The 248236-nt window shown below is 37.4% G+C and overlaps 17 protein-coding genes and 7 pseudogenes across 25 annotated transcripts; 11 read left to right on the top strand and 13 right to left on the bottom strand.

The window, feature by feature from the left end:
• The first annotated feature begins 2007 nt into the window (after positions 1-2007).
• LOC149021193 (uncharacterized) lies at positions 2008-9264 on the top strand. Its single transcript, XM_089149461.1, has 5 exons — positions 2008-2447; positions 3900-4836; positions 4941-5036; positions 8455-8591; positions 8692-9264. The coding sequence occupies exons 1-5, from the start codon at positions 2200-2202 to the stop codon at positions 8864-8866; spliced, it is 1593 nt and encodes a 530-aa protein (XP_089005587.1). The 5' UTR covers positions 2008-2199; the 3' UTR covers positions 8867-9264.
• Positions 9265-9302: 38 nt separating this feature from the next.
• Positions 9303-11108, bottom strand: LOC149021194 (pathogenesis-related thaumatin-like protein 3.5). Its single transcript, XM_089149462.1, has 3 exons — positions 10967-11108; positions 10194-10860; positions 9303-9562 (listed from the first exon to the last, which is right to left on the bottom strand). Exons 1-3 carry the CDS (start codon positions 11025-11027, stop codon positions 9439-9441), a joined length of 852 nt encoding a protein of 283 aa, XP_089005588.1. The 5' UTR covers positions 11028-11108; the 3' UTR covers positions 9303-9438.
• A 504-nt stretch (positions 11109-11612) lies between these two features.
• On the top strand, positions 11613-13404 carry LOC149021195 (uncharacterized; annotated as a pseudogene).
• A 6430-nt stretch (positions 13405-19834) lies between these two features.
• On the bottom strand, positions 19835-22684 carry LOC149021196 (auxin transporter-like protein 3). Its single transcript, XM_089149464.1, has 8 exons — positions 22464-22684; positions 22174-22359; positions 21888-22000; positions 21591-21774; positions 21384-21481; positions 21066-21273; positions 20535-20792; positions 19835-20404 (listed from the first exon to the last, which is right to left on the bottom strand). The coding sequence occupies exons 1-8, from the start codon at positions 22617-22619 to the stop codon at positions 20207-20209; spliced, it is 1401 nt and encodes a 466-aa protein (XP_089005590.1). The 5' UTR covers positions 22620-22684; the 3' UTR covers positions 19835-20206.
• A 940-nt stretch (positions 22685-23624) lies between these two features.
• Positions 23625-33165, bottom strand: LOC149021197 (elongation factor). Of its 2 annotated transcripts, none has more exons than XM_089149466.1 (7): positions 32864-33165; positions 32386-32744; positions 29575-29692; positions 29214-29416; positions 29105-29132; positions 25444-25552; positions 23625-24437 (listed from the first exon to the last, which is right to left on the bottom strand). In XM_089149466.1, exons 2-7 carry the CDS (start codon positions 32665-32667, stop codon positions 24356-24358), a joined length of 822 nt encoding a protein of 273 aa, XP_089005592.1. In that variant the 5' UTR covers positions 32668-32744; positions 32864-33165; the 3' UTR covers positions 23625-24355. The 2 variants fall into 2 exon arrangements, with proteins under 2 accessions (XP_089005592.1, XP_089005591.1); XM_089149465.1 differs by having other exon boundaries at positions 32855-33165.
• A 418-nt stretch (positions 33166-33583) lies between these two features.
• Positions 33584-57058, top strand: PYM (partner of Y14-MAGO). Its single transcript, XM_089149467.1, has 4 exons — positions 33584-34017; positions 34101-34217; positions 50905-51132; positions 55027-57058. Exons 1-4 carry the CDS (start codon positions 33838-33840, stop codon positions 55168-55170), a joined length of 669 nt encoding a protein of 222 aa, XP_089005593.1. The 5' UTR covers positions 33584-33837; the 3' UTR covers positions 55171-57058.
• Positions 57059-61083: 4025 nt separating this feature from the next.
• On the top strand, positions 61084-66046 carry LOC149021199 (nitrate reductase [NADH]-like). The gene is made up of 4 exons (XM_089149468.1): positions 61084-62215; positions 62335-62475; positions 63532-63764; positions 64467-66046. Exons 1-4 carry the CDS (start codon positions 61234-61236, stop codon positions 65748-65750), a joined length of 2640 nt encoding a protein of 879 aa, XP_089005594.1. The 5' UTR covers positions 61084-61233; the 3' UTR covers positions 65751-66046.
• A 1584-nt stretch (positions 66047-67630) lies between these two features.
• Positions 67631-78967, bottom strand: LOC149021200 (uncharacterized; annotated as a pseudogene). Its single transcript, XR_016172296.1, has 3 exons — positions 78447-78967; positions 76037-76087; positions 67631-69749 (listed from the first exon to the last, which is right to left on the bottom strand). The product of XR_016172296.1 is annotated as an uncharacterized LOC149021200 (transcript).
• Positions 78968-80212: 1245 nt separating this feature from the next.
• Positions 80213-88721, bottom strand: LOC149021201 (uncharacterized). Of its 2 annotated transcripts, none has more exons than XM_089149470.1 (8): positions 88475-88721; positions 86730-86821; positions 85884-86031; positions 84462-84593; positions 84172-84321; positions 81748-84012; positions 81462-81607; positions 80213-80797 (listed from the first exon to the last, which is right to left on the bottom strand). In XM_089149470.1, exons 1-8 carry the CDS (start codon positions 88589-88591, stop codon positions 80644-80646), a joined length of 3204 nt encoding a protein of 1067 aa, XP_089005596.1. In that variant the 5' UTR covers positions 88592-88721; the 3' UTR covers positions 80213-80643. The 2 variants fall into 2 exon arrangements, with proteins under 2 accessions (XP_089005596.1, XP_089005595.1); XM_089149469.1 differs by having other exon boundaries at positions 81748-84015.
• Positions 88722-91240: 2519 nt separating this feature from the next.
• On the bottom strand, positions 91241-100521 carry LOC149021202 (mitogen-activated protein kinase kinase kinase 1-like). Its single transcript, XM_089149471.1, has 9 exons — positions 99147-100521; positions 97466-97541; positions 97175-97237; positions 95581-95738; positions 94610-94682; positions 94453-94512; positions 93870-93980; positions 92225-92468; positions 91241-91774 (listed from the first exon to the last, which is right to left on the bottom strand). Exons 1-8 carry the CDS (start codon positions 100196-100198, stop codon positions 92259-92261), a joined length of 1803 nt encoding a protein of 600 aa, XP_089005597.1. The 5' UTR covers positions 100199-100521; the 3' UTR covers positions 91241-91774; positions 92225-92258.
• Positions 100522-100759: 238 nt separating this feature from the next.
• On the top strand, positions 100760-106848 carry LOC149021203 (uncharacterized). Of its 2 annotated transcripts, none has more exons than XM_089149472.1 (4): positions 100760-100863; positions 101917-102197; positions 102300-102393; positions 105683-106848. In XM_089149472.1, exons 2-4 carry the CDS (start codon positions 102084-102086, stop codon positions 105811-105813), a joined length of 339 nt encoding a protein of 112 aa, XP_089005598.1. In that variant the 5' UTR covers positions 100760-100863; positions 101917-102083; the 3' UTR covers positions 105814-106848. The 2 variants fall into 2 exon arrangements, with proteins under 2 accessions (XP_089005598.1, XP_089005599.1); XM_089149473.1 differs by having other exon boundaries at positions 100810-100863; positions 101921-102197.
• A 2190-nt stretch (positions 106849-109038) lies between these two features.
• On the top strand, positions 109039-121231 carry LOC149021204 (uncharacterized). Its single transcript, XM_089149475.1, has 5 exons — positions 109039-110290; positions 110388-111187; positions 111272-111358; positions 119277-120110; positions 120235-121231. Exons 1-5 carry the CDS (start codon positions 110182-110184, stop codon positions 120364-120366), a joined length of 1962 nt encoding a protein of 653 aa, XP_089005601.1. The 5' UTR covers positions 109039-110181; the 3' UTR covers positions 120367-121231.
• Positions 121232-125127: 3896 nt separating this feature from the next.
• LOC149021205 (putative WRKY transcription factor 9) lies at positions 125128-127462 on the top strand. Its single transcript, XM_089147066.1, has 5 exons — positions 125128-125475; positions 125601-125741; positions 125898-126197; positions 126308-126421; positions 126526-127462. Exons 1-5 carry the CDS (start codon positions 125254-125256, stop codon positions 127081-127083), a joined length of 1335 nt encoding a protein of 444 aa, XP_089003192.1. The 5' UTR covers positions 125128-125253; the 3' UTR covers positions 127084-127462.
• A 771-nt stretch (positions 127463-128233) lies between these two features.
• On the bottom strand, positions 128234-129297 carry LOC149021206 (glucan endo-1,3-beta-glucosidase pseudogene; annotated as a pseudogene).
• Positions 129298-133172: 3875 nt separating this feature from the next.
• On the bottom strand, positions 133173-134277 carry LOC149021207 (lichenase-2 pseudogene; annotated as a pseudogene).
• A 2525-nt stretch (positions 134278-136802) lies between these two features.
• On the top strand, positions 136803-153471 carry LOC149021208 (protein-protein interaction regulator family protein). The gene is made up of 10 exons (XM_089149476.1): positions 136803-137047; positions 137128-137235; positions 137334-137399; positions 137535-137702; positions 137787-137897; positions 147259-147330; positions 152206-152289; positions 152400-152500; positions 152804-152888; positions 153081-153471. The coding sequence occupies exons 1-10, from the start codon at positions 136973-136975 to the stop codon at positions 153462-153464; spliced, it is 1254 nt and encodes a 417-aa protein (XP_089005602.1). The 5' UTR covers positions 136803-136972; the 3' UTR covers positions 153465-153471.
• A 1964-nt stretch (positions 153472-155435) lies between these two features.
• Positions 155436-158371, top strand: LOC149021209 (uncharacterized). Its single transcript, XM_089147067.1, has 2 exons — positions 155436-156250; positions 157834-158371. The coding sequence occupies exons 1-2, from the start codon at positions 155624-155626 to the stop codon at positions 157918-157920; spliced, it is 714 nt and encodes a 237-aa protein (XP_089003193.1). The 5' UTR covers positions 155436-155623; the 3' UTR covers positions 157921-158371.
• A 5242-nt stretch (positions 158372-163613) lies between these two features.
• Positions 163614-169639, bottom strand: LOC149021210 (uncharacterized). The gene is made up of 4 exons (XM_089149477.1): positions 169383-169639; positions 169208-169295; positions 166092-166244; positions 163614-163774 (listed from the first exon to the last, which is right to left on the bottom strand). Exons 1-4 carry the CDS (start codon positions 169513-169515, stop codon positions 163741-163743), a joined length of 408 nt encoding a protein of 135 aa, XP_089005603.1. The 5' UTR covers positions 169516-169639; the 3' UTR covers positions 163614-163740.
• Positions 169640-173275: 3636 nt separating this feature from the next.
• On the top strand, positions 173276-200562 carry LOC149021211 (uncharacterized). Its single transcript, XM_089149478.1, has 21 exons — positions 173276-174921; positions 180885-180970; positions 181079-181453; positions 181571-181654; positions 181788-182222; positions 188142-188208; positions 190000-190135; positions 190250-190323; positions 190401-190580; positions 190754-191001; positions 191090-191308; positions 191385-191606; positions 191707-191760; positions 191846-191911; positions 192019-192159; positions 192261-192314; positions 196282-196341; positions 197829-198033; positions 198129-198229; positions 198320-200063; positions 200175-200562. Exons 1-20 carry the CDS (start codon positions 173583-173585, stop codon positions 198488-198490), a joined length of 4317 nt encoding a protein of 1438 aa, XP_089005604.1. The 5' UTR covers positions 173276-173582; the 3' UTR covers positions 198491-200063; positions 200175-200562.
• Positions 200563-201286: 724 nt separating this feature from the next.
• Positions 201287-215488, top strand: VPS9A (Vacuolar sorting protein 9 (VPS9) domain-containing protein). Of its 4 annotated transcripts, none has more exons than XR_016172297.1 (6): positions 201287-201772; positions 203108-203255; positions 207452-207622; positions 209769-209948; positions 212832-214628; positions 214722-215488. XR_016172297.1 is itself a non-coding variant. In XM_089149479.1 (5 exons), exons 1-5 carry the CDS (start codon positions 201663-201665, stop codon positions 213960-213962), a joined length of 1740 nt encoding a protein of 579 aa, XP_089005605.1. In that variant the 5' UTR covers positions 201287-201662; the 3' UTR covers positions 213963-214707. The 4 variants fall into 4 exon arrangements, 1 of the variants encoding a protein (XP_089005605.1); XR_016172298.1 differs by having other exon boundaries at positions 214751-215488; XR_016172299.1 differs by lacking the exons at positions 201287-201772; positions 203108-203255 and adding exons at positions 203262-204151; positions 204585-204743.
• A 2009-nt stretch (positions 215489-217497) lies between these two features.
• Positions 217498-221115, bottom strand: LOC149021213 (receptor kinase-like protein Xa21 pseudogene; annotated as a pseudogene).
• Positions 221116-222525: 1410 nt separating this feature from the next.
• LOC149021214 (receptor kinase-like protein Xa21) lies at positions 222526-227663 on the bottom strand (annotated as a pseudogene). The gene is made up of 4 exons (XR_016172300.1): positions 224857-227663; positions 224002-224376; positions 223656-223704; positions 222526-222770 (listed from the first exon to the last, which is right to left on the bottom strand). The product of XR_016172300.1 is annotated as a receptor kinase-like protein Xa21 (transcript).
• A 5504-nt stretch (positions 227664-233167) lies between these two features.
• LOC149021215 (putative LRR receptor-like serine/threonine-protein kinase At3g47570) lies at positions 233168-236402 on the bottom strand. The gene is made up of 3 exons (XM_089149480.1): positions 234311-236402; positions 233502-233876; positions 233168-233195 (listed from the first exon to the last, which is right to left on the bottom strand). Exons 1-3 carry the CDS (start codon positions 236295-236297, stop codon positions 233176-233178), a joined length of 2382 nt encoding a protein of 793 aa, XP_089005606.1. The 5' UTR covers positions 236298-236402; the 3' UTR covers positions 233168-233175.
• A 5793-nt stretch (positions 236403-242195) lies between these two features.
• On the bottom strand, positions 242196-245781 carry LOC149021216 (receptor kinase-like protein Xa21 pseudogene; annotated as a pseudogene).
• Positions 245782-248236: the final 2455 nt, after the last annotated feature.

Below are 248236 nucleotides of genomic sequence, written 5' to 3' on the forward strand. Positions count from 1 at the left end.
TTCCTTATAACCCAGCTAAAGGATCTGGGAATAAAGTCCATGGGTCTAAAGGACAAAGTTGCACCCTAGACATTCAATTAACAGCTTTGTTTACTTCTCTAGCAAGATGAACAAACCTCACCCTTTTATTGAGGAAATAAGAAGACATTTATTTCCTTTATAATACAAGAAAACAATATTTTTTTATTATAAATTACAAATCAATAAATGTTTAATTTTTATTTCCTCTTTAGTAGATGAAGTGTTCTTTTGTTGGCTTTTTTTTAGGGTTAATTCTATAGTCGTTGATTCGTGGTTATGATTATATGTCTCATTTACAGTCTATCTAAAAATGATTGATTATATAAACCATGTCTATGGTTAATCAACTGTTCAATCCAAATCACATTTTGATCTTAATCAGCTAAAGTTTATCTACGTTGATCTAAATCATTAAGATCTATAATTTTGATTTATAGATTTCTATGAAAACTTATTAAGACCGAACTCTATTCAATTATTCAAAAACTCCTAGATGATAAATTAAATAAGCTTATCAAGCATACAACAAGTAATATCAATCTTCACTAAATCAAAGTTTGCATAAGAAAAAAATAGTTTACTATCATTAAACTCAAGTGAGCTAGCATGCCTCAAAAAATTATGAGGCAACATTATGTTCTATTTATAATCAAATTGAAAGATATATGGATTATTTTGTGTTATGAGATACATAATAGAATATAAATAAAAACAGTTAAAGGTAATTTTCATCTTTTATTTTTACCAATTTTTCAAAAATCAAAAGACCATTTTGGGTCAAAATGCAAAAATCATTTGATAATCAATAGATAAAATATATTTTGTACTAAAAAATATGTTTGGGCATATAGTTTTTATGAAAATATAATTTTTTTCATAGGTTTAAAATTTTATATTAAAAAGAAGAATAAGAAAAATAGGGAGCACTTGGTGGCAATTCAAAACCGAGGCTAGTTTTTTGACTCTGTATTTTATAAAATAAAATAAAATAAAACAAAACAAAATAAAATAAACCTATGTTATCCCTCTCATCAATGTTTTTAAATGGTATAATTTCGTCCACAAGCTTTCGAGGGTGTCTATAAAATTGTACCAAACAACCAATAGTCAGGGTCTTTATGAAAGTTTACCTTTTCTCCTCCTTTTAAGGGTACTCCTTGACTTTGCCTTCCATCTCATCTCGTTCTCTTTCCTTTTCTAAACCTATATGTGTCATGGTGTCACGAGTCATCCTGCTGGAGTCGAACTTTCTATGACAATTGTTAAAGGCTTGAAGAAAGGAATAAGAAGGCTTAACAGTATGATAGTTATATTGACTCAATCTGGACTAACTGGGATCAAATTATGGAATTCTTACCAATTCCTCTCAAGCCATGACCAATGGAGCTACTTCCAGACCTTCTGATTTTAACACCAATAATCAAACGGATATCTATTAAAAAGTCCAAGCTAAAACAATTATCGGAGGTGGTACAACGAGATAGCTATTGTGGCACTAGGAAGGAAAAGTGCTAGGACATGGGATGAATGGAGTGCTTGGTTTTAGCCTTTGAGGCGTGGTTATGTTTGCGTCAGTGTCCGCCTGTTTGGTGTGTCTCCGCAGGCGGTGGTGGTGTGTTATGTTTATCATACCCATTAGGTTTTTCTTGATTTGAGGGTTGTCACAATCAGTATTTTGAGGGTTTATTGGGTTCGGCCCATCCCTTAGTCTTTGTTTTTTATTTTTATTCGGTGTTTGTGTTTGTGTTATTTTTCAATTATGAATGAACTGTTTGAACTTGTGGGACTAAGCCAGTTATGGTGTAATCTCTGTTTTTTCTTGTATTAAATAAAAATAATAATAATAAAAAAATTGTACCAAACACAACACCACCAGAAATATTTATATTTATGTGGATAAAAAATAGAAAGCAAAAACCATACCAAAGACCGCCTTAGTCTTAACGAATCAGACCATGAGTCATGATGCTGTGATGACAGTTCACCGACCTCACCCGACTCACACAGCGACAATGTATTTCTCCCTCCAAATATTAAATGTTTCAGTAGAATATAGAGAGCACCAAGGCAAGAGAGTGACGTTTAAGCAAAATATTTACGTCTTTCTGAACCAAAGCTGCGTCGGTGCTCTTGTTTAGGAGTTTAATCTCATCTGTTGAATGTGTTTCTCTCATCGCCATGGGTTTGGCAATTCTCAGATCCGCAATGTCTTTTCTATCACTTGTAGGTGTTCTTGTACTTATTTCAACAATTAGGGCTACTGAGGCATCGATCCATTTCTACGATACTGAAATCTTCAAAGAAGTCGGCAACGCTTATCTGCTCTCTGGTGGAAGTGAAGGAATTGTGGCTTCTCGTGTTGCTCCTCCAGATTCTACAGAGCGGCATTTCAGATTAGGGACCCACGATGGTCTTTCTTATATCCGGTATTCTTTTCACTAGTTGATTCAGTCCCTCTGTTTTTAAGTTCGAATTATGATGCTGCATTGTTACGTTGGAGAGAGATCTAGTTAGAAATCTGGATTGTAAGCTGAACAAGTAACAACGACTATATGAGATGGAAATGATGAATTATAACTTGAGTTCAGCTTCGAATGCTTTTAGGTGCTATCGATTCGATAACTTAGTGCTAAAGAATGAAAGGCTTCCATTTAAATCTCTCTAAACTGCTCGATACTTATTGAAATTTGTTTTCTTTTTCATTCTTATGAAAAAGGTACTTGGATCTTGGAATCCTCACTGTTCCGTGTTCTCTGGTTGTTTTTTTTTCTTCTTTCTTTTTGATGAAACTTTTAACTTCAGACTTAATTTTCTATAAAGTGGGAATTCCACGGGGAAGCCACTTGTGCGTGAGAATTGGCCTTCTCAGATCATACAGATGGGATCCCTTATATTATTAACGAAATTAATGATTTCTCTATGAATCTTTTCATTTCTACTTGAATTTCTTTTTCTGGGTCATTTATAAGAGGGCAGTTTAATATAGATATCTTTATGGTAATCTGTTTGATTTTCTGTCTTTTGTTTCTTCATTTTTTAAAGAACTTTTTTTTTTTTTTTTAAATTTTTTTTTTTAACTGAAGTGGGAACTCAATCAGCGGAACAGATGTGGGAGTTGGTATTGCAGTATTAGTCTTCGATCTTCAGATAGTGCATAGTTTGGACCCAAAGAAGGACGACACAAGTAGAAAGGAGGCATTCGTTATGCTCAGTTAATGGAGAGAACACCAATGTGGCTACTTGCTAGAAGTATGTCAGTAAATATACCTGGGTTCAGGACCTGATTTTAATGGCCAATAACCCACCTATCACCTATAGAAAAGAAAGAAAAAATTGCATACTTATCCAGATGGTACTTTTTTGTGGAGTAGTATGCGATTGATTTATTGTTCTTCCTGGTCTTGTGCTTATAATTGTTATGCAGCAGGTCATGCTTACCCACCTGGTTAATTTGTCAACTTTTATGGCATGTGGTACAATTTCTTGTCACATGATAGGTGGGGTTTTTGATTGATTGTATTGACAACAATAACAACATTACTGCAATGCGAGCTGTGCTCAACATCTAGGACTCCAAACACGTTTGTACTTAAGACACTATGAATATTAACCAGCTAATCATCTAAATCTCATATTCCCAGCCTCTACCATTATTTTACACCCACTAAATGGACCATCACAAAGAAAACCTTTGGATCAAAGGCCCAATCCATGTGTAAATCTTATTTACACTAAAATAAGTTTAGTTACATAAGTCCCTGCATTTCTCTCTCTGAGCCCTGATTTGGCTGGCTATCTTTAAGTCATTGTTATCTGTGTTTGGTTTGGTTACTATTTTTATTTTAGCAACATGTTTAGCTGTTTGATGATGTTCACAGGTTTGAGAATATCACCTTCCGGAGGAGTAAGGAAGCTGCTGACAAGCATTCAACTATGGAACATAGCACAGGCCTGGTTCAGGCTATTATTTTTGAGGCAGCTGATCGGGATAATATTGGTGGTTCTGCTTATGGTGGGCAAAGGGCAATATGTTGCACCCCTGATCTGGCAAAGCTTGAAGGTTGTAAGCAGGGTGAAGTTATTAGGAGACCTTCTGCTGGGGATCTTGACTGGCCTATTGTCTTAAATACACAGTTTAGCGCAAATTATTTGTTCACACGGATGGATTCTAAAGAGATTTACGTAAAAAAGAGTGGAATGTATAACTTGTTCTTTATATCCTGTGATCCAAGTCTCAAGGGGCTGGCAATGAGTGGGAAAACGGTGTGGAAGAATCCTGATGGTTATTTACCCGGGAGGATGTCACCGCTGATGAAATTCTATCAATTCATGTCAATTGCGTACTTAATACTCAGCATCATATGGATTTTTCAGTATGTCAGGTTTTGGAAGGATGTATTGCAGATTCAGAACTACATCAGCACTATTATTGTTCTTGGTTTGTTTGAAATGACTCTTTGGTATTTTGAGTATTTAAATTTTAATAATACTGGAATTAGGCCAATTGGGATCACAACTTGGGTTGTTACAATTGGAGCCATAAGGAAAACATTTTCACGCATTCTAATACTCTGTGTTTCTATGGGATACGGTGTCGTGAGGCCTACTCTTGGAGGTCTTACCTCAAAGGTTATTCTTCTTGGAGTGACCTGTTTCTTGGCAACAGAGTTGCTAGATATCACTGAGTATGTGGGAACTATCAATGACATAACAGGGAGAGCAAGACACCTCCTGGTCCTTCCTAGTGCATTCTTGGATGCCTTTTTAATATTATGGATTTTCACTTCTCTTTCAAGGACATTGGAACAGCTACAGGTATCTCAATCTTTCCATAAGCATGACATCTGTTGGTATGGCCGTATGGGCATACAACAGTTTACCAATGTTTCACGTTGTCTTGTAATTTTTGCATTTTTCAGGCAAAAAGAAGTGCTGCTAAGTTGGATATCTATAGAAAATTCTCAAATGCATTAGCAGTAGCTGTGATTGCTTCAGTTGCTTGGATTGGTTATGAGGTATGTCTTCAGTAGCTGCCTTGATTTTTGTTTTATAAAATGAATTACTGTCCCTGTAGGTTTCTATTAGCTCTTGCTTTATCATGGAGATGGTGGACAATTTTTCTTCCTTCCTTCCTTTGCACCATGCTTCAGTCTTTGATCTTTAGGGATCCTTCTTTGTCAATATCACTTCACATGGAAAATGAATGGGTTTGACTTTCCAGGGGTAAAATATGTCAACAGGTATCTTTGCCGCTGCCCAGTGTATCTACACCTTACACATTTATCCTTGGAAAGATTTATGATCTTTGTACTCTAGTGAAGGAGATATGACCTGATTATTGTTACCAAAAGATGGGGCAAAATGGTTGTCATGTTAGGCTTGGCACTGTGGTCCAGCTTATTGTTTCAGACGTATGGATAGGTAAGATCCACCTTGATTGGATAGCGGAGCTGTAACCCTAGCCTTAGATTAGGATTTGGGAATCTGATCGCTTTCATGGTTAAAACAGAAATGAAAATCGAAGACTGGCAAACAAGCTGATCTGAATAGGAAGGTACTCAGTAGCGAGGTTTTTCAGAAAATCTAAAACAACTGATGACTGGTGACTGAATCAATCATAAGAAAATTACATTCAGTTAGAAGACTGATCGAAAAAGGGCTGATTCTGATCATATGTATGGTAACAGATTGAAACTGAAAACCGATTATTGGGATACAGTTTTATGAGCCAGAATTATGATCTCAGTGGGACCTGGGAAATCAAGAAGAAAACTTTGAAGTTGATTTCAAGCCCGCAATTACGTTGGGAATCCACCCAAAGCCACTAAGGAATCCACCTTACGTTTTAGAGGAAATCTATCCTCATGTAGGACCATTTTGTATCCACATAAAATAGAAGACCAGAACTTGATTTCATTGAAAAAATGTTTAATCACATGAAGGGTGATCCTTATCTATGGTTGATCCACCTTGGGCTAGCAGTAACCCAGAAACCTCCAAATCTGACAATAGCTTCTAGTATAAATAAAAACTAACCTAGGTTTCAAATTCTCTAAACAAATATAGAAACCAAAGCTGGGTGAATGATTATTTCTGATGCAATTGCCTTAGCCTGGCTGGGTTGACATGTCCTAATTGGGAGGCCCAAACCAAGGACTGGCTCTAGACTGGTTTTCTGGATTAGCAAAGGCTGTCATTTTAATGTAGCGTCAAAATTAAGTTAAATTTAGCCCCAAAAATACTTGCAAACTCAAACTGAATGCTGGTAATATGATAGTAAAGCAGTCATGAAAATTTGACCAAAACTGATTGCTGGTTTGGGAGTTATGACTTCAAAATAAAAATAGTAACTAGGTGTTTATAGGTCAATATTCCAAGCAGAATGAACCCAAACTTGGATCAAATGGTGGTGTAATAGGTCTAAGCTGGTGCTGCATTTTTGAGAGAATTTTGATGATTAGAGCCCCAGTTATGGAGGTGGACTGAACTTAGGAACTCTGTGTTCAAGGGAAAATTAAGTAATGAATGGAGGGAAGGAGTGGGTCAGTTGAAGGGAGAAGAGATGGAATGGGGGTCTTTAAACCCAGCAGGGTTTGTGAAGGGGAGGACGGAGAAGAAGGTTCAGCAAGTTGCAGCAATAAATCAAAACCTCAGTCAACATGTCTGTTTGAATGGCAGTTTAGCAGCAGTTTAGAACAGCAGCTCGATGAAGGGATGACCACAAGCTGAAGGTCAGGACACCAATATCGAGGGGCTTACACCATAGGGGTAAAGTTCAAGGGTATTGCAAGGGATCAACTCCAAACATGGAAAGTAGTTTGTTAGAATTCTGTTGGGCTATGTTTAGGGGAATAGAGGGACTGTTAAAAGGGGGGAGGGGATTGAATAGTGTCTTTTGTGGCAAGCTTGCTTGCAGAGAGGGGAAGACCCTCAGTTAGGGGCAATCTGAGTTGGGCATTCTGGGGCTCGGGAGTTACTTGTATCACAGAGTGTTCATCCCTATTTCAAAGGAGAATCAATCATAGGATTCCCAGTTGTATTCCTGTTTATTCTCTCCAATTGCAGCTTGTGAGTGTGAAGGTGAGTAAATTATGGTGGGAGTGTGTGTGTATGTGCGCCATGGAGTGTGAAGGGACCTAAAGAGTGCTGCTGAGAGCTGGTTGCAGGGCTTTCTCCATTTATTCTAGGGATCTATTGGGAGTTCTTATCAGTTTTTCTTTCTATCAACAGCAGCAGCATGGTCTCAACACCAGTACGATTCAAACAAGAGAAGAATAGAAGAAAAAGGACAAAGAGAAAGTAAAAGGGATGAAGGTGTTCAGTTCTCTCAGCTAGGTTTGTCAACCCTAGGTGTTCGGCACTCACAGCAAAGCCCTAGCTCTTTGTATCACTCATTATGGTCAAGGGAATAAAGGACTCAAAACAAAGCTTCATTCAACAACTTCATAAATTGTCGAGGGATGTGAACAGGATGTTACCAATAAATAAGGGTTCATAGACTTGCTGAGTCCTTGCTGAGAAACTATCTCTTGCTGAGAAATAAAACTAATTATCTCGACATTTAAATAGAAACTCTAAGTTGCAAGGTTTCTAAAAAGGAAACAACCAACTTGATAGAAGTTAAAAGTCTCCATCCCAATCAATCTCTCTCTTTCTCTTCACTCCATTAAGTACTGCTGCGGTTCTGTAACCTATTGACTTCCTACATGGAAGTTTGGAAGGGTTTGGATGTCAATTGGTTAAGTTATAGTAGTTCCCTCTTTAATACCTTGCTCTTCCTGAGATTTAGTGTAAGATACCTTGGAGCTTGGCACACCCCAACATTATTCTTAGTATCCCCACCATGCTGACCCTGCAGTCCCCATGAAGTCTCTCCTTGTACCAAAGTTAAATTTTTCGAAGTCTATGCTTCATAGATAGACCGTGGATGATAGCTACATTTCCAAATAATTACTGAAGTTGTCGTGTTTTAGTGTGATATTTTGAGAAGTAAGACACGTTCTGTGACTTTTTTAGTTTTATTGCAGGTTAAAGCTTTAAACCAGTGTGGGGACGGTATTCTTACACAGATTTTTGTTTGCTGCTACATGTGGGAATGCAACACGTGGCAACTCTAGATTCAACTGCTGTGATTAAAAGGGCGGGGGAGATTACAGAAGTTGGATCTAGAGCTGCCGTGTGTTGCCTTCCAAGAGGCGCACGACAGCAAACAAAAGTTTCTTCTTACACTGGCTCCCCTCGACTCCGTCAAATTAGGAGTTAGGGGGTGTCAAATGTCATATGCATATCTTGTTGCATAATGCCAGTAATGCATGGCTGTGCATTAAACTTTTGACACAAGTATTGCCCTATTGCCCATATGCGACATCCTCCTTATACTGGAATCATCTTCCACTCGTGATTTTATCATTAAAAATATGCTTCCTGTCACAGGTTTTCTTTAAAGCTACAGATCCATTCAGTGAGAAGTGGCAGAGTGCTTGGATAATCACTGCTTTTTGGGATGTTCATGCTTTTGCGTTACTCTCTGTTATCTGCTATCTATGGGGACCATCTCAGAGCTCTCAAAGGTCAAACTTTTGTGAAATCACAGTTGAAAATTAAGATTTTCCCCCCATTTATCTCCCTTCCCCCTTGACAATTATTTTATTTTATTTTATTTGCAACCAGGTATGCATACTCAGAAGAAGTGGGAGAAGAGTTTGGTGATGAAGAAGCCCAATCTCTGACCAGAGGAACAACTGAAGGTGATCTTAGTTTAGTCAAGCAGGAAAGGAAAGAGAAGAATGTTGAAGATGATGACTCTGATCTAGAAAATGACAGAGAAGAAGACAAAAGGGAATGATCCATTAGAAGTCATCACAAAAGGCATCATGATCATGTTTTTTGCCGTAGGAACCTTTTTCTGAAAGCCATTGATATTTGATGGGGAAGTTGTCGGTAATTTCATCCCCATTTGTCATTGCTATTCTTGAATTTACTGGATATCTGAGAATCCACTCTCCACCAAAGAAATCTACTTGTATTAGAAACGTTAATGTTGTAAATAGTTTTTGAACAAGAATTCCCACTTTTGGGATGATCCATTGCCCCACACCCCACAAGATCATCCAAGAACCAAGATCTCCTAAAATATTTAATGAAGGTTTTTCATGGTTGGCCCCATTGTGTAATTCTTGTGAGCCATTTTTCCCTATGCTTTTTTCCCTTTTGATAGAATTTTCCCAATGCATACATGCAAAAGTTTTGTAACAAGTGAAGCTTTTGTTATATTGTAAGTGAAATAAATGATTGAAAGATTAAAAACAATTTGCCAAAAAAAAAAAATAAGAATGTTCTATACACCCACCTTTCACGATGTATATCCCAGAAAGAAAAAAACACGAAAAATAAATGTTTGCTAAAAACGTGGTTGATTTACAGATTAAATATCACCATGAATACGAAAATTATGATCCACCAGCTTCCAGCAAATGATCTTAAGCCGTTTGATCCACTGCAGATAAGCTTGTTATCATGATAGGTACACACCGTTGCATTCCTGTAATTGATTACAAAAACGTAAAAAGTGTTAGTGACAATTCTGACAGAAAATTTAAGATAATTAATCTCTAGTGAGTACCCTTAAACTGAAGTTAAGCGTGTCTTAAGCTCATACAAAATGGTTTATTACTTGTACGTCCAATCAGTGCATCCGACCATGGTTTAACCACCTAAAATATGGTTTTCATTGGATTGGTTTTCAACATTATTAGTAGAAAATTTTACTTTAGGGCCCTTAGAAGGGCTTAAACTCAGTTTGGGACCCTTTAGTTGCTAAAATTATGTCTAGGTCCAGCTGAAATAAAACTCGTCATTTAGATATGAAATGACTATAATAGCCTTATTTTAAATGAAAAGAAATAAAATTACAATTTTACCTTAAACAACACCCCCATAAATAAAATAACTGTAGCACCCTTATCTCAAATTAAAAGATGGTGTTTGAAAACAGCCTTAATAAAGTGGAGATCCTCTCCACCTAGACCAGCAATTTTCCTTCCTCCCACACTCACATATGACCTGACATAGGCCTGCCCATATACTATGGGCAGGCTCTATGTGAGTGTGGGAGAACTGGAGGACGACCTGCTTGGGTAGAGATGATTTGGACTTTCTTTCATAATTCTTACCTCGTTGCGCAGAAAGTGATGACGTAATCAGATGCTGTGCACGTAAGAATACTACTAGGATCATCATATGCATAGCTGTAAGCTGTTGGGCAAGCCTCCTTAAATTTTTTGGAATAAACGGTAGGTTGGCATGTTGATGGGTTCCCAAACGTACCCTTACAGCAATACCGATCAGTACCAAACTTGGCACAAGCACTTTGGCAACTAATAACTTTACCGTCATCCTTAATGGCGAGTTCTTTCGGACAAGTTTTTCTCAAGTCACCATCACAGCCTGCTTTGCTGCAATTTCCCCCAGTACCATTAATCGGTGTGACACTAATCGGCAAATTGAATCCATCAACAAGACTAACGTCGTAGAAATCCGGCGATGCAAGTGTGAATTCAGCAAGGGAGGCTGGTGGTTCGCCGGCGGCACCACACTTAAGGGTGTTACCACACCTACCAGTTTGGCACATTCCCTGACCATCTTTATCAAACTTGCAACCGGTTCGACCCCATATCCGACCAGACCATCCGACCGGTGCGGTGAAGATCCTAGATTGGCCTGATTTTAGTTCGAAGCCACCTCCATCAAATTTATCACCCGGTATGATTCCGGGCCAAACTGTTTCTGAGCAATTGTTTATTATGGTGAAAACTCTTGCTGAATCACTCATTTTTGCTCCTACCAAGTACCAACACAACAAAGTAAGGGGAGAAGAGATAAGTAAACGATCAACAAGATAAAAAAGAAAAATCTCAAGAGAAAAGAGTTTCATGTTTGCACGCACCTGAAGTTATGATGATCGCGACTAATGTGACTGTTAAAAGTCCTCTGAGAAGTAAAGCCATTCCTTCTGCTTCTTGGTACGTAGCTCTTGCTTTGGTTGAGATTTGATGATGAGGTATAAGAAGAGACGGAAGATTGCATGAAGAATGGATATGATTAAGAAGAAGGGAGAAGAAGAATACGTGATGGAGAGAGTGAATCTCAGAAACTGCACGTCTGTAAAGCCACCTTTGTAAGTTCAATTCTTTTCTTCCTTTGTTTCCCCAAAACAACGCTTTCGCTTGCTTGGAATACCTGAAAAGCATATCATACGTACTCATAGATAATTAGTACTTCATTACTTGATTCACATCACAAGTATCCCTTGAGAACAAAGCAATAGCAACAGTGACCGGTTCAACCACATCATTGAAAGAAATAATTTTAGACAATTTTTTGAAATTTCCTTTTCCTTTTTCCTCCCTTACTTTTGCTTATTACCATCGGAGTCCATATCGTTACAGTGTGCTTGGAAATTAAGACATGATCGCGTTTTTTTTAAAATATGGAATATTTAATGTGGGACCCATCTGACACGTGGCATATAAGCGAATCGTCAAGAACGATAATACCCGTCGAATAGCTCAACAGGCAAAACTGCCTCACTCATAATCTCGGAAATGCCATGTGAAATTTCATTAGTGACCTATTTCACTGGCTTCTAGCGAGAAGATAATCGAAGGATACTCTTGTAATCTCACATAAAGCTCAGAACCGTTGGGCGCTTCGGAATGAGACTAGTGGCAGGTGATGCTTCGGAATAGGAGAAAGATGGAATACTCACAAATTGTGGAGGGAGCTTTCCAGTCTCAGAATCTTTCTTCTCTTGCGTTATTTTCACTCTCTCTTGTTAATTAGGGTTTAGAAGTTTTGAGTTGTTGCAGAAGAAGCTCTAGTGGTTTAAGCTTTTTCAGTTGTGGTCAGTGATGATGGCACAAGAGAAGAGATCGACAGGGGTTGTGAAATGGTTCAATGGGCAGAAGGGGTATGGCTTCATATCCCCAAATGATGGGAGCGAAGATATATTTGTTCACCAATCGTCGATCCGTGCAGATGGGTTTCGGACTCTAGGGGAAGGCGAGCAGGTCGAATTCGAGGTCGGACAAGGTGATGATGGACGAATGAAGGCTGTAGATGTGACTGGACCTAATGGATCGAACGTTTCTGGTGTTGGTGTCGGTGGTGGTGGTGGTGGTGGACGTGGGTTTTCTCGTGGAAACGATAGGGATGGTGGTTATGGGAGTTTTGGCGGTGGGTTTGGAAGAGGATGGCGAAGCGGTGGAAGAGGAGGGAGATCAGGTGGAGGAGGCTTTGGAGGGAGGTCAGGGGGAGATGGCTATGGTGGTGGTGGTGGTGGTGCATGCTATACTTGTGGGAAAAGTGGTCACTTGGCAAGGGATTGTTATCAAAGCAGTCCTGGTGGGAGATACAGCGGCGATGGTGCTGGGAGATACGGCGGCGGCGGGGTGGGAGATACGGCGGAGATGGTGGCTTTGGCGGTGGGAGATACGGCGGCGATGGTGGCTTTGGTGGTGGTGGTCGTGGTTATACGGTTGGTGGCAGGGGTTGTTATAATTGTGGTGAGAAAGGGCATATTGCGAGGGAATGCCCAAATGACCAGAGATGAGTTTATAAGAATGAGATCGTTTTGTTGCTGAGTTGGTTTGGCTATTTGGTATTACCGCTCTCTATTTGGTTTTCTTTTGTGAATTTCCTATAAGATCTTCTGTGACGAGGGCAAAAATTTGCAGAGGAGGAGGTAGATCGTATCACAATGGCTGTTCTATTGTCAAGTTTCCCACTAATCTCTTTTGGGGGTTGATTCAATGCATTTGCTGAGTGTTGTGATTAAATTGTTTACAGAAGATATAATTTCTTGTTCTTCCTTAAAAGAATCTCTATTACTAGTTAATGAAATCCTTTTTTGTTGGCAGTGTTTTGGCTGCAACGCTTTACTCTTCATGGGTCTCTTTGATCTAATCCGTAAGATTCCTGAAAATTTGCTATGGTTCATTTCAATTTTAGGTAGCTTAGAAGTGCAGCACAGCCTGCCTTGTTTATGTGTTGTCATCAATGATACTCATTCGTCATGGGGAAGCTTCTGAACTTAATTTATTTTCTTACAAATAGAAAAGGCGTGACATTTAAGCACATGAGCATATTCTTTTGGTTGGGATTTATGTGGATGTTGAGATATAATGTTGTGTTGATCTTATCCTGACAAAGCAAGGATACAGTCAGTGACCAGGAGCCACTCTTGGTCCACTCATTATCTAAATCTTTGGGGCTCGGCTTCAGTGCTGTGTAATTAATACGTACCACTATTCAGTAACGGTTCGCTGCAGGTGATGCGCATTAATTATGGAACACCCAAACAATTTCCAAATCTTTGGGGCAGACATGAATGATGCGCATTAAATGTGCACATCTGCTGCCGACTCTTTGTCTCACAAGTGATTAAAAGCAAAATGGATACCCAAAATCAAAATCTTAGTCTGCACTGAAGTTGAACCCAAATCTTTGCAAGTGGATTAAATTGTCTTCTATTGTTTCAACATTTATTATTCGATGGTCTATCACTTGGGCTTCCTATTGAGCTGAGCTTACAGTTGTTCTTCATTGCCATTGCAAGGTCCAACTGTTTGAATCCTAACTAGTCTCTGTTGAAACTGAACTTTACCCTCTTCCTGTGCTCAATTTAACCGTCCGTAGACTCAACTAATAACTCCATATGTGCTCTTCATGTTTTGTTTTGAAATAACTACAGAAGCTTTATGGTACCTGGCAATGCAAGAAATGTCAATGCAAAGTTGTTGCTTTGCCTTGAAAGACTCTCCTACTTATATTTGCATGTTATTCAAACAAGCTAAATAATGAGTACAAATTTCAGGGGTTCCGTGTTTCCTGCAGATCTTTCTTTGCCTACCTCTTGTAGTTGTAGACCACATTTGTTTACTTATTCAAGCCTCTTTATTGTGGTATTAGTGTAAAGGGTGTATTAGTCATCGGGAGTTTTGCTTCTTAATTTGACTAAAGTTTAAGAGGTGGTCCATTGATCAAGGTATGGCGAACTTCGCCGCCGGTTCGCACCATGGAGAGCCGACGAATTTTACCAAGATTTCGGCCAAAATTGCCAAAAATTCTACCCATTATTTATAAACCCTACTTCTCAAACGTCAGACCCTAAAGCGGATGACCATCATTTTCCATCTACCTCTTGCTCTTTCTTGTAGGAAGAGAACCTACTCGATCTTTGTCAGTGAAGGTCGTCCTCTACTTTGAGTTTTCTCCTCTAAAGTCTATTATGAAGGTCGTCTTCTATAGATTTCCTCTCTGCCACAAGTTGAAAGACCAGATGCCCTGTGGTGGTTGCTTCGCTCACATTCGGGCTGCTATTGCTTTGAATTGAAGTTATATTTGTTTATTTTTCATATCATTTTCACCACCTCTTCCCTAGAACTCTATAACGGTGAGACTTGAGTTTGAGTGAGTTGGGTTCTCTCCTCCCCTACTCTATCCGAAGAACATTAATTTTTTCCATTTTTGAACAAAGGAAGAAAATCTCTCCGCAGAGATATAAGAGTTTGAATTTTTCGTTTATGTCGAACACAAGGACTAGTCGATCAAATTTGATTGTTTCAAACATCATAACCTTTGGTTTTTCTTTGATTTGCAGACAAAAGAAATAAAGAATATCCGGCGAATTTTGGCGATATTCGCTAGCATTTCGCCAGTTCGCCAATTGGCGATATTCCTACGAAGTTTGGAAAATCTTGTTTTTGGGCCATTTTTATAACGCTATGTGTTGAACCCATCGAATATCGGTCAAAATTCGCTGAAATGTCTTACTGTGCCACTGACCCCACCAGTTAGAACTTAGGCTGAACCTTGTGTATATTGTAGTTGAACTTGTTCTTAAAGGCACACTGTTAGAGCAGGCAAACCATAGGGATCGACAAACCGTCTCAAAAGTTCAAGTCAGATTAGATTCCTAGTTGGTTCTTAATCTAAGTAGTTTGATGGAGCGAGAGGCAGAAGGATCTCTGGGTGTAAGAAGACTTTATTTTATAATTGTAAAAGAGCCATCGATCTTCTGTGATTTTCCTTCATCTCCCAACATGAACAGAGAAGACCCAGAGGCGAGCAGATATTGGTTCCAAGATGAATATTAGGGGTGTCAATTTATAGCCCGAACCGTTAAAACCGAACCACACCGGCCCATTATAGCCCAAACCGGCCCGAACCGAACCTAAATGGGCTGTAATTGGGCTGAGGGTTGTGGAGCCCGCACCAACCCGAAACTAAACCGTAACCCGTTATAACCCGTTTTGTAATTTTACATTAAATAGTATTTGAATCATTATATTACCATTAGGTAGTTGGTATAAACAATTAAAAAATTAAGCATGAATTCCAAGATCAAATAGTCATTTTACTACTTAATATCTAGGTTCTTGATTTCTAAAGAATGGGTGAGGTTTTTTTTTTTAATGGAAATTGACCAATAGCAACTTTGCTTTCCATATAATTTTCGCTTTTGTTGTAGGATGCTCAATTGTTCTTCTTGTGCTTTTTTTTACTCACCATAAACTGTTAATCAATCCGAATTTAAACCGTTAGCCCAAACCATTAGTTAGCCCGAACCCAAACTGCACCAAACCAAAACCAGTCCGAAACCGTTATTTTGTTAAAGGGCCGTGTTTGGGCTAGGTGCTTTTCAGCCCAAAACCGTTAGGCTCAACCTGAAACCGCCCAAACCGCACAGTTGACACCCCTAAATTGAATATGCAGTTAGAAGTGTTTTCAAAACTTAACACCAGCCCAACCTTGAGCCTTCTTAGCTCAGCCCAGTCCGTCAATGAGGTTGGGCGATTGGGCCGGGTTGGGCCTAATTCACAATTGTTTCTGCACTAAGGAAGAAGGAAACATGTGTGAATGCAGGATTGCTTCGTAATTCCACCCGACGGTGAGATTTTGTTACTTTGCACCATAGTAGGGTTGGTCAACGCCTCGAGGCTGTAGGTTGATTCTGCTTGTAATATTTTGAAAGAAAAAAATTCTGTAGTGTGCACATATATACCAAATTACTGATTGAGATTTAAAAATTAATTTTAAATTTAAAAAGTTTAAAATAATCTTATAATTTCTTTGCTTTCTCAGCTAATTATTTAATATATATGTGCATTATTGTGTACAACAGAGGATGTTTTTCCTTAATATCCACTTCCCCTATATATTAAAAAGCACCATTCTTCCCCAAAAAAAAAAAAAAAGAGAGTTGGAAAATGATTTCCTTGATCTGCTGATTTTAAGAAGGATCTATTTCATGAGATCTTTAAATTTTGTCTTTTTTACTCTAATAGAGTGTATTTTCAAAAGAAAAAAAAGTCTAAACCTTATTTAAATAATTAAAATTATTATTTTTCTTTGGGAAAATGGCATCTTTTTATATATAGAGGGTGGAGATATATATATTTTTTTGGTTGCCAATCCCGATTTATAAACCGGTGTTCCACTCGCGTCGCACACCTGGCTGTGGTGGGTGAGTCTCCCAGCGAGAATTTTTTGCATCCATAAGGATTTAATACCAAAACCTTGCTTAAGCGGACCAAACTGCTTACCACTTGGACCAACCCCCGTTGGTTAGGGTGGAGATGTTATTACCAATTACGTAACTTGCGATGCTAAAATTTTCTTTTAATAACTTAGAAAATTAACTATTAATGATAATGTTATGAGTAAACGGTTCTCAGTACCAATGATTGGTGGTTCAACCGCAGGTCGACCCGAAGGTTGACCAAACGGTTTGACCACTTCCAACTCGGGAATATTCACATCAATTGTCAGCATCAAGGAAGGACAATGGGAGAGTTATCTTAAAACTCCTCAAATACAAAGATAAGGAGTCCATCCTAAGTAAGGAGTATACTATTAACGGATCAGCATTAACATTAGAGTTCCATTCGAACTCTAATACTTGAGAGAAAGAAAGAGATCCGGAAAGAACCTATAAATACTCCAGCATCCAAGACATGAAGGTAGGTATTCAAGGGTAAGAAGTTCAGGCTTCCGGAGTATTATCAATTCTTTTATTTTTTGGGATCTGATTCCTTGATGACTAGCTCGTCCGAGACGATACTCGACCAACACAGTCGAGCTCATTTTTGTAGGTTCATGTGTTCGACCAGGCCGAGTAGGATTCTGCAACAACCGACAATAATGATGATATGCTAAATAACTATAGTAATGGTGACAATAATTCTGGCAACAAGAACATAATTTCTTCCAAAGGATTTTTTGACCGAAGTTAGAGGACAAGATACCATACGACAAAATGTGATACAACCTCTTTGAGATCTGCACTCTGTTGCCAAGTCACTGATCAACTGAACAGCAAAACAATTATTCACAGAAAGATGAAATTGTTGCTCATCAAGATGGAGAATATAATTCCAAGGGCCCAACTTCTTTGACCAATCTCCCCCAGTACCCAGTTCGCTTTTCCTGTCTTTGTCCCTCTGGGTTTCAGTGTACTCTGAGAAGGAAAAAGACTAAAAGAGGAAGACTACTCTGTTTGGATCTGAATGGCTTCTTTACCTTGCCCTTTACTCCTCACTACTTAGTGGTAGCCATAGCATAAAGAAGGAACCTGACATATCACTTGCTAGTGACCAGAGGAGAGATTTTCAACCTGGTCCAAGCATGCAAAGACACATAAAAACCAAAATTATGGGTCAGATACATGCATGGAGTCACTCTCCAATGTGAAACTTATCCACATCATTGATTTCATGACCCTAATGAAAGATTAGATTCCCCATATCACCAGCTTACAACATAGATGAAGCCAAGGGTTCCTTGGCACCTTAAGGACTGATCAGTCTTGGAAGAAAATTTACATGTCCAAAGATCTCAACAGTAGATGCTAATGGTCCCATCTAGGCTTCCTCAGAACCTATATGATCTAGCTAGAGTTGCATAATTGGACTGAATAGAAGATAAAAAGCTACTGCAAATCACCGTAAATCAAGGCCTGCTACGTCCACGTCAAAAGTTTTTGACAATCTTATGGTAATTAGTATCCTCAAAGGCAGCTCTCAATGATTCTGAGACTATGCTCTTCTTTCTGAGCAGTTCATTCACATCACATTTCAGCACACCTTCTGGAAAGTAAATTTTATAGCTAATGCCCTTTAGCACATGCTATTGCCTCCACTCATGATCCTTCTCTTTTCCTAAACTCTTTACACCCCTTCTTTTATCTCCTAGACTTGTGTTTGACAGACAATGAGTTTCTTTTCCAAGAAATAGTAATAAATTTTCTTGAATATCTAGAATGAAAATAAGTAAAATTTAGAGATTTCCATTTGTATTTGAAAGAATGGAAATCCAATAACTAGTCAAAAAAGCAGTTTCTCAATCCATGGACAGTGACCATTCTGTCCGTAGGATCAAAATTCTAAACTAACCAGCTCCCACAAAACTGGCCCCATCAAAAAAAGCGAATTAGTTTGGGGATGACAAGCCCAGAAATTTGGTCAAAGTTAAATGAGTTAAGGGAATGCCCCACTCAGATCTTGCTCATATTCTACTGTTTTCCAACTCAGACATTTCCCTAGTTCTACTTTCCCATCTGGTTCTGTCCTGGGTTTGATCTTTCTGTCATGAAGGAGCCTTTGCTTACTTTAAAGATATGGTTGTTCAAAACAGTGAGAAGAAGGTGATACGGTAATTACCTTAGCAGCTTTTTATTATGCCTATCGCTCCTTTTTGAGTCTGAAAGCCACTTTAAATATCAAGGTAACAAAACTATTAAAGGCCACTTAAAGGAAAGGGCCCAAAGCCTTTTCCTTTCTTCTCTAACATTGGCACCATGGCAAATGGAACCAAGCCAGTCCTTTCACCCACCTGGCGCACTGTACCGAATCAATTTTAACTTCTTTCCTTCTTTTTTGGGGTCATCAAGCCATTTACTTACAATCAAAGCATCAGAGGGTCTGGCCCTCAGGATCTTTTGTTTTGTTTAACTTGGCATAAGGCCAAACATCACAATCCAAAAACATCCTCTGTGGTCCTTCTAGTAGGCTATAGTTGGATAACTGACCTCTTTGGATTAGTGTCTATCACATTTGGTTTTGTTTGGGATCAGTTGCAACTCATCCATGGAAGACCCATATGGGGGGAGTCTTGCCAATTATTGTTTGCAATCCCTTTCTCTAGCAAGACTTCATCTTCTGCTTTTGAGCTTAGGATTTAGTTTGGGTAAAGGAAATGAGATGCCTTGATTGAAAGTGTTTTGGTTCAAACATCATAGTGTTAGACATAATTAATTATTGGTGTGCTTGAGTCCCTCCTTAATGGGAATCTCAACATCAATAATTGCCATCTCAACTGATGAAAATGGTGCGGAAAATATAATTCATTCCACTGCCCTTTTTGTCTATCTATTTGGAGATTAGTCATCAATAAAAATTGTCCTACTCACATTCCTTTTCTATCTCATGGAAGAGAGTGGGAATGGATCAGACAGGTTTTCAAAGGGAAATTGATCTGCAAATTTGTTGTAAAGATAGTTTTCTGTTCTTCTATCTGCTATATTCGGCATATTTTAGCTTATTTTGATGTTTGTCCGTAGAGATTTTGCCTCCTGTTCCCCCTTTCAGCTTTATTTATAGTTTCTCTGTTTCTACAATACAGTTTACGGTAAACAAATCATCTCTGCTAAGAGCATTACATGAATGGAGATTGGAATGTAAAAAAAATGATATCGTATGGGCTCGGTTACAATCTTCAAGAACACAAGCAATCCCCCTTGGGATTTTTTAATATTTATGTTTAACTTCTCTAGAGAGAACTCGATCCATATGCCCCAATCCCTTTAAATGAAAGAACCCCACAAACAGAAAGAAACAGAGGAGTTAAAAAGTCACTTTAATGTACCAATGCAACACAACTTTCACAAGCCAATCCTTTACTACAATTGCTACAACCCCAGAAAAACAAAGGAGTAATATTTTCTTTTAAAGGTATAACTGACACCCAACTTACAAATTATAAGACCCAACCCTGTTACTTACTATCGATGTAATTCAACATCCATCCTTTCTTCTTTTCAAAAGAAGGAATCCCAAAAAGAAAGAAAGAAAGAAATAAAGAAACTTCTTTTGTCCATTGATGGAAATGAATTAGATGAATCTACTTTTCAACTCTTGTGAGTAGGAGGGCACTGGTAGCACTTTGTGAAGAGACCAAATGTATCAACTTGGTGTATGAAGTTGAGCATGCTTGCCCACCCTCCAAATCCAAATCCTACTATAAAGACCCAAGCAACCACAAAGACATTCATAGCATATGAGCCTGCCCAACCTCCTAGGAATGCTGGGGGTCTCTCCACTGCATTCTGTGAAAAAAGAATTAACAATAAAGACTATCAGAATAATCAAACTAAACCAAGACTCCCACATGAAGCTTATATATTTAATTAGTTTATCTAAAGTTAAAAATAATGACTAAGAGTTAAGAAAGTAAACCTCTCTTGCTGATGCACGAGCAAAGGTGATCATGTGCGCTAAGGCAGGGATTATATAGACAGTGAAGCTGACAAGGAGAGATCCAACAGTTGAGTTGATGGGCCCAAAGAATGGAAACATGATTGCTAGAAACCATATTGGGATAACTACTGGAAGTCTAGAAAGAGCCCTCTTGAATATGCTTTTTGTGTCATGCATATGAATGAACTTCTCCCAAACAAAATAAAGGGGGGTACATGCGAATCCGAAAGTTATGAACTGCACCAAACTCAAAAGGATCAGATGGATAATAGTTCTGTCATGAAACTTGAGAAATAAAAAGTTCTGGCAAATCAACATGTAATATACTCTTAAATCCAAAATTGAAAAGCCTTATTGATTTTGGCTATCAATAATATATTTTTAATTGAGGGAATGTTGAGACTTGGATGGAATCAATTCTCAAAAAGCTAGTCATTAAGCAGAGGGCACCTAAATCCTCAGAAGCCTCCATTTCGAGTCATAATGAGAGAGGAATCGTATATTGCTCACCTGATGAATGAGCATGAGAATAACAGCAGTATCTCTGAATCCAGATCTTGGAAGCAAAGCAAAAGCATTAGCATGGTTGAGAAGCATGTCACCAAAGGCCCAATAGACTGCAATGGCTGATGGTAGGGTTAAGGTTAGCACATAGAGTGTTGCCAACAAGTATATGATCTTGAACTTCTGTGGCTTCCACATTGCATGCATTATTTCCCTGTGGTCAGAAAAACCCAATAGAGATCAGTGATGACACATAGAATAATTGTTTCTACAGGCAATTCTTTTCGGTATTTTGCAGTACAGAAAATGACTGAATTTTCCTACACTGTAACAGCATGTCCACCAAATGTGTAGAGAATGTTGGTAGCTCCAGTGAAATACAGGACCATCTTGGTTGGAGCTGAGTGCTTCACCCCTTCAACCTACTCAAACAGAATTGATTCTAAGAAAGTCAATAACAATAAGATGGAACATTAATCGAAAGGGGAAAAAAATCTGATTGAGCTATAATTTTTCTTTTGAGAGTTCTACCTGTCCATGGAGTAAGGAAGCAATGGTGAGATACCATGCAGTGTAAGTAGTCATCAAGAGTCCTATGAATGACCACATTCTGTAATTATGGAAGGAAGGAATGAAAACAGTTGTTGCACAACAGGCACCAAAAATGTAAGTCCAGGTTCTCTTGTCCAAATTGTCATTTATGTAGTAGATGTTACTGTGTCATCATGGAAGATAGAAGGAGCATTAGCAGTTACCACAACATCACTTCCTTCTCAAGAAATAAAGAAACTTAAAATAATTTCATTCATATCATGTTTTAAGTATTACCTTGCGCAGGCAATTAATTGAATTACGGATCCAAAGAGAAGGAAAGTGCAATTGAAAAAGAGGCCTGCATTCCTCCAGTGTTTCCCTAGTAATCCATCAAGAACTTCAAACCACTGTAGCAAATAGAGACCAAAATATCAGGCAAATGGTCTAAAAACAACCAATTAAGGAGAAAGTGCCTTTAAGTCTTATGTGAGATTATTACTTTTGCAATAGAACCTGGTACAAAAAGGGATTAGGTGGGAAAGGAAACTATCTTTTTATAAGGTTCATACTTGATATATACCTGAATTACATGGTTTCTGAAGTCCACCTTTTCTCTCTCTTTCCTAGTTCGGTACTCAACATAAAGAATACTAATAAGGTAAGCAGTCCAGCTTCCCAGTAATCCATAGAACAGTTGGAAAATGATCCCAGAAACCATCCCCAGTTGTGAAAAAGAATAAGGCAATGTGAGCAATACTTGTGCCACCTGCATGTATCACCCTCAACCAATCAAGAAGTCACAACGGTAAAATAATAAAACAAAACCCATCACAAATGAATTAATAAAGATTGATGTTCCAAGTTAGTTACCTGGTTTGAAGAACAACTGAACCAAGCATCATAAGCTGAACCACCATGCCAGAAGAACCTTGATAGTTTGCTCTTAGTGGAGTTGGAGTTGCTTTCTTCAGCTTCCATCTCCATATAGTTGCCGGCGATAACCGTCTCAACCTTCTCCGACGTCATTGTTGATCACAAATGATACTGAGAAAGGAATGAGGACTAAGGTGCAGAGATTTATAAGCAATGAATAAGAGAAAGAGCTTCTGCTTCACATTCTCCTACTGCTACTTTCATGTATTTTTTTTGGGCTTGAGAGGTGGGGGTTTCTGTAGGGCCCTGCTAGCATGCACTGCACGAGCGGGGTGACCCACAAAAAAAGGACTTTTCAACTTAAGATGTCCATGAACATGGTTGATAACACAACTAAAGTCTAAAAGTGTAAAGTAAGAGAGAGAGGTATAAAGTTGGGGTTTGAGGGAGAGAGTGACTGAATGATTGCTTAGAGTTGGGTTTGCTAGCTTCACATGATTAAACCTCACGTTTGCCAACTGGCCTTCACACCTTAAAATGCCTCAACCCGCCGCCCCAGGCCCTCTCTAGTCCCTACTCTTGGGTTTCCATTTTCATTGATCATATATATTATCAGAATTTGGTTCTTAATTTAGCTGGGTGGTGATGATGGAAATTTTATGTCTGCTGTGAGATAAAAAATGTTCTGTAATTGATGAAGAACAAGACCCCTAAGTAGAATTCAATTGATTCTTTGTCTTCAGAGGTCCTTGTTATGTTATTATACAATTTGAATTTCGGTTGCTATCTCCCTCATACATCTATTACCCAGTTGAGGAAATATAAATATTATAACATATTTCAGATCAGAAAATATCCAGTGAGATTCTCCAACCTCTTCACAAAGCGAAATGAAGTTTGGTGAGGCAAAAGAGATTTAAGAATGGAAATACTAAATGGGCAACATCAATTATGAAACCAACCGAGAAAAGTGAGGTAGCCCACAAGACCATTTCGTTTCACCCTTCCACCATTTCTTGAGACTCCATTGCTTTGGTGTGATATGGCTTTCTTGAAACACTAAAGCCAGAGACACGAAATTTGCTCCCTTTGAAGCGTTTCTTGATGATAGCCCATATAATGATAAGCATGACACAACCAAATTAGGGGTTTTATGCAACAGCCCTCAACAATGGCTCGCTGTTATTGTTTGTCTTTTTTGCAGAAACGCAACCTCTGATTTATTTCCTACCATCTATGAGTAACGCAAGGAATCAAGACAGAATGATCAGAAATTTTGCAAGATCAGAGAACAAGGAATTCATTCTAATTCGGTAGAACACTTTCCAGCTTACACGCTCACGCACCAAAGAATGCTTTCCACCTTTCTCCAAGCAGTTGCTTCCTTATTAGCAAAAACAGCTTTTTAACAGTAGTATTGAGCCATTAATGGAAACTAAAAAATCCATCTATTCATTACTCCAGGGAATAACAGTTGAGACAAGTTTATTTGCAATATATAATATGTCCGCCCCTTCAAATTTGATACTCCAACACTCACCAAGAAAGATTCTCAGTAGAGAATAAAGATGGTAAAGAACAGTCTTCTCATCATTAACCAGTGAAGTCTGCTGCAAACATCACAAATTCACAATGTTTTCTTAATTGGTCACAATGAAACTATACTTTTTTTGGTCACATTCCAGTTGCATAAAGAATTGCACAAATAAGTACTTGTGAACTTTCAAGTAGTGAACGATGGTCAGCTAACTGATATTTTTTCAACGCAAATGCCACCACCATTTAGAAGGAATGTCATCTGTACATGAAACCCACACAAGGAAATAGCAATAATTTATTTACATGTTACATTACTTTTCCTACAATTGCTGGTAGGGAACCATCCACGTTCAAAGTGCCTTCATTACAACTCTGCCAGTTGCTGTAACACCCTTGGCAGCTACTTTCAGTATAGCACGATGTCTATACAACCTGTAATCCAACATTCATAAAACAACATTCAGGGTTATGAGAATCACAATGACTAAATTGTCATTTCTAAAAGGTAGAAGCTATCAAATATTCTCTCTTAAAATTGCTTTAAAGATACACTAATTAATAGGACCAAGTTTGATCTATGATATACACAGGTGCAGTAAGGCTAGGCTACTGTCGACACATATAAATGATGGAAAAAAAAAACCCAAAAGTAGGTATAGGGCACCAATGTTTTGGTCCAAGAGATAAACAACATTATATTTATAGTACACTTCTATATACTTTAAAGGCCACATATATTAACACTAATAAATGTTTCAGATTTAATAAATCACAATAAACAAACTATTCAGATATACCAACATAAAAGCGTTCTGTACATGCAAACATACATAAATATTTAGGGAAAACCTAGTTGTAAGCAAGGTTGGTTATAACAAGAACATACCTACCTTTTTTTTGGGCCCTTTTAGCATGACAAATCTTTTATTTGGGTGATGTTATTTCACAAAAAAATGAATTAGATAATTTTTGAGAATAACAAGGGGCAACTGACAGGTGGTTAAATCTATTTGGTAAAGAGCCATCGATATTGGAACATTGGATACTATGCCTTCTTCCTGGAGATGCGTGTCCATATAATAACAAGGCAACGGTTACCAAATACCAACATTGACTTCTAATGTTTCAAGTGTAATTCAGTGCTATTCATATTATCTAACAGGAACAATAAACAATAAACTAAGAACTCAAAACATATGCCAACACCTATATCATAGTCTCTGACCCAAAGGTTATCTGCAGAAACACCAGTAGGAAAAAAATTCATAATTTTGTATTACTTGGAAGATGACATTCTGGTTTAAGTCATCCCAGTATATACATGTATGTGAACCATTGATAACATACAGTAATGAAATTCACCCCAAAAAAAAAAAATAATACAGTAAGACACTTAATGAAATGGCACAATTAAAGAATAAAAAGGGCAAAAGCTCACCCGGACAGAGCAAGTCCCCAAGTTGATAAAGCATAAAACATCTTCCCAGCATGCCAGATGTTTAGCATCTTCTCCCATTTGTTCACGCCATCCAGGGCTTCTGCTACAGCTGCAAGCAAATTTCAAACATTGAGCATTAATACCTTATGGATTTAATTAGGCAGAAAATATGCTGAGCTCAATACTTTAACCAGTATCACAATGATGGAATAAGAAAGTCATAAAACAGTGAACAACAAGTAGACATCGACCTTAGCTTGACATGTACAAAACAATGCACAGACAACACCAAACATTACCATGAAAAACAATAAAACGGCTGAGATTTCATGAGCACAGCATAGCCAATCTGAGTAACAAGTAAAATTTCCACACACAAAAGGAAGGGAAAAAAGAAAAAGAAAGGACAACACACACACAAAAGGAAGGGAAAGAAAGGACAAAAAAGAGAACAGAGAATTTTGAGTGGATAGTGTATCCACAGGTAGGGTCAAGTAGGACTTATTTTGGTGCTCATCACATGGGAGGTGACTCTTCCACAAGAAGCTAATTTCCTCAGGCCAATTTGAAATGACCCCTCTCACAAGAGGCCGGAATTCTTGAGCCAATTCAAGACTTGTAGATGGAATTCGCTGATTTTGTGTCACAGGATGTACCAGTCGCATTACCACCTATGTGAGACATCCATCATGCCATTGAATTGGTCCCCCCCCCCCCCCCCCAAAAAAAAAAAAAAAAAAAAAAGGGAGAGAGGAGGTGGAGCATGTGTGTGGACAGAAGCCATCAACAAGACCACAGTCAAGTATCAATTTCATATTCCTAGACCTGATGATACTTGGATATTTTAGCAAGTATTGTTGTATTTTCAGAGATTGATACAAGTTAGTTATTACCGGATATGGATCTAGCTTGAGGAAGAATGGAAAACTGTATTCAAGACCAAGGTTTAAAGTATCACCATTGGGCATGGTCCATCTGACCCCATGGTGTTGGTCAGATGGACGTATCATACCATATCATGAAAATATGTAAACAGTTCTGTTAGTGCAATATGCCAACGCATGACCATGCAAGGAGGCTCCATATGAGGAGCTAAGCCAGACTCCTAATCATAGTACAAGATCTCAATTTTTCAAATTGGAAGTCAATAAGTCAAACACAACGGAGTAAAGAAAAATATACTGTTTCACTGATATCTTTTGTTGTGTATATTTCATCGCCCTAAATGGTACATTCCATGTTATATGAATAACCTATTTCGAACAGTTGGGTCAATATTTTGACCCTTCTAGCCTGATCTCGGCTGCTTCATCCTTGAAAGCTCCAAAAGTTCCAATTTCTTTAAAATTCTCCCAAGCCTTTCACACAGCTGTGTAAATACTTAAATGGTAGAGGAACACATGCGGGTGCAATTTGCTGGCGAACAGCAAAGTGTGTGCAGAATTCTGAATTGGAAGTCACCCAATTCTGCCTGAAAGTTATTGTTACAAAACAATATGATGAATACTTCATTGTATTCATTTCAATTTCTAATATGTTAGACACTGGCCAAATCAATTAGATTTCATGAAGCAAGGATTCATTTTCTGTTTTTAAATTATTTTTTAATTTTACTTTTCTGCCAGAAAAAGGGAAGAGATTTTCCAGCGACAGGAGGTCTGCTTATATATGTTGGATCTTATTGGACCATCGGCAGATCTATGGCCTTGTCATTGTTTTTCAGTCCAAAACGTACTATTTCAATTTCTGAAATCTTTTCCTGTCCAAAATATATTATTCAAATTTTTTAACATTATCTTTGAAAAACTATGTGAAGATTTTGTGTTGGTTTGCAATTTCTTTAACACTGGTGAAAGCATTGTTCTTGTATTTCAAACCATAAATCATGCTCATTCCTTAGTTGTTAAGGCATCACCTAAGTGATGCTTAGGCGGTGCCTGCTTGGCATCCAGGCACTGCCTTGTCGCCTGCTGTTGTTGCCTCAGAATTTATCCCCCCTTAACCGCCTTGCCTTGCGTACACTCCATGACAACTATGCTCACTATATTATTATTTTCAATAAAGAATGGTATTTAATTCCTTCAAAAATTATAAATATTATTAATTAAGAGAAAATACGAGTTTGGCAGAAAATAGGAAAAAGTATCTTATCCTTTTAGGAAATCACAATGACATATGGTAACTAATTTTTTAATGCAATAGGTTAAAGAATAACAAAGGCAAAAACACAAGCTGAGAATCGAGGTGGAGAAATAGCTTGATGCGAGGAGAACCAAAAGGAACAATAACAAAAAATCAGAGTCGGTAATGTAAACAAGGCACTAAATACTGGAGATGCCACTGGGCTACAGCAGTATCTGAATGGTTGGTACAGCAATGCGGCCATATAAAGAAGTTACGGAAAAATATGATATCACAACATCAAACCTCAAAGAAGAAAGAGACCTGACCTCAGGTTCAACAGATAGGAATGTAATCTGATCTAAGAAAATGAAAAAGAAACAAGTAAAAATAAAGAAATGGGGGAGGATAAGACTAAGAGGAGTAGAAGAAAGTCTGAACCTAGCTCTGATAACAATAAAGTAGGCTGGCACTCAAAAACTCTCAACTACAAAATGTTGGATTTCCATCTGCTACAAGCCTAAAATACAGGAAGAGTTACTCTTTTGAAAAAGCTGAAATGAGAATAAGGACTGCAAGAATGATTTAGATCTGGTTTCAGCACTAGAACAGCCAACTGAAAAGAAGAACCTAACTTTCTGCCAGAGAGTCAGAGAGGCTGAAGGCAATCTAGCTGCTGTCCTAGGGAGAAAACATATTGATAGAAGGGAGAAACAAGGCTGCAATCCATGGAAAACAAGAAGATATAGAATAAAGGTCCAAGAATAATCTCTAGGAGGAGAGAAGATTCTCACACTCTCAGCTTTTCAAATAAAACAAATCTTCTCATTAACTATCAATTAGATCTGTTTACAGCTTTTTACAGAAAACAGAAAAGAATCCCCCCTAACTTGAACTTCCTTAATAGTATTTACAATTATTAATAATTAAATAGAGCTCCATATGTAACTTAAGGGAGGGAAAATCCACTAGTGTAGACTATGCTTCTGAAGTGCACAAATGAAAGCAGAAAGAAGGCATTTCTGTCAGAATGGACCAAGGGTGGAGAAGAAAGGGAACAGGCAAAAACAGTCTGTGTCAGACGGTGTGGGCTAAACTGGTATATCATTTCCTATATCTTGAAGTTCTCTAAGCTAAACCCACAACCAAAATGGGCTTCAAAGATTTAAGGAACAAAAAAACACACACACACACTCACTAAGAATTTAAGACAACTCATCTACTGTCAGCAATGAATGACCAGACTTGGATGGTAAGTACCTAAGCCCCTAATATTTATTCAGCCAACCCAGCATAATGCTCAAAGAACAGAAAAATGTACCTGCAATATCAGACTACCAAAAGATACTTAAACATGATTTGGATGACGAAAACTATCACATATTTCACCAAGGAAAAGGGAGTGGAGAACTGACTCAATGAGTTAATGACAACTTAAAGGTGTCAAATCTAATATTTACTTGATAACAGAAGTTCATTTAACCATGAAGACTGAAAACAAGAAACATCTTTGTACTTAAAAATTCAATTAACAACTTACTTTTCCGCAGTTCCTCCGGCGATAATTTCTGCATAGTGGAGTGATCAATCCATGTTAGATACTGTGTTAAAAGCAAAAATTTCAGAAAAGATTTTGATACCTTCTATACCTGAGCTTTTGGGTTTGAAAGAATGCATCTGGCCATGAAATTTGCAACTCCCTCCACCACATGTTCCTCACCAACAACCACATAATTTTCATTATCTAATCCACTCCATTCTTCACTAATCTTTTCATCTGGGACCCACACCCACCAACTGGGTTCTTCACGATCAAGACTAACCAGAACTTCCACTGTTTTCAAATCAGCATCTACTTTGACAGCAAAAACCACCACACAGAATATTAAATGAACAAAACTATCCCCCCCAAATTATTTTTTTTATGAAATCTGAAATTAAGCAAAAGTTTCAAACTAAAAACACTAATGCTGCAAATACAATTAACAACATTAAGAGAAGCCAAATCACCTGTGACTTCTTTGAAAGGAAACTTGTTGAAAGTATCATCCAATGATTCTTGGTGGAGTGACTCAAGTTTGCTTAAGAAGTTTTTAGAATCCACAGTAGCTACAAGACGCTCGTACAGCTGAAAATTAAGAAAAAATGGTCATGTGCATTTTAGCTTTCATGGCTCTCGAGCTTGTAACTACATAAATCACTAAAACTCCATGAGTAAAGCCTTGGAGGAACAATTTGATGAAAGAAAAAGACAGATGCCAAGAAACCATCAGTTCTCCTAACTTAAAAAGAACAGAGATATAAAACTAGACAAAAACACGAGCGATTCTTCCTGCCACCAACCCCCCCTCTTAAAAAGAAAAAGAAAAGAAATGAAGAAGAAGATTCTAAAGTGTGTAAAAGGATTTTCTTCAAAATCTGAGTTGAGCACAAAATTACTGACATCTTTATCTCTGTCTACAACTATAGAAATTTTACATCTAGCAACAAATGAAGAAATGCAACTCAACCTCAAAGCAAGGAAAAACCAATGGATTATCAGCAGGATTAATAAAATAAGGAAGACCAAAAATGAATATAGGAACTTTTTGTTATTTTTATTTCTACTTTCTGTTTAGGGACTACCCAATCCAGGGTCTCTCACCATCACTGCATCTCACATCTTCAACCATAACTCTCTACACCCAAATCAGTTTAAAATATTCCTCCCCATCTCTCCATGCATTGGCCATGGAGCGCACCCATAATTTTGTTAATTATCTTCTCTAAACAGGTGCCCAGTAGTCCCCAAAAGCCAAATTACTTTCACACAAAAAGGCTTGGAATCTTCTAATTGTATTCACCAATGCAGGCTGGTTGACAGCTGTCCTACTAACTCCTGGTCAGTTAAGTCTCCTACAAAGCAACTAATCAGTAACTACTAACTCTGGAAAATAAGCTTCCTCCATGAACGGGAAGACGGTTGATGATTTTCCAACTAAGCCAGCTGACCAACCCCTATTTAGGTAGAATATTGGCGGCTGGGGGTGACAGACATTGGAAAAAAAAGATTGTACTGGTGCACAAGGCTCCAACATTTAGCAGGGTCTGATGAGGGTCAAACATATACAGCCTTACCCCTGTTTCCAGAGAGGCTGTTTCCAGGACATGATCCATGACCAACCATTCAGCAGGGGAGAAATTCACCAACGCACCAAGCACGACTTTCTTACTGGATCGGTTGAGGAAATTGGCTGGACAGATTCATGCTTTCTTCAACCACCGTCGAGGCATTGAGCACAATAACAAAGTTAAATAAGTAGGTGCCACCAACCAGTTAACATCTGAGATCAATAAATAATTGAGCATATTGCACTGGCACCCCAAAATGGAGGCTTTAAAGCACTGACACCCCACTTTATGTTTAAAAACCACCGAGACCCTAAAATTGAATTTTCATTGGATATATTTGTCCAATTTATCACTGAAAACAGTTAAATAACTGTTTTTTTTTTTTTTTAATTTTAAAATTCCAAAAATATCATTATAATAGATAGTGATTTAACTGTTTTCAGTGATAAATTAAACAAATATATCCAATGAAAATTTAATTTTGGGGTCTCTGTGTTTTTAAAAATAAAGTGGGGTGTCAGTGCTTTAAGGCCTCCATTTTGGGGAGCCAGTGCAATTTGCTCTAAATAATTTAGACAAAATCAATGTCTAAAACTAAGCTTCTTCTGAGGATCTTACTTCCTACCTATCCATGTGAATTTAAGCAACTGACATGTCAAGAAGAGAAAACAAAGGGTTGGGGGGGGGGGGGGGGGGGGTGACAGTTCCTTCTAGTAGGCTAAGCTAATACTAAACATGCCACAAGGAGTTTGGGATTTAAAAGCAATGATCTTATAGAGGGTCCCAGTCAACAAAAGAATCTCCAGTCTTTGAAATATTCTGGCCTCCCCAAACACAAGCCATCCAAATCTCCAAGTAGAGAGTCAAATGACTTGAATAAACCTCCTGCAACTTTTAATAAATGGCCATCCATCTCAACTCAGCCCTATCCGAATTAAATGGGATTAGTCACATGGAAGCCTTCCCTCCAATCAGCTCTATTCAAAGTCAGACATATAATAGGGCCTAAAATATGGATGCGATTCTTCACCACAGCTCCTACAACTGATTTAGGTCTACCCCTCTCTCTTTTAGCTCTTCTGATCTTACTTTAACCACTCCTCCACACTGGAACATCAAAAGGACTCTTTTTTACATGTACATGCTACCCTCAAATAATATTTTCACAACCATGTAGTGGAGCTACAGCTCAATCAGATCTAAGATCATCATTTCATATTTTATTATATACCGTCTGAAAACCAGCTTTGGTTGTGCACATTAATCAATCCTTCCAAGTTCTGAGTTCTGAGTCTTCTGACAAAAGAAACAGATAATAAAAAAGATCCAACTAAAATTAAAAGCAAAATTTTTTATCTTCAAAGTAAAAATAATTCAAATCTACGTTTACAGTTTGAATGTCACAAATCTAATATCTTTTGAGTGTTTTTTTTCTTTTCAATTCGTTGAAAAAAATACATAAGCCAAATTGGACTGGAACTAGACAATATAAATTAAAGTTAGCGACTCAAAAGGAGCACTCTTGAGTAAGGGGAACAAAAATTAAAGATCATCATCTAACTCTTCTGAAATTCTTTTTATGAAGCCAAAAAAAAAAAAAAAAAAAAAAAAAAAAAAAAGCTGTAAAAGCAAAAATTTATAACTCAACAAAAGATAAAGGAAAAACCTAGCTAGCAAGAGAGCAATTCCAAACTGACGGATTGTACGTACATCGGGAGGGCAATCTTTTAATAGAGAAGGAGATTGGGAAATCTCTTGGAGAAGGCCGATGTTCTGTTCAAGTAAGCTTCGAAGGCGTTGATTCTCGGAGCTGAGAGAAGCCAATTCACCATCCTTTGAGGATGGATAATTTAGGTCGTCACCAGCAGAGTGGTCTTCATGATGGTGGTGATGACGGTAACGCTCAAGAGCGCTCCAGGTGACATCTGCCACCTCCATGACTGTTCCCACCACTTCCAATTGGTGGCCGATGCCGCCATGGGCGAGGCTCATATCTCCGTCTGAACTCGGAGATTATAGGTAACGCCCGAAAAATGTAAGAAGCGAGATAGCAGCAAAAAAATGTAAACCTGTGGAAAGAAACAGCAATGAAATGATCGAAATCGCAGATAAATGTTGGATCCAGGATCTTTTAATCCATTATATGAGAGGGGAAAATAAAAAAGGAAATGCTAATCACCTTCCGTACCCTCTCAAGTGACAGAGTTTCAAAAATATGGGAATCGGATCTATGAATGGTACAGTTCAGATAAGAATCAACCGCAATCGATGCAATGAGTCGAATCAAACCCTGTAACTTTAGAAATTCTTTTGTTTTTTCATATAAAAACTGAATTTAGGGTTCTTGAGCACCTATTCAAATTGATTCCGATACGTTATCGACAGGTTCACTCCGATTCCGTATTTTGAAACTCTGCAAGAAGCCTTGCTCTGACCGTCTCCCGATTGCGTGTAAACTAGGGCTGCGTTTGGACGCAAGAAAACAAATCCCTCAAGCTGCGTTTGGATATCGAGAATAAAAAATAGTATAAATTGTATACCTAAAATATAAACTCCCGTGATAGAATCATAGAATCATAGAATCATAGAATCATAGAATTTCCATTTTTAGTTCGAAACGCCATGATTTTTGAGTTTATTAGATAATGCTTCTATATTTCAGCGGGTAAAATTTGAACCAAGCTCGTGTGTTATTCAGGTATTCCAAATGTTTCTATTACATTAATAGAAACCAATGAAACAGCATCTTCAAAGGTACTTTTAAAATAAAAAATATTTATGAACAATTATATTAAAATTATTGCTTTTCATTCGCTGCTAGCAGGGTAGCAGGAAATTTATTGCTACCCGGTTAGCACCGTAGCACCAAATTTATTTCGCAAAATTTGCCCAACCTCAATTACTACCGTTGCAGTAAGTCCGTGTTTTCACTCGGCAATACAGTACCCCCGAGTTCAAATTTCCAACTCACCGATCCTCAACAGAGAACATGAACAAGGAGAGCAAGAATGGAAACTAGGAGCAAAAACGCTTGATACATTTCCAATTTCGTCCCAAAGATTTTCTTTTTCTCTTCCCCTTCGTCTTTTCCGCAGAAATATGTTTCCCTTAGAGTGACTTTGGAAGCTGGGATCTTCATTGATTGCATGCGAAGATTCCTCAATGGCTGCAAAGGGCGAAAGTGAGGAACATTTTTCTGAGTTAAGCAAAACCCTAAAAGAAGGCGAGCGTTTATTGGCTCCTACAAGGAGACCTGACGGTTCTCTCAGAAAAGCTATTCGAATTAGGGCAGGATATACACCTCAAGAAGAAGTTGCGATTTACCAGCCCAAAGGTGCTCTGGTAGGAAGGAAAAAGAAGTCTTTTTTTCCCCTCTTTTGGCCAGTTCTTCGTTGTTGTTGTCTGATTTTTATTGTTTTGTGTAGTTGAGAAAAGGGTTGGAAGCTAATGAGGTTCCTCCGGGTTATGATCCTGTCTTGGATGCTAAGCCCAAGTCAAAGTCCGCAAAAAGGAATGAAAAAAGGAAGGAGAAGAAACAACAGGTGCTTGCTTAGTTTCTTTAAAATATTTAGTTTATAAAGAGAGCTCGCTCGTTTATTTTTCCAGTAGGTTTATTGCGAACTGTGCCTTGGTCAGTAACACGAGGTTTAGGGTAACCATTGAACAGTGGGATTACTTCTTATGGAGCTTTTGTTGATGAGTTCACTGGTGTAATTGTAAAATGATTGGTATTTATTATATCGTGTGGAAACTTGTAGTTACATTAAGAGTGATTATTGGTGCAAAGAAGCCAACTATGCTTATAGAACATGTATGTGGAGAATGTGTTTGTTTGTTGCGAAAATTCCGTAGGTTCTTATGGATGAGCTAGCCTTTTCTGTGCTTGAGTTCCCAACAATGGGAGCTTACATAACTTCTTTCTATATTTGCAGTTTCATTTGTTCAGGTCATGCCTGGAAGTTTTTATTCTCTCTCCTTTTTTCTTTTTTCTTTAGAAGTTAACTTGGAGAATAATATTTGATTGTGGGTATCACCTCCCTGATCTCTTCATGCTTTTATAAGTGTAAATGTACCACAGGCTTTACCTGACTTCTTAGAGGTGTGATGAGTCACGAGTACCAACCCAGAAAGATTCTATATGGACCTATGTTGTGTATGTATGGATTATGTGTATTTTGTTCTTTGGTAGAACTCTTAGCACCGTTTGTTTGCAGCAGTGTGGTGGGAAAAATAAATATGTGGGACCCATATGTAGTAGGATGGGGGTACAAGAAAGGAAAATAATGGATTTTGTGGAGAAGTTTCAAATGTGATGTTTTTCTCACTCTTCCACAAAGTCCAACTAAATATGTGGGACTTTGAAAAAGGGATGGGGTGGGGAAAGTAGCATGCCACATTAACGGACAATATGAGGAAGCTTGTCTGCCAACTTTTGCCAACTTTTTCACCCATTTGACCAAACAAGCCATACTTTGGGATTTCATGGACAAGTTGACTTTGTTTACAGGAATTCAGTGTATGTTATCTACCTTCCTGCCCACTGACACCTTTTAGGACAAGTAACAATCATTATATTAGCAGCTAAACAAGGCAAAGATGCTTCAAGCAGGTTCTTAATGTAAGGGGATACCAGGTGAGTTCTGATTGAAATTTTGGCAAAATGATGCAGTAATGCACAAGGTATCAAATCAGAAAAAAGGCTGAAAGTTTGACCAAAATTATGCCAATTTCTTAACTTGGCAACATTTTGTTTTGGTGGCATTGGAACCGGCAAAATGAGCAAAATTTTGCTGAGGTTTTTGGATTAACATTCTAGGTTGGAAGGCTTGTTTGCTTCTTCCACCTTCTCCTCTTTTTCTCTAAAACTCAGTGTTTTGTTTTCACTTTCATGATTTGATTGATATTTTCTTATTTTTCTTTTCTCGTATATGCTCATCTAAGTATGTGTGTGTTAATGGTCTTTCTTGGGAATAACGTACTTTTCAAGAATCGTTTTCTGATGTTTCCATAAAGGAACAGTGGTCTGAGCACAATTTTGATTGTTTTGGAAAACCTGTGCTCAGAACATTTGAGAACGACTATGGAACAAATTGAAAATTGTTAACTTTTGTTGTTAAGTACGAGAAAGTTGATTGAGATGACATGGTCACTTTTCACCGGAGGCCTTTAAATACCCATGTATGGAGAAGTGATTTAATCTAAATTGAAGGAAGTAGAAGAATTAGGGGCACACCTAAGATAACCTTAAGAGAAGTGAGAAAGGATATGCATTGCTTAGGTCTTGTATTTAGTATGGCCTCAAACAAAGTTGATTAGTAGGTAGGAGTCCATTTAGTTGATACAAGGGCTTACCGACTTCTTGTTGTTGTACAATTTTTATGACAAAAATGCCATAATACATATATGTAATAAACACAAAACCAAAAGCTTTTAAAATCTAGTTCACCAAAGCATACTTTGATATTTAAGATATGGAACTCAAAACATTGTAATTAGTGTCCATTTCTGTTCTGCTGGGATCACTTAACTAGGGACAGTCCATTGAACTCAAAGAAGAAATTAATCAAACCTTTATTCATCCTTTGGATGATTCTGCTTTAATGATCAAGTTCGCCTCCAGCTAGTGTGAAAATAAATAAATAAATAGATATTCAATTGTAGAGGCTGCATTCCAATTGAAGTCAATTCCTAGGCACCTAGGTTCATATATCCAATTTAATCTGAGGAAGTTATGAATGTTTGAGGAGCCTACTTTTGGATGAAAGCATTTTGAGTTGAGCCCTAACCTGGCTTTCAAATATCAATATATGAAAAAAAGACTAACAGTAACAAGATGAAGATTTTCATAAAATACTTTCATTCTTTGTGGCACTGCAAACTGCACAAAATTCTTGTAGAAGCTGATTCACTTCAGCATTGGACAATTGAAAATGAAGTGGAAGAAAGAAGTGTGAAACTTACTTGAACAATGAGCAGTGATGGAATTGGCAATGGGAGAGAGATGTGGGATGGATTCAGGAGGAGGAGCCTCAACTTCATCTTCCAACTTCATGCCATTGTTGAAGATGGAGTTTCAAATATTCTGATGTCTGGCCACTGTGGGAGATGGATTTCTAGGGTTTAGGACGTTTTAGATTAAAGAAGACGTCAATGCGGTTTATCTGCATTGGAACTCGCAAGTCTCAACTGAAAGAGAATGGTAGAAAGTGAGTATGTCTGTCATCACTTCTTTCTGTTCGTCTTACAGAGCAATTTAAGCTTCTTGCAGGCTAAGTTTAAATTTATGCCTTTTGTTTTCAGTCTATTTTAGTAAGCAAGTTTTTCTGACTGAGAAACATTTTGAATCTTTGATGTTATGAAATATGTATGGGTGGGACTGGCCCACTAACAGTTGGCGAAAGCCAAAAGGCATAAACTTTGATCTTGGGCTCATAGAGATGAGAGAGTGACAGAGAAAAGAGATCGCATAGGTGAGAGTGAGCAGAGAGGAAGATCAAAAGAAGAGAGAGCAAAAAGATATCAACTCTACGAAGTTGCATAATTTGATGGGCTTTGTGATAGGGGTGCAAGTTTGGCCCTAGTGGCCCTGACCGCCCTGAGCTTGCCCTGAGCCCGAATAAGGCTTGGGCTAAAAATTTTGGCCCTAAGGGCGGGTTAGGGCCAACATATTCTGGCCCTGAACTAGGACCAAGGGCGGGCCTGGGATTACTCTCTGGTCCGCCTAGCCCATCCCGGCTCGTCCTTCATTTTGGCCCTGATTCTGGCTCTAATTCCGGCCCTGATCTTGGCCCTGATTTTGACCTTTTGACCCGATCTTGGCCCTCATATTGGCCATAATTTAGGCCCATGATTTTGGCCTTCATTTGAGTCTGGACCCTCCACCCATATGGAGAGGAATTAATTATAATCCACATGAGTGAATATTTGACAAGTGTCAAATTTTAAAAACATGATCATGTTTTGTAAAAAATTAATAAAAATAAATTATATATTCATTACCAATGTAGTAAGCATCCACCTAATTTTGGCCCGATCCTGACCCTAATTTTGGCTCTAGTCTTAATGTTAATTTGACCCTGATCATGTATTAGATTTTTTACCCTAAATCTTCACATTAACATTGATATAACTATAAGTCTCAACTTTGACCTTCAGTCATTTTGATCATATTAGACTATGAGTTCACTTTTTATATTATTTTTATTTTTCGAACTAAGTCATTTTTAGTTCCAAAAAATCATTGATTTTTTTTTGGGGACTAAGGCAAGATAATATATTATAAATAATAGAAGCTAATATATAGAGAATTAATATCTAACAAATCTAGACCCCAACTTCTCATCATGACTTCTCATCATGAATATTGACATCTTTCTTTTGCCTCCAATGTGATATTTCAGAAGAAGGGGGAAAAAAAATATTAAGGACAGATAGTTATGTTTGTAACTAAAATATAATTTTCTTTAACTAGGAAAAAAATATCAATACTAAATTATCGTTGATTTACTTGTTAACAAAGTTTTGAATATGTTTTTTTTTTTTGTTTAATAAGGATATCAATGGGAGGGGTTTTCAATTTCAATCACCAAAGTAATGGGAGAGATTTTCAATTTCCATCGTCAAAGCAATGAGAGACTTTCAGAGATCAATATAGAATTACGGAGTATGAATTTATTTATGTTTAAAGCAACATTACCAACTTATTGATTATTTTATCATTTTGTATGAGCTTGAATCATCTTATATTTCTATGAATTTTATTTTTAGTTTACTTATGATACTTTTATTTTATTATTATTTTTTTATGAATTTACATTTGATATTTTAGGTCCAAGGATAGGACCAATTAAGGCTTGGGCCAAGATAGGGTCAATCAGGGACAAGGCTAATCAGGGTCGAGGCCAATCAGGGCCAATCAAGGCTAATCAGGCTCAGGGATAGGGCCAATCAGGGCTAATCAAGGCCAATCAGGGCCAACCCATCTTGACCTGGCCCAATTAGGGCCAATTAGGGCGGGAATGGGCTTGACTTGACCCTGTAGGGCTTAGGGCCAGGGACAATAATCCTTGGCCATGAACTAGGGTCGGGCGGGAATGGGCTCCAGATTAGAACATATAGGGCTGGGCTTGGGATTGCAAAAGCCTGGCCTAGCCCAGCCCAGTTGCAGCCCTACTTTGCGAGGGCACCTGAGTTGTGTGTTTTCCATTGATTTTTTCATTTGGAAACTTGTTTTTTGACTTTGAGAATGACAAAACAAGTCCACATGGTTTTGCGAAATGCCTTCTCAAGCGTGAAAGTAGACTGGATCGTGTCCTGAAACAAAAGAACGATCCAATTTGCCAAACGCATTTTGGTCGTTCTTCCATTCTCTAAGAACGGTAGAACACTCAAAACAGTTCCCTGGCCCATTAACAAATGTGTCCTTAATTTGTTTCTCAATTTCTATTTTCAGCTCCTTACTTTTTTATTTGATTTCATTTTCTTTTGCCTCCCTCTAGTTACAAAATCCAAGTTTCTTTTTTGAGCAATTTTAGTCCTGGCAACCTTTAGATTTATTCAAATCTGGTTCCTACTTGCTAGTTTCTTTTAGTTACTAAATTTGGTCTTTCTTTTGACATCTTGTTTTTTAGATTACCCATATCTTCGTATTTGACCATTGAGTCAGCAAAAGATTTCATAGACTTGCTGTCCTCGACAAAAAGACCATTCAGCAACAATGTCATGCATATCTGAGTTGTACCTCCTTCCTACACCTGTATTCCTCTCGCAAGCAATGTACAACCTTTCGTCGAAATTTCGCCGAATTTCAGCTGGTTTGGTGAAAGGCGAACCAAAACGGCCACCAAATTTTGAAATTGCAGAATATCGCCAAAATTTCGGCAATATTCATGATATATCATCAAATCAACTATATATCGCCAAAGTATCGATATTTTTCTGATTTCTCACGATGTTTGATTTCTCTCATGATTCTACAATGGAATCTTCAGGGTCAATGGATAATCTTACCAATTTTGTCCAATGATTCAAGACTCAAAAGACAATGTGCCAAATGTGACTAGGGTGGAAAATCTACATAGAATAATTTCTGGAAATAATTCAAATTAGGAAGGCATTTTATGGCAAAATCTTCAAGATTAATGAGCAATTTTACCAATTATATTCCATTGATTTTGGCCTCAAAAGTTAACGTGCTAAATGTGGTTAGTGAAGAGTATATACATAAAAGAATTTATGAAAATAATTTAAATTATGAAGGGATTCTGTAATGGAATCTTCAAGGTCAACAGGTAATCTTTCCAATTATGTCCGAATGATTTAGGCCTCAGAAGGTAACTATTGAATGTGGCTAGGAAGGAGAATTTAAATGGAAGAATTTATATGAAATAATTAAAATTTACCAAATATTGGCATCAAATTAGGGTAGACACCAAGTTTCAACCTAAAATGACCAAAAATACCCCCCGAAATGGGCGAAATCTCGCCAAAATTTCAGCAAGATTATGCTTGTTCGGCCTGTTCACTAGGTAGCGAACTGGTGAACTTTACTGAAATTTCGTCTTTGCTCGCAAGCTGGTGTCCCATCAGGCTTTGCTAGTTGGAGGTTTAGACTGCATCAGTGGTGCAGTTTCCCTAGCCTGGCTGTAGCAACATGACTCACTTTGGAGGCCCAAACAAGGGTTCGTCTAGTTTTATCGTCTGGCAAGGGCTGGTGGTTAGGATTAATATACAATATTTATTTTGTTTGAGATGGGTAGATTGCATAGGGATTTCTTAGGTAGAGTTCCTTTTCTTGCCATATATCTTTATAGTTTCCCTTTTGATTGCTGTCTATTTTATGTAAGGGTATTTTCCTTTCTATCTTTATACTAATGTAGAAGAGTTCGCATGTGAAGTTATAACAGAAATTGAAGTTCAAGTTTGTGTGGTCTGCCTGTGTGACTTGGTTTTGTTTGATTTTTCCCCTTCATCGTATGTGATTACTTCTCTTCCTCTTTAAGACCCATATCCCGTCTCAGATTTCTTCCCATCCTAACTGGCCTTCCACCATTAAGTTAGTACAGAATTTAGAAACAAAGGATAATATTGGAAGGTGGCCTAAGTGTAAAATGTGAAAAGTGGTCCATCACCTCACGACCAGAATACAAAGAGTGAAAAATGATGGTGGTTTGGATGGATAGGATTCTCGCCTGAAGATACAAATCAAATTAAAAATTTTGGAGATGATGAATAGCCCCTAGGACTAATGTACTGCCTGACTCCCAGATAACAAAGGAAAAGATAATGTTTAATCTGCAAGTAACCTTGGTAGTATGGTAGAACCTGGTCTGACCGTCCGAGTACCCGTTTGGTTCTCACAAATCTATGGGGTTTTAATTTTAGATTTAGCAGTCTGAATTGCCTAGGGATATGTGATCTACATGATTTCAGGTTGGGAAGTAGGGGGCTGCACTGTTGCTCATTACAGGTAGCAAAGAATTATACCTGTCAAGGCAACACCTTGGCATCTAGGCGCTCTGGTTGATCTGGGAACCTTGGATGCCTTGCTAGCCTAATTGGTGGCCCCTTGTATTTTATTCTTCTCCAACACCTTGGTTTGCCTAGCACCTTGGCAACTATGCATAGAATATAAATTTTTGTGGCAAAAAACCAGCAAAGAAGAATAATGATTGGATGAAATATGGAGGAAGGTGAGGGAAGAAGGGACAAGGAGGGAGGAGGGTATTATGAAAGAACTCACCTGGTAGGTAGAAAGACAGAATCAATGGGGAAGGAAAGTGGTCATGCCGCCATTTGTCAAGCACCAGTATTCACAAATTCAATCCCTTCCATCCTACTGAGTTTGTAAGATTACATCCATGTTACTAAGAGTGTTGGGCTGTTGAGAACTATCATATAGATAATCTCAGTTTAGTAGGAATGAGGATGCTAAGATGAATGAGTGACAAAACTAGGAAGAATAAGGTAAGAAGTGATCATGTTAGAGCTAAACGATAAACTATGAGTCAATTTAGGTGGTACTGTCACGTTCAACGGAGGCCTTTGAATGCCCTTGTATGGTGATTTAATCCAAATAGGAGGAACTAGAAGTAGCGCAAATCATGACACAATGTCAAAGTATCCAATTCAAGCACCAGTTGGGCTGGTTATAAGAACTCGAGCAAAGAAGTTCAAATAAGCGCTTAATGGGCTGATTCAAGCAACTTGGGTCAACCCAACTTGTGGAGGCCCGTTGAAGGTGTTTCTCAAGGATGGAATTCCATAATTCAAGCCTTTGAATTAATTTATGTGAAATCCACAATGATTGCTACATTAATTGGTGTCAGAGAAGGCAACAATCACTCCTTAATAAGAGAACAATAACTTGCCAATTGCCATATATTTACCTGATTATACAACCATATATGTACCAGATTTTTGGCCATTAATTAATGTGGAGTGGACCATTTTACTTACCTATTCAAGGCCATTAATTAAGTGTGAAGTTGAGGGACAAGCTGGCAGCACCTTGTTGCCCAAATATGCTCATCACTAAGTGTGTTCTTTTGGGCAATAACATTAATTGAAGCAATGGGAAACTTACCCTTTCTTTTTTGGGTCAATGTTGGCGTGAATAATGGATGATGCGAACCTTGTCACGGATAATGAGACCCGGTGGTCGTCTAAGGAACCCAAGACCCTATGCACAGGTGAGGATGTGAAACCTCAACTCGTTGCTTATAATGAAGCAATAATCTTGGTATGTGATGACACCACAATCAGTTGCAGAAGGCTGATTGATAAGTCTAGAATTAATGTCATGGAAATCCGATAAGTTCAATTAGTTGGTCAAAAACTAGAGAGAATAAGCTCTTAAACATTGCATAAAAACTGTTTTGTCTATTCATAAACATCCAATTACATTATAAAGACTGATTGCCAAAAAGAGGGAAAGAAACAAGAGCTTAAAGAAAGAGGAAACTAGAAATTACATGAAGTAAAATACCGAAAAAGAAGAAATTGTGTCATGATTTGCATCAATGGATGAATATTGATTGCGGTTGATGTGCATAAATGTGGCCATTTATTGCTGTTTGTTTCTTCTTCTTTTTTTGGGGTATTTTGCTTTATATAATTTTTAGTTTCCTTTTTCTTTTAAGATCTTGTTTCCTTTTGGACTATTGCCATTCCTTCTAACCCTTCTTAGGTTTGGTGAAAGCTCCTCCTTTTGAGACCACTTGTTCTTTCCGCCATCTCCATCCAAATCTCCAATGGCTCCTCTACTTCGTTCTGGCACGATCCGTGCCATCTGATGGGTATTCTTTTCACTATCCTTGGCCCCCGCACAGTTTATGAGACTCACATCCCTAAAGCAACCCCTCTCACCTATTTTATCACCGATGGCTCCTGGTTCCCTCCCCCCACCCCAGTCTCACACTGGTTTGGGACTCCCTTCCCCCTTCGCTTGACTCCCCTTATGACCTCATCGTTTGGCTCCCCTACCACTCCAAATCATTTTCCACCGCCTCAGCTTGGAATTTGATCCACTCACCCTCCCCCCTGGTTCCTTGGCCACCCTTGGTTTGGTTTAAAGATCACATTCCCCGCCACTCTCTCACCTTGTGGAGAGCTCTTAACCTTGCCCTCCCCACCCAATCATTCCTCATTAGCCGCCATATCCTAGTTAGCCTAAACTGCACCCTTTGTCGGAATGGTTTAGAGGACCTCGACCACCTCTTCTTCACTTGTCCCCTCTCCCGTTCCTTTTGGGATAAAGCCCTTGCCTCCATTTGGCCCCGTTCAAGGCGCTCTCTTGGTTTTGCTCAAGATTGGTCTTGGATTTTGAAAAAATTTGCAGGTTTCTCCATTTGTGGTCAGATTGGTAAGCTAGTTTTTAGTGCCACTATCCACCATCTGTGGTGGGAGCGCAATCTTAGACAATGGACCTCCAAATTCTGTTCCCTAGACATGTTATGGAAAACCATCTGTTTCGATGTTTCTACAAGAATTATTTCTACTTCCCATCCCCCGGTTGTTGATTCCCCAACGAACAATGCTCAATGTTGTCTCTTGGGGTCTTAGTTTTCCTATTCAGCCTCTTGCTTGAAGGCTGCTCTCTATTGTATTTGTCTTGTTTGCCTTTTAATATATTTATTTATTCATAAAAAGAAGGTTTTGTTTCCTTTTATTTTTCCGCAATCAATCTTTATAATGTAATTGGATTCTTATGAATAGATAGTTTAATTTTTATGCAAAGTTTAAGAGCTTATTCTCTTTGGTTATTGACCAACTAATTGAACTTATTAGATTTCCATGGAAATCATAGTTGTCAAAGTGTCCGCCTAGGCCACAAAGCGATTTTTCAACTACTTTGTTTTGAACCGCTTAATTGACATCCAATCTGCAAAGGAACTCCAAGGCCCAAAGTGACATATAACCTATTTTATGCTCCAAGGCGGCATCCCTGGACCCCCACCCGCTACTCATCAGCAACAAAATGTGAAGCATAAGCCATACTCTAACATCAAGTATTAATGAATCAGTTAATGCCTAGGCGAACGCTTTGACAACCATGGTTTGATGAGATGAACTTATTTGACAACCATGGTTTGATGAGATGAACTTATCTTTGTGTTATTTTTTTGAATAATTTTTTGTAATTATGATTCTTGAATGCTTTTTTTTTTTTGGATGAATGTGACTTGAATATTTGTTTAGCTTATTATAGAAAGTACTTATATTGAAAAGTAGTTTAAAAGTAGTTATATTGAACAAATTTGACCCAAACGCTTTGGTCGCCTTATTGCTACCTAAGCGCTGCTTTGTTGCCTACTTGCCTAGACGGAGCCCCAATCACTTTGGTCGCCTTGCCGCTTTGACAACTATGCATGACATTCAATTTAGACTTATCAATCAGCCTTCCACAATTGACTGTGGCATCATCTCATAGCAAGGTTATTACTTCACTATAAACAACAGGTCAAAGTCTCACATCCTAATCTATCCGCAGAATGGTCGTGGGTTCCTTAGTCAATCATCGGGTCTCGTTATCCTTGACAAGGTTTGCATCAAGAAGAGCTAGGGGCAGACCTCAAATAAGCTTAGGAGAAGTGGTGAAAAAAGATATGCATGGCTTAGGCCTTGTACCTGGTATGGCCTCAAATAGAGTTGAATGGAAGGTAAGGATCCATTTAGCCTGCCCTATTTAGATTCGATAAGTCTTGTTGTAAACTCCTTGCAAATAGAAACTAGTAAGATGACACTTCTCAAAAGGTGTTACGAGAGAACTCAGCTGGAAGATATGAGATGGTGGAATGGAAGGGAAGGCCACACACGGTAACATGTCCCTGTTGAGCTGGTGTCTCCAATTCCTGCCAACGTACTGAATTGGTAGGATTACATGCATATAAAAGAGATAAACTCCTTGAAAAATAGAAACTACTGAAAGGACACTTCTCAAACAAAGAAACTTGAAAACTGCTCTCCAGTATATCTAATATTCCATTGGAGCTGAAGATTGCATTATAACCCCATTTTAGTAAACAACATCCCTAAATATCTTTTTGGACTGTATCCAGATTTGGATTTGGCTCATCTTGGTTGTGGCATTCCAATTTGGCTGGTACACAGAAATGGAACTGCAATAATTACCCCAGTGTGTTGAGGAAAACTCACTCTCAAGTTGAAGGGAAGAGACAATAGAGCTGGGAATAAACTTTCATGCTTTGTACTACTTTCATTAACCAGGTTTATAAGACAAAACATTGATACTACATCCTCATCTTGAAATTTTTGGGTTAACAAACTCAATATGCAAAACATGCATTTCTCTGTTAGAGTCTTTAATGTAGAAGACTAACTGAACCTTTCAACAATATTGTTGTTGATTGTTGCCTTCCTCCTTGTTCCCCCTTTACATATTAAATAAGAAACCAGAAAATGATATGAAGAAGAAGAAGCAGAATAGGGATGGTAGTCTGTCTCAGCCTTGAGCCTCTCGCTTCAGGTATCTCAGGTGTTGAAACAAGTCTTTCTCAGAACAAACACTTGCACACAAGCAATGTAAGTTCCATTAGTCAAGTCTCTGTTTAAGACAACTCTTGGGGCCTACCTGTGTCTTGGCCGAAGCTTTGCTGAATAGGAGTCTCAAAGATAGAAGCCAATTGAAAATGGAAACTATATATAACTAACAGGCAATTAAGGACTGAAATAGAAATGTATGAAAATAGAAACTTCTAAATAAAGGCTAAGCATACTTTCTATATTTTAAACCTGTTACTAGTACTAACTTTCTAAAACTGAAAAACAGGAGCTAAACTAATAGCCGCTACTAATAGGGTATTCCACTAACACAGAAGCTGCTCTTACACCAGCTTCCCTAAGCACTGCCTGTGAACAACAATTTGGGTGCTGTTCATGTGAACAGTAATTTAAAATATAAAAATAATATAATTTCTTCCTTGGTCCCATTTTTTCCTCGTGCTGGACTGCCTTAATAAGTGCTCCATCAAACCAACAGGAACCTGCCACAGTAGCAGACCAGGCTGCCTCTCACAGCAGTCTCATCCCACAGCGTTGCTGGTCGCTTCACCCCATAATGTGACATTCTTTCTCAGGGAATTGAAAAGTTGCGGCTGTAATCATGGTAAAAAATTCGAGGGAAACTCAAGTTTCGACCAGGTGAAAATGGGAAACTTAGGTGGAAACTTGGGAAATTTCGAGGAAACTAAGGACTTTTCCGTACAAGTTTTGACATCAAGTTTCGACAGGTCTTAGAGATTATTTTGGGGTGGGATCCTGTATTTAAGCTAATTAGAGTATAAATAATACATTTGTTATATTTTGCTAAAAAAATCAATGTAAATATGTCATTCAATGTGCATAACATCAATGTAGAGTTGTCCAAACAGTACATTATAAACTTAACTACTTAAGCACATAACATTCAATATATAATTTCTAACTTCAAAATAGTTGACAATAAAAGGAAAATACAACTTAGTGTTAAGAGGAGTGCCAAGAGTGGATTCATCCTGTGAGCTGAGTAATACAAGGCCTGTAACATCCTCTCCTCCAACCAACGAACATAGACATCCCATGACATTTTATGCTAATGGTTGTCAAGTTAATCGACAACTGTAACTTTATGAGTCTGGTCATCAATATGCTTAAGATAACCAACCTGAGGGAATAAGCACTTTGGATAGGGAAGTCCTGATGGAGGGGGTATTTGGGGAAAATGAAATAAACAAAAAAATTGAAAATTTAGGAAAACTACAAAATTTACAGGAAAAAGTCCCAAGTTTTCACAAAATTTCCTAGGTTTCCACGAAATTTCCCAAGTTTCCCACGAAATTTGGGAATTTTTTTCCCTCATGAACCAGCTGGTCCAACTGGGTTGGACAAGTTTCGACAGGTTTCGAGGTTTCGACGAAATTTCGAAAGTTTCGATCTAAACTAAGGACATTTTTTCGGTCCCCATGAGTTTCATTTCGCATTTTCCAAAATGGGAAATTTCGGTGGAAATTTCGCAAGTTTTGATGGAATTTTGTTCTATGGCTGTAATCATGTCGTGAACTATAATATGTTCTTTCTTCATCTTATTTTCAGTTTTTCTTATAACTGGATTGCCCATGCTGCAGTTTTGGTTATGAGAATGGTTATTAACACCTGGAAAATTATATTTCTTTCGTATGAGAAAAGTCCTGAAGGTTTACAAATTTCTGTGATGACAAGCTACATTGTTCACTTTGCTTCCAGCCGTTGGTGACCAACTTGAATGATGCATCTGAAACAATCAGTTGGGACAACTCACTACAAGAAACATTATATAATACAGAAAAGTTGAAAATTTGTTTGTATCAGATAACATCTTCATCATGGTTGAAGTGTAAAAGGGGGGAGGGATACTTGGCTGTGGAAGAAACACCATGTTGGTTAGTTTTGCAAACTCAAAAGTCAATTTTGAGCAAATTTTTTAACTGATATAGCACGTATACTGTGTTATACAGGCCATGAGCTTAGCTTTTACTTTTGGTTTTCTATTATAACGGGCCAACTCTAGAAGCCTAAATATTGGGGATTTAGATCAAGGACTATGAAGTTAGTTTCTACTTTTTAAGATTGTTGGATAGCTTATCTTGAAGAGAAACTGAAAATTGAGCTGTTGTGAAATTGGGGGTTCCCTTCTTTTGGTCAGAGGTGGTTTTTGGTCCTTGGACTGTCGTGAATTGTGAGGATGCATCTCCTGTCCTATTGTAGTAAAGTGAAGAGGATTGGTGAAGTTCCTCTTATTCACAGGACTAGTGGTGATTCTAGGTCATATCCTTTTATGTCTTCTCATTTTCTTTTCTTAGTCTTGTTCTTTCATTGATTTATTGGTAATCTGACATTCTGACCATTAATGATTTGATAACCACAGTCAGTCTCTGGATTTCGGGAAAATTTGTTGCTTTTTTTATTGTTAAAACTCCACTTTTCTTTACTGTTCTTCCATGCAGCTGCAAGTTTTCATTCTCCTGAACTCCATTTTCTAAGCATGTATATGGATTGTTTTCTACTCGTCTGTTTGGCCAGTGGCTGCATTCTGTTTCAGTTGTGATCTTCCGTTTTCTCAAGTTGCTAATCTGATTTCCTGCTTTGGTTTCTGTTTCCCATTAGTTGCTAATTCTGTTCAAGCATTATTTTCTAATTATGGTTTTCATTCTACTTTCCTTTTTTTTTTTTTTGTCTCAGTTTCTATTCTGAACTCAGTTTTTATTTCAAAACCTAGCTTTACATTTGGAGAACCCTAAAATCTGGTTTTCAGTTCTGACTTTTTCGATCCGAATTGCTATTTTTTATGTTACTGTTTTGGAAGTTCCTGTTTAGCACTGCTAACCATATCAATCCATTGGATCTTGGCCAAACATGGATAATATTATTCCTCTCCTCTATAGTGCTACTCAATCAGAGGTTTTCAAGGTCATGACCAGTCCATGTCGAGTTATTATCCCACTATTCTGGTCCTAAGTTTGTGCCCCGTGATCCTTCCCGGTAATTTGCATGTGAACCTGCTTTTAGGTTAGCCCAGGTGATGTAGGGCAAATGAAGAAAAGAGGCCAAAACACTTCTCACGTTACTGGTTCATGTGAACAGTGTCACAGCCTCATATTTTGCCTGGGTGAGAATGTAACCAGGAGATTCTGTGGGGCCCAAGACCAGATCATGTGGAGACATTTTTGAAGGGTGAAAATTTTGTGCCTGTGCGAATTAGAGAGCTTAGTTTAGCTTCTAGTTTAGTAGTTGCTCCTGCAACAGGCTGAATTGTAGTTTCTAATTGTAGGTATTTTCTCCTTTTCATAATTAGGTTAATGGTTTCTATTTTTCATTGTAAGCTTGTATAAGCAATTAATTGGCTGACATTGCCAGGAATAAACAGATTATTGAAGAACAGAATTGGGCCATGCTTGCCATTTATTATGAGATCCTCCATGTTTCAACAGCTGAGATAGCTGTGGGCAGTGACCTGGCTGAGATACCATTCCCTTACCTGCACTTCTCTTCTATCTTTTTCTTACTTAGCAGTCAAATTTTCTTGTGGTGCTACTTTACTGTTGATCTATATGAGTTGCCATTGAGACTTGAGACCTGAGACCCTCTAGGAGATCAGAACAGAGCCTTCAATTAAGCCAATGGCTGCTGCTGCTGCTGCACTCAATCAGTTTAGTCATTCTACGCTCTGCGGACCTGCTCCTCCTACATTTTCTTCTGCAAATTTTGTTCTATGATTTCTCTGTAATAAGAACTCTGATCATCTGAGGTTTCAAGGACTGATTCTGATCACCAGGTGCTCCCTTTGATCCCTGATTTGAAGCCAATATACACACTTTTTGCAAGTTCTGACTAAACCTTCTATGTTGGGATTCCCTTCGGCACCATTTGTTTGCAAAGGTGGAGTGGGAAAAATAAACATGTAGGGACCCATACGTAATGGGGGTGGAGGAACAGGAAAGGATTTTGTGGGAAAGTTTCAAATGTGGGTCCCACTTTTGTTGTTTTTTACACTTTTCCACAAAACCCCACCTATTTAATGGAACTTTGAGAAGGGATGGGGTGGGAAAGCTATCTACCAACTTTCCCACTTTAGTGAGCCAAACAAGCCACACTTTGAGATCTCATGGAAAATTTTACTTTTTCAAACTTTTCCCTACCCCACCTCAGATTCAGCTAACAAACAGTGCCTTCATGACTCAGTCATTAGCCATCAGAATTGGTTTAGATTGAGCATAAGTGCCAGTCTTTCCCTGTTTCATTTGATCATGTTTGGCACCAAACTGCTGTCTGGTTAACTAGGATTGGATACCTTCTATTTGGTGTTACCCGTCTAATAATGATTTACTTGTAGTATTGATGATCTGCTGCTACTGTTATCGATCCTAACATAGATCGGTTCTTAATTGAACCTTTTTCTACATTATCTAGGTTCTAAAACTTGGTTTCAGACTTGTTTTGACCAGCCAGAAATTGAGATATGGTCTAAACCTGGGATTTTCCCCAGCCAATGCAAGTATGCTTTTTTTGCATTTGTTCTAAAAAAAGCCATACTGAATAAATGATACTGGTGTATGCACAATGTACTGACTGGTGACTGCTAAGCATCATTTTATGTCTAGGGCAATGCTTATTCACATCAAACAAATACTTTTTAAATGATATTTGGCATAAATAAGTGCCCGTCCTGGTTTTAAACCAGGTTTCCTCAAGTTTCAATGTGAATAAACGAATTTTTGTAGATTCTCGGGTCGAAACTTGTGAATGTGGCTGTTTTGTTTGAAATCTGCTTGAAACAGGTCGAAATGAATCTAAAGACTCTAAACCAGGGATATTTGGGGAGTTGTTGTCCATCTTGTCTAGTTAGCTGTTGGAACCTGATTTGCATTACCACTGCTTGGGCTCGCATTTGCTCAATGACAATTATAAGCGAGGTCCAAGCTAGTTGTAAAAAGCATATATTTACACAGAAATTTAGATTTCAAGTCTTGTCTGCAAGCCGAAAGCTTTTTTCATTGCCACAGCAACTCATTGATATTCTCATAGGGACTTTTAGTTTATGTTTTGTTAAGAGCCCCGCTTTTCAATAGATCTGATAGGTATTGCTTGTATTTCACTATTTCATGCGGCGATTTGATTATTTTTCTTGCGAACTTTATTTCCTTTTATATTGATTATCAATAGTAGAATGACTCCATCTCTGATGGTTATATCTAGCTGCTTGTTGAGGAGGATGGCTTGGAATTGAAGACCACCGGAAAGGTGCCTATTGTTGAAGATGCGGCTCAGAGATCTGAAACTGTTGAAGCAGTTAGAAATCAATTGAACGTGCTATCTGTTTCAGAAGATCATCCTGTTATTGTTCCTTCCCCCGAACCGACTGAGAGCTCTACTGCGGTTCCTGGTCCAGATCTTTCTAAGAGAATTAGAGCACTCAAGAAGAAGGTAACTTTTCTTAGATTTACGTCTTAACTTTTTGAATTATGAGATTATTCCGCTCACCCTCTCCAGGAAAAAGCTTGATTCCTTTGTTTTTGCCTTTATGTGGTGGAAAATTCATAGGAGAATTTTTTATTTTTTTATTTCTTTGGGTTTTATTAGACTTTAGGGTGGCTTAAAGAATTTAAAGGTATGACTTTCTGCATTGAGAGGTTGAAACATATTTGTACTTCATCTGTTGCATGTACCTTGAATTTGGGTGAAACTTCCGTATTTGTTTGTCTAATTTATTTTCCTTCGATGTAATCATTTTTTTGTAGATACTTGAATAAAATTTCAACCCCCAATTTATGTAGTGTTAGGAGTTTTTTTTGTCATTCTTTGAGAACTTATGCAATATTGCAATAGTTTTGGAAATATCAGAGGGATATCTGATATTGCTAAAGGTAAAGGATGCACTTCTCAATGGAGAGTATATCTTAATAGTTGCAGTCTTCTTACCTTATATGTTACTATACTTATTTGGTTTATATTTATCTAATCTAATACTGAAAATAATAATAATAATAAAGAAATAAAAAGATGTTGTACTCTGGATGCTTTGAACTTTGTGCAGTGTGGTGGAAAGCAACCTTTTATCATTAGTTAGCTCATATATACCTGTACACACTCAGAAAACGATAAAAAAGGCTGGCTAATGTCAGGTTGGGGAGGCCTTTAGAAGAGGCTATCCACGTCATTCTTCAGGGAAGAATATTTACTTTTTCATTTCTCGTCTACTTTTTCGTTTTGGGTGTTCAGTTGTCCGACATTATAAAATGATGCATGGGCATCATAAGGGGAGGTTATTCAGCAATTATTTTATTTTTGGGTGAATTTTCAGCAAATGTGTTGGCAAATGGCTAGATACAAAAAGAGAACTGCCCTTCATGGTAGCTCCGAGACATGATAAATGTGTGAGAGAGTCACTTGAGGTGCCATGACTATCTCCAATGGATACCTTTGGTGTCCTGCTTCAAAGAAGTGGCCAAGGTTGAAAGATTTGAGGGAACCTGAAGAGCTAGAGGCACGCCTGATATAAAGGTAGGAGAGGTCATGAAGAAAGACATGTTTAGCCTGGGCCTTGCTCCTTATATGACTTTAAATAGAGCTGATTGGAAAATAAAGATCCACGTGGCTGAACCTGTTTAGTTAGCTGTGATGTTGGGACACTGTTGTTGTAAACTTGTAGTACATGCCTTTACCTCATATGGAAGGTTGAGCATTGAAGTTGCAGTTCATATCTAAGTTAGGTGATGCCCCAGAGTTTGTGTCATTCTTGTGTTCTTTCATTGCTTATTAATTTTGTTCCTCTTGGGATCAATGTAGCATTGTGGCCATTCCTATATAGTTGGGATAAGGCTGAGTAATGTAGCTCTAGATTGGAAAGGATCCAACTAGTATAGCCAATAACCAGGATCCAATTTGAACAGGTTAGTTTGGTCAGAATAAGATTTTCAGTTCGAACCAGGGCTAAAGTTCGGTAATACCCAAGATCTGAGGGTAGGTTAGGTTAGATTGATGTAGAAGTCTATTAATGAAGGTAAAATTAAGTTGAATGATGGAAGAAAGTGCTAGAATTGAATTCAAAGCAAATTAGGGTTACATTTATGGGTTTTTAATAGGAGAAAAATGAAGGAATCTAGGGTTCGTAATGATCAGAATGGGCTGCAACTGCGTTGTTAGGGAAATAAATCAAATTGGTGGAAGGGGAGGGAAGAGACATGATATCAATCCCATGTGGGTTACTCAATGGCATAAAAATTCTTTAAAAAGCTATATTCATTATTCAAGTCAATTGATGGGTTAACTTGAATAATTAAATGACCGTAATCACTCTAAAGACAGAGTTGAGTAAATAAACCCAAAACGTAATTTATTCTAGCTATTAAGTATCCTATTGTAACTGAAACACTTAATTCAAGTAGTGATGCTGTGTCCCTTCATTACCCTTTTTTGGGGCTTGTAAATTAGCCCCATTAGATCAATACCTCAAAACTGAGAAGCCTAAGCCCTGTAGAACCCTACCATGGACGAATAAAGTCTTTTGAGGCACAGCTGACCCAGATGGACAATCTTGAGTGCATCTCTGAGCGGCTTTAGTCCTGTTGCCTTCTTGGTGAATGCTAGATTAATGGTTTCTGTGGATAAACATGTCATTGTAATGGAGGCTGTGGTCCATAGATTGCAGATGATTTGCGATGCAGATTACTTAAAGGAGAGAGAAGGATTTTTATGGTTTGGTCTAGTTAAGGGTTGAACCAGATTTTGACTAAAATCAGCCTCATGAAACGGGAATTTTTAATCATGGAAGGTTTATTTTCTCACTCTTCATGTTATTTTGTTATCGATGTAATAGTGGTTGTCTGGAACCAACGGGGGTTGGTCCAAGTGGTAAGCAGCGTGGTCCGCTTAAGCAAGGTTCCTGTATCGAAACCTTGTGGATGCAAAAAATCCTCGCTGGGAGACTCACCCACTACAGCCAGGTGTGCGACCCAGGTCGAACACCGAATTAGTCAAGGCAAAGCCTTGGAAACCAGGGTTGGCAAACCAAAAAAAATAATAGTGGTTGTCTGGATTGGATTTAGGGACTTTTGAGCCCTGCAGTATTTTAAGTTATTTATTTGTCAGGTTAGGACACCCATCCAAGCTGGCTGCAGGGAGGGTGTTTGATTTTTATGTTTAAAGTTTGCAGTTGTGCTTTAGACTTTTCGGTGATGGGAACCATATGAATCTGACAAGGCAACAATTGTGGTTGTCAAAAGTATCTGCCAATGCATCCAGGCACCTTGGTTGCCTTGCATTTGGACCACCTCCAACACCTTGGGTTGCCTGGATGCTGTGACAAAAAGGAAAATGAGTGAGTTGACTTAATATTTATAGTGACTTGGCTGAGGTTGTGTTCCTAGCTAATTGCATGTTGAGTTGTTTTTGGCTGTCAGTTTGGTCCCACCCCAACCACCCAAAAAAGAAAAAAGAAAGAAAAACATGCAGTCTTGGGTGTGGCTTTGCTGGTGCCTCTTGGAGGTTTGTATTCTTTTTTGTCTTTAATGAATTCCATTGTCCTCAAGGAGGTTTATAATGACAAAGTCCTTTTTCCAAATGACTTGGGCAAATAACCATTTGAAGGTTGCAAAATGGTGTAAAGTTTTTTCGCTGACAGCCATGGCTATTTTGATGTTGTTTATTGGGTAGACTGTCTGATGTGGTAGCCATCGTGTTGAACTGCAGCTCAGCTTCACTCCGTAGTGTTATGGTAACTTAAAGATGCCTCGTAAGTCTTTTCTGCATCTGAGTCCTTACTATTTTCTAAGGACCAGGAGAAATGTGATAACTTTCAAGTTTGAACATTGCATTTGAAGCGGTAAATCCACTAAACATGAGGTACCACTGCAATTTATTGGTGGAAACCATATATCATCAGATTTGGAGTAGAATGGTGGTACTTGAGTTTGCCCTCGTCTCTTTGTGAAAAGCTTGGGAGAATACCTAATGTCACAGGGACATTGGCTGTTCCAGCGCCACTTGATTTACATAGCTTAATTATTCAGGTGCTTTGAAGTTTGTCATAAATCAGTGCTCACAATCTTTGGGCAAAACTGGGATGTTAAACCACAGTTTGTTCATTCTACTACAATGCTTTTGATACCTTGAGCACTAAGTAGCGATTCAAGTAGCATCCGTACAAATGCAAGTGTTTTGCCTCAACTGATAGACATCATGGCCATTGTGTTTATTTGGTCTGATTCAGGTGGAGATTAAATTTTATTGTTTATGTATCTAATGGTCTGGGGATTTTAGTTCTAATTCAGCTAGATGTTGTTTACAGTATTTTCACATACTTGTGTTTAAATTTTGCAGATCCGTCTTGCAGAAGCTCAATTGCAGAAGCCTCAGAATGGTGATATGACACCAGAGCAAACGGAGAAAATGACTAAGTATGAAAGCTGGCTTCAGGAGCTGAAACTTCTGGAGGAGAAAAAGGCAGAGTCGGCAGCACTGTGACAGGGTTTGCATCAGTATGAAGAAATTGTGGAGTACTACTATTTCATGAAAGGGTCCCAATCCTTGATCATCATAGTGGGAAATACTTCTCTCTAGTCTATTTCTAACGAGGAGACCCTTAAGATCTGATTCAACAGAAGTTTCAATGCTTGTGGTTCACGCTGTTCTTTTTTTCTGTTGATATTTATGAATTCTGCTTCACCATCCAGGTTCCCTGTATTCATCCCATCCTCTGTTTTGGATGATTGCATTTTCATGTTTTCCAAAGCCGTCTGGTGCAGTTTATGTTAAAGAAACTGTGTGACCTGCTCCTTAGGCATGGCCGCATGAGAAAGTAAAATAACCCATAAAATAGAGGTTTGGAAAAATTTGTAGAAAACCTGGCATTTTTCATTGTTAAATTTTCCAACCCATTCATGATTTGCCTAACTCGATAAGAATTCGAGGTTTTGGGTTCTCTCTCAACTACCAAATAGTTCCCGTGGCCTTTTTTGCACTGTGGTCATGATTCTTTTGTTCTTTTCTTAGTTCATCTCGTCCATCCACCATCTCTTTCCTTCTTCTGCCCTGTTAGATAGACGAGTTGGGATCCTCTATCCATCGGCGTAGAAGATTTTGTTTTCATTACATCTTTTCATCATACATATATGAGGAGAGTTAAATCTCTGAGAGTTAGTAAACTGAATCATAAATGTTCAGAGTTGAGTCTTTCTCCTAAGTATGTGTGGAGAGGTGTGAAGGTAGCACAATCATTTACCTATTGGGGTAGAAAATATGGAATCGTACTTTGCCATCACCTGTGACCACCGAGGCCAAACGTCAATTAGACTCTTCCGGAAACAGCTTGATTAGGGCTAATCACTTTAGGCTTTGGTTGAGCTGGACACAACAAGATTTGCCGTAGGTTGTGTTTGTCAATCATGAGTCAAGGTTAGGGTGGGTTTAGATTGAACCAAGTATGAGAGTTTAAAAAAATCAGACCTAACCCAACCTTGTTTTACTCTAAATAGTATCATAGAAGCTGTTAGTTCCAAGTAAATGTTGTCTATCTTTATATTATATTGTACAATATTAGATACAATAGATACATATATCTATATCTCTCTATTGACCGGAACTAAAATATATTGGTCAATAAAATATAATATTTGATACAAACAACATGTCTGATATGATATTGGATGCCAACACTTCTACTATAGAAATAATGGAGGATAAAGGAAAGAATCAATACTTCAAGTACAGAAATAATAGAGAATAAAGGAAAGAATCAATGAAAATGTAATTGTAAAAAAAAATAAAAATAAACTTCAAAATAACTTTTTAGATGTTGGCCCATCAATTCATAAGAATACCATGATAATGAAATTTTGTTCTCCCTTTTAAGGCTTTTTTTTGGAATATTTCTTCCAACTTTAACAAGTAGGACACTATTGGGATCAAAGAGTTAGGGTTTTTAAATACTTTTCACAAGCAAAGGGCATGTCATTGTCCTTGGAAATGCGAAAGAAGAATTGACAGAAAAAAGACACTGAAATGAACTTTCTCTGGTAGGACCTGATTGCCTGCTCTGTCATCTAAATTATTCATCAAGTAAGAAATGCGTGATGGTCAGGATATTATGATAACTTGGAATGAGTTGTGTGAACCTTGGAACACTCCACTCCATGGTGCATTCATTTCTCTGGCATGGGTCCATCACCAAGGTCATTTTCATTGTAGGGCAGATTAGCACTAAGATCTTCCACATGGTTTGAGATCAGTGAAGCAGATGGTTTGTGATTCTACCTATAGTTTCAAACTTAAGGGAGATCTAATGTAATAGCTGATCTCTTAGCCAAGAAGGCCTTTTCGGTTTCGGGCCCAAAAGAATGGCCGTCTTCCACTTTGTGGTTGATGGAACTTTGTTCCTCCCCACTCCCTGTCCGGATGGAATAAATCTGTTGTTTACCAAAAAAAAAAAAAAATTAAAATTTAAGAACAAAGGGAAACATTTTTACAGTCTTTTTATTCCACAAACCCGAACAGAGAGTTACTTGACTTCTGTGTTTCCACATAGTTAAGGTTTTAAAGTCTAAATCCTCTACCTTTCGGGTAGAGATGTATAGTCCTCTCACACTTCTTTACTGTATATTAGGATATAATTCACCTCTAAATGATGATAAAACAAATTAGATATGAGTCCTTTAATAGGCTTGTTGGAACAAACACCATGAAATAACACATCAAAAAATAAACAAAAAAGAAAACTCAGAGAGATTTAACGTGGTTCACACACCGATGTGGTATGTTACGTTCGCAGATAAAGAAAAAGAGTTTTTCCACTATATAGAAGAAAAACAAAAGGAGATCTCACAATCAAGAACGATATTACAATAACTTTCACCCGAAACCCTAACCGAAAATCTCAAATCTCTCAATATTGTAATAGGCAAACATAAGATACCTATATATATATATATTCTAATTGTGTAAACGGGTCGATCCATCGGGTCGAGTTGATTGTACTACGGGGGCTCTGCCCTTGCACCTCTTACACAGATCTAGATCAGTGGTGAGCTCTAGGTCATTCAGATCACTTATCAAAATATATCGATGTAGGTCAATCTTCCAAATTAGGTATAAGAATTTGGATCAAAACATAATAGGGCCCTACGGAGGTCCAAAAATCCATTTGAATTTATGGTGAAGGTTGAGGGGAATATAAACCATTATCCTTACTGATAAAAAAGAAAATCCAAACTTGATAAAGTGAACCATAAATTAGCCATACACATGAAACACGTGATAGAAAAACCTTGAGGGAAGCACTATAAAAATATTCTTACTCAACATTGAGTCCGGATCAGCTACCCGTCGGTGGAGCACAGAGTGCTCCCCAACGGCTTTACCACCATGAATTCTGGGTGATGGGATATTTTCTTTATTTTTTACCTGTGAGTCCCACAGGATTTGTGATCCGGATTCCTCAAGATTTTGCCCGGTGGGTGACTCCCTGAGTCTGGAAATCTCCCGAGGGTTTGTACACTTGGCAGTGTTGTACTTGATAATCTTCCGAGGAGTTGTCCACTTGGCTGTGTTGTACTTGATTTTTTCCAACATAGATGACCTCCATGTCAGAGAGAGAGAGAGAGAGCTGTGAATTTGTGAAGTGATGACCACAACAACTGATGGGGGCAAGAAGTGGGGTGTGTGTGTGGGTGGATGGATGGGTGGGTGGGTGGGGGCAATGTTGGTAAGGTGGCTTTTGGTGAGCGATGGAGTCACCTTGGGTTTCTGGCACTGCTACTGGTATTCACTTCCCATGGTACCTTCATATTCCTTCTTCTCCACTTGCCCTTTCAAATCTAAATGGCCATTCAACCCTTCGAGGCGCCACTTCTCACAACACCTCTTCGATCCCCACCTTGACCTTCTCTCTCTCTTCTCTCTCTCTCCTCTCTCTCTCTCTCTCTCTCTCTCAGACAGACAAGCAAACACTCTCCCCCACTTTAAAATAAACCTGACTTCCTTAATCAACTTAATTAACACTCTTAATTAAAGGAATATTCTTCATTTAAATAGGTATCTTACAAAAAGAACAATTAAATTAAACAAAGAATAGATAGTGTTTTACACTCATTGGCTTCCTTACTTTTGATTCCCCAACATGGCCTGGGGTTTGCTTTTTAGGTAACCTCCTGGCATTTCATTTTCATATATATATTTTTGTTTTTCTTATGAATATAATACAACATCTTATTCTATTAATGCCAAACTATTTATAAATTGATTTGTGACATCGGGCACCTAAGAATTTTGCCAAGTTGAATTAGTTTGACCCAGCAAATCTAGGGGTGTTCGCTTACGGAACCCAATCTATGTGCTTCGCCAAAGCATGGTTTCAATGCAAGTTGCAAGCAATATTAATATCGTATCAATTAATGCATAATTCAAATAACGGGTAATAAAGTTAAAATTATGTATTTCAATATATTAACCTTAAGTAGTTTGCTTAATTGACAAAGATCAATATCTCATAATATCAAGTCAAGAGTTTGAATTATCCTAAACCCAAACTAGGGGGTTCTTTTGGTAATTCCACCCAATGTTTGTAACTAACAAATGTAATGCCACAGCCCTAAGTGGGTTATTTATTAAATAATTTATATTGCATAATATTTTACCTACAAGAATCTAAAGCTATATCTTAGTTGGTGGACATCACCTGCATGAATCTCTACATATAAAAGTTTTAATAATGCTTAAATGTTATCCTCAACAACAATAGACCAAACTTTATACTTAAATAATTATTCCATTACTTTGGGAAAGGAGATTGTTTTCATCAACTTCATTAAACACTTTCTAATCTAATCTCTCATGCTTTCGTTTGAAACCATTTGAGTATCGATCTCCTACGGTTCTACCTTTATGGAGAATTTTTTTTTAACTCACATTTAGATTCATGATGTATGTTTAATTTAAAAATAATTTTTTATTTTTTCTATTCTGAGGGAGAGAAAATATTAGAAACATGCATGAATCTAACCATTAATGATGACTTTGAATTTGTATCTACATGGAAAGAAAATTTTTTAATTCATCTTAACACGTTTTTAAATCTTCTTTCGAATTATCAAAAAGAAGATTGAATACGTATCATGAATCTATTCATGTAGATTGAAAAATTTTCACTACATAAAAAAAATAACAGTAATTTATTTGAAATAATGATCTAGATAGAAAGGGGGGAAAAATGACACCATTCTGTGCTGGTACTCCAAGTTTGGAACTAGTCCACCTCTTTATAATGGAAGGTGACAATTGACAACCACAAAGAATTTTCTTGTTATTTCTTTAAAAAAGAATGTTTGGCAAGAAGTTGTTATAGATTTTTGAGAGATGTAACTGATTCACATTCCTAAAATCAATTTTTAAAATTAGGGAAAATTAAAAAATCATTCCAATTTAATCCTTAAAATTACATCCAAGGCCAAGAGGTATTCTTTTAACCATCTTTTCTGCCATTTTTGGAAATGCTTTATCTTTTAGCTAGATTGTGATAACAAACAGTTTGGCAGCAAGACTTGATCAAGTACAACTTAACAAATTAGATTTTGTAGCATCCATTAGTTGTACCAATTGATCAATTTTATTTGGTCCCACAACTTCTAAAAAAAAAATTATGTCAACATCTTGGCTCATCTATGCACTCTCATACTATAATTTTTGTTTGTTGTTTTGTAAATACCTTTTGTATGGTTCTTAGAGCAAGAAAGAGAGCAAGAAAGGTGGTATTTTCGAGATCTAATGACTTTGACTTTCTCTTCTTGCAATTACAGAAATTAAATTATAAAAATATCATGTATTGTGAGTTACAAACTGCATCGAAAATACTAACAAAAAAAAAAAGACCCCACACCATAGAAGGGGAAGAGCCCAAAAGGTTGACTACGTTAATGCACACCGGCTTAAATGTTTTGAGTCCGAATTCTTTACCTGTCACGATAGGCAATTCTTTACCTGTCACGATAGGCCATTCTCTGCCCCACATTAGGTGTGGAGTCTACTATGAAGCCGACTTTTAATTTAGAGAAATGATTTTTCTTCTTGTAATTAATATATGATGAAGAAGTGTAAAGAAACCTTTATCCATATGGGTAGAGAAACCGGTTTCGGTTTGAGTCCGGACCTCTATTCTGCATTTGGCGGCGGCTCTGGTTATATTTTATGAATTTTTTTAAAAAATGTACGTGGCACCAAAACGGCCGTTGGATGTGCATCGGGGCTTCCTGCTACGACCACAGGAAGTCCAGTCCTCTCTCTCCTTACTTTCAAACATCACTCCTCAAACGTAGGTCCCACACTCTCCTTCTGACACGTTTCCCTATAAATAGATTCTCCCTTAACAGGAAAGTGAGTGTCTCTCACACCTCAGAAGGAATGAAGGAAGGAAAGAGAGAATAGCAGAAGCAGAGGAAGAAGAAGAAGAAAACTCTCCTTTCCTTCACCTTCACCGTCACCGTCACCTTCACCTTCACCTTCTTGTGTAGCTCTGCGTGTGTGTGTTTAGTCTCAAACATGGCCGCCTCAGTCGATAACCGGCAGTACGGCCTCGTCGATCCCAGCCGAAGCGCCGTCGTGCACGGCTACCGTAGCTCCCCCAACACCCGCTCCTACACCGACCATGTTTTCCCAAAAAAGCTGGTTCAGATGGACGACTCGTCCAGTGAAGATGAAAGCGAATATGATTGGTCGAATCATGTTGCTGCCAAAGAGGAGTCACTTGAACCGTCGATCCTCGATTCTCGTGATCAAGCAACTGCCGACAACTGGATCGAGCGAAACCCGTCATTGATTCGACTCACAGGGAAGCACCCATTTAACTGTGAACCGCCCTTGACTCAGTTGATGCATCATGGCTTCATCACACCAGTGCCACTCCACTACGTTCGCAACCACGGAGCAGTTCCAATGGCAACATGGGAAGAATGGACCGTGGAAGTAACCGGTCTGGTCAAACGACCAACCCGGTTCATCATGGACCAACTCGTCAAGGATTTCCCAAGCAGAGAATTTCCGGTCACCCTTGTCTGCGCTGGAAACCGGCGTAAGGAGCAGAACATGGTGAAGCATAGTATCGGGTTTAACTGGGGCGCAGCTGGAGTTTCTACTACGGTGTGGCGCGGTGTACGATTGAGAGATGTGCTCAAACGCTGCGGCATTTATAGCCGTCGGAAGGGAGCTATGAACGTGTGCTTTGAAGGTGCCGAAGACTTACCTGGTGGTGGTGGTGGGTCCAAGTATGGTACGAGCATCAAGATGGAGTTTGCGATGGATCCATCACGCGATATTATATTAGCTTATATGCAGAATGGAGAGATGTTAACGCCAGACCATGGATTCCCGATACGGATGATCATACCGGGTTTCATCGGAGGTCGAATGGTGAAATGGCTGAAACGTATAATTGTCACCACCAGAGAGTCGGAGAATTATTATCACTACAAGGATAATAGGGTTCTTCCGTCTCACGTAGACGCCGAGCTAGCCAACGCCGAAGGTGCTGTGCGCACCACTGCATCTTTCCTGAGCTTTCAATTTTTCAACTCAAAGATTCTGATTCTGGCTTCCTTTTTTTTGCCTTTTTCTAAAAGTTTCTGATTCTTTGACTTGATGCAGCTTGGTGGTACAAACCCGAGTACATCATCAACGAGTTAAACGTTAACTCGGTGATAACAACACCGTGTCATGAGGAAATGTTGCCGATTAACTCGTCGACAACTCAGACTTCTTATACCATGAAGGGCTATGCATATTCTGGTTAGTTCAGCTCTTCATTTTTCCCACCATAGGGTTACATGAAAACCCAAATGAAAAATCGCAAAATTCTTTTTTCCTTTTCTTTGAAGAAATTAATATTAGAAGAAAATTTTCCCCTTGAACAAAACACGTATATATAAAAGAAAAATGATTATATTGATTGAATTAAATGTCTTAAAAATCAAATTTATACATAAATTGATCTGAATTATATTGTGGTTTTTTTTTTCTTTTTTAAATAATAATCTGTATCGTGGTGGTTGCCACTGGGATATCCTTAAGTCTATGCAAAGCTGGAGGACATGAACATGTGAAGAATTGTCATCTCATACATGCTGGACCATCGAATATGTGGCCCTTTTTTCAGTTTGTTTGTATGTGTTGTAAATTTCTTTTTCTTTTTTGTTTTTTAATTTTTAATAATTATTTTAAAATTAAAAATATTCAAAGCCTGTTGTTTAGAATTCAAACTTCAAGAACATTTTTCATGCAAAGAGGGGCTTAAGAAAGAAAAAGAGACCATGTCCACTGCTGTCAAAGATTAATAAAATAAAAATTATTTTTCTTACTTGTACTTTTAATTAAAGGTACTTTTTTTTTCTCCTTCAATACATTGACTTTAAATAACTAATAAAAATAAGAAAAGAAAATTATGTTTAAGACAAAAAAAATTGTCAAAAGATTCTAGTTTTATGTATAAATTATCTTTATTAAAAAAATCAAACAATTAGAGTTTTCTTATATATTCTCTTGAATGGCTAATAAGGACGAAACATCTTCCTAAAAAGAAACAATTTCTTGAAACAAAACATTTCCGCTATTGTTAGGTCCGCCATGTTTGGAAGTGTTTTCTTTATTCTTTTTTTTCTTTCTTTGTTCTGTTTTTTCTATTGAGATGGAAGAATTTTATATGATAGTGTTATTATTGCTGACATTCACAACTGTCTTTGTCTTTATCTTCTTTGAATAATTGTTATATCTTTTGTGAAGGAAAGAGATGGAAAAAATAATCACGACTCTTAATAAATAATTAATCATGTATTTTTTTTTTTCAAGGTGGAGGGAGAAAAATAACACGTGTCGAGCTGACAATGGACGAGGGGGAATCGTGGATGGTCTGTAATCTTGACATTCAAGAAAAACCTAATAAATATGGAAAGTATTGGTGCTGGTGCTTCTGGTCCCTTGAAATAGAGGTGGTGGACCTAATTGGTGTCAAAGAGATTGCTGTTAGGGCTTGGGATGAGTCACTTAACACTCAACCTCATAAGCTTAACTGGAATGTTATGGTAAGTAACCCTACCACCCCCTGCTCCCCCACCCCAAAAAAAAAATCACTCCGGTTGTTGGATGAATGCCATGTGGATTAGTTAAATCTTTACACCGTTGGATCTCCTGTATACATAAAATTACAACTTAAAAGTCTGACGTTGTAGATTTAAGGATTTTAAGTTGTGATTTCATGTATATGGGATAAAGATAGTCTATGTGACTATCATCTAACGGTCAGAACAACGAAAAGAACAGAAAGAAATGATTCACATCCTTTCTAGCCACAAAAGCATTAGTCATCCATCAATCTCTTAAGAAGAGGGTCCATCACAAAAACAAGTTTTCCAAAGACAAGTAGCTGATTAAGAGAAAATGCGATAATACTTTCACCTTGTTTTTACGAAACATGCTCCATGGTTGGATCCATCAATATCATGTGGTAAACTCTTTTTAAAGAAGTGATAGGACGATTGATGCTCTCTTGTGGCTAAAAGAGAGATGAATCCAAGGTCATGAGTCCAGGAAACTCTAGAAGCCAATCAATCAACTTGTCTCTTCTTGCAACAAAAACAAGTTTCATGTTAACATCAAACATAACTACGTTGATGTGAACTGTCTTGGGATTTATGGGTTTGGAAACTAGTAGAGCTAAGTCAACCTCATTTAAACCCATAATACCTAATTCTGGTTTTAGTCTAATTCATATCTCATTCGTGTAGGGAATGATGAACAACTGCTGGTTCAGAGTGAAGATGAACGTTTGCAAGCCACAAAAGGGTGAGATTGGTATCATGTTTGAGCACCCGACCCAACCGGCAAACCAGCCGGGTGGGTGGATGACCCGACAAAAGCAACCCGAGACGTCTGAGAGCACTACAACTACTACTGCAACGAAGAAGAGCATATCCTCCCCTTCGAGTGGAATATCCATGTCCGAGGTGAATAAACATAACTCGGCCGAGTCAGCTTGGATCGTCGTGCATGGCCAAGTTTATGACTGCACTCGGTTCTTGAACGACCACCCTGGTGGTTCGGATAGTATTCTTATCAATGCAGGCACCGATTGCACTGAAGAGTTTGATGCAATCCACTCTGAGAGAGGAAAGAAAATGCTCGAAGATTATCGGATCGGAGAACTCGTTACCACCACCACTGGGTTGACTAACTCAGCTCCTCGTGTTTCTACCAGTGAGACGGTTACACCGAAGAAGAACGTTGCTCTGATACCAGGAGAAAAGATCAAATGCAAGATGATTTCCAAGACTCATCTTTCTCATGACACTCGTCTCTTTCGATTTGCATTGCCATCGGAAGAACAAGTTCTTGGGTTGCCAGTAGGGAAGCACATTTACGTTTGTGCTACCATAGATGACAAGTTATGCATGCGTGCTTATACTCCGTCTAGCTCTGTTGATGAAGTTGGATATTTTGATCTTGTTATCAAGGTCTACTTCAAGGGTGTAAACCCTAAATTCCCCAATGGAGGTTTGATGTCACAGTTCTTGGATAATATTCCCTTGGGTGCTACAGTAGACATCAAAGGTCCATTGGGACACATAGAGTATACTGGTCAAGGAAACTTCATGGTTCATGGGAAGAACAAGTCTGCAAAGAAGCTAGCTATGATTGCTGGAGGAACAGGAATCACTCCTATCTATCAGGTTATCCAAGCAATCTTGAAGGATCCAAAGGATGAAACAGAGATGTATCTGGTTTATGCAAATCGAACAGAAGATGATATATTGTTGAGAGATGAATTGGATTCATGGGCTGAGAAGCATGAGAGGTTGAAGGTGTGGTATGTGGTGGGGAAGTCAATAAGAGATGGATGGAAATACAGTGTAGGGATTGTTTCGGAAAGTATTCTCAGAGAACATCTACCAGAAGGATCAAGTGACGCGTTGGCTTTAGCATGTGGGCCACCACCTATGATTCAGTTTGCAGTGACTCCTAACTTGGAGAAGATGAACTATGATGTTAAGAACTCTCTGCTTGTGTTTTGAAGTGATGAAGGTGGCTAGCATTCTAGAATTGTTGTAAATACCACTAGTGGTTCACATGATCTATTCCACTTGTAGGCTTTTTATTTTGGTGAGAACTGAGAAGGTGAAGAATGAAAAGATCTCTAGTTTAGGTTATTTTAGGGTTGGAGAGGGGGTGTGCAGTTAAAAAAAAAAAAAAGTTAAGTTTGAGGTGGGTATAAAGAGTATTTTGTAATACAAGTCAATAGAAGTGAGAAAGTATTTACCTATTCTTGGAATGGTAATAAAACGAAGTTCATTGCACCATTTGGTCAGCAGGTGGTTGTGTGCTTTGTGCAATGCATGTATGTTATCTTCTTGGTTGAGTTGGGTATAGTAGATATACAATTGTGTTCCCTTTATACTATTCTATCATACATTTACAAAGGAAGATCTATCTCTGGTCCACCTTGTCAATGCTCAGAGCTGGCTTTAAAAACCTTCAAAATATGTACAGAAAGGATGTGAAGATAGCACAATCCTAATATCAGTTGACTGTCTATACAACTAGTTGAGCAAACCATGCAAATCTCAATGGCAATATTTACTTATCCTTGCAAATAAAATCCAAAGGGAAGAGAGAAGATCGTAAGCTACTTTTTGGTAATCTTTATTGAGCTGGCTATATACTAATGTTACTACCGAAGTGGTCTGATATACAAAGAATGTAATTACTAGTAGGAGAAATCCAAAGCCAACGGCGGAAACCATGAAAGCAAGCATAAGAAAATGGTTGGTTGGATGAGTTTTTTTGGTGAGCCATCATTCCATATTTTAATTATAAATTCTCCAATCAGCACTGATTTTCTTTTCTTGCCATGTAATAATATGTCAAAACCATGTCAGCAAACTAGTGAGACAGTGCCACGTGTAGGGAGGACTGAGTCACCATTCTCTAAACCGGCTCAGTGGACTCACTGGTTCGATCCCGTGAACCCTATATCTCAATGGCCTTTCTATCCATGGTAAGGATGTCAATCCAACACCTCTGATAAGAGCAGCCAATTGTGTCACCTAACAAGAAACCTTGAAGGCACAGGATGTTGTGGAACATGTATATAAGTATAATGACTGAATTGAAGAACATGAAGAAGAAAAAAAAAGAGATTTTGGAAATATTTCCTCCTGCAAGAACAAAGAGCAGAGAGAAAATAGTGAAGAAAATCAGTTTTGTCTTAATATAGGTTTAAATTGTGATCGTTGAATAACTTAAAAAAAAAAAAAAAAAAAAAAAAAAAAAAAAAGAAGAAGAAGAAGAAGTTGACACGTGTGATGTATCTGGTGAGGACTCCTTAAGTCTACTAGATTGAGATATCTTTGATGATTTTGCTTGGAGTCAAAGGCCAAATGTATTTTGGAGTCTAGAGTAACTCTAGGCGGTTGAGTGAAATGTTCATTCAACGGTTTAGATTTGCTCTGAAGCCAAAATGCATATGAACGTGTTGATGAGTCTGGTTCAGACTTCAGAGTTAGTGGTTCGGGCTTCTACTAGGCTAGATGAACCGGCCTAGCTAGGAAGGTGGTTTTAAAGCAGCAAGAGACACCCTTATAATCCACATATGTACCAACCACATTCATTTCTACTTCTAATTCTTTAACGCTGGCGGTAGAGATTAGAAGCCCATGCCCCAGAGTGTCTTAAGAGAGACTTGACCCAACTTCTAAGCCCTCTCTACTCACTTCCTCATCATTGCAACCAGATAAAACATGAATCTTTGCAGAGATGGCAGACAATGGCCACTTCTTAGAAGCAAACCAAATCGATGAGACCATGCTTCTCTAGAGTCTACACAGGCCCAACAAAACAGAAATACGAGTAGAGAGGGATTCTAAGGCATAGGCATGCAAGAGAATGTATCATCAATACTTTGCAACCCACGATCTGGAGCCAAGCAATCACCGTTCAAGAACCCTACCAGATCTTGACTTTCCTCCAAGGAGACAAACTGAGTCTTCCACAGGAGGAAATTATCAACAGTTAGACGAATCGTCACAAAATTGTAAACATTCAAGTTACTTGGATAGGGAAATGAAACTGGAATAGCAGAAATTGGAAGAGTTCCCGTCGAAGAAAGTGACGCCATGAATGCAAGAAAGGAAAGAAAACAGAGGAGAAAAATACTCTGAACAGAAAAGACTGCTGAGAAGTCAGTGGCTTTGATACCATATGAGAATACAAAATACTCTTTCTTTCCTTAACTTCAATACAAGATATACAAGAGTATTTATAAAAAAATACATTGAGAACACGTGGTCATAGTTCTCTTATAGAATACTAACAAACAGGGAGGAAGGAAGAACTCAAAAGAAGGAAGAACTCAAAACACTTCTAACACAAAGGAAGAACACATTTTTTCCTGCCTCCTCTGATATGGCAGATATGAAACAATAGGGTGGATTGTTGCTTAGACCATCAATTGAACTAAATTTGTGCTTTTTAGCTACACTAAAAAGGTTTTCTATAAAATTATTGAAAGAAAAAATATAAAAAAAGCGAGAATCATGACGACCATATGGGAACTTTAAGACTACACAGAACTGGGTTTAATTCTATCACAGCCCAAACGGTTGTACCTGTACAGAGAAGATTCCATAAGATCATAATTCATATCTAACCACTACAAAGAAAAATGTGAAAACAGTTTTAAGAACAGAGCCACCTTTGAGAATTTCCTAATTTTCACATAAACTGAAGATACAACCAGCGAGAATGATGAATACTTTTTTTTTCCCTCATCTTTTCTTTCCCTTTCACCTGAACCTCATTTGAACAGCAATATTGTAACATGACATTCCACAAATAAATGAGTCAACCATGCACCGATGAACAGGGGGACAAGACAGACCGATGCTTGATTTCTAACTAAGTAACCCTACACAATTCCCATCCCCCAACTAGTTCTTTCAGGTCACATTGTCCCCGTTCTCTGGCGACTTCTACGACTTAGCCTCCTATGTGACCTCCCCAGCTCCACCACTCCGCCTCTGTGGTGGCCAACAGGGGAACCATGATCATCATCGTCATCTCTAGCACTTGCTGCACCACCAGTTGCTGCAACACGAGAGATTCCACGACGAACATTTTCCTCCAATGCACGGTGCCGTTCCAATCTCCTCAGGCGTGTGTTTAGGTTGACACCAACCCCCACGCTGCGATGGAACATAACAAATAAATTAAGAAAATTCTCCCCTAAATCCACATCATACCCACCATCGTCGTCCTCATCCTCATAATCATCATCCCCCTCATTATCTGTACCAAAGCTACGTGGACGTCCCTCTATAACATAGTCCCCAAGGACCAATGCCCCTGGCATGGATGACCTTATCGTGCTCATCACATCGTCATGCTCTCTCTCATGCTCAAGCCGTCTCCACTTCTGTTCAAGCACAGGGTCCACCTCACGAGGTCGCGCAGACGGATGCTCTGCCTTCACATGCTTCCTGAGCTCCTTGTAATTTCCAACGAAGGAGCAGTCATCCTGCATGCAGCTTCTCTTCTTCTGATTCAAATATTCACGTGCAGGTTCCACCACCGTCCATCCTTTCACTTGTCCTCGGCAAAGTGGGCATGCTAAGTCCATTACTTCACATTTCTCATTAGGATCATCTCCCAACTCATGCAATGGTTGAACCGAAGGAGGTGATATTACTTTGGTGTATGCTTTCTTGAACTGGTCAAGGCAGTTGGAATAGCGATAGCTGGTCCCACACATATAAGGGACGGCATCCTTTGTCATGCGAGGAGCAGAGGAGGAGAACAGCACTATGAGGGTATTCCATGCACACTGAACAGTTAGCATCTTCCCAGTCTTTTTTCTCCAAAGCATTGGAACATCTCTTCTGGTGTGATTCCTTCTTTGAAATCATCCTACGGTAAGATGGTAATGGATATGGAGTTGACCTATACTTGGGCACTCCAAGTCTGCGTCTGCCCCTGCTACCTCTCGCCATTTCCAAGCAAAAAGCTGAAATTTCACTCTGGGAACACAAGAAGTCAGAAACAGCAGAAACTTTTAAAAATAAACAACGCAGGAAAATGAATGAAAAAGGAGGTTTTCAAACCAAATGTAGAAATAGCTAGATACGTGCATGTAGGACATTTTCCACAAATTTCACTTTCATAGTTCTATTCTCTAGTCAAATAAAACTATTCAATCCAAGCTACGAAGCCAAAGGCTATGTTTGGAAGGCAAGAAATGGATAGAACAAAAAAAAGAATGGAAACCTGATACAACAAATATATGATACAGGTAATGCAAAATATTATTCTCACAGTGATAATGATATTGTTTGGCTAAGAAATTCTCTTTTCTATTGGCAGAAACCCATGTATGTTCATGAATGTTACCAGTACCATAGGCATCACTTTGCGTGATTAAAATAACAAAAAAAAAAAGAAACATAAAATGGATGGCTCAGATTTCTCTTGTGAGTTTTAGAAGCATCACCCTCCATTGTTACATGGATGATTAGCATAGAAATGGTGAGGTGCTTATGTGTCTTTCTGCAAAAAAATTCCAAATACTTCTTCCGTCTGACACTCCAAACTATCCTTAACAAAAAGTATTAGATTACATAAGAATAGCATAAAGATACATTTTTTACTTCATAACACAACAAACACCAGGTTTGCAATAAGTCCATGAGAGTGCCTCAGCCCCCCATTAAAACAAAACAAAACAAAAAAATCTGTACTCAAGAGCTGAAACTCAATATGCTGTATTCAAGAAGACTTAGATACTTTAAAGATTCAAGTACTACAGCTGAAAAGAAAATTACTTACTCAGTTGCAACACCCTATTTATGTATCATACATTTCTTCAGACTAATGTTTTAAAAAAACTTCTTCAGACAATTGTATCCCTGTAAAAGAATCTGATAGTAGTAGTACTCACATGTGCATCCACTCAAGGGCTGAAGTAGCTGGCAATAATCCAATAAATTATTAACCATGCCAACAACCCTGATAGATGAACCTCCACATGAAAGGGCCTAAATTCATAATACACAATAGGGACTTAAAATTTTACTAGTAGGTAATTTAACAAGGTTTGGCAATTCATCAAGATTCTACATATCAAGACAACTACATGATTTGAGGTAGGGCTGCAACAGGATTTGATTCGGCCAGGCTTTTTAAAACCCTGAAATTGAACCTGAATACCATAGCTTGACCATGACCTTGGCCCTAATCCTAGTCCTAACCACAAAACAGTAAAACAATCCATAATTTCATATTGATGCCACATGTTAACCAAAAATATCTTGTAGGCTGGTATGGCTAGGCGAGGACAGGCCAGGTCAAACACTCAACCCTGACCTGCCCTCAAGGCCAGACTCTTGAGCTCAGACCATGTTCAGGTCCACGGTAATTTTGGTCCATCAGGGCCAAACTAGTGCCCCTACTTGGGGCCTTCATCGATTTTTTTAGGTGGCATGAATCAATGGCAAACACAGTAGAACAGCAATAAAAATACAACTACTAATAAACCAGAATAAGCAAGGGAACAAAGTCAAGGATAAGTATCAAAAAGTCTGCACATGCCCTTGTGCACTCAGGGACCACATTAACAATAGCTTTCAAAGAAATTACAAAAATTAATTGCCAGGAAAAACTATTAATACAGTACGTAGAAACACAAATCAAGTTTGAATTCTGTTGGTGGGATCATCAGAGAATAATTCTATATACTTTTTAACACAGGAAGGTTTGAACTGCTGTTGCTGGTGGAAGCTTACATTCTCAAAAGTTCCAATTCAGATGGTTATGCTTTGACACAGCAGAGAAAGCTACAAATTTGTAAAAGTTCTTAAATGCATACCAGATTAACAGTTGAAGAACATCTTTTTTCTTTATTGGTAATCAGAAACATTTTCAAATACAATACCTATTCAACAGGTTCATTAATCAATGCATGAATCTGAAGTCATCAAATGCCAATGATTACGAGGGGTTCAGCACAAAATTCAAGCATCTGGAATCCTAAACTATCTTTTCGGCAAATAGCACAAAGATGCATCCACAATCTAAAACCACTGGAAAATAATTATCTTTGTTGAAGATGCTGAAGGTCTGTACAAACCATTCTTTTAGGTATAACACAGAAATGTGAACCAAGAAAAAAATAGCACCCCTTCTCTCCTCACTCTGCTTCACAAACAGTACAACTGATACTGTACCATCCTAAAGAAACCCCATATCTCCTTGGTAGCATTGTCACGCTATCAGAAAATGGTATGCATCGAATTCTTCAGTAGAGTTTTAAACCTTGCAACACAACATCTAGTGCTTGGCTATGACTAGGAAACATCAAGATATCCTAGCTAGCTGTGACTAAATGACAGACTTGATTATATATGCATAAGCATAATGGAGCCCATGAAAATCAACCACATTGTTCGAAAGTAACACGCTGATGTGAGTTTGGCATTTATATTCACTGTTGTGTTTGCTAACTCATAAAGGAAACAGGAAATCAACCCAGACAAATTTAGTATCAAAAGCAGTAAGATATCTTTGAAATACATGTGAAACCAAAAGCTGCCACTCAATTACAGTTATCACCACATAACCAAGCATCCCAATATCAGGCATGGCACAAAAAGCAAATTGTTCAAAAAAAAAAAAAAAAGAGAGGCAAATTTCAAAATAAAATAAGAAAGGAAGAGGAAAAGGTTAAGTGCAAAGACGGACACAAACTCCTCACCTAACTTACCTAATCATGTCCAGGGCAACTTCATTCCTTAAAACAGCCAAAAGGATGCAATGGCTATAAATATAACTCCAGAACCATGTCCTTGTCATTCCAAGCACAATAACAAGTGTCCTGCTGGACATCATACCTCACCGTCCTTGTCACTATAAACCACTCCAAGACCCACCAAAAGAAAAACCACTCCAAAGTCCAAATGGGTAGTATTTTCACCAGAAAGATAACAGTGGTGAAATAAGGGCCTGTTTGGTTACATGAATCCAGAAATTTCAAATCTCTGGATTCATAAATGGGAAATTTATACCCATCCCTGGATTCATGAAATCTAGGGATTCACCTTTTTACACTAAAAAGGTGAATCTGTAGATTTATGGGTATGAGGTAAATCCAGAGATTTCACTCCTATAAAAACGATAAACATTTGCGCATTCACAAAATCATTTTGATGGAACTCTCCAAACTACTGATTCAGGTTAAACCAAGCAGTTAATTTTATGAACCATGACTCCATAGATTTGAAATCTCTAGATATTCGAAATCTCCAAACTCAAGTAACCAAACAGGCCATAAAGAAGTTAGAATTGGAAAACAACGAAGAAATAAAGCCAGTACCACAAAATGAAAATTCATATGTAAGGATTTCAAGTATAAGTAAACCCAATGATCAAATCTGACTAAAAGGAAGCAACTGCATTATAAAGGGAAGAAATACAAAATATCAAAGGGGAGGGAAGCAGATGAGAGCTATTTTCTTCAGAGGAAGAATAGAGGAGAAAGAAAAACAGAGAAGACAAAAAATAAAAATTGGTATACCAATCCCAAATGCACGGCTTAACAGCAAGAACTCTAAAAACGCTTATAGACACAGTTCCTCAGTAGGATACCTTACAGATTACCAATGCACCTAAAACACAGCAACCCAACACATCACATGACAGTTCTCAAAGCCAGACAAAAGTAAGACATCAAGGTTGAGATTCCAAAGTTTGACAACATGATCAAATTCGAAATGAATTTCAACTACAAATCCCCACCATAAATTGAGAAGTGTGAGCTCATCAACAGCAAGCTTACTATTTCTGGTTGCTTGTGGTGGCATGACATGCTATGGTTGAGCACCATTAGGCAACTGGGACCTGCAACTAAATGGGAGCAATGAAGCAAATTTTGAATAATATCTTAGACTTAGCTCCTCCCAAGTATAAGAAGTCTCTTTTGCACAAGCTAGTTAGGTCACACTAAGACACTAAAAATAGGGACACCAGCACCATAGAATTTTACAAATCATTCACCAGATGCAGATGAAACTACAACAGGTATTGAGGTATGTTAGTTGGCTGAATACCACTATCGGAGCTTGATAACAATGAGGCTGACCCTTGACATGAGAACTGCAAATGCCAGATGGAAGTAGAGTAGTACCTTGATATTCATCCCCCCCCCCCCCCCCCAAAAAAAAAAAAAAAGAGAGAGAGAGAGAGAAGAGAACAGTCACTTGGTAGATATGCTCAAGAACTCTCCAGCTTATAGACCTACATGCATAACTATTAAAAGGTAAAGTTGAGCCCCGCAAGGTTGAGGAGGTCAAAAGTCTCCTAGAACAACAGGAGGCTAAAGAACATTCTGTGTAGCAATTGTACAAGAAAATCCTTTATGTCTAAAGATTGACCCAGTGAAACCGGACCTCTTATGTCTTAACTATGACTGAGCAGCTGCTGGCAAATCTGAACAACAATGATGAGGATATTCTTGAGCCTCTTCTTCCTGATCCAGATGCCAACAGATGAAATAACTGTGCAAGTCTTGTTTCATCAAACTGTATTTTTGCTTTTCTGCTGGCAATTCTCAATATTTCCCCAATATACTCCATTTCAGAAATTATAAGAAGCTAGTGTACGATCTCTCACAATACCTTTTCTGTCTGTGAGGCAACTAAACCCCCTTAAATGTTAGATCTTACAGTTGCCTACAAAGTGATTTATGGATCCGAACAAATACAATACCCTTGTTCTGTCAATACCTAGGTGCATATCCAGGTTTTAACAAAGTGATTTTTAGATCCGAACAAATACAATACCCTTGTTCTGTCAATACCTAGGTGCATATCCAGGTTTTAAGGGTTTATATTTAAAATTTTTCACAGATATGAGTTGAACTGAGAAGTCTTTCATAGATGCCAATTCTGCACTTCTTTGGGTTACCCATCATTGTAGTTGAGAGGTTGAAGTTTGCTCTTCTGTGGCTTAACCATTATTGTGGTTGAAAGGTTGAAGTGTATTTTCACTTACAATTAAAATGCTATTGTGCACAATTAAATTAAGAGCCCTTCTTGAAATTTGGTTCTATTTTCCCCTACTTCAATTAATTTATCAAAAGCTCCCTCTTTCCAAAGGCTATTTACTGTTCTCTGTTCACCTGTTGACTTACAAGTAAGGTTCTGAATGGTTATATAAATTGTGAAGTTGCCACAACCTTTGTTGTTTGAGACCTTTCATTTGTTAAACATCGAGGTTAGTCCAATAGAAGCCCATAATCAAAGTTACTGAACCTAGGAGTGCATCAAGGTGCCAAGGCACCACCTTGGCAACCTTGCCCTTCTAGCCCTTGGATGCCCAGGTGATGCCTTAAAAACTATCTTTCATTTTTAAATAGATTTTAACCTACCTCAAAGCAAATATTTCAGCACCCAAAAAAAATACAATTCTAGCAAAGATCCAGAAAACTGGTAACTGATTTTGTTAGCAAGCATTTGAGTGGGCCCATGTAATTGAAGGAAATCTATTAGATTGAACATTTTGGGTGGCAGGGAATCCATCTTCCATCAACTCTCAAAGCAAATGGGAAGTAAGAGTCACCTAAGCAGTTCATACGTGAGCAGAATCCTAGAAAGAGAATGAACAAAAGAGAGCCTAACCTCTCACTACTGACCACAACCTATTTCACAGATACGCAACTTCTGCTGTTTAGCATGAACGTAGATCCTCAGATTATTTATCAGTCTAAATGTTACAATTCCACTTTCATTCAATCACCACCACCACAACCTTAACCCAACTAAATGCTGTCAGCCACATCGATCTAAAAGAGGCTGAGATAACAATAAATATAAGAGAAGTACCATCATCCATTCTTCTTGCTTCAATATACATTACAATACCACACAGATCCACTGAGATTGAACATTACATAGCAAGACACTGACCGAAACCCCCAAATTTTAAGCAATTCAACAAAATACAAAGTAGCATATATTCATGACACCTTCTCCAGGAGTGCTGAGCATCAATATAAAGCTGTAGGCATCACTTAAAATTATTGTTGAAACACATTAAGAAGGGGTCTTGAACATGAATGAATATGGCTCAACAGTAAGAAAATGTAACATAAGCAAGAAGACAAGATGATGCTTAATAACTGTCCAAGATAGACCGTCACTGCATATTTGCTACATGAAACATAATGACCACATATCTTTTCTCCCACAGCAAGCCACCACATGTATCTGTATAAAAAAGCGGCGCAGCTCAGACAAGCCACATAAAGACCAATTACCTCAAACTAGATAGTTCTTCTAGGAAATCTTGAATGTGCTTCCTAAACAATCTGAAAAATCAAAAGAAAAATCGATCAGTCCAATCAAAGGATTCAAGATGGCCATGCATTCCAAAAAGTTAACCGAAATAAACAAATTAAAAGAAAATAAAGCAAGATCTTTCCAGGTTCCCGAGAGGGTGGAATGGAACCAGTAAGTAGTTTTGAGAAAGATACACATGTTATCAACAGAGTAATGAACTAAAAACTGTGGTGAAGAAGAACACAGCCTTAATTTAACAGTAATTCGAAAATTAATAAACTTCCAGCAAGTTATCCAACACAGTTGTAAATGTCCATCCCTAGCCTAATTAACTAGGCAAGTGACCAATGCACAGGAATTCTCTACATTGGTTGTCAGACAATCAACCTCACATCAATTACCAGTAACAGCTAGTTTTCAACATACATGCAACATATTACATCAAATGGATGAGGAAAACAATTGGATATGTAAGCAGTTATGCAGAACATACAACTCCCAACTCCCAAGAAGAAATTGAACATTACAGAACTCATGACCTGAAAAACAAACAACTAAATGGTTACAAGTTTCAAGACCTTCTAGAAGCTAAATTTCCTGAACATTAAACCAGGTCACTGAGCAAAGAGAACGCCACATAATACACTTCCTTTGCTCCTTTTCTTGGGTAATAATCCGCAGATCATAGGTTGAAACCAGGAGAATAAGGTAAAATCTAGTGATAAATCAACAAAAACAACAACAGAGAGAACCATCCAGATCCTGATACCGCATTGGTGTCAAAGCAAAGATTCAGCATCCCTTAGATTGTAACAGAATATTTCTTAAAGTATGAGTTCAAAAAATAGCTCAAAAGGCTCCAAGTTGGCAGACTCTCTAAGTACCTGAAAATAGAAGATTCAACTAAAACCCCATAACGTCATTCAAGAAACACAAATACAAACTTCTCACACTGAATTACATTTCATTACAGATGAAAAGAAGAAAATAGGATCTCTCTGAGAGAAATAAATCCACAAGTGCAAAAGCTGATGGAGATAACTTTGCAAGCATACAGGACTTGAGATATCATTGCAAAGTCTCACCCTAGACATTATCCTTAATAATAGGTAGATCCACTTTTATACAATGGAATGACAATCCAAAAAAAAAAAAAAGACAACTCTAAACAGTGAGTCAACAAGCCACTGTCTACAAGATTGTGACAGTGCTAAAAATGGGTTTTCTAAGTGTTCATTGCAAATTCTGAGCATATTTCCCAAAAGAACATCCAAACTATCACCAAAAGCAATCAATCAAGTATGAGCAATGTCGAATGAGGAAAATAGTGTGTGAGATTCAACCACAGCTGAAGATAAACAATCCATAGATGTTATGCAGCACTTCATGATAAAGATCATTTAATTTTGTTTGCTCTAAAAGGAAATTTAGTCCTTCAACCACTACTTCGGCGAAGCAATTGTGTCAGGCAAACAGCAGCATTGAATGATCAACAATGGATTACACAGAAAAGAAGCCCCACATATTTTCTTTATAGTGTACGCCTACACGAATAAGAAAAAATTGGAATTGCCACCAGTAATCTTCTTTGTGCCCATATATTAATAAAAATTATCTAAATCAAGAATTAATGGCTGGTGTCCTCAATCTTAACGACTAGCATTAGGTTTTCATCAGCAGTTCTTATAAAGAGTTCCCTCAGAAACTTGCCACTAAAGAGATTAGACGGGGGAGAGAGAGAGAGAGAGAGAGATCCATAACTTTTGGGAAGTGCACAGAGCAAATCAATACTAGCGCATCTTTAACCATCCACGTAAATTCTAGGAGTGAGTACTTTTGTTTGAAAACAAAACAAAGATTCTACTGGATCTCCAATCCCTACTGTAAGGTTATGGAGAATTTACATGGTTTTGTTGGACATTCAAATGGCCCTGGAATTTCACGTTGAGATCCATGAAAATTTGGAATGACCATTACTTCATTTTTCCAATTCCTCAACACAGTTTCTTGAAACAGCAAGAAAAGATGCAATGATCGAGAATTTCATAACAAATTAACCAATGTATGTCCCTCTTAATATTTAAAGGGTGCGTCCAGGATATTCTTGCATAATGTTAGAGCAGAACACTCAAAATCAAGATGCACATCAAAAGAAAATTCAAGTTTTTTAAAACCAAACACAAGCTAAACCAATGACTTCCAGTAAATGACACCCCGGTTCTTCAATAAACTGCAGCCACTGACCCTCTCAAACACTGAGCCAGATATGAGAAATCCCAAAACAGCAACTCAAGAAGGGCGACACAAACTTCAACCCAAAAAAATTACCAGAATTGTAATTCTTCTGCAACTGAGTTTGAAATTAATTCAGCTAACCAGAAACCTCACCCACCACACAGTCCGAGCCAAATTCAGATCCAAAACAAAGCTATCTACAGGAAACCAAAATGCCCTCAGATTCCGCAAGTACCCGGATAACGTGAATGAAGAAAGCACAGCACCACAAGGAAAGAAAGTTGAAAAAGCAAAATTGCAATACTTAATTAGCAGGAAAGCAAGACGAAGAAGCAACTTAGAAATTAACCCGATGCCCCGGATTCCATGGGGGAAAAAAATAGATAGATAAACTAATAATAAAATGAAAGTCACATGCGAGCTAACTTTTTTCACTTTTTGCTACACACTACTGCCATTTCAGATTAAAAACCGAAAATTTTTCACATTGCCAAAGAAAAATATATAAGAGTCAAGAATAAAGTGGGAAGAAGTCACGAAGACGGGAATCAATCAACCAAACCTAGCAAAAAACCTAGAGCCCATAAAAGAGCGTCAGGTTCATCCTTGAGGTTTCAACGTTGATAGAATTCTTCGAGATTGTTATAAAACCCTAAAGAAGAAATAGGAAGAGAAAAAGCAAGAAAATGAAATTGAAGTACCTGGGTGTTGTTCATCACAGATTGAGCAGCTATGCCGATTGGTTTGGATTTGATAGATTTTTAGAGCGAGAGAAGGAAGGGTTTGAGACTTTGAGGTTCGGAAATTTCGGAGGTGAGGCGAAGGAGGGGAGTTATGGGCGGGAGCGAGTGCCTTCGATCTCTCGTTTTGCTTTGCGTAAAGGTTTCATGGTTACTGTTTGTGGATTAAAATAAAAATAAATAAAGGTCGAGTAATATTAACGCCATTGGTGCAGACGAATTAAGTATTGTAATTCCACGAGGTAGAGCTTACGTGAGGCTGTTAACTACAAGTGGTTCGATTGGTACCGTTTGAGAAACCTAGTTATGATCCAGTGGTTGATATTTGTTGGGTCTGAGATTTACTATTTTATACTCTGTGCTGTTTGTACCGTACCATGTAGTGCAGCGATCGGATCCGGAAACCCAATTTATATTATTTATTCTTATATGATTCATTGGTTGTTACTTGTTACACAAGTGTGGGACCAGTGGACACCAGGAATTTCATTTGGATCAGGTGGACCCACCATGTTCCACCGTTATTTATTCTAATCCGACGGACAAAAATGTTTTAATAAAGTATTCATTCCTCCCAGGTACCTTGGATTTACTTAATTCATATTTCATAACCATCCAAGCATTCCTATCGGACGGTTGATATATTGCCGACGATGACAGTGACAGGTCAAATGGTTGAAGTGCCTCATGATGTACTCGTAGTGAAATATTATGTGTATTTATTTATTTTTATACAAACAAAAAGAGAGAATAATGAAAATATATTATTTTTTTTGAATAAAATAAAATTATATACAAAAGCAAATAATTCTTTTTCAAAGTTAAAATAACTATCAATTCGTTTAGAATTATTTTTTCTTTTTTGAAAGCATAATAGCTAGTAAAAGTGGACCACCATGGCACCATGGGCCACAGAAAAGAGTCAACCAAAGATCTATGCTCCCCTCACATTACTTCATCATTCATTAGAATAAAACCCACATTTGAATGGTAATAAAATGAATTTGGGGCGGGATCCCTAGCAGGCCCCACAATGTGGGAGCTTCGGCACTGGGTACGCCCTTTTTATCCCTAGCAGGCCCCACCGGCTCTCTCTTGATTTTTTACCAATCCCCAACAATTCAAAGGATCTAGATAATTAATTTTTAATACAGGGATGGCATGTGAAGCAATCAGATTAGTCTGAAATTTAACATATGATTAGCTAAAGAAAGATGTGAGAAGCATGCCATCAGATTACATCACTTTCAAAGCAACCACATTACAGTTAATGACAGCTAATGACCACATGGAAGAAAACATAAACAATTAAGCTTCTGATGTAGATTACATATGGGGGAAAACTGCACATGAAGATCTCCTCTAGTTCCAATTTCAAAGTGACTTATGAAGCAGAGAGCATCTTCAGACCTCATTGCTCCTAATGAATGAATCATTGACTGTTCCAGCTTTTCCCTGACAGCTGAATTGAATAACTTTACTATCTGTGGATGACTCATTGCTCCTAATGAATGAATCATTGACTGTTCCAGCTTTTCCATGACTGCTGAATTGAATAACTTTACCATCTGTGTTTCATCCTTACATGTATGTGCTCTGTATTTCTATCTCTACTCTTGAAAACTCAATCTATCTCCAGGATAAACCTTATTGGTTCCGTCTCTCTTTCGTGTTTTCCTTGTCGAAAGCCCTGGAAAGTTTGTAATTAGAGTTTGTGTAGATGATACACTTGTTTCACCAAGTTTTCCTATACCACCTTTTCTCCTGTAATTTGAGTAAACAAACCATTACATATAAATCAATAAATGAAAATAATAATAATAATAATAAATAGATAAAAAGGGTAATGGCCATGCTTCATGTGGGTATAATAGAAAATGGGAAATAAATTCAAAGCCATTGTGGTAAGGGCTCCAGGTTTGGTAAAGGGCCACAAATAGAAAACCAGTAAACCTAATGTATAATTTCTATATCAAGGGTTGTAAAGAGCAGTTGTGGCAAGGGCTCCGTCTTTCAATGAGGACGAGAGGGGTGAGGGAAGGAAAAGAAAACCTTATCCATCAAACCTAATATATAATTTCTATATGCATCAGATTCTCCACAAGTATAATTTCACCTCATATCTCCCCCTCTTCATGCATTTGGTCAAACAGCACAAAATGACCACAATAGCCATCACTAAACCAGTAAAATTGGAAATCCTTTCTTTGTATATTCTTTAATAACATGCTACAACAACCAAAAGGGGAGGGAAGAGGCACAAGACCATGAGCTATGATTTTCTTTAGCACTTCAGTTATATAGTTTTAGTAATTCTGACCACCTACAATTTTCAAAATCTAAAGTGCTTTAAAGAAGAGTTATAAGATAGGCTTCTATTTTTTCTTGTCTATGGCTATAAATGTTAATAATCTGATGACAGATATACCTAAAGTGAAGATAGAGGAGAATTCCACCAAAAAGAGCAAATCCTCCACCAATTGATCTTAACAATAAATTTCTTCCTTGTTTGCCCCTCTTCACTTTGGGAGACTCAACTGTCCTGGAGTTCAAGTTTTCATGTTTCCCTTTGTCCTGTTGTACACCAGCAGACAGTCAAGTTTTATGCACAGGTACAGTAATGGATCAATTAAACATGGTGCCGATTATATACCAAATATCAAGTGAGAATAGGATCTGTGGAGAATAAAGCTGAAAGCAAAAGAATCATTCACCTCATCCATCTGTTTTGAGCAATAATCAGCTTCCTTCTCACATTCTATACATGATCCATGAGCCACTTGTGACATGGTCTGTAAAATATTTTCACTGTTTTCTTCTTTCCATGTTTCTTCCAAATATGTAACTGATGAATAAGGCTGGTATTCTATACTTGGCACAGATTGGCTCACAGGGACTTCTCTAGTATGAACAGCATGATTCTCCACGAGAGCTCTAATGCTGGTCTGTGTTTCTTGGTAACCAATATTTCTGATTCCTAGAACATCTGAAAATCTGGAGTACGCATTCCCAACTTTGACAGCAGAACTCAACCTTTCTGTCTTCAGCCTGTGGGTATCTGACTCTGCACTTTGGGCTTCACAACATGCAGCTTCAATGTGTTTATCCAAGTCCCCATCAGAATTCTGTTGATGTATCATCAGATCTGAAGTTGTATTGATGTCAAACAAGGAGTTTCTGTAGCAACATACTGCAGTGTTGATTGAATTCCTGTCATTCCACACATTGTTTTCCCCAAAAAAAATTCCTGATGGATTAACTTGTAGAAAACATGCTGTATCCAAGCTTGAAAGACTAGTTGGCTCCCATTCTTCACCTCCAGTCAAAGTAGAGAACCTATTCAGAACAATCTTTTCTTCCAAGGTATTTTTACAGGCTACGCCAAGTTGATGCATTTGCTTCAAGGAGCAGTATAAGTTATTTCTTACAAATGAATATTTACAACAGTTCTGTACCTCCAACACTTCTAGAAACAATTCATTTCTAGATAAACCATATATGGCACCTGAGGCTTCAGAGGTTTTCGACAGAGAGATTTTTAGGAGCTTTCTTGTGTCTGTGTCTGCACCCTTTTTGGAGGCAATAGAGATCTTGTCAGTGTCTACTACACCTAAGGAAGTGGAACTATCAAGCTGAAGGGCATCTCCTGAAGCTATGGTAGGAGAGCAGCGGAAGAAGTTTGGATATAAACCAAGTGGCACCGCAGGTCCAGAAGGAGCTGCATCATTGTTACCCTTTGATACCATGGCTGTCAAGCAGTGGTCCTTTTCACTCCATATGGCCTGAATACTGCAGGGGGAATCTGATTGGCTTCGTAAGACTTCTTCAAGTTGATTCCAGTTCACATCACTTGAGATATTTTCAGAATTTAAGGTAGCATTAGAATTATGTAGCACCTTATCATGAGCTTGTGCAACTGCTGAATCCCTGTCATACATGATGCCAGAATCATGTGCCCTGGCATGATTTTGACCGCCAATGGTGAAAAATCTTGTCCAATCTGCAGCTGGTTGGAAAGCATATCTGGAGTTCATATTATTCACAAATTTCATGTTTCCTTGCAGTGCTACTATATCCTCAGGGTTCTGGCATTTAACCGTATCATAAAATTTAAGCCCACTGATGTATCTCTTGTCCGTCTGATCAATTTCCAGATTCTCAAACTTAAAAGAATCAATTTTCTCATCAGTAAAATCAAGTTCAGCTCCAAAACCATTTTCATAATCTACGGTGATTGCTTGACTTGAAGCAGAGCCCAAACTAGCCATGGAGGACACCTCAGCATCTTCCATCTCATCATATAATCTTCTACCAAGTTCATCACTTGGAGCCCTGTGATGGGAACTTGATCCATTATCAATCATAGAAATCCTGCCCTTCCCTTCCTCATCAGACCAAACATAGTCACAACTGCAAGTGCTGTTACCATTTAGCTCCAAAATATCAGACCACCAACCAGGATATCTCCCTTCTGATGTTTTTGTCTCCATAGAATCCACTACAACAGAAGCAGGAGTTCTGACATGGCAAAAGCTCACTGAATTGTTTTCAGGGGTACACATATGATGCCATACCTCTTTCCGGTTTATGTAAAATTCCCTTGCATTTAGATCATTAGAAGGCTCAACGCATGGATGGTTTGATGTAGCATGCATGTGAGTATTGACGAACTCTGGATTAACAACCCTTTGGTGGTGTATGTTAGGAGAACCCGTTGATGCCATTACACAGTCATATTGACCATTATGGCCATCTACTTCTTGATCCTCAGCATCCAACAGGAGCACAGCTTTTGTTAAGAAACAGTTTTTCTCAACTTCCGACACTCCTAGTAATTCTTCTAAATCTGGAACCAGAGCTGTAGCATTTGAAGGTTTTGTATCTGGACTTTGAAATCCAAATATCCTTCGATCACTTTCTGCATCATCAGACTCATCTGAAGATGCATCATAAGACATGCCATAGTCTTCATTCTGGATCTGCTACAGTAAAAGAACAAGAATATTTCAAAATGTCGAGTTTATAAAAAGGAAAGAATGGATAACTGTCTCAAATCTACATATACCAACAGGGTTATTTAAAATATCACCTAGTAGGAAATGGTACGAAACCAATGATTGCAGTATGTTATAGCTTACCTGTCTGTACCTCAGCCTTGAGTTGATGGATGGATTGCTACTGCTAGAGCTTGAAGCACTATGCAGTGACCGCTCCAGGCTTCTACGAATGCATCCAACCATATCCGTAGGCATGGCTATGGTGTATGTAACAATATCAAAATCTGGAACCTATCACAAGAATATAACTCCTTACTATTTATTATGATTATTGATATAGATATCCAATTCATAGCAATAGCAGAATGAGCCAAAAAACAAGTAAAAGATAAAAAGTCATAAAAATTTTAAAGGATATTAATATTTCTTACAGTTAAATGCTTAGATCTTGCTTTCTTTGAAAGCGCTCGAATGCACATACAAACTCTTCGGATATCTCTTTTCTCTACCACATCTGATGGGGAGAAGAGATCAACACCAGTTAATCCCAGGATTTGGCAGATCTACAAACATAAAAAGGAAAAAGAAGTAAGAAACCATAAAGGCGCCATCCCAGTACACTTTTTCTTTCTTTTAGGGTGTAGAATTAGGTAAAACCTAATATGAAAGTTTGCAAAGTCAATCAATCACCTAGTTATCCAGGTAAGAAGGTCAGGAGAAGAGGCAAGACAGTAATTAACCTTATAAACTGTGGGAACTATTACATTATCAATCAGTGTCTCATTGGACTTTACTTTCAATATCCAAATAAGTTTTCAAAGAGGCTGATTTACTTAAAAAAAGAAGAAGCTCAAGAGCCGAAAGCAAGAGCTCTCAGCATTGCTTACTAGAAAATTCAAGAGTTGAGGAGCTTCCATTGATATCTCGACTTGAACTGAGGATGAAAAAATAGAACTACCACTGTGATATGTTACATTGGAATTTTTTTATTTAACTATTCTCATGCTTATTTCATTCTTTCCCATTAACAATATTTTTTGTATGTAGTAATTCTTTAGATGGAATTGTTTAAAAAAATATATCTTCTTGGTCTTTTTTTTTCCTGATTTTCATCACTGTAATGTGTCTTTCAGAAAGTGCCTTCTTTTCTCTATCTAACATGCGGATATGTATCCTTAAGATCCTCAATATCATGAGGATATCATATTTGACCACAATGCATCAACCTAACCCTTCTCCCTAAAAAGTAATCCCTTCAAAACCCATATCACAAAGGATCCCCATATCCCCTAAACCCCAAAACCCTAAATAGACCCTAATCCCACAGCCGCAGGGTTTGAAAAACCCTAATTTTATTGTTGATTCAATGAATTGGTCCTGAAGCCTGGCCCTCGATTTGGGGGTTACGTCACTCAGCCATAGCTATAGCCTGGCTTTCAGAGGACATATCCTGGAGATCTGCTCACAAACTTGGGCTGTTTCAGTTAAGTTGTATTCTCATATGTAGGCATGTCCTCCCATGTATGTCTATGAACCCACTGTAGTCCCTGACTTTCAAATATTACTATCTAATTGTCTGCCTACAATTCCATATCAGAATAAAAATTCATTTTCAGCACTAGCATTTCATCTTTGGATAGTATACTAGTTACGGCATTTCCTCCTCTGGAGGCTTGGTACATCCTTTCCATTCGAATATCACTGTAGTGTCACTCACCAGTCATAATAACCAAAAAATGCACAAATTGTTAAGTGAGGAAACTTCTACCAGTGGATCAATCTATACTCCATTGAATTTCAAAATGAATCAATATTTAAAACAATATACCACGAAATCATAAAATGGATCTCACCTTCAAAAACAAGTCAACATTGGAATACGGCATATACCTCCCACTGCCCTTTCCTGAAATTTTTGGTTCATATATATATGCTTTTGTATATCTTAGCTCCATACACTTTGTCAGAAGCATTCTTATTATTACTCTAGACACTTGAAACCTAGAAAAGGCCACAAGAGAAAAGTTATTCAACAAACAGAGAGTAGAAATTACAAAATATCCAACAATAAGCTTTACAAACATCAAGCCATCTGGCCTACATTTCAAGCTTAAACTCTAATACAGGCACTTCTTCACTCTCCAATTATGTACAATCCATTACATTCTTACATAATGGCATTACCCACTGCACAATACTACAGGATCTGAGGGGGCATATCCAGTGCAGGAATGGATACCTTTGTTCTGGTACTGCTACAAAACTCATATTTTATTAAAAAATAAACTGTTCTGCTCTTTATTTTTTAGCCTTGCCTTGTATTTCTTTTAAATCCAAAAACTGAGGCTGGTTAGTTCCTTGTTGAAGGATGTCGTAGACAATATATCCACAATTACTAACCCATACACAAAGAAAATTTCTGTGGATAATTGGATGGATAAAAGCTGAAGTAGATCCCGCCATTGCAGCAGAGAATATTTATACTGAGGCCTTCTTGTGATTAAATGGAGAAAACCCTTTTAATTTGTAATAATGCAAACCAATAACCTTTTTCTATACAATCTAAGTAAAATATATTTACTCTCATTTCAAAAGTGAAGCACAAGCATGTGTTCAAAAAGACATAATCGAATACAAATCTTCATAATTATTCATATGTAAACATAAAGAAAAGAGCAGAGAAAAATTGCGTGACATACAACAACTTCCCATCAGCAAGTAAATCAGCAATGGCTGCCTCCTCATCCAGTCTTGTATGCAGAACTTCTGCAAGCCATATTCGGGCTTGCGTCTGTACAGTTAATATAGTGATATCAGTCATATTGTATGACAAATGACTAGTCATCAAATATAATGGAATAAATCAAATACAAAGTCCCATTGTCTTGTTCTATCCAGTGGCAAAATTTAGTTGTTTTAAATTTGATGAATCATGTTTGCCTGAGTTATGGCTTCAAACAGAGAGGAAAAGTCAAACAGGATTCTGTAGCTGACCCAATTTAGTTGGGATAAGGTTCTGTGAAAATTTAATCCAATGTTGGATCAATATTCAAGGAACGCAAGGTCCCCCCACCCCGGCGGTTGATAGGTTATGATCAAGGCTACAAATCATGTTCAACAATTTATCAACTGAATACAATCTAAAATGCATTATTCTCTTTTCCCCCTTCCTCTCCACCACCCCCACTCCAACAAGGACAAAAAGTTCATGTCATGTTACAGCTGCATAGACAAGGAGAGCAAAAATATGTTGGAAATTCCCAATCAGATATTAACCATTTTTATTTCATTTTTGTCTCCTAATCCAAATGTTCTCATAATTAACAACTATATTTGAATTTTGAAATGATCTCTTTTGCATTTTTTTGACATGTCTCCTGTTGGACATATGAATAAAACATAGTTTTAGGTTTTAGCATGTGTTTCAAGTTAGAACTAAGTTTGAGAGTTATAGAAGAAAAGCTGGAGTGTTCAATTAGTAGGCTAGTCTGCATAATCTATGAGTTCTTTTGTTATAGCTAAGGCATATTGTATCTTTTCATTAGCTATTTCACCACATATAAAATAACAGCATAAGAAAACCAGAGTGGTTTCTATCCAATGGCCACTATAACATTAGTGAGCTGCAGTGTACTAATCATCTATGGGGGCAAGAAGAGATAGAATTAGGGTTAAGAGAGCAGATTTTCCTAAGATCTGTGCAGTAACATATCAACTTCAGAAGGCACAAAGTGATAGCTGTTAACAAAGTAATAGTTGCTTCCCCCTCCTCTTTTATTACTGTGGTAGCATAATTCCGTATACAAACTTCAACTCAATGGACAAGGTGGTCAAAAACTTCAAAATAATACCTGTATTTCTCTGAGATAGTCTTTACAAATCAGGAGGACTACAACGATAAAAGCCTGTTTTGCAAATATTATCTTCTACAGATTCTATATTATCTTCCACAGATTCTACACCTCCCCCATTCCTAAATTGTAAATTGTTTTTGATTTACTTGTGATTCTTGTAGGATCAGAGTTGGGGAATATATATTCCGCTATGATCCATATTAAAGAGAATATACACTGAATATATGACATTCAATCTACTCCATTGATGGTGATATAAAAACTCTTGGATGCCCATAAGGACCATAACCATCACACAGATTTCTGGTCTGCATCAAGTACAACTCCAGTTTAAGAAATAAGCACCCAAGTTAAGTTCCAATCCTTATTACAAAACCCAATCCTCGATTGCCTCGAAAGTAAATCAAATACAAGTTATACAACCAACAGTAGTTGCATGAACAGCTCTTACTTCTCTCACTCCAAACCCAGAAACACGAGTGCCAAAATAATAATATTCTAGCCAACCAATCCAAGAACACTAATATCAATGATCAAAACATCAAAACCCATATAAATAAAAGAAGAACAAAAATACTCAGATACCAAACCTGCAAGAACACATCATCTAGTTCCCGAAAATTCGACCCAGCTGAAGATAGAGAAGAATCACTCAACACTATTAGAACATCAGGAGAATGAGCTCTCTCAACTACTCGGGCCATCATCAGTCTTAACTCATTGCAGACTTCTCAGTTTCCCGCCAATTAATAACTGAAGAAACAAAATATATAAGATACCCAGATAAGAAAAGATTGGGTACCCTTCAAAACTGTGAGTACAAAAAAGAAGATAAACTTCCAGATTATGAAAACCCTTTTCTGTGGAAGACTTTTTAACTTCCAACTTTTTGTTAATACTTGCGACGAGGCCCTACCTGCGCCACTCTCTGCTCTCTCTCTCTCTCTCCTTAGAAAAATTTGCCTGTAATTCCACGCGGAAGATTTTAGCTGTCCTACTGTTCTTGTCGGGCATTGCTTCAAAGTCTGCATGAGAATGGGATTGAGGCTTACGTTGATGTGCCCTCGTACCCGTTCGATTGGCAGGAAATGGTGGGACCCAATGGACCATATGGGACTCTCAATCAATTTGACGGTCGGGATTTATGGAGGGGGACAGGAATTTTAATTAAAAACTTTAAAGAAGATTGTGCTGGTGGGACTATATGGGATATTTTTTTCCGGTTTAAAGACCATAGAGGATTGGGAAGGACGGTGGAGTGGTAACGTGGTATTATGAAAAAGTTGCTAAATTTCTGGCATTATTTCTGTTTTAACCTTATTGGATTTGGTGGTCAACGTTCATGTAAAAAAATAAATAAAATAAATAAAATAAATAAATAAATAAATATATATATATATATATATATATATATATTAATTAGTCTGCCCCATTAATGAATTAATTATTAGGCGATATGTCCGGGCTATCCATTCGTCTATTGAAAATTTTAAAAATAAAAAAGAAATAGCTTGAAGGTGTGTGATCTATTGTCTATACCGAGTGCAAGTTTAGTTCTGACCGCGCTAAGTCCGAAAAGGGTTTGGGTTCAAGATTTTGACTCTGACTATAAGCAAGGGCAGGCCTAAGATTACTTTTTGGCCCATCAGACCTATCTTAATCTATCCCTAATTTTTTACCTTGACCCTAGTCTTGATTTTGACTATGATTCTGACCTTTTTTTTATATTAATATTTGATCTCTATGAATTAGGAACATGGATAATGATAGGGCTAGTGATAGGACCAAGTATTGGGTCAATCAGACTAGGGCTAGGGATAAGGCCAATCAGGGTTAAGGACAAGATTAATCAGGGCAAGAATGAACTTGGCTTGGCCCTATAAGGCTTATTGTCAGACAATAATCATTGGCCTTGAATTACAGTCAAGGTGGGAATGGGCTTTAGATTAGAATACATAGTATTTGGTTTGACATTGCAAAAGCTCGGCCTAGCCCAACATTGTTGCAGCCCTAATGTTAAGCTCCAAATTAATTAACGAGTGATCATTTTTTTTTTTTTTAATTATTGAAGTAGTGTTAAAATGCATAAATACACTCGGAAATGAGTTCAGGTCTTTCACTTGTAGGTGTTGAGTACTCTACTCTTTTTATACTTTTTCATTACAAATTAAGAGAAAGGTTCACCTATGAATACGGACAAGATAGACTAAAAATGAACCGTTCTAAATATGTGGTGGAGATATGTGAGAGGAGTATAGTGATCCTAACTCCAAAAAAAAACAGTGGAATGCAAGAAAGTTTTCACACATATGAAATGAAAAAGGGCGTTTTAATCGTTTTTATTTTTTGACATGACTAGATAAGTATCACTCTTCCATTATAATAAGAAAGAACATTATTGCATTTAAGTACAATCACCAATGGCTATAATTGCGTAACCCTAAAAATAAAGGATTGAATAAATAAATATTAAATATTGACTTGACTTAAACAAAATTTGGCACTAATGTATTCTATTTCATTTCACAATTATCACGAGTTGGGCCAACTTTCTTCATGGATTTGACAAGATTTGAAGGCTATGAAATGTAAAGTAGACATTTACTTTGATTTGGCACTTTGCATTCGCATACTTGCAAAGAGGCATTTTTTTTTGTATCAAAAAAAAAAAAAAAAAAGAGGCATTTTTTTTTTTGGTAATTTGTAAAGAGGCATTTTACCTTTTAAGCAAATTGGAAAGGTAAAGCCGTAAAGGGAAAGCATTAACAACATGCCCAATACAATGAAACAAAGAAAAGACTCATACATTTCCTAGATCTTACTAAAATGCGAAAGCCTTATTTAGTGGGTAACACCATTTGTTTTTGGGGTTAAAGCCCTTCATTTAACAAATGCTGCCTTTAAAGCGAATCCATCCGCCTTTAGTGATCGTTGGGTTCTCTATCACCTAACAACAGATCCTGCCTTTAAAGTGAATACAATTCTGAACTCCTTGTGTATCCATTTAAATGCTCTTTTAGCTATTAAATATGGTTGAAAAGCCCTTCATTTGCTTCTAATTTGGTAGCAAAGAAGACCTCTGAGAGTATATTATGTAGATGTGAATCTCTTAAAATTTTCTGGATTATATCATGTAGATAGAACTACAAACAACTTGGCTGATTACTCAACTATACGAGCCCACAGAACTAAACTCAGCATGGGTACATGTTCTACTGGTGGTCACTGCATATTGCCAAAACAGGTACCCCTCTTCTCCCCACAGATAAATGTAGATTATTATTGTGTCTTAACCCTTCCCCCTGTTTTAGTAGGTCATTTCTCTGTATCTTGTAAAAAGCTGCTGCTTCAGCAAGGTTAAAACGGACACTCTACATTTCATGTGTAAATTTCTCTTTTCTGAAAAATGTATGCTGAGAAAGGTTCCGTATTACTTTTTCATATATAAAGAAACAAAGAGAAAATTTATACAAATATTAAATACAAGAAAATTTACACATGAAAATTTTAACAAAATTCCAATGCATAAGATTTTCAGCCAAATATTAAATACAAGAAAAATAATTACATTGGACTCTTGGAACCTATATACAAATACAAATACTAATTTTGAATTTTACAAAAGCCACCACAAATTTAGCGGATTGCACATTGGAAGAGAAAAATAGTGGGAGGGAAAAAATAGGGACTAACAGAAAAATACAGAATGCTCTCCAATGTAGAGGTTTCTCAACAGGTAAAATACAAACATCAGCAAATGCGTGACCTTCTGGTGCCCTTGACTCATGGCCAGATTGGACCTTTTGCATGCGGCATTAATGGTTCAAGGGTTTTCAACAGCATACTCGCCCCCATGTGAGCAAAGTTGAAACTGCAGATGGTTGCCAGCACTGAATCACAAGATTAGAGAATATCAATAGCAGAAGGAAACATATTTGCAGAATCTGTTCTATGGGTAAGGGTGGGGGGAAAAATATGAAAATGCTGTACCAAAGGCCATCTTGCCTCATTACAGTTGGGTTAACTGTTCGACCCATGTGATAGAAGAACCACAGAATCCTCTTGATTGTCAAATTTCAGCATGAAACAAATTATGGCTAAAAAGTAAGTCAATATTTTGATAATTACAACAATGCCATTTCACCGCAAATATACAATGAAATATAGCTTTTCTCCAAATTTTGGAACTCCAATATCACTTATCAAAGAATTATGTTCCTTGTGGTGACAACTTGAACAGTATCCAGGAGGTGCATAATTTTGACATAGTGGCCTAAGTTTAGCAGATGGCAGCACTCATTCATTCAGAAACGCATTGTAACATATAGGATGATATTTACCTCATTTCACTATGACCAAAATTTGAGACAAACTTCAAGACCGTCTGCTGTTATGGGGTGAAGGCGATCCTGGGACTGATATAACTGGCCGCTGCACAAACGAATGTTTTAAGAGCTGAGCAGCAGTTGGCCGGTCATCTGGGTTAACTTGTAAGCATTGTTGGATAAAATCCCGAGCATCTCTTGATAGAAAATCTGGAATAAGTGGTGGTGTTCCTTTACCAATCTTAAATAATGCTTGCATCTGCCATATCAGGGAGAAAAACAGCTGTGAAACTAGAACAAGTATCAGTCTAAACAATATACATTGATATAAAAAAATTACAATCAAAACAACAAGTCCTATCCCAACTAAATGGGGTCTGCCACATGGATAATTGCCTTCCAATCAGCTCCATTTTGTGGCCATACTAAATACAAAGCCTAAGCTATGCATATCCTACTCACCACTTCTCCTAACGTTATCTTAGTATTGCTTTGAACTGAATTAAACCACTTATCCGTACAGGGCACTTAAAGGCCTATATTGAATGTGATTGTGCCACCTCAATCGATTTTCTCCTAGTATGATCATTCCTTACCTTATCCTTAGCATCTAGTATGATCATTCCTTACCTTATCCTTCTTAGTTTTGCCACTCATCCAACTTAGCATCCTCATTTCCGCTACATTGAGTTATAGCTATATGATGCATCTTTACAGCCTAACACTCTGCACCAAGCAACATAGCTGGTCATCCAACTGTCCTACCACTGGTTTCTAACATTGTGCTGCTAGCTGCTACGAAGAGCAAATGGAGGGACCAAACTAAATTCCAGGATCACTGTTGGTCACTGCAGTAAGTTAATCATTTGACTGGTAACAAGGTTACCCAATGAGCATCCAAGATTGAGGTATGCAGAGAAATCATGAAATCTCTGAGGGATTGAAGAGAAATCAGATCTTTGTTCCCCACTTTGATGATGCCCATGTCAAACCCCTTTTCTCCATTTATAGAGAGTTTCATCAGATTAAAGTGGATGGAATGCCTGTTTAGCAAACAAGAGCTATAAAGTAATGAGCACACTTTCGGTATCAGGCCAAACTGGATTTGGGACCTATTGACAAATGATGCTTGGGTTTCTTTAATTCACCTGTAGCCAGGCTTTAGTTCAAGAATTGCATGACTCATATCAATTTCACTTAATCATTAACCAGTATGGTTATCAATCTAGTTGTAGACAGGCTCTGACACTGGAGATTTATTGCAAAGGTGGTTACCAATATGTCTTGGAGAATGAAAGTGGTATTTTTTTATCCATTAAAAAAAAAAAGGTGGACCTCATTTCTTTGAAGAACATGATATTTCACTGCATCCAAGAAGGAATGAGCAAGAAGCAGGCAAGATAAAGGTCCCCCACTTGACAATACTTTTCCTAGTTTGTCTTCCCTCTCTGTATCCAGCCTCTAACCGTGGTCAGTGACCATTGTGCCAAGGCCTGCCCTTACAAGGCCAACCCGGCGCTGAAGGCTTCCGCACAAGCAAAGTCCCACAGGAGAATTAGCAAGTCAAAAGCAGGGCAGGAAGAAAGGAAAGGAAATAAAACCAAAATTGTGTGAAATATGAAGATTAAAGAAATGCAATTAAAAGATGTTCTTGAATTACCCATTCTAATGGTGAATAAGGAACTTGACGTGTTAACATCTCGAGCACTGTACAACCAAGACTCCATATATCAGCTGGAGATCCATACCCATTTGTTTTCCGTTTAACCACCTGTATTCACACAACTTAATATAAGAACAGATTACATAAAATACCAACTTCAAGCACATATCAGTTTCTGTGTTTCCATCCATCAGGACAAATCATCAACCAAAAATTGGAAAGGGGACCGTCTGAGAGCATGACTCCTGAACCCAGACAAAAGATGAGGCGGACGACTGCTCCAACCCCATGAAAGGTGGATATCTAGCCCCCTGTTTATGCTTCCTCATATGATCCTATCGATGCCTCCACCCCCCCCCCCAAAAAAAAAAAAACCATGAACAGGTGCTACACGGGGGCCAAGCAACCAGGTACAAAACTCTATGCAACCATAGAATATACTACATCAACAGTTGTCCATCGTTACAAAATTATACCATTTTAGTCAACATTTAAAGCCAAGGATATAACTTTCCCAGCACATGGAATAATATAGCAGCTACAAAACAATGAATAATAGTCAACAGAAGAAAATGCAAACCTCAGGAGCCATCCAGTATGCAGTGCCTTTGCAGGATTTCACATCATTCAGTTTGCTTGCCTGTGAAGGTGCACAAACACCAAGGTAAGATAGGGAACTTGACACAAGTTTGATCTATAAAGATGGAGAAATAATGGAACTTGTGCAAGAAAGAAACCTTTGCCAATCCAAAATCTGCAAGTTTTACAGATCCACTTGTATGCACCAATATGTTAGCACATTTGATATCTCTGAAATTGGCCAGAAAAGAAAAGAAAGAAAACAATATGACTTAGCCTGAACCATAAATATTTAGTAAGAGGAAAACTAACACTATCCATCTCTTTTTTATTGATAAGCAACAACAGAACTTAGATTAGTATCACATAAATTTAATATCATAGTCTAATAAAATAGAGAAGACACCCTGAAACTGTAAAATATACAGTGATTATGCACTACAGTTAACCCCCAGCAAGAAATGATGGCTCCCTGATACCCATTAATATCTGCCCATCCATTCCCATGTCAACAACTCAGACTTGTCCCAACTTAATGTTAATGGAGTCAGCTACATGGAACCATGCCCCTCCAATCAGCCTGACACATCGAGATTTTTCCTTCTATTTTCCTACTTGTTGAACCACAGCTGAAATATTAATAGGAAATACACAAGTTGGTAAAGAAACCAAAGTCCCAAATTGCGCCAATGATATCCACTAAAATGGAAGTGAAGGCCTGCACTGAGCCTCAATCCTATCTATCCAACTCACTGCCCCAATGCCCTCATAAGAAGCCAACAAGGCAGGATCACATAGTTTTCAAAACTTATTAGCACACTTTGAAGAATAGAAACCGGAGTGGTGACAGAACACCAGCCAACAAAGTGATGGTTCTCTGAACTACATCAACTTCTCTGCTCATAAAAGGAGATCTTGTGTAACCAAGACCAAGCATCTAACAATAGCTCTCCAAGATCCTAAATACATTCCAAAGTAAAGCACTCTACATAATCAGGCAGTACATAAATTGTATGTGATACAAGCAACACAAGATTTTAGCAAATGAGTATTCAGATGCTGTCATTGTTAAAAGAGTACATATTAATTACTAGAAAAATAATTTATAACGCAAAAACTAGAAACACACCTGTGAACAACATTACGATCATGAAGATACTCCAAGCCACTAAGGATCTGTCGTGTGTAGGATGAGACTTGGGAATCCCCGAGATGATACTTCTGATAGACTTTTACAAGAGAACCTTGTGTGACAAGTTCAAGGAAGATATACAGTTTTCCTTCATGCTGCAAAATTCAGCATCGGAAGATTATAAAAGCTGCAGTACAGTACTCAAAATCCAATATTTTCAGAAGAGACAAAAGGAAATAATAATAAAGACATGCGAAAAACTAGGGGCCAAAAAAAAAATAACATGATCAAATAGATAATACGGACACAACAAAATCTACTGAGGCGTATGCTCAAATGTCCAAATAAAAGTGCCCATCAACTGTCAAGGAGCAGTAAGGACAATTGCTTAGTTTTGGCTTCTAGAACTCCAACTTTAAAATGCAGAAAATATGACAGAAATGCAGTAAAAAAAGCAATAAATATGGAATGAAGAACTCGTTATCTGATAGAATTACGATTTGGATGATCGAAAGACAATGCAAAAGCTTCACATTCTAGTAATGGGAACAGTCCACCTGTGCTAGCATATATCTCTTTAACGTATAAGGGTTAATGCCCTCACATTTCTGGTGTATTTTGTAAAACAAAACCACACAAGTCCCCAACCAATAAAATTTTCCTTTCATGGTAAACACACATATTTATGTATTTTTGCAGGGATGCACTGCAGTGCAGTGAGTTGTGAGCATTCTCATGCATGAAATTACATCGTTTCTTTCTGTATTACTAGTCCAATATCAGAGAAGGAGATCAAAGAAGATGCATTAGGTTGGCAAGCATTAACAAAGTAACAGGCAAAAATCCAGTTCTTGATCCTAAAATCCAATTTCAGAGAGCCTACAGCAGAGCAGGACTCCAGTAGACAATCCCCATTGAGTTGAACTTTAAGTTGTGCTTGTCAGTAGTAAAAATAGTCAGCTACCCTATATTTACAAAGTTACAAGTAACTGGGAAAAAAATTCAAAACACCATAAAAAAACCCAGTGGGAAACCAGGATCGATGTAGATAATCCAAGTTGAGTGTTGTGTTGGTGAGCGAGACAGTACCCAATCATAAATAGCTTTCGCAGCACTATATTTACAAAATGACAGCCCAATTAGTTTAAGATGTTTGCTGTCTACTTGTTTAATTCAGTTAACCACACGACATCAAGGACATTGAAAGTAGATGACTGAATGGAACTAGATAATCCAATCGTCCCGATAGAAAGCTGCTGATGCATCTCACTAGTGATTCCCCAAATTTAATGTACGACAACAGTAGCACTTGAGGAATGAAATCAACTATCCACAACCACAACCCAAAAGACTTAACTAGATGAAGAAGTATACGAAAATGCTGCTCAATTAACAAAATGAAGAGTTCATGAACACCAAGATAATTTGCACAGATTATGGACTGAACAAAAAACCTAATAATAACAGTGGAAGTTGAAAATACTTGTAAGGAGGTAAAACTAGTTCTAATTTTTAATCCCAGAAAACTTAATTCTAGAGATGAAAAGAAATAGCAGAACACATGTCACCTAAAAAGATAAGGAAGCAGTACCCTGTCTGTTCCGAGGTAATGAACAATATTTTCATGTTCAAACTCCCTTAAGAAAGCAATTTCCTGGAAATAAAAGAAAAAGAAAAATCAGAAAAGGGGGGGGGAAAGAATCTCAGTAGCAAAACCATGAGCACTGCAAGAGTGAGGGCAACTCTAATAAATGTTAGATCTTTTATAAGTGTGTGTGCGCATGTGTGTTCATGTGTGCGTATGTATGTGTGTGTTTGAGCGCACGCATGTGCACATGTGTGTTTTATTAATAGAAGATTCATTAGGATGAAACAGCCTCACCTGTTCAAGAGAATGAATGCTCTGGGGACTCTGGTCAACCAAAGAAATCTCTTTTACAGCAAAAAAGAATCCATCACTGAAGAAGAAACATGATAATGAGAACAAGGCAGAACAACCGAACGTAAGTTTGTTGAAAATAGTATAATAAGATCAAGAAAGTGCTCTTGTCTACTATGAAACAGAATCAAACATTAATTCAACCAAATCAGAGTGGTACAGCGTACAAGTGTCAAACCAATCAAGAAATGGTACACCTAGTCATTTCATGTAAATTCTTCATACTCCAGCCATCCACTTGTTCAACTGTTTATCCTCTACTGTTGAACAATTATCAAACTGCTTTTTCTTGGGTCATCTTAGCTGCCTACACTTCCTCTCCACAAACTCACCTCCAACCCCCCCCCCCCCCCAAAAATAAAGAATGCATTCAGGCTGCTCTTTTGCACTAAGAAAAGTTTGATTTAACTCAACCAAGTTTCAACATAAAATTACTGCTTCAGCAAATCCTTAGAAGAAGCCACTTGAAAGCATAATGTTAGCTACCATCCAAAGATAACATACTCTATTAGCCAGAGTGGTCAAAAGAAGTAGAAAGAGGATGAAGCTCTTCAACCATTCCTATTGCCTATTCAGTGAAACTTCATCTCTCCCCAGCCTCTTTATGGAGATTTAAATGGCATATAACAGAAAGAAGAGAGCGGAATTGACAGTTCAGAGATAGATATAGAGGTAGGAATTTCTCGAACAAACCGCACTCCTTCATACACGTCAAGAGTCCATTGATGAGAAGGGGCTGGGGAAAGCTTGAACCCAATTCCTACAGTGATGAATATAAGCGCAATTGAAATTCCTGGGGAGTTATACATTTGTGTATTGATAAGACTATTCACTATTTCTTGAAGCTCGATCTCTCCCCCGGATGAACCATATAGCCAAGAGAAACCATGAGTGGAATTGTGAAGAGAGTAAAGCAGTTAATAGACTTGCAGACAGCAGATACCAGATTATAGTACCACATTGAGGTACAACTTTACAACCCCAGCATAGCAACCAGGAATTGATAGAATGAGATCTAGGCTGATAATGAACCCACAAGGAGATAACTTTCTAGGCCTTACCATCCAGGGAATCATAAAGCACTGACACCCCACTTTATGTTTGAAAAACACAGAGACCCAAAATTGGATTTTCATTGGATACATTAATCTAATTTGTCACTGAAAACCGTTAAGTCACTGTTTATTATAGAGATATTTTTGGAATTGAAAGAAAATAAACAGTGATTTAGCGGTTTTTAGTGAATAATTGGACTAATATATTCAATGAAAAATCCAATTTTTGGGTCTTTGTGTTTTTCAAACATAAAGTGGGGTGCCAGTACTTTAAGACCTCCATTTTGGAGTGCCATGCAATTTGCTCAAGTATTTTTTAAGCATATGCACTTCAAAAAATTTTCTAACACCAAAAAACATCCACGTCAAGTTAAATTACTTGCGTTCAACAAGTGAAAAAAAGCTAACACAGTTTCTTTCTTCTTTCTGATCATTATTAGCGGCTTAGAAGTAGAACGCGAAATATGTGTGGCTCCAATACATATATTGATTGAAATAAATTAGTGGCCACACTAGAAAAGAAAGAATGAGAAATCAACGAAACGAAAGAAAGATCAGAGAGAACTCACTCTGTGAACGCTTCATAAACAGTTCCGAAGGATCCACATCCCAGAATATGACCTCGTTGCCAGGACGTTATGCTTCGTCTGAAGCTACCTTGAGGAGAAATTGTATACGTGGTTTCGGTTGTCGAGCTCGAAGAATCCTCATCGTTAGATGCTGAAAATGAAGGTGATTCCGGCGTAACATTGGTGTTCCGAAGTGTCACCCCATTTCCTTCTTCTCTCAAATCAACGTCCCCATTAACGTCCAGACCTTCTCCACTCACCCCATCCTCTTCATCATACGAGATGGAGTCCACTCTCATTACGGGACAAGAAGACGAAGCCTTGTCCTCCTGAGGGGCAAGGGACCCTATAAGTTCCCACGTCGTAGCCGAAAGCATGTGATCAACATACTGACGCCTTGAAGGCGGTGGAGCAAGCACGGGTGGACGAGTTCCCTTAATTCCCCCACCAAATTCGGGAGACCTAGCATCTGGTGAACTACAGAAGTTCTCCAAGTCGTTTGATGGAGCAAGCTCAAGTGACACTGGCGTCTCATCATCAACCCTAACGCCAACATCTGGTGCCTCCTCCCTGCTAGTAGGAACATCGGCCTCCTCCTCCCTGCTAGTAGGAACATCGGCCGCCTCCTCCCTGTTAGAAGGATTGTCAATCTCCTGCAATCGAGATGTAGGGAGTGACCGAGCTTTCCTCACCTCCCAAGCATCCGCCGGAATACCAAAATCCTCCGGGCAAGAAAGTCCTAGAGTTTCGTAGAGCCGATCCACAGACTCTATGCTATCAACTCGAAAGCTACTACCATCTAACGGTATAATATCAAGCGATCGAGTTCGGAAAGCTGAAGAAGAATCCTCAGATGATGAGGCAGATGAGTAAGAAGCCGAAGCGAAAGGATCGTAGCTGATGTTCTTGAGCGCGTTGCGTCGCTCGAGCCTCGGTGACTTGCCCTGCTTTGAATCGATCATGGAAGCAATTTCTTCTTCTTCTTCTTCCTTTCTACTTCCTCCTTTTCTATCACGATGAAGAAAAAACCGCCGGAGACTATGGTGACTCATGGAATCTGATTTTCTCCTGCAACAACGGAGCCTCTCGCGCCATTAACCATTGCCAGATCAGAGAGAAACAACAGAAAGCAATTTCGCCTCTTCGATTCCTCGGCGGCTGTGTGCCACAGTAGCGTACCTTATCGGCTTTTGTCTCAGAGATTGTAGCGTGGATTGTGAGAGAGAGATCGAGTGCAGCTGCGGTCGTCGTTTCAGTATGTTGGATTTGGAAACGTAGCTGACTTCTCTAAATTGGGTGCTAATCGGACGGGTGAAAATGGTCCTCTTAGTTACCTATTCCGTGTAGAAAATGTTGACCGAGATAATGTAAGAAGCGCGGGTTAGACCTTACTCCGTTCAAGTCAAGTCTACACCAAAGGGTTATGGTAAACATCGTCGCAGGCGATAGGAAAACGCGGTTGCTGATGAAATTTGGGATTTTTCTTGCAAAGCCGGACTACCGTTAGATGCTTGCCACGTCGTCAGTTTTAGATTTAACCGCTTAAATAAAAAATGAGGGGTATAATTGCAAATATGATTTTTTATTTTACAATTAAGGGTTTTAGAATTTGCAGATTTGTAAAATCATACCGTTCTATAAATCTCATTCCTGTACCCTGGATGGATGTTTGCCATACCTTATCCGGCGATGTTGGGCGTTCCTGTACCAGCTTTCGGTAAGTTCTTTTACAAACTGGAGTTGTGTTAGACTGTGTGAACTTGAGTTCTTCACTTTTCTATAGATTTGGTTTTATGAATTAATAATTTTTTGGTTAACTCGTAAAGCAAGAAAAAATGGATAAGAGTTGTGTTGAAAACGTTTTGGACATTCCAGTTCAGCTGTTCAATCTCGCTTTGCTTGTTTTCCTTAAATCTAAGGTGGGTTTTTGGATATTTAAGGGATTATTCGTCTACCATTCCAGCGAGAGGAACTCAGGTCTTTCTTCTTCTTGACGGAGTTAATTTTATTTGAGCTGTCGGAATTGTCCTGATTTTATTGTGGTATCCCACTATCTAATCTCAGATTACGAGTGTTTCAGGCAGGAATACTGATTTAAATCTTTTTAGATTTTGTGAGGGCTATGGTTTTTTTTGGGTTGGGGGGGGGGGGGGACTTTAGATTTTCATTTAAATCTAATCTCCTTGTTTGCCAGTATTGCTCTTCAAAACTCTGGAGTTAACTATCACCTGATGTTTTAGATGTTCAGATTCCAACTGGTCAAAATCTTTTACTTTACTAGGAAATTTTAAATATCAATTATTTCTGTTCGATGCTACCAGTTGTGAACGTGTTGGAAGTAATTGAGAAGGATTTCCTTTGAAATTTGTTGGAATTGCGGAGTTTGTGGTTGACCCGAAGCTTAGTATACACTAAGAATATTTGAGAACTCAACACCATGAGACAGATGAGAGTTTTCTGGAACATAGACTGGTAATTTCTATGATGATGGCCCTTGGTGGAAGTTCTTAATAAGTTTTACAGTTGAACTTACTGTTGATATTACTTGTCAACAAAAGAATTTGCAGCTGATACTGCAAGGTTAATATGCACATCCTCCACGTTCATGGATGCATAACCTTTGATGGATTACTAGATGTTTAAATGAACTCCTAATCTGATTATGTTTCTATCATTACCTCTATCATAAGCTGAGCTCAGATCTGTCTCTATTCTGGTAGCAGTGTAATTACGCTTATTGTTATAATTATGTTTATTGTTCTGTTTGTAGACAGAATTGAGAAATGACTTATTTGGTGGGGCTCTTGCGTGACATTAAGGACAGTAAGTTACGGTCCCATCCCTTTTGAAATACTAAGGGTTCTGTTGTATTGCACACCTTTTGATTGCAAAGGGAGGGAAGAACACTGGGGTGAGTGTAACATTATCGAGATCTGAATGGAATTCTGCCCAACTTGTGCTAACATGTTGCAGTACGAGACAGCTTATATGAACCGCAGAGCTAGGCTCTTCTGTCCGACATGTCCATTCATCTGTGAAATAGAAGATAAGGTTTTGTTTCAGCAACCATAACCGTAACATTCTCTATCTGAATGATGAGTAAATGATATATGTTTCTATCCTTTTTCATTGTATTTATCTGTTTCATTACAGATAAAGATAAAGAAAAGACAGCATCTGGTCAAGAAGGAAATTGATCCAATATTTAGTGGGGAAGATGCCATGAAGTTTGCCCCAAAAACAGAAGGTATTATCTTCAGCATCTGCTCAATTTTTATTTTTTTTTCAATATCATATTGTCTGTTTCTTTCTCAAATTAGAGTATTGGATGAAGAATGTAGTATATATGATCACCAAAGCAGAGAAAACTAGTTTGTTAGAAATTTTATAACTAGCATCTGAGTATTCAGGAGTGCGAACTTTCTCAGTAAACTAGTGTATCCAAGAAAATAGAGTAGCTGTTTTGAACAGACATTCAAGCAGTTCAGATCATGAATCAAATGAATAGATGTCTGGACACTTGCATGCAAACTTTCTTAGAAAACTAGCATTTCCAAGAAAATAGACGAGCTTTTTTTGAATGAACATTCAATCATGGATCAATTGAATAGATGTCTGGAAACTTGCATTTTAAATTTGAGTCAGATCCAATCAGTGAATAATGAGATCAGAAAACAGGGGTACCCCAAGTTTAGTAAGAGTAGAGAAACTGACTGTTGAATGGTGAACAGTAAGAGAGGAATTCAGAAGAAACAAATTTTGGCCCTCACTTGGAATCATAGGTGTCAGGTGTCATGGAAAAAGGAGAAAAAGGGTTGAAATAGTAGCTGCACTGCCCCAGGGAAAAAATTGCTTTAGTAGAAGGAGACGAAAATAGGAGTAGCACTAACCGTTAAAGATGGTGGTATGCAACCACCATTGTTGTTGTGACCAACACTGCTTCCTCTGGGGGAAGAATGAAGAGGAGAAGGTCCACACTTGTAAATGTACCTGTAATCGGCAGTGCAGCAACCCTGCTTGTCTGTCAACATGAAGGAGGAGGAACAAAAATGCCTTCTTGTGTTTTGTGTGTTATAATTATCTTCAGATAAAATTTTAATTAATTTTATCGCTGCCTGTCATATTATAAGTAAAACTTAGAATTTTTCATTTTTCATATGAGCCCCCCTCCAAATTATTTTATGTTAAATAGAAGAATTCTCATTCACATCTAAAAACCTCTTGGTATATGCATGCAAATGCCTAGGCCTCCTTGACATAAAGACTACTATGCTTGAATTTACTAAATATACCCTGAGAATTCCACTTAGATGACACTGGAAACCGAAAACCAAAAACCAGAACAAAAATAAAAATTCCATCCATCAAAACATAGTGTTGGCCCTGGCCAATACTTGTGTTCATCTATTCTAACCACTAAGTTGGATTCACTGATGCTGAATTCCAATACCAGAACTGCTTACTTAGACTTGTTGCCCAGTCATTGAGGACTCCAAGACCCTGGTCAAAATCTAATCTGGGGAAATACAAACTTAATTCCAGGCAGTTTTAGGATACTGACTTCAAGTATATTTTAACATCTAGAGTTGTTGTGCTGGTGATCCTGAGTTCAATTTCCTAGCCTATTGAATTGCTATAGACCTCTGTTCAACTGAATGGTAAAGTATTTTACTAAGTGAGAAAGTAAAACTTCAAATTATGAAAATGAAGATTACAAGTACAACAACGGTACATTGTAGTTTTTAATTTCTTGTTCCTAGCTGCTCAAGCTCCTCCATATGCCACATTAATTAGTGATTAATCCTATTTCAAAATAGTCACAGGCCCAATTGCTTAATCAAATGAAAAATACCCCAGATGAAGTAGAAAGTCTCCCAAGGCCAGTTGTAATGCCCCGTGATCAGCATGCTGCAGCAGCCGGTCTATCTCTTTCATGTTGGTCCAAACCTCTAAGTGCTTGCTTTCCTTCTGTGTTGCTCCAGAAATCCCTTGATGTCATCCGTGGATCTCTGCCTCTGATAGACTTTCTACATCACCATAGGCCATCATTACCAAAACCAAGTGATTGTTAAGCAAAATAACATCCACCCATCCCACCTTCTTAGTATGAGGATCAAGTCTGCCATCTATAATCAGGAGTGGTTTTCTTTTTATCATAAGGCGACTCTTTTGTCTTATCCAACATGTCACATGACTTTTTTTTATATCTTACTTGGCAGTTCGGTTCCTCAATTACTACAAATTTCATAGGGTAACACTAACTAGAAACATCCAACTCCTTATGGTACTACTGTACTACTACCACTGATTTCTATATTCAAACTATGAGATAAAAATGAGTATTTATCTTTTATGTCCAGGCCCTTGAAATGGTATAACCCATGTCAAAGTCCTGTATAGATCAGCTTGGCTTCATGATTTTATCGTCTGAGAAGCAGTCCCTTTTTCTTCAATAGTTCTTTTGATTATTCACTGCCTATGCAAATCTATTTCTATAGAAAGTTAAGATCTTCTAGTTATGTTTACCAAGAAGTCTTTGATGATCCATATAAAAGCTTCTTTTGTTGGTGCGAATCAATTTTGCGATGTCATCAAACCTAGATAGGCAGTACTAGCAGCAAGGACAAAAGAGAAAAAGGGTACTGCGACTGCCAAAGAAGAGCAGAATTGATTTACCTCGGCAGTCAACTCTTGCGTTTTAAATTGTAAAGTAATTGCAAAGTAGAAGCTTGCCTAGTATAAATCTAGCTGGGAAACAAACTAAGAATAGGAAGCAAACTGTTAAAGCAGAACTAACTAAATAAGATAGTTGTGCAACACAACAGGATGAGGACATTTATCTCATTGAGTTATATACATGCATACCCAATATTTACCCCAGTATAGATAGGCTACATTAGTTGACAAGTATATCAACAAAGTATTGTATCTTGAGGACTTCCTACTTCCTAGGGTACCTAATTGTATCTATTTGCACCACAGTTTTCAAACTGTAATATAGGCATCCAGGCTTTTTGTTCCATCCAACATGTCTTCTTGTCATATGCTTATACCATGTCCCCTGCTTTGTTATTATGTTTGGCTTTTGCACATTAGGCATTCTGTTTTTCAGTAAAACACATTCAGCCACATCTAGTATTCTCATGTCATATCCCATCGATATTGCTTCAATGTTGCAAAATTATCATTCAACTATAGAATGCCTAAGCACCGCTCTAACACCTATGGTCATGTAGTTGCCTACACAACTATGATTTGAGCATGTTATTTCTCTCAAATAGTTGATAGTTCTCCCAACTTACTTGATGTCCGTCGTCTTTTTCATGGTGATACTTGATCTTCATCTTCGTTTCATGCATTCACTTTATGTCCTCATTTTATGCATATTTACACATTTTTGTCAATCTCCAATCTTCCCTCCCCCAACCCCCCCCCCCCTCTTCCAAAAAAGAAAAAATTACCCAAAAAGCCAAAAACACAGAAATAAAAAATTACTGGACTTCAGCTTTTCATTGTGCTTTAAATTATGTATGCAGCGTCCTGTCCATATTGCAACCATGGAGAAGCATACTACAGGCAAATTCAGATAAGGTCTGCAGATGAACCCATGACAACTTTTTACCAGTGCTGCAATGAGAACTGCAAACGTCAATGGCGTGAAGACTAATCCGAATTATGCAATTAGTCAACCAATAATTTCTTGGTTGCTACCTTTCATTGAGGTTGAATGTGATTCTCTGGCAGTTCAAGGGCATTCAGACTTTGTAAGGAGGGGTTGGGAGGGGAATAATTTTGACCTTTTATCATAATTTCTCTTCAGTTTCTTCTTATCAGTCTCTTTGTATGTGCCACTAGCTAGCAATATTTGACCAAGAAAATCTTGCCTCCACATTTCTCAACTCAAAGAAATGTCAACTAAAGAGAAACAAAGTTTCTTAATTTGATCCTTCAGTTTGCTTGGATCCCTGACTTTCAAACCCCCTCACCCAAAATCCAAGTTGACAAGGAAACCTAGAACTGCTAAGGTATTCCACAAAAAGGGAGGGGGGAGATTTGAAAGTAACATTACATTTAGCTTAGTTGAAACAATCTAAAGATTGGGCAGACGCGTTTCTGGCATGATGGTGACAGCCTCTTACGTACTTTTTTTCAACTTCTTCCATGCCATGTGAAAATTAATTGACTTCTTTAACAATCAAAATCTATTTTTGTTTCAGTGGTTTTAGGTACTTCTGTTATAGGTCTACTTACAGAAATGGTAGGTGTATTGGAAGTTTGGAACCCCATTCAATCCATTGTTGAAAAATATGAAACGGTCACTCTGGATTCAAATTTAAGCAGTTCATTTCTGTTGGGCTTATCACACATGGTTAATCCATGGCCCATGTTCGTGCATACTGCTTGGATGGGCTGTTATGAGCCCATGTTTTTTTCTTCTTTTTCTTTGGTAGCATTTGTGGGCTTGTGAGAACTATGATCAATGTTATTAAATACATTGTTCTTACTTCAAAAACAGTTTTTAATAATATCCCCCATTATCAATAGGACCCACAATGTGTTAAATTAGCAATATGATGTGGAAGCTCAATCACTTGTCACATATGGTACTTACATGACTACATAAAATGGTCAATTTTTGTACATCCTCTTAATAATGTAATTGAAAAACCTAATACTTTTGTAAAATGGGAAAGGGGTGAAGAGTTGGAAATATCTCAAAATTCCATTAAAAAAATAAAACACTTAGTCATACTTTTTAAGGATATATTTTAGTTTATATGATTAGTAGATTGATGAAAGATACCAAAACCATAAAAATATTCAAATTTCAAAATAACATAAATTTTCAATTTTTTATATTATTATAATTATATTTGTCGACCTGTTTATAGGCAAAACTGTTGCAACATAATATTGGAATAGTGCATATAGTTATATGTATCCAATGGTTATTTACCAAAAAATATCTATCCAATGGTTGAAAATACAATTATTTATATAAATAGTCATATACGAAAGTCTTCCTAGTATTTATAATTGAAAATGAAAAAGTTTATTGGGGCCGGAGGGGCCATGGCCCCCCGGATTCTTTGAAAATTTAAGTATTCCTATTATTTTTCTCACTTTACATGTGAAATATTACTATTTGACCCCTCCAAAATTAAAAATAAAAATTTAACATAAAGATGATGGGCACAAATGTCATTCTTAATCATTGTCTAATGGTTATCATTAAATCCCTAGTTTTAAAGAATAAAATATTAAATTTTAATAAAAACTATCTCAAGATCCATGAATTTCTCTCTATATATTCTGTCAATTTTCATTTTTATTTTATTCTCTCACTAATCTCCTCTTTTATTTCTATTTTTTCTCTCTTTTTTTTTATTCTCACAGTCTCACAAAAGGAGTAGTTATTAGACATTGGAATTTTCCTAAATATTCTCCACAGTTATCAGGTATTCACTCTCTCTTTCTCAAGTTATTCATCTCTCTCTCTCACACTCACGATTTTTCTAGTATTATTTTTATAAAGCATAATTTTATTATTATTATTATTTTTTATTTCGTTGTTCGTAATCATTTAATTTTATTTTTGAATCCCTAAAATTTCTCATAAAGTTTCGAATCCTATTAATAGCAATTTAAATTTTAAGTTTTATTAGTTGGATGTTTAAATTTCTGCCATTATTATTATTATATCTAATAATAATCATTGATTTTGTTAATTAATTTATGATAAATTAAGTGTTTATCCCATATTTAGTTAATGGATTTCAAATCTATCTTTTTTTCTTATAACTTCTCCAACAATTTATTTTTCGCTTTTTTCTTTCATGATTTCTTCAAGTTTTTCTCCCACAATTTTAGCCCCTACTTTATTTTATTTTTATTTTTTATAATTTACTTATAATTGTGTTATTTATATTTTAGTGTTCCTATTAATTTATCTTAATTTTTACTGTAGACCCCATGTCAAAATATAATAAGAGATTCTAAGATGGGACCCACAGTGGGTCATGCATTGACCCACATATATTCGGCCCCCCAAGTTGACTAAAATTTTTAGCATTGAAGGATAAAATACCTCAAAAAAACAAAGGTAAACAATAAATGTTCACATTGGAAAATTTTTAAATAAATTTGAAGATATTTCTCTATTAGGTATAAAATCTAGCAACAAATATTTGTTAAAATATCTTTGTTATAGGGGAAAGAACCTTTCATAATCGCATATTATGCACATCGTTATCCTCATGGAATGACCGTTATGACCCCATGAAAATGTATAAGTCCTAAATACAGGGAGTGTGCTTTGGCTTTGATGTTGCAAATAATGTTACTTAGCGTTTAGTATATGGTCTTTACTATTAAGATCACGTGAGATAAGCACTCGTCTAAATTCTTTCACACAGTCTCATTAAGTGCACAGTTTGTGCTTTTAGCCCGAACATTGCATGGTCACATATAGCATATGGTCTTTAAAACTCGAGGCATGTGAGATGAATACTCAAACTCTATAATAAGCTCATGCATACTCCAAGCAAAATTGTGTCATTTTATTATTAGAGGCGAAAATCCTGAGTTCGAGTATCTCCAGGCCTCGATATTGCAGTGGTCACGTAATATAACACGTGGTCTTTGTATCTACACTCATGTGAGATGAGAATTATAACACCATAAAAGACTTATATTCTAGCTAGTGATTTGGATTAGTTTCATTTCACAAAAATAGACCAACAAAGTATAATGCATGGAGAATATTGGGCATGTGAATCAAGCAAGTTAGTTGGGGAGGTAGAGGGAATTTTTTTGAAGGTGAACACATGAGAGTTATATATAAGGAATAGTAGAAAGGAAAATAAAACCAAATGGGTTTTTATTAGTAGAGAGAAACCAAAGAGGCTGCTTCCCTTCATACGTTTTGTTTTAGAAAACCAAACAAAATAAACTGATACATATTCAAGACCTTCTCTCAATCTCTCCCTCTCTCTTTCTCTCTCTCTCTTGGATAAAACCCTCAGTCCTTCCCTCCACGGCGGCCACCAAAGTTCGTTCGTTCGTTCGCTCTCACCAATCGCTATCTTCAATTGTTCTCTGCAACCACACTACGTTTTACGGGGTTTGTCTGAGAGTCCAATTATATCTGAAACTCTTATCTTTCTGTGGTTTATTCTCGGAAGAGTTTGTATGGGTTTCAAACTCTTCGTTTAATCCTTCTTGTATTGGAATTGTCTCTGAAACCTACTACTCAGCATTGGAAAACACTTGCCGATTAATCGAACGGTTAGGGCTTCTATGGTTGGATCCTGCGGTTAAGATTACGGGCGTTCAAACAAACCTGTTTCGTCTGTTCATCATCTATATGTAAAGATACAAAGGGTTAGTTCGTTTCAATCTATGCTTCAAACCCTTCTGTGTTTTGCTCTGATTTCTGTTTGTTCGAACCCAGTTTCTAGTCTTATCTGTCAGGGCCTTCCCATTAATTTTCCATATATTCGACGCAGAGAATTCTTGTCGTGATCATTTTATTGGTGTCTAGGGTTTTTGTGATTCTAGGGTTTGGTTGTTCCTTGGGTTTATTTGAATGGGTTTGAATTGGTAGCGTAGTGGCGTTTTGGTTTTCTTCGTTTTCCTTCAAAGGAGAGAATTTCTCTCTGGGGAGTTCCGATTCGAGTGGTTGCAGAGATGAGGGTCTTCTGAAGGTTTCAATTGGAGACTGCAAATCCATCTGAAGCGTAGAGAAGCCCTTTTGGTTTTAACAAACACTCTCTTCGTTATTTCCATCTTCATTGTGTGGCCTACCCTGTCATTGTAAACATAAAGACTCGCTCTTTTTTTTACTGGGACACTCATATTGATTGAAATTATACAAAGAGAAGACATGACTGAGATTTCAAAATTTACATTCAACGTGAATTGCGAGTGAAGCAGCTTTCTCTTCTGCTTAATTGTTAGGCTGGATTAATTCGTGAAGGTATATTCTATTAGGATTTCCTTTTCAAATTGCCTCTTATCATGTTCAACGTCCGTTATGGAAAGAAGTGAGCCTACATTAGTTCCAGAATGGTTGAAGAGTACTGGATGTTTAACCGGGAGTGGCAGTGCAGCCCAAAATCTTTCGTCTTCCTCCCCTCATTCAGGTACAGTTCCTTTTATTTGTCCTCGTCATTATTCATCTTAGAAGTTTGAGTTTAGCTTCTATATATTTTCCATTGAATGTGTATTTAATTACTGTAGATCAGCATACTGTAACACTTCATGCGAGAAACAAATCTTCAGTAAGCAGTGTTGAATGTGACGTTTCTCGGTCTGCTTTTTTGGATCGCTCGTCTTCAAACTTTTATCGTCGGGGCTCTAGTAGTAATGGTTCTATATATGACAAGGACACATCTTCCTATTCAAGGTCTTACAGTGGCTTTGCAAGGAACCACCGTGATAGGGAGTGGGAGAAGGATCTGCCTGACTTCCATGATAAAGATAGGTCAGTTTTGGGAGATTACAGGGACCGAGACCATTTTGATCCTCTGGGAAAATTACATTGGGGCAGGATTGATAAGGATATACTGAAGCGTTCACAGCCAATATCAGGAAAACAAGGTGAGGGCTGGTCCAGAAGAGTAGCAGCTGACCCTAAGAATGGCAACAGTAACAGTAAAAATCACACCAACAGCAATGGTTTGTTGGGTGGGTCTGCTATTGTTAGCAGTATCCATAAGGCTGCATTTGAGAGGGACTTCCCCTCCCTTGGGGCTGAAGAAACAAAAACAGGACCAGAAATAGGAAGGGTCTCCTCCCCAGGTTTGAGCACAGCTGTTCAGAGCTTGCCAATGGGTGCTTCAGCTGTTATTGGAGGTGAGGGCTGGACCTCGGCATTAGTGGAGGTACCTGTGATCATTGGAAGCAATAGCGTGGGGCTCTCATCAGTTCAACAAAGTGTGCCTGCAACGACATCCTCTGTGGTATCTAACACATCAACTGGGCTCAACATGGCTGAAACATTGGCACAAGCTCCTTCACGAGCTCGTACTGTTCCCCAGGTAACTGAGTTGTTCCTGCTGATACTTCACTAAACATTTTAAGTTGCTCTATTGATAGTGCTGTCCTTTTTTGCTTTATTGTAGTTATCTGTTGAGACACAGAGGCAGGAGCTTGCCATAAAACAATCTAGGCAGTTAATTCCTATGATGCCGTCAATGCCTAAGGCTTCGGTAAGAGCTATTTCCCGCCTTCTTTGATTCTGTAAGTTGACCAGTGTTGTAAATGGTAGGAGGAGCACACTCTTGTTTGCTCAGTCTATTGCAAGGGAACTAGAGGGAAAGAAACTGAAATCAAATAAAGACTAAGATGGAAACTTTTGTTATCCATACTTAACATGATTGTGTAAAACTCCAGAACATTCAAATTTTAAATTTAGGTTTTAAGGATGAAATAAACCAAAACTCGTTATTAAACTTTAGTACATCTGTTCATTTTGCAACTAGATTTTTTAGTTTAAGAAGGAAATAAATATGCATCATGGAAAGTATTCTAAGTAAGCATATTGGCTAGGAACATTACTGCAAAAGGTTGCATTTTTTTGGAAGGGGATGATTTCCCTCAGGGGGGTGGCATATAATGAAATTTGGTGTGTGGGTCCCGGGATTCTGAGAGGGCTTAAAAGGAATCTGCTCGCCGGTGTTGTGCATTGTAATCCAGGTGCACTACCTTGGACAACTCAAGTTGATTCAGATATCCATTTGAAAATGAACAGGGCTATGGTTTTAGGTCCAATAGGATGTTTATAAATTGTTTTTTTGAGAAACGTACAATCTTTTACTTGGGTAGCAACATGGGTTTTATTTAGTCTATAACTTTATTACTTTGCATTTTAGGTAGTAATTAATTACAAAAGTGATTCTTATTATATTTCTGTTTTAGACGTTAATTAGGACGGTCACTCTTTTTTATATGAATATGCTTGTAACCCAATTTGTTGGGCAGATTGAATGAATGGAAGTTTAGTCTTCTGTTTATTGCTACGATGAAGCACTATGACTTTCCAAGGTTGTGCTACCTTCTCCTCTCCTCTCCTCCCTCGGATATTTTATTCTTCTTTCTGCCTTTGTTACTGATAGGACCCCCTGAATCCCGATCTTAACTCTTCCAACATCAAAGATAAACACAGCATTCTATCGATATCTACAGACTTCAAATAGGGAAAATAGCAACAGAATAATATTCATTTCATTGCAAACATTCTGATTATCAAGAGAATAGATACAACTCTATTTCTATTCACTGATAGTTCAGTTCTTGGAATAAGAAAATACACAACTAATCTGTAACAGATAGTCCTCATAGACTCACTGCTATCCCTGAGAGTTTCCCCTCTCCCCTCGCAAGCTCTGCTTGCAACTTCTCTGTTTTTCTCCTCCTCCTCCCTCTCTCTCCCTCCCCCTTCCCCCTTTCATACTGCCTCCTTCATGTAACAAACTCTAACTAATTTTTACTCTTCTATCCAATCTTCTTCTGCCAGCTGGGATGTCTGCTCTGCAGCTCTGGCTACAGCAGACTCGTGGTTATTGTCTAATAAAGAGTTGCCACCTGTCCCCTCCCCTGCTTCAGATGCTAGTGGTGCTATGTTCTCTCGTGGCCCTGCTGTAAGTGATGCTGCTTCCCTTGTTTGCCCTTCCATTTGTATACCTGAATAACAAGGGGCTTATCAGTTACTTTTACCTTTCCTTATTTCTTATTCTCTGCTGTTATTTTCCTGACAAATTTTACAGCCTGAAACATCAAAACAATTTCATCTTTGATTTTTAGTGGATTGCTTCAAGATTTTATGAGGTTTTTCTGGCTCAAAAAATGTTCACCTTGCCTGCTTTGGGGAATCCACATCTGGTCATCATCGAGGATGTCATCCAGATTACCATACCTGCTCTCTTCTGCAGCGTCAGGACCTCAATGAGAAGATCTTTTGGTTCCTCCATTTGATTTTTGAGCCAGTTACCAGTTGCATTCAAAGAGAGTTGGCTTTTAGTTTCCATCGTAGCCTCAAATTTGTACTTATTTATGCTTCCACGAAGAAATTGTGGAATTGTTTTCTATTCCAATGGTTTACACTATAATTGTCCAACTAACATGAGTTGAGTACGAAAATTGGTTATCTAATTAGTTTAATTTTGCTTTAGGGGTCATGTGAACACTTAAAGTCATAAGACTTATTAGAATATGTTGGGTCAATTTAAGTTGTGGGTAAAGAGGTTTTACATTTTAATCATCTATATGGATTTATCCTTTTCAAGTCAGGATTGGTCCATTCCAAGTGTGAATGAGGCTTTAGTTTGTAAGGATGATCAACCACTATTAGGACCCCCATTATGGGATGCTGAAATTAAACCTGAAGAATCAAATTTTTTGCATTGAGAAATCTTGGCTGCTGTTTACTTTCTGTGTAAGAGAGTGTTTTCTGGTGTTTCAAGTCCAGTTAACTGGTTGCGGCTGGTGTATAAAGTCCAAAAAAGTCCAATTGTTTTTTCTTGGTGTTTCACAGTCCAAGAGGATTGTGATGCTTGGTGTTGATAGTGGTAGATTCTTCTTTTACTGTGGAATCAGTCTGCTACAGATATTTACCCTACAAGGTGCTACCTTGGTAAAGGGGATCCAGCTCTCTAAAACCCTTTCTCCCCTACTGAAGTCCGATCCAAATTCCATCTATGAACCCTTGAACCGAAGTTTTGGATTTCAGTAAATCTAATCCTAATTTCCAGCATTTGAGTTTGGTTTTTATTGAGTGCTGATGAAAGGCTGCTAGCTGATCTCCTAGCATTCTAGGACTACATATCATAGCTTTCAGGTTTTATATCAATTGAGCTTCTCCCTCTCTTCTCTGGCCCTTTCTCCCCTTGGATGTATTATAAACATGCTAAGAAAAACCTATAGAGTGAAGGGTAGTGCAGCAATAACTACAGCAATGATAATAATACTGCCTCCATTTTGGGGTTGCTCTCCCCCTCGAAGAACTCATCCCCTGAGTGAGGTATATAATGTAAGTCACCTTTTGTGGGTATGGTTTGGTTATTCACTTTGCTGGACAATGTTTCGATGCATCCTTCATCAAATATCCATAGAACCAAAATGATTGGTGCTTAAGGGTTATTCAGTCAAGCTGTCGTGGTGCAAACCTGATTTGGAATTGCTCTTGTATCATAATTCGGACATTTAATAGCAGTGGCAGTTCTGTGGTTCACTAGATGAAGGTGCAAATGAGGTGGCTGTGATGATCAGAATATTGGAGAGTTAAATAACTAATTTCTATGGCTTAAGCTAAGTAAGTTTGTGGGAAGTTCAAGTTTTGTTTTGGAGCATTAGTGGGAGTTATTTAATATTGTAATCAAGTTAAAATATTTTGGGAAATAGAGGGTAGGTTAAAGAAAATTAAAAATCATCATTGGAGTTGGGTGCCCATATAGTTTGGGTTTTAGGCATGGAAGCAAATCTTGGTTTCTGATACTGAGGATGACTTACAGATATACTTTAAAAAATGCATGGTTTTGATAGTGCTTCACAAGTTTCGATCATATTATTAGATTCAAACCAGAATATATTTTCTGAACCCTGTTGAAACTTGTGAAAACCTAGCTGGAAAGTGTCACTCATCTTCGCAGGCACTTATTGATGCTTAATATCGTTCAAGTAAATGCTTTCATTTACACTCTGTCTCTCTCTCTCTCTCTCTCTCTCTCTTTTTCTCTCTCTAAAGTAAAGGTGACCAGATTACTGGTGACTTGGGAGTTGCTCTTATTCAGGATAAGCTCTATGGAAATCATTTTTGGTGGCATGGCCTTGTTCCAAGCCTTGGGGTGCACTGGGTGGTGGAAAAATGATTTGGTTCTAAATGAAGGAGCTAAAAGAGCTAGGAATAGGCCTAGAGTGGTAGTGAGGACTAAGGAAAGAAATGTTTAGTTTAGATCTCGTCTCAAGTTTGTCGTCAAATAGAACTATTTGGAGGGTTAACATCCAGTGTAGCCAGCTCAATTTAGATTTTTTTTTTAATATTTTTTTAATGATTGTGTAGATGCTGGATTTCTGCTGCACTCTTTCCTTTCTTTCTTCCTTCCTATTTTACTTTTATATAGTGTGTTAGGATATTATTATTCCATGAAAGGCATACATAATATGGGTAAAATAAGAAGGGGAAGATATGGGATCTATTCCATTTGTGGAAAGAGATCTCATTCTCACCTACATGGAAAGGAGTTGTTAGGATTGAGATTTGCTAGGATTGTGTTTAGGCTATAAGGTAAGAGAGATTTTTTTTTTTTGGGGGGGGGGGGGGGGTGTGATATTTCGTGTTAATGTTTGGGCAGCCCATTGGCTGAGGCAGTGAAGTGCTTTGGGGGTGACTGGTACCATTAAAACCTGTTGTTCTTCTTGTCTCTCCATTACAGTGGTATTAGAGCAGTTCCATCCTAGGGGAATGGCAAAGAGCAGGATCGAGAGCAGGGTAGAGGAGCTCAAGAGCATCGTAGGTAACTTACAGTCTCAGGGGTCTGCAGTGGATTTGAAGCTTGAATCTCTGGTTCAGCATGTGGAGAAGGAAGAGATAGCTAACCAGGAATTCTAAAATGAGATTTGAAATTAAGTGATGCGTGGGAAAGCTGTTGAAACAAACTCACAGTAGCTGAGGTCACCATGGATGGAGTGCGAGGGCAGTACGATCCGGAAGTGGCTGATGATATACAGATGGGGCACTAGCTTGTGGCCAAAACAGAGGGGGTTGCGATTTCATCCAAAAAAAGCTGGAGATGGTGAGGATCCGATTGGGTGGGCAGTGCGAGCAGAACAGTACTTCTTGATGCATGGACTTGGTGCTTTTAAAAGCTTGGAGCAGCCACCATCTGTTTCGATGGACAAGCGTCAGGGTGGCTTTAGTTCAGGGAGTTGCAAAACCCCATTGGCTCTTGGTCGGAGTTGAAAGCAGAGATAAGATGCAGGTTCAGCTCTTCACAAATGAAGACACCCCAGGAAGCTTTGAGAGGGCTTCGCCAAGAAGGCTTTGTCACCGAATATAGGAGCAACTTTGAAGCTTTGGTTGCTGTTGCCGGAGATGGAGAAACTTAGTTGAAGGGGGCCTTCTTATCAGGTTTGGCAGAGAATATTAGGGCAGAGGTGAAGCTGTTTGAACCAGGGGGTTTGACTCAAATCATGGACCTTGGCCCAATCCATTGAGGCTAAGAACCAAACCCTTCGTGGGCCCAAAAAATGCAGTACTAGTCAGCCCATGAACCATTTTAACTATTATACAGCTCAGCGTTCTTTGAATATAAATTCAGTCATTTCAAGTGGGCTACAGCCCATCCCAACGTCAGGTCAATTGAATGGGGCCCGATGCAACCTAGGAGGATCAACCAAACCAGCCCAGGTGCAACCAACCACATCAATAACTGACCCGTCGACCATGCCTTCATCATCTCAAGCGGCATTGACCCCTACTGGACGGGCTAATACTCTCGTTGGTTAAAACAGGAAGAAATTAAAAGTAAGATGGACAAAGGCTTATGTTTCTGTTGTGATGCACTGTATTTCAGGACCCATCAATGTCCAAACAAACAACTTCGGTTCTTGCTTCTACCTGAAAAGGGAGAGGAGGATCCAACGGCCACGGTAGGGGATGGGATGGTACACGGTGCGGGCCATGCTGGATGAAAGCTCGATGTCACCTTGAGGGCAAGGTGAAGCTGAAGGGGAGAAGTAGTTTTAGGATATTATTATTCCATAAAAGGCATACATAATAGGGGTAAAATGAGAAGGGGAAGGTATGGGATCAATTCCATTTGTGGAAAGAGACATTCCTACCTACATGAAAGTAGCTTGTTAGGATTGAGACTTACTAGGATCGTGTTTAGGGCCTTTAGGCTATATGAAGAATAGACGGATTTGTGAGGGGGAATACTTTGTGTTAATGTTTGGGCAGCCTATTGGGCTGAGGCAGCAAGGCACTGGGGGGGTGACTGGCATCATTAACACCAGTTATTGTTCTTCTTTCTTCATTACAGTTATTAAATATTATTACTTTTTAGAGTTGATTTGTGGGTTCTTAAAATTGTGATGTGGTATCACTTGGCTGCTTGACTGGCATGTTATGTGTTGGAGACCTAAACTAAAAAAAAAACCAATCCCCCTCCTTGACAGTCCAGTTTTCTCTGAGAAGACTTTAGGGTTAGTGTAACAACATTGGGTGACTGAAGGCTGGAGTATTAGAGCCCCCCCCCCCCCCCCCCCCCCCCCCAAAAAAAAAAAAAAAAACCCAAAAGGAAGAAGGAAGGAAAAAAACTTCTGCTGTGAGTTACTCACGTGAGTCCATACCTGAACCTGCATTTATTGCTGGCAGCCATTGGTTCATGGGATTGTGGATTGGAATCAAGAGGCCCTTGGGGTTGTCTTCCATTCTAAACTTTTGCTTGCTTTGAGGTCTGTGTGGAGGGCTGCAGCCATCCCAAGCTCCATTATTATGCCTTTTATTTTATTGAAGGTTGAAGAAGTAATATCGTTAACTTTTGCCACAAAAAATGCTCCTGCACTTTATTTATATTTTTTTGTAAGACCAATTTAATTCTTGCCAATTCGTTTTCTTTCAGCTCAAGGTCCAGTCAATTTGTTTGTGTTTTGCCAAAAGGAGTCCTGTTTTACTTGGAACTTACAAAATCAGCCTCATTGGTTTGGTTTCCATTTGAGTCGCTTGAACTTTATATCCGGATTCTCTTAAGCCTAGTCTCTAGTCTTTGAGTTCTTGTCTCTTTTTTCTGAATCTCATTTCTCTGTATTCTAATCTCTCTTTTTTCCTTCTTTTGTGTTAAGAGAATCGCTATAACCACCCAATGCCATATAGCACTGCCTTCTGAGTTGAAAAATGATTTCCAATGACTTGTTTTGATTACTCTTAGTTGGAGTTAGTGGTGTCAAAAGAACTGTAGTTTCTAATTGTGCAAGTTCGAGCAAGATTAAAGCTAAAGCCTACTGTCTTGAGTTCTCGTTTTCACTTTTTAGCACTCCCTCCCCATCATTAGTACGTAGTTTTTATCATATGTTAGTATCTGATGACTGGTGGTCACATCGAAGAATTGTGTAAAATGAATGCTCTGTCTGGTCATCAAACAAAATCGCAATGCTTGTGATTTGCTATTGTTTTTGCTCGGAATGTCTTGTCCTCAAGATCAGTCCTCTCAGTAGGACTGAGGTCAGCCTGCTTATTTGTGATAAGATTTTAGTGTCAGCAGTTCTCCACGTTTCGGTGTTGAGATTTTCTGCAGAATTCTTGATGAGATATTGTTGTTGGTGTATTTTATAAGATGGTGTTCCATGATCTTTTGCCTTTTTTTTTTTCATTCAATCCCCTCTGCTACTTTGGTTTCTTAGGGTCACATCCCATGTATGTGTGTGTGTGGTCATTCCTTGCGTAATTATATAATTGTATGATTTGTATCTCTCCTTTAGCTCAAGGTTTTGTCTAAGCTGGGAGCTAGAAAACTTTGGAGTGCCCTTTTAATTTATGAAGAGATAGAGTTTTGACTTCCCTTCTGCAGGCCCAAAATTGAAACCTGTTGTGACTTGAATCGAAACTGAACCTGGACACGTCTTACCGTCAAATGTGCCATATTGGGTAGCTGGGTAAAATTACTCTTTTGGTTTATGGGAGACTTGGGGGGACAATATTCAGCCAGCTCATTTGTTTCTTATGAGGAAGGAGATTGACCGTTTAGTTCTCTGCATGTTTGATGTACTCAGCATGTTCATATGGCTGTCCATTGTTTATCTGAGTTTTTTCATATTTGCATGTCATATTTGCATTTCTAGAACCGTCTAATGACAGGGTTAAACATGTCTCTTTGTAAGTCCACCATAGGAGTTTTGCTCTTCTTCATTTAGTAGTGATGCAAGAGACTTGTTTTGATTGTTGGTTGTTGCTACTTTTGCTGTAGTTAGATCAATCACCAAGAATGTTGGTTATTAAGGACATAGTTACACAATTATCATATCCCTCCTTTTGTTTGGATTCAATTCCATTATTGTCTTACGTTTCAAGTTGTTCGGCTTTTGTAGTTATATCAAGTTGATACATTGCTGATGTTCTTTTTCCCTTTCCAGGTGCTCAGTCCTTCAGAGAAACCAAAGCCCAAAACATCAACTGCAAGGACTGGGGAGTTGAGTATGGGAACAAAGACTGGGCAGCAGCAGGTCCCATCATCACACCTTGTTAATAACCCTCTACGTGGTGGAGCTGTGAGATCTGATGTTCCAAAGACATCTCATGGTGGAAAACTTCTTGTACTCAAAGCAACGCGAGAGAAGAATGGTGTGTCACCAACTACAAAGGATGGCTCAAGTCCAACAAATGCCAGCAGAGTAGTAAATAATAATCCACTTTCTATTGTCCCATCAGCTGGATTGGCTACACCATTGAGGAGTCCTAGGAACCAAAAACTTGGGACTGTTGAGCGAAAGGTTCCTTCTTTGCCTATTATTCAAGGACCTCCAGTGGAGAAGAGACATACAACTTCCCAAGCACAGAGCCGAATTGATTTCTTCAATCTCATGAGGAAGAAAACTTCAGCGAACCTTTCTTCTGCTGTCCCTGATCCAAACCATTCTGCTTCTCCACCCATCTTAGAGACGGTCACAGAGGCTGCTACTATTCCAGTTAGCCCTCAGTGTAGTGATGTGCCCTCATCGAATCTCTCTGCTCTTGAGTGGCCATCTGAGAATGGGGGAGATATAAACAACGGTGGTACTTCTGAGGATTCGCATACATCTTCTGGCGATGGAAACAAACATTCTGTTGTCGACGAGGTTTGTCATCCAGATGAGGAAGAGGCTGCATTTCTCCGTTCACTTGGATGGGAGGAAAATCCAGTCGAGAAGGGAGGCCTTACAGACGAGGAGATAAACTCTTTCTTCCAGTCAGACGCTTTCTACCAATTGGTAAACTAACCATGCCTTAGTTCGTATTTTCTTTCTTGTCAAACCTCATCATGATATGTTGCAACATTGAATCTTTTCTGGGTATGGAATTCTAATGTTGTCATCATTTTCTGGTCCTGTACAGTGTATGAGTATGACATGGAAGCCATCCTCAAGACTCTACCAGAGCCTGCAGCTAAGGGTTAGGTCTCATGTGGCCAGTTCAGGCGGTGCTTCTCCTGGCCTGGGTTCCTCTGAATCTGAAACTGAAGCCTGAGAAGCTGACTGTTCCTTCACATACTGGTAGAGACTTGAAAAAGCTTCATTTTGGGTGTTTTTGCGGGCACAGGTTTCATTCTCTCATTCTTTTTTCCGTATAGTTTTTCATTAATATTAAGGTGGAAAGCCAAGCAGCTGAAGAGGATTCGAAAGAAAAGATTAAGGGGCTATTAGGTGAGGTTTTTCCACCTTAGCCATTCTTGAAGAAAGTGGAAAGTGCAATAAGTTACATATGTTTCCATTGTTGAGGAAATCTTCCTGCTGTGCTTATGCCAAGAATAGGGTACTTTGAAGGAGCTTCTCATGGATGAAAAGGAAGGTGGTAGGGTAGGGATTTTGTTCTCTCTGTAAGAAGCGAGGAAAATTGCACAGATTGGGGAATCTTTTAATTTTTTTTCCTTTTCATTCTAAGTTTTTTTTTTTGGCCAGTGGGGGTGAGAAGTGGGGAGGGGAAGAGAGCCCAATTAAGTCGAAAGTTTATGGTATTTTAGTCAATTGAAAGAAAAGTAAAATGTTCATTTTTTTTAGCTTTTGAAGTTTCTAAATTTTTGGGTTCTTGTTGATATCTGTCATACGTACTAATCGCTCACAAATTACAGGGCAATGGAAATTTTTGATTTGGCCCATCCATGTAGAGAAGTTCTTCCTTTCATCCAATCAATTTCTTATGTCATCTATCTAATGGAAGTTTAGCGAATTTCTTTTTTAATATGTGGTGAAAATATGTGATAAATAAGGTTTGAAATGTCGGATGGTGTTACTGTGTCGGTGGCTGGTGACATCATCACTTAATCTAAAGTTTCTAATTGGCAAATGTCAGGTTACATGTGGCAAAATTGGAAGTTTGAAAAACTCATATAAATATGCAAAAAGAGCACAAATACATAATTGGTGAAGAGAAGTATTAAAATCTACAATTTATTATACAATAATGTTGAGAATGACTCATGCTTTGCATCCTATTGCAGACAAACACATAGAGGTCTTATGTCACTTTGGCAAAATTGAATGAAAAGTTGGTGAAAAACCAAATGAAATTCTGTTAAATATGGTGAAGCTAAAAATTTTGTGATTGATTTTTTGGCAATATTTAGCAGACACTTTGTAGAGACCGCAAAATTGAATTTTCATTGGATATATTTGTCCAATTTGTCATTATAAACTCCTTGTTATGGGAATTTTTTTTTTAAAATAAATAGTGATTTAACTGTTTTTAGTAATAAATTTGACAAATATATCCAAGGAAAATTCAATTTTAGGATCTTTGTGCTTTTTAAACATAAAGTAGAATGTTAGTGCGATTTGTTCTTAAGATTATGACCCTACGAGACATTTAGAGCTTAGTACAGATAAACTTTTGATGGTGGATGTGAAGTCTGGGGAATTAAAGAAAACTTGTGAACTACGCTTGCTTGTACACGAGGCATAGAAGTCTCCCAATACAATTATTAAAGAATTTAGGGATAACATAAATTAACATTTGTCAAACCAACAAAATATTAACATCATAGCATCACATCCTATTATTAAAGTATATCTAACTTTCTATTTTTTTTTCCTTTGGATGAACATTAAAATATATCTACTTGAGTGTCAAGGACTTCAAAAAAATATCATTCAAATAACTTTTTAGGTCATTTTATATTATTAAATCTCATGTGTTTATCTTTCTTTTCCTCAAAATAAACGGGTGAAAATATCTTTTCATATGATTAGATTAGAAGAGTCAAATGGGCTCAAGAGAGTGCTTGGAGAGTTTCAAGGGTGGATCATTTACTTTAAAGATTGTGTTCTTTTCACTTCTTTTCACCACACATTTAAAAGAATAATTTTCTCTAATAAATAAAGAATTCTAGTTAGTTCTATTTCCTTTGATTAAAATTTTTCTACCATGGAAGTAAATATTGATGAAACTGTTTTATTTCATCATTTTAACCTCCAAGAAACTATGTTTTATGTGAAAGTTAAGACCTATACATGTAAATAAGATGGATTTATTATCATATATGGTTTAGGGTATAAGAAGGTTGATCTATGTTAGATTTTTTTTTTTATAATTATTTAATGAGAAGAGTACATAAACGACAAAAATATGGTTGTATATTGTATTTAGAATTGCCACATTATTTTAAGTTTTAAAGGTTGTTTATTATTTTTAGAAAATTTTAAGAACCATGTATGTGCAACTATTATTAATTATTTATGTTCTCTTTTATCACCAGAATTTTTTTAAGACATAAGTTATAGAATTTTTTAAGATAAGTTGAAGGTCATGATACAGCATCATTATTTTTTTCACTGAAAGAATTATAAACATGCTTACAATAAGTAAGCTCTCTACTTCCACAATAGATATATGAGATCCTATTCTGTGTCAATGCGTTGCAGGTGCATCACATTAACATAGATGTGCTTTCATCATCTAATTTGGTGTGAGTATATGATAATAAATTTATTTGAATTTTTTTATATTTAATGAGAGGACTGAAGAGGGTGCATAAGCGACAACAACACAGCTGTATTTCGAAATTTACACATTCTTCTGATTGCCATTTTTCTTATTCATGAATGATTTGAATATGATGTCATATGAATGTAGAATAAGGTTAAAATTTGGCCCGAAAGATAATTTATTAATGATGATAAACATGCGAACAACTAATGAAGTTTCTCTATCGGAGATGTGCCTATCATGCACCCATGAATTGTGCATCCACCACATCAACATAGATACTGACCCGATAGTTACCGGATTATCATAATTTTTTAGCATAAAAATGTGAACTTTGAAATGAGAGTTAGTTACTGACTACTACATTGACATCTGCACTAAAGTAGTGAATCTACGATGGATGAACCAACAATGAGCTCACAAAACTAAGAAATTTGAGGAACTGAATTTAGTGTACAACTTAAGGCTTCAAACTCACAATGTATGTTGATCCACGGGATGGAAGTCTATTAGTCCGACACGTTGCCTTTGGAACTAGGGCATACATTAACACTGTTCATAAGCTTCGAGATATTCTTATAGATGAGATTACACAAAGCACCAGTTCTAATGAATCCTTCAAACCCAAATCATGATCTAGTTTTAGATGGTTTCCCCTTAATCTTAGTCATGTTAACATTCAAAACCATTTTTTTGCTTTCAAAATTGAGATTCACTGGAGCAAGGTTAGAACACACCTTGACTACATCTTAGAGGGATTACATCTTAACCCATTTGTGACCTAAGGATTAAGTATTGAAGTTAATCAAATCTCCACATTTTAATTCATAATTTAAGAAGATCACAGGTGCTTGAAGGGCCCAAAACAAGAGAAGAAGAACCATTGGTTCCAATGGTGGCGGCTTTTCACTCTTTCTGAAGTGGAATTTGTCTCTTGATTTTTTAAAACTAGTTGGAATACTCAACGGGAGAAGTGGCTGCGGCGACGCTTGCTCTCAAGTCCACCCTTCCCTAAACCATCTCTTGTATGAAATTATTATCTTAATTAACTTCTTATAATCAGATAATTAAAAACTAAAATCTCACTTATTAGTCACACATAAAGACAAGAAACTTCATAGTCATACATACCCATATCTCACTCTTTAGATAAATTCATATAACATTGAAGGTTTGATTAGTGTTTAACAACAAAATTCAACTCTAGCTAATCTGGATCAATGCTTGTACGGTTTGTTTAAAATTTCTTTCTACTTAATCTACTTGGTCTCCAGTCTCACCTCTTAGTGAAAGCAACAGTTTTTTTCACTACTTTAGCAAAAGTCAGCTATGATTCTGTAATCTTAGTTTATGAATCAAGTATTAGTAACTTAATATTCTTCAACTCTCCTAATTAAGAGTAAGTTAATGGTGAGATGATGGAGTGGATACTTAATTAGATTTTAATCAGAAAGAGTAGACTCACAACAGAAAGAGAGAAAGAGAGAGAAGGGTCGATCTTATAGTCTTATAGTTGACCTTTTCAAGATCTGATCCCAATGTTCTTCTTGTTTTGTGTGATTTCCTAGATTGAATAGAGTAATTCATTAGTATTTATATTTTTAATTATATGGTCAATAAATTTATCCTTAATTACAACTTTCCTAGTTCTTTATATTATTACCCTAAGCATAAAGTCTGTATTGGGATGGTTTTCTTGCCTTCCAAGAGGGCAAAATGGTCATTATTTTATCATTATGCACTTGAATCTTAATTTTAATATATATATATTTTATTCTTTGAATTTAGATTATAATTTAAGGAAGTTCAAATAAACTTCGTCCAACAAGATGGTTACTATGCTTAATACAAAATAAAAAAGATGACGACATTGCCCCTCAAAGGAGGGAAAATCCTTCTCATTGACGCTTTCGTATGGTGACGTGATTTCTTGAACGCTTGTATAATTACACTTCCCGACAAAGAACACGTCCCCTTGCAAGTAATATTTGAAAAAGAAGTTAAATCCAGCATAAATTTTTTTTTCTTAATATTTTAAAATTTTTAGGGTTACTACTAATGCTTTTATTTTCCATATCTTCCACTTAGAATTTGAATTTATGGGTATTTCTTAATAACTTCTATAAAACTAAATTTCTTTTCAGCAAAAAAATATATAAATTCAGGCATTGGCTGTTTTGATGAGCCAATGCTTTCATTTTTAATAAGAAGTACAGTTAATACATGAAATTATTTAAATTCTTATTTAAAGTCAAGACTTCAGATGCGTCCATATGTGTCTAATAATATGGCTTAGATTGGAGGGAATTGACTTTGGTGCCTCAAAAGCAGCATTAATATAGAAAGGCACACGAGAGAAAGAGAGAGAAACAGAGAGAGAGAGAGAGAGAGAGAGAGAGGTCGAGAAGAAGGTCGATCTGCAACTATTCTTCAATGGGAAGAGAAGGTAGAGCAAAGCAAATTGATCTTTCTCTAAGGCTAGAAGGTCTACAAAATCAAGAAGAGAAACGAGGAGAAGAAGAAAAAGAGTTAACAGAAGATCAAGAAAGTGAACCACGTGAGAAGGATCAAACGGGGACAACTACAGCAGAAGCAGATGAAGAATACTCATCACCACAAGAGAAGTCACCACAAGAAAATTTGAACCCAGAAGAGGTACAGTAGAAAAATCCATCTTTTCATTACCTTTATCTCTCTCTCTCTCTCTCTCTCTCTTTCGATCTCTCTTTCTCTTTCTCTCTATATGTATATATACAAACCTGACTCTTCTTTCATAATAGTTGAATGTGCTTCAGATGGAGATGAACCGCATGAAAGAAGAAAACAAAGTATTAAGGAAGGTGGTGGAGAAAACCATGAAAGATTACCATGAGCTTCAGATGAGATTTGCAGTTATCCAACAAAATAATGACCCAAAAAAGGTAATTAAATTCATTTCTTCATGAGTTTATATTCCTTTTTTTTGTTAAACATTGAGTTTATATTCAATATTGGATGGTTTGGGATCCTTTTCCTGTCATTTCAAAACTCAAATGTCTTAGTTTATTTATCATTATTTCCACCCCTACTTAATACAGGATGCACAAATCTTTCTCTCACTACACACTGAAGGCAGCACAATTCAAAAGCAAACACCTCTATTATTTCCTGAAGTCGATGATGCTAGAGAAGCTGCTGAATTGGGTTTGTCATTGAGAATACAAACCGGTGAACAGACACATCAAAGAGAAAAATCTAGAGAAGAAGAGCTCACAAATTGTGTTCCTGAACAGAATAAGTTCCAGAAGAGTGAATTGGCCGGAATTACAAATCATCCTGCAGCACCTCCCAATAGAAAAGCAAGAGTTTCAGTCAGAGCAAGATGTCAAACACCTACTGTAAGTTGAACCCGTCAAGAGAATTAGATAGAACTCATCCTTAAAAGCTAGCCTTTAATGAAAAAAATGTATAGTACATTTTTTAGTAATTATCTTTGAAATTGATGTAGATGAATGATGGATGCCAATGGAGAAAATATGGTCAGAAAATCGCGAAAGGAAATCCTTGCCCTCGCGCCTATTATCGATGCACAGTTGCTCCAGGATGTCCAGTAAGAAAACAGGTGATTTTAATCTAATCCATTTTTTTTTCTCCATTCTGATTATATTCTAGCCCATCAATGATCTGAATTCAATCTTATTAGATATGTTAATTAAACCTGATCAGGTGCAAAGATGCCTTGAAGACATGTCAATACTGATAACAACCTATGAAGGAACTCACAATCATCCATTACCAGTGGGTGCAACTGCAATGGCTTCAACAACATCAGCAGAATCTACTTACATGATCAACAACACTACCCAAGCAACCAATCCTTACCATATTAATTATCAGTCATCCAATGCTTTCAACAACATCATCAATTCTACTGATCCATCTAAAGGAATTGTTTTTGATCTCACAAACAGCGTTTTTGACTCGCAACAACATTTGATGAGCACTTCTAGTTCTTCACAGTATTCACTTCCAAAGACACAAGTGACTAATTATCCTTGGGCAGCAACTAGCAGCAGTTCAGGCTATCATCATAATGATAATGCTGCTACTGTTGTTAACATGGATCATTCTGCAAGTGATATAGCTTCCGATCCCAAGTTCAAGGTTGCTGTTGCAGCTGCCATTACTTCAATTATCAGTAAAGAAAGCCAACCTAAAGGACCTGCCATGGTTCTGTCAGATGGGGAGAGGGCTAGCTCTAGTAGCAATAAATGGATTCTTTAGTTTTTTCAATTTGCAGATGTGAATGGATTGGTTATATTTTTGTACAAATAGATCAGAGGAGTTATGTTTTCAGAATACACATGTTGGATTTCTCAAGCCCAGAATTGTACTGTTTTTGCCCAATGGCAGTCATATATAATATATTCAATTCGGATGCTTGCTGGGTTATGGTGTTCCTGACCTGGATTTACATTTTTTCCTTTTGAAAAGCTTTATAGACGTATGTAACTTGGAACTCAAGATCTACTTATTAGAATAAAATATTCTTTTCACCCAACTCATAAAACACTCTTCTAAATATTTTTATTTATTTTCTTTTCTTGAAGATATTTAATTTTGTGTAGAGAATAAGTTAAATTATTATTTAAAAAATATCATTCCATCGGCAATGGCAATGTTTGGGGATACAAAACCTTATATCCAATTTGCTACCAGATATAATTATTTCTTCTATATTTTTTTATTCATCTTCCCTCTTCTAATAAATGTATAAAATCGTCCTTAATTTACATTAGTTGACATAAATACATTTTCAATAATTTTTATGATCCAATGTTTAATTTGTCATAGCTAGTAGAACATGTATCTAAGTATCGATTCCTAAATCAATAATATGGTTAAATTTGTGTGGACAACCCATACACAATTTACTAGTTTGAGCTCAGGAATGGCAAAATATTTCCAGGTAAAATTTCATAAATTAAAAATTAACTAACATTTGAGGCAATCATTTTCCATTTAAATCCATAATATTTATCATACCTGAGAATTATACATAAAAAAAGCATATGCTTTTCTTCAAACTTTTTAGGTGAAAATTCTTTCTTTTAATTTAATAAATCTTCTTTGACGACTAATATGTTTGATATACCCATTAAAACATACTTATTTTTCCTCTCTTTTTCTTTTTTCTTTTTTCCATTATAAGTCGAAGCAGATTTGAAGTTAAAGAAGGCAATATGATTTTTCTCCCCTTTCTTTTTGGGTTGAAGTGTTTGATATATAATTTGAAACACAGAGTTGTAAGCGTAATAGAATAAATTCCAAGCAATAAATGTAAATGCAGTAGTTTTGCAAAATGAAATTGATCTTATTTGTAAGTATAATGAACCTTACATGGCATTATTTTTCAAGATCCAACAAAAAAACATTACGGCCAAAAGGAATATACAGGCTTCATATCAGGATAAAAGAAACCAAAGTTCTGCTCTATTCCAGCAGGTTTTTTATCTTCATTGAACATGGCAAAGAAGAATGTATCCAGCGTTGCATTTGGTCTCTTAGGAGTCTTTACATTTTTAGGATCTAGTAATCTGTCCCTAAGCCTTGTGTTGTACCTCATTGCATTCGAAGGAGATGTATAAGGTTCAGGAGTACCAGCACTTGGCCAACCACTCTCTGAAACAATGACATCAATATTAGCTCCACCAAGCCTATCCATGGCTGAGTAAAATGAATCCACTATAGCATCAAACAAGCTATAGTAGCCCAGATCTCCATCGTGCACCACAGCATGATCTGCGAACTGGGCATAGTCCAATGGAACTTCTTTAGGGTTTGAAGCATAAGCAAAATAAGGGTAGACATTAATCATGAGAGGTGATTTTGTCTTGGTTAAGAAAGCCAACACATATCCCATGACAGGAATCACTGCTTCTGTGAAGGCACCTTGAGATGGTGGATATGAAACACCCAAAACTGTTGCTGGAAGAACTGTAGTAACCTTGATATCACCACGGCCAACCTCTACTAAAGCATTATAGAGGTTTTGCATGGCATTTGGAACATGAAATGCAAGATCACCTGGAATCACTTCATTTCCTGCAGAAATCCATGTTATATTGACATCTGTGTATGGAACAAAGTTGGCTTTAATCCAGTCTCTGGCAACTTGTGGGTTTGTTGCCATGCTAGGCAAATCTTCATTTTTTGTGCCAACAGCTACTAAAATGCCGGAACCTCTCAGAGCATTTAGAACCGTAGGTTCAGGATCAAAGATCCTCATCATTCCAATGCCGGATTTCTTGAAGAGGTTGACTACTTGTTCTGGAGGTGGCAAGTTATCTCCGACTCTTCCGTAGCAGACTCCAATGCGTGTTGCACCTGCAAATTTCTTATGTTAGCCAAGATATAGATTTACAAATTTTCTCTGTTGTTGTGATGATGAAGAAGTTTACCTGTGCCACCCATTTGATGAGCAATAGCCAATGCCATTGCTATGATCCATGCACTCCATGTCGGTATCATATTCTCAGCTAATCACTGACCTGTGGAACAATAAATCTGCAATACCAGTATGCAAGGAGAAAGTATTATAGAACCCAGGAAATAGTTTTGCAGAAAACCACTCAATTTTTCAAACATCTGAAATCAAAGAAGAAGAAGAAGAACAAGAAAGCTGAAAGAGTTCTTACCAGTATAATGGTTTAGACTTCTCAATGCTCGAGACTGCACCGCTGACCCATCTTTCAAATAGAGGTTGATAGCAAGCACAATGATGATTAACGCCAAATATTTCTTTCCAACCAAGATGATTTTAGTTTATCCACATCTGAATCAGACACACATGATTTCGATGCTTTATCTATCCATTATTAATTGGTTTTGCTTGGGTTTAGCGCTGAACCATTCAACGAGACATTGTAGACCATTGAATCGAGATTTTAGTCAAGATTTCGATCTCCACTAATGAGAAATAAGTTGTTGAAATTGAAATCTCGACCAAGATGCGCGATCCGACAGCCTGAAATCTTCCTGAATGTTCAGTGCATTTAACCCAAGCAAAATCCATCTATTATATTGCTTGATCCAAATTGGGATTTCCTTCTTCTTTTGAGATTTAACTCATAGGGAATTCCATGAACAGAAAATTCTGTGAATATTTGGATTGTTTATTTCTTCTTCTACCTAACAGAATAGCAAAAAGACAGTAAGGGAGAGAGGTGAAATCAAATTATTATTAAAATATTTTTTTCTTTTCTATTGTAATGATTAATTTACATGATCGACGATGTACTTCAAAACATTCCCAAAAAAAAAAAGAGAAATCATTTGAGTGGTAAAATGAAAATTTAAGTCTTCCATTTTAAACTCCATTATTCACCGTTCTTATAAAGAAAAGTTGGTATCTGAAATCTGTATGAAAATGGTCAGATATATATACCTAATTCATTTCTATAATTATCCAAACATCTAGTCTTCAAAAATATAGTTCATGTTTTTTTTTAGTAGGTGAGTTGGAGAGTAGATTAAAGTTTAAAGTTGTATAAGTGTAGATAGATTTCAATCATGAAAGGACCTAAGTCCCATAGGTGGATCGCTTCCATGAAAGGTGGAATTCAGTTTTTACATGTGGATAGCCTAATCGAAAGTCCAAGCTCATTAAATTTGCATTCAGGTACTCATACATGGTTTTTAATATCAGCCAACAAATTTTAATTAGTTGCATTGGACATGGTTAATCAGAATATTAACCCATCTTATGAGCAGATAATAATAAATAGATTAAATTAAAATAAATACAAAATTTAAGAGCAAAAATGTCTTATTTATGTTAGGGCTTTCCAAATCAAACTCACATGCTAATGCTAATTAAGTTTACCAACTTTGCACTGATAGCCAATTTTAATTAGTTGCTTCGGATTATTTAGCTCGTGGAGCTATCATGTTTTGCTTTGTCCAATGTTTGGTGGTTGTATTCACTATTTTTTATTGTTGAGAACTTAGTTCATACCTCTAGGTACTTGTCCTTGGAGAGCTTAGTCTAAGTTACATTTTGACCTGGAGAAAAAAAAATCTTTGCTCTAATAAACACAATCATGTAGGCTACCAACTGCTTCATTGTTACTCTAGCGAGAATGCTCATGTTCACACCTATGTCTTCACTGTGGAGAGGGATATACAACACCTTATCATATTTTCATCCAATGCCCGGTTGCAAGAGCAGTTTGGCAAACTTTACGCTCCTCCACTATGGCCTCTGATGGAATTCTAGTGGATAAAGTAATGCAATTGGTCAATCAATGGCATGAAGGAATAGCAACAGAGTTCACACTCTCAATTTTAACAACTCTCTAGTTATTTTGGAAAGCCTACACCAAATTGATAGACTCAAATGATCATTCATCTACTGCTCAGGCAATCTTCCAAATCTAAAAAGAATTCAATTCTACTATCAACAAACTCAAACAGATCTTCCGCAAAGAAACTACAAACCCATTAAATGGGAAGCACTTATTCCTTCCCAGATAAAGTTAAATGTGGATGGATCTCTTTTCAAGGAACGAAGAGTTGCGGGATATGGGGGTATAGACAGAGGTCACCAAGGTCATATGATCTTCTGTTTCGAACACGGAATTGATCGAAGCCCAAGACATCCTGAAGGTTGAAGCCCTTGCCATTCATCAACAAGCATTAATCTGGGCGATTGACTTCAATGCCAAGTTGAGGGAGCGAATCGCTCCATTACCACAAACCCCGGCCCCGGGGTTCCCCCCGATCCTTCCCGGGTCTTCACCACGCCTGTCCGGGCCGGGCGGTCCTAGAGCGCTCTTACCCAGGAAGCCTTCTTAACTATCAACACCCCCCCCCCCCCCCCCCCCCTTTGGCTTTTACTTTATGATATGTTAGGCTTAGTTGTAATTGAGGTTTTTCCTTTCAATAAAGTAACTTACTTCCTACCAAAAAAAATGTAGGATTGTTAGAAATTAAATGGCCAAAGTAGGTTTGTTCAGGCTAAGTCAGACCCCCCAAGTTAGTATTGGACTTACTAGAATACCCATAGATGTGATCCAAAACACCTCAAGATCTTGATTTACAGCCAATCCATAACCACACACACACAATAGCATAATCAAAGATCCATGACTAAAAGGTATCAAATATAATGTTCTTACAGTCATTCAAAATAAAGTCAAAGTCAATTGTCAAAGTTAACAGAAGTCTAAAAGAGTTATCAAATCCATGAAAGGAGTTTAAGTGTGTGTTAGCAGTATTGCCTAATAACCTGATAGAAATTATAAATGGTCCCAATTAAGGCAACCACATTCCAATTAAGTTCCCCCGGCTCACAAATGGCTTGACTCTATATGAGCAGTCCATGTAGGGGCATGATTCTCCATGTGCCCCGATGTCCTCTCCTGCCGGTCCCTCATAGGGCTCTGCCAACGCCGGACTCCTTGGGAATACCTATCAAAGAATCTAAAGAAAAAGGTTTCCTCAAGGAATGAGTTCCATCAAACTCAATGAGATCAACAAGATTATGTACACGCATTTAACACATGTCAAACATGAGATATAAATGTTAATGAAATGACGTAATGCATATGTGCAAGTGTGCCCCTATAACTCTAGCTGATGCTCGTCTCTATGGTGGACACACATTAAGCCGTATACACCAGCCTTCTCTAGATTTTATAGTAATTTCTATCACATGTTTAATTATTGGTATCTAGTAGAAGATGAACCTAAATTTGGATTTCCAAAATTAATAATTAATATGGTAATTAAATTTGTGTGAACAAGGATTAAACTGCCAACGTAGGTTTTGTTCGATTGGTAAAACCAACACCTCTTATTGAAAATGCCGTGGTTCGACTCTTACTAATGACGTATATAATATCCCTCCCCTATAAAAAGCTCCTTGAACCCCCAAAAATAAGAGAGAGAGGATTAAACCGTACACAATTTATTAGTTTGAGCTCCACAATGACATGAACAAAGATATTTCTAGCTGTAGTTTCATCAATTTTTTTTTCCTTTTTGAGGTGAAAATTCTTTCTATTGATTTTTTAAATCTTCTTTGACGAACTAATATGTTGACAAACACGCTAAAACACTCATTTTAGTAATATAATTTTTTTTCTTTTGGGTGCTTATTCGTTATAAGTTGAAGAGGACGGCGAAAATTTAAAAATACAATACATGTTGAGTCATCACTTATCCCTATCATTTTATTAGTAGGGTTGCCACTTATATATAATTTGAAACACATAAGCAAAATAGAATAAATTCCAAGCGAAAAATATAAACACAGTAGTTTGCAAAATGAACCTTACATGGTATTATTTTTCAAGATCCAACAAACAACATTAATACAGTGACGGCCAAAAGGGATATACAGGCCTCATATCAGGATAAAAGAAACCAAAGTTCTGCTCTATTCCAGCAGGTTTTTGATCTTCATTGAAGAGGGCAAAGAAGAATGTATCCAGAGCTGCATTTGGTCTTTTAGGAGTCTTTGGAGTTTTAGCATTTAGTAATCTCTCCTTAAGCCTTGTGTTGTACTTCATTGCAGAAAGAGGAGTTGTATAATTTTCTATAGTACCAGCACTTGGCCAACCACTCTCTGAAACAACAACATCAACAGTACCTCCACCAAGCTTTTCCATGGCTGAGTAAAATGAATCCACTACAGCATCAAACAAGCTGAAGTACTCCAGCTTTCCATCGTGCACCACAGCACGATTTGCAAACTGGGCATAGTCCAATGGAATTTCTTTAGGGTTAGAAGCATAACCAAAATAAGGGTAGACATTAATCATGAGTGGTGATTTTGTCTTCTTCAAGAAATCCAACACAGGTTTCATATAAGGAATCGCTTCTGCTGAGAAGGCACCTTGAGATGGTGGAAATGAAACACCCAAAGCTGTTGCTGGAAGAACTGTAGTAACCTTGACATCGCCATAGCCAACATCTACTAAAGCATTATGGAGGTTTTGCATGGCATATGAAACATGTATTGAAAGAGCACCTGGAATCACTTCATTTCCTGCAGAAATCCATTCTATCCTGACATCTGTGTATGGAAGAAAGTTCTTTATAACCCAGTCTCTGGCAAATCGAGGGTCTGTTGCCAAGTCAGGCAAATCTTCATTTGTCGTGCCAACAGCTACTACAATGTCGGTAGCTCTCAGAGCATTGAGAACTGTAGGTTCAGGATCAAAGATCCTCACCATTCCAATGCCGTGTTTCTTGAAGAGCTCGACTACTGTTTCTGGAGTTGGCAAGTCATCTGCAACTCTTCCATAGCAGACTCCAATGCGTGTTGCACCTACAAATTTTTATGTTAGCCAAGATATAGATTTACAAATTTTCTCTGTCGTAGTGATGACGAAGAAATTTACCTGTGCCACCCATTTGGTGAGCAATAGCCAATGCCAGTGCTATGATCCACGCAGTCCATGTTGGTATCATCTTCACAGCTAATCACTTAACTGTGAATAATAAATCTGCAACACCAGTATGCAAGAAGAAAGTATTAGAGAACTCAGGAAGTAGTTTTGCTGGAAACCACTCAGAATTAAACATTTGAAATCAAAGAAGAAGAAGAAAGCTGAAAGAGTTCTTACCAGTTCGATGCTTTAGACTTCCCAATGCTTGAGACTGCTCTGCAGACCCTTTAAATAGAGGTTGATAGCAAGAACAATGATCAAGGCAAAATATTTCTTTCCATCCAAGATGATTTTTCAATGCTTATCTATTATATTAATTGATCCAAATTGGGATTTCCTTCTTTTTTTTAGATTTAAATTCCTAAGAATTGGATGAACAGAGAATTTTGTGAATATTTAGATTACATACAATACACAATGATAGTTTTTCGCCGTGGCACTATTTATTTACTGCCTAATAGACTACCAAAAGGACAAAGAGGGAGAAAGGTGAAATCAAATCATTACTAAAACAAGTTTATCTATTTTGTAATAACAATTTACATGATTGTGTGATTGACTTCAAAACATTCCAAAAAAGAAAAATGAAATCATTTCGGTACTGGAATGAAAATTTAAAACTTCCATTATTTGAAACTCCATTATTTACCGTTCTTATAAGGAAAAGTTGGTCTCTCAAATCTGTATGAAAATAGCAAGACAAAGCTGATCATTCAATTCTATAAATATCCAAACCTCTAGTCTTTAAAAATCAGTATTTAAGGTTTCTTAGTAGCTGAGTTGGCTAGTAGATAAGATCATGAGTCTAGAATTACTACCTATAGGAGTATAAGGGGAGATAGATTTGAATCATGCAAGGATGCAAGTCCACAAGTGAATCTTTGCTCCCTTGAAAAGTGGAATTTAGTCTCTACATGAAGATGGCTGATCCAAAATCATTAGATTGTCATTTTCTCTCTGATATATCAGCCAGCTAATTATTTTAATTAGTCAAGTCAGATCAATATCGACATGGTTAATCCTATTATTAATCAAATCTTATGTGCAGAAAATAATAAATAGATTAATATTAAAACAAATACAATAATATATATATATATATATCATACTATCATACTACTATTATAAAAGTACAAACTCATGGAAGATGCCTACATTTTTTCCCCTAAAATACTCCTAAATTTTTACGAAAATGATATAATTAATTATGTCTAAGATTGTAATTTAACACTCATAAATATAATTAATATAATATTTATTATTAACTGAATCTTCAAAAGTTTTTCTTGAGAATCCCAAACCTTTGAAACCTCTTAGTTGGCCAATTAAAAGGAAGAAAAAAAAATCCATCAAAACCAATGATATTCATTTAATTAAAATCATTGTATATAAAAAATATAAAAATTTTTACAATGATATTCATTTAATTAAAATCATTGTATATAAAAAATATAAATTTTTTTATTAATTGATATTTACTAATGGATCTTCAAAGGTTTTGCTTGAGAATCCCAAAGGTTTGAAGCCTCTTAGTTCACCCCTTAAAATAAAAAAAGGAAAAACTCATCAAAATCATTGATATTCATTTAATTAAAATCGTTATATATAGAAAAATGAAAACAAACATTTAACTTTCACTTGACACCCCTTGAGAGTTACAAAATCGAATAATTATTTGTGTATTTTTTTTTTATACAAAAATTATTTACGTCATTGCTATGGAAACATATAGGTTTTACACTTGAATTCAACTCAAAGAAAAAAATATAAAATTTATAAATTCTACCACACACACAAATATATATATTTTTTTTCCCACCAAATAATCATAATAATTATCTTATCCATCTTGTTTTATAGTTCCTTAGGGGGTAAAAAACACGACATGACATAAATGGGTAATGCAAAAGCAATTGCTTTTATAAGGATTTTCTTATCTGCAGGGGAGGGGATAATAATTTTTGCCCCCATCCCTTAAGCTTGGATTCCAATCTATCAAGAATGAAAGAAAATGTTTGATGTTTAGACCAACATAAAGAAAAAGGGAGTCAAAGATATATACCACATGTGGTGACTTGATAAGATGTCAATTTGGGTAGAGGAAAGGGTTCTTAAACTAGAATAGAACTGAGGATTTCTTTGTGTTACTATGTAGATGGTTGTGCTCTTGGCCAAATTTGATGAATCCAAATCCTTTATTGTATTCCAAATTTGATGAATCCAAATCCTCTATTGAATTTATTTTACATCTTTTTATTATACATTCTCTATTGTATTTCTTTTCACGTCTTTCCATCACACATTATACCTTCCTTTAAGCACTACTAAGGTGCGAGAAGAAGTGAGACCCTCTCCAAGACATTTGGTGGAGAGATGTGTTGGAACCATGCGTCTCTACCCTCGTGGGTTGAGGGGGTGTCAATTCAAACCTGATCTGCCCGACCCAATTAAGGTCACTTGGAACGGTCGAATTTTGAGAAACCTCAAGAGGCTTTTTTTTTTTTATTTTTTGGGGGTGGGGAAAAAAGGCTAGGGTTTGGTCCGGGGTTCTTGGTTTAGTGGGTTTAGGTTACACGCCTGTAAAGAGAGCAACCCAACTGTCTGTCTCGCGTCCAGAGTTTTCAGTTCTGTTTTGTTTTAGTGTTTCCAATCGGACGAAGTGGCTGCAGCTTCTTCGTCTTCCCTACTCCCCTTCTTGCAGGATCCAAACGGCAAAAATGGGCGTAGCAGTGGAAAAGACTGCAGAAGAGCTTCGAAAAGAGATCGACGAGCTTCATCGTCAACAGTGGGAGGTTAGGTTTCGGCCGCTCTCTCTTTGTCGTTTCTGTCCTAATCTGTGATATTACTTTCTCATCTTATGTTGTCTTCACAGATCACAGAACGGCTTAGGGATCCGAGGGGTCTCCGCCGAGGAGGCTTGGCTTCCAATGGGCCTAGAAACTTCGCTAGTGGTGGTCGTCAGCGAGGGTTTGTCAGAACAGTAATTGCTGCTTCTTATCTTTAAGCCATTTCACCCGATCACCCAATCTCTTTTTTGGGTTTCTTCTGATTTTGATTTTTGTAACTTGTTTGTTTCAGGCCGATAGGGTTGATTCTGAGGATCAACCCCCTGCTAAACGACGTCTTTCTTCGGCTGTTGTTAAGGTATTGGTATTGTTATTATTATTTTTTCACATAACTTGAGTGGAAAATCTAAGTTATTTTTCTAGAAGAATTTGCCTTCTCGGTCTGCTGCAAAGTCGTTTATTTTTCCTTGTTTTTACTGGATTCATGGTGTAGGTAGAGGATGGAGAGGTGGTTGAGGACGGTGAGGGAACCAAAGATGCAAAAGAGGCTGTGGATGACACCACTCTTACTGAGAAGGAGAATGAGAATGATCGGCGATCGTTAAATCCAGAGCTTCAGCGTGGTGGCTTTAGGAGAGATTGGAACAGGCCGGCAGCTAAGGTGGTAAATTGAGGTCCTAAATTGGCTGTCTTTTTATGGTAGAATAATCAATGAAACTTAGCTGTTTATGTTTGGGTTGTGTAGGATTTCGAGATTCCGACAGAGCAGGTTCCTAGGGTTTTGCCTAAAAATGAGGATCCGAGTTTGGTCAAGAGGAACAAGAGAATGCTGGGGCAGCTTCTAGGGACATTAGAGGTATGTTTGCGGGAATAACTGTCTCTAATGTGTATAGTTCACGATTTTAGTCACCCTTTTTTGTGTTACTGTGCATGCTATTATATGAGGTTTATCTCAGTGTTTGGCTGCACATTTGATTCCCGGCATTGGCTTCATATATTCTATCTTCTGTTGATGCATTATGTAGTGATTATGGCCTTTTAACTTCAAATAATAACAAGAAATAAATGCTATTATTCTTGTAACGAACTGTGACCATGATCAACAGAAGATTCTTACGCCCTAAAAACTGGTGCTTTATAACCTATACAGATCTACATTAATTCTGAAGTAAAGAATCCCAGCAGGAAGAGACTCTAATTCTTCCCTTCTGTTTTTGTGCGTTCAAATGATGATTTGAATGTGTTCATGGTTTTCAAATGTATTTTGTTATAGTGGTGAAACTGGGACAAGAATACCAGTTTTTTGTCTGGGTTTAGTTTTTCATAGATAACTTTTTTACAGCATCTGTTGATCCAATTTTTATGGTAGACTGATTAAGTGATGTAGTTTCTTTACAATTGGCATTACTGTTTCAATTGTTCTAGAATCCACCTGCAATTGTCCTAGATAGCTAGACTTGTAGTTTTTCCTCATTAGTTAAGAGCATCAGCCATGAAATACTTAATGTGTTGCTTGAAGGATGGGTATTTTCAGGAGATTTCAATGAGTGATAAATTATAGCATGAATGAGAAAGTCAAGTGTTGGTGGTTCCTGTTGATTTTGAGAGTTGATTTAAGTACTTTTATTTAGAAGCTGGGCCAACTGTATATAGTATACTCCCTAATGACTACGTTAGTCTCTGGATGTTGCTTCAGTCATTGTAGTCTGGGTCTAGGTTTGGATACCTGAACAACCAGATTGAATATGGTACAATACTCATCAGTACGCTGTAAACTCATATTCTTTTGTTTGATGAGTTATCTGGAATTCTTGTCCTTATAGTGGTCTGAACTCCGATGCTATTTTACTATTTAGGAATTCAGGATGAGGCAGTTTGTGTTTCTATTCACCTTCAAACTGGAGACGCTGGGGATGATGATGGAGCTGGGTTCAGGGATCCATAAGGCAAAATATCCCACCTTGAGTAATGGGATTTCTACCAGATCCATTTCGGTCATCTTCCATTTTCTTCTAGATTGCCAACCTGTGTCATGATACAAATCCTGAGGTTAAACTTAATTCCTAGTTCTCAATCTTAACCTGGGTTTCCTTCCTGTCTCCTCCCCTATTTGGTTTCTCTTCTTGCTCACCATTCTTGTATGGAGTTCTCATTTCCTTTCTTTTGTATTTCATTTGGACATTCAGATCCATTTCCCAACAGTTTATGTCCCTTCTTCACTCTTCTTGCTCTCTGCTATAACCCGCTGGTGTGCATTTCTTTCCCTCTTCTTGCTACCTTGAATTTTCTCTAGCCCCTCACTGCCTTTGCAACACGAAACCTGCTGCACTTCTCTTTCCAGACCCCATTATTGAGGTCTAGAACTAACCATCTTGGCTTTTATCAAGTCGAATCATGAGTGGCTATTGAATGATCATCATTGTAATCTCAGTTTGCCACCAAACGAGCTTTGTGGTCATCCTCTTTGTCTGAATGGAGGATCCATTGCAGGAGTTGTTCACTGTTCTGAACCCAACTCACGGGTAAAGATGGTCTCTCCCCTGTACTTGAATAACATATGATTGAGGTTTAGGTTTTTTTTTTTTCTTTTTCTGGGGGGGGGGGTTGTTGAAGGTTGGAAAGATCTCTCTCCCACTGAGTGTGCTAGCCCATGATGTATAGACTGGTATTCCGTGGCTTATTTGATTCAGAAACACCAAGAAATAGGGCCCAGAAGGCTGTCACTGGGTGGCTGCACTTTTTTACACATCTAGAGTACAACACAAAGACATTTCAGAGAAGGGAGAGAGCTGAGGGAATCGGGTTGAGGGAGGAGAGATTGGAAACCCAGGTTAAAAGTTGATTAAATTTTGACTGTAGGATTTGTGTCAGAACACATGCCAATGAGCTGGGAGAAGCTGGATGAAAATGGCTTGTCGTAAATGGATCTGATAATAAAAAAGGAAATAATTTTATTAAGTAAAACTGTGGGATCAAAAGTAAAGAGGAAATTTGGAGAACATAATCAAATTATTTAAGTCTATGCCTGAAGCTCAAAGGATGTTTAGGGAATTAAAAGGGTCTGTTTTGACTGAAACAGATCAAATATATGATACTATAGCAGATTGATTTGGGTGCTTGCCGTAGAATTTCAAGTATGACGGTGAAATGGAGACATTAAAGCCGTCATTACATTTATTTTTGAGGGGATGCTAAATTGATTTCAATTATATATGCAGATGCTACGTAAAATAGAAGGCAAGCTAGCAATGTTGGAAGTAAGAAAATGTAGGGTAGTGTCTTGCCTGTTAGCTGTTAAAGAAATATTCAGAATAATGACAAGTTCAACCCAGTGAGCATTAAAGAAGAAAGGTAAGCAATTTAGTAGATGAATCTACATGATTTAACCTAGCAATGTAACTCAAGTAAGTGAGAGATCCACCCTGACTGATTTTGAGATGATCCATCCCTTAAACATGAAACCACAGTAAGAATGCACATGGATGTGAACATGAATTTCATTCATCTATACATAATGCCGTGGTTTTATTTACCTACGTATAAAACTTTTGACTAAATAGTTTAATTGGCATCAAACCTCAATTACCAGTTAACTATTAACTTAGACAACCTTATCCTATAATAAGTTGCCATCGCTGAAAACATAAAACCTAAGAGATGTATGCTACTTTTATGGGGCTGAAGTTTTGCTCTTTGGCTTATGAATACAGTACCTTGGGGATGAATGCAGCTTTCTAAATTGATCTCGACCTAGTATTAAGTTATGCTGGTGTTCCTCCAAATCCAGCAGACTACTTGTGAGGGTTGAAACAGTTGCTTTTCATTTTTCCATCATCCAGGAATAAAAATAAAGAAGGGAAATAAATGAGTTTATTTGTAAACATCTACCACAGTAGACATGGACATGGATTTGAACAGAAGTTTCATTCCGTCAATACATATACCATTGTTGCATCTCCTTACATATAGAACTCTATGGTAAGTAGCTTAATTGGTTTCAAACGTCAATTACCAATGCCTGTTAACTTAGACAACCTAATTCTAAAGTAAGCCACCATCACTCAAAACATAATCTATAAAGGCATTAAACTAATTTAGGGGGCTGGAGTTTGGCTCTTTGGCTTTTGAGTGTGGTGCCTTGAGGATGAATGCGGTACTGAGTTATGCTGATGACCTGGTGTTCCTCCAAATCTAGCAGACTGGTGCTGAGGCTCGAACAGTTCTTTCCATTTTTCCATCCACCTAGGGATATAAATAATAAAGAAGGGGAAATAAGCAAAAAAAATTAGTTACCATAAATCCACAGTAAACATGTACATAGATCTGAACATAGATTTGATTCCATTCGTACATAAATACCATGGTTGCATTTCCTTACATATGGAACCCTCTGTTAAGTAGCTTAATTGCATTGAAACCTCAGTTACCAATTACTTGTTAACTTAGATGATCTAATCCTAACAATAAGTTGTCATCTCTCAAAAGATAGTCTCTAAAGGCAGTAACTTATTTATGGGGCTGGAGTTTGGCTCTTTGGCTTATGAATGCAGTGCCTTGGAGATGAATTCAGCTCCCTATATTGATCTCTACCTTCTACTAAGTTCTGCTGGTGTTCCTCCAAATCTAGCAGGCTACTTGGGAACCTTGAAACAGTTCGTTCTCTTTTCCATCTATCCAGAAGAAAAAGGGAAAACAAATGAAATTGATTAATTCAATTTTTAACCATGGATCCATAGTAAGCATGCATGCGAAATTTTAGAATTAATGGTAATTTTGGATGTAGATTTGTGACTTCCATTCCCTCTGTGCATAAATAGTATGTCTGTGCTTCCTTACATATAGAACTCCTGAGTAAATAGCTAAATTGGATTCTAACTTCAATTACCAGTTGCCTATTACCGATTAGCTTTTTTGGGTTAATGATTAATATTTCCTATTAACTTAGAAAAGCTAACCTTTCGTCTTTCAAAATGCATCTCCTAAAACAGCAAACAAATTTATGGCCTTATGGGGCTGGAGTTTGGCTCTTTGGCGTATGAATACAGTGCCTTGGAGATGAATGCAGCTCCCTATATTGATCTCTACCTTCTACTAGGTTCTGCTGGTGTTCTTCCAAATCTAGCAGATTATTTTGGAATCTTGAAACAGTTCTTTCTGTTTTCCATCCATTCAGAAAAAAGGGGAAAAAAGAAGTGAACTTGATTAATTCAATCTTAACCATGAATTCACAGTAAGCATTCATGCAGATTTGTAAAATTCATGGCAAGCATGCAATCGTGCATGTAGATTTGTAAATTTCATTCCATCTATGCATAAATACCGTGGTTGTGTTTTCTAACATAGTTTTATATAGCTTAATCGTTGTCCGGTGACGGGCGCGGCTGTGGGCGTGCGGCGCCCCCCTTTGGCGGGGGCGTGGTTTGTGCCCATCCTCTAACCTTAACCTTTGCCTCCCCCTCCCCGTGTGGCGGGCGGGAGTTTGGGGGGTTGGTTTTTCTTCGTTTGTTGTTTTTTTTTTCGGTCTTTGCTGTTCCTGTCTTCTCGGTCTAGTTTCTCTTGCCTTCTTTGGCCTCTGTGTTTGGCGCCCGGTTGGTCCGGCGCGGGTCTCTCCCGTCGCCCTCCTCGCCCTCGCCGCCCCGCCGCCTGGCTATTGGATTCAAACTTCAATTACCAATTACCTATTACCTATTGACTTTTTTTGGGGTGAATGAATTACTATTACCTCTTAACTTAGAAAAGCTAATCCTATAATAAAATTATTATCTTTCAAAATATAATATCAGAAAGCAGTAAACAAATTTATGGGGCTGAAGTTTGGCTCTTTGGCTTTTGAATACAGTGCCTTGGAGATGAATGCAGCTCCCTAAATTGATCTCTACCTTCTACTATGTTCTGCTGGTGTTCCACCAAATCAAGCAGACAATTCGGTAGGTTGAAACAGTTCCTTCTGTGTCCAGCTAACCAGAAAAAGGGGAACCACGAATCTGCAGTGAGCATGCACATAGATTTGAACATAAATGTCATTCCATATATACGTAAGTACTGTCGTTACAGTTCATTAACATATAGAAACTTTGGAGTAAATAGGTTGATCTCTACCTACTAACCCACACAACCTTATCGTATCATAAGTTATTATCTTTACAAAACATGATCTCTGAAATTAATAAACTAATTTTATGGGATTTGGCTCTTTGACATAGGAATAAGGTGCCTTGGAGATGAATGCAGCTCCCTATGTTGACCTCTATTTTCTACTAAGTTCTGCTGGCGTGCCTCCATATCTAGCAGACTATTTGGGAGTTTTGAAACAGTTCTTTCTGTTTTTCCACCCATCCAGGAAAGAAGAAGAAAAGAAAGAAATGATGTAAACTAATTCAAATGTATTTCTTTCAGATAAAGAGCATTCCTAATATTAAAAGGAAAAAGTTGAAAAATGTAGAATAACATAATTTACTCTTTAGGTCCTCTTTTTTAAGTTCTTATTCTTATTTTCACCGAAATATAACTTCAATAGGGTAATGGGTTATCAATGTAGATCTAGAGAGGTTACCCTTCCATCCTCTGTATATAAGGAGCTGCCTATAAGCATTTGGGATCAGAATTTGTGTTAACTTCCAACCTCTCTATTTCCACAATTCTGCTGTGAGAAACCCAGTTGCAGTGAGATTCTATTTTTGGTGAGAGGCTACAATGATTGGTGAGATACCAGTGAGGGCTTGGGTTTGAGTTGACACTTGGAGGTGTATCGTCCTTCTTCTATCTTACTTTCTTTGTTCTGTCAAGTGGGATATCAACTAAGTAATGTAGTTATTCAAAGGTTTGTTGAAGTATTCTCTTTTATACATCACCTTGTTTTAAGTCTGAAGTTTCTCTTAAATCGAATCACTTCTGGATGCTGTGAGCAGGTTTCATCAGACTAGTACTAAACTTGCTACAAGTGTAGATAGTCTCCGTTACCTATTCCCCCCCCCCTGCACGCACGCGCGCCGGGGTTGAATATTAGCTTATCCTAACACAGAATTGATTTGGCTTTGGATGAGCCATTCACAATTTTGCATATGTAGTCTTTTCTGTCAAACTCTGTTTTCTTCTTGCAATACTCTTGCTCGCTTGCTTTTTACAATGACAAAGATTATTATTAGATTTTCTTTCTTTGATTTTTTTCTGGTAAATGCTTCTTATTGAGTGCTTTCATCCCCGGTCCTTCGTCTCCCCGAGATGGGGTATGGTTTGACTCCATCACTGGCCTCTATCTTTTCCGCTACTTCTACACCATGTCCCTGTTCCGCCTTGACGGGCTTGCCTAGCCGTTCTCCACGCACTAACTAGGGTTTGCTTAGCTGTCCTCTCTGGCTATATCATTTAAAAATTTCTGGTGCCATACCACCAAAACTATGTTAGATGTCAATTCTATAATGAGGGATTCCATCTGAAAGAAAAACTAATTCTAAGCACCTTCATGACAAATCTCTACTCATCATATGCTTGGTAACATCCGGCTTGGGAGACTTGAGAACACATTCCTTGGCTACTTCTCAAATTCATTTATTTTGGTAAATGAAATTGCCTCCTCCACCCATGGCACCCTTCAGCCAACTAAAGAGTAGGCCGTTAAGGACATTAAACCCACACTTGTGTATTCCCTTGCACAAACCTTTTACTACCACTCATGGTAGCATTATGGTGATATTAGGCTTTTTATGTTGCGGGGTTTTGATTTAATTAGGTTTTGAATTTAGATGCTGTTTTTATAGTCTGCATTTTTCTCTTCAGGAAGGGATTCACATATTTTTGGATTTCTGAAATTGTATCTGGAATGTAATTGTATAGGTTGGAATGGGCAGTTAAGGAATTTCATATAGATAAACTCAAAGTAGCAGACAAGATGTTGAGATGGATGTATGGCAACACTATGAGGACAAAACAAGGAATGTCTATATTAGGGCTGATTTTGGAATAGCAGTGATTTATGATAAGCTACACTTGATTTATTTGAGGTGACAACCATATTAACTGAAGGCCTTGGGCTGCTACAATACAGGGGAATGACTTGCTAAAGGAGCCAATGGAAGGCTTAAAGTAACCATTGGGAATGTTGTGAGGAGAGACATGCATAGTTTAGGGCTTGTTGACAGCATATTTCATACAGCCGCATACCACTTCATTATGGCTAGAGCTGTTATATGCTCAATTTGCAAAGGAGTTATTGCTGTAGAAGCAGTTATTAGGGATTTAATTTCTACTCTATTTTTACCATTTTGAATTTAAAGAGAATGTATTGGGAGATGGAAAACAAGAAGGCAAGAAGGAAGCAAAAGAATGAAAGAAAGCTTGAGTTATTCTATGCAACCTTGGTGAAGCCAAGGTAGAGAATCCAAGATGATGTGATTTGAAGATCTAAGATTTTTTTGGGGGGGGGGTAGGGGTGGGGGCGGCTTTTTTCTATTTTATATATATATATATATATAGATAGATAGATAGATATAGATATATAGGGAGTATTCTTGAGATGTGGACTTAATGCATGGATCTTGAGGGTTTAATTTGGACACCACCTTTGGCTGCCACTGGTAGGAGTTATTTGAGTTACTGCTATGTTTGACACTTGGGTTTGATTGTTTATTTTGAATGTCTCCACATGATTGAAGCAATTCTCTGATCAACACCTGTGAGGGCTGAAGTTGCTGAATTCTTGGTGTGGATCATGAAATTTCTTTCTATTGTTTTCTTCTATTTACTTCTCACTTTCAAACTCTGCATCTAAAACTATCCTTATTTGATTCCTGAAATCTGTTCTTTTTTTTTTCATCAAGTTTCTTCCAAACTTTTTTTTTTCATTTTCTAAGAGTATACTATGTGTTTTTCCCAAATACACTTGTCCATTGGCCCCACAAACAAAAGAGAGGTTTCTATTGTAGTGTCTAAATACCATAGAAGAAATCTCGACAGAAATGCTTGCATTTTTTGAAAACCGAAATGAAAGTTCAGTTATTTCGGAAAAGTTATAGGTTTCGACAAAATTTCAGAGATTTCGACCGAAATTTCGGAGGTTTCGACCAAAATTTCGGAGATTTCGACAATTTCGGAGGTTTCAACCGAAATTTCGACCATTTCAACTTGTTTTTCCTCAATTTTGTAGATTTTTATCCCATTTTCACCTAATTTCCACAACTCCTTTGCCTTCAAGCACCCCTTTTGCTAATATGTTGCCTCCAAACACTTCCTAAGTCACAACAACTACAAAGGAAACTCCGGCAGCAATAGAATGTGAAGCATGAACCATACCCAACAGATCCGAACTTCCATTTTTTTTTTTTTTGTTTTGTTCAAGCCTTAAATGATCTTGTATTGGCTTGAAATTAATGTATGTTTAACCTATGACTATAATCTATGATTGTATTTTGTTAAACTTTTTCTTTCTTTTTTTATTTGCTACCATTTTTTTCATTTTTTAATTTTAATAGTTATTTTCTAAATTATGGGCTTCAACTTAATATATGTGAGACATCATCACTTGATCTAGTTGATCATTTATTTTATTGACTTGTTGTATATGACTATATGTAATCATTCTATTAAACAATTCATGTATGCTGATGATTCTATGCCTGTATGTAATACATTTTGTACTTGTTAGAATCAGTCATTTGTTAGTATACTTGAATGATAAATTTTCAGTGATTTTTTTATTTTTTTTTGGGCAAAATACTAGTTCTATTGTGTTTATTATGCTTTAAATAAGTAAGAGGCAATATATCAAATGAAATGGATGTCATATAAGGCCCGAAACCTAGGGTTGAATTTTTTTAAAAAAAAAAGATCATATGTTTTGACCAAAATTTTCTTAGGTTGAAATCCTAAAAATTTCGTCTTTCTTAGGTCCAAATCCTGGTTTCGACCAAAATTTGTTCTTTGATAAATTCAATGGTCCATTACCCCCCCCCCCTTCCTAGTACAGTTCAATTGCTTAGGAATTCCATGATTGTGAAGGAATTCCATGATTGTGAAATTCTTGTGGTTGGCATCTTTTAGCCATTGCTGTTAAATGCATTTTACTGTTTTTAAATGCTTATTTATTTGTTATGATTGAGATACCTACTTCAGCATTTAAGGATTTATTCCCAGTCTCTACCTTTATTCTGTTCCAATACTCCTTTTGGTTTTAATCCTGCTGTCCTTATAATGTTAACATAACTCCTGGTTCACTTTTTCAGAAATTCCAGAAAGAAGACAAACATCTCTCAGAAACAGAGGCTTACATGCGTAGGTCAAACTCTTTACAGAGAGTAAGTATGTCAATGGTTACCTTTTAAGGGGTATTAAAAATATTCTTAGAAATTATCAGAAATCAATTTAATGTGAGGAGTTAATTGTAGCTGAAATGAAAATTATGGTGCATATCACTGGAAGTAAATTTGATTCAATGAATTAAGCCCACTTCCTTGTAGATTTATGAATTTCTTTCACTTGATGGTTTCCAATTCATATAGAGTGGGAGCACTTGCTGTTTCCTTCAGTTTATTTTGTCTTCCCCCTTTTCTTTTCATTGTGTATGTGGTCTCTATTTGTTTCAATTATTTATATCTCTTTCTAACCATGGACAATAACCTCTCAAGTATTGTGATATTTGTGGGAATGAGCAGAAGGAAACTAACTTTAACCATGATGAGGGGTGACATTTTGAGGATCATGAAGTTGTATGGGGATACTGAGGAAAATGCTTTAGGTTCCTTCTTAAAATAAGCATGCTTGTAACAAATTCTGGGGTTACTCATCCAGATAAAGAAAAGGAATTCTGGGTCACATCTTCGATTGATAAGTGTAGATGATGTTGTTTTGACAATGATACAATCAGAATTATTAGAGGGAACCATCTAAATGTAACCTTGCTTTGACTGGTGCTGCTGCTTGTGTCATTCCTATTTTAAGATAGCTTTGAAAACGGCATGCCATCATGTTGATATTTAGGGTTTTTTTTTTTTTTTTTTTTTTTTTGTCTCAAATGTCTTCTATATACACATGAAATGACAGATTTTACCTCGCTGAAATTGAGAAACATGTCATGCTAAGTGTAATGTAGAGCTAACATTAGGAGTAACTTTGCCCCGAAATCCACAATAAACCCAATTAGAAACTTAGGACAGATTTGAAAGTTTAGGGTGTTTTTTCCAACCAGTTCGGAGGACTTAAACCAAATTTTTACCAAATGATGATAGGATGACAGTGATGTGGTACTGATAATTTGAGCCATTTCCAGTTGGCTGGTTTGGGAGTCATGGTCAAAAACACCAAATTACTGAGTAGATGGATGCATGCCAAAGCACCCAAAATATGAACCCGAATCTGGAAAGAATAGTTTATCCATATGAGATATGATTGGTGGTGCAAATTTAGATGATTTCTGTGGTGGAACATCCATTTATCCAGGTGGAAAGAAATTAGAAATTAAGTGGCTTATAGAAGAACCTAGCAATGGAGGGAATGGAAGATTGGTTGTATGAACGAAAGGCGAAATGGTGATGAAAATCCAATAGAAGGGGAAAAACCGAAAAGGTTCATCAGACAAACTCTTCAGTTTCATTCCTGTTCAAAGAAGAGGATCAGCAGCAGTCTTAGCTCAGCTACTTAGGGTGGAGATTATCTCAATTTGATGGACTTTTTCAATCAGCAGCACCAGTGGCACACATGATTTCAGTAGGGTTTGAACGAGGGGAAAACAGTAAGGAAACAAATAGAACGAAAGGGTATATAGGTGGTTCAGCTATCTTAGCCAGGTTCCTCAACCTTAGGTGCTTAGCTTCTGCAAGCCTCAGCTCTTCTAACATGGTACTAAATAATAGGAAAACTCAAAGCAAAATTTCATTAGTCAGTTTCTAATTAGTGGGAGGTTATGTGTGCCCTGTTAAATATACAGAACAAAGGCTTAATCATGTTAGGAGGCCACTAATTCTTGAATTAGAAGGAAAATGGGAACCATGAAAAGAACTTGATCTCGCAGACTTCTAACTCTCCAGTTTGTCATTAAAAAAATCTTCTAGAGGTCCAGCTGTGTCTTCTGGACCCTACCTTTTATGTGAAATATGGGCTTTAACACTGTAAACAGTGTTTTGATCCAGTGAAGCAAATATAAGGTGACCAAGATACCCCTGCGATTCAGACCCAGTAGCTCCTGGCCCAAGTGGCAGGTTGTTGTACTTGAGCCCAGCGGGTTATTCATCAATTGGAGAATTGAATCTGATGCAGCACAACCAGAAATTACTGTTCATGCTACAGTAGCGTGAACAGTAACCTAGATGATATTTTTCATATTTGGTGGGCCCCAAGTCTAGCTTGCATGGAAATATATTCAAATTTGGTGGGCCCAAACTCCAGCTTGCAAGGAGATAAAATAGGATCTGTTTTCGTGGGAGTTCTAGAGATAATTCAGAATTTTATTATTTATTATTGGGATAATCATGTAATCAAAGTTTTTTTATTTGGGTAGGATATCTAGGATAAGTTTTAGTTAGTTTTAAATTCCTAAGAGTCCTTGTAGGATCAGTCTTTTGTTAGTTTTAAATTACCAAAAGTCCTATTATAGTCTGTTTTCGTATCAAGTATGTTTGTTTTGTTATTTAAACACTTGTAATCAGCTTATTGAGTATGGAATAGAAAATATGAATTGAAGCTTTAGCTTTGTGCGTTTGCAGCACCCCCCCCCCCCCCCCTTCTCTCCTCTTTTCTTCTTCTTCTTTTTTTCTTATGAGCGTTCTTCTCCCTCTTCCCCTTCTTCAAGACTAATTCTTCTAAGATTTCCCTTCTTCCCCCTATCTTCTTTATCCTTCTTTCTGCTCTATTCTGTCCCCCATTATTTGGTATCAGAGCCCAAACCTGGATAGATCTCTTCTTTATCTCATCGTTTGTTCAACCTTCTTTTCTCTCTTCCTTGTTTTCTTCTCCTCCTTGAGATCTTTCTATTCTTCATCCTTTCTTTATTGCCCCTAATTTCTTTTCTCAATAATTGTGAACAATGCTACAACAACCTATCAAATCCTTTTTTGTGGTGCCAATCGTGAGATAGATTTTTTCTATGAAACTCGAGGACGAGTTTTTTTTAAGAGAGGGAGAAATTGATGCAGCACAACCAGAAATTACTGTTCACGCTACAGTAGCAGCGTGAACAGTAACCTAGATGATATTTTTCATATTTGGTGGGGCCCAAGTCTAGCTTGCATGGAAATAAATTCAAAGTTGATGGGCCCAAACTCCAGCTTGCAAGGAGATAAAATAGGATCTGTTTTCATGGGAGTTCTAGAGATAATTTAGAATTTTATTATTTATTATTAGGATAATCATGTAATCGAAGTTTTTTATTTGGGTAGGATATCTAGGATAAGTTTTAGTTAGTTTTAAATTCCTAAGAGTCCTTGTAGGATCAGTCTTTTGTTAGTTTTAAATTACCGAGAGTCCTATTATAGTCTTTTTTTTTGTATCAAGTATGTTTGTCTTGTTATTTAAACACTTGTAATCAGCTTATTGAGTATGGAATAGAAAAAAATGAATTGAAGCTTGAGCTTTGTGCGTTTGCAGCCCCCCCCCCTCTCTCCTATTTTCTTTTTTTCTTATGAGTGTTCTCTCTCTTCCTTTTCTTCAAGACTAATTCTTCTAAGATTTCCCTTCTTCCCCCCAATCTTCTTTATCCTTCTTTCTACTATATTCTGACCCCCATTAGAATCAGCCCTAGTTGTGTGACATTTCTTGCCGAGCAACTTGGTATCTGCATCAACGAGAGGCTATTAATGAATCTGCAAATTATTTGACACCTCAGGGGTGTCAATAATGAAATAATATCGGTAAGCTCGTTCCCGCTCAACAGTAGTTGATGGAATTGAAAGATACGCTGCAACAAAGAAAAATAGAGTCTGAATATACCTAGAATCCAGGCCTCCCCAGCAATAGCCTGCTACCAAACACCAGTCTCTTCTCCCTTGATACTCCCTCTGTCCCCTCTCAGCCCCAAAACAGCTTCCTTAGATCTCCCATATCCGATTGCATAACTGCCCAAGTTGCAGCCCTGCCCCTCTACTCCGTTTATTTTCTGTTATGTGATTTACACTTATTCAACTTGGTTGCTGGTGTTATAACTTTGCTGCAGGCCTCCCACAAGCAGAGACTAGTGTGACAAGAGGCCCATCATATATATACACACAAACAATTGTAAGGAACAGCTGGTTTCCATGTGAGATAACTAAGATGCTGTGTAACAGACATATTTTCACTTAGGACCCCCATTAGCCAGTTCAGTTGGTTCATGGATTTGGTGGATAGATCGTCTTTACTGTCATATATTTATGTTTAAATTTCAGACTAGATACTTTATAGAGGTTAGGAGTATATTTAAGATAATGACAACTGATTAAGAGATAACATAGACCCTTTTTGATTCAGTCATGGATTTGGTGGACATGTCTGCACTGTCGTAGATTCATTTTTCAATTTCAGACCATATATTTTATATAGGTTAGGAGTAGACCTAGCATAATGCAAACTAATTCAGAAAAGAGATACTGGATGCCATTTTCGTTTTTCTTCTTTTCTTTTCTTTTTCTTTTTTTTTTTTTTTTGGGGGGGGGGGGGAGGGGGGCTCCTTTCAGGATTCCAGTGTTACTGAATTGTCTAACTTATACAGATATTCTTGGAATTAACATGTTGTATTTGTAAAAAAATATGCACACCAATTATGTTAATTAATAAAGACAACTGCGCAAAAACCATCCAGTTTAGGGGTTCTGAACTGAATTGGAAGTATCTAGCTCCTCTCTGATGACCTGACCTCCCTCCCTTCAACCAGACAAACAGGAGAAAATGACCACTCTACGTCTTTCTGATGGTTGGAGTTCCACCCTTGTGTCTGGGTTGGATAGAGTAAGCATGTTAAGGGTGTTGGAGCCAGATATGTGGCTCATATTGCTTGTCAGAAGCTGATTGCGCATGTTTTGTTGATCAATTAGATGAACTATTTATTCCTCCTGGGAAATTTAAATAAAAAAATAATAAAAAAGAGAGTTTCATATCAAATATGTTAGACTCATGTTGGTTACTGGAGGATATATTTAATGATTAAATGATTGAAACGAGTTCTACTGTATATTTGATGATTAAATGATTGAAACTGTCTCTAGGCTGAGCAAAGGGCACGTGAAGAAAGTGAAAGGCTGCGGCAGCAGGAACGTGAACAACTTGCAGAAAAAAGGAAAAGAGATCTGGTATTATGCACGTTTCTTTCTCTGTGACTTCAGCTTGTGATTGAAGCAAACTTAAAAAATTGCTTATTGCTCATCTGATCACCCTTTTTTGCCCCCCCCCCCCCCTTCAGACTCTGCGAGCACGTGTTGCAGCCAAGGCCGAAGAAAAGAAATTGGAGTTGCTATTTCTTCAGTGGAGTGAGCACCACAAGAAGCTTTGCAATTTTTTAAGGTACATTGGATCAAAACAAAAATGAAAACTGTAGTACTGCTGGCTGTACTTGTCCATTTGTATGATTTCTTGGTTACTGTTTACATGTTCAGTTTCTTCTTTTGATGCAGGTTATTTTTAATTTTGGTACAAAGTATCCATATTCACAATTTTATTGAGACAAAGATAAGTTTCTGTTCGTGTGCATAATGCTGAAGAAACTGTACACTTCCTGCTTCGGTGCAGGATTATAGGTAGAGCCACAAAATTTATATTTTGATAATGTCTGACTCTTGTTTGATGTTTGTGTGTTTTCTTTATTAGGACTAAAGCAGAGCCACCAATATATTATATGCCTGTGAAACCGCTGGAGGAAGATGCAGCTCTCCTTGAGGAGCGTAGAGAAAAGGTATGCTGTAGTTTGGATCTCTATTGGATGCTACTGGTTATTCAATATTCTAAATTTCTAATGTAATATTAAGTTGTTTCAAGTTCATATCACTTCCTTGACGTATTAATCATTCCTTTAGGATTAAAATAATCCTGAGTATGAAGGTAGGAAAGAAATGTTGATTACTATCTGAAAATTATTACATGGCAGGCGTTTCTGGAATGGAAAGCTGCTAGAAGGGAGGAGTTGTCAGATTATCAGAAGCAGATTGCTGAACAGTATGTCGCCAATGTAGAAACAGAACTGGAGAGATGGCAGAATGGAAGGAATGCAAGAAAAGCAAACAACAATTTGAACCAGGAGACAATGGACAAAGAGCTTGAAACCCACAGGCTTGAGCATGGCCCCAAAACACGGAAGATACCTGATAGTGGCAACAATATTGATGAGGATGATGTAGAAGATATCAATGTAGGAGAAGATGATATGATGGATGATGTCCTTGGGGTCGATGAAAATAGCCGGAGAGCTGATGAAATAGTGAAGCCTGAAGAAGCCAATGCCAGCTTAGACGTGGACAATGTAGATAAGTAATAGTCAAGGGTAGTTTAGTGTTGTCTAGTTAATATAGCAATGTCCAACATTTATCATTCTGGGTTGGTATTTATTAGTTGTTTCCTAATGTAATATTTCATGGATGTTGTTTTAAGATGAGTGTATCTTCTTTTATTTGCAGTGGTACGTCTTTCATAACAAAACAAATTGGCCGGTGAACTCTTTGAGTCGCACAGAGTGATTTTTGAGTGATTTGTTTTCCCCTACTTACAGGTGGGGGAGGCACTATATCATGGTGATGCAATGTGTTTTTTTTTTTTTCTTCTATTTTTGATGGTTGGATATTACATGGTGTCATAGACCTGGATCCCGATCTTTGCAAATTACAAAAGAAGGTGATCACATGCCCATTCTGGGCTTTGCCATGCTTTAGCTTCCAAGTCTAAACCTGTTTGAGATCTTTAAAACCTTCTCAATAATGTCCTACATGGTGACTTTCTTCTTGTCAGTTTAGTCTTGGTAAGAGTTTTCTTTTCAAAGCTGGCCTAAGAAGTCAAAATTTTGAGTCCATATCATTTTCCAACTTAATTTTACGGTTTCCCAGATTTATACAACACCTTACGCAAGTTGTTGTCTACTCATTTGTAATAGTAAATTTTTTTTTTTTTTAATCAAATATGTGCTTCCTACTTAGGGAGCCATCCCTTCCTAGTCCTTCCCTTCTCCCTCACACTCCACCTACCTGGAATTGCAACTAACTAGGCTCCTTCATCTCTCATACGCATCTTAGCTAGCTGAAATGACATTCTAAAACCTGATATCTTTTCCTTGAGCACAAAGCTTTGATTAGATAATGCTTAATTAGCAAGCTTCCACATGGTTTCAAAAGGACAATGGACACTCTTAAAGTTGAGCTTCATTATTAGTAGACACCCATCTCAGAATACAATAATGTAGATAATTGTAAGCAACCCAGGTTTCTTTTTCTGGTATAAAGAAAATTGTACTTATGTTTTAGCACTAGCTAGAAGCCAAACTTTGATTGGAGACCAAGAATAAGTCCAGCTCATTGTTCTCCTATCAAAGCCTTGATGAATAATTTTCAATTTATTCATTAAATGTAAGAAGTATGAACTTCTCTAATATTGATTGGCTATACAAGTTTAATTCATTTTGAATCTATACCTCTTGGATTTTGTATATTAAACATAACTTTTATCTTCTTATACAATGATCATCAAGATTTCATACAAAAAAACCCCCTTGGGTTTTGGGATTTGTTTATGCAAATTTTCCTACCACAATCATCCCATTAGTCTAGTCAAAAAAGTAAAACAGTTTTGTATTCAACTCAGTCCTTCTTGATTTCTTGAGTTCTTGCCTTCTTGGTTTAAGTGTTTGAAAGACATGCCTGTCCTAGTGTAATCCACCATTTGCTGAATGTACAACTTTTGGACTCATGATGTTTAATCAAAACATCCTTTAACCAAAAAGAATTATTTTCTGGTAAGCAACAAATAAAAATGTAAGAATTCAAAAGAACGAAAATGGGAAAAGCAGTGGACAGCCAGAAGGGAAAGACTGTTCTAGTGTGGCTTCAAAAATAAAGGCCTCAACCATATCCATAAAGATACTAAATTAAATCAAATTTGCTCTATCCTGAAACTAAACCAGATGATGACTACCAAAAAAACACTAAACCAGAAGACAAATTTTCAACCATTTGATTTCGGTGTCACTCATTCTGACAGTGACATGCTTTTACTTTTTGAGGGAGTTGAGTTCATACTTCACACAACCACTTCTACAGGGACAAGATTTTTGCTTTCTATGCTACGAACATCACCCCAATCAGGAAAAAGACCCAGAACAATTCTGAAGTCTAGAATGTGTTCTTTAATTCAACATTTTACATGATATGGGACCCAATTTCCCTTGGATCCTGGGTTTTATTGGACAGGGAAACATATCAGGAGACCCAATTTTCAATCCTTATTTTAGAAGTGAAGCAAACCAATCTCTCTTTCTCTCTCATACTCATCAAAAGCATAAAAAAAGAAGAAAGGGAATGAAAAGGAGGGAAGAAAACTAGAAAAGACCAATGAAGAGAGAATCAGAGAAGGAAGGAAGGTGGTGGGGAAGGAGGGGTAAAGGAAAAAGAGGGAAGAAAGGAACAGAGATACATACATGCTCACCCAATGGGCAGTAGCAGGAAAATGACCACCGTGAACGGCGAGCAAACACGCCGGACCGGCCCATCACCACACCAACGCCAACAATACTACTACCCAGGTGACCAATACACTTCTGCAGCTTCCTTTAAGGGTTGTTGCTGTTGCCTCTTTCTCCTCCTAACCTTCCTTGTCCTCCTCGTTCTCGCCATTATACTCGTCATCTTTCTCGCAATCAAACCCAAGAAACCCCAATTTGATCTCCAACAAGTGTCGGTTCAGTACGTCGGAATCACCACCGCTTCTGCTAGTCAAACTTCGCCGGCGACGAGTGCATCTCTCTCGTTTAACATTCGAATGCTGTTCACCGCCGTGAACCCTAATAAGGTTGGGATCAAGTACAATGAATCGAAATTCTACGTGATGTATGGGGGAGTTCCTTTGGGTGTTGCGACGGTGCCGGGATTCTATCAGCCGTCGGAGAGTGTGAGGAAGGTGGAGACGACGGTGACGGTGGACAAGATCAATTTGCTTCAGACGGATGCGCAGGAGCTGGTGAAGGATGTTTTGTTGAATGATAGGGTTGAGCTCAAGGTTCTTGGCGACGTTGGAGCTGAAATCAGGCTTCTTCGGTTTACTATGCCCAGAGTTGAGGTTAGCACTCGTATTCTTCTTTCCCATGAATGGAGCGTTCTTTTTGTGCTAACGTGCGCTGCCGTTCTTGCTAACATACGCCATTTAAAAAGACTTCAAAATAGGTTAGATTTTAAGTGATTTGATTTTTTGATTTTTTTTTTTCATTCTTTTTTTTTTTTGGGTCAGTAAATGATTTCATTTCATTAGAAAAAAAAATAGAGGTTAACACTGGATCACGGTTACAGAGCTTCTAAATCGAGGAAGGAAGAGGATTCTGGCCAAGAGGTCCTAGCAAAAATAGAACCTAACCTCCTATGCTAGAGTATGGACAAGTCCATTTGAGAATCTAGAAATAAAAGATAAAAAGCAAGTAGAACAGCGCAAGGCTAATTCTGTACAATCTTGAAGTAATTCCATTACTTGGAAAGGCCCGGATAATTCATGACCTAACAACATCTTTTGGAGTCCTAGACAATCTGTTTTGATATCCACCTACAGAAAACCATTATCTAGTGCCCATCGAATTGCTTATCTGACTGCAATGGTCTACCCTTCCATTGCCGATAAGGCAAATTTAAGTTCCGACATTGCCATAAGGCCCATAACTACCATTCCCATCTGTACTCTGATGAAACTAATACCCCTAAGTTCGGTGATTTGATTTTAGGTTGATGGTTTGTGAAACTGAATTTATTTTTCAAATCTACCAAAAAATAATATAAAGGATTTGACTTAATAGCAAAAATAATTAGGATAAGATTATGTAAGAAAATTGTCTTCAGAGCTTTGTTTGTTCTTAAGCACCGAGTGCATCTTTTTAGATGCCTTGATTTAGTTTGCTTCATGTATATGGTGTTTTGATTTGTTTATCTAATGAGTCATGATCAGTTACTCTTAGGGCTTATCTCTAAGGTGTAAGATCCATGCCCAGTCTATAGTTTACTAGAACCTTTAAGGGGTAGCTACCCAGACTCTGAGTAATATCTAGTGCTTTGTAACAAAATCAAACACCATAAGACTTCATGCATAGCTATCTATTCTTGAATCATCAAAAGCAAATCCACTATAACATTCTAAATGAGGAAAGGTTAAACTCCAACTCTTCATCACGGATACACAATCCCATAAAACCCATTTGTTTTTTATTAAAAAAAAAAACCCTTTCTTTATTTGTTTTGGGTTCATAAAGATATCTAAGTTGTCAAAAATCAATCCTGTGTGGAAAGTCAATGTAAAGTATAAAACAAAAGATTGCTTGTCGATGTAAACAAACATCCATGCCAACTAGATTACCACAATCAGGATTAGTAATTGAAAAGAATAGGATTTGTCAGTTATAATATCAGCTTTTCTTCTTGGTTGATACCCACTAGCTTTTTCTTTCTTTTGAGTTCTGGTATCCTCTTTATTCTTTGATTAATATATATTTTCTCCTCTTCTATCAAGAAAGAAAGAAAAAAAGAAAGCTTTGCTGGGTACAGCTGAGTGATTTGAGTTAAAAAAAAATCAGCTTTCTTTATTAATTTCTGGGGCATTAGTTCTACGTTAATGGTTTTGTTTGTGGGTTTGCTAGAAACTGATACTTCTGGAGGTCGATGCAGGTAACATTGAACTGTATAGTGGTCATCAGTCCCAGGAAGCAGAAGCTGACTTACAAGCAATGTGGAGTTGACGGTGTGAACGTCTGATCATCAATATCAGAGAAAGGAATATTCAACCCATACAATGTGGGTGCTTCTGGTGGTGTTTTCTTTCTGAAAAGCATTTGTCAACCCTTTCTTGTTCAGCTCCAACCTTAACATATTTGAAAAGCTTCTTTTATTGGTAGTTTTGCGGTTATGCATCTTGACATGGGTGCAACACAACTAGTTAAGCCTTCCACTGCCCCCAACCCCATAAAGGAAAATTCAGAATCTCTTCTTTTGGCTGGAAAATCATTAGATTTCTTGTGCAAAATCATCCATTCCAACAGTTTATACCTGTTTCATCTTTGTTTCCACTGAACTGAACACAAGTATTTAGAGCTCGACCCAATTCGAGCTATGAACAGCAATGGCATTTGAACTTGGTGGGAGTGACTGATCATCCCTTATGAGTTTTTATCAGAGGGGTTTTACTTGGAAGTTGGTAGGCCCAAGAATAATTTTAACTCAACCCCACTCATCTGTGATCTAGGTCCATGGCACATTACTCTAGCCAACCTGTTAAGTTTGAGGCTCCACAGTACACTATCATGGACACCAAAACCAAGCACTTCAGTAGCTTCTTTGCTTTAGACTTCCGGAAGTAATCTCCCAAAATCCCAGTTTAAACGAGAAAAAAACAAACAAAACCTGAGTTAAAAAGCTTGGATAACCAAGGGGCAGAAACATGCCAGTCAGTCTTACTCGGCAAGGAGACCGCCTTCCTAGCGAGGGAGTCAGCATAGTTATTATTTTTCTCCCTATGACAAAAAGAAAAAACTATAGCCCACAAACTTAAAAGCTAGATGCTTAATGTCCCACACCGCGCTAATAATTGAACTGGGCACTTCAATACTTTCAAGAAGAGTTTACTGGGGGTTGACAATCGATAACAGCCTCGACCCAGTTAAGACCTTCACTCATACACTGCAGCAAGCCTTCCCTAAGCACAAGGGCCTCTCCCTCAATGGCCGTCAAGAACTGTGATGGAATGGATGTTGTTGCTAAAGGATGCCCTCTATTGTTTATGATAATCAAACCTAGCCCATACCCTGCCTTGGACTTAGAAGCATCCATATTCAATTTCGCAAATGAACCTATCGAAGGAGACCACTGCATCACTCCATCATTCACCTTACTCCCATCTACTCTCATGGGCCGAGAGCAAAGGGATTTGAAGTTGCACAAATCAATAAACGTTTGCATAGCTCTTTCAAAGACATGTTGAGGGGGTACAAAGGTTCCAGCATATTAAGGCTGCCAAGCTCACTCGATTGCCTTTTTTCTCACCTTAACAATCTAGTTTAAACCAATCCGCCACAAATAAATTAAAATCAGGATTACTCAATGGGGGAATATAAGAGAAAACTGACCTGAACCAAACTGATCTTGCAAACTCACAATCCATAAACAAGTGGTTCTTCGACTCCTTTGCATTACTACATCTCTAGCATAATGCATCTCCATCGATACCTCTTCTTTTCAGATTTAGACCTATGATAAGGGCTTGAGAACAAGCTCTCCAAATAAATGATCTTAACTTAGAAGGGGCATTGCATGCCCATACATTCTTCCAAAGCTTATCAGGCACAAGATTTATTGCATTGCTTTCTTCCTTATAGTCTATTTAGTTGGTGATATGATGGTACACTGACTTTGTAGTGTACAACCCATTATTAGAGGGACCCCAAACTTGATGATCCTCTAATTGAAACAATCCCAGCTTGACCTTTAGAATCTCCTTCGCATCATCGGGGTGGAAGATTTGTTGAATTAGTGGAGTCTTCCATTTTCTCAATTCTTGATCAATTAACTCATTAACCCGAGACATGCTAGATAGATTCTTAAATTCCTAATGCACTTTATAGTTCCAGGTAGTGCAAATCCACAAATCATCCCACACACTAACTTTTCCCCCGAGCCAATAGTCCACAAATCATCCCCCAAGAAATGCTAGATAGATTCTTAAATTCCTAATGTTGCACTTTATAGTTCCAAGTAGTGCGAATCCACAAATCATCCCCCAAGAGGGCTAATTATTGGTTGGAGCACTTAGGAAATCAACATTAGGAAGATAAAGAACTTTGAAGATCCTCGACCAATAACCTTCCGAATTTGCCCAAATTCTCCATGCCAACCTCCCTAATAAGGCTCTATCATGGATAGAGAGATCCCTAAAGCCCAAACCCCCCCCCCCCCCACAAATTGTCTTTAGCTTTGCACATCTTCTTCCAATGGACCCAGTACTCGGCTGATTTACCCTCTATTTCACCCCAATAAAACTGAGTAATTGCTTGCCTAACCTTTTTGTGATGTGCCTCCAAAAGTTTGAAGTAAGAGGTGGTATAATTTTGCATTAGACAAGGCCATTGATTTAGCTAATGTTTCCTTACCCGCTTTAGAGAGTAATTTCTTTCTCCAACCTTGCAACTTGCCTTCCACTTTCTCATTGACTTACTTGAATAATTGAAGCATAGAGATACCAAATTCAGTAGGGAGACCCAAGCACTTCATAGGACCCGAAGAAAGAGGAATTTTCGAGATCCTTGCAAACCATCTTCTAAACTTTGAAGGTGTACTCAGAGAAAAGGTGATACTAAATTTCTAGAAGTTGACACATTGTCTGCTTGCTTTGCAGTAGATATCCAAACATTCCTAAAGATTATGAACTTCCTTTACTTCACTTCCGAAAAAACAATGTTGTCATCTGCAAATAATAAGTGAGTGAGAGATTGAGTCATGTTTCTAATATTAACACCACAAATAGTACCCGCTTCCTTGGCCTCCATAAGCACTGCACTTAGAACTTATGAACAAAGTACAAAGATGGCTGGAGAAAGAGGGTCTCCCTGGCAAATGCCTCTGGTAGTTATGATAGGCTCTTGGGGGACTCCATTAAGTAATATATGATATGACATAAAACTCAAATGAGACATAATCATATTGTTCATAGAATCCAAATGCTCTAAGGTTCTTCTCTATAAAGTTCCACTCTCTTCAATCTTATGCTTTCATCATATCAAGCTTAATGACCATGGTATGCTTCTTCCTTTTCTTCTTATGATTGATGTAGTGAAAGGCCTCATGCACATTGTCTAAAATGAGTCTTCTTGGAATAAAAACAAACCGCATAGGGGAGATGAGGTCCTCCAAGTAACCCTTTAAGTCTGAAAGCCATAATTTTGCCAATCACCTTGCTAGAAATGTTGCATAAGCTAATCGGTCTAAAGTGATCGACTTTTTCCAGTTGATTCACATTAGGAATAAGGCAAATATAAGTCTCATTTGCATGGAATGATATGTATCCAGTGCTAAAGAACTTTTGAACAAAATTGCATAGATCCTTATACACTAGTATAATCTCTGATAAAAGATAAGAGGAAGATTGTTCGAGCTTGGAGCTTTCATTGGAGCCATGTCCCATAGAGTCATTTTTATCTCCTCCTCTTGAGATATCTTACAGAGAGTATGGTTCATCTCCTCTGTTACCACATTTGGAATAGCAAGTAAAACCATATTAAATGCATTTTATCAAAATCTTCAAGAGCAAAATTAGTAGAATATTTCTCTTATATTTCCTCCTTCACTTCTTCCATGTTATCAGTCCACTTGCCATTCTCTTTCTTCAATTTTATTATTATGTTTTGTCTTTTTCTTTGGATAGTGGAATGATGAAAGAACCTTGTGTTTCGGTTTCCTTCTAAAAGCCAATGCAACTTTGACCTTTGTAGCCAGAAGGCCTCTTCTCTTCTAAACAACTACTCAAGTTCCTGCTAAATTTCATTTTCTCTCTGTTGATTAAGAAAAAAAAGGAGGGTAGTCCTGCAGTTCTTCTAGTTCCCTTAGTATGCTTTCCATAGAAGCATTTAAATTATCAAATGTTGATTTATTCCATTTGGGAAATACTTGCTGACAATTTAGAGACTTCTGGCGTAGAATAGCTATTGTTGAACCACTACCTCAGATCTCCCAAGCCTTCTTTGCTACCTCTTCAAAGCCATCCATTGAAGGTTATAGAATACTCTGTCCAACTAAACCTTAATATTTTCTTTCCCTCTCCTCCTGTTGGACCATGTGTATTGTGGCCCATAAGTTTCCACTTCAATTAGCTCAACCCTCTAGCATATCCTTAAACTCCCTCATATCTCTACTCCTTGTACTACTTACACATGTCTTCTCTTTCCATTTTAGGTGAGAATTGAAGTCACCAATGCAAGCCCATTTCTCCAAATGGTTTTTTCCAATACTAGTTAACTGCTCCCGGACCAAATATCGAAGATGCTTTTGAGGTTCCCCATAAACAAAAGTAATGAACAACATGTTACCCCCTTCCAATTTAATTCTAGTATCAATAATTATGCAGTTTGCTGTCAAAACCTCCAGGTCAATCGACTTAGCCCAAAATAATACCAGACCACCTGACTTGCCTATTGGATCAACTGTACAACAACTGTAGAACTTCAATTTTTGTTTGACCCATTGCTTTAACCTTCTTCTGAGAACTTCTAGTCTCCGTAAGAAACAAGATATCCGGCCAAACCTTTTTGCTGAGGAACTTAAGATTATGGAATGTGAGGCTTCCTCCAATGCCCTACACATTTCAGTTTCAAGCACTTCATAAATTACTTTGGGCTGCGTTTAATTGCTGGAATAAAGGTGGGGTGGGAAAAAAGGGGTGGAAAAATTCTTGAAAATCGTGTAGATTTCTTACTTTTCCATTAAATCCCAAAATGGTAAATTGTTTGGTTGCTTGGGGGTGGGAAAGTGAGTGTGATGTAGCAGCCCAACTTTCCCACCCCAAGCCATTTTAAACCCCACATATTTGGTGGGACTTTGTGAAAAAGTTGGGAAAAGTAAAAAGTGGAACCACCACTATCATTTTTTTACAAAACCATTTACTTTCCTTTCTTTCTCCCTCACCCCACTACACATGGGGCCCACATATATATTTTTTTTCCACCCCACCTTTGCAAACAAACGCAGCCTTGGGGTTGTTTTCCCCCGCCACCAAGGAGATTGCAGATAAAAAATGACCATCCTAAATTTGAGAGTCATGCCCTATTGCAATGTTCTGATCATCGGTAGCCACTCCTTTCTGGAATATTGCAGGCTATGAGTGCGAGATGCACTCTTATCAATTTAACAGCAATAGTCTCAGACAAGGTCATGATTCTGAACTAGGAGAGGTTCAAACCAGAGTGTATGCAATCCCAAAGTTATTGGGGTTTAAGCCCAAACATGTGTTTAGGTTATCCAACTCTGTTCAACGGATCTCTTAGCTTCAAAGGAAGGCACTCACGGTTTGTGCATGCCAGGTGGCCATGTTCCTCTGAGTGGTTATTAGAGCATTGCTCGTCCACATCCTCAGCACTTCTTGAATAGATTCACCTTTTACCAAAAAAATAAACCAAGCTCCAAAGGAACGAGTAACCGTGTAGAGTCTCCATGCTACATACCTTAGTTCAATGATATCCGTGAATTGAAACCAAATGACCAACTGAATTAACTTCTCTCTAAATTTATCAGTTAAATACTGATATTAAATTCTAAAAGTTTTTGACAAACCAGAATTCTTCAGCATGAGCGGTTTTTAGTTGGTTCATAACCATTTGTACAATATTTGTAGTCAAGATTATCAAAATACACATTTACAACCAGATTCCACCCCCCCCCCCCCCCCCCAAAAAAAAAAAAACCCGTGCTCCCCAAAAAAAGAGAGAATTGTACAGCAAGAGCAACTCCTTTTTTTCCCCAAACCAAAAAGACAAATTAGAGTAGAGTTGCACTCATTTCCATGCAAAATCATCAGCATCCAGGTTCCCCATCTTAGTCTGAATGAGATGTCCAGTACATCAGCCCACTGCAAAGATTAATGTAATTACCAATCAGAATCATATAATCATGAAAATGGAGATCACAACCACGACCATTAATTATAATAATGAAGAACCAGGTTAGAAAATTGGTAAAAGAAGACCTAGGTTGGGAGCATCTTTTTACCACCAAGATGCAGTCAAGGCAAGAAAATAGAAAGGAGAGAGAGAGAGAGTCATTCAATTTGAACAGGTTGCTGAGAAATGCCAGTCAAGAGATGCCCTCCGGAATGTACAACAAGGAAACCTCTTCCAAGAAATAAAATAAAATAAAATACAGTATACAGAAACAAACAAGAAAAGCAACTGAAAGACAAGAACTAAACAAAAGCAAAGACATTGAGAAGAACTAGGACTTAGATTTAATCAGCATAAAAAACATGCATTAGCATGTGCATCTTTCAATTTCATTACATTGGAAAAGCCAAGGCACTAGCAGGGGCCTAGGCCCGTACTAAGCAAAAGATGCATAGAGTACGTTTAGTTCAGGTTATGTTAGTACTTGCTGCTTACTAATATCCTGAGCAAGTTACTTTAATATCTACTGGGGGTAATATATGAAGTATAAAACTGAGGAAACATGAAATGTTCACTTCTACCAAAAAAGACATGAAATGTTAACCGATCAATAAGTGTGTATTTAATTGAATGCAACAAATGGCAAAAGGGAACATTCTTTTTCTAATTTCCATGATTCTCAGGATTAGTTAATCTCAGTTTCTATGTTCCTTTCATTTTAAACCCCCCCCCCCCCACCAAGATGAACTACTACCAAACCCCTTGTCACGGAAGATAAGATGTGGAAAATTAGGCATAGAATCCAAATAGCAATGATTTCTTTCCCAGGGCAACTACCCTTAATCTTCAAAAGAAACAAGATCTCTGGGCATCCCATCCACAATTTGTTTGAGAGTGCAAATATGGTTTTCAATCAACAAAGATGGCAAGAAATCATGACTTAGCAAAACAACCCACTCATTGAGCTCCTTGATGGAACCCAAAACATGGACCATTCTTAGCCGATGAAAGCACTAAATCATAAATGAGTTCCAAAAAGCAAGTAAAACCTATAATGGCTTCTGCCTAGGACAACCAGCCAAGATGACCGAGGGAAAACCCGGGGGGGAAGGCTTTTGTGGCCAAGACAATACCTAGACAAGGCCCTGGTGACCAAGGCACGGAAAGTTGTAAAAACACTAGGTGAGCGCAGATCTCCAGCAACAATTAACAAAAAGGTATAATGCATCTGAAAACCAAACCAGTGAGGGCATAACAAAACATAAAGAGCTATTCATATCTGTGTTGGTCTGGTTTCAAATCCTGCATCTAGGCTTCTAACTGCCACTCCCAAAGAAAAAGGATCCATATCTGCGAATAATATGTCGAAGTAAAAACCATTAGAAACTGTGCCCCTAATCTGGGAAACACCCCTAATCAAAAGACAAGATGAATCTTTCCTGCAACCTCCAGTTCATAGTCACACCCCTACTGCATACTTAATCCTTTGAAATAGATACACAGAAACTAAATTTTGCCATATATTCTCTCACCACCTCTCCCTTCATATTTATTCCTCCCAACCCCATATCAGCACTAGGATTCTTGCTGAATCTTGCACTACATGCCCTTGAAAGCATCTCTTTAGTGTCATGGACTGTCTTTTTTGTTTTTTTTTTTGTGTGTGTGTTTGTGTGTGTGTGTGTGTGTGTGTGTGTGTGTGTGTGAGAGAGAGAGAGAGAGAGGAGCACAAAGAAGAAAACGATACACCCTATGGGGATCACAGTTTTAGCAGCATATATTTAGCTGGCGTATTGAGATTGAAGTCAACACAACTTTTGAGCCATTTATTATGGTAATAGCTATTTTGGTTCTATGTGATAATTAAGCTGTCTTTTACATGCACAAAAGAAAACTTTCTGAAGTTAGAAATGATCAACATCCTGGCTGTACTAACTTTAATAACTTAGAATGGAATGTACGCGGCAGGAATTATATGATGACTTTTGAATCTGCAGTTGAAAATGCCAGTTTATTTCTTCTTCAGAGCCAACTTCATAACCTGCTTTTTGCAATTTGAATTGAATTTGTCCAGGGTTCTCTCTACAGAGGTTCGGAACCAGGCTTACAACATCTGTATTACTCAACTTGCTCTTGCACCCTCATTTCACAGGGCATCCCAACTAAGTTAAGTTTTCACCCAGATGTTTATCAAGATATTATAATTACTAAAGACACATCTATACTTATAGGATCATTTCCAAAAATGTAAAACTCCAGGTTGATTTGAGGCAAAAGACCACATACCTGACTAACACAAATACACATTGCAGGACACCTGCAACCCCAGTCCACACCGAAGGACCAGATTTCACAAGCGAATCTTGTATTAATAAGCCAACAGATGCCGCTAGAGATACAAAGGATACAACGTAAGCAAAGAAAAGCCAAAGCTTCAATCTGCAGACCAGATGTTGTGTTAGTGAAGATGATCATTGACCGTAATTCAAGAAAATTGCTTAAGCATCTAAAAACAATCTCAGGATGGTCCACACCATCCTGGTGGTGTTTGGACAAGATGGAGCCAGTTGCATTTTTTGCTGGCCGCAAAGTCGAAAAAGTGGCTTTCAGTCCACAGGACAGTGGTGGCTGAGTTGACACACCCAGCATCATTTTTTTTCTTTGCCATTGCCCAGCCAATTTGCCAAGGAAAAGTGCTCAAGGACCACACTTCCATACATGTGAACAACCAAGAGTGTAGACACAAAAAGATAGAAAGTGCTAGCAGACATCATAACAGAGCATGCTATGTGTGTACATATGTGAAACAGACAGACAGACATAGAGAGAGAATCCAGCAGCATTACAAAAATAAACCTAAATAGTAGTAAGCGAGATTGAGAAGAAGTTTCCATGCATGATGAAGCTTAATTACAAAGAGTTTGTCATTTCTATGTAAGCTAAAGACAATAAATAAGACAAGACCAACTTTATTTAAACGACCGATATAGAAAATGTCACTGCATTTCAAGTGGTGAAAGATACATTAACTACAAAACCAAAACTAAGCCCCTAAACTTTCATGATAACATCATAGATAAGACCAGCAATCAATGGTGTCCTTGTCAGCCCTTACAAACATATTGATTCTAAAGATTACCAAACGCATCATATTCATCATAGTTCAACATTGGCAGCTACTATCTCCAAATGAAGTGGACAAGTGTGAAGAACTCCAGCAAAAGAAAGAAGGGGGAGAAGAAAGTGTGGCTCAGAGTTGTTTTTGACATAGTTGTCGAAGACTCACCCAGGCATACAGATTCTTTCTTGGATGCAAGGAAACAGAACAAGTTGTTGACACTTCATGAGTAAGACAAACAGTCTACGTTGATTATGCTTAATCCTTTGGTTTTTTATAAATGCATTTAGACTTCATCCTAAGATTGTTATAAGTTGACTTTCCCACACTAAGACATGACTAACATAATTATAATGTATGGCATCTCTATTGCATAAAAACGTAACTGTATAACATTATATAGCTATAACACATATGGTTATTAATAAATTCTCAACTGGTCCTCCAACGCCTCTGGTAACCTAATTGTTCTGATAGACTAAATTATAAGTCCCATTTATGGGCCATGATCCAAGTGTTTTGCAGTTGTCCATTGTTAACGTCCAACTCTATAGGCCCATGTATGAGGGATCTGATTCACATGCAGGGTTGGGCATTAGTTTCTAATTTAATTTTCAGTTTCCAGGAAAATTTGGGTTAGGTTAGGTGTGTCTATATTGAGTTGACCATATCAAATGTTTATGTTTCCTTAAAGAACCGTTGAAAATTGTTCGGTAACTCTAGAAGCTCAAAAAAGTTTCTATTTTCAGAATCCCTGGTTCTCCAGTTTAAAAGTTTCACCAAGTTTCTATTTGTGAGTACTGCTACAGGTAGTAGGTGGAAGTGTTAGTCTATAAACTAGTGATTTGATATGCCATGTAACGCAAAACTTGATTAGTGAAAACTTTGGCTTCAGCCTTTGGTTCTGTGGTAATTCAAGTGCTCCCAACAGTGATGGTTTCAGTATGTTCCTATTCGTGATTTCAGAAACCATTGGAGGTGATTCCAAGGTTGAGCCACCAGAAGATCTCACCCTTAGAGATCAGGTGGTGATTCATAATCATTTCCTTTGTTCCTTTTCTTTTGTAACTTCATGTACAGTTATAGTTCATCAGTTTATCTAGTCTCTTCCAATCTGGTTCTGTCCTGATATCCGTGATCCTGTCACAAGCTGATCTCTCACTGGCATTAACCAGTCTAGGTACAAAGTACAGTATTGAAAAACCACACTAAACAATGAACCCACGATGCATAGGTTCCAAAGACTGCTAGGACACAATCAAAGGAACTTGATGAACTATAGAAAAATCAACATACATGCCAAGAGTCAATAAGTTCTGGCCATAACTGCTATTGGTATAGTAAAGCAAGCCAATTTAACTAGCATAAGATTCAGATAAAGGTAAACGGACAACTGTGGAGGCTTGCCTTGGGCAGTTCATCTAACTGTGACACGCTGAAGAATGATATGGAATTCCAACAATTTCTATTGTGGGAAACTTGGATTGACCACATCACATGTCAGATACCAGCCTCAAATTCAATAATTTAACTTCCCGTCTACCTCATAGTAAGCATTCAAACATTTAGGACCGATGATCAATTGCGTCACCATACAGGCCTCTAGATGATACAAGCTGGAAAAGAATAGGGAATGAAAGAAACCTATCAGATTGTATCAATCCATACCAGGCTGATGCTCAACACAATCAGCAACAGCAGCCACCACCATTGCTACCAAATACCAGCATAGAAGATGATACATGAAGCCACAGCAAGGGAGGCAATTTTGAGTTCAATTGAAACTCAGTTTCCTTGACAAGCCAACAGGGGCCAACATTTGTAATCATCAATTCACGCAGTTGGTATCTCTTCTTAATGTATGTGTTTGCGAGAAAAATGAAGCACCAAAAACTTGTTCAGCAATTTTCCAATTTATTGGTGAACCCGTAATGATGCAAATAATGTAGCGAACCCCATTTTAAACTATAAATATACAGTAGTTACTCTGGAAGTAAGAGTGATTCAAATTCAAGTTGAGTAATAGAGTGAAGAGCCCAAGCCTTGAGATAGAATGCTAAACAAGCAACTGTGATAACGGATAAGCACCAAATCACACGCTTCAAGTCTTGGATCACACCTAAAGTATCATAAGTAAGCATATTTAAGTAATTAATAGTTTTTATCTCCTCTGCATCCCCCATATGATAATTTCTGGATGCCCTCGACGTGATTCAACAGATAAACAACAACAAAAGATGAAATTATACATAAAGAGAAGTCGAAATTTGGATAAAAGACTCACCTCCACTCTCCTTCGTCGTAGGGAGAGTAATCAATGTCTTCTTTTCTAACGCAATTGAACATCAAAGCCGCCAATGAGGCGAAGATCCCTGGGACAATTCAAATCAAAATTAAAAACGACTACATAAGATGAGGTTAAAAAATAATAAGAAGAAGAGAAAGGGAAAGGAACAAACCAGGAAGGTAATGCACGAAGGAGACCTTGACGGAACTGCAAACAACGGCGTCGACCCAGAACCACCAGCCGGCACCAAATACGGCACCGGCAAAACCGGGACCGAAAATCGCCCATAACTCACCCAGATCCATCTCTCTCTCTCTCTTACAAGTTCTTCGATCAACGCACAGGATCAAATTAAAGACGGAAGCTGAAAAGGGCAACTGCTACAGTGGTCAGTGAGAGAGAAGCTTCCTTCGCCGTCTCAACTCCCGAGTGAACGAGACACACGTGCGAAACAGCGCAAGGAAATTACTCTTACCACTTTCTCTCTTTTTCTTTTTCTTTTTCTTCTTCTTCTTTCGGTTTCGTTTTCCCACGTGTAGGCCAGCTCAGCGATTGTTCTTTAATATTAACCGTACCAACTACGTTACATGTCTTTTAAATGCTACCGTCGATCTGGCATCATAATCATTCTGACCGTTTACTATTTAATAGCTGCCTAACTATAATTAGCAGTAAGTGATATCCGGTTTAGGTTGGGTGGGTTTAATTTTACCTATTGTGACCCGTGAACCAACACATAAAAGTGACTCACGCTAATATAGGTGATGGAGAAATGTGTACACTTATGGGTGACTCTCTGAATGTTTTGTTCTTTACCCCAAAAAAAAAAACGCATGGCTCATTTGGGTAATCTTTGGATAGCTTTGTATGTAGTGGGGATATGATTTAGTGTATTTTATATATGGTGCTTTTTCTTGGCCTTAAAGGGATTTGAATTCTTAAGTATTTAACATGACATGCTGGTTTTTGCCAATTGAACCATTTTGGAGTGATTGTGTGTATATATTTTGTAATATAGGAATTCGTGTAAAACAACATTAGATGTGGGCCGACTCAGTGGTCGGAAAATCACCTCCGAATACTAAATCAATAAGTGAATCCCCCCCACTATAAGTGAATCCCCCACAGAGCTCTGGCTAATTGCATAGCTTAATTAAAAACGATAATGGAGATAAACGATTCAAATACCTATGATTTATGTCATACTCTAGTTTATAGATAATTAAACTCTTATTGTCGATCGTCAAATTCATTAATAGTTATCTTTCGTAGTCTTCCGATCATATGGATCATAGGGTTTTCCCCCCTTTCATCTGAATTAGTTACAATTTTCATGTAAGGCATGAAAGAATTATGATATTTGATTTTGAATGCTCAATACTTCACATTAGCTTGAGTATTGTATTTATAGTGTAATCAATTACATGAATAGAAAGTTGAGATATACAAGGAAATAAATTTAAATAGAATACCAACTATTAAGTAACCAAGTGAAATATAATTCAAATTTGAAATTAAAGAGTTTGTCTCTCACTCAAACTCTGCTTTATCAAAGCACGATCATCTATCTTGAATTTTACGGGAGCACGTTTATTTCTATAATCGTCGGGTTCTTTCACGCTTACGATACCTCTAGGTTCAGCTATCAAACGAGTTCGACCTGAATCACTGAACCAACAACGATTAGTCCCAGATGGCTATTATTTTACACTTATCACTTTCTATTTGATTATTTGAAGATTCTATTTGGTTATACTAAATCGATAATCTAAAGTAAACACCTTATAGATTGTTCTCAAGACACTTAGATAAATTACCTATTCTAGCAAAAAAACAAATAGATAAATTATCTATTGCGTTAAACTTGGAAATAGTAAACACAGTTGAGTATTTGGGTGGACCATGGATTGGTCACGGGGATTGAACTTGATTATATTCAAGAAAAGCAAACAATGAGAGTGAATTGACATTTTTTTTTTTTTTTTTTTTTTTGGTGAAGGGTGATTTTATTCATAAGAAGGAAACGGGGAAACAACATAGCCTGGCTCAAGAGCAATCAAGTCTTGCAACCAGGGGGCGTTCACAGGCCAGAAACACCTGGAACCAAGTGAGATGCCACGATGGGCCAAACAATCCGCTATAAAATTGGAAGAGCGGGGAATATAAGAGAAAACGATACAGGCTTTTGAAAGTGCAAGTTCTAGTATGTCTTCCACCACAGGAAAGGCAGCCAAGGGAGCATCAGCTTCAGCATTAAAAGCTTGAATAGCAGACAGGTAGTCTGATTCAATAATGATTCTCTGAAATCCAGCATCTATAGCCCATTGTAAACCAACCTTTATTGCTTCTAGCTCCCAATCAGTCATCAATTCCCCCCGAGAACACAAAGTATGTGGAGCAACATTTTTCTGATGGATTTTTATCTGATCCAATACTGACGTCCTCTTGTTAACTCTTGTTGGACGTTGGATTTTTGACATTTGGATCACCATAATCCAACAGTCAAAATCATTTTATTTGAAACAAATAATAATAATAATAATAATAATAATAATAATATTGTCAATGCAGGCTTGGTGGAATGGTAAAGATCCATACTTCTCAGTGGAGAGGTATTAGATTCAACCTTTGCGGCATTACATTTATAGTATTAAAAAAGCACCAATAAAAAAAAATATAATATATATATAATAATAATATAAATAATTTATGTAAAGAGGAGACTTAATCTTATTTTCAATTCCATTTCCTAACCCCATCGATCTGCAATACTTCGGGTACTTCATTTTATAGAAAAGGTTTGGAAAATACTGAATCCGTTTCACTTGAGGACAAGGATATCCAAACATTACCAAAGGTTTTGATTTTACAGGATTTTGACCATTAACAATGTGAAAAACATAGAGCCAGATGTTTTTTCATCAAAGGAATTTGTAATCCAAGGGATTTTTAGATCTTATGAGATGATAAAGATGCCAGCCATTTCCAAGTAGATTAGGCAAGTTTTACTAATCAACTTAGCTAAGCCTTGTGAGAGCTGGGAAGATTTTATCCATTTAAACTAATCAATTTAGTTTATAAATTCATATTTCATTTTGGGTGGAACAAATTATGTTTTGACTAAAGGTTGTAAAGCAAGTTTACATGGACAATTTGAATTTTTGGATTTTTATGTGGAGCTGAATGATGTGTTATTGGTTGGTAATATCGAAGAAGAATATATGATTTAACGATCAAAGCAAATTGGTTGGAGAGATTTTACAATAATGCAATGAAGCGTTCTATGACCTGCAATGAAGAATGTAGAAATTGAATGACGAACAAGTGCAAAAAACCAAAGGAAGTAGTCTCTCTTTGTTGGATAATATAAACTACGTGATTAGTAAAACGTGTAGAAACCAGTTTTTTTGTTTTTGTTTATGACTACAATATTAGGGTGATGGTTTATTTTTATTTTTATTTTTAAAATAAATATTTTGTTACTTGTGGGCCCCACATAAAGGGAGATGATCCACACTTTAGTTGTTACATTGAATTTGAATATAAAACATGACTTTGCCTTTGGTTTCAAGAATATTCAAACTATAACCTCATATGTAGAAACATTGACCACAAACATTTTAGGTCTACAATTTTATGTTAAGTGAAGAAGCATTTGCTGAACCCATGGTGACAAGTTGGTTAAACGGTTGCCCAATCTGGAGGAAAAATTGACTAAAAAAAAAAAATTCAAAGAGAAAAGAAAAATAATGTCGTAGGGCATCACTGTAAATACGTTGTTTTGGGTAACAAGTAACAACTAACAAAATACGGTTTGGTTGATTATGATTTACGCAGCAAACCTCATGCCTAAAAAAAAATTAAAAAACAAGGGAAAAAAAAAGAAAAGAAAAAAGAAAGAGACAGCAACGGTCTGAAGAGAGTGAAAGCAGTGCACGTGCCCTCACACAAGTTGTTACTCTCACTCACTTTTCTTTCCCTCCATTATTCGCCTCGCTTATGAGTTACGACATAATTACAACGCGCGGAGATATCAATTTGAAACGAAAACAAATTTATATTGTATCTTTATTTATTTATTTTTTCTAAATTTCGCCATTAGAACAAAACCTCCTTGTCTGTCTGCAGAAAACGCGAATCTTTTCCATCTCCCGGTTGACACTCTTCGATTGATCCGAAAAATTAACCTGGATGTAACTGAAACAATCCATAACCCTAGATTTCATTGGTAATCGGCTCATCGTTTTTCCCCCCTCTCATTTGTCTCCTCTGTCGTTGGATGCGAAGAACAAATCCAGGGCTAACTAGCTAGGGTTAGGGTAGGGTTTGAGAGAACGGAGAGTGGTGATGGTGGCTCTAGCTTTTCACGACCATGACTGGAAGCCGATGCAATCGGCGGAAGATGATGGGTAGGGGCGCAGAAGGAGGTTGCGGAACCGAGGAGAAACCTTGCCCTGTTGCTAGGGTTTCGTCCACCAAAATTGCCGGAAGTCGAGAGGAACTTGTTGGTATCGATTTCTACGAACAGGCGCGAAAGGCTTTGTCCGTGCGTTCACCTTTTGATACAGATGAGGCCGTACTCTCGAGGCTTCCTACTCTTCCGTTTGGGTTGTCTGATTTCTTGTGTAAGTATTCCGAGAGTCGAAAGAGGCATAAGAAATCTCATTCTGAATCAGCTGCAAAGTCTACGGGGAGCGAAATAACTGCACATACTCCAGTGCTGTCCAACATTTGGGCTGAGACTGAGGATTACTTCAGGCCGGTTACCTTGGCCGATATTGAGAATTTGGTTCCTGCTTCGTCTTTTGGTTCATGTGCCACTGAGGCTTGTTTATGGATTCCTTCGCTTTCGGATGCTACGGTTAGGACTTGTGATAATGCACTTGAAGTTAGTAATAGTTCACTGAAGAATGTGGAGGAAGACAAGTTAATTGAAATTCATGGTGGACAAGCTGATGTTTTATCTCAAAATGAAACGGGTTTACCCCAGAACGAAATGGTTTCTCCAGTTAGGCCTCCTACGCCTTCGGGAGTTGGTATCGTGTCTCAGCCAGAAGAAGGGTCCTCCGTGGCAGAATTGTCTTCGTTGGCATTGTCGTCTACTGGTTTGGAATGGTTGTTAGGTTGCAGGAATAAAATTCTACTCACTTCTGAGCGACCTTCCAAGAAAAGGAGACTTTTGGGCGGGGATGCAGGTTTAGAAAGACTGGTGTTCGTACAGCCATCAGAAAGACAAGAGTCACTGTTCTGTCATGTCTGTTGCCTGGTTGGCAATGGGGAAACATTGAAGAGAATGCTGGTTTGTAAATTATGTGAAGTTACAGTACATCAGAAATGCTATGGCGTGGAAGCTTTTCCAGATGTGCCATGGTTGTGCTCGTGGTGCAAACTGACTAGTAATGGTGAAAATTCTTTGGTGGGAGAAGTCTTTCTGAACAGTGGTTCTGAGGGTCGTTTGAGGCCTTGTGTTCTTTGTCCTAAACAGGGTGGTGCTTTAAAACCAATTGCCAAGGGCGCAGATGAAACCAAAGACGTTGGCTCTCTGAAGTTTGCCCACTTGGTTTGTTGTCAATGGTTGCCTGAGGTTTATGTAGAGAACTTGAAGAGGATGGAGCCAATCATGAATGTTGAAGGAATTAAGGAGACTAGGAGAAGATTACTTTGTTCTTTGTGCAGGGTGAAGTATGGTGCTTGTGTTCGGTGTAGCCATGGTATGGCGCTGTTCCTTCTTTTTGTATTAATTGTCACTAGTTCTTCCTAGTAGCATACAGTAATTAGTTGTTGCAAACTCCTAGTTGACCTGTTGCTGCACACAACTGAGTTAATTTATTATTTTCCGGATGAATTCTGAGTTTATTTATCAATTATCAAGTGTTGATTATAGTTCACAGATGAAAAGATATGATCGTGTGTTTGATTTCATTATCAAGTTCATTGGTTGTTGTTAATAGCAATAATCTTCTCCTATTTCTAGGTGGCATCCCTCCACTTCCCTCCCCCCCCCCCCCCCCCCGGCACGTGTTAAAAAGCAAGTGGGAGTTTTTTATGTTGTCTTTGACCTTTTATCCCTTCAATGTGCATTGTGAGGCTTCTATAGTTTAGTTTGTTTTGGTGATTTATTTATTTTTAACTCTTTTGCTGGTGCACTAATGGCAGGAGAAACAGTGTCCTTAGGATGCAAATAAAAAATATGTTGTTTAAACAGATAATCCCTAGAAGAGAAAGAAGACCAATCCAAAACCAAGTATGTCATTTGGTACTTTTTTCTGGATGAGACATTGTCTATTTGAAGAGAAGAATAAGTGTACCCAAACAACTCAACAAACATATTTTTATTTAATAAGGGTGCTCACATGGTGGTCTAAACAAAAACTTGAAAGTGTCCTGTTTTCATGTTACAAGCCTTACCCTCACTGATGCAGTATCCGAGCTTTTCAATTCCAAGATCTAGCCCAAGACCTAGTCGAGGGCCAAGGGGGCCCTGTAAGGTTTCTGTCCAGCACCTAGGGTTGTGCTCAGTCGCTCGGTTTAAATTTTATTGCAATCATTTAGTGTAATCGGTAAGTCAGTGGCAAACTTGTTGACTTGCAATCTGTCCATTTGAGGGGCATATTAGGTTTGTAGTTTTTTCTTTTTTAAAACGAGTGGTTGTTAATTACTTCAAGTCAGTTTTTGGACAGGTCTGATTACAAAGGCCTAATAGTATTAGAATTCAATCAGATTAAGGCTTGAATTCAAATCAGGCTAAGAATTCAAAGCCCCTAGAGACCACTCCACTTGATGGATAGATATTAGAATTGATTAATGAACACAAGCTTCCCTTCGAGCAATCCCTTGTACTCTTGTAGTTCTCCTTGGCTTGTGAGATGCTCTTGTCAGCTTGTTGATGCGGGTCCAACACTGAATTAGCCTGTTTTCCTTAGAAATCAACCTAGGTTTGAAGATGTTGGTGTTAGGCAATTGTGGTCATAGGTCTATTATATTGCTCCAAAATTTTGGCGTCTAGGCCAACTACAAAAATAGGTGAATTAATTAGTTTAACTTATTTGACAATGTATAATTTGCCCTACATGAGTTGTCTTTTCTTATGCTTTGTTTCAGCTTAAATGTGCTAGTCTAAATCTATAAGTTTCTAAGATTATATTATCTGCTGTCCAAATATATCAAAGGAACCACATACTGATGACTTATGAAATTGATAGGTTTATATTTTTTGAGAGTGTGGTGAACTTGTTTTGTCCTACTTAATCTTCCTTATGCGTGCATCATTTAGGAACATATACCATATGTAATATGATTAGGTATATGTGTCATAATCTAATTGTAGTTCTTTATGTTTGGAAAAATATCCTTAGTTATGTATCTTATCCTTAGTGCATTGTTTAAGAAAAGAACGCTTATAGGGCTTAGAACGTTGTTGCTCAATGTCCCTTAATGGGGGGAAAAATACTCTTAAGGCAAGTTCTATGGAAAAGACATTCCATGATAGTACTGGATACATGGTTAGGGATTAATTAAATCATTCTCTAAGATTGTATAATATCGCCCCTACGTATATATTAGTGGAACCACGAACCAATGACTTAAAAATTGACAGGTATATAGGGTTTGTGAGTGGAGACCTTGTTTTCTCCTAAGTAATCTTCTCTATTCATCTATCATTTAGAAACATATACCATATATGACATGATTAGGACGTGACATAATTGTCCTTCTTTGGCTCTCTTTGGTATAGTTTAAATTTATGATTATTGGACGTATAAACATGAATAGAAGTATTTGGTATGATTTATTGGCCTGATTTCTATTTAAAATAATACAAAATAATAGAAAATCATAATGAGGTGGAGAATTGTTTATGATTCATTGAGATAAAGAGCTTAATACTATTTATGTGGAAGACTTTAATTAGCATGTGTTTTAATGATACAAAATTGAGGGCAAAAACGTATTTTCTCATAATTTTATTACATTTGTTCAAAATTGTACGCAAAAGAGACGGAGATCTATCTCCTAATTTTTCTCAACTTACCAAAACGATAATTCTCCCATTTCTTGCTCCTGAATCTTTCTCATTCTTATTAAAGAAAAGAAAAATCTCTCTCTTTCGTGATTTAGTAACAAATTTAACATTATGAGTACCAAAAAACGAGTTAAACACCACAAAAAAACTTGCTTCCTAGCATCACTCTTATTTCTCATGTTTGTTTCTCTCTATGGAAATCCTTTAATTCAAATACTCCTACATGTTTCCTTCTATCTATAGTTCTTATCACTTTATGCAATTAGGAATTTAGGATCCACATGATATTGTATTTGATCGATTCTCTAATTCTATTTCTCCCTTTTCAGTATATTATTGCCTTTCTTCAAATATATATGTATTTTTTTTTTAAAAGATACATATATAACACAATTTGCATAATTAACATACCTGACCTTTTTTTCATTATTTAATCTATTATATCTACTAGTAACCAAACAAGTATTATTTATATTTCATAACCTATTTTCATAATCAATTATTCATAAATAAGTCATAAACATAAATATAAATTATGCCAAAGAGACCCTTCATGATTAGAAAAATTATCCTTAGTTAAATTGCTATAGAAAAGAAGGCTTATAAGCCTTTGAGCGCTGCTAGAATGTTCCTCAATGTCCCTTCATGGAAAAAAAAAAACTCTTAAGCCCACGAAAAAAGACAATCCATGAAGTATTGGATGCATGGTTAGGGATTAATTAGATCATTCTCTAAGATTGTATGGTCTACTCCCTGAGTTTATCAAAGGAAACACAAATTGATGACTCACGAGGTTATAAGTATATAGGTTTTGTGAGTGGTGACCTTGTTTTATCCTACTTAACCTTTCCTTATCCAAGCATGATTTAGGAACGTATTCAATATACCGTATGTTTAGGATGCGTTGTACACCAACTGTAGTCCTCCTTCATGCTTTGAATTATATCCTTATTTAGTGTATCTTATGCGAAAGGAAGGCTTAAAGGGCTTATAGAGTCTGTCAAATGTCCCTCAATGTTCCCTTAGTAGAAAAAAATTACTTTGAGCCGTGTCTTGCGGGAAAGATATTTCACAATAGCATTGGATACATGGTTAAGGATTTCAAGATTGTATGACCTATTTCTGAGTACATCATAGGAGCCATGTCCACTGATGACTTACGAAATTGACATGTATATAGGTTTTGTGAGTGGTGACCAAGGAACAATTTTTGATCGAAACTAAAGTTTCAACCCAGGGAAAATGCAAGATTTCTAGGTTTCGACCGAAATATTGAAACCAATGATTTTTTTTTGTTGAAATTTTGACCCTAGGTTTCGGGCCTTATATGACCTCCATTTCATCTATTATCTTGCCTCCTACCTATTTAAAGCATAATAAACACAATAAAACTAGTATTTTGCCCCAAAAAACCACTGAAAAATTTTCGTTCATATATACTAACAAATGATTGGTTCTGACAAGTACAAACTGTATTGCATACATACTGACATACATAGAATCAGTAGCATACATGAATTGTTTGATAGAATGGTTACATATACAACTAGTAAAAAAAAAATAAAATGACCAACTAGATCAAGTGATGGTGTGTCACATATATTAAGTTGAAGCCCATATATCATATATACATACGTATTTTTCAAAATACATAATTTAAAAATAGTTATTAAATTAGAAATTAAAAAAAGGTAGCAAATAATGAAAAAATAAGTTTAACAACACATAATCAGAGATCATAGTCTTAGACTAAACATATATTAATTTCAAGGCAAGACAAGATAATTTAAGGCGTAAACATAACAAAAATAAAAAATGGGAAGTTTGGAACTATTGGGTATGGCTCATGCTTCACATTCTATTGCTGCTGGAGTTTTCTTTGTAGCTATTGTGGTTTAAGAGGTCTTTGGAGGCAAAATATGAGCAACAGATGTGTTTGAAGGCAAAGGAGTCGTGGAAATTAGGTGAAAATGGGATAAAAATCAACAAAAACCCAGGAAAAATAAGTTGGACGTCGAAACTTGCGAAATTTAGGTGGAAACTTGCAAAATTTCGGTTGAAACTTGCGAAATTTTGGTTGAAACATATGATTTCGACAAAATATCTGAAGTTTTATTTCGATTTGAAAAAATGCAGGCATTTCGGTTGAAATTTCAACCATTTCGATCAAAATTTGGTCCATAGTGGTGACCTTGTTTTCTCCTACTGAATCTTCCTTATGTAGTCTTCATTCAGGAACATATTCCATATATGATATGATTAGGATGTGTTATTAACTAATTGTAGTCCTCGTACATGTTTAGAAAAATGTCTTCAATTATGTATCCTATCCTAATGGGGTTACATTATTAACAGTAGTCTTCTGCCCAAGAAAAGCCATTTAGCAAACCACTGGCCATTGCTTCATTTGTGGCATCTTCATACCTATTTAGACATATTCTTCACCTGGTGTGATTCTGTTAGGGCACCTTCTTGACCTACTCAATTATATTTTCTGCTTCGTTATGTTTTTGACAACTGTTCCATCATGCCAAAGGCTACCATTAAATGTTGTACATGCAAAGGGTACGGACATGTGTTCTGTGTCCCAAGCATTTGCTAGCTTATATTGATACAGGTTCTAAGCAAACCTTGGGGTTTAGGCAGTTGATCTACTGCCAGAGCATGCATTAAGTGAAGTCATTGTCAACGATGGTGATTTGGTGCGACATGCCTTTTATGTTCTCTCTCCTATTCTGAGCACTCACAAAGTCAATGAGGATGAAGATTGGCACTGCATCAGTATCTTTTAGACCCACGCAAAATGCAAAACCAATTATGTAGTCTGGTGATGGATGGAGGTGGTTGCATTAATTTGATCCATGAAGAAGCTATTTTGTAAATTGTGGTTGCAGACATACCCAAATCCGAATCCCCTACAAAATTTCATAGGTGGGAACACTAATATCAAGGTTACTGGAAAGTGCTTACTGACCTACTCTAGTGTTGGATTTGTCGATATATTGCACTTTGACGTCCCACCTCTGAAGGTATGTCATGTTCTTTTGGTTGACTGTTATTGTTTGATAAGAAAGCCAAACATTGTGGGAATGCAAATACTTACTCTAATCACGGGCATAAAAGATGAAGTTTTTTCCTGCTAAGGATCTCCTTGAGATTAAAAGAAAGTGTTGGAGTTGTTCCTCCTCCATCAGATATCTTCTTTGGTCCTTTTCCAAACTCGATGGAGCTGAGTTCTTTTCAGAGGAGTAGTGCAGTTACTGCAGTGCCACTTGCCATCATGTAAGAAAGGCAGGTTTGAAAATCCTGTAGTAGATTCTGAATTTCTGTACAAAAGTTATTGGTAGGTCGATACTCTTAATGCTGAACACCTAAAAAGGGAGAACAGGCTGTGGCTGGGTCATTAAATTTGGCAATTTGTAGAAAATTTGAAGGCTGTAGATATGGATAAATTGAGTGAGGACTAATAAAAGATCTGGAGGCATTGACGAGATTATTTTACTGATTGAGCTATTTAGGATGCCATTTGTTCAATTAAATGAATTTAAACGTTAAACGAAAACCTTGATTTGATGTACTTGCGATGCTGAACCAGCTATTGAGCACAGTCATGATGCTTCCGCTGATCTTTTGTTTTGTTTTTTGAATCAGGGTCTTGCAGAACTTCTTTTCATCCTATATGTGCAAGGGAGGCAAAACACAAGATGGAGATTTGGGGAAGGATTGAAACAGATAATGTAAGCGATCTCTTTCCCAACTTGAGAAGGTTCGTCACTGAGTCTTGCCCCGTTATGTATTATGATGGTGCCCCTTTATCTAACTTGCGTTGTATAAATCTTGTACAGGTTGAACTGAGGGTTTTCTGCTCTAAGCATTCACAGTGTCGGGACACTGCAGTTACTCAACATTTAAGTAGCCCTCTTTCTGTTGTTGATGGTTGTGATACTTCTGCATCTGATTCATCTCCTCTGACACTGGTAGAAGGTGAACCAAGCAATTCAAGGGTTGAAATCAAGAATGGGAAACAAAGCATGGTCAATTGTAAAACCACTGATACTAATTATGAAAAATCTGGGGATGCTGGGTGTACGAGACCAGGTTCTAAATGTAAGTCTGAATGTGGTGACGCACAGGTCATTACCATGGAGGCTATAGGAATGAACAGCAATGGGAATATTGGTTCGACATACTCTTTGGATTTTGTACAAATTCTGAAGAAGGTAACTGGGGTATTGTGTGCGTTTATTCTTCTGAACTCACCATGTGTTTGGAAGAAGTCATTGATGTATTTGTAATTTGTTGATGCCCTTGTTATTAACCATCAGCTGTTGCTGCAGATAATTGATCGGGGGAAGGCCTTAGTGAATGATGTAGCAATAGAGATTGGTGTTTCATCTGAATCGTTGACCGCAACACTTGCGGTATTTTTGAAAAAAAAAAAATGCTGTGACTTCTTATTTTTCATTTTCTATTGGTTGGTGAAATTAGTCATGGAAAACTTTTACTGTTTTTCTTGTTTTTTCTTCTGCTTGATTGGGTTACTTTTTCCTGTAGGGAGAGTGTCCATCCTTTCCCCCTGACTTGCAGTCCAAGATAGCCAAGTGGCTTGGAAGTCATGCTTATATGGGTACTGCACTGGAAAACTTGAAAACTAGGAGCAGCTCCACAATTTCATCAAAGGCTTTGAGTGCAGCACGTGATGTTCCTAATGGAGTTTCAGTAGCAGATTCCAGTTACCTAGATGCTGTTCCTCTCAAGTCAGTTCCACCAAGGCGGACAACAAAGAATAACATAAGGATCTTAAAGGATAAGCAAACTCTAGGCTCCTCAAAGGAAATACTCATCAAGCAAAACATCAATGTACTACTGGCAAGTGAAATTAATGAGAAACCGCTTGTTCTAAGTGAAGAGTTGAAAGATAGTTCTGGTGGTGAATCTGGTGCTGCTCTGAATGGAGATTGTTGCAATGATCCGTGTGTCTCTCGCAAGGTTATATACCAGCACTAGCAAATTCAGCATTCTTACTAAAATATTGGTTTAACCAAGGAACGAAAGTTCGCTCGGTTCGCCGGGTTCGCTACCGGGCGAACTGGCGAAATCTCGGCGAGATTTCGCCGATATTTACCTGAATTATATAATAATATATTATTAAATAACATGATGATATGATTGATGAGTGATGGCTCGCATGCGTTTAAAGTTTTGAAGTTCAAAAAATTAATAAACTATATCCTTGTTATTCTGCAAAAGCGTCAGTAGTTTCAGCCTCATGTTTATCTTTAATATTTTTTATTTCATTTTTTTAATAACTCCATTATTCTCCATCAACCACGTGTGCGTGCGGATCAAATTCACAACTTATAATCTCAAAAAAATCAGAATTCAATCTTCATCACTTCGTCTTCCTCAGTCCTCGTCTTCTCCGTCCGGCGACTCACTTCGTCTTCCTCAGTCCTCCTCGTCTTCCTCACTTCTCCGTCTTCTCCGTCCGGCGACTCACTTCGTCTTCCTCAGTCCTCGTCTTCCTCACTTCTCCGTCCGGCGACTCAGCAATCACTTCGTCTTCTTCAGTCCTCGTCTTCCTCACTTCTCCGTCCGGCAACTCAGCAGTTACAATCAGGGTGCAGCAGACTCTTTCTAACGGCTGGCTTTGCTGAAATCTGTTTTCTTTTTTAACCAAAATCACATAGCAATACCGAAGAACAGAGGCAATACCAGAAGACAGAGACGATGCTTCAATTGATCGAGGAAGACGCGGACTCCTTTGCACAACGAGCGAGCGACCGGAGTTGATATCCATGGTTGAAGATTTCTACCTTGCCCACTGTTCCTTGGCTGAGCGGTTTGATCTTCTAAAATCAGGCAATGGAAACCGACTGTTGGGTTCTCCTCTTCACCGGTTACAGATTTGGAGAAATATCGCCGACGTTCGGCGAGATATCGCCAGTTCGGCAAGAAAAGGCGAGATATCGCCGATTTCTCGGCGATATCCCGCAAATCTCGATTCGCTCCCTTGTTTCGTTTCGCCCCCTGGCGAAACTGGCGAATTTCGCCGAAATTTCTTTCCATGGGTTTAACCTTTCTTCTGTGATTAAAACCCTGAAACATAAAATTGGAGTTAATTCTATATTTTCAGTTAGGATTGTTGATTCAGATTTTTATTAATTTTAATTTTTTTTATCTTGTGGTAGAAAATTTTGGTTGATGTTTCCACTTTTCATTCTTTTTCAGTTGATAGATTTCTTGTAATTAGAATTTGGTGTGAATTTTATGCTAGGCTTGCTAATACAATTCAATACAATTTATTGGTTCCATTTATTTTTCAGTGCATTTCTTGCATGCTGTTCCAACCCGCCAACCCCAATAAAACCCGAAGTTTGAGAAACATTCTTGCTATCTTGTTATACGTCACATCTAATCTTTGAATGATATGTTCACATCTGTAGACTTTATAATTACCTATATTACTTGATTCATTTTTCCTTTGGAAAGTACGTTTCCTCCAGCTGTTCTTGATGAGTTATTGCTCTTCTAAGAAATCTGCTATGTAATGCTGCAGAATCTCCTCTCTTTCACCCTTACTGATAGCGCGAGTCATTGTTTTATACTACTGATAGCAGCATTACTTGTGCTATTAGGTTCCTTTTGCTGGTTTGTAGTTGAAAAGATTTGACTTCTTGACAGGATTTAGGGAAGAACAATCTGGTCAAATGACTGAACATGCTGTTTGTTGTTCTTAGTCTAAGATCTGGGGGATAAAATATCATGTCAACTATGACTTTTCTTCCTAACTTTGTACATTTCTTGGGTTGGGCTTGCTTGAATGTTTTTTGCTCTTGAAGGACAAAATGTTTCTTTCTCCACTTACTAGGCCGTTATCTGATTCATTGCTTTAATGGTCCCTGAGAAGGTGCAATTTGTTGACTTAATGATCCATCACCAACATTCTCCTTGTTTCCAGGAGCCTCTGCTATCCCTCTTGTTGTTTCTAATCTGTATTAATGCTAAATCTTAACTTTTATATCTGCCAATGACAGCTGCAAACTACCAAGACTTGAGGTCTTGGTAGTATGCTGTTCCATGCTATGCAGCATGGTGGCTGTGTGACTAAAAGCCTGGTAAAAGAAAAATTCAATCTGGTTTCCTTGAGGAGTTTAGCCTAGTGCTTGTCTGTAACTAACAGTGAGTTAGTACGGTCTAGAAAGTTCACCAAGGAACTTTATGATTTTCTTGGGAGCTGAAAATTGGGCAGTTACTATGAAAGCTTTCCTGCTCTATGCATCTCTTAGGCTTCCTTTTTGTTGACAACACTGAATTAGCTTCTATGCTGTGGGATTAGTGAAGCACTTAAAAGTTTGTGTATGACATGCTTCTTTATTCATTTTCTGTTAAAAAAAATCCATACACTTGGCCTAAAGTATACTGAATGATACCAACCCACCCATGTGGTCTTTTGCCTTGAATGCTGAAGCATGCAATTTAGATTTTGTTTGGCCTATCAAGTCACCCTTTCATCCAGGGAGTAGATCATCCTTTCACCTTTGATACCGTTGATTGATAGTGCAGTGATTGGTTGGGTTAGACTATTGGAGGACGGTTGGGATGTGGGAGTTTCTAATTGGGACATAAAGTTGGAAGATTATGGAGATCTAAGTACCTGCATCTGCAAGAAAACCACCAAGTAGTCCACGTAATTTAGTGGATTTCTGTGTTTATTAGATCTCCATAGTTGGTTTCTATTTTCGTGTTTTAAGTTGAACAGGTCCAAAATGGTTTTGGTTTTGGTTTTTTTTTTTTTAAATTTTTTTAAATTTTAATTATTTATTAAATTAATAATTGTCTAGGATTTATTCATGTATTTTGAACCCTATCCCTCCCCTCGATTTCTAAAGAGGGATGTGCTTTATGAAGCAGCTGGTAGAATCTTTCCTTCTCCTAGGCTGTTTAGAATGTGGAAATTTGGCCTTTGTACATAAGATAAATCATGGGGGGTTTTGGGTGGGTGGGGGAGGCCTTTTCTCAATCCACAGTTTTGGAATTCCTGCTTGTCAGCTACTGCTGCTGCGTATCTTCTCCACTAGAAGATTTGTCTTGTGTTTGATCAAGGCTGGTGGGACTGGTGTTTGATCCAACTGACACCTTGTGGCGTGAAGCTTGGGTGGTTCATTTTGAAGTTATTTACTTTCCATTATTGTTCTATATTCAACTTTGGTTCAAGCTTGATTCGGCTTTCCATTATTGTTCTATATTTAAGTTTTGGTTCAAGCATCATTGACTTCAACAGAGATTCTGGTCCAAACTGCCCATCAAAACAGTGCCATAACCAGATAGATTTCTTCTCTCACACATTGGGAAACTTGATCAAACCTTGTCACATTCTGCCTGCCAAAAGTAGCCTAATTTGGTGGTGGACCTCAGTGTATCCTGATTAGAGATCTGGATTTTCTTGGTTCCCAAACTTGTATGGTTCAACTTTAGTATAAATGCTGATGTGCAAAGATGTTCATACAGCTAGTTTTATTCTAGAATTCCGCGTATGCAAGTGATTGTGGCCTTGATTGTACTTTTCCCATTAATAGAGTTATTTGATATTTGTTTGGCAAATATGATTAGGAAAATTATTTTCCGCTGTTTACCCTAGCCTCTATTTAGTTTTACAGAGTGACGTGAGTTGGAAAATATTTTGGAGTAAGAAAAGTTGGCTGGGTGCTTGTTAAGATGAGCTGCAGTGGTCCTGTACCAGTGGAATACCTGCATGATATATGTCAGGAGAATCTTCCTAGTTGTTCAAATGCGTTTATTTGGATTTACCTTGTGCATTTGGAGTAAAAAGAATCTCTTAGCTACCTTAGCTACCAAGGTTTACTTACCTCATTCCTTTCCATGTTGGATGGATATTCTTGCACCAATTGTATCTGGTGACTAGAAGTTTGTATGGACTCTTCTGGTATCATAAGCTCTTCTTGACCATTTTGCATACTAATTGCTATGTACAAAAAAAAGTATTCAATGGGGGCACTATACTCAATTATGAACTTGACCATTTTTCTGTGGGTTGCAGTGCATTGATTGAATTTTTTATTATTATTATTTTTTATTATTTTTTATTTTTATTTTATTTTTATTTTTTTTGCATTTGCAACCTTCTCCTTTGTATACTTTCATTTTGGAAAGACAAAGGGAAAATATGTGTTTGAATGTATGGACTATTATTGTGCAAAGTAACACGTAGTGCAATAGTAACCATTGTGACCAGTTGATCATGGGCCCATACTTGGAAACAGCCTGTGTGCGAAGGTAGAGGGAAAAAGATTGCATATGTTATGATCCTCCCTAGATCCCACAGTGGGGAGAGCCTTGTATACTGGGTACTCCTTATGTTAAATGGCCCAAGATTTTATATGGCCTCATAAATATTCATAATACATCCTTATCCTATCCCTGTTGGCTTGTTCATATCAAGGTTTGTTTGCTTTATTTTTATTCTTTATTTTTTGTGGTTGTAATTCTGCATGTTTCAGCTAGCCATATTTTGGGTTGCAACTTCAGGAAAAACCTAATTAAGCATTTCTAAATAGATTGTAACCTTTTATAATTAATAAATAGATGTCCAAAATTATGGTTTGATTTTGTACCCTACGTTGGTAGTATACACCATATCCTGACACTTTGATGTATACTTTCTCAAATTTCACCATAATTAGTGAAAACACAGAATTCAATGAAAACCACGAAAATACAATCTCTAATTGTTACAGTTACAAGTATACAACCAAGGTAAAGCACTCCTACCAGATGGTTCTGAAATGGTTCCTCAATCTCGCTTGAAACATATGGGAAAAAATGATATACCTTTAAGTTTGGATCTTACACAAATCTTGCTCAAGTCATTGCCATAGCTGCGCTGCAGTGGTCCCCAGCAACTTCGTTTCACCTAGAAATGTTGGTGATTTTGGCCGAAAAGAAAAAGAATAAGCTAAATCTGTGTCTTTTAATTGTTTTTTTTTGGGGTGATTTTTGTTGAGTTTATCCACTCTTAACAAGTGAAACTAAATGATGAAATGGATTGAAGTTTTGATCCATGTCGAATTGTTGATGCTTTTATATGCACTGTTTTATACCAAAACCAAGTTGAAACCGAACTTTTGGCTGGTGCAGAAATCTCTGTTGAAACCTTACTTTTTACTGAGATACAGTCCCTTAGATCTTTGCTAAATCTGAAATATTTTTGCACCATCTTGGTGGTTTGGATTGCGATTTTGAACTTGATATTTTAAAGTTCTCACTAGTGGCATAAAAAGTTGTGTGGGGGTGACATTTTTTTTTAATTTATTTCTTAACAGTTCCATTTGTTTGCAAGATAACAAAAGGGTGAAAAAAATAAACAGATGGGACCCAATGGTAGTGGGTGCGGGAATAGGAGAGGAAAAGAAAGTATTTTGTGGAAATTGAAAATGTGGGTCCCGTGATAAATAAAATTACACTTTTTTTCTTCCATTTCCCTACCTTTCCCACAAAGTCCCACCTAAAAGTGTAGGACTTGGGTGTCACATTAGCAGACAAGCTTCCTTAATTCGCAGACAAACTTCCTTAAATTAAGGAAGCTTGTCTGCTCATTTCCCACCCTAGTGAACAAAAAAAGAAAAAAAAGAAAACCATGTTTCGGGATTTTGGAAACATTGAACTTTCCCCACCGCTCTTGTGCACCCCGTTTTATTCTATCAAACAAACACTTCCTAAATTCTTTTGATAGGTAATCTCTCCATTCTGTTTCTCTTGATAGGTAGTCTCCTCATTCTGTTTCTTTTGATGGGTAGTCTCCTCATTCTCTTTCATATGATAGGTAGTCTCACATCCAACCCAATGAGTTTAGTTGAAGTTTGAACATGCCTTTAATGTGCATTGCAGATTAGCATGGAGTCTTCAGGGAATCAGGAGGTCGGTTCTTCTGGTGATGAATCACTTAGATCTGAAGGTATGTTGAGATCACTGTCTGGCTAATTTGGGGTAATATGAGCATTGCAGCAGGTCTGATTATCTTTGATTCACTTTCAGATTTATTTATAAGTTTGATCATTTTATGAATGCTGGGTTAAGCATTATGTTGGAGATGATTGTGGTTTTCAAATTTAGTTTCAGATTGATCCTTTTTAATTTATCATTTCATGAATGTAAAGTAAAGCATTATGCTGGAGATGATCTTTATTTATTTATTATTATTTTTTAAAATTTCAAATGAATTAGAACTACTTTGGGGTATCTTCTAACTTACTCCATTTTTACCGCTAAGCTGGGCTTGTTTCAGTTTGTTGGGCTGTAGAGACACATTGATGGCTTCCCATGATTCACTAAGCTACTGTCCAACTCCCTTTATTGTTTATGACTTTGTGTAATTTATTTTATATGACTGCTTTTCCTATCCCCATAAAATTTTAATGTGCCCCGCACATTTTATATCAAAAGATCCTAGCCTTAAATTGTTTTATATTTGCATAATTATGAGTGGTTAGGAAGTTACTGGCATTGGTTGCGTGCAACTGATAAATGTATTATGATATTGTAATGATGTTAGCATTGTTTTCTATACCAGATCCCGAATGTTCTGTGTTTTTTTATGTAGTTGGGGAATTAACTAGGATCTGACAACAACCAAACCCAAATTTGGAAAATTAGGTTTAGGGTAGAAAACTGGGGATCTAGCGTTTCTAGTAGGAATTTGGGCATGTGATTTGACTGCAGGAGAAGTGGAAAGGGGTACTTCGATCCAAATATGGGCTGAAATTGATGGTTGGGTCATGAGATTTAAAAGTTAGGTCTTCCCGCTGAAAACTGGTAAAGTAAAATTCTTCTAGGATCTTTATTGTCAGATTAGAACCAGATTCAAATGGTTTTGGGGATGAATGTCCAATAGTTGGATTGGGCTGGGCAGATTGTTCTCAAAAGCTACCTTGTTTGTGTTCTTCTGGAAGATTAGGAGAGTGCAAAATTCAAAATTGACTCACTGTGGTGGTAGTCCTTCAATGGCAGCAGCTTCAAGTAGGCAATAACCTGAAACTGCTGATCACACAGACAAAATAGGAGCTTTAATTGAAACACCCGACACTGACACAGATTTCTAGGACTTCAAACACTGAGGAACCAGTGGCAACTTCAACTTGAAATAGGAGGCTGACGCGTGGACTTTAAACACCAAGGAATCAGTACTTGGACTGGAAACACCGAGGAGCTAGTTACTTTGAACTTCAAACACTAGAGAAAGTTCTCTTGCAGGGCAGGAAGACAGCAGCCGAGTTTGCAGCCAGCAATTTCAACAATCAAATTCGTGTTTAAAGAAGTACGCTATTACAACCTCACATAAAAGGCTCTAAAATAGATTCCTATACCATAAAGGAAAGGCCTAACCAATATTGAATCTATTAGGGAGCTTGAGTTGTCTGGGAAACTAAAATAGACTCAAAATACTGCTAATTGTTCATGTGCTAGTCAGATGCTAACTTAACTTGAACCCTCTGGAATGGAACTAAATTAAAACAACCTAAAAGCTAATTACTGAAGATATTTTTGTATTCAACTTAATTAGACCTGTTTTAGGTCCATTAAGGTGGCTGATACTAGTTAAACCCATGGGATCAAAGGCCTATAACATAGATAACCAAACCCTGTGTTATTTTGTAAGAACAGAGGTCCATCTTGGTTATGAATCTGCATCAGTTATAGTTCTTCTTTGATTCTAATACTGTGTTCTGGACTGGTAATCTGGCTGTAGGTGCCGAGTGTGACACATTGAAGAAAACTCAAGGTAATGAGGCTGATACTTCTGTACTGAATACTTCTGTGGATTCTGATGTTGAAGAACCTACTTGTACAGCTGATAGCATGACCCGATTTATGTGTAATCATGAGTAAGACCAAGTTTGCAAAGTCAAATTCCATCCTTAATCTTTGGAATATTAATCTGTGGTTAGATGAAGCCTTGATCATGTTATATTTATGTCATTTATGGTCCTGTTATGCAGTGTTAGAGAAGTATCTTCAACAAGTTATATTCATCTGCTTTCCAAAGAAAAAAACACAGCTGATGACAGTGTTGGTAAGGTCTTTCCCTTGGGTTAGTTGAGTGTAATATTTGGAATGGCTTAAATGATCTTTTATTTTGTACATTTGCAGGATCAATTGATAAAGACATCTCTTGCATTGAGGCATCCGATGGTTTAAAACTTGAACAGTTGGTTAAGGCCAGAATGACGGGAATCTTGGATTACTCTCCAGAGGATGAAGTAGAAGGAGAACTTATTTATTATCAGCATAAGTTAGTTCAGTTAGCAGTTTCGAGCAAGCAATGCTGTGGTAACACCTTTGATCATGAGTTTGTATCCACGTTATTTTGTTTTAATTTTTTTGGTAATTGTGTTGGATCTAAGGTTCTCAAATTGTAATCCTTTTGTTTATTGTTTTTATGTTATTTATCCAATCAGATATGTGACTGTACTGTGCATATTGTGTTTGAACTGTCCCTGCAGCTGATTTAATGTTTAGGGTTGTGAAAAATCTTCCAGAGGAGATGGATGCTGTCGGGGACCAAAAATGGGATGATGTACTTGTCTATCAGTATCTTTGTGAGCTTAGAGAAGCAAAGAAACGAGGAAGGAAAGAGAAACGCCATAAAGAAGCTCAGGCTGTGCTCGCTGCTGCGACTGCTGCAGCAGCAGCTTCTTCGAGGATTTCATCGTTTAGGAAAGATGGGCATGATGAATCTGGTCAACATGAGGTTTGAAGTTCTTTTTGCAGTCGTACATCATTAATGTTAATTGAAAGATGAAACTGACAATGCTGTTCTGCCTGCATAATCTTTGAAGGTCAATACCATTAGTGGGAGGACTAGGCTTCATTCTCATTTGTTGCCACGGCCAAAGGAAACCCTCTCAAGGTTGGATAAGTCAAGGGCTTCATCAGAAAATCAGTCTAATATCTTCCAGTTGACCTCTGATTTCTCGAAAGACAATCCAAGATCATGTGATGTATGCAGGCGGTCAGAAACAATGTCGAACCCTGTCTTAGTTTGTAGCAACTGCAAGGTTTCTATCTTTTCTTGTATATTAAGTCATATTTCTGATTTAGCTTTTGGATTTAATGATGAAATTATACTGACAGGTTGGGGTTCATTTGGGCTGTTATCGTAATGTGAAAGATCCTGTTGGTCCATGGTACTGTGAATTGTGTGAAGAGCTATTGGCATCAAGAAACCCTAGAGCCATACCTCCAAATTCTCGGGAGAACCCCTGTTTTGTTGTACACTGTGCTTTATGCGCTGGCTCGACTGGTGCCTTCAGAAAGGCAGCTAATGGTCAGTGGATACATGCTTTTTGTGCCGAGGTTAGTCTTCAATTGTTATTCAATTGGTTGAACTCCTCTTTCCTGTCTACTTTTAATGAATTACTTGAATAATGTTTCATTTCTACCTTGTGCTATGTAGTGGACGTTGGAATCAACATTTAGAAAGGGGCAAGTCAATGCTTTACAGGGGATGGTATGGGCACTATTTTAGGTGGTTAATTTGGCTGGCATTCAATGTATGTAATATATATGAACTCTGTTAATTGTGGCACGTTCAGGAGACCGTTATGAAGGAAAGGGATGTTTGCATTATCTGTCGTCGAAGAGTTGGTGTCTGCCTAAAGGTGAGGGTTGCGCTACTATTTTCTCCTATTCTCACTGTTTTTCTTCAACTTAAAGCATTGTGGAATTAATGAATTTTTGACCTGTAAATGTTGAATTCTTCTTGCAGTGTAACTATGGGAACTGTCAAAGAACATTTCATCCTTTTTGTGCAAGAAATGCTGGCCTCTATTTGCACGTGAAGATTAGTGGGGGCAAGGTTCAGCACAAGGGTTACTGTGATAGGCATAGTGTGGAACAGAAGGAGAAGGTGATGTTACAGTTGGTTTATGTCTAGCGTGGTTCTTTTGTTCTCTTCATCTCTCTCTCTCTCTCTCTTGCCCCCCTATTCACCTTAAGCACTTTCTACAGGCTGAGACCCAGCATCATGGGGCAGAGGAATTAAAAAGCATCAAACAAATTAGGGTAAGTGAACTATTTAATTTTGGGTAAATTTCTATTTCTCCCCTATAGTTGCTCTCCATTTACTCTTACTCCCCTCTCAAAGGTTTCACCTATGATCCCCCCAAAAAAGTGAACTATCTCTCCTTCTTCCCTAATATTTCAAAATGGCCAAATTATCCTTATCTTTATGAGTCAGTTTATATTATTTCTTATTTCTTTTTTTAATATTAGTTTTTTCTTCCCCCCCTTTCTTTCCTCTTCTTTTTTATAGGAATCTGTTAAATTGATACGATGTATTTTTATTTTTTATTATTAATTTTTTTACTTTCTTTTCTATGCTACCAAAAAAAATCACCTCTTTTATAGGAATCTGTTAAAACATAATAAGATCTAGATGTACTAAATTTGTATTTCTTTTATATTTTCCTTTCTCCCTCTCTTATGGTATCTATTGAAAGCGAAAGGGAAAAAAAGAAAAAGAAAAAAAAAGAAAGAAAGAAAATCCTGTAAAAGAAGGAAAGGGAAAAAAGATTAAATTTTTTTTATTTTTTATTTTAAAAAGCACCCAATCATGTTTAATGGATTCCATAAGAGAGGGATAAAGGAGAGAGAAGGAAGAAAAACTGATAAAAAGGGAAGAAATCACTTTAATCAATTAATAGAGTAAAATTATGGTAATTTGGCTATTTTGAAATATCAAGGAGAATGAGAGGTAATAGTTCACCTTTTTGGGGGGGAACTAGGGATGTAACTTTTGACAGGGGAATAAGAGTAAATCAAGAGTAAGTATAGGGTAGAGAGAGAAAAATTTCCTTTAATTTTTTGCCCCTCATTCAGTTATGGATGCCTTTTGTCTTGCTTGTAAATTGTTGCATTATTAATGATTAAATGCTTGTCTTTCCCTGCTTTTGCTAGTCAAAATGTGGAGTTGGAGTTAGGAATATGTTGTGGTTCCCTAAGGATACATTTCTTATGGAAAATTGTAATTGGGTTGCATAGTGGGAACTCCTGGCAATGTTAGTAAACTTTGATTGATGTTAAGAACTCAAGGTATCTTAAGGTATCTTAAGGGATACAACTACAACAAGCCTTGTCCCAGCTAAATAGGGGCTACATAGATCCTTGCCGTCTAATAAGCTCTATTTGAGGGCATACGAGGTAGAAGGTCCAAATTATGCATATCCTTTCTCACCACTTCTTTTAAGGTTATCTTAGTTCTGTCCCTAGTTCTTCTAATTCCTTCTAGTTGGATTAAATTGCTTCTTTGTAAAAGGGCATTTAAAGGTCTCCATTGAAGAGCTTGACTGTGCCACCTTAATTGACTTTCTCGTAGCTTATCATTTATTAGAGCTACTCCTAGTCCAACTCTAATATGCTTATTCCTTACCTTATCCTTCTTAGTTTCGTCACTCATCAATTTAGCATCCTCATTTTTGCTACATTGAGTTTATCTATATGATGCTTCTTAATAGCTCAACACTCTGCACCATACATCATAACTGATTGTACGATGGTCTTATAGAATTGTACTTTGGGTTTTAAAGGAATATATTGATGACCTTGGCCACACTTCTCCACTTCATCCACCCTATTTTAATTCCTTGGGAAAACATCATACTCTATATAATTTATTTGTTTATTTTTTGCCCTATTTTTGATTGAGAGAAGGTATCTAAAATAATCACTTTGTGGAATCTCCGTCTCATCAAGTTCTCCACCTCATCATTTGTTCGATCATGACCAAAGTTACATACTAGATATTTCATCTTCATTCTACTTAGTTCAAATCCTCGATTCCAAAGTTCCTCTCCATGATTCTAACTAAGCAACTTGGTACCAATCCCTACTTTTGTCTCATATACTAAAAATGGAACATCATCTTGAATGTCTTTGGATAAATCATCCATTATAATTGCAAATAATATTTGGCTAAAAGTTGATTGTTGATGTGGCCCAACTGTATTGGAAATCCGCCATCTTGTTCCCCAACATTCCCTTACTTGTAACTGAACAATCATACATATCTTTAACTATGTCCACGTATTTACAATCATACATATCTTTAGCTATGTCGGCGTATTTCCTTGCAACATTTATTTTCTCTAGTACTTGCCAAATTAACGCTCTAGTGCTCTATCATAAGTTTTACCTAGGTCAACAAGAACCATATGGAGAATTTGTTACATTCTTTGTACCTTTCCGTAAGTCTCCTAATAAGTTAAATAGCTTCCATTGTAGACTTCCCGGCATAAAAAAGGTTTATTCTTGGGCTAGGTGTGGTCTTGGGGGTCCTCGGGGCACAACAAGCGTAGATCATTTTCTTAGTTTTATTTTCTACGTACCGATCTAGGACTGTTATGCTTTGCATTTATGTTCTTTTAGTGAAGATCTGTTCATACTGATTGAGGATAAAATTCATTAGACACTGTTATTTTCTTTCTTGAAGTTGAGAGACAATGAAGTGCTGAGAGGCTTGGCTGGTGACAGCCAAAACCTCTAGGGCTGAGTCCTATCTGAGAGAGCCTAATCCACCTATCCTCTTTGCTTTCTATCCTCCTTTTCTCTTATTTGTTCTCCCAACCATATCCTACTTCTGCTGAAATATTGTGACTACTGTAACTACTGAGGATCCATCAAAAACTGCTCTCCACACCCACCAAAGCTTTTGTGTTCCCAATGCTGTTATTTCTCCTAATCAAATGGGCCTGCTTTTGTTCTGTGATTTAGCTGCTTGCTGCAACATCAGATCCACTGTAACAGTAATCTGAATGGCTTGATGATAAGTAAGAGTAATCTGAGATATTGAATGCTTTAACTCATTGGGGCCTGCTGCTGCTCTGTGATTTGGCTGGTATGCTGATACAACGTAAGATTTTGGATCAGGTAGCTACCAATTGGGGAAGAAAAGGACAATGAAGTAATAAGAAGGAAAGACAACCAGTCAATGACTGGATTGGTGTGGGGGAAGACAATTTTAATGCCTATTGTCTGAAGTCAGACTCTTCTTTGGACTTTATTTTTTACAAATTTGATGGTGCTACTATGTTTAAAAGGCATAAAACAGGTTATTTAGAAAACTCTTCCACCCCCACCCCCCCAAAAAAAAAAAGAACCACAGATTTGGCAGCAAAAAAATTTCCCCAACTCGGTGAGATCTTGGTCCAACTTGGATTTGTTAGGAGATTGAGTTGGTCACCGAGGCCCAGATCTTAAACCATGACTAGCAAATCAGTGGAAGAGGGGAGGCGGTCGACTAGAAATAAGAAATAAAAATAGAAAGACAAAAGAGTCCATAAAACAAGACTTGTATTGTGGGGATGTGTGAGAGAGACTGCAGGTGAAAGAAAGAAGGGAAACCATAATCATGGAGGAAGGGGTTTATTACATTTCTTATTTATAGAAACAGAAATCCCCTAAATTGACTTATATAGCAGCTGACGCAGCTCTGGAAGCCTCCGGCTTCAACGGGTATTTCTCTTTCTAGCCCCAGGTTAATCGACTCTGGGGTGGGAGTGAAAGCAAACCATGCTTGGGGGTTGCCTTCGTGCCTTGAAATCACCTTAAACGGACCGTAGGACGTCTAAGGTTCCATCTTCTTCTTGCTTGCTGGGCAGCGAAGCTTCGTAGACACTAACCGCATATCTGATTGATTGGGAGATCTAACGAAAAGTCAATCCGTTCCGGCTCCTTGCCACTAGTGATATAATTAATACTTTCTTAGTCATAATTATTTTTGGTGAATACCCAGGTAAACATCTCTGTGGCCTGACTGTGTCATATTGGTGTTGCAAGGTAGAGCATTCATGAAATTAGACATTATTCATCTGACGTGATCATAATTACTGATGGGAAGAGAAATTCTTTGCAAAAATCTTCAGTCATTTTTGGTTAGGTTGTTATTTTGTTTTTCCTGTTATGTTGTTGTGCTACTAGTATTTTAAGGTATTGCCATCAATAAAATGACTGACTAGTACTTTACGTGATGCAGGTTGAACTTGAGAAGTTGCGCCTTCTTTGTGAGAGAATTATCAGACGAGAGAAGTTGAAGGTACTTCATATTTATGTATAGATTGAAATTGCTAGTACTTAAGATCAACCGCATCTCTCTCTCTCTGTCTTATAAACTTTATTACAGACCTGTTTCAAATGATATGATCTTTTCCATTGCTTTGGCAGAATGTAGCTTTCATGTACTAATATTGCTGGTATTATTTTTGCAAAGTGACTCAACTCTTAATTTTTTTTTTCTGGCCATGCAAAATTTCACTTTTCTTGCATCCATAGAAACCATTGAGAATCCTCATCAGTGGATGGTTCCAAATTTCTGCTGCTTTTTGCAACAAACTATCCCGATTACAATCTTGCTTCCAAGAGGTTTCTGCAACAATTTTGAACCCAAGCGAGCTTTTCTCTTCAAATCATTTTTATTAGTTTAATATTCTAAATAATTGCTGGATTCGCCCTGTACCGCTTTCTTCAGTGTTTTGAAAATTATCACTTTTCTGGTCTATGCAATTTTTTTCTGGTCGGATGTACTCCTGGTCCATCTAATTTTTTTCTAGCCAGATGTACTTATTTTGTTTCTGTATTAAAATGCATTTCTTCAAGATAGTGACATCTTTTGTTAAGAGGTTGCGCTTCATTCAATGGTAATGCTTGTCCACTGTGACCAAGTGGGTCACTGGTTCAAGTCTTGGAAATAGCCTATCTGTGAAATCAGGGGTTAGGCTCTGTATTATGACATTCTTGAGATCCTATAGTGTTGAGAGCCTTGTGAACCAGGTACACCTTTTTTTAAGTGACATGTTTAGTTGCAAAATGAAAGTAAATTATTGTATTTTTTAATTGATATCTTTCTTCTCCTATTTCGACTGTCACTGTCTCCACCCACAATACCCCCTCCCAAAAAGAGGGGAAAAAAACTTGCAATGTATATGTATTAAACCTTGATTTATTGTTCATACTGTTCATTCACTTCTGTACTTGATGAGGCTAGTTACTGTTTCCTCAAGGTATGGTTCGTATAATATTATTGCATAATTAGGGATTTTTTTCTCTCTATATTATTGGATAATTAGGGATTCTTTTTTTCTGGTATAAAATTTTGGTTACAAGGGCGGTCAGCCGGTCACTATATAAAATCTAGGATAGATATCTCTATCATTGGTCTTCCCAAAATCTAACTCATCCTTTTTCTCGCAAGTTCCTCCTTTCTGATAACTAGTGATAGAACTTCATGATGATGTTCATACTTCACAGTTCTCCAGGACAGTTATGTTATGTGGTTTCTTATTGAACTTTCTTTCCCTCGATTTGAATGGTCTACATATGCTTTGGATAATGAAGATTGAATTATTCTCTGTTTTCACAAGTGCTCTTGTTGGTTAGTTTCATGATTCATTATTTAGTTTTGCTGAAGAAGTATGTCTGGTCTTAAATTTTCTGTAATTTTGGTAGTCTGTGTCCTGTAACTTGTTCAAATTTCAAGGGTCATCCAAGTATTATGTCCAATGTCTTTTTTTTGTCCTTTGGCAGCGGGAGTTGGTTGTTTGCTCACAAGACATCCTTGTGTCAAAGAGAGATGCTGTTACGTTCTCTGTTCTGGTTAACAGTCCATTCTTCCCACCTGATGTTAGTTCCGGGTCTGCTACCACATCCCTCAAAGAGCATGATGAACGTAAATCCTTCAGCGAAGCATTCCAAAGATCTGACGACATCTCTGTGGATAGCAAAGTATCTGGTAAGCACAGATTTACAATTCCTGTGCCAATGGATGTTGATCAACAGACTGATGAAAGTTAACATCCCAACGCCCTGCTGCATAATTGCCGACAGAAAGGCCATCATTCTATGGGATGCAACTCCCACAAAGACCTTTTTCATTTTCTTCATGGAATCTGACAGATGATGTGGAGAGGAAATGGAAGTTGAGGAAGGTATAGTACTACAGTTTAGTCATATCTGGGTGCGTAGTTTTATCATTTTTTAGGATCATCTGATGCTTATTCCAGTGATCAATAATGCAGCAAACTGAGAACCTTCCGAAAGAGCTGATTATGACCTCAGGTCAAGCATCTGTGCAGAATCAGCGATTACCTAAAGGATTTGTTTATGTTCCTACTGGCTGCCTTTCAAAGGAAAACCTAGTAGCCTGTGACACGGGTTCTCATGAACCATTGGAACACGATGATGGGTAGAGAGGTGGGCATCATTTTTAGGATCTGCAATTCCCTTCTAGGGGCCAAAACCCATCCGGTTTATTTTCTGCTCAGAGGCCTGAGAAGTTCCTTTGATTATAGTGGGTGGTCAAGAGGAGACACTGAATGATGCAGATAGGATATGGCTGTCATCTTCTTGTTAAATGCTGCATCAGTTGGAAGAAAATTTTGATTTCATTGTTGTACATTGATTCTGAGAGAAATTGTACAGAGGGTGACAGTTAATGTTAAATATATGTCAAGAGGTTTGAATCACTGTATTTGCTCCTTTGTTGCTGATTGAAGCTTTGCAGCTTTGCTGCTTCTTTGTAACTGTATATGAAGAATTAGAAGGTACACCTTTGGTGCTTGTTCTGTAGACATCGGTAAATTTTTTGCCCTTGAACCCATAGTTTCCATGTTCCAATTCAGATAACTGTAGATGGTATCATTGTTTGTCCATGATGTTAATGATCTCAGTGACTCACATTTGCATCAGTCATCATTGTGCAGGTTCTAGAATCATCCTATTGGTTTACAATTTATCCACTTTTTCAAGGTTTCTAGCAGGTGATCATCTGGAGGCTAGACTATCCAGGACTGAAGCTTTAGCGGTCACTTTAAATTATTATCCTAAGGGGTGGCTTCCATACAAAAACTGCTTTGTTGGATTGCGGTATGAAAAGTTTGTTTCATCCTTATAGTTGATATTACAGATATTCAGCATATTGTTTTTTCTTTGTGATGGTATTTTCCCCTCTCTCTCTCTCTCTCTCACACACACACACACACACACACACACACACATATTTAGGCTCCTGGAAATAATACAAATGTTTTATGGTACTGGTATTTTGTTATTCTAAATGATGCTGGAGTTTTGTCAGGGCAGCGCATGCAAGAAGGATGGTCATAACTTTTTGCTGGTGGCTGTGTGATATTGTGCTATTCAACCATTGAGCAGCTGATCCACGGGTGTAGCTTCTGACTAATTTGCATGGATGGCTTGGTGACTTTCAGTAAAGGTTTCTTTTTGCAGGATGTGGGTATGGTCTCAGTAGTACGAGCTATTACTGCTTGAAGAGCATATAGGATGATGCATTCTAGTTGCATGTGTTTGAATCACTTATCGGCTGACCTTCGGAGTAATTAATGAAATAGATTAAATGGTGCAAGGAGGACAATGGTGAAAAGTTTTGGGCCTTTGAGACTTCCACCTTTAATGCAGGAGTTTAATTTCAGAGAAATGTAGGCTGCTTTAGCTCATGTACCTTGGATGTTCAATAGGGATTCAAGTTCAACTTTAGATTCTGTTGTCAGTTTCATCTTTTACTCCTTTGGAAAATGTCAGTATCCATTTGTTGTACAAATAGTCCTGTCTGACATGCTATTGTGATGGGAAATTTGCAATGATTTTGTTCGCAGAATTGCATCGTGCAAACTAGGGAGTTCCAACTTGTAAAAGACATTGGCAGGGTGAAGTCACTAAAGTGATCTGTGGGTGTGGGTCTAAATGATTGTTTGTGTGATTGTCTGTTTGCTGTGCTAGAGAAACTCTTCAGTAAATCCACAGGTGACGTTTAACTCAATTGAGCATCATATCAGCTTTGTTTTCCTGTCTCGAATTAACATTTTCCCATTTGCAAACATAATAATCTAATGTTTTGCGTTGCTTTTAGTACAGATTACCTGGTGCGGTGCAGGCTTACTCGTGGGTTTTCTAAAGCATACAGAATTGAAGAGGAAATCACTGGATCATTACTTTCCAATGGATGATTAAGGAGTGTAAGAAAGTTTAGTGCATGTTAAGTAGTTACCATCATCTGAGTTTCTAATAATTAAATGTATGCAGATTTGGATTTAAAAAAAAGATTGGACTGAAAATGGTTGGTTAGAAAACATTAATATATGGGACTAATTTAACACTTGGTGAACAATTTATCAACCATAAGCCTGAATCTGAATTTTTCATATTGAGCTCCTGTTTCATTAATGATTCATGATCAAACACCATGGATCTAATACATTGATACATAGCTACAATGGTGTCAAAATCCATAATTCGCACTCACAAGTTAAAAAAAAAGTTATTGTGAATATTTCTTATCCACCGACACTGACAGTAAGAGATGCAAGAATAGTGATTTAGTTCCACGCCTGCACATAGAACAAAGTTCAGGACGGAGGGATTTGTTCTCTTTTTCCTTCAGTTTTATTTTATTCCAAAAGGTATTTCAATGTAGTGGCAGATTTTTGGCTAGGTGGGCCTTTTTCGATGAGGCTCTCATTATTTTCAAATTCCACCTGCTGGTTCCTGCAGCTTCGCCAAGAAGAAAGCCATCTGTTGTATTGATTACGTGAGTGTATGATCCATGCCATTAGAATAGCTGTTGCATTTGTTGAAATTCTAACCAAATGTTGACATGCATGCTTAACTTTGGCTTTCTTGAGTTTCTGCAATTTTAGTGATTTGGACACTTTTGAGCATTCATCGAGAGCTCGGCACTCCACTCTAGTAACCAATTGCGAAAATGGGAACGAAACTGAGCCAAATTACTGTCAAACCAAAATTCTTTTAAGAAAAAACACAATTTTTTATGTTTTTGAATCTGTTTTTTTTTGGGGGGTCATCCTTTCGAATTTTTTTTATATGATGAAAACGAAGACCTAACTAACAAGAATGCCATCACAAAAAAAAAAAAAAAAAAAAAAATGAAAAACTGACAAGAATGTCACCCTACACTGCGAACCGTGACTGGTCATGTTTTGGGTTCATTCATTTTTTACACCCTTAGCTTCGTTTTGTTTTGGGTTGATTTGTTAAGCAAAGGCAAGACATCCGGTGGAGTGTGCACGGAAGCACGCCTTGTCTGACCACAGTGGATCTGAACCCGGTTGGTTCAGCAGTTTGAGAGCTGTGCCAGTCTGGACAGGACCGAATAGTGACCAGAGCCGAGATGATTGTGTGCACGGCGATCTCCGACGCTTCAAAGTCTTCTCGAGTCTTTTCTCCACTCACCACGCCAGAAGGCCCAGAAAAAGCATCGACAATCCGTCTTTTCTTTTTTCTTTCTTCGTCTCCTTCTTATACTTCTGTCAAAAACTTGGAGGATCTGATCTTGGTTATTTCTTGATTTATACTTCACTCTTCATCACCTCCTCTGCTGCTTTGATGGAGAATGCAGACGTTTTTGGATCGTCAACAGCGCCGCTCACCTGGCATGATTTTCTGGAGCGGATGCGACAGCCTTCAGCAGCCGATTTCGTCAAATCCATCAAGAGGTTACACCAATCCTTTCCTTCCTGCTTTCACTTCTCTTTGGGTTGCTTAAGGTCTAGGGAAACTTAATCTAATTCTAATTATTTTCCCAAATTGAGTGGCAAATTGACGTCCATGGCAAAATATCTGGTAAGAAGTATTTGATGATTTGAACATGGAACAACTTCATTAGATACCGTACATATGGTGCGTTAAGGGTTTCGCTTGGTATGGATGTACAGTTTCTGGGTGTTAAAGAACTTCTGTGGCAGTCATTATAAATTGGGTGGCGAGAGAAAGTCCACGGTGTCGGAGCCATTTTAGTGCGTCGTCGTCTTGTATGGAGATTTCTTTATTTATACTCTGCTTATGATTTCTATTCGTGTCGTACAATTTTTTGTTTTTTTGTTTTGAGATCCGTTTGCATATGACTTGCCATTTAAGTTCTTCTTCCTGGATAAGTTAGAAATATCTATGCACTAAGCTTGGCTTTCTGGTGGTTGTTGACGATCTATACCTGAAAGAAAGAACTACAAGGACCGTGCAGAGCTGAGACAGTGACATGATTGGAATTCCATAGCCAAGTCACTGACTGGGGCTCCATTTGTTTCTGCATCGAATACTTTTCCACAATTGTTGAAGATTAATCCATAATTGCACAAGGATTAAAGGGAGAGGGGTTTTTGTTGATGTTTTGCTCAATCGTGATACACAGAGTTGGAAGCAAATTTTGACTAAATTTCAGGATGTGTTGTTCTAATATAATAGCAATATGTTGAGCATTAATATACTTGTCACCATTTGAAGACTCTGGTCCACATTGTATGGCTGCGTTGGTCTTTCACTGAGACAGGATCAAATGTGCTTGTGTTTGCTTGCCTCGCCCACCAACTCCAATCTTGAAAATGAGAAATGGAAGGAAATGTGAATAATTTTTTTTTCTTCTCTGGAAAGTATTTTATGTTGAAACAAACATTGCCCAAGGGATTCAAGTTAATTAGAAATCCTCATGTCACCATTATTGTTGTGGTTTCGTTACTACCTGTGCTCTCATTTTCTCCTGACCTTAATCTTCTTGGAAAGGATAAATGAGACTGGTCTCACTTGAGACTGCCTTGACTGATGTAAGTTAGTTTGCAATGTGTGGCTGGTGCCACTGATAAATTTATACCATCATGGGTACAGTAGTGGAAGGTACCAGATGAGTTCAGTCTCACGCAATATTTTTCTCCTACTGCTACTTATTAGTTTTATGTTTTGACGATGCCGATATAGTTTACATTTTCTATGCCTAATTTTTGTAACTTCAAAACTCTTTTTGTGTGTAGTTTTGAATCTAAAAATTGCATTCTTTGCAGCTTCATTGTGTCATTTTCAAACAATCCACCTGATCCAGAAAAGGATAGTGCTGCTGTGCAGCAGTTCCTTTTCAACATGGAAGGGGCTTTCAGGGCTCATTCGCTCTGGGCTGGTTGTTCAGAGGAGGAGCTGGAGAGTGCTGGTGAAGTAAGCTATTTTCCATTGTTTATTTCCTTTGCATCTCTTTCTATGAGGATCATGTTTTTATCCAGCTTGTCTCTGTCTGTATCAAAGGCTTGTCTAACCAGTACTATCAGGATGTGTCTTCTTTTATTAGGATGCAACTCCTTATCTATTTTACAATTTCTAATCACCATGTTATTAGTGAGTCCATGATTGTAATCCATCATCTAAACAACTAATCTAATATTTTTTTTTCCTGTCTTTTGGTGACTGAATGATGTCATGGGTATATGCATTGAGCTGAGGTATCAAATTTGATTGAAGTTGCCATGGACTTCTCAAGGTTGGGCATTTGAAACCATTTTGCTATTGGGTACTACTATATAGCAAACATTGGATGGATACAAAGGAACAAGTTATTTCTCTTGTTGGAGGTTAAGCATGAATACAATACAATGGACCTTCAAGTACCATTAAATTACCATGTGCTCGCCGCTTATAGAAGCATATGCCAATTAGCAGCAAATTTAATGAGTTTTGAATTGCAGTTTGAGTGTGGGACAACAGTTAGATTGTTTGGAAAATTACCTCCCTAGCCTGAATAACCGTGAAATGTTATAGTTGGTGCTGTAACCATGGTCAGAATAACAACCTGGTGTTTATTGCCCAGTACCCAGGCTGACACAATTCTACATGTGTTCAACTTCACAGTGGTTTTTGAAGGTCAAAGAAGAAAAAAAAACCGACTTAAATCTTTTCCTGGTCTGTTCTTGAACGAAGTAAAATTTGGATATAAGTCTATGAAGTTGCGGAATTTCTTCACCGCTTCAAGCTCTTACAGCAATGCAACTCCCATGCATTCCAAGTACTAAATCTCGATTTTGAGGCTGGTCAATTCTGAGCAAACGGAGATTTCCTAGGTGGTATTTTCTGCGCCAAATTTGAAATGTCATGGGCTGGTTGAAACTCCTTTTTTTTCAGTGGAAGTTACTGAAATATGATTGAAACCTGGTATAATCCAGTATCAACCTTTGGTTTTGTCCTGGAAAGTATTGGAACTGAGATGTCTCGGTTGAAACCACAAGTTTCAACCAAGGTTTAGTTCGATGCTGCAGATACCATTTCTGGAAGGCAAGCTAGTAAATATGCTTTCTGCTAAATGATGAGCCTCTGTCTTTTCCTCGAATAAAGATAATTTGTCATCCCTTCAAGGGAGGGGAATTTGGGGGGGGGGGGGGGGAGAGGTATTCATGTTGATTGTTGGACTAGAATCTTCTTGCATTAAACTGCGCACATGACTTAAAAGTCATGTTTGTTGTTTATTTAATCCATCCATATTGTTTCTTACCGCAGAATTACCAAACTCAGGAAAACTGACAACAGAACCTGAAGGATTGGGGAGAAAATATAGAACTTCAAAATCTAAACTCTTGGACCAGGACTTCAGGCTGGTGGTCCTATGGATCACTCTGTCTTACAGTTTAACAAGAATTGATTTCTTGGTCCTGGCAGGTACATTTAGACCATGGCATTCTCGTTTTTTTTTCTGGTTATAGAAAAAAGAATGGAAATATTTGCATAATAAAGAGATTTGAAACTCAATAGAAGCAGATTATGATGTACTAAGATCTATATGGAATCACAGAACACAATAATAATCAAAATGTTTTCCAATTTCAGATTCTAATCAGCAAGATAAAGTAGCAGCAAAAGCAGAGGATTAAATTTGAAAGAGAACATTAGAATAGATTGGGTTTTTTTTAAGGTGATGAATGGTGGCTAATGCCATTCTTAAATCCAGTACAAACGTCTTTGAGCAATGGGAATTCCTTCAAATTGCATAGATGGGGAGATTAATGCAAAACTTGACCTTGATCCGGGGAAACTAGCGGGATCAATTGCAGCATGATCCATCCCAAAATAGAATAAAACTGAGTTACTGAAACCCTTTTTTTTATTGCTATCTTCTGTCGGCATATAAAAGTTAGATATCGAAAAATACGAAAGAAGATGAAAAGGATATAGAAGAAAAGAGGGTGGAGGGGTGAAGGGTAGGATTAGCTATCTCAACCCACCTTCCTCTCATCCATTGTATCCATAGCATCTTACAGCTGCATCAATAGCTTTATTTTGCTACAATCTCTCTCTCTCTCTCTCTCTCTCTCTCTCTCTCTCTCTCTCTATGTAGGTATGTATATATGTCGTACCTATCTATCCTGTTGGCCACATACATGTACTTATAGTAAAAGCGTAAGACAACCCAATCGTAATATAACTAAGGAACTAACCAATAAAACTTATAATATAGAAAGAAGACTAACTAGGATTCTCAACAGATCTAGGCCTATCAGTTATGATTACAACTCAAAAAGAAAACTAAATAAGCGTCATTATGAAAATACCTCCAAAAATCGACTACTCTAAGCCAGCAGCATATTTGAGTCCCCAAATCACTATTCACGTGAACAGTGTTTTTTAAATTTTTTTGGATGAATAGTGTATATATGTGTACATACCCTGTTTGGTCTTCTACATGCTTCAATCTGCATCAGATTTATGAATTATTTTCCTCACAGCTGATTGCTCGACATGACATTTTGGGCATTGTTTATGCTAGCGTTTTCAGAATAGAGTATGCTGATCTGAAAAATGAATGGAACTGGATAGACAGAAGGATAGGAGATTGTAAAACTGGGAATCCACCCTAATGTTGAGATGTCCACCAGCCACCTCAAAGATCCCTGATTCCGCACAGATTGGAGAAAGAACAAGCTTTATTGCTTAGGTAATTTTTCTCTAGGAGCTTACAACCACCTCCATACGTATGTCAACATCCAAAACCACACTTGGAACAGAAGACAATGTTTGGGATTTTAAAAATATAAACTAGCTCTGAGGCATGTTTATAACCAAATAACCAGAAAATATAACATTTCTAAGGATAGGAAGTTCTAGTTACTATAGAAACTCGGAACTGTAAAAGAAGGTATCTGGAAAACTGGAAAAGTCGTAGCAACTCTTCCTAGCATATGTTGCTTTTTTTAACCATTTGAGTCTGCTGCATCACCTTATATTGGTTACACATATTTTTTAACCATGTGGGGCTGCTTCATCCCCTTGTATTGGTCACACATTTTGTTTATGTGATCTTGCTTTGCTACTCAGTATCCAGTTCCATAAAACATGGAATAACCACAGTTTCCATTGCAGACCCACATTTTTTTTAACCATGTGGGTCTGCTTCATCCCCATGTATTGGTCACACATTTTGTTTATGTGATCTTGCTTTGCTACTCAGTATCCAGTTCCATAAAACAGGGAATAACCACAGTTTCCATTGCAAACCGACACATCGTTTTGTCTTTTTAGAAGTGTGATGTGTAGTTTCTAATACATTATAAGCTAAGAGATAGTCATTTGAAGTGGCACAACCATGTTCAACAGAGGCCTACTAATGCTCCAGTACAAAAGAGTAGTTTTATTCAGATGGAAGGGACTTAAAGAGCCAGGGGCAGATCAATAATGATCTTGAGAGAAGTGGTGAGAAGGATCGCATAACTTAGGCCCTGTATCAAGCATGATCTCAAATAAAGATCCTTGTAAATTACCCCATTTAGTTGGAGTAGAGCTGAGTTGTTGGTGGTGTTGTCGATATATAGTTTCCAAAGCTTTTGATGGTATGTCCATTTCAGTCATAATGACATAGTTTTCAAGAAAACTCATGCGCTAAAAGGAAGTTCACTTTCCATTTAGGTATATGCTAAACTGGTAATGACTTAAAAAGAAAAAAATTACTAATATCTATTGGGTTTTAAACAGGTAGTTGAGGGAGGGGAAAAATGGAAACTAATTGTATTTAATGCCGTAACCATCCCCTAGCCCCTGCCTTCCAAACTTTGTGGTCCAAATTGGCAGTCATTGTGGGATAAGAAAGTATCTTTCTTAATGGAAATTGAAACTAATGTTTGGTAGTAGTTGTGGATGCATAATACTGGACCCAATTTGGCACCATTATATGATGCTTCTATGCATATTCCACAGAGATGAGTACTTAGCATTGTTGTTGATATTTCTCATTTCAGTCACTCAGGACTTTCCCATGTTGTTTTTATATTGTGTCAGATTTTAAAGTTTCAATGATATTCGGTGTTGGAATTTTTTGTCTTCAGTAATGATTTTTTCTTTCATTGTATGACGTGCATGCTTTGTTTTAATTGCAGGGACTGGAAAAGTATGTTATGACAAAATTATTTACCCGTGTATTTGCATCGCTTCCAGAAGATGTAAAGTGTGATGAACTACTTTCTGAGAAGATGGCTTTAGTACAACAGTTCATTCGACCAGAAAGTTTGGACATCAAGTCAACATTTCAAAATGAAACATCCTGGCTGGTGAGTTACGAAGAGTGCAGGGGTGAAAACTTTTTTTGATGAGTTTGTCTGAATGTCTATTGCTATTGGATGCAGTTCTAGTGCAAGAACAAATTTGCTTACAAGTGAAAGATTCTTTCATGATTGTAGTAACAATTTTTTTGGGTGAATAAATTAATATTACTATTACTACAATCCAAAGGAGGAACTGTACAAAGAGGGAGAAAGGAAGAGAAAAAGCCTCCCAGGTGGGGGGGGGGGTGGGACAGTCTACATCCTACTGTGGGGTTGCAAAGTAGAGCCAAGATGCCAGCTAACAACAGTGTGCCTGTTCCTTGGGTTGCAAAGAGTAGTAGCAACATTTTATTTGAGTCATATTCTGTGTTTTTCATAAACCAACTGTGGCCTTCAGGACAAGATAGACCCCTGTACCCCTCGCAGGACCATTGCTTTACCAATGGACCATCCAAATTTTGCACTATTCAGATTGTTCTTATCAAGCAGTCTGACTGTTGTGCTGGGGACGAGCTTTGAAACAAAGACACTTGAGAACTGATGCTGCAACCTTATCCGCTGTTGCAGGCTCCTTCCTAGTGGTTGTTTCCTTTAATTTATAGTATATATAATAGTAAAATGTAAGACACCTCTTATCATAGTCACACCAGATCATTTGGGCTGTTTTGACTTTTGGACCAGTGACTTGAGTGGCGGGTGAAGCAATCTGATAAAGTATATGCCTCCAAAAATAAATCCACCCAAGGATCTCGATCAACCCATAGACTAAAATATCAACTGAGGATTTATGGTTACGTAGAATATTGATGGGCATTTTCTTTGAAAGGAATGTAGCTTTTTAACACCAATGGCTGAATCCTAAGCTTGAAGAAGTCTTGATTTCTGTCTTCAACTTTCTCTTGTGTAGGGCAATTAGGAACCCATGGCTTCTCGTATTTAGACAAAGCATGGAGATTATAATTTAATAGAAAATCATGCCAAGGAGTGTGATCCTCAAGGTATCCTTAATTGCACCAAAGACCACACTACAAAAGTGGTATTGAAAACAGATAGTTATAGAAAGTTCTGTTACACTTTCTCCATAGAAGCTTCCATTATACTTTGTTCCTTGCATTTATAACATTCTCAATGGACTGTACCAGCACGCAATTAAATCTCCATCTGAAACATGATCTGTTGTTCATCAATGTAAATGTGTCAACACCAACTGGACTAAAATACATTTGAGTACTTTTCAAATGATATTTGTTTAATATTGCAACATAACCTGCAGTTTAGAAAGTCAACAGTAGAAACAATGAAGAGAAGAGTGGTGAAGGAGAAGAGAATGAGGAGAGGGGGGCATTCGCATGAACTGTCCTCCCTATACATGCTTTATTAATAGTCAAAGATTTAGTCTCAGTCTAGGAATACTTTGCTAAACTGAGTTACATAGAGAAAAAAAGGAAAGAGGATATTACATTCAGAAAATAAAAACTACGAAATTTTTTTCCATATTAAGGAGATCTTCAGATACCTTGAAATCTGTTTACTTTTAACTTCAAATATATATTCAGATATTACTATCCTAAAAAAGACTTGTTTGACAACCGAGCACAAGAAGGACAGGAAACTAAATAAGAGCAATATTAGAAACACTTATGACCCAACAATAGCAAATGTATTATAAAATTATTATTTGCGTGAACAGTACTCGTGAACACTGTTCAAAAGAATATTTTGCATGTATTCTATGTGTACTATTACATTTTGAAGTATTTCTATGCATATCTTTTGTGCGATATACATCTCTTTAAACTGCCCTTCTAATTTGATATCAGATTCTAGTATCAATATTGATACTTAAATCCTTGAAAGTATCTGAGTTTTAGCTAGCAGAGTGTTGTTATTACTTGGCAAGAATTCCAATTTTGACGAAGCTATGTGGTGAAATTTCAGAAACCATGTATTTTTGAACCTGCACTTTTGCTTCGGATTATTATTTCTTCTTTTATATTGATTAGGGTCTTCAGATTTTCAAAAAGGAACGTGTTAGTGTATATAGTTGTATTGAACTGTGAATTGTCCTTATTATCATCTCTCTCTCTCTCTCTCTCTCTCTACATGAATATATAGCCATCCTCATGAAGTTCTGTCGATCTATTTTTCTCAGCTTGCACAGAAAGAACTCCAAAAGATTAATATGTACAAGGCACCAAGGGACAAACTTGTTTGTATTCTCAATTGCTGCAGAGTCATCACCAATTTGTTGCTCAATGCTTCTATTGCTTCAAATGAGAATCCTCCTGGTGCTGATGAATTTCTTCCGGTGCTTATTTATGTTACTATTAAGGTACACTGAGCGATCCGCAGTCTCTGCTTTTTTTTTTTTGGGGGGGGGGGGTAGTGTTAATGGTAAGCTGTGTGGTGATACTCTTTTTATTTAATTTTTCTGTTTGAGGCATCATTGTTAAGAATTTAAAGATCCAATACTGGATATGAGATTGGGCTGCACCAATCCTGGTACAACCCAAATTCTGCCTAGTCTTTTGGCTGTTACAGTGAGGTATCAGGTAGGCGTTTGCTGATCCTGTGCTGGCTTATACTCGAACCTTCATCAATGTGGCAATCCTGGTATAATGGGAATATTGCCATTTATGTTATTGAATTGAATCACAAAATATCTTTTTAGAATGCTTACTTTTCAACGCATTGTGTCATTTAATTTGTCAGTATAATTGGAATATTGCTATTTATGTTATTGAATTGAATCACAAAATATCTTTTTAGAATGCTTACTTTTGAACGCATTGTGTCATTTAATTTGTCAGCATGTAGTTAAACAATGTCAAAGTTTATTCCTTTTTCCTATCATGTAGCTTTTACTTTTTTTCTGCTTATTTCATAGTTCTCTAGGTGCTAAGCAATCATGGGCATCCGAGGTCCCTCCTAAGTGCTTAGGCAGCACCTAAGCTGCCTAGATTGTATTACAGTGTTACTTAAATTTATCAGCTATATTACTTCTATCATAGAAATCAAACATTAAGCCATACCAAGTCATCCAAAAAAAGAAAAAAAAAAGAAAGAAGAAAAAGAAAAGTCATCAAAAGTCAATATCAAGTCACATCTAAATCTAATCATGAAAAATCAATATTCATTCTCATCTAGTGAAAAGGGAAGGGAAGAAGGACTCAAAAAAAAAAAAAAAAAAAAAAAAAAAGAAGAAGAAGAAGAAGAAGAAAGAAAGAAGAGAAAAAAGATCAACATAGATAGAAGCCAGCAGAACTGAAGAAGCAAGCTATTGGAAGTTGGAAACAATCAAAACATACATTATAGAAGCCAACAGAACTGAAGAAGCAAGCTATTGGAAGTCTGAAACAATCAAAACAGACATTGCTTTTTATGTTATTGGGTTTGTTTATTTCAGGAATATCTAGTCTCAGATTTGGTTTATACTGGGCTAGAAAGTATGATCTCATCAATAAGTAGTAAAATTCTTTTGATTTAGAGAATGTTCTTGTTGTTGAAGAAGTTTGTTTGATCAACTGATTTTATGTTTACATGAGATGTTTGTATTGGATAGAACACACAATAAGCTTTCTAACAAATTCAGATTGCTTACATCTGATTTATAGTGGAGGAGTTATGTTTTGGTCAGACTTATTTTATTTTATTAATTTTTTAATGAAATAAGCAAAACTTTATATAAGCAAACGAAGTACATCCAGATATACAAGCTAATCTAGAATCCGGTTGTATTACCAAGACAAGAAGACTTCACAGGCAGTTGGTAAAAACAGGGTGATTACAAAAATATATAGAGGCTGCCATATCAGTGATAGATAAAAGCTAGGGAGCTGCACATAAAGGCCGAGCCCAAACAGGTTTTGGTAACAAAAAAGGGGTAACTGAAGATAACAGAGTTAACCTCCATCTTCATTGTTGCAGCCTAGCGCCCTTGATAAAGTCCTACGACAAGGACTTCAAGTGGCTGAGTGAAAGGTGAGCTACCCATAACATTTGACACTTCTTATGTACTAGAGCAAAAACCGACTACCCTGCTGTTATACTCTACTGATCCACCTGCAAGGACAATTGTAGTTCCAGTTAATTGCTGCCATCCAGGAAGAAAAGAAAAGAGTTTCATACTCTTTCCCGTTGGTTCAGAGATTTAGAACCACCTACATTTAGACGGATATTCAATTGATCAATCCAAAATAAAATCTTTTTTGTAAGTCTTAAAGGATTCAGTTTAGCACCTGAAAATAATACTTTTTTTTTTGCATTTTCCAAACATAGTGGCATGTGACTAGTATCACATTGAAAACCCAAGTCAAAACAGTAGGATCTTGTTTACGTAGCGGGGTTATATATTGACAAAAATGTAAGACCAACATTTCAGTAAAATGATCAGTCCTCAAGCCAAGCGGACCACTAGCCTGAATGTGCTGAACCCAAGGATAAGAATAGATCTAATGCCAAATATTTTGGACAGCATTATCACAGAAACGGCAATTAGAATTCACATTAGCCCATTGGTCAAACCTTATTTGGTGTACTTGGATGTCAAAATTACTCTAAATGAAATCATTCTTTTAATACCAAAACAAGTGAATATTCAATTTTGATTTTTAACCATTTTTACAATGGTAAGATTTATGGAACTTTAGATTTGGGAAGGTTGAAATTTTCACCTACAGCCAAAAATCCAGTTTTTCTTCTTTAATTAGAGGGTTCACTTTTTATCCTTCTTGAAATTTTTATAACTATTTTTATTTGATTCAGATAGAAGGTAGTTGCTTGGTTATGAATGTTATCTTTGGTATGGGAAATAACAAATTTGAAAGCATTTACTTATTGGCATAAAATAGTGCCAGAGCTTGGTTTGATACCAATTAAACCAATGCGAGATACAATAAGGTGGTCGGTGGTAGCTGCCTAGGCCCTTATAATCCACCTGAACAATTTACACAGTACCTTGGTGACACCTGGACAGCTATGGCTTATTTTTGTTGCTTTACTTGAGTTGCATTATTGTGCTTATCTAATTCATAAAATTAATATTAGAGAGTATGTGAGTGTGTGTCTGTGCATGTGCCCGCACAATTTTAAAACCTTTCACATTCAAAATTACCTTATCTGCTGCAGTAATTTAAAGGTGGTATCATGAATGCTCTTGATTGTTGACATGTTTTAAATGTTCATACAATTCCTTGAAATGATAAATCTAATGCAGGCAAATCCTCCACAATTGCATTCAAATTTGCTGTATATACAAAGATACAGGCGTCAATCACGCTTGGTCTCAGAAACAGCCTATTTCTTTACAAACATGCTCTCTGCGGAGTCATTTATCTCAAACATAGATGCAAAATCTCTTTCTATGGATGAAACTGAGTTTGAAAAGAACATGGAAACTGCACGAGCACTTCTCTCAGGGCTTTCAACTGATTTAGAAGGTCTATCAAATCATAGCAGTAGAGATGGAGGGCATGTCCTGAGAATGGAATCCTTGGAGACCAAACCACAGACTTTGAGTTCTAGAAGGGAAAAAAGCAATTCGCTTCCTGCGTCACGACATCATCTTCCAACTCAACCATCTGCACACAAGTTTGAGAAAAAGGAAGAAATGAATGTGAAGAATCAGTCACTGGTAACAAAAAAATTATCCATCTCAGATTTGGAGAAGAAAGGTGCTACTGAACTTTTGAAGGAGGATAATTTGAGCAGAACATTTAGCGAATACCGATACTTGTATGCACAAGTTGGCGATTTAACAATCAATGATGTAGATGACCTTCTCAATAGTTACAAACAACTTGTTTTCAAGTATGTTTCTCTTTCGAAAGGTCTGGGTGCAGCTACTTCATCTTCTCCAGAACCTATTTTCCAAGCTCAAGCACTAACCCATGCTGAGACTAAAGAGGACGCAACAGCACAGGGGAAGGAGAAAGATAGAAAGAATGATGGCTTTGACAGAGGTTCACTTAGAGAAATTGACAAGTCTGGATTTGACCTACCACAAGATGAAACAGTGACAGATCAAGGAATTGATAAACCTGAATCAGACTTACCACAAGATGAAACACTGACAGATCAAGGGATGGATAAACCTAGATCAGAACTACCACAAAACAGAAGTCTCACAAATCAAGGAGGGGATAAACCTGATTCAGACCTACCACCAAATGAAAGATTCACAAATGAAGGAATGGATAGAGCTAAATCAGATGAAACTGTAGGGGATAAACCTGATTTAGACCTACCACCAAATGAAAGATTCACAAATGAAGGAATGGATAGAGCTAAATCAGATGAAACTGTAGCAGATCGAAGTGGAGAAAATGAGGAGAGTTCCGAACAATGATTGTAGCTTTAGTGGGGTGGTGGTATCATCAACTTCCACTGCAACGGATAGCCTTTACAATCCATTGTTTTGGCTTTACCTGCTGGAAGCTATTGCCGTTGGACTGCAACAACCATAATTTAGTAAATGGACATTGCCTGGAAGATGTATGAAAAGAGAGAGTTCATTGCCTGCTAACTTCCTTTGTGACTTCTTGAAGAGGGAATATCCGTTCCCAGCTCTCTCTCTCTCTCTCTCTTCTTTCTTTCTCTTTTAATTTTTTTTTTGAAAATTTTATATCTAATTGTTCATATCTTTCTGTCATTATTTATTCCTTGGATTTATTCATTTACTGTCTTTTTGAAGTAGGGGGATGATGAAGATGAGTAAGGTTGTAGAAGTTTTGTATCATTGGTACAAGTGAGAAAGGAATGTAGTTAGCTACTTCTCTTTTTTAGTGAAATAGACAGATTTCATGTGCATAGGCCCTTATGTTGTGTGGCAAATACTAGTTTTATTATTTGCAAAGAAATTTTATTCAACTAGTGTACACATTAGCAAGCAAAGACAGAGAGAACTGGACCAAGGAAGAGAGTAACGTTGTTTAGTTGGGCTTGGAATGAACCTTTCTGTTTTTGGTAAAAGTTGGGCTTGGAATGAATACTGCTGGAGAAACTTGGAGACTCAGTACGTAATCAAAACTTGAATAAATAGTTAATTTCTGATATTCTCTTTGTTCATTGGGTTAAAAGTAGTGTTGTCTTATTCCTCATGATGAAGGTACCTATGGTGGGTTTTGCCCTTTTCAGTGAAGAATTCCAGAGACAGAAAGAGAGAACAATTAGACTGGAAGAGCACGAAGGATGAGAAGGGATTGATTTGTTGGCCAGTACAGAAAACTGTGCTCATTCCTGCCACTTGAACTTGTGTTTCACATATGAGAAATTAGATTAATGCACTAAACACTGAAAATGTAAAACCATTATGGTAGATGTTAAGGGTTTAGAAGTGGCTTAAATGTCAAGGTCATTACATGTTGATTGATGTAGTTTAAATTATTAGTAGGAATCTTTAGCATGCATAAGTGATTCCTTGACTTGTTGAATGGATTAGCACTCGATGAGCAGGATCTTGAGCTGTATGCATGCCTGCACAAGATCTCAATGGATTAATGTTGAATGATGTGGTGAGATATGCACTGAGAGGAGATATATGGAAGGATGAGGAGTATGGTATATGGTGATTGAGAATCATGCATGATGAGATCTTTACCCCAAAGTTGAAGATGCAGATCTTTCAGAGGAACTAATATTTTTACACTGGTTTAACAGAATAGACAAGAGAGAGAACACCACAGATTTTAGGGCTTGAAATAAACCTAGATTTGGCATGGTAAATGGTGATTCCAAAGCCTGAAATTTTTCTTACAGAATCTCTACAATTTTTTTTTTTTCACAGGGAGGCATCTAGGGCTTGTAGAAATTCGGATCTGGCACTCCCAAAACCTGAAACATTTTTATTTTTTTGGTAGAACCTCAAATGTTTTATACCACCCATAAATGAATACACTAATAGGAAAGATTTATCCAAAAAAAAAAAAAAAAAAATCTCAGAATCATGATAAACATTGAAAAAACCCTAATACGGAAAGGGCAGAAAAGGCGAGCGCCCCCCAAAATTCTATACCAGGTGGCGCCCTTCCCCCACGTGACCTCTTTAAATTCAAACCTGGCTTACTTGTTTCCTTTTTTGATAACACTCAATGGAGAAATAAACCTCCCAACCCTGTTATTCTGTCTTTGAATATTAAACAACTGAAAGACATTGCGTTGTGTCCCTCGGTTCCCCTCGCTTTGCTTTAACCTTTTGCAGTTTGGTTCCATCAATTCGTTTCCATATTATGTCATCCCTGCACTATTTTGTTGTCGTTTTGCTGTTGGGCTTTCTGTCCCGTCTCTTCTGTCGTCCGGGTTTCCCTTTCTCTTGCCGCGCTGCCGAACCCCCTTCTACCTTGGCTCTCCCTCCCGCCTCTCCTGGCTCCGGTTTTCCGCCCTCCCTCCCCCTTGTGCCCCCCACTGCTGTCGTGGCCCTCCACCCCTTTTTTTTTTGTCCATCGTGGCTCCCCCTTGTCCGGGGGTTCCACTTGCCTGGCCTCGGGCTGCGGCCCTTTTCCCTGTCCGTGGGGGTATCTTCCCCGCCTCTCTGCCGTTGTCCATCTTTTCCGCTTGGTGTGTGTTTGCCCCTCCCCTGCGCCTTGCTTTGTTGTTGTGGGTTTCGGGACTAGTGGGAGTCTGCGTGGGTGGGTTTGTGGTGGTGTTGGTTGGTGTGTTTTATCCCTTGTGTTATCTTCTGGTCCGATCTTCTACCTATGTTGTAGTTTCTTTCTTGGTTGGATTTTTTCGTCTCTCTCCAGTCTTTTTTGTATTGGTTAGACTTAACGCCATTATCTTACTGTCTTGTTTGGACGGCATGCGTCATGTTCTGGGTTTGTTCGTGTTTGTATATGGATCTGCGTTCGAACAAGGGCTGGGTTGTCTCACAGCTGCCTTCATTTTCGATGATTTTCACTTTCATTTATGGGGTGTCGTTTCCTGGTTCTTTGGTGCATTGTCTCATCATGGTAGGCCTGGGGCTCTTCTTCCCTTATTTTTCACTGGTTCACAGACACGGGGCCCTTTTTTAGTGCTTGAACAAACCTGGACTTGGCATGGTAAATGGTGATTCCCAAAGCCTGAATTTTTTTTTTTCTTCCATAGAATCTCTACAGACTTGGTTTTTACATAGAGCCTTTTAGGGCTTGTAGAAATTGGGATCTGGTACTTCCAAAACCTGAAACATTTTTTTTAGGGGCAGAACCTGAAATTTATTTATATATACAACCCATAGATAAATACCCTAATCTGGGTAAGATTTACCAAAAAAATGTCAGAAAGATGATAAACTCATTGAAAATGAATACGTAAATAACAGAAAGGGGCAAGAAAATGGCTGAGCTGCTCTCCCTCTCAAAATTCTATTTCCATTGGTGGTCAGATGCTCTTCTTCCTCTCCTGAAGCCACCTTTTATTAAGATTACAAAAACCATGAGCTGTTACGTATAATATTTTCATTATATTTTAAAATAACACATCAAAATGCAGAAAAATGAACTATCCCAAACCCTAGCTAAGTTTACTAGTCCTATGAAAATATATACCTGATAAAAGAAAAAACTGAAACGACAATAACAAACCAGTTGAATCAGTGCCCTTCTCTACATGAGACTTCAGCTCACTAATTGCTTGTCAATCTTCCTGCTTTTGTCAAAAGAATTACAAGCTCCATCAAAATTGACCTTTCTATATGTAGTAACATACATTAGCAACATAATAAATTAAGTTTTGAAATCATAGTTTGTCCTTCAATATAGGAAATTAATTAAACATGTTGGAATGCATAGTTTTTATGTATCTAGAAAATGGAACTATTCTTCCCTAGTAAAGGGAAACTTTCTTCTAAAATATAAGGAATATTCAACATTATATTGTGAAAGTATAAATTAGGAATCAGCTTCTAATCAAGCATGGATGCTCAAATAGTTTTCAGCTTTACCTCCAAGAAATTTGTCCTTGATTAAATGTAGTTCCTTCACAACATCACTCATGTGCATGCGTTCTCTTGGCGATTCCATAGAGCACTGCAATGCAATTTCGATTATTACCATTGTGCAATCTTTCAATTCATCTGTCCGATGACTAAGACTATCAGTTATTTCAATTTCTTCATCATGTCCTTCCTCGGGTAAGAGTGTTGGATCTAATATTTGCATCCCTTGCATAGGTAAAGCTGCCTTTGCATAGTTATGGAGGTTCAAGTCATCTACAAACATTGGATCTGTTGGCCTTTTTCCAATGAACATCTCCAATAGAAGAATCCCATAGCTGAATACATCCCCTTGTGTAGTTGCATTTCCATTAATACCATATTCTGGATTTTTAGAGACATTTTTCTATTAGTGTAACAAAAGAGAGTTACCATGTTTTTCATATAATACACAAATGACATGTGAACTATGGAAATTGTGACCAAATTATTCAATAATAGAAACATAAATGGCCAAAATCTGAGAAATTTAATTCTTTTGAAATGGATAAAAATATGATCCACTCTAAATAAACATACAAAATTTATTTACATATAACAATCAAAAATGCATCTAGAGCATGATCATATTTTTATCCATTTAAAAAATAAAGCCCCTTTGTACCCAAAAAAAAAAAAAGAGCATCTAGAGCATGACCCAAATACATTATAATAGTTGGATTGAAGTTTAAACCTAGATATAGAAGATCTTTAGATCTTAAGTCCTCTTAAAAAGAAATTCATAATTTGGTCATATTGAACTCCCTATAGTTGATTTTTATTCAAATTGTACAACAACTTAGTAATGGCATCTAGAAAAGATATGAATTCAAGATATTATTAACTCAAAAATAAAAAATATTTATTACCTGGAGCAGTGTAGCCAATAGAACCCTTTATTCCAGTGGTACTAGCCTGAGCGTGGAATGAATTGTTTTCAACTTTTAAAAGTAATCTCGCCAAACCAAAGTCGCTGACATGCGCAGTCATAGCGCTATCAAGTAGAACATTGCTTGGCTTCAAATCACAATGAACAATTGGCACATAACAATGGCAATGAAGGTAATCCAATGCAGAAGCTACATCAATTGCAATATCTAATCTTTGAAGAAGGCTTAAATTCCTTGGATAATTCTGTGGCTCCATTGGCATATGCAACCAATCATCTAGGCTCCCATTGGGCATAAACTCATAAACAAGGGCTTTGAAATCTTGTCCTTTTGAATCAAGACTTGAACAACAAGTTAAAATCTTAACAAGATTTCGATGCCGAATGTTTCTTAATGCTTCACATTCAGCAATAAAGCTCTTGTAAGCTCGTGGATTTTGAAGGTCAAGTATTTTCACTGCAATAGTTGTTTGATCCTGGTCGATGACCCCTTTATACACGGAACCAAAACTACCAGAGCCTAAGAAATTGGCTGAAGAAAATCCTTCAGTGGCTTGGAAGAGATCTTTATAAGAAATCATTGGGAACTGATTTCCAATCAATTGCGTAGATGGAGTTTTACCCTTTGATTTTCTTATCCAAAGAACAGCAACGAAGATAGATATCAAAAGAAAACTGAGAACTACGCTGATTATTTTCAAAACTAATCTGAAAGCATGAAGTTTTTTTTGCTTTTGAGATCCATGGTTTTTGCATGTAGGCAGGTTGAACTCCAAGATTCCCCCACAAAGCTTGTCATTTCCCTTAACTGAAACCGCAATTACATTTCCAAAGATTCCTTTTGTTGGAATTTCACCTTCAAGATTATTGAATGATAAATTCAAACTCTGTAATACTGAAAGGTTTTCTAGATCCTTTGGGATTTGGTTTGACAAGTTGTTGTGTGAAAGATCTAGATCTTGAAGCCCCTTTACAAAAGCCAAAGACTGGGGAATGGTTCCTTCAAAGGAGTTATTGGCCATGTAAAGATGTTCCAAACTATTACATCCACCAATAGAGATGGGAATTTCTCCAGATAGTCTATTTTTGGAGATATCTAGTGTAGAAAGACTCTTCAAGTTACCAATTTCAATTGGTAGAGGACCTTCTAGTGAATTAGAAGATAGGTCGAGAAATATCAATGATATGGCAGGCTTTTGAAATAGTTGCTTAGGTATTGAACCTTGGAGATAATTGTGACAAAGGATTAGGCGCTGTAAATGTTCAAGTTTTCCAAGGCTGGGAGGAATCCTTCCATTCAAGTTGTTGGATTCTAAATGAAGTTCAAACAAAAGAGTGAGATTCCCTAGAGTTGATGGTATTTGTCCTGAAATTCCATTTTCACTCAACCACAAGCTTTCAAGTTTGGAAAGTTTCCCCAGTCCAGATGGAATATTACCCTTAAGAAAGTTTCGGTCTAGGGTCAAAAATGTTAAGTTCACAAGTTTCACTATTCCATAAGGGATGGTTCCTGATATTTGATTCCCACTGAAAATGAGTTCAGAGAGCTTCATGGAGAGATTGGCCTTAAAGTTGGGAAGGGGACCTTTAAAATCATTATTTTCTATGCTCAAACACTCTAAACTTGTACAGTTTAGCAAAGAATCTACAAACGATAAATCACTAGCAACTTCCCCTGTTCCAAAATGATTTCTATTAATTTGGAATATTTGGAGATTTTTTAAACTTCCCAACTTGCTATGGACTGGTCCAACAAAATTGTTACCTGAAATATCAAACATTTCGAGTGTTGAGATATTAGAGATGGAACTAGGAAAGCTTCCTGAGAAAAAGTTTCCTCCAATACATAGATTTTCTAGATTTGGAAGTGTGAGCCCAATCTCTCTTGGAAGGCTCCCATGTAGATGGTTCAATGGCAAAGAAATTGTCCGAAGAGATGAGAGGTTGAATATTAAGAGAGGGAACATACCAGATAACTTGTTTTCGTTGAGAGATAGATAGTCTAAGTTTATGAGTTGACCAAAAGGATTCTGGAATTCTCCCCTGTAGTTCATTTTCAGCCAAAGAAATGGATTGGAGAGTGGAAATGTTCCCAAGCTGTGGGGGTATTTCTCCAGATATGCCACCACAGTTAATAGAAATCACCTCCAACTTTGACAAAGCCATAATCATTTCAACAGGAATCTTCCCAGTGAGATTGTTGTAGCCAAAGCGTATTGTTCTTAGTTGAGTGCAATTGGCTAAGCTGACAGGAAGTTCTCCGCTGAGACTATTGTTTCCCAGAGAAATGTATTGAAGTCGAATCAAATTACCAACTTCTTGGGGGATTTTGCCGATGAATCTATTTCTTTTCATCTTGATAACACGTAAAAAACTGAGATTCCCTATGGAAGGAGATATGTTTCCTCCCAGTCCCTTCTCAACTAAATCCAAGAGAACAACCCGCCGATGACGACGGCCACATGTGACACCTAACCAGCTGCAGAAATGGTTGGAGTTGTTCCAAGATTGTAGTACTCCATAAGGATCATCAATGATTTGTTCCTTGAAGCTGAGCAAAGCAAGTCGATCAGTCTCATTCCCTGGAGTCCTTATACTGGTAGCGGATTCTAGCCACGATTTGCCCCCCAAAAGGAGAACAAGAAGTAGAAGCCAAAGTGCCATCATAATCAAAATTCGAGACTCACAGATGCAATGAAAACCATGCAATTCTGAGTTGAGGTAGCTACCAAGGCTAATCAATTTAAAGGATAGATTCGAAGTCAAGTCTTTCCGTTTTTCCTTCTGCTTTCATTTCTTGACCATTAGTCTAAGTCTTTTCTCCTTTTTTTGTTGTTGTCAGTCATCGAGTCTTTCCACTAGGTATCATCAACTTGCTTCCGTTTTCGCTTTCCCTTCATCACTTTCTAGTGTAAAACAGAAGAAAATTAAAATCCCTGTGCTAGCTGCCAATATTTTTGCTCATTTCCAATTTCAAAGCAAGATCGCTTTTTAGTAAGTTAGATAAAATAGAACTTAAAGCCATTAATCTTATTAAATAAGAAATAAGAACCTTGTTTTGAGATTGGACATGTGTCAAGAATTCAATCAAGGGGACTCGTTTTCTCTGCATTTATAATAACGATGTATGTCGGGCACCCACCGAGGCTGGATGTTTGGCTACAAAGGAGACTGACTGCTTGTTGGAAAAAGAGAAGCTGGAGAAAGTCGAACTATTATTTTTTTCGGATGAATTGTTACTTTTATTTAATGGAATGATGGATCAGTTTCCTTGCTTCAATTCTGAGAAAGCATTGATTTCATCATAGTAGAGCAACTGATGGAAAGACTGGTCACTTCCAAACGTTCCATACAAACTATGTGTTTCTGTTTTTCTTGCTTTCATTTCTTGACCATTAGTCTCTTATTTCATATTGTCAGTCATGGAGTCTTTCCATGAGGTGTCATCAACTTGCTTAATTTTGTTTTCCCTTTCTCTTCGTCACTTTCTAGTGCAAAACTGAAGAAAATTTAACTTCCTGTGCTGCCACTTTGATGCTTTTTTGCCTCTTTTTTCTTGTATTTGTTACTGCTTTATAATCTGTGGACCCTCTATGCCTGCCTGCCCTTGCCTCATGGCTTTTAATTCCAATAGCTAGATTCCTTTCTCACCAGAAAAAGGTTGATGGAGGAAATCATTGAGTCTAACATGGATTTCACGCTCTGTGAACCAGAAGTGAAGACAAATGTCCCTTAGAAATAAACGCTAGAAAATTTGGAATCCTAAGACAAGCAATGTTGAATATTTGAAATCTAGAAGGTTCATGAGAGTGTTAAATGAGCTTGCACTTGTTGCATCTCATATATAGTTTCCAAAGCTTTTCATGATATGTTTGTTTCAGTCATAATCACATAGTTTTCAAGAAAATTCATTCCCATAAAGGGAGTTCTACTGTAAAGCGTGATGAACTACTTCATGAGAAGATGGCTTTAGTACAACAGTTTTATTCAGACAGAAAATTTGGACATGAAGCCAACATTTCAAAATGAAACATCATGGATGGTGCCTGGTGAGCTAATGAGAGTCTTGTTGGGTGGAACTTTTCTGCACTCAGCAGTGAGGCTTTAGCATCCAATATATATGTGGTACATGCAAAGGAATTAAAGGAGGTCGTTAACAGTGAAGATGCCATTCTGTGATTATATATGGAAAACAACTAAAACTTTCATGAACCAATTGCTTTACATTCAATGTGGTCTGTATTCAACTTCAGATACTTACAAATTGAAAGAAAAAAATGGTTCTCCTCTCTGAAATCAAAAACATCAACCATACCAATCTGAAAAATCACTGATATCATTAGCACAAGATAAGAATTCACCAAACAAGGTTAAGATTTTGTTCAACTTTGACTAGTGAATAAGAATCAAATGGATCACAAACTACTGTTCAATAGATGAAGAGTTAAATGATTTAAAATTAGAATGGATTCTTCAAATGAGCTCAATAAATCAACATAACATCTTATTTTGATGAATCGATCAGTATAATATTAGTTGGGCTTTGAGATCATGGAATGTTATGGTTGCTTGGAAGTAAATCCTTGTTAACAGGTTCCTCAAGTTTAATTTCAAGATCAAAGGACTCCGTGAAGAATTCAAAAAACCTCATTAAAAATTAGAATAAATAACCTAATCCAAAACAGATTTTGTCGTTAACAAGATCCTAAAACCCCAAAATGCAAAACACAAGGGAAGCAATTGTATTTCTAACTACAACAACACGGAAGCAGATTCGGTGTAGCTCATGCCTTTTTAAAACTCAGATGATAATTACCTAGAGGCTTTTCATGGCAGAGAATTTAGAATCCCATATTGAAACAGCAGTAGAAAAGAAAATTTTTGTTTTAGCAGAAAAGTTCATGATAGCCTCAACATATTCCTACAGGAAGATTATAAGACAGAAACATCAAGATCCGAGTTTAGACAAAAACATTATTCGCTTATAAACAGAGGTTTATGGAAAGATTAGATGGTAGATATACAGTGGGAGAAATCAATGCTTCTTCCTCCCTTTCTCAATCGACAACCATTTTTTATTAAGATTACAACCATGAGCAGTTACATATAATGTTCTCACTATGTTTCAAAATAACACATCAAAATGCAGAAAAGCAAACCATCCCAAACCCTAGCTAACTTACTAATGCCAGACAATAACATACCAGTTGAATTAGTGCCCTTCTCTGCATCACTAATTGCTTGTCAATCTTCCTGCTTTTGTCAAAAGAGTTACAAGCTCCATCAAAATTCACCTTTATATATGTTGTAACATACATAAGCAACATAATAAATTTAATTTTGAAATCATAGTTTGCCCTCCAATATGGGAAATTAATTAAGCTTGTTGGAATGCATAGTTTTTATGTATCTAGAGAATAGAATGTTCTTCCCTAGTAAAGAGAAACCTTCTTCCAATATATAATGAATAGTCAACATTATATTGTGAAAGTATAAATTAGGAAACAACTTCTAATCAAGCATGGATGCTCAAATAGTTTTCAGCTTTACCTCCAAGAAATTTGTCCTTGATTAAATGTAGTTCCTTCACAACATCACTCATGTGCATGCGTTCTCTTGGCGATTCCATAGAGCACTGCAATGCAATTTTAATTATTGCCGTTGCGCATTCTTTCAATTCATCAGTCCAATGACTAACACCATCAATTGTGTCGATTTCTTCATCATGTCCTTCCTCGGGTAAGAGTGTTGGATCTAAAATTTGCATCCCTTGCATAGATAATGCTGCCTTTGCATAGTTATGGAGGTTTAAGTCATCTGCAAACATTGGATCTGTTGGCCTTTTTCCAATGAACATCTCCAATAGAAGAATCCCATAGCTAAACACATCCCCTTGTGTAGCTACATTTCCATTAATACCATATTCTGGAATTTTCAAGACATTTTGCTATATTAGTGTAACAAAAGAGAGTTACCATGTTTTTCCTTTAATACAAAAATGACATGTGAACTATGGAAATTACGAACAAATTATTCAATAATAGAAACTTAAATGGCCAAAATAGGGGAAACTTAATTCTTTCGAAATGGATTAAAATATGATCCACTCTAAATAAATATAAAAAATTTATTTACATTCAATCAAACATGCATCTAGAGCATGACCCAAATACACTATAATAGTTGTATTGAAGTTTAAACCTTGATATAGAAGATCTTTTTTTTTTTTGGTATGAGATAGAAGATCTTAAGATCTTAAGTTCTTTTAAACATAAATTCATAATTTGGTCATATTAAACACCCTAAAGTTGATTTTTATTCAAATTGTACAACAACTTGGTAATGGCATCTAGAAAAGATATGAATTCAAGATATTATTAACTCAAAAATAAAAATATTTGTTACCTGGAGTAGTGTAGCCAATAGAACCCTTTATTCCAATGGTACTAGTTTGAGCTTGGGATGAATTGTCTTCAACTTTTAAAAGTAACCTTGCCAAACCAAAGTCGCTGACATGCGCAATCATAGCGCTATCAAGTAGAACATTGCTTGGCTTCAAATCACAATGAACAATTGACACATAACAATGGCAATGAAGGTAATCCAATGCAGAAGCTATATCAATTGCAATATTTAATCTTTGAAGAAGGCTTAAATTCCTTGGATAATTATGTGGCTCCGTTGGCATATGCAACCAATCATCTAGGCTCCCATTGGGCATGAACTCATAAAGAAGGGCTTTGAAATCTTGTCCTTTAGAATCAAGACTTGAACAACAAGTTAAAATCTTGACAAGATTTCGATGCCGAATGTTTCGTAATGCTTCACATTCAGCAATAAAGCTCTTGTAAGCTCGTGGATTTTGAAGGTCAAGTATTTTCACTGCAACAGTTGTTTCATCCTGGTTGATGACCCCTTTATACACAGAACCAAAAGTACCAGAACCTAAGAAATTGGCTGAAGAAAATCCTTCAGTGGCTTGGAAGAGCTCTCTATAGGAAATCCTTGGGAACTGATTTTCAATTAGTTGCGTTGATGGAAATTTACCTTTTGATCTTCTTATCCAAAGAACAACAACAAAGACAGATATCAAAAGAAAACTAAGAACCACGCTGATTATTTTCAAAACTAATTTGAAAGCACGAAGTTTTTCTTGCTTTTGAGATCCATGGTTTCTACATGCAGGCAGGTTGAACTCCATGATTCCCCCACAAAGCTTGTCATTTCCCTTAACTGAAACCGCAGTTATATTTCCAAAGATTCCTTTTGTTGGTATTTCACCTTCAAGATTATTGAATGATAAATTCAAACTTTGTAATACTGAAAGGTTTCCTAGATCCTTTGGGATTTGATTTGATAAGTTGTTGTGTGAAAGATCCAGATCTTGAAGCCCCTTTATAGAAGCCAAAGACTGGGGAATGTTTCCTTCAAAGGAGTTACTGGCCATGTAAAGATGTTCCAAACTATTACATCCGCCAATAGAGATGGGAATTTTTCCAGATAGTCTATTTTTGGAGATATCCAATGTAGAAAGACTCTTCAAGTTACCAATTTCAATTGGTAGAGGACCTTCTAGTGAATTAGAAGATAGGTCGAGAAATATCAATGATATGGCAGGCTTTTGAAATAGTTGCTTAGGTATTGAACCTTTGAGATAATTGTGACGAAGGATTAGCTGCTGTAAATGTTCAAATTTTCCAAGGCTGGGAGGAATCCTTCCAATCAAGTTGTTGGCTTCCAATTGGAGATTATACAAAAGAGTGAGATTCCCTAAAGATGATGGTATTTGTCCTGAAAGCTCATTTTCACTCAACTGCAATCTTTGAAGATTTTGGAGCTTGCCAAGCTCTGATGGAATATTACCTTGAAGAAAGTTTTGATGTAGGTCCAAAAAGATTAAGTTAACAAGGTTCTCTATCCCAAAAGGGATGGTTCCTGACATTTGATTTTCATTGAAACCGAGTCGAGAGAGCTTTGTGGATAGATTGGCCTTAAATTTGGGAAGGGGACCCTTAAAACCGTTACTTCCTAGGGACAATACCTCTAGACTTGTACAGTTTGCCAAAGAATCTACAAAAGCTAAATCATTAGCAGATCCCCCTGTTCCAAATTGATTTACATTAATTTGGAATACTCGGAGATTTTGAAAACTTCCCAACTTGCCAGGGACTGGTCCAACAAAACTGTTATATCCAAGATCAAACATTTCGAGTCTTGAGATATTAGAAATGGAGCTAGGAATCCTTCCTGAGAAAAAGTTTCCACCAATAAATAGATCTTCGAGGTTTGGAAGTGTGAGCCCAATCTCTCTTGGAAGGCTCCCATGCAGATGGTTCACTGGCAAAGAAATAACCTGAAGAGATGAGAGGTTGAATATTGAGAGAGGGGGCATACCAGATAACTTGTTTTCATTAAGAGAGAGCCAAAGTAAGTTTTTGAGTTGACCAAGGGATTCTGGAATTCTCCCCTGTAGTTCATTTCCAGACAAAGAAATGATTTGGAGGGTGGAAATGTTCCCAAGCTGTGGTGGTATTTCTCCCGTTATGCCATTGTCATTAATAGAAATCCATTCCAACTTTGAAAAAGCCATAATTAGTTCATCAACAATCTCCCCAATGAGATTGTTATTGCTGAAGTGGATTTCTCTTAGATGAGTGCAGTTGGCTAAGCTTGTAGGAAGTTCTCCGGTGAGATTATTATTTGTAAAAGCAATGTACTGAAGCCGAATCAGATTACCAACTTCTTGAGGGATTTGGCCATGGAAATTATTGCTTGTCATGTTGATAGCACGCAGAAAACTGAGGTTTCCAATGGAAGGAGAAATGTTACCTCCCAAGCTTGACTCAATTAACTCCAAGCGAATAACCCGCTGATGACGCTGGCCACATGTGACACCTTTCCAGGTGCAGAAATGGTTGGAATTGTTCCAAGATTGTAGTACTCCATAAGGATCATCAGTTTGTTCCTTGAAGCTGAGCAAAGCAAGTCGATCAGTCTCATTCCCTAGAGTCCTTGTACTGGTAGCGGATTCTAACCACGATGTGCCCCCCAAAAGGAGAACGAGAAGTAGAAACCAAAGTGCCATCAGAATCAAAATTCAAGACTCAGCAGATGCAATGAAAACCATGCAATTCTGAGTTGCAGTAGCTACCAAGGCTAATAATTTTAAAGAATAGATTTGAAGCCAAGTCTTTCCGTTTTTCTTTCTGCTTTCATTTCTTGACCATTAGTCAAAGTCTTTTCTCTTTTTTTTTTTTTTTTTTTTTTGTTCTCAGTCATCCATCCAGTCTTTCCACTTGGTGTCATCAACTTGCTTCTGTTTCCCCTTTCTCTTCATCACTTTCTAGTGTAAAACAGAAGACAATAGATTCCTTTCTCACGAGCAAAGCTTGATGGAGACATGGAGTTGTGGAACGGTTCACATAGAAATCAAACTAGGCCTCGTCTAATTGGACGTGTTTAATGGGTGGAGGAAGTCACTTAGTTTAACTTGGATTTCACACTACTCTGTAAACCAGAAGTCAAGACAAATGTCCCCTTAGATTTGAATCCTAAGACAAGCAATGTTGAATATTTGAAATCTAAAAGGTTCATGAGAGTGTTAAATGGGTTTCGACTTGGAATTAGATTCTGATTTAACCATTCAAAATCCCTCAAGTAAACGGTCAATCATATTTCCCCCCTTCTGGAATGTTTTCCACCTCCTTTTTTTGTTCCTTTTTTTAGAATAAACTTCTTCGAATTTGCGGAGTTCTCCAGAGCACAACCACCTCTTCCTTGCGCAAGACCCCCCTGGTCGTTTTACTCAGCAGGGCTGACCGAGTAATCGGACGTTTCTGGTCGCCATGCTTTGGCTGTCTTTTTCCACACCTTCTGCGCGTACTGTTTCTTGCTTACTGCCTTCCTTTGGGGCCAGAGCCGGGCTTGGTGCTGTGCTGCGCTTGGCCTTGGGTCCTGCGTCCCCTTTGGCCGGCCGTGGGCTGAAGCTTTACATGGTATATCTGTTTCAGTCATAATCACATTGTTTTCAAGAAAACTCATTCCCATAAAGGGAGTTATACTGTAAAGCATGATGGACTACTTTATGAGAAGATGGTTCTAGTACTACAGTTTAATCAGCCAGAAAATTTGGACATCAAGCCAACATTTCAAAATGAAACATCATGGCTGGTGAGTTACAGAGAGTGCAGTGGCAGCAAAAACTTATTTTGATGAGTTTGTCTGAATGCTTATTGCTACTGGATGTAAATGTAGTGCAAGAACAAATCTACTAACAAGTACTGGAAAATTCTTTCATGATTGTAGTAACATTTAATGTCTTTGGTGACTAAATTAATATTACTAAAATCAAAAGTGGGGGAGCGAAGTAGAGCCAAGACACCAGGTAACAATAATGTGTCTGTTTCAATTGAGCTACAAATTAAGAGATTGCAGTAAAAGAACAGTTGAATCAACGCCCTCCTTTGCATGAGACTCCACCTCACTAATTGCTTATCAATCCTCCTGCTTCAAAGACTTACAAGCTCCAATTAACATCAGCTTTGTATATGTAATAACATACATATGCAACATAATAAATTATGTTTGATATCATAGTTTGTCCTCTATAATAGGAAATTAGCTAAGCATGTTGGAATGCATAGTTTTCATGTATCTAGAGATCAAATAAAAATATTCTTCCATGGTAAAGAGAAGCTTTCTTCCAATGTGTAAGGAAAATTCAACATAGTATTGTAAAAGTATGAATTAGGAATCAGCTTCTAATCAAGCATGGATGCTCAAATGGAATTAAGCTTTACCTCCAAGAAATTAGAGAAAGGCGCGTTCTGAGGTGTGAAGTGGGAGAGATCCAGATTTCTCCAAGGGGTTTTGAATAAGACGACCTTTTCATTTTTCATTGATTAAATGTGGTTCCTTGACAACATTGCTCATGTGCATGTGTTCTCTTGGCGATTCCCTAGAGCACTGGAATGCAATTTTAATTGTTGTTGCCATTTTGCAATCTTCCAATTCATCTCATGTCCAATGACTAAGACCATCAATTGTGTCAATTTCTTTCCTCTTCAATTTCTTCACCATGTCCTTCCTCAGGTAGGAGTGTTGGATCCAAAATTTGCATCCCTTGGATCAGTAAAGCTGCCTTTGCATGGTTATGGAGGTTTAAATCATTTGCAAACATTGGATTTGTTGGCCTTTATCCGATGAACATCTCCAATAGAAGGATCCCATCGCTAAATACATCCTCTTGTGTGTGGTTGCGTTTCCATTAATGTCATATTCTGAAAATTTAGAGACATTTCACTATTAATTTAACAAAATAGAGTAACCATCTTTTTCATATAATAAAAAAAATTACATGTGAACATGAAAATTGTTAACAAATTATTCTATAATAGCAACGTACATGGCTAAAATCTAGGAAATTTAAATATTTTGAAATGGATAAAAATATGATCCACTCTAAATAAAGATTCAAAATTTGTTTATATTCAATCAACCATGCATTTAGAGCATGATGTAAATACACTATTATAGTTGGCTTGAAGTTTAAATCTTGATAAAGAAGATCTTTAGATTTTAAGTCCTATTAAAAAAAAAAAACATAATTTGGTCATACTTAACACCCTACGGATGATTTTGATCGAAATTAAACAACAGCTTAGTAGTGGCTTCTAGAAAAGATAAGAAAATTCAAGATATTATTATCTCAAATTAAAAATAACTGTTACTTGGAGCAACGTTGCCAATAGAACCCTTTATTTCAATGGTGCTAGTTTGAGCTTGGGATGAATTGTCTTCAACTTTTAAAAGTAGCATTGCCAAACTGAAATCACTAACATGAGCACCAATAGCACTATCAAGTAGAACATTGCTTGACTTCAAGTCATAGTGAACAATTGGCACATAACAATCGCAATGTTGGTAGCCCAATGCAGAAACTATTTATTGAAGGGGAGGGGATTTTGGTTGTATGTAATAGTGATTTGATTTTTTGATATCTTACCAAATGTGTTAGTACTTATCAACCATCTACAAGCCTAAGCAGATTCAAACTCAGGATTTTTCTGAAGCTCAGTGGTTACAAAGATTTTTAGCTGTTTAGTAGTATAGAGTCTTGTTGGGTGGAACTTTTCTGAACGCAGCAGTGAGGCTTTACCATCCAATGTGGTACACTAAGGAAAGGAGGTCGTTAACAGTGAAGATGCCATTCTGTGATTATGGAAAACAACTAAAACTTTCATGAACCAATTGCTTTACATTCAATGTGGTCTGTATTCAACTTCAGATACTTACAAATTGAAAGAAAAAAAATGGTTCTCCTCTCTGAAACCTAAAACATCAACCATACCAATCTGAAAAATCACTGATATCATTGGCACAAGATAAAAATTCACCAAACAAGGTTAAGATTTTGTTCAACTTTGACTAGTGAAGAATCAAATGGATCACAAACTAGTGTTCAATAGATAAAGAGTCAAAAGATTTAACATTAGAATGGATTATTCAAATGAGCTCAATAAAACAACATAACATCTTCTTTTGATGAATCGATCAGTACAATATTAGTTGGGCTTTGAGATCATGGAATGTTATGGTTGCTTGGAAATAAATCCTTAAGTCACTTAAAAGTATTCGCTTTTGAATCGATCAACTCTAGTTCTATTGGACAAACTGAAAATTCCAATTCAGTAAATATCCTTGGAAACTCTTAGATCAACTTTCAGAAGTACATATCCTAGGTACTGTTTCTAATCATCTTCGACATTTCACCCTTCTGTTTTGATTTCCTTACTCCTAGTGTGCTGGTTAGGGTAGGTTCAATAACTGAAGATATCGACCCTTCATTAAATAAAATTTGTATAATCTTTTCATGGCTTCTGTGAGGATTTCTAGTGCATTTTGTCTTTGTAGTTGAATTGTTTTGTTGGATGGAACTTTCTCTCACATTTTGCTTGACTTCTTTTTGGGGTTAATTAGGAAGGAATACTATTGAAAATTAAGTTTTGAATCAATGAGAACTTCAGGATAATGCCATCTGTCTTTGTAGCTGCAGCGTTCAAGTTCTCCTTTATTGGGATGAGATTAATTGAGAGTGTCTGAATGTTCCTGCATTTTATTCTCCTTTCCCTGGAGCTTCTTCTGCCTGGCTGCTTCTGTTCAGTTTTTCTTTTCTCAATAATTACTTCTTCTCTCATTTCTACTCTCTCTGTTTCCCCCCATTTCCCTCTCTCAGCTTTGACTGTTACCTTGATAACAGATTCCCCAACATTTAATTTTAAGATCAAAGGCCTCCAAGAATTGACAACAAATAATACATAAACCAAAACTAAACCAAATAATAATCGATTTACGGGTTACAGTCAAAATATTTCTGTTTGAAATCAACCCCTGCTTTGACGGTTACCTTGTTAACAGGTTCCCCCAATTTAATTTCTAGATCAAAGGACTCCGAGAAGAATTAAAAAAAAAAAATAAAAAAAAAAACATCATTAAAAACTAGAACAAATAACCCAAGTCAAAACAGATTTGATCTGAAGCACCCCAGTCTCAAAACATGGAAATAACATATTATATCTTCCGTGACGTCAACAATAAAGATAGAAAATCCCTCTCCCTCACTCCTCCTTAGGTGTTCTTATGTTAGACAAGTATAAAACAAAATGAAAATCAAAGGGAATGCAAGCAGAAAGAAAGAAAGAAAGAAATGGATACCTAATTCTAAGCTTGAAATCTGCTCCATCATAAAAATCAAATATATGCAACCCTAAACCCTAAACCCTACACGAGAGGAGAAATAAACCTGATTGATTAAGCACCTCCTTTGAAAATCCATCTAGACGCCGTCGTTGAAGATTTGATGGAGAGGAACACTTGTTTCGAAGCTCGCTCTTAGTCGTGGGAGCTTTATTTTCAGTCGCTTGCAGAAACTCTTCTAGCTCTAGGTTGAAGGAAGACGAAAGGTTTGAGAAAAGGAAATTTTATCTTTTATTTGAAAGATTGTTGAAATCGGATCGGTTGATTCCTTTGGTCCGGTTCATCATTTGGGTTAGGTTTTTAAACCGCCCAGAATCAGAACCACTTAAGTGGATGGAATTTGCATGTGAGAGAATGACAACGGTTATGATTTAAGGATGATTTATAAGAGATTACATCCCGGCCGTTAGCTGCTTCATGATGATTACCAATACCCAGGGGGGGCTTTGATGACTTAAGAGTTCAGCATCCCATATTGATCGAAACAACAGTTGAAAAGAAGATTTTTGTTTTAGCAAAAAAAGTTCATGATAGCCCTCAACATGTTCCTATATATATATATATATATATAGGAAGATTATGATATAGAAAAAAATTAAGATCCGAGTTCAAACAAAAACAATATTTGCTTATAATATAATCAGTGCATCCTTACCAGCCTCAGAAAGACTGAGGTTTATGGAAAGATAAGACAGGTAGATATGCAATGGGAGAAATCAATCAATGCATCTTCCTCCCTTTCCCAAGCAGCGAAGCCATCTTTTATTTATTAAGATTACAACCATAAGCAATTACATATAATTAATGTTCTCACTCTATTTCAAAATAATACATCAAAATGCAGAAAAGTAAACCATCCCAAACCCTAGTTAACTTACTAATACCACGAAAATACTTACTTAAAAAAGACAATAACATAACATACCAGTTGAATTAGTGCCCTTCTCTACATGAGAGTATTGCACCTCACTAATTGCTTGTCAATCTTCCTGCTTTTGTCAAAAGAATTACAAGCTCCATCAAAATTCACCTTTCTATATGTAGTAACATACATATATAAGAAACATAATAAATTAAGTTTTGAAATCATAGTTTGTCCTCCAATATACGAAATTAATTAATTAAGCATGTTGGAATGCATAGTTTTTGTGTATCTAGAGAATAGAACTATTCTATCCTGGTAAAGAGAAATTTTCTTCTAATATATAAGGAATATTCAACATTATATTGTGAAAGTATAAATTAGGAATCAGCTTCTAATCAAGCATGGATACTCAAATAGATTTCAGCTTTACCTCCAAGAAATTTGTCCTTGATTAAATGTAGTTCCTTCACAACATCACTCATGTGCATGCGTTCTCTTGGCGATTCCATGGAGCACTGCAATGCAATTTTAAATATTGTCGTTGTGCAATCTTTCAATTCATCTGTCCAATGACTAAGACTATCAGTTGTTTCAATTTCTTCATCATGTCCTTCCTCGGGTAAGAGTGTTGGATCCAAAATTTGCATCCATTGCATAGGTAAAGCTGCCTTTGCATAGTTATGGATGTTCAAGTCATCTGCAAACATTTGATCTGTTGGCCTTTTTCCAGTGAGCATCTCCAATAGAAGAATCCCATAGCTGAATACATCCCCTTGTGTACTTACATTTTCATTAATACCATATTCTGGAATTTTAGAGACATTCTGCTATTAGTGTAACAAAAGAGTCACAATGTTTTTCATATATATAATACAAAAATGACATGTGAACAAATTATTCAATAATAGCAACTTACATGTCCAAAATATGGGAAAATTTATTCTTTTGAAATGGATAAAAATATGATTCACTCCAAATGAATATAAAAAATTTATTTATATTCACTCAAACATGCATCTAGGGCATAACCCAAATACGCTATAATAGTTGGGTTGAAATTTTAAAACTTGATATAGATGATCTTTAGATCTTAAGTCCTACCATAAACAAATTCATAATTTGGTCATATTAAACACCCTACATTTGATTTTATTCAAATTGTACAACAGCATAGTAATGGCATCTAGAGAAGATATGAATTCAAGATATTTTAACTCAAAAATAAAAAATATTTGTTACCTGGAGCAGTGTAGCCAATAGAACCCTTTATTCCAATGGTACTAGTTTGAGCTTGGGATGAATTGTCTTCAACTTTTAAAAGTAATCTTGCCAAACCAAAGTCGCTGACATGCGCAGTCATAGCGCTATCAAGTAGAACATTGCTTGGCTTCAAGTCACAATGAACAATTTGCACATAACAATGGCAGTGAAGGTAATCCAATGCAGAAGCTATATCAATTGCAATATTTAATCTTTGAAGAAGGCTTAAATTCCTTGGATAATTATGTGGCTCCGTTGGCATATGCAACCAATCATCTAGGCTCCCATTGGGCATGAACTCATAAACAAGGGCTTTGAAATCTTGTCCTTTTGAATCAAGACTTGAACAACAAGTTAAAATCTTCACAAGATTTCGATGCCGAATGTTTCTTAATGCTTCACATTCAGCAATAAAGCTCTTGTAAGCTCGTGGATTTTGAAGGTTGAGTATTTTCACTGCAATGGTTGTTTGATCCTGGTTGATGACCCCTTTATATACGGAACCAAAACTACCAGAACCTAAGAAATTGGCTGAAGAAAACCCTTCAGTGGCTTGAAAGAGCTCTCTGTAAGAAATCATTGGGAACTGATCTCCAATTAATTGCGTAGATGGAGATTTACCTTTTGATTTTCTCATCCAAAGAACAGCAACAAAGATAGATATCAAAAGAAAACTAAGAACCACGCTGATTATTTTCAAAACTAATTTCAAAGCATGAAGTTTTTTTTGCTTTTGTGATCCATGGTTTTTGCATGTAGGCAAGTTGAACTCCAAGATTCCCCCACAAAGCTTGTCATTTCCCTTAACTGAAACCGCAGTTACATTTCCAAAGATTCCTTTTGTTGGCATTTCACCTTCAAGATTATTGAATGATAAATTCAAACTTTGTAATACTGAAAGGTTTTCTAGATCCTTTGGGATTTGGTTTGACAAGTTGTTGTGTGAAAGATCTAGATCTTGAAGCCCCTTTACAGAAGCCAAAGACTTGGGAATGCTTCCTTCAAAGGAGTTATCGGCCATGTAAAGATGTTCCAAACTATTACATTCGCCAATAGAGATGGGAATTTCTCCAGATAGTCTATTTTTGGAGATATCCAATGTAGAAAGAGCCTTCAAGTTACCAATTTCAGTTGGTAGAGGACCTTCTAGTGAATTAGAAGATAGGTCGAGAAATATCAATGATATGGCAGGCTTTTGAAATAGTTGCTTAGGTATTGAACCTTGGAGATAATTGCGATGAAGGATTAGGTGCTGTAAATGTTCAAGTTTTCCAAGGTTGGGAGGAATCCTTCCACTCAAGTTGTTGGCTTCTAAATGAAGTTCATACAAAACAGTGAGATTCCCTAGAGTTGATGGTATTTGTCCTGAAATTTCATTTTCACTCAACCACAAGCTTTGAAGTTTGGGAAGTTTGCCTAGTCCATATGGAATATTACCTTGAAGAAAGTTTAGGTCTAGGCCCAAAAAGGTTAAGTTCACAAGGTTCTCTATCCAAGGAGGGATGGTTCCTAATATTTGATTCTCAGTAAAGGAAAGTTCAAAGAGCTTTGTGGAGAGATTGGCTTTAAATTTGGGAAGTGGACCCTTAAAACCATTTTGTTCTAGGGATAATACCACTAGACTTGTACAGTTTACCAAAGAATCTACGAAAGCTAAATCATTAGCAACTTCCCTTGTTCCAAATTGATTTTGTGATATTTGGAACACCTGGAGATTTTGAAAACTTCCCAACTTGCTTGGGACGGGTCCAACAAAATTATTTTCTGAAATATCTAACATTTCCAATGTTGAGATATTAGATATGGAACTTGGAAGGCTTCCTGAGAAAAAGTTTCCTCCAATAAATAGGTTTTCTAGATTTGGAAGTGAGAGCCCGATCTCTCTTGGAAGGCCCCCATGCAGTTGGTTGAACACCATAGAAATCGTCTGAAGAGATGAGAGGTTGAATAATGAGGGAGGGAACATACCAGATAACTTGTTTTCGTTGAGGGATAGAAAGTCTAAGTTTATGAGCTGACCAAAGGATTCTGGAATTCTCCCCTGTAGTTCATTTCCTCCCAAAGAAATGGATTGGAGAGTGGAAATGTTCCCAAGCTGTGGGGGTATTTCTCCGGTTATGCCACCATAGTTAATAGAAATCACCTCCAACTTTGACAAAGCCATAATCATTTCAGGAGGAATCTTCCCAGTGAGATTGTTGTAGCCAAAGCCTATTGTTCTTAGTTGAGTGCAGTTGGCTAAGCTGATAGGAAGCTCTCCGCTGAGACTATTGTTTGCCATAGAAATTTGCTGAAGTCGAATCAAATTACCCACTTCTTGGGGGATTTTGCCGATGAATCTATTTCTTTTTATCGTGAGAAAACGTAAAAAACTGAGATTCCCTATGGAAGGAGATATGTTTCCTCCCAATCCCTTCTCAAATAAATTCAAGAGAATAACCCGCCGATGACGACGACCACATGTGACACCTGCCCAGCTGCAGAAATGGTTGGAGTTGTTCCAAGATTGTAGTACTCCATAAGGATCATCAATGATTTGTTCCTTGAAGCTGAGCAAAGCGAGTCGATCAGTCTCGTTCCCTGGAGTCCTTGAACTAGTAGCGGATTCTAGCCACGAGGTGCCCCCCAAAGGAGGAGAAGGAGAAATAGAAGCCAAAGTGCCATCAGAATCAAAATTCGAGACTCGCAGATGCAATGAAAACCCTGCAATTTTGAGTTGTAGTAGCTGCCAAAGCTAATGAATTTAAAGGAAAGATTTGAAGTGAAGTACTCTTTCCGTTTTTCTTTCTGCGTTACATTTTTTGACCATTAGTCAAATCTTTTCTCCTTTTTAGTTGTCAGTCATCATCGAGTGTTTCCACTAGGCGTCATCAACTTGCTTCTATTTCCCCTTTCTCTTTTTCACTTTCTACTGTAAAAATTAACAGAAGAAAATTTAAGTGACTGTGCTGCCACTTCCGTGCTTCTTTGGGTTTCTCTCTTTCCTGTTTTTGTTTTCATTTATAATCTTAAGCCATGACTTTAATTTCAATAGATTCCTCTCTCCCCAGAAAACGATTGATCGAGTTCTTGGACGGTGCACACAGAAATCAAACAAGGCTGTCATTCTCTGTAAGCCAGAATCAAGACATGCAAATATCCCTCAGAAATAAATGGTCCATCATGTTTTCCCTTCTGGAATGCTTTCCACCGCCTCACATTTTCTTTTGCCTTCCTTTTTTTTCAATAAATCTCTTCAAATTTCATCATGATTCTTTGGAAGAATAGCTTAAAGTGGGGTTTAGAACCTTAATTTACATGCAAATCTGTAACAGAAAAAACTTAAATCAGAATTACCACGTACGCACATGAAACAATTGATTATTTCTCCACATAAATCACTAGCAAGGAGGGGATAAACCTGATTCAGATCAGACCTACCACCGAATGAAAAGAGTCACAAATGAAGGAATGGATAATGAACTAAATCAGATAAAACTGTAGAAGATCAAACTGAGAGTTCCAAACAGTGACTCTTGCTACAGTAGGGTTGTGGGCCGTATCACCAGCTTCCACTGCAATGGGTTGAAAAGACAGAAATTTATTGCATGCAACTTCCTTTGTCACTTTTGAAGTGGGTGTCTCCGTTCCTAGCTCTCTCCGTCTCTTGCTCTTCTTTAAATTATCCTTTTCAGTGAAAAATACACACAATTTCATGTGCATTAGGAACTGGACCAAGGAAGGGAGTAACCTTGTCTAGTTGGGCTTGGAATTAATGAATACTAGAAGAGAAACTTGGAGCCTCTGTACACAATCAAAACTTGAATTTTACCCCAAAAAAAAACAAAAATCAAAACTTGAATAAACAGTTAATTTCTGACATAATATTCTTACTTCTAGCTCGTTGTTCATTGGGTTTAAACTAGTGGTCTAATTGGCTGATTCTCCATCAATCCTTTCTCATCGTTAATGCCTTAACAGTCTAATTGTTTTCTCTTTCTGTCTCTCTGGAAGAGATAAACGGAAAGATGAATATGTATGGTAATGGTGTCCGAGAGAATCACAAGTGATAAGATCTTTATCCCGAAGTTACAGGAAGGAGATCTTCACTGATCTGGATCCTCTACCTACCTACATGGAGAGAATTTTTCAAACCACATGGTTGTTTAATTTTTTTACTCGTATACTAATTTCAAAGCAAGATCTTTTTCTAATAAGTTAATTTGATAAAATAGAACTTAAAGCCATTAATCTTACTAAAGAAGAAACAAGAACCTTGTTTTGAGATTGGACAAGTGTCAAGAGGACTCGTTTTCTCTACATTTATAGTAACAATGTATGGCGGGGGGTGGGCAGCCCCCGAGAGTGGAAATTTGGGTACAAAGGAGACTGACTGCTTGTTGGAAAAAGAGAAACTGGAAAAGACTCGTCACTTTCAAACATTCCATGCAAACTATGTCTTTCCGTTTTTCTTACTTTCATTTCATGACCATTATTCAAGTCTTTTCTCTTATTTTATTGTGAGTCATCGAGTCTTTCCAGTTTCCCCTTTCTCTTCATCACTTCCTGGTGTAAAACAGAAGAAAGTTTAACTTCCTGTGCTGCCACTTTGATGTTTTTTTTTTGGGTCTCTTTTTCTCGTATCTGTTTCTGTTTTTTTATTTTTGGTAATAATACCTATTTCTGCCATATAATCTAATTGGACGTGTTCAATGGGTGGAGGAAGTCATTGAGTCTAACTTGGATTTCACGCTCCGTAAACCACAAGTCAAGACAAATACTGTCCTCGAGCTTAGAAAAAAATGCTTTCTAGAAAGCAATGTGGAATATTTGAAATCTGAAAAGGTTCATGAGAGTGTTAAATGGGTTTGGACTTTGGAATTAGATTCAGATTTAACCATTCAAAATCCCTCAAGTAAACGGCCAATCATATTTTTCTTTTTGGAATATTTTCCACTTAATATTTTGTTTCCTTTTTTTTTTTTAATAAGTTTCTTCAAATTTTATTGCTAAGGTAATTGTTCTCCAGGAGCTTACAGGCTTACAGCCACCTCTATCTGTACGTCAAGATCCAAACCCAAACTTGGATTAAAAGACAAAAATGTTTGGAATTTTAAAAACATAAGCTAGCTCTGAGGCATGATAAGAACCAAGTAATCAGTAAATATATAGAACGTTTCTAAGGATACAAAGTCCTAGCTAGTTATGCTTTTTTAACCATTTGGGTTTATTTATCTAACCTTACTTTGCTACTGAGTATCCAACTCCATAACTGTTTCCACTGTAGACTTAATTGCCTTCTTTCCTGTTAGAAGAGTGCTCTGTAGCTTCTAAGATTCAATAAGTCAAGAGAAAGTCATTTGAAGTGGTATGATCATGTTCATCTGAAGTCTTTAGATGCTCCGGTATAAAAGTGTACAGTTTTATTTAGATGGAAGAGAGTTTAAGAGCCAGGCATAGACCGATAATGACCTTAGCACGGAGAAGTAGTAGTGAAAAGGACGTGCATATATAGCTTAGACACAACCTGTATCCTCAAAAAAAAACAGAATGGCTTAGGGCCTGTATCAAGTATGATCTCAAACAGAGCCAATTGGAAGGTAAAGATCGATGCAGATGACCCCATGCCATTTAATTGGAATAAAACTGAGTTGTTGTTGATATATAGTTTCCAAAGCTTTTCACGGTATGTCTGTTTCAGTTATAATCACATAGTTTTCTAGAAAACTCATTCCCATAAAGGGAGTTATACTGTAAAGCGTGATGAACTACTTTATGAGAAGATGCATTTAGTACAACAGTTTTTATTCAGCCAGAAAATTTGGACATCAAGCCAACATTTCAAAATGAAACATCATGGCTGGTGAGTTACAGAGACTGCAGTGGCAGTAAAAACTTATTTTGCTATTAGATGCAATTGTAGTGCAAGAACAAATCTACTAACAAGAGAAAGATTTTTTTCATGATTGTAGTAACATTTAATGTCTTTGGTGATTAATTAAATTAATATTACTAAAATCAAAAGTGGGAGAAAAAAAGGGGAGGGAATGAAGTAGAACCAAAACACCACGTAACAATAATGTGCCTGTTTCTTGGGCTGCAGATTAAGAGATTGCAGTAGAATTTTATCTGGGCCGTATCCAGTGTCTCTCATAAACCAAGTATACCCTCCAAGACAAGATAGTCCCCCTGCAGGAGCATTGCTTTACAAATGGATCATCCAAACTTTGCACCATTCAGATTGTTCTTCTCAAGCAGTCTGACTATTGTGCTTGCTGGGAACAAGCTTTGAAACAAAGATTCTTGAGAATTGATGCAGCAACCTTATCCACTGTTGTAGCCTCCTTCCTTGTGGGTACTGTTTCTAATCATCTACGAAATTTCACCCTTCTGTTTTGATTTCCTTATTCTCAGTATGCTGGTTAGGGTAGGTTCAATAACTGAAGATATTGACCTTTCATTGAATAAAATTGGTATCATCTTTTCATGGCTTCTGTGTTGATTTCTCGTGCCTTTTGTCTTTGTAGCTAGCTGAATTGTTCTGTTGGATGAAACTTTTTCTCACATTTTGCTCTTAAAGTTGACTTGTTTTTGGGTTAATTAGGAGGGAATAGTCTTGAAATTTAAGTTTTGAATCAATGAAATCTTCATCTTAGCACCCAGTCTCAAAACATGCAAATAAGATATCATATCTTCCGTGACATCAACAAAAAAGATAGAAAGATAGAAGGTCCCAAGCAAAATCCCTAAAAGCTCAATTACATTAGATGGTCAGTCAAATTTAATTTCCCTTCTAGAATGGTTCCACCTCAATTTTTTTATTTTTTATTTTCTTTTTAATTTCAATTGAATCTCTTATAATTTCATCATGATCTATTTGAAGAATAGCTTGTGAAAAAGTGGGGGTTCGGAGCCTTTATATGCAAAAATCAGTAACAGAAAATCACTTGCACATCAACAAAATGTACATTACCATCAGAATTTCATCACATGAAAGAATTGATTTCTCTATATAAATCACTAGCTAACAAGATCCTAAAACCCCAAAATGGAAAACATAGGGGAAGCAATTGTTTTTCTTACCACAAAAACAACAAAGCAGATTCAGTGTAGCTCATGCCTTTCGAAAACCAGATGATAATTACCGATCGAGAGGCTTTCCATGGCATAGAATTTAGAATCCCATATTGAAACATTAGTAGAAAAGAAGATTTTTGTTTTAACAGAAAAGTTCATGATAGCCCTCAACATGTTCCAACAAGAAGATTATGATCCAGCAACATTAAGATACGAGTTCAGACAAAAACGTTATTCACTTATTATCAGTGCATCCTTACCAGCCTTAGAAAGACTGAGGTTTATGGAAAGATATATGAGATGGTAGATATGCAGTGGAAGAATCAATCCTTCTTCCTCCCTTTCTCAAGAGAAGCCATCTTTTATTAAGATTAATTACAACCATGAGCAGTTACATATAATGTTCTTACTATGTTTCAAAAAGACACATCAAAATGCAGAAAAGTAAACCATCCCAAACCCTAGCTAACTTACTGATACCAGACAATAACAGATCGACCAGTTGAATTAGTGCCCTTCTCTGCCTGAGACTACACCTCACTAATTGCGTGTCAATCTTCCTGCTTTTGTCAAAAGAATTACAAGCTCCATCAAAATTCACCTTTCTATATGTAGTAACATACATAAGCAACATAATAATTAAGTTTTGAAATCATAGTTTGAAATTAATTAAGCATGTTGGAATGCATAGTTTTTATGTATCTAGAAAATGGAATTATTCTTCCCTAGTAAAGGGAAACTTTCTTCTAACATATAACGAATATTCAACATTATATTGTGAAAGTATAAATTAGGAATCAATTTCTAATCAAGCATGGATGCTCAAATAATTTTCAGCTTTACCTCCAAGAAATTTGTCTTTGATTAAATGTAGTTCCTTCACAACATCACTCATGTGCATGCGTTCTCTTGGCGATTCCATAGAGCACTGCAACGCAATTTTGATTATTACCATTGTGCAATCTTTCAATTCATCCGTCTGATGACTAAGACCATTAATTGTGTCAATTTCTTCATCATGTCCTTCCTCGGGTAAGAGTGTTGGATCTAAAATTTGCATCCATTGCATAGGTAAAGCTGCCTTTGCATAGTTATGGATGTTCAAGTCATCTGCAAACATTTGATCTGTTGGCCTTTTTCCAGTGAGCATCTCCAATAGAAGAATCCCATAGCTGAATACATCCCCTTGTGTACTTGCATTTCCATTAATACCATATTCTGGAATTTTAGAGACATTTTGCTATTAGTGTAACAAAAGAGAGTCACAATGTTTTTCATATAATACAAAAATGACACGTGAACAAATTATTCAATAATAGCAACTTACATGTCCAAAATATGGGAAAATTTATTCTTTTGAAATGGATAAAAATATGATCCACTCTAAATGAATATACAAAATTTATTTATATTCACTCAAACATGCATCTAGGGCATAACCCAAATACGCTATAATAGTTGGATTGAAGTTTAAACCGTGATATAGAAGATCTTTAGATTTTTTGTTTTGGTAAACAAGATCTTTAGATCTTAAATTCTTTTAAAAATAAATTCATAATTTGGTCACATTAAACACCCTATAGTTGATTTTTATTCAAATTATACAACAATTTGGTAATGGCATTTAGAAAATATATGAATTCAAGATATTATTAACTTGTTATAAAAAAAAAAATTTATTAACGCAAAAATAAAAAATATTTGTTACCTGGAGCAGTGTAGCCAATAGAACCCTTTATTCCAATGGTACTAGTTTGAGCTTGGGATGAATTGTCTTCAACTTTTAAAAGTACTCTTGCCAAACCAAAGTCGCTGACATGCGCAGTCATAGCGCTATCAAGTAGAACATTGCTTGGCTTCAAGTCACAATGAACAATTGACACATAACAATGGCAATGAAGGTAATCCAATGCAGAAGCTATATCAATTGCAATGTTTAATCTTTGAAGAAGGCTTAAAGTCCTTGGATAATTATGTGGCTCCGTTGGCATATGCAACCAATCATCTAGGCTCCCATTGGGCATGAACTCATAAACAAGGGCTTTGAAATCTTGTCCTTTTGAATCAAGACTTGAACAACAAGTTAAAATCTTCACAAGATTTCGATGCCGAATGTTTCTTAATGCTTCACATTCAGCAATAAAGCTTTTGTAAGCTCGTGGATTTTGAAGGTTGAGTATTTTCACTGCAATAGTTGTTTCATCCTGGTTGATGACCCCTTTATACACGGAACCAAAACTACCAGAACCTAAGAAATTGGCTGAAGAAAATCCTTCAGTGGCTTGGAAGAGCTCTCTATAAGAAATCATTGGGAACTGATTTCCAATTAATTGAGTAGATGGAGATTTACCTTTTGATTTTCTCATCCAAAGAACAACAACAAAGATAGATATCAAAAGAAAACTAAGAACCACGCTAATTATTTTCAAAACTAATTTGAAAGCATGAAGGTTTTTTTGCTTTTGCGATCCATGGTTTTTGCATGTAGGCAGGTTGAACTCCAAGATTCCCCCACAAAGCTTGTCATTTCCCTTAATTGAAACCGCAGTTACATTTCTAAAGATTCCTTTTGTTGGCATTTCACCTTCAAGATCGTTGAATGATAAATTCAAACTCTGTAATACTGAAAGGTTTTCTATATCCTTTGGGATTTGATTTGATAAGTTGTTGTGTGAAAGATCTAGATCTTGAAGCCCCTTTACAGAAGCCAAAGACTTGGGAATGCTTCCTTCAAAGGAGTTACCGGCCATGTAAAGATGTTCCAAACTATTACATCCGCCAATAGAGATGGGAATTTCTCCAGATAGTCTATTATTGGAGATATCCAATGTAGAAAGAGCCTTCAAGTTACCAATTTCAATTGGTAGAGGACCTTCTAGTGAATTAGAAGATAGGTCGAGAAATATCAATGATATGGCAGGCTTTTGAAATAGTTGCTTAGGTATTGAACCTTGGAGATAATTGCGATGAAGGATTAGGTGCTGTAAATGTTCAAGTTTTCCAAGGCTGGGAGGAATCCTTCCACTCAAGTTGTTGGCTTCTAAATGAAGTTCATACAAAACAGTGAGATTCCCTAGAGTTGATGGTATTTGTCCTGAAATTTCATTTTCACTCAACCACAATCTTTGAAGTTTGGGAAGTTTGCCTAGTCCAGATGGAATATTACCTTGAAGAAAGTTTAGGTCTAGGCCCAAAAAGTTTAAGTTCACAAGGTTCTCTATCCAAGGAGGGATGGTTCCTAATATTTGATTCTCAGTAAAGGAAAGTTCAGAGAGCTTTGTGGAGAGATTGGCTTTAAATTTGGGAAGTGGACCCTTAAAACCATTTTGTTCTAGGGATAATACCACTAGACTTGTACAGTTTACCAAAGAATCTACGAAAGCTAAATCATTAGCAACTTCCCTTGTTCCAAATTGATTTTGTGATATTTGGAACACCTGGAGATTTTGAAAACTTCCCAACTTGCTTGGGACGGGTCCAACAAAATTATTTTCTGAAATATCTAACATTTCCAATGTTGAGATATTAGATATGGAACTTGGAAGGCTTCCTGAGAAAAAGTTTCCTCCAATAAATAGACCTTCTAGATTTGGAAGTGTGAGCCCGATCTCTTTTGGAAGGCTCCCATGCAAATGGTTTAGTGGCAAAGAAATCGTCCGAAGAGATGAGAGGTTGAATAATGAGAGAGGGAACATACCAGATAACTTGTTTTCTTGGAGGGATAGAAAGTCTAAGTTTTTGAGCTGACCAAAGGATTCTGGAATTCTCCCTTGAAGTTCATTTCCAGCCAAAGAAATGGATTGGAGAGTGGAAATGTTCCCAAGCTGTGGGGGTATTTCTCCGGTTATGCCACCATAGTTAATAGAAATCACCTCCAACTTTGACAAAGCCATAATCATTTCAACAGGAATCTCCCCAGTGAGATTGTTGTAGCCAAAGCGTATTGTTCTTAGTTGAGTGCAGTTGGCTAAGCTGGCAGGAAGTTCTCCGCTGAGACTATTGTTTGCCATAGAAATGTACTGAAGTCGAATCAAATTACCAACTTCTTGGGGGATTTTGCCGATGAATCTATTTCTTTTCATCTTGATAACACGTAAAAAACTGAGATTCCCTATGGAAGGAGATATGTTTCCTCCCAATCCCTTCTCAACTAAATCCAAGAGAATAACCCGCCGATGACGACGGCCACATGTGACACCTGCCCAGCTGCAGAAATGGTTGGAGTTGTTCCAAGATTGTAGTACTCCATAAGGATCATTGATGATTTGTTCCTTGAAGCTGAGCAAAGCAAGTCGATCAGTCTCGTTCCCTAGAGTCCTTGTACTGGTAGCGGATTCTAGCCACGATGTGCCCCCCAAAAGGAGAACAAGAAGTGAAAGCCAGAGTGCCATCAGAATCAAAATTCAAGATTTGCAGATGCAATGAAAACCATGCAATTCTGAGTTGCAGTAGCTACCAAAGCTAATCAATTTAAAGGATAAATTTGAAGTGAAGTCTTGGATGGTGCACATAGAAATCAAACAAGGATGTCATTCTTTGTTATTGGCCGGTGCACCCAGAAGTCAAACAAGGCTGTGATTCTCTTAAACCAAAAATCAAGACAAATATCCTTCAGAAATAAATGGAAAGAAATTTAGAATAATCCTAAGACACTTAATGTTGAATATTTGAAATTTAAAGGTTCATGATTGTGTTTTTGGATTTGAATTAGATTTAGACTTAACACCATACGAGCACAAGTTAATGGTGAATCATATTTTCCCTTCTGGAATGCTTTTCACCTCACACTTTCTTTTTCCCCTTCCTTTTTTTTTCAATAAATAATTTCATCATGATGATCCCTTTAAGAAGATGAAACGGTAGGTAGAAGATGAAAGTGGAGAAAATGCGGGAATAAATAATTAATTTCTGACATAATATTCTTACTTGTAGCTCCTATGGGTGGGTTTATGCCCCCCATCAGGGAAGAATTCCAGAGAAACAGAAAGAATTAATAGAGAACAATTAGAGTACTGTTAAGGCGCACTAAGGATGAGAAAGGATTGATTTTTTCGTTCATTACAATGCTTGGCTGTGCTCATTCCGCCTGCAAGTTGAATTTGTGTTTCACAGATGATATATTTTTATAATATGCTCCAGAGACTGAAAATGTAAAACCATTCATTATATAAGGTGGATGTTAAGGCTTTAGAAGTGGCTTAAATTAAATGTGAAGACATTTTGTAGGAATCATTAGTCATTAATTACATGTGGATTGATATAAGTTTAAATTATTAGCACTCCTCGGGTGAGCTAAGGATCTTGAGCACAAGATCTCAATCGATTATGGTAGAATATGAAATGGACAGATATGCAATGGTGAGGTTTATGTAAGGATGAGGACATGCAGTGGGAGGAGATATAAGTATGGATATATATGGTGTCTCAGAATCACACTTGATAAGATCTTAATTTACCCCAAAGTTACAAGATGGAGATCTTCACTGGATCTGGATCCTCTACCTATATGGAGAGAATTTTTCAACCTACATGATTGGATTTTTTTACTCATATTCAATTTCAAAGCGAGATCTTTTTCTAGTAAGTTAATTAGATAAAATAAAACTTAAAGCCATTAATCTTATTAAAAAAGAAATAAGAACCTTGTTTTGAGATTAGGCATATGTCAAGAATCCAATCAAGGGGACTCGTTTTTCTACATTTATGGTAACAATGTATGGCGGGCACCCACCGAGACTGGATATTTGGGTACAAAGTAGACTGACTACTTGTTGGAAAAAGAGAAGGTGGAGAAAGTCGATCTCAACGGCATGTGTTCAGTTTTCTTATACGAAAGAGTATAATTTTTTTTCAGATGGAAGGGACTTAAAGAGCCAAGCACAGATCGATAATGATCTTTGGAGAAGTGATGAAAATGACATGCATAGCTTAGGCCTTGTAGATGACTCCACTTAATTGGAATAAAGTTTTGAGTTGTTGCTGTTGTTATCGATGTATAGTTTCCGATGCTTTTCATAGTTTTTAAGAAAACTTAAGCCCAAAAAGAGAGTTATACTGTAAAATGTGATGAACTACTTTCTGAGAAGATGGCATAAGTAAAAAACCGAACATTTCAAAATGAAACATCATGGCTGGTGAGTTACAGAGGGTGTGCATTGGCAAAAACTTATTTTGATGAATTTGTCTGAATGCTTGTGGTTATTAGATGAAGTTCTAGTGCAAGCAGAACAAATCTACTAACAAAGTGGAAGATTCTTTCATGATTGTAGGAATAGTTATTGTGTTTGGGTGACTAAATTAATATTACTAAAACCCAAAGAAGGAGAAAAAGAGAGAAGGAAGTGGGGACAGCAACAAAGTAGAGTCAAGACACTAGTTAGCAACAATGTATATGTTCCTTGGACTTCAAAGAGACTGTAGTAATGAACTAATGATTATAACCCAGCAATCAGAAAATGAAACATTTGTTAAGGACAGGGAGTCCTAGTATGATAGAAACTGTTAAAAGAAGGTATCAAGGTATCAAGAGACTAGTTAATTGATCAGTGGTAATAAGATGCTACTCAGTAAGTCAAATCAGTCATCAAGTCTCTCATTTTTTATTTTTTATTTTTTTAATCTCAGAACTTAAATGTAAAAGGATTGATGGTGTTCCTTGAAGGTGCACGTAGAAATCAAAGAAGGCCTCATTTAATTATTTAATAGAACGTGTTGAATGGGTGGAGGAAGTCATCATCATGTCTAATTTAGATATTACTCTCTGTAAAGTGTAAACCAAAAGACAAGACAAATGTCCCTCAGAAATAATAAATGGGAGAAACATTTGAAATTTAATGGGTACATAAGTAT

The sequence above is a fragment of the Hakea prostrata genome, chromosome 3 (assembly GCF_041222555.1).
Source record: "Hakea prostrata isolate BN-2017 chromosome 3, UWA_Hpros_2, whole genome shotgun sequence".
Classification (NCBI taxonomy): Eukaryota; Viridiplantae; Streptophyta; class Magnoliopsida; order Proteales; family Proteaceae; genus Hakea; species Hakea prostrata.

What these genes read in the sequence shown, in the direction of transcription:
- LOC149021201 (XM_089149469.1), bottom strand. Translation starts at nt 88,591, where the DNA reads ATGATGGCCCGAGTAGTTGAGAGAGCTCATTCTCCTGATGTTCTAATA. An exon ending in CTTGCTGATGGGAAGTTGTT is followed by an intron (nt 86,032 to 86,729) that starts GTATGTCACGCA and finishes GGCCTTTTCTAG; the next exon opens with GTTTCAAGTGTCTAGAGTAA. An exon ending in CAAGGCTGAGGTACAGACAG is followed by an intron (nt 84,016 to 84,171) that starts GTAAGCTATAAC and finishes CTTTTACTGTAG; the next exon opens with CAGATCCAGAATGAAGACTA.
- LOC149021208 (XM_089149476.1), top strand. Translation starts at nt 136,973, where the DNA reads ATGGGCGTAGCAGTGGAAAAGACTGCAGAAGAGCTTCGAAAAGAGATC. An exon ending in GGTCAAACTCTTTACAGAGA is followed by an intron (nt 147,331 to 152,205) that starts GTAAGTATGTCA and finishes AACTGTCTCTAG; the next exon opens with GCTGAGCAAAGGGCACGTGA. An exon ending in AAGCTTTGCAATTTTTTAAG is followed by an intron (nt 152,501 to 152,803) that starts GTACATTGGATC and finishes TTTCTTTATTAG; the next exon opens with GACTAAAGCAGAGCCACCAA.
- LOC149021199 (XM_089149468.1), top strand. Translation starts at nt 61,234, where the DNA reads ATGGCCGCCTCAGTCGATAACCGGCAGTACGGCCTCGTCGATCCCAGC. An exon ending in CGAGCTAGCCAACGCCGAAG is followed by an intron (nt 62,216 to 62,334) that starts GTGCTGTGCGCA and finishes GACTTGATGCAG; the next exon opens with CTTGGTGGTACAAACCCGAG. An exon ending in GAAGGGCTATGCATATTCTG is followed by an intron (nt 62,476 to 63,531) that starts GTTAGTTCAGCT and finishes TTTTTTTTCAAG; the next exon opens with GTGGAGGGAGAAAAATAACA.
- LOC149021194 (XM_089149462.1), bottom strand. Translation starts at nt 11,027, where the DNA reads ATGGCTTTACTTCTCAGAGGACTTTTAACAGTCACATTAGTCGCGATC. An exon ending in CGCGATCATCATAACTTCAG is followed by an intron (nt 10,861 to 10,966) that starts GTGCGTGCAAAC and finishes GGTACTTGGTAG; the next exon opens with GAGCAAAAATGAGTGATTCA. An exon ending in ATCACTTTCTGCGCAACGAG is followed by an intron (nt 9,563 to 10,193) that starts GTAAGAATTATG and finishes AATCAATTACAG; the next exon opens with GAATGCAACGGTGTGTACCT.
- LOC149021193 (XM_089149461.1), top strand. Translation starts at nt 2,200, where the DNA reads ATGGGTTTGGCAATTCTCAGATCCGCAATGTCTTTTCTATCACTTGTA. An exon ending in GGACATTGGAACAGCTACAG is followed by an intron (nt 4,837 to 4,940) that starts GTATCTCAATCT and finishes TGCATTTTTCAG; the next exon opens with GCAAAAAGAAGTGCTGCTAA. An exon ending in TTGCTTGGATTGGTTATGAG is followed by an intron (nt 5,037 to 8,454) that starts GTATGTCTTCAG and finishes TTCCTGTCACAG; the next exon opens with GTTTTCTTTAAAGCTACAGA.
- LOC149021210 (XM_089149477.1), bottom strand. Translation starts at nt 169,515, where the DNA reads ATGGATCTGGGTGAGTTATGGGCGATTTTCGGTCCCGGTTTTGCCGGT. An exon ending in CTTCGTGCATTACCTTCCTG is followed by an intron (nt 169,296 to 169,382) that starts GTTTGTTCCTTT and finishes GAATTGTCCCAG; the next exon opens with GGATCTTCGCCTCATTGGCG. An exon ending in TACGACGAAGGAGAGTGGAG is followed by an intron (nt 166,245 to 169,207) that starts GTGAGTCTTTTA and finishes TCTGGTCTGCAG; the next exon opens with ATTGAAGCTTTGGCTTTTCT.
- LOC149021204 (XM_089149475.1), top strand. Translation starts at nt 110,182, where the DNA reads ATGGAAAGAAGTGAGCCTACATTAGTTCCAGAATGGTTGAAGAGTACT. An exon ending in GTCTTCCTCCCCTCATTCAG is followed by an intron (nt 110,291 to 110,387) that starts GTACAGTTCCTT and finishes TAATTACTGTAG; the next exon opens with ATCAGCATACTGTAACACTT. An exon ending in CAGACGCTTTCTACCAATTG is followed by an intron (nt 120,111 to 120,234) that starts GTAAACTAACCA and finishes GGTCCTGTACAG; the next exon opens with TGTATGAGTATGACATGGAA.
- LOC149021203 (XM_089149472.1), top strand. Translation starts at nt 102,084, where the DNA reads ATGGAATTCTGCCCAACTTGTGCTAACATGTTGCAGTACGAGACAGCT. An exon ending in TCTGTGAAATAGAAGATAAG is followed by an intron (nt 102,198 to 102,299) that starts GTTTTGTTTCAG and finishes GTTTCATTACAG; the next exon opens with ATAAAGATAAAGAAAAGACA. An exon ending in GTTTGCCCCAAAAACAGAAG is followed by an intron (nt 102,394 to 105,682) that starts GTATTATCTTCA and finishes TTATGTATGCAG; the next exon opens with CGTCCTGTCCATATTGCAAC.
- LOC149021205 (XM_089147066.1), top strand. Translation starts at nt 125,254, where the DNA reads ATGGGAAGAGAAGGTAGAGCAAAGCAAATTGATCTTTCTCTAAGGCTA. An exon ending in CAAGATGTCAAACACCTACT is followed by an intron (nt 126,198 to 126,307) that starts GTAAGTTGAACC and finishes AAATTGATGTAG; the next exon opens with ATGAATGATGGATGCCAATG. An exon ending in GATGTCCAGTAAGAAAACAG is followed by an intron (nt 126,422 to 126,525) that starts GTGATTTTAATC and finishes AAACCTGATCAG; the next exon opens with GTGCAAAGATGCCTTGAAGA.
- LOC149021202 (XM_089149471.1), bottom strand. Translation starts at nt 100,198, where the DNA reads ATGAGTCACCATAGTCTCCGGCGGTTTTTTCTTCATCGTGATAGAAAA. An exon ending in ATTACCTCGGAACAGACAGG is followed by an intron (nt 95,739 to 97,174) that starts GTACTGCTTCCT and finishes TGAATTTTGCAG; the next exon opens with CATGAAGGAAAACTGTATAT. An exon ending in CAGATTTTGGATTGGCAAAG is followed by an intron (nt 94,513 to 94,609) that starts GTTTCTTTCTTG and finishes GCACCTTCACAG; the next exon opens with GCAAGCAAACTGAATGATGT.
- LOC149021196 (XM_089149464.1), bottom strand. Translation starts at nt 22,619, where the DNA reads ATGACGTCGGAGAAGGTTGAGACGGTTATCGCCGGCAACTATATGGAG. An exon ending in TCAGTTGTTCTTCAAACCAG is followed by an intron (nt 22,360 to 22,463) that starts GTAACTAACTTG and finishes TGATACATGCAG; the next exon opens with GTGGCACAAGTATTGCTCAC. An exon ending in TCAGAAACCATGTAATTCAG is followed by an intron (nt 22,001 to 22,173) that starts GTATATATCAAG and finishes TATTTGCTACAG; the next exon opens with TGGTTTGAAGTTCTTGATGG.
- LOC149021211 (XM_089149478.1), top strand. Translation starts at nt 173,583, where the DNA reads ATGACTGGAAGCCGATGCAATCGGCGGAAGATGATGGGTAGGGGCGCA. An exon ending in TACATGCTTTTTGTGCCGAG is followed by an intron (nt 191,607 to 191,706) that starts GTTAGTCTTCAA and finishes TGTGCTATGTAG; the next exon opens with TGGACGTTGGAATCAACATT. An exon ending in TGTGGATAGCAAAGTATCTG is followed by an intron (nt 198,034 to 198,128) that starts GTAAGCACAGAT and finishes AATTGCCGACAG; the next exon opens with AAAGGCCATCATTCTATGGG.
- LOC149021197 (XM_089149466.1), bottom strand. Translation starts at nt 32,667, where the DNA reads ATGAGCCTCGCCCATGGCGGCATCGGCCACCAATTGGAAGTGGTGGGA. An exon ending in TAAAAGATTGCCCTCCCGAT is followed by an intron (nt 29,693 to 32,385) that starts GTACGTACAATC and finishes CTTAATTTTCAG; the next exon opens with CTGTACGAGCGTCTTGTAGC. An exon ending in TCCTTTCAAAGAAGTCACAG is followed by an intron (nt 29,417 to 29,574) that starts GTGATTTGGCTT and finishes CTGTCAAAGTAG; the next exon opens with ATGCTGATTTGAAAACAGTG.
- VPS9A (XM_089149479.1), top strand. Translation starts at nt 201,663, where the DNA reads ATGGAGAATGCAGACGTTTTTGGATCGTCAACAGCGCCGCTCACCTGG. An exon ending in TTCGTCAAATCCATCAAGAG is followed by an intron (nt 201,773 to 203,107) that starts GTTACACCAATC and finishes CATTCTTTGCAG; the next exon opens with CTTCATTGTGTCATTTTCAA. An exon ending in AAAATGAAACATCCTGGCTG is followed by an intron (nt 207,623 to 209,768) that starts GTGAGTTACGAA and finishes TATTTTTCTCAG; the next exon opens with CTTGCACAGAAAGAACTCCA.
- LOC149021209 (XM_089147067.1), top strand. Translation starts at nt 155,624, where the DNA reads ATGGGCAGTAGCAGGAAAATGACCACCGTGAACGGCGAGCAAACACGC. An exon ending in TTACTATGCCCAGAGTTGAG is followed by an intron (nt 156,251 to 157,833) that starts GTTAGCACTCGT and finishes AGGTCGATGCAG; the next exon opens with GTAACATTGAACTGTATAGT.
- PYM (XM_089149467.1), top strand. Translation starts at nt 33,838, where the DNA reads ATGGCTGCAAAGGGCGAAAGTGAGGAACATTTTTCTGAGTTAAGCAAA. An exon ending in GGAAGGAGAAGAAACAACAG is followed by an intron (nt 34,218 to 50,904) that starts GTGCTTGCTTAG and finishes GGTTATATCTAG; the next exon opens with CTGCTTGTTGAGGAGGATGG. An exon ending in TTAGAGCACTCAAGAAGAAG is followed by an intron (nt 51,133 to 55,026) that starts GTAACTTTTCTT and finishes TAAATTTTGCAG; the next exon opens with ATCCGTCTTGCAGAAGCTCA.
- LOC149021215 (XM_089149480.1), bottom strand. Translation starts at nt 236,297, where the DNA reads ATGTTCCCTCCCTCATTATTCAACCTCTCATCTCTTCAGACGATTTCT. An exon ending in TATTGGCTACACTGCTCCAG is followed by an intron (nt 233,877 to 234,310) that starts GTAACAAATATT and finishes CTAAAATTCCAG; the next exon opens with AATATGGTATTAATGAAAAT. An exon ending in CAAGGACAAATTTCTTGGAG is followed by an intron (nt 233,196 to 233,501) that starts GTAAAGCTGAAA and finishes TGACAAAAGCAG; the next exon opens with GAAGATTGACAAGCAATTAG.